The 288,358-nt window shown below is 40.3% G+C and overlaps 4 protein-coding genes and 1 long non-coding RNA gene across 11 annotated transcripts; 3 read left to right on the top strand and 2 right to left on the bottom strand.

Annotated features, from left to right (window-relative positions):
* Positions 1–17,409: 17,409 nt before the first annotated feature.
* Positions 17,410–24,108, bottom strand: LOC131410521 (uncharacterized). 3 transcript variants are annotated; one of them, XR_009221274.1, is made up of 4 exons: positions 23,868–24,108; positions 19,861–19,962; positions 18,364–18,416; positions 17,410–17,593 (listed from the first exon to the last, which is right to left on the bottom strand). It is a non-coding gene; the product is annotated as an uncharacterized LOC131410521 (long non-coding RNA). The 3 variants fall into 3 exon arrangements; XR_009221273.1 differs by having other exon boundaries at positions 23,863–24,108; XR_009221272.1 differs by having other exon boundaries at positions 23,601–24,108.
* Positions 24,109–24,284: 176 nt separating this feature from the next.
* On the top strand, positions 24,285–91,495 carry HAT1 (histone acetyltransferase 1). Of its 3 annotated transcripts, none has more exons than XM_058549248.1 (11): positions 24,285–24,341; positions 26,887–26,991; positions 47,951–48,026; positions 51,690–51,810; positions 61,005–61,184; positions 61,458–61,579; positions 62,080–62,184; positions 62,511–62,617; positions 81,119–81,270; positions 84,266–84,382; positions 91,047–91,495. In XM_058549248.1, the coding sequence occupies exons 1-11, from the start codon at positions 24,335–24,337 to the stop codon at positions 91,212–91,214; spliced, it is 1,260 nt and encodes a 419-aa protein (XP_058405231.1). In that variant the 5' UTR covers positions 24,285–24,334; the 3' UTR covers positions 91,215–91,495. The 3 variants fall into 3 exon arrangements, with proteins under 3 accessions (XP_058405231.1, XP_058405233.1, XP_058405232.1); XM_058549249.1 differs by lacking the exon at positions 24,285–24,341 and adding an exon at positions 24,531–24,622; XM_058549250.1 differs by lacking the exon at positions 62,080–62,184.
* A 13,862-nt stretch (positions 91,496–105,357) lies between these two features.
* On the top strand, positions 105,358–180,127 carry METAP1D (methionyl aminopeptidase type 1D, mitochondrial). Of its 3 annotated transcripts, none has more exons than XM_058549252.1 (10): positions 105,358–105,404; positions 162,378–162,535; positions 164,536–164,685; positions 166,102–166,250; positions 166,840–166,882; positions 170,197–170,360; positions 177,131–177,228; positions 178,550–178,597; positions 179,474–179,552; positions 179,683–180,127. In XM_058549252.1, the coding sequence occupies exons 1-10, from the start codon at positions 105,365–105,367 to the stop codon at positions 179,759–179,761; spliced, it is 1,008 nt and encodes a 335-aa protein (XP_058405235.1). In that variant the 5' UTR covers positions 105,358–105,364; the 3' UTR covers positions 179,762–180,127. The 3 variants fall into 3 exon arrangements, with proteins under 3 accessions (XP_058405235.1, XP_058405234.1, XP_058405236.1); XM_058549251.1 differs by lacking the exon at positions 105,358–105,404 and adding an exon at positions 160,733–160,968; XM_058549253.1 differs by lacking the exon at positions 105,358–105,404 and adding an exon at positions 160,980–161,032.
* A 4,459-nt stretch (positions 180,128–184,586) lies between these two features.
* Positions 184,587–189,010, top strand: DLX1 (distal-less homeobox 1). Its single transcript, XM_058548631.1, has 3 exons — positions 184,587–185,330; positions 185,982–186,181; positions 187,312–189,010. The coding sequence occupies exons 1-3, from the start codon at positions 185,018–185,020 to the stop codon at positions 187,564–187,566; spliced, it is 768 nt and encodes a 255-aa protein (XP_058404614.1). The 5' UTR covers positions 184,587–185,017; the 3' UTR covers positions 187,567–189,010.
* A 9,700-nt stretch (positions 189,011–198,710) lies between these two features.
* Positions 198,711–202,105, bottom strand: DLX2 (distal-less homeobox 2). Its single transcript, XM_058548632.1, has 3 exons — positions 201,398–202,105; positions 200,761–200,945; positions 198,711–200,242 (listed from the first exon to the last, which is right to left on the bottom strand). Exons 1-3 carry the CDS (start codon positions 201,789–201,791, stop codon positions 199,835–199,837), a joined length of 987 nt encoding a protein of 328 aa, XP_058404615.1. The 5' UTR covers positions 201,792–202,105; the 3' UTR covers positions 198,711–199,834.
* Between the last annotated feature and the right edge of the window lie 86,253 nt (positions 202,106–288,358).

Below are 288,358 nucleotides of genomic sequence, written 5' to 3' on the forward strand. Positions count from 1 at the left end.
ACTTCAGCCAAAGTCTTTTTCCCCTGATACTTAAAGGAACGTTTGGGGCCTAGATTGAGCAAGATTTCGAAGGATCAAAGAACACGTCCCATTAATAATAAGAATAACTGAATTAATGACAACTAATGACAAATGCTGACAATAAAAACGATTGGGAACCACTCACTCTGGGGAAAACCTAAGTAAACATAATTTGAGAAATATGCCGCTAAATTGGTATGGGATGAATACGCTTAATATATATGTGCTTCATCTACTATTATAAAGCTTTATTGGTAGACTGACTCCACATTCCTAATAACCCAAATCCTTTGTGCGATGATGTAGGCACAAATGCATATGGAAAAAATCCATTTGTCTTCGACAGGGCCGACACTGAATCCTGGCCCAACTTGCCCCTACATAAACATTTCCAGCCCTACCTAAAAGGTAGTAGCCCTACCTTGAATCAAAATAATGTCTCTAAGACTGAGTCTTGCCATTATGACTATATTGAGCCACATATTGATTCACTCAACAAACATTTACTGGGCATTTATTATATGCCAGACACAGTCCTTCTTGAAAAGAATACAAAGGAGAATCACATATAGTTCCTACTCTCTAGGAGCTTACAGATGGTCAATGCTTCCCCACAACCCCAACACCAAGTATTTTTTGTTTGTGTCTTTAAACCATGCATGCTCTGGGTGGGGCTGGGTTGGGGGGGTGTTGTCTAACAACTCCAAGATTTATCTTAATCTCACTTAGTTCTGTAATCCTTCTCCCCGCTCTTTTACATTTCCAATGTTGAGTCTCACAGAAGGCTTCCCTTTTCTCCAGTCTCACCAATCATAATATTTGTAAGTATCCAAGTTAATAGAAATGAGGAAAGAGGAGTGGCAAATGGAAATTGTTGATAAGGAATGCTCCATTACTAGTACTCCTAAAATGAGCTTTTCTGTTGCAGTTGGTTTAACTGTCTACCAACATTACATCTCTTTCTTCAGTCTGTTCAAAGTTCTTTTAACAATGTAATTGGACATAAGGATTTACAAATTCGTATTTTGTTCTACTATCAACTTATGTCCCTGATACTCCACTCTCTCTTATTTTATGAAGTTTCTCTAAGTAGGAATCTCAAGATGTTTATTTTATGTTACTTTACAAGGGAAGGATGTCTGTTTAGTAGCCCGAAGTCCCTCAGTATGAATAAAAATATTTAAGGAAAAGGAAGGCATTTATTTAAAATGAAGGGATTATTTTCTATTGGAACATGTTGTTGCTGACCAAATCCATATTGTTGGAGTGAAAATTTAGAGTCAGACTGGCCACTGCTAGAGAGAAAGACAACAGTACATTTAAACAGAGCCTACCACATTCATAGGTATGAGCACTAGGCATAATGAAAATTTTCTTGAATAAAAAATAGCTGATCATGGGGCGGGCCCCGGGGTGTAGTGGTTGAGTTCGGTGTGCTCCACTTCGGTGGCCTGGATTCAGGGGTTCAGATCCCAGGCCCAGACCTACACCACTCATCAGCCATGCTGTGGTGGCAACCCACGTACAAAGTAGAGGAAGATTGGCACAGATCTTAGCTCAGGGCGAATCTTCCTCAGCAAACAAAACAAAACAAAAACAAAAAATAGCTGATCTTTGAGCAAGTTCAAGGACTTCACTGGTGCCATTCTAGTTGCAGTGGAGATGATATAATAATATAAAACTGAGGCTGCTATATGGAGAAGATAGAAGAGCTCAGCTACCCTAAATAAAGGTGAATTTTGCTAGATTTTCCATCTATCCAAATATAATAAACAATAAAATGGACAAAGGTATTAAAAGTATGTACTGGAGGAAATAAACTAAGTATTGAAAAGAATACAAAAGCATATGTGTTAGAGCTCCTGCCCTGAAAAACTGCAGTCTGTCTTTATGTTATAATGATTGGCCAATAGTATTACCAGAAGTTACAACAAATTAAAACTTACTTTTGCCTCAATGGTAGATGATCAGGGTTGAGGGAAAACTTATTAGTTAATGGGATAGCAAAAGACAAACCGGTCAAATAAGAGTCACAGTATATTTTGGAAAAGGTGGCAGAAATAATTCAAAACTTTTCACGATTTTTTTTTTAAGTTACTTTTTTTTTTTTTTTTGTGAGGAAGATCAGCCCTGAGCTAACATCCATGCTAATCTTCCTCTTTTTGCTGAGGAAGACTGGCTCTGAGCTAACATCTATTGCCAATCCTCCTCCTTTTTTTTTTTTTTCCCCAAAGCCCCAGTAGATAGTTGTATGTCATAGTTGCACATCCTTCTACTTGCTGTATGTGGGATGCGGCCTCAGCATGGCCAGAGAAGCGGTGCGTCGGTGCATGCCCGGGATCCGAACCCAGGCCACCAGTAGCGGAGTGCACGCACTTTACGGCTAAGCCACGGGGCCGGCCCCTTTTCACGATTTTTTTAAATTACATGCCAGTATAGTAATTTATAACTCTTTCTTTAAGTTGCAAATGATATTTATAAACAAGAAATAATTTTAAAACCATGGAACAACAACTATAAGTTGAAAACTTGATAATTAGGACATCTATAAAGAAGGACATTTTAGAAAGCAAAATTGAAAGTTAAAGGCTAAGAGATTAGTTGTAAATGTGTTGTCATTAATAGTCACTTTTTAGAGTTGCTTTCATAAAAGATTCAATATGTAGCTTGATTGAGCCTGGACTTTAAATCTGCTTGAGAAGTTGCTGCCCATCAAAATAATATATTACCCCCAGATGCAAAAGCAAAATATGGGCTTACTACACAAACCCACAGCAACATGTCTCCAACGCCCAGGCAGCTTACATTATATTAATTTGAAACCAGCCAGGCACTTTGTGGGTGAAAGTTAGAATTATACTAATGCCTAGTGCCCTCATAAACTAAAATGTAATCATTAAAACAAGAGTCAATTTCCAATGAGCAGGTTCTGCCACTCTTGGCCCTCCTTCCATCTTTAATAACATACCATTTCTGTTTATCTTCTAGCCTCCTTTAATTATTTTACTGACATGAATACATTTTTGTTCCTGTTTCCATATCCCACACAGCTACTATGGATGTCGTCTTGCAAGAACTAAATCAAGGTGGTGTAAAAACACTTAGTGGAGGGTTAGGATATTACTGACTAATTAAACCAGGAATGGAGCTCTTCCTAGGTTAAAGGTACACACGCCATCACTATGATGAGGAATAAGCTACATTTTAGCCCCCATCAAGACGAAGCTCACTTAAAGTAAAATAAATAGCATGATCTCACCTTGGCACTTGCACATACATACACACACACACACAAATGATATTTAAACATCTGGAACTTTTAAGTGTATATTGGTTTTGGCCTATACCTAGAATTACAAAATGGTTCTTTATATTTTACTGAAATAAAGTAAACTCCTTCCTAAAATAAATTTAACTCCTTCCTTGCTAAGAGTCTATATGGGGAAATGGCAGGGGGTAGGCTGGGGAGAAATATGAAGGATTAAGTGTCCAAGTTTGAGCAAATTACGTTCTAGTTGGTAGGATGACCTGGAAATCAATAAGTCAGAGATTATTATTTCAACCCAAGCCACTTATAGCTAGACACTAGGTAAATGACACATTTTAGGGCTTCTCTATACTGTACAAGTATTAATTTCCCCCCCCCCAAAACCCCAGTAGATAGTTGTATGTCATAGCTGCACATCCTTCTAGTTGCTGTACGTGGGACGCTGCCTCAGCATGGCCAGAGAAGCTGTGCGTCGGTGCACACCCGGGATCTGAACCCAGGCCGCCAGCAGCAGAGCGCACGCATTTAACCGCTAAGCCACGGGGCCGGCCCTGTACAAGTATTATACTCCCTGTATGAACATTTGCTCTAATTGAAATAAATTCTCATTTTGGTGGAGAGGGAAGAGTGGGGTATCAAAAGTCAGATGAAATAGTGGTACTCCTGCAATTACATCTTCCTAAACTGTTCTTCCTCACATTCTGACTCTAAATTCTATAAATTATGCAATGAGGATGACAGTGATCTTATTTTTGGACCACAGTATTTTTATTCCCTTGTGGAGGCAATAACAGCCAGTTTTCTTTTCAATGGATTTTGGAAGGAATTCATGGAATGAGCAGCTCTAGACATTTAAGGCTGTGAGTGCCTTATTGCTATACTAGTCAGGTACAAGCTGGTAGTTAGTGGGAAACCTTATGATCAGATGGAGGTTTGTACTAGACAAGCTTTAATGCTTCTTTCAACACTCTAATGTCATAATTTGGAATGAGCCAAATTTTAGTTAATAAACATTTATTGAGTGCCTTGTGTTGTACTAAACTCGCTGTTGCAGCTGTAGGAAATATAAGAAAAATAAATAGCATGATTCCCAAAGTATGGAGAATGTTTTACTGTGGCAACTGCTACTATTCATCTTTTTAAAGAATAAGGCTGAAAGAACGATACCAAAACCTTTTGCATGTGCCAAAGGCCAAGGCAGCTTTAAGTAATAATGGGGTAAGAACTCTGTGGTTTGTCACACATTCCCATTCCAAGCAAAAGTACGTATGTAACTGGGAGAACAAACATCCTGCCCAGTCCTCAGCTGCCAAGCCCTACCCTACCTCTAGGGATTTACTTGGATCTGGTTTGTGCCTCCTTTCTGCTTAGAGGTCAGTCAAGAAGGATACTTTGGATCTGATCCAAAGTAAAGAAAATTTTTTCACTTTAAAAATTGTGCTGGGAGAAAAGCAAAGGGCCCAGAATATCTGAAGCAAACTTGAAAAAGAACAAAGTTGGAGGACTTACACTGCCTGGCTTCAAGATTTACTGTAAAGCTAAAGAAATCAACACAGTGTGGTACTGGCTGGCGTAAGGATTGATAAATAGATCAATGAAACAGAATAGAGAGCCCAGAAATAGATACAAAATTACAAAGCCATTTGCTTTCTAACAAAGGTGCCAAAGCAATTCAATGGGACAAGAGTCTTTTTAACAAATGATGCTGGAATAACTAGATATTCATGTAGGAAAATAAATAAACTTCAACCTCTACCTCAAAACATACACTAAAATTAATTTGAAATGAATCATAGACCTAAATGCAAAAGCTAAAATCATAAAGCTTTTAGTAGAAAACATAAAAGAGTATCTTCGTGACTCAGAGGTAGGTAAAAGTTTTTTATTCAGTATATAAAAAGCAATAACCAGGGCCGGCCCCGTGGCTTAGCAGTTAAGTGCACGCGCTCTGCTGTTGGTGGCCCGGGTTCGGATCCCAGGCGTGCACTGACGCACTGCTTCTCTGGCCATGCTGAGGCCACGTCCCACATACAGCAACTAGAGGGATGTGCAGCTATGACATACAACTACCTACTGGGGCTTTGGGGGGGAAATAAATAAATAAATAAATAAATAAATAAAAATTAAAAAAAAAAAAGCAATAACCATAAATTTAAAAATTAGATTTCACTAAAATTGAAAATTTCTACTCATCAAAAGACAGCATTAAGAAAATGAATGGGCAAGCCACAATCTGGGAGAAAAATTAGCAAAACATATATGACAAAGAACTGATAATCCAGGATATAAAGAACTCCTAAAACTCGATAAATAAACAACCTAGTTTAAAAATGGGCAAAAGACTTGAATAAACACTTCACAAAAGAAGATATACAAATGGCCAATAAGCACATGAAAAACTGCACATCATTAGTCATCAGGGAAATGCAAATTAAATCACAGTAAAAAGATAGCACTACACACCCACTAGAATGGCTAAAATTAAAAAGACTGAAAACACCAGATGCTGGCAAGGATGCGTAGCAGCCAGAGCTCTCATGCACTGTAGTGGGAGTGTAAAGTGGTATAATCACTTTGGGAAAAGATCTAGCAAGTTCTTATAAAACTAAACATACACCTACACAATGACCCAGCAATTCTACCTTTTGGTATTTACCGAAAAGAAATTAAAATATATGTGGATAAAAAGACTTGTGCAAGAATGTTCATGGCCACTTTATTCATAAAAGCCAAAAACTGGAAATAACCCAGGTGTCCATCGATAGGAGAATGGATAAACAAACTATGGTATATTCACAGAATGGAATACTATTCAGCAATGAAAAAGAGCCAGCTATTGATACAACAACATGGATGAGTCTTAAAAGTATCATACTAAGTGAAAGAAGACTTACATAGAATCATATAGCACAAAAGAGCATATACTGTATGATTACATTTATATAAAGTTCTAGAACAAACAAAACTAATCTATGGTGGAAAAAATCAGAACCATGGTTGCTGGGGGAGAGGAATTGACTGGAAAGAGGCATGAGGGACCTATCTAGAGTGATGGTAATAATCTGTGTCTTGCTAGGGATTTAGGTTACAAGTGTATATATTTTCCAAAACTTAGAGAATGTACACTTAGAGTTTATACATTTCATTGTGTGTAAATTTTTCCTCAAAAGAAAAAAAATCTGTGAATAAATATTGAACTCTTGCTAATGACATGAAGTATTTAGGGAAAGAATACTAGTATCTTAAATTTACTTTGAAATGTGTAAAAGAAATAAGAAAGATTGATGGATGGATGGAGAGATGGATAGATAGATAGATAGATAGATAGATAGATAGATAGATAGATAGATAGATAGATAATGTGATACTTAACTGGGAGGTATATAGGAATTCAACATAAAAATTCTTTCAACTTTTCTATACATTTGAAATTCTTCATAATAAAACATTGGAGAAAATTGTGCTGGGTCTTTGTGTTACTAAAGATGGCCATCGAGATATGTAATTCTGTTGTTTGGCTAGGAATTGTAATGGGATTTGTTTCTTAAATACTGATAGGCCTCTGTGCACAGTTGGAGAGTAGGAAAAAGAAACTGAAACTGACTAACAAATAATATATCTCTATTATGGGCAGGGGAATCTGTGAAAACTATATTGCATTCAGGAAAAAAAATGTTTTCCTTAACATAGATTTAGACAGTAATTATATGTTCTTGGGAGTTGTGTGTGTTTGTGTGTATGTGTTTATTTGGTCTAATAGTTACCCACAGGAAAACCAGAGGAAAAATATGGAAGTATATTTGCATAACATACTGACAGAAACCTTGCAAGTTACCAGACTTGGAATCTGGAGCCTACCCTGGAACTCTCCTGCTGAAATGCACCTAGGGTGTAAATCGAGACTGAGAAACTCAACACTTTGGTGGGAAATATCCTGCAATGCGTCATTATGTCCTTGGATTGCCTTGGTGGGGGCAGGAGAACTGATCCTAGGATGAAGTCAACTGCAGTGAGTAGCGAGTTTCCAAAAAGGTGAGGGCAGGTTTGTAGTGGGAGACCTAAAGAAAGGACTCATTAAGGAAGAGGGCCACAAACCTCAAGACAAGGAAACTAGGAACCGGGGTATGCCCAGGAAGAAACTCCTTCTGAAGAATTACCATAAAGGAATACTGTCTCTTGATCTCCGTTGGGGGGATTGGTTCTAGGACCCCTATGGATACTGAAATCCATGGATGCTCAAGTCCCTTACGTAAAATGGCATCATATTTGCATATAACCTACGCACATCCTCTCATATACTTGAAGTCATCTCTAGATTACTTATAATACCTAACACATTGTAAACGCTACGTAAATAATTGTGTTGTTTAGGGAATAATGACAAGAAAAAAAGTCTGTACATGTTCAGTACAAACACAACCATTGTAAGCCTTTTCATCCATGGTGCAGACCAAAGATGCGGAACCTGTGAATAAGGAGAGCTGACTATAATGTAATATTGATCAGTATCAAATTGTACTGATCAGAAGAATAATCAGGAAGTTTAAGTTAGAAAGTCCTAGAGAAACAGTATGAAACAGCTGGACCTGGAGGAGAGTTAGACCTTGTAGAAAGAGACAAATTAAGGACAAAAACTGGGCAGAATTGTGGAATGATTGGCACTCTTGTTTTTTTTCTTTTTTTGTGAGGAAGATCAGCCCTGAGCTAACATCCATGCCAATCCTCCTCTTTTTGCTGAGGAAGACTGGCCCTGGGCTAACATCCGTGCCCATCTCCCTCTACTTTTTATATGGAATGCTGCCACAGCATGGCCTGACAAGCAGTGCATCAGTGCGTGCCTGGGATCCGAACCTGGGCCGCCAGCAGCGAAGCGTGCGCACTTAACCGCTACACCATGGGGCCGGCCCCTGATTGGCACTCTTTTAATTGGAAAAGGATGGAAGCTGAGAACACAGAAGGAACTTGACCAAGAATAGTTAAAGGTCTCAGTCAAAGTTGTACTCTGCATATTCCATTTCCAGGTGCCCTGACAATAGGATGCCACCTTAAAATAATGTCAATATGTTGAGGAAAAACTACATGAAAATGAAATAAAAAGGAACTAAGAGTTGAGTCATAAGAGTTCTTCACCATGGCATAAGGTCTTTTTACTGCAAAGATGCCACAAAGGATAAGAATAAACTTATGTATAAAAAGAGTTAACTACAGCCTGCAATTTTGAGGAAGCTTCTGGGTAATGCTGACCTGCTGCTTCTTCCCTGACTTTGGTCAAGTCAGCACGGGAAAAAATCATGGAGTAACGGATCTACAGGGTCTTCCCTGTATTATCGCTCACGGTCACTGCTTGGAAAGAAACCCCAGAGAAACAGTCATTGTTTGCTCACCCTGCTCTTCTATCACCCTGGATGAGTGAGCTTACCTGGATGGTTCAGGATGGGGATGGGGAATAACACAGGGAGTCAGAAATTACAGTTCCTTTAATCATCCCCAACCCTTCAATAAAGAATTACATGTGAACAAGTTTTGCACTGATGGTGTGGAAGAAAATTAAGGTGCAGTAATGGGAAGTGTAGTCTTCCTCATATCACTCCTTCACTGAGATCCATGTGGCAGTAGCAGCAACATCATTTCATCAAAGACAGTAGGCTCAGAGTTCTAGGTGGGGAACAGCAGCTAAGTAAGTGTAACCCAAGGAATAACCAAGTGGTAATTAGGTGCATGGATCACAGCGAAACTGCTCAATAGCAGATGAGATGATTCCTTCTTAGCTTAAACACACTAGAGAAACGTGAAGGGATGGTAGGGCATTTCATCATATAAAATTCTATATGACTATGAAGTTCTAATCCAACTTTTAGGCATAGTATGTGACTTATTGATATCTATAAGCAGGCAATATGAAGGGAATATAATTATCCCTCTCTATAAAGATCTTACAATGTATAGGGAAGACAAAAGATAGGTAAAACCACTAATAATGCATATGCTTAACTGTGTGGTAAATTCATGCAATACAGGTTTAGAAAAAAATCATGCTGGATGATATACAGAAGGTTTCATGGAAACCATAATTCACCATTTTTTCTAGAATTTACCATTTCTCTGTGTTCCTTCCAGAGTATGTCTTATTACCCTATCCTTCCTCCTTAATCTACGCCTTCAGTCCTATCACTTATCCCAATGCCTGACATTAGCTATGTAGGTACTAATTAAATGTTTATTGATTATTCCTAGCTGGTCACTCTACCACTAGCCATTAGTCCTTTTATATTTACTAAGTGAAGACCATTACCATTGCCTTAGTTGCTCAAGCCAGAAAGCTGGGTATCAGACTCTTTCTTACTCCTCACATCCAAATAGTCACCCAGTCCTGTGTTTTCAGTCCCCTTCAGTGCTTTTAAAATCTCTTCTCTTGATTATAATAGCCATCATTATGCCTCCTAATTGCTCTCCAAGCCTCCCGTTCTCCACTTTCTGCCTCCTGTCACTATCCTCAAATCCATTCTCCACCGTGCTGTCAAGTGCTCAATCTAAACCAGAAATTAAATTTTGGAAATTAAATTTTGTCACTTCCCCATCCTTCAGTGGCTCTCTATTGACTTAAATATAAAATTCAAACTCCTACATACCAACTCTTATGGAATGCAGCAAAAGCAGTAGGAAGAGGGAAATTTATAGCAATACTGGCCAACTTCAACAAACAAGAAAAATCTCAAATAAGTAATCTTAAACTACACCTAACAGAACTAGAAAAAGAAGAACAAACAAAGCCCAAAGTCAGCAGAAGGAGGGAAATAATAAAAATTAGAGCTGAAATAAATGAAACAGAGACTAAAAAAACAATAGAAAGAATCAATGAAACTAAGAGCTGGTTCTTTGAGAAGATAAACAAAATTGACAAACCCTTAACCAGATTCACTAAGAAAAAGACAGAAGTCTCAAATAAATAAAATTTAAAATGAAAGAGGAGAAATTACAATGGATACCACAGAAATACAAAGGAGTATAAGAGAATACTATGCAAAACTATATGCCAACAAATTTGATAACCTAGAAGAAATGGATAAATTCTTGGAATCATACAAGCTCCCAAAACTGAATAAAGAAGAAATAGAGAATCTGAATAGACCAATCACAAGGAAAGAGATTGAAACAGTAATCAAAAACCTCCCTCCTCCCAAAAAAAGTCCAGGACCAGATGGCTGCTCTGAAGAACTCTACCAAACATTCAAGGAAGATTTAATACGTATCCTTCTCAAGCTATTCTGAAAAATTGAGGAAGAGGGGACACTTTCTAACTCATTCTATGAGGCCAACATTACCCTGATACCAAAACCAGACAAGGACAAAACAAAAAAGGAACATTACAGGCCAATACTGCTGATGAACATAGCTGCAAAAATCCTCAACAAAATATTAGCAAATCAAATACAATACGTTAAAAGGATCACACACCATGATCAAGTAGAATTTATACCAGGGATGCAGGGATGGTTAAACATCCACAAATCAATCAATGTGATACACTACATTAAAAAAATAAGGAATAAAAGTCACATGATCATCTCAAAATGCAGGGAAAGCATTTGAAAAGATCCAACATCCATTTATGATAAAAACTCCCAATAAAATGAGTATAGAAGGAAAGTACCTCAACATAATAAAGGCCTTTTATGACAAACCCACAGCCAACATTATACTTAATGGTGAAAAAATGAAAGTCATCCCTCTGAGAACAGGAACAAGACAAGGGTGCCCAACATAGTACTGGAGTTTTTGGCCAGAGCAATTAGGCAAGAAAAAGAAATAAAAGGTATCCAAATTGGAAAGGAAGAAGTAAAACTCTCACTGTTCGTGGATGACATGATTCTATATATAGAAAACCCTAAATAATCCACCAAAAATGTATTAGAAATAATCAACAACTATAGCAAAGCTGCAGGGTACAAAATCAACTTATAAAAAGCAGTTGCATTTCTATACTCTAATAATGAACTAACAGAAAGAGAACTCAAGAATACAATCCCATTTACAATCACAACAAAAAGAATAAAATATCTAGGAATAAATTTAACCAAGACCTATACAATGAAAACCATAAGATATTATTGAAAGAAATCAATGATGACACAAAGAAATGGAAAGATATCCCATGCTCATGGATCAGAAGAATAAACATGGTTAAAATGTCCATACTACCTAAAGCAATCTACAGATTCAATGCAATCCCAATCAGAATTCCAATGACATTCTTCATGGAAATAGAACAGAGAATCCTAAAATTTATATGGAACAACAAAAGACCCCGAATGGCCAAAACAATCCTGAGAAAAAAGAAGGAAGCTGGAGGAATCACAATCCTGGACTTCAAAATATACTACAAAGCTATAATAATCAAAACAGCATGGTACTGGTACAAAAACAGACACACAGATCAATGGAACAGAATTGAAAGCCCAGAAATAAAACCACACATCTACGACAGCTAATCTTTGACAAAGGAGCTAAAAACGTACAATGGAGACAGGAAAGTCTCTCCAATAAATGGTGCTGGGAAAACTGGATAGCCACATGCAGAAGAATGAAAGTAGACCATTATCTCTCACCATACACAAAAATTAATTCAAAATGGATTAAAGACTTGAAGGTAAGATGTGAAACCATAAAACTCCTAGAAGAAATTATAGGCAGTACACTCTTGGACATTGGTCTTAGATGGATCTTTTCGAATACCATGGCTACTCGGGCAAGGGAAACAAAAGAAAAAATAAACAAATGGGACTTCATGAGACTAAAGAGCTTCTGCAAGGCAAAGGAAAGCAGGAACAAAATAAAAAGACAACCCACCAACTGGGAGAAAAATTTGCAAGTCATATATCCGACAAGGGGTTAATCTCCAAAATATATAGAGAATTCATACAACTCAACAACAAAAAAACAAACAACCCAATCAAACAAAGGGCAGAGGATATGAACATTTTTCCAAAGAAGATATACAGATGGGCAACAGGCACATGAAAAGATGTTCAACACCACTAATCATCAGGGAAATGCAAATCAAAACTACAATGAGATATCACCTTACACCTGTTAGAATGGCTATAATTACCAAGACAAAAAACAACAAATGTTGGAAATGATGTGGAGAAAAGAGAACCCTCCTACACTGCTGGTGGGAATGCAAACTGGTGTAGCCAGTATGGAAAAGAGTATGGAGATTTCTCAAAAAACTAAAATGGAAATACCATACGACCCATCTATCCCTCTACTGGGTATTTATCCAAAGAACTTGAAATCAACAATTCAAAGAGACTTATGTACCCCTATGTTCATTGCAGCATTATTCACAATAGCCAAGACATGGAAAGCAACCCAAGTCCCCATTGACTGATGAAAAGATAAAGTAGATGTGGGCTATATATACAATGGAATACTACTCAGCCATAAAAAAGACAAAATCATGCCATTTGCAACAACATGCATGGAACTTGAGGGTATTATGTTAAGCGAAATAAGTCAGACAGAGAAACACAAACACTATATGATTTCACTCATATGTGGAAGATAAACACATGGACAAAGAGAACAGATTAGTGGTTACCACAGGGGAAAGGTGTTGGGGGGTTGGCATGAGGGATAAAGGGGCACATATATATGGTGACTGGCAAATAATAATGTACAACTGAAATTTCACAATGTTATAAACTATTATGGCCTCAACAAAAGAAAAAAAAACTAGGCCACTGGCGGTGAGCAAGATGCAGTCTTTACCGAAACTGATATATAATAATGTACACCTGAAATTACACAATGTTATAAACCAATATGACCTCAATAAAATTAAAAAAAAAATTCAAACTCCTCAGTATGGTGAAATGTGGAGCCTCCTGATCTGACCCATCCCTCTTATTTATGTCTTATATCTTACTACTACTACTATACTTTTTCCTTTAGTCACAAAGATTTTTGAGCCTTTGTGCTATTTCCTTTGCTGGGAATATTTTACTCCACATTTACTCGAATTTCCCTATCCTTGAAGATATAGCTCAAGAATCTCCTCCAACAGAAAACAATCCTTAACCCCCTTTCCATATCTGAGGTAGGTCCCCGCCCTATGCATAGTATGTATCACACTGTGTTGTAATTATCTCTTTGCTTATTGTCTTTTCCACTGGTAGCTTTCAAACTTTATTGACCTATATAGTTAACTACATATTTTTTTTTATCATAACTCCAGTACACACTGAAATAAAAATTCCTTGAAGCAGCACTGGACTTTACTATATGCAACACACTCTGGTATTTATTATTCTATACTATTCTATTTCTTTTTTTCTAATTCTGGTTTTAACATACAGAATTGATTTCATGACCCGTGGTTTAAAAATAGTGTAATAGACTATGAACTCACATAGATTCTCAAGCATGATAGGTGCTCAATAAAAGTAATTAAGAACAAGATAAAACAAAAATCTCCGTATCCCTAGCAATTAGCACAAGGCTAGGCACATAGCAGTGGTCAATAAAAATGTTTGATAAAAGAATAAATACACACTTCTGGGGCAGACTATCTTCCTGAATCATCTTTTTCTCTCATCACTTCCTTTTTAAGAATAAGAGTTTCTTATAAGACATTAAATAAAGATGAAAATAGACATGTAAGCACAGATACAGAGACAGGCAAAACTGGAGAAGGGACTTTAAAAATTGTTGAATTTGAAGGGCATAATGAGATAGAGACACACGATTGCTGAAAGCCAACTGTTAGTTCTTCCAAAGAAGGCCTAATGTGGTGAAGTCACCAAAGTCTGGCATGAGTTCTATAGGTCAGAAATCATCTTGTAAATGTAAAAACCTTCTAAAAATCACTTAAGCTAACCAAATTCACAAGATACTGATGAATAGCTTCCTATGTGTCAGACAATATTCTAAGCACTTTATGTGAACATATCCTCAAAAAAACTCTGTGAAGTAGGGTTATCTCATGTTATTATCGCCATTTCAAAGATGAGGAAACTGAGACTGAGACATTGAGCAACTTTTCCAAAGTTATATAGCTAGCAGTAATTAAAAGGTTAGTAAAAGGATTACAATAAAAACGTTGTGAAAAATCTCTCAGAAAGTAGAGCAATACACAAAGAAAGGGAGGAAAAATATTTAAATATAGAGAACTAATCCAGGGGGCCCAATAATTGACTACTAGGAGTTCCGAAGAAAATAGAGATGTAAAAAGATAGGGAAAAACTATCAAAGTAATAAATAAGAGAATTTTCCGTATCTAAAAGATGAGTTTTGAGTTTCAAAGTGTCCTCTGTGTATCCAGAACAATAAATGGAAAAGGTTTAATAACAAGGCACATTATAAAATATCAGAACATTGGAGACAGAAGATCTCCTGTACCTAGAATGCACACATCCATGAACAGAGAGGAAGAGGTGAAAATGGCCCTCTCACTATCACACCAAATAACCCACTGAAGAAATTTTTGCCTCCCATCCCTACAACCTTGAGCTCATGGATTTTGAGGTCCTGTATCCAAGGGAGGAATGCTTTCATCAGGAAACACCATCAAGGTACAGATGAATTGGTAACTGAGACTACTCCCTGGCCATTTTGGGCTCGTCAAGCTGTAGAATTAAAGGCAGAAAAGGGTCACCAAAGCTATGTGGTGATAATCCCAATCAAGGAGAAACTAGGTTCCTGCTATACAATGGGACAAGGATGACTATGTCTCAAACCCATCTGAGGCAATTCAATAAAGACAGCCAACCCAATAAAGATAAATCCATAGTAGACTCAGATCATTTGGGAATTAAGGTTTAGACACTGCACTAGATAAAGACTTAGACCCCCAAGAAGGGGTTGAAAAACGAAGTTATGATTATCAACTTAGGCCTCACAGCCACCTACAGAAAGAGGGTTCAATAGCAGCTACACTTTATATTATTCTTGCTCCTCATCCCACCCCCACCTTCTGTGAAGAGTATTGGCATTGGCTAACATTTTAAATTTCATTCTGTGATGATATGATAGCTGATAGGACTATGTCTGTCCATTGTGTTGGAGACTTTGATTGCCACATAAGAGATGATACATGAATTTCTTATGGTCAAGTGACACCAGGAAGACGTTGGGGCTTGAAGTGCTTTTGCAGTGTTCCACCCAAAAGGGAGGCCTACTAACAAAGGAGACAACAGCAGCAAGGAGCCACAGTTTCCTTGTCAGGGCAGTGGTACAATATGGAGGCCCCTTTCAGCTCACTGAAGAAATTAAGAATGCATGCTATGTGAGAGGCAGTAAGAGCATCAGTGGGAGGCAATGTCAGCTGGAGAAGTAGAGAAGACCAAACAGAGAGAGTTAAGTGGCAAAATTCATTTCTCCTCTATTCCTACTTCTAGCCTCAACACCAAAAGAATTAGCCTTGAAAAGGAAAGAGGAAAAACTATTCTAAAACCAGACACTCTCCCCAAACCAAACTTTAGGGGCTTAGAAAAGGAGAATGAGTGAAAAATTGACTATTCTCTCATCCTCATTTCAGGTCCCTGTGGCTACAAGTCTGGCCAGCAAAGGAGGAGGTTTTAAAACACCAAAGTTTTAAACTAGGCCAAGCTAGACTTTCAATAAATTAAAAGACCATAAAACTAAGGAATCTGCCTGGGAGGAAAGGGTATTCAACATAGTACAGTGGGAGCAATGACTAAAGAAAAAACATTTTATGTATATACCCCTACTAAGTTCAGATTCCTTAGTAACCTGGTCACATAAAAGTAAGAGTAGTATGTTGTTTATTATATAATGTTAAGTGAATGAATCAGAACTTGAAATTGTATGCATGTGGCAAGTACAATTGTATGAGTAATCTGAATATACTAAACAAAGCCTGGAGCAGATAATTGAATTTTCTCTAAATCTCAAGTTTGCTTAGGGTCAGCAATGATCGTATATCTAACCAAACCTACTATTATACTTCTTTTTACCATTTATTTATTTTAAGAAGTAAAATAAGTTTATTCAGTAAGATTGCTTTTCACAAATCCATGTCAGATGATGGATACTCGGCCACCCTCTGTGGACTTGTAAATTATGGTTTGTTTTTTTGTTTTCTTGGTTGTTGTTTTTCAAAGATTAACACCATAGTATTTCAAAGAGGAAGACTAAACAGAGGGTGATCTATCAATTCCTCCCTTTTCCATGAAAAATTGAGTATTATGCTTGACTTTTTCCATTATCTGCAATCATTCCAGTTTGCAGGGAGTCCGTACAAATAATTGTTCATAGCACAGATATTTCAGAGAACACGTCTTTGAGCCCTCTAGTGAAGATTCCTTTAGGCTCACCTGTTGTGAAATCATCTACCCTAACCTATTCTAAGTCCAATTTCTATAGCATCATTGGTAATAATTGTATGAGGACTCTAATTTATGAAGCCTTCCTCCCACACTGCAATATTTTAGGACACTGGAGCAGGGTAAAAATCTCCTGGAATCATTTGTGGCATATTGATCTCATACCTAGGAGTGCCCTAATCCCTTCTTTTTTTTTTTTTTTTTTTTTGTGAGCAGGTCAGCCCTGTGCTAACATCTGCCAATCCTCCTCTTTTTTTGCTGAGGAAGACTGGCCCTGGGCTAACATCCATGCCCATCTTCCTCCACTTTATATGGGACGCCGCCACAGCATGGCTTGCCAAGCAGTGCGTCAGTGCGCACTCGGGATCCGAACCAGTGAACCCCGGGCCGCCGCAGCGGAGCGCGAGCACTTAACCGCTTGTGCCACCAGGCCAGCCCCTGCCCTAATCCCTTCTTAACCCAAGCCTGGTAAGAGATGAAAAGTTTATGGCTATCTTTTTTTTTTTTTAATCTTGACCCTATACGACCCCAGTGGAAAATATATGTGAACTGGATAGCATAAAAATAAAGTAAGGCTCACCAAAGAATGACCTTTCAGTTTATAGCTATTGTTCTAATTTGTCATAGTGATGATTTAGATAAGTATTTATCTACTTTAAATAAATGGATAAGGTGTTGTAATGTACTAAACATATAACCATGCAATTTTCATTTGTGCTTAGATATGGGCTCATATACAATTAAATCTAATAATAAATAAAATTGTCATTTGGCTTTTAAACATTAATTTATTTTATTTAACAGAAAGCAAAGCAACACCTAAGATAATTAAATCATATTGATACTATTTGAATGAATTGGACAGTTGTTGTCTCCCTGCTGCAGTCTTTCTGTGCATTTTACTCAAAAGAACAATGTGAGGTTCAAAATCTGAGAATAAAAGAACTTGAAAGTCCACCTGAAAAGGAAAAAAATAGCAAAAATCTTTACTCAATGAAAGAAACATACAATTTAGCTCAGCAGGACTTTTACATATCCAAGGACAAAATACAGATGCGCAGCCACAATTTTTTGAAAAAGAGAATTTCTTCCTGGTCTTCCTTGTGATTCTAGCTTAACAAAACTTACGTAAAACAAAGTGTTATAATTATTTGTTAATATTTTAAAATATTTTAGGGACCCCTTGAGATTATTCTTACAACTTTTTTTAAATGGAACTTTTCATTTCTCCAAGTAATTGTTCTTCAATGAGAATATTACATGTTTTTTTAAAGTTAACATTCAGATTTTTAGATAAGATTTTATAAAATGAGAGACTATAACTTGAATATAAAATGAGAATATAACTTCATTTTATAAAATGATAATATAACCCAGTATTGCAGATAATTCCATTTATATAGGAATTGTCCATAAGGGTCAGGTAGAAAGGGGAAGATAAACAAACCTGAGAGTGGACCTAAGAAGAGAGGATATAGGCAAGCTTAAATACTAATATATCCAATATAACAGTTAATCTGAATCAAAATCTTTAGTAAATGTTAGTTAAAAGGATTTGTTCTCACTTCAAGTAAGAACTCAGAGATGAAGATAACATAGTTTCAGCCCTAGAGGAGTTATCAATAAGAGGTAAATAAGCTTAAGAGTGGAGAAGGTGATGATTCATAATTATCCCCTAGGAGGACAGATCAGAAAGTGAGGCAATCCTTCTGTGATAAGCAGGCCTACCTTGGTGGGTGAACACAGCAGGCCCCTGATACAGCAGGCCTCAATGAAGCCACCTGGAGAGAAGTGAGAGAAGAGGATAAAAGCCTCACTTGGGGTGAAATGTGGGGCTGCTGTAGGGAACCGCATGGGCTCGTTCCTGTTTGTTGTGGGAAACCCAGGGAGAAAAGAGGAAGGATGTTACATCCACTGTACCACTTACCCAATACCTCTCTTCCACCCTGTACGTGTAGTATTCTAAATAGGACCTGGGTTTGGGGAGATGGCAGCTTATGTTTAGTGTCTAAATATTTGGGTGCTTAACTGATTGAAGGATAGAGAAGGAGGTATAGAGGAAGAGGGTAAGCTCCTGATGAGGAATAACTAGGCTTTCTTAAAGCTCTCTCAGAAAGCCACAATTTAGAATCTGAGTTAAAATTCTCTGGGGAAAGCCAGGGCTACTGATGATCTGGGCTTGTCTACAAGAATACCCCTGTGTCCCAGAGAATCTTGTCTTTGGAGCCATTGTACCAGGGATAAATTTTCTCTGGCAAAAGATCATCTCCTGCCCATTGTGTTGATTACTCACCGTAGGCCAAAGCTACTCCCTGGTAACATCCAAAGAACAATTTAATAAGAGGGAAAGGCCTGTGTTACACACGTGTTAGTGGTAATGGGTTAAACGTGGATGAGGTGGTTTTTATTCTCTGATTCTAATCACAGGCTCAAGGACGTTTTAAAGCAAAGAAACTTAGCAGTTTCCAATCCAAGAACCATGAAGTGCTTAAACAAACGTGGAAGCTTCGTTGTTTTGGGGGGGAAATTGTGTTCTTGATGGTATCACTGCAAAGTCTTTTAACAAACATTTAACGGATGTCAGCCGTGTGCCAGACACAGTAACTTTCTCTCCAAAGTAAAGTATTTCGTGAAGGAAATTAGCTTTTTCTACCGCAAGAAAGGAAAGAAAAAAGTGGAAAAACATAGGACCAAATTGAGAGACCTGGGCCACAATATCACCTCTATCAGTTACTTGCTGAGAAACCTCAAGTAACAGTGTGGAATTAAGTCAGGGATCTTCAGAGGTGCATAGATGATTGAGAAGATAGAAAACCTAATATTTTAAAATTAAAATTTCTGTCTAAAAATTTTAGCCAAATTTTTTGTGTAACATAAAAAGTTAACAATAGCAATATTTAATATAGGAATTAACAGAAGTAAAAATATATTAGATATATATTTATAAGAAAATAGGAACAAAAGCTTGTATGCATATATATACCAAATAAAAAGTATGACAATGACTAGATTATCTAATTTCTAAAATCACTTTGCTCGAAAATTCCTGATTCTATATTATTCAAATTACCTTAGTTTCTCTTAAACTACATTAAAAAATACCACCATATCTATAGTAACAGAAACCTCCTCATAAACAACAAAATGTTAAATTTACAAAGATATGAAAAAGTAAACCTTTTATTCTTTAGATGAATCCTAACCCTACCGATACACCCTTCTTACCTGATCAAGCAGGTTCTCTTTGTATTATATGGTACCAGTTGGCATGACCCTTTCTTCTTCTTAGCTCATTCAAGAGACTGGCAAAGGGATTCTCTGAGAGCCCTGTGTTGATGAGATTAATGACAAACTTAAAGTGTGGATTCCCTCTAGCAAAATTTTCAGAAAGAATTCTTTTAATTTTACTAATTTGCACAGTGACTGGTTGGTTTAGCTTGTTGACAACTGTACATATTCCCTCAAAATTCTGATTTGTAAAAAAATTTAGAAGAAACACTACCATAAAGCTAAATTTTATTTTATTTTATAATTCTTTTAAGGAACAAGTTTATAAACTAAACAACTAACAGTATTATATAGCTGATGTAAAAGCTCCTCCCTTTGTGTGTCCAGATCATAGGAAGTTAAGAGTCTTGCTGTGCGTAGTGATATGGGTAAATAGGTTACAAAGGAGTTGGCTAAAAACCAATCCATTAAAATGACAGCTTTCACAACAATGGGAATATACTTAACATTACTAAACTGTATGCTTAAATATAATTGAGATGGTCAATTTTATATGTTTTTTACCACAATCAAAAAAAACAGGACTGAAACAATATATCAGTTTAAAATGAGTATTTCTAGTTATAATTTTCACCACTTTTGTCTTATTTCTTTAATATCTAAGTAGCTTTGATAAAGTTTTCTTCACCCTCCCCCTACCCTAAAGCTCTTCCATATTAAGAAACAACACAAAACAAGAGCAGAAAAATTTAACATAGAAGAGTAATGGTCATTTTTTGTTGGCTAAAACGGAAAAAATAATTAATATTTGAAATAGAATTTTAACTATGGAATGTGAAATGTCATAGGCATTATTGTATTACTCACCCTAGGTAGACATACATAATTAATGCCATTCTTACAAATTATAGTTTCAAAAAGTAAAAGAGGCATCACAGAATGGTAATTTTGGGAACAAGTATAAGCAATTATAGTGCTCTTCCCTCATTTTGACAAATCTTTGCTTGTAAATAATGGCAGAATGTAAAACTAGAAATGCTAATTTTCAACTAACTGTTCCTTGTTTCAATTGCTGTTCCTCTTTGATTCTGTGTATCAATTTATAGAATGTAAAGAAGAGGGTAAGAGTTAGCAACCATGTCTAAAAACTTTCAAAAAGATTGATAAGTTTCTAATTATGAAAGAAACCAATACATTCTCAGGAGAAGCAAAATAGTATTTTTTAAAAATTCCTCATTAATCTCCATCTCCAAATTCCCCCTCCTAGCGGCAGCCACAGTTAAACTTGTTAGGTATGCTTTCGGATGTTTTCTATGTTTATATCAAAATACACTTTTTTATACAAATAAAATAACATTATAATGTTGTGTAATTTATTTTTTAACCTATTATATAGTAGATATTTTCTGAAGTCAGTATATTAGCCAGCCCCTTTTGATGAATCTTTAGGCTGTCTCCTATTTGCAAGTAAAATTAATGCTGCATTGAACATCTCTGTTCATATATCTTTGCATTCCTGTGCAAATAGTTTTCTAGGACAAATGCTTATAAGTGGAACTACTACCTCAAAAGATATACAAATTGAAAATTTTGTTAAAGTTTTTAAAATTGTGTCTTAACAAGTACTAGTTTGTACAGCTATTACAGCTATGGGTGGTGTATGAGAGTTAAAAAATGTAATGTGCTAACTGTTGGTAATGTGTGTCTTTAAGTTATTTCTCTAACAGTAATTTTCAATATGAGCTGGTCTATTTTTATTTTCTGTCTTTTATCTCATATAAAGGTCATCTAGCTCGGTAGGGGATTCTGGATAATTGTTCTGGGAACTGAAACTCATACCCCACCCAACCCTCACCATTAGCACTATGAGCTAAACAAATGAGTTAACTAGCTACTGTTATTTGTCTGCAGAGAGGTATATACTTTGAATAAAGACACATCAAGTACCTGCATTTTTCTTTTAGATCTCAGATTTCCTACATCCATTTTCTGATGACCATCTTTTTTTGCTGAGGAAGACTGGCCTTGGGCTAACATCCGTTGCCAGTCCTCCTCTTTTTGCTGAGGAAGATTGGCCCTGGGCTATCACCCGCACCCATCTTCCTCTAGTTTATATGTGGGAGGCATGCCACAGCATGGCTTGATAAGCAGTGTGTAGGCCCGCACCCGGGATCTGAACCTGCAAACCCCGGGCCTCCAAAACGGAGCACGCAAACTTAACCACTACACCACTGGGCCAGCCCCAATGACCATCTTTTTAAAACCATGTTTTTAAAAAAATCCATTCAGAAAGTTTTAACAAGATGGCAAAATTTACTAATCTATATGCACTTGAACATGTACCAAACATATGGTTGCTGGTTCATTCTTAATAGTGTAATATGGCCTTTTTCTCTGGAGAAAAATGCCTTTTCCAGACCTCCTATCCTAGAATAAATGTTATCATACTAATACCACCCCAGATTAACACAGAACTTCAGAGTTTACAAACCTCTTTCATGAATATTGTTCTATTTGATTTTCACAACAACCCAATGTGGTGACTGGGAAAGTATTATTATCTCCCCTTAACACATTAAACAAGGTTATACAATCATGAAGTACTAGAACTGAGACTAGTAGGGCTAGTCTCAGAATTTTCCATATCTCTATGCTGCCTCTTCCATATATATCAGCACAGCATAGTCCTTTCGTAGAAATTTTATTTCATGGTGGTAATGTTCACTTCCTAAAACTCTGTTAGAACAAGGTAAAATATAAACTAAAAAAGAGAGAAAAAGCCCTACCAGAAAAAGAAATACTTTTTCCTTTTTGGTAATTTGACTATCACCTTTCTAAAAGAAGTCATTCTTTTATCTTTTAGGTAAACTGTACCTAAACATGAATTCTGTGACATTTTAATATATGTGAACAGCTCTGAGATAAGGACAATTTAAAACTGTAACCTCAATTCTACAAGCTAAATACTAGTATGCTACATACTAAATGCTAGTCACATGATATACAGGTTTCATCATATTTCTTATTCATATTGATATTCATATTTATCATATATAGGTTTCATCATATTTCTTCCCTACAATTAACCATAAAGTCACAGGACTACACTGTTTCAGATTTGCCTGCAGTTAAGACAAATTCCTATTGATTTCTTATTATAAGGATCATAATTGCTGGTCAGCTATTGACCTACAGATAAAGTGCTTTCGAAAAGAGATGATGAGTCTTGCCATTCTGAAAAAATTATTTATAAAAAAAAAAGATTGGTTTTCTTTTTGAATCCATGTCATTAGTAGCATTGACTTCAGTTTTCTTAACATTATGATAGTAATGTCTAGTGTTTCATTAAGGCTTAAAGAAAAAGGATCTGAGCATTCTCGGTATCTTTTCTGATCTTTATCTTCGGGAGGGCCATCTCTACGCAACTGAACAAATACTGGGCTGAGCGTCTGGAAAGCTGGACTCTTGCACAGGCTGTATACTGAGTGTGAACTTGGGCAATTTCTCTTTTCTGGGCTTTAGTTTTCTCATCTCTAATATGAGGGGTGTTATCAGTTCTAGACTATCATCCCAAGGGTCCATTTTAGCTTTAGCATCATCATTGTAAAACCTATTAACCAACATTTGTTGAGACAAGGCATTCTAGCGTACAGACAACATTATGGGAATATTTGTGGATACCTAAATAGTGGCTTATCCTCTGGGACAAACAGTTTCAACAATTACTAAATACTAACCAGGACTATGGCTTAAATTAGGTAGCATCCTGTGATGTGGTTCAGCCACTAAGACTTGAGACATGTAGCACCAGATCAGGCCACTTGAGGTATTATTAGGTAAAAATTTCGGTGTACTAAATGGTTGCCTAATAACCTTGAGTGCAAGCAGAGGACCTAAATATCACACTATATACCACTAAAACACATGAGCGAAAAGAAAGACAATGTTAAACAAGTATATACGGCAAAAACAGACATAAAATAAGTGAAAATTTCTTACGCAACTGCAACTCAATCCCTACATTCTCCCTACGTAAAGCTAGGGCTCAGGTGTTTGGACATTCCACTGCCCAGGCCAAGGAGAAAATTTTCCTACCAGTCTCCAAAACATCGCTAGGGGGGAAAGAAAACAGCCGTAAGATCTCTATCTCACTCAAATCAACCCGAAAGAAACTGGTCGGGCCAGCGGGAGTCGCAACATTAAAAGCCTCTTTTTCGGCCTCTCCCCCAAGTTTAGGCCTGCAAAGGTGCTGACGGCACTTGCCGCGGCTACGGTCTGAGCGTTCCCAGCGGTGTGAGCCCCGCCTCTTGAGGTGCTTCCGCCACCCCGCGCCTCAAACCTCCTCCTCTCATTGGCCAGCGACTTGCCGGCAGTGGGCGGGGGAAATGCGTCAGACAGTGCGCTCACTTCCGGCCAGGGAGCGCGCGGGTTGATTCGTCCTTCCTCAGCCGCGGGTGCTGGCAGCTCGGAAATGGCGGGTAAGTTCCCGGGAAAAGTTTAGCAAGGGGAGGGGGCGGGCAGGTTTGTGAAAGAACGCTGTGACGGTGGTGACAGTGCCCCCTCGGAACTTTCGGGCTCTAACCTGGGTTCCAGAAGGCCTGTGTCAGTCTGGAAGTGCGGAACTCTCAGCCCTACTCCTTGTCGGCCGAGGTTCGTGCCCCCGCCCCCAACCGCTCGGGGTTCTGCGCCTGCCGCGAAGAACTCGGCCCCTGCGGAGGGCCGAAGAGGCCGGGGAAGCGTCGCGATGGGGGCTTGTAAGGTGCGGATGCCTTGAGGCCTGTTTCTCTTCTCTTTCGTTTTGTCCACTGCTGCCGCAGCTACGCTAGTCTGGTCCTTTTCCCGCCAGCCGATTTTAATGCTCGGATCCTCCTCCTCCTCCAGGTCTCCCTCCACCTTCCCCTGCGGTCAACTTCTGACCAGCGCATTGCTGCCTTGCCCTGCACTAGGGCTCTCACTTGAATCTGGACTGACTTCGTAATCGTCTCCTTAATCTCCCGCACTTTAGTATTCCTAGGATCTATTTAGATTTCCTTTGAGAAAGAAGTTGTTTTCGCGTTCTTCTTTCGTCTAAACTTCTCTTTTAGAGTGTGTCTACTATGATGTAATTCGCTTGTGTTCATTCTATTCTGCTCTCTTCTCTTATTGAGTCTCTTCAGTTTACAACATTTAATTAACTAATAATTGCTGTTATTTTGTACGTCTGTTAAGACCGTTTTGGTGTGAGTATATGCTTTTTTGCCAATAACATATCTTTTGAAGTGATGGACAGTTTCAATTTTTTATCTTTTCCCAGTGCCTTCGTAGTAGTCTCACTTTTATGGATATGCTGGATGGACAGGCTAGCATGAGCTCTACAGATGTTTATCTGTTCTACCAGATAGAGACTGTAGGATCTTGGGGTACACTGGTACTATAAAAGTGAGGGGAGCATATTATATATTGTATAGGATGTACATATTATAAGAATTACACCTAAATTCGAATTTCAGCTCCACCACTTAGTAGTTGGGTGCTGTTAAGCAACTCTTTCTAAGCCCGAGCTTTTACATATGGAATGTGGCTAATATAGTATCTACTTTTCTTATAGAATTGTGGAGATTAAGCTAATGTATGATTTCAAAAGTTAAATTTTGTTGCTGAGGTTATACATAAATTCTTTGAGGTGGGTTCTCTTATCTCAGTTTTTATAAATTAGGGTCAGAGAAGTCAAGTAATGTGCTCTAGTTCACAGATCTAGTAAGTAAATGGTGAAGCCTGGATTTGAATCCAGGAATTCTGATTCCAAACCATAAATGTATATTGCCTTAAGTGTTCCCCATTTTCTGTATATGTGTGTTTTAACCACTTATTGAAGTTTATGGCATGTCATTGTACCTCTTTTGTTTCTGCTTATGACTCTTTTTCCTGAATTTTTACTAATTTACGTTCATTTTGTCAGGAGATTTATTGTCATCTTTGCTTCAAAGTTTCTCTTGATAATGATTTCTTCCATTAATGATTATATATATTGATGGGTAGCCAGGTTGTAGTAAAACCATTTGGGTATTCCAGTAGCCCATAGTTTAAGACTTATGCACATATGGTCAAAAAATTTTTTTAATACAGTGAAATTTTCTTTCCTAATCTTGTCCACATTCCTTCTCTCTTATCCTAGAGGTAACCATGGTTACCAGTTTCTTGTGTATCCTTCCTGAGATGATCTATGCATCATCAGTTGATGGTTTTTTAATAGTTGATCTGCAAATACTTTGGGTAGAATTTTTCCAGTATTAGAAATGAAATGCTACTGTAATTATAAAAGGACATTCTCACTTTGTTTCTTAGTGGAGCACTGGCATCCTTTTTCTATTTCTTTTGAAAAAGCTACTTAGTTATAAATCCTAGCAGGTAATTTACATTAGAATTAAATATTCAGAAATGTCAGTAGTCTGTTGTGTTAATTTTCAGGTTTACTTGTTTATGTAAAGCATGCCTAGTTCATAAGCCTCTATCTTAAAAGTGATTTTTTTCTGTTTTATAATGAGGCAGTCATACTCAGTACATTTATTTAGGAGTGTATGGAGAATGACCTGTACTTTTATGATCTATTAGCATGTTTTATTTTATTTCATTTTTTTATGAGGAAGATCAGCCCTGAGCTAACATCCATGCTAATCCTCCTCTTTTTTTTTTTTGCTGAGGAAGACCGGCTCTGTGCTAACATCTATTGCCAATCCTCCTCCTTTTTTTTTTCCCCCCAAAGCCCCAGTAGATAGTTGTATGTCATAGTTGCATACCCTTCCAGTTGCTGTATGTGGGATGCCACCTCGGCATGGCCAGAGAAGTGGTACGTCGGTGCGCGCCTGAGATCCAAACCCAGGCCACCAGTAGTGGAGGGCGCACACTTAACCGCTAAGCCACGGGGCCGGCCCTATTAGCATGTTTTAAATCTTACCTTTATTCCACTTCTAATAAGAACCTTATTTGTAGGTTTGACTATTTAAATCACCTCCAACCAGACCTTTTAACAACCTTTTCTCTTAGGATTTGGTGCTATGGAGAAATTTTTGGTTGAATACAAGAGTGCAGTGGAGAAGAAACTGGCCGAGTACAAATGTAACACCAACACAGCAATTGAACTAAAATTAGGTATGTATGCCATTTCTAAGTGGGGTTATGTAGGTACTGTGTGTGTGTGTGTGTGTGTATAATCTTTCTTTTTAAATTAGAAGTAGAATTTTACGTAAAAGCTGTTGTTTATGTACATATGTAGTTTTCAACATATATTGAACACATTCAGATTTTATTCAGTCTTGATTTATGTCATAGAGTGGGTAGATGTTTGAGAGATGGCAGAGGTTACATATAGGAAGTACAGTGTGGCAAAAAATGGCAGGTATAAGTGGTCTTAGCCTCTTAAAAATATTTACCTTTATTTTTTTGCTTATAAAAATAATAGTAAGTGTTGGTGAGGTTGTGGAAGAACATTCATATATTGTTGATGGGAATATAAAATGATACAACTACTTTGGAAAACAGTTTGCCAGGTTCTTAAAGAGTTAAACATAAATTTATTTTATGACCCAGCAATTCTATGTATCTACCCAAGAGAACTGAAAATGTATGTCTATGCAGAACTTGTCCATAAATGTTCATAGCAGCATTATTCACAGTAGCCAAAAAATGGAAACAACCCAGATATCCATCACCTAGCAAGTGGATAAACAAAGTATGGTATATCTATATGATGGAGTACTATTTGACAATAAAAAGGAATGAACATCTGCTATCTGCTACAACATGGATGAATCTGAAAAACATTCTTAAGTTAAAGAAACCAGACCCAAAACCCCCACATGCTGTATGATTCCATTTATATGAAATGTTCAGAAAAGGCAAATTCAGGAGCCGGCCCGGTGGCACAAGTGGTTAAATGCGCACGCTCTGCTGCAGTGGCCAGGAGTTCGCTGGTTCGGATCCCGGGCTCACACTGACGCACCGCTTGGCAAGTCATGCTGTGGTGGCGTCCCATATAAAGTGGAGGAAGATGGGCACGGATGTTAGCCCAGGGCCAGTATTCCTCAGCAAAAAAAGAGGAGAATTGGCAGATGTTAGCACAGGGCTGATCTTCCTCCCCCCCCCAAAAAAAAGGCAAATTCATACAGACAGAAAGTAGATTAGTGGTTGCCTGGGGACAGAGAATGACTGCAAATAGGTATGAGATTTCTTTTGGGGGCGATGGCAGTGTTTTAAAATTAGATTGTGCCAATGGTTGCACAGTTCTAAATTTACTAAAAATCATTGAATTATACACTTAAAACAAGTGAGTTTTATGGTATGTAAATTAAGCCTCAATAAAGCTGTTTAAAAAATATATGCTCGTGAATCCTGGTTCTATCACTTTCCATGCCTCTGGTTCTTCATCTTTAAAATGGAGTTAATAGTACTTACTTGATAGTGATTGTAAAGATTAAATGTAAGGTTAAATACAAGTAAGGTGCTTAAACAACTTGACTTTTAGAAATTCTCAATAAATGTTAGCTGCTATTATTATTTAAAACAATACAAACATAACAGAAATACAAAGAAAGCGACAAAGAAGGTAATGGTCTCCTTACCCCTCACTACAAAGATAATACTGATTTAGATGTTTTTTTCCTTCTACATACATTAATTTATTTTTCTAAAACCAGGATCCTGTTGTAAGGCTTTTTTGTTATTTAGCTTAACAGTGCCTTGAATATCATTCCCTGTAACTACATATAGATCTACCTCATTCTTTTAAATTATGTAATACAGTATGACTGTATCATAACTTATTTAAGTATTCCCTATAAGGGGATTTTTGGGTTGCTTATCCTCTTTTGCTGTTAAAAATAATTCTCCAATAAATAGCCTGTGTATATCTTTATCCACTTGTGTGAGTGTTCGATAGAATGTGGGGCTAGAAATTGAAACGCTTGATCAGAGTTTCTCAACTTCAGCACTATTGGCATTTTGGGTTAGATAATTCTTTGTTATTCTGTGCGTTGTAGGATATTTAGCAGCATTCCTGGTCTCTACTCACTAGATGCCAGTAACATTCCCCTCCAATTGCGACAACCAAAAAAGTCTTTTGACATTGTCAAATACCCTCTGAGTAAAATTGCCCCTGTTTGAGAACCATTATGCTAGATCAAAGGGACGTGAACATATTCTACTTCAGTAGCTGTTGCCAGATTACCTTCCTAAAAAGTAACTATACTTGCACCAGAATTTTTTGAGATTGTCTTTTTACCTATACCCTGGTAAATGTTGCATATTATCATTAAAAAACAAAAACAAAGAAAAAAAACACCCTGCCTCTCTGATGGGTGAAAAATGGTTTCTTGTTTTAATTTGCGTTTTTTTGTGTGTGTGAGGAAGCTCAGCCCTGAGCTAACATCCATGCCAATTCTCCTCTTTTTGCTGAGGAAGACCGGCCCTGAGCTAACATCTATTGCCAATCCTCCTCCTTTTTTTTTTTTTCCTTTTTCTCCCCAAGGCCCCAGTAGATAATTGTTTGTCATAGTTGCACATCCTTCTAGTTGCTGTGTATGGGACGCTGCCTCAGCACGGCCGGACAAGCGGCGCGTGGTGCACGCCCGGGATCTGAACCTGGGCCACCAGTAGCGGAGCGCGAGCACTTCACTGCTAAGCCACGGGGCCGGCCCCTGCGTTTTATTAGTGAGATTCAGCAACTTTTCTTTTTTCCTTTTGATCATTTTTATGTCTTAATATGAATTGACTGTTCTCCTTGCAACAGACTTTTTTTTAAATTGTAAAAAACATGTAACATAAAGTTTACCATCTTTACCATTTTTAAGTGTACAGTTCAGTAGTGTTGAGTATATTCACATTGTTGCCAGAACTTTTTCATCTCTCAAAATTGAAACTCTGAACCCTTTAAACAACTCCCTATTTCCCCTCCACCCAGCCCCTGGCAACCACCATTTTACTTTCTGTTTCTAGAATTTGACTACTTTAGATACCTCATATAAGTGGAATCATACAATATTTGTCTTTTTGTGACTGGCTTATTTCACGTAGCATAATGTGCTTGAGATTCATCCATGTTGTAACACATGACAGGATTTCCTTCCTTTAAGGCTGAATAATGTTCCCTTGTGTATATATACCACATTTTGTTTATCCATTCATCCGTTGATGGACATTTGGGTTGCTTTCAGCTCTTGGCTATGTGAAGAATGCTACTGTGAATATGGGTGTGCAAACATCGCTTTGAGATCCTACTTTGAATTCTTTTGGATGTATGTGCAGAAGTGGGATTGCTGGATCATATGATCATTTTATTTTTAGTTTTTTAAAGAACCTCCATACTGTTTTTCATAGTGGCTGCTCCATTTTACATTCCTACCAACAGTGCACAAAGGTTCCAATTTCTCCACATCCGTGCCAACACTTGTTCTTTTCTGTTTTTTTTTTTTACTATGTTTTTGACCATTTTTTGATTTGATAATTAAAATTGATTTTTAATTCTAAGAGAGGTATATCCTTTCTATTCTAAGAGAATCAGCCCTTTTTTGGTCATATGTTGCAAATACTTTTTTCCTGGTTTTGACTTTGGTGAGTTTGTTTTGTAGAAGTTAAAACTTTTTATCTAGAAAAATTTATTTTTCTTTTATGAGTTTCCATCATGTCTTACAAAAATGCCCTCTCCACTCTAAGATTATAAAGAAATTTATCCATTATTTCTTTTAATAATTTTTTGGATATTTTCTTTTTTAAGTTGAAACCTTTGGATCTTTATCTTGATATAAGGTATGAGATAGAATCCAGGTTTATGCTTTTTCAGATGAGTTAGCCAATTATCCACCTGCCAATTTAAGTTGTTTTTTTGTTAATGATTTAAAATTTCTCTTTTAACATACTAAAATATCATATATTCTTGGGTTTATTTGGGGCTTTTTTTGGTCCCTGAGCCATTAGTGTGCTATGTACTGTTGTAATAAATGTTGTGATTAATATATGGTGTGAATAGGTCCCACTCATTACTCTTTGTTTTCTTAAGTTTTCTCTAATGTTTATTCTACTAGATGAACATTTTATCAAGTTCCAAAAAAATTTTTTGTTGATTTTTTTTTTTTAATTGAGATCCTATTAAATTGTAAGTTTAATTTTGGGAGAATTAATGTCCTTACATTGTTCAGTCTTCCTTTCTAATAACAAGAATAACTTTCTATTTATTTGGTCCTTTTTTGTGTCTATCTTTAGAGTTTTAATCTTTCTTTAAAGATGATAAACTTTCTTATTAAGTTTATTCCTAGTATTTCATCTATTTTATTGCTATTATAAATGGAATCTCCTCTTCCATTCTATTTTCTATCTTTATTAATAGTGTGTGGGAAAACTATGGAAAATAATTTTTTTTCTTTAAGGTCACATTCGTTTATAACTACATAAATTTCAGATGTACACCATTATATTTCAACTTCTATATAATAGGACTGCATAACGTTCACCACCAAAAGTCTAGTTGCCACCCATCACTGTACGCATGTACTTTTACTCCTTTCGCCCTCCCCCACACCCTTCCCCTCTTGTTACCACCATTCTGGTCTCTGTATCTATTTGTGTGTTTATCTTCCACATATGAGTGAAGTCACACAGTAATTGTCTTTCTCCATCTGACTTATTTTGCTTAGCACAGTACCCTCAAGGTCCATCCATGTTGTCACAAATGGCAAGATTTCATATTTTTTTAATGGCTGAGTAGTATTTCTTTGTGTGTGTATATATATGCGCCACATCTTCTTTATCTGTTCATCCGTTGATGGGTACTTAGGTTGCTTCCAAGTCTTGGCAATTGTGAATAATGCTGCAATGAACATAGGGATGCACCTATCTTTTTGAATTAGTGCTATTTGGATAAATAACCAGAAGTGAAATAGCTAGATCATATGGTATTTCTGTTTTTAATTTTTCGAGGAATCTCCGTACTGTTTTCCATAGAGGCTGCACCAATTTACATTCCCACCAGCAGTGTACGAGGGTTCCTTTTCCTCCACATCCTCTCCAACACTTGTTATATCTTATCTTTTTAATAATAGCCATCGTGACAGGCATGAGGTGATATCTCGTTCTAGTTTTGATTTGCATTTCCCTAATAATTAGTGATGTTGAACATCTTTTCATGTGCCTGTTGGCCATCTGTATATCTTATTTGGAAAAACGTCTGCTCATATCCTCTGCCCATGTTTTGATCAGGTTGTTTGTTTTTTTGTTGTTGAGTTGTATGAGTTCTTTATATATTTTGGGTGTTAACCCCTTATCAGATATATGATTTGCAAATATCTTCTCCCAACTGGTAAGTTGTCTTTTTGTTTTGTTGATGGTTTCCTTTGCTGTGCAGAAGCTTTTTAGTTTGTTGTAGTCCTATTTGTTTATCTTTTCTTTTGTGTCCTTTGCCTGAGGAGACATGGTATTCAAAAAGATACTGCTAAGACCGATGTCAAAGAACATACTGCCTATGTTTTCTTCTAGGAATTTTATGGTTTCAGGTCTTATATTCAAGTCTAGTCCATTTTGAGTTAATTTTTGTGTATGATGTAAGATAATGGTGTACTTTCCTTCTTTGGCATGTGGCTGTCCAGTTTTCCCAGCACCATTTACTGGAGTCTTTCCTTTTTCCATTGTGTATGTTCTTGACTCCTTTGTCAAAAATTACCTGTCCGTAGATGTGTAGGTTTATTTCTGGGTTCTCAATTCTGTTCCATTAATCCATGTGTCTGTTTTTGTGCCAGTACCATGCTGTTTTGATTACTGTAGCTTTGTAGCTTTGAAATCAGGGAGTGTGAAACTTCTAGCTTTGTTTTTTTTTATCTCGGGATTGCTTTGGCTGTTTGGGGTCTTTTGTTGTTCCATATAAATTTTAGGATTCTTTGTTCTATTTCTGTGAAAAATGTTGTTGGGATTCTGATTGGGATTGCATTGAATCTGTAGATGGCTTTAGGTAATATGGACATTTTAACTATGTTAATTCTCCCAATCCATGAGCATGGAATATCTTTCCATTTCTTTATGTCTTCTTCAATTTCTTTCAACAGTGTTTTATAGTTTTCATTGTACAGGTCTTTCACCTCCTTGGTTAAATTTTTTCCTAGATATTTTATTCTTTTTGCTCTGATTGTAATGTGATTGTATTCTTGATTTCTTTCTGCTAGTTCATTGTTGAAAATAATTTTTAATATATGTATTTTCCCACATCAAAATCCAGTTTACTTAACTCAGTTTCTACACATATGTAACAAAACTAAAATTGACTGGGTTGTTTGGTCATTCTAATCCCTATAGTCAGTAGCAATAACTTGATTCCCTCAAACCAATCTTGCTTCCTTCCTCCCTCCCTCCCTCCCTCTTTGCCTTCAGCCCTCCTATCTCATCTTCCTCCACCACCCACCTTCTCTGGACAAATGGTCCTTGAAACCTACCATGTGACAGGCATTGTGCTAGGCACATGGGACAGCTTTAACTCTTGACTGAATACCAGTAATTCCACTAAGGTTTATCCCAAGGTTCTTTCTCCAGATAGCAAGCTATTTTCACTTTGTGTGTGAGGGATTGACAGACATGATTTTTCCACCGAGTTTCAGTGCTCTGGTAGTAACTTACTGTGGAAAGAGTGAATCTTTTTTTCTGTATTTCATTTTAACCATCTTAAGTGTACAGTTAGGTGGCATTAATTATGTTCACAATGTTTTGCAACTGTTACTGCTGTCTGTTTCAGAACTTTTTCATCACTCCAAACAGAAACTCTGTACCTGTTAGGCAATAACTTCCCATTCACCTTTCCCTTCAACCCCTGGTAACCTCTAATCTACTTGTTGTCTCTATGAATTTACCTATTCTAGATGTTTTGTTTAAGTGGAATCATATAGTATTTTTATGTCTGGCTTATTTCACTTAGCTAATGTTTTCAACTTATTTCACTTAGCAAATGTTTCATGTTGTAGCATGTATCAGAATTTCATTCCTGTTATGGCTGAATAATATTCTATTGTGTATATATACCACATTTTGTTTATTCATTCATCTGTTGATGGACACTTGGGTTATTTCCACCTTTTGGCTATTGTGAATAATGCTGCTGGGAACATTGGCTTAGTTATTTGTTTGGGTCCCTGTTTTCAGTTCTTTTGAGTATATAGCTAGGAATAGAATTGCTGGGTCATATGGTAATTCTGTGTTTAACTTTTCGAGAAACTGCCAAATTGTTTTCCACAAGCGGCTGCACCATTTTACATTCCCACCAGCAATGTACGAGAGTTCCAATTTCACCGCATCCTTGTCAACGCTTGTCATTTTCTGTTTTTTTTTTATTATAGTCATCCTAGTTGGTGTGAAATGATATCTTATTGTGGTTTTGATTTGCATTTCCCCAATGACTAATGATGTTGAGCATCTTTTCTTGTGCTTATTGGCCATTTGTATATCTTTGTAAAAGTATCTATTCAAATCCTTTGCCTATTTTTTAATTTGGGTTGTTTGTCTTTTTTTAAAATATATTTTAAAAATCGATAATTTTACTGGATTCTCTTACTGTTTTGTAGAGCAGTTTCAGCTGATAATATTTTTCTCAGGCATGCAATCGTATCATCTAAATATTTTAGTAAATTCACTTTCTTTTTGATATGTGTGCCTTTTATTTTGTTCTCTTTTCAAATTGCATTGGATAGCATTTTCTGAACAGTGTTAAAAAATCACAGCAGTCATCCTCATTTCTTAATTTAATGAGAATGGTTCTAGTACTCCACTAAGCATGATCCTGGTTTATCACATTGAAGAATATTTTGTTTTGTTTTACAGAGAGTTTTTATTCAAACATGCATATTCGAGTTTGAGTGCCATTTTGGTTTCTATGGAAATAATTTTGATTATATTATGTTATATATGATATCTATAATACATAATATTTGATATAATAGATTTTATTATTAGATCTTTAGATATTGAATCATCTCTGCATTTCTAAAATGAACACAGGCATGCCCCGCATAAGGACGTTTCAGTCAATGACAGAACACATATACTATGGTGGTCCTATAAAATTAGTACCTAGGTGTGTAGTAGCCTATACCATCTAGGTTTGTGTAAGTTCATTCTATGATGTTCACCCAACGACGAAATGGCCTAATGACGCATTTCTCAGAACATATCCCTGTCATTAAGTGACACATGACTGTACCTCAATATATTTTAATGTGTCGATGAAGACTATTTTATATTGACTATTTAATGTATTGATGAAGGCTATTTAAATATTTTTACATTATCATTTATAGATGAGATTGGTCTGTGTTTTTCTACTTTTTGCTTTCTTTTTAGGAGAGGTAAAGGTCAGCTTTTGTATTCTTTGTTACTGCTTTTTATGGCCTTCCCACTTTACTACTCCCACCCTCACCAGTTTTGAAAGCATTAGGTTTACCTATTTCTTAAAGGCTTGAGAGAATTCAACTTAATGATTATGAAGAGGTCCTCTTATGCCATTTAAATGCTTTTTTTGCCTTAATACAATTTAGATTGCGTTTTTAGGTTTTGTGGTTTGCATGATACATTTTTCACCCTTCCATTTACTTTTAACCTGTTATTCTTTTTAGGTGTGTTTTTATAGAGAGCATATTTGGATTTGATTGTATAATTTTTTTTACCTAGTCAGTTTGTCTCCTTGACACTTATTGTTTGTTGCTTTTCTCATCTTAATTTTTCTGTTGCTTCCTTGCAATTTCTCCTATGTAGTGTGTGTTTTGTTTTCCCTTACCCCTCACTCTCCAGTATACTGTTCTAAATACTACTAAAAAGCCATATAACCTATTTTTAAAATATACTCTATTGTTAGTTCCACTGAGATAATCTTTATATTTTTAAGTTCATTCACCATTCAGCAAATACTTATTTAGCTGTACTATGTGGCAGGCACTCATCTGGGCACTGGGGATAGAGCAGTAGACAAACAGTCCCTCTCTTCATGGAACTTACATTTTGGTTATGAGAAACAGACATAAATACATCACAAATTGTGATATGTGTTATGGAGAAAGTATAGGGTGATCAGTTCCTACTGCTAAGGTGACATTTGAGTAGATACTAAAAGAAGTGAATCTGTGAGCCCTGTGGATATCTCAAGGAAGAGTATCCCAGGCAGCAGAATAGCAAGTGTACAATGTGCTGGACATGTTCAAGGAACATTAAGGAAGCCATTGTGGCTGAGAAGGGTAGGTTGGGAGGATGAAGTATCTGGAAGCCAAATGATGAAAGTGTTTGAAGAATGAGGAAGTAATTAACTATTGTCAAGTGTTGCTGGTAGATCTAGTAACATACAGACTGTTGGGATTTAGTGATCTGATGATTTTTATTTTAAATGAGAGTAGTGATGGAGTCATAGGATCTACCTCTTTATAGTAATTTAAGAGAAATTAAGAGGAGAGGAATTAGAGAAATGGAGTATAGACTGTTTTTGAAGAGTTTTGCTTTCGAGTTGAGAAATGGGATAGAGGAAGACACGGTGTGAAATTAGATAACTTTATTTTTACTTTTTAAAAAGTGATGTACAATTTACATGCAGTGAAATGCACACTTACTAAGTGTACGATTCAGTGAGGTTTGTGAATTTTCCCCCTCAAAATACTGCTTTTTTGGGTTTTAATATAAAACCTGATTTTTGGGGGGTTGAGACATGCAGCAGACTTGGTGGATTACATTCGTCTTTGATTTGTTTTGTTTTTGAAACAATTGCAAATTTACAAAAAAAATTGAAAATATAATTACAAAGACCTTTTTTCCCCTGAACTATTTGAGAATGAATTGCTTACTTTGATGAACCATCACCACAAATACTTGAGTGTATATTTCCAATGAACAAGAACATTATCCTACATAACTAGAATATAACCATCAAAATTAGGAAATTAATATTGATATGTTATCACCATCTAATTCTTCAGACTCCATTCATGTTTCCCCAGTTGTCCCCAAATGCCCTTTACAGCAAAGGGATCCAGTTCAGAATCAGGGCTGGCTTTTGGCTGCGTTGTCTCTTTTTTCCTTCACAGTAGAACAGTTGTCAGTCTTTTCTTGACTTTCATGACCTTGACACTTTTGAAGATCACAAGCCAGTTATTTTGTAGAATGTCCCTCAATATAGGTTTGTCTGATGTTTGCTCATGGTTTATTTTAGGTTATACGTGTTTGGTAGGAATATCACAGAAGTGATGCACAAATCTCACTGCACCCTATCAGTTTTTCATTAAATTTCCAATTCTTTTATTTATTTCCTATTTTATTTAATGGATCATAACCTGTTACTGTCATTTATTTTGGTGCTCAAATTGTCCCTATCTTGGCCAGTGGGAGCCCAGTTCAAGCTTCTGTGTCTTTTTTACATGTCCTTCTCATTATTTGATTACTTCATTCTTAGATTACTTTCTGGAACAAGATGTTTCAGGCTTATCTGTTATCTCTGCCACAGCTCTGGAATCGGCCATTTCTCCAAGGAGCCCTGGTTTCTTTTCGTGGAAAGTGGTATTTCAAAGCCAAGATCTGCTAGGTGAACAGATGAACTCATTCCTGTTAGAGTGTTACTCTAATATTAACGAAAGCAGGCCTTCTCAGTGGCCAGAATTTTGCTCCTTCCCGTTCAATCCCTGATCCCTACAGGGTGATTACTGTTCTGAGTTCTGTCACCAAAATTAGTTTTGCCTGTCTTAAAACTTTATATGAATGTAGTTATATACTCTGTGATTGGCTTAGTTACATTCAGCATATTTTTGAGGTATGTCTTATTGTTGCTTGAGACAGTAGTTCATTCCTTTTTTTTGCTGAATACTGTTCCATTTTGGATACATCACTATTCACCAGTTCATAGACATTTCGATTGTTTCAAGTTTTTGGCTGTTATAGATAACTCGAAGAATGTTCTTGTACAAGTCTTTTTGTGGACGTATGATTTTAGTTTGGATAAATTCCTAAAAGTGGATTTGCCAGGTCATAGTGTAGGTATATGTTTAGCTTTTGTGTGTGTGTGTGTGTGTGTGTGTGTGTGTGTGTAAGAAAGACCAGCCCTGAGCTAACATCCGATGCCAATCCTCGTCTTTTTTGCTGAGAAAGATTGGCCCTTGGCTAACATCTGTGCCCATCTTCCTCTACTTTATATGGGACATCGCCACAGCATGGCTTGACAAGCGGTGCGTTGGTGCGTGCCCGGGATCCGCACCTGCGGGCCCTGGGCTGCAAAAGTGGAGTGCATGCACTTAACTGCTGTGCCACCTAGCTGGCCCTACGTGTTTAGCTTTATAAGATACTGGCCAGACTGATTTCCATATTACTTTTATACCCTCACCAGCAATGTTTTGGAATTCTGGTTACTCCACATCATCATGAACATTTGGTGTTGTCAATTTTTAAAATTTTAGGCATTTTAATGGGTGCGTAGTCGTATCTCATTGTGGTTTTAAGTAGCCTTTCTCTGATGACTAATGAGATGAAGCATTTTTTTTTCATGTGCTTAGTGACCATTTGTATATCTCCTTTTGTGGATTGCCTGTTCAGATCTCTTGCCCATTTTTTAATTGGTTTGTGTCCATCTGTTATTGTGTTGTAGGTGTTCTTTATACATTCTGGATATGAGTCCTTTGTGCTGCATATATGTATTGGGCATATTTTCCTCTCAGTCTGTGGCTTGCCAGTTCATATTCTAAACAATGTCTTTTGATAAGCAGAAGTTTTTAGTTTTGATGAAGGCCAATTTATTAATTTTTTTCATTTATATTAGTGTTTCCTGGTTCCTGCCTAAAATCTTTGTCTAGCCCAAGGAAATCGTGAAGCTCTTCTCTTGTATTTTCTTTTGGAAGCTTTATAGTGTTAGCTTTTTACAATTAGATCTGTGGTTTATCTCAAATTTTTTTTTGTGTATGGTATAAGGAAGGGGGTCAAACTTTGTTCCATACGGATCTTCATTTGTTCCAATACCATTTGCGTGAATGCTTTGATGCCTTTGACAAAAATAAATTTACGTTATACGTGTAGATCTATATCTGGACTCTGTTCTCATCTGTTGATTTGTCTTTCCTTCTGTGGATATCATCCTGTCTTGATTAGTGTAGCTTTATAGTGGGTCTTGTAACCAGGTAGTGTGAGTCCTCTGTATTTGCTGTTTTTCGAGATACACTGTTCTTGACTTTTTCATTTCCATTTCCATTTTAGAATTAGTTTGTTAATTTCTATGAGAAAAAGTTCTGGGATTTTAATTGAGATTATACTGAATCTATAAATGAATGTGGGGAAAATTGCTGTCTTAATAATATTGAGCCTTTCAATCTGTGCACATGGCATATGTCTGTATTTATTTAGTTCTTCTAGAAGTATTTCAAGTTTTCAGTCTTGCATGTATTTTTAAAAATTTATCTCTGTGTATTTCTATATGTTTTGGTTTTTGATGCTGTTGAAAATGGTATGATTTTAAAATTTCTTTTTCCAGTTGTTTGTTTCGTGTGTGTGTGTGTGTAATTGCAGTTTGTACAATTGTACCCTGTAACCTTGCTAAAGTCAATTATTTTAGCAGTTTTTTTGAAAATGTAGATTCCTCAGGCTTTTCTACATACACAATCATTACCTATTAATGAAGGCAGTTTTAGTTCTTCTTTTCCAGTCTGTATGCCTTATGTTTCATTTTCTTGCCTTATTGAACTGGCTAGGACCTCTATTATAATGTTGAATGGAAGTGGTGGAGCAGACATCCTTGCCTTATTCCCAGTTTAAATATTGAGCCTTTCACCATTAAGTATGATGTTAAGTGTGGGTATTTCATATGTCCCCTTTATCAGGTTGAAGTGGTTTCTTTCCATTCCTAGTTTGGTAAGAATTTTTATCAGGAATGAGGGTTGCATTCTGACTGATTCTTTTTCTCAATCCATGGAGATGATCATATGATTTTTCTTTTTTAATTCTGTTAATGTGGTGAGTTACATTGATGGATTTTTAAGTATTAAATCAATATTACATGCCAAATATTATCCTTTTTCTACCTTCCTGGATTCTGCTTGGTAATATTTTGCTAAGACTTGTTGCATCTTTGTTCGTGAGATAGAGTGATTTCTTTTATATGTCTTAGTTAGATTTTAGTATCAGGTTTTGCTGGTCTCATAAAATGAATTGGGAACTGTATCTTCTCCATTTTCTGAAAGAGTTTGCGTTAAGATTGGTATTATTCTTTCTGTAAATGTTCAATAGAATTTACCAGTGAAGCTTTGTGTGCCTTGAGTTTTCTTTTTTTTTTTTTTAAAGATTTTATTTATTTTATTTTTTCCCCCCAAAGCCCCAGTAGATAGTTGTATGTCATAGCTGCACATCCTTCTAGTTGCTGTATGTGGGACTCGGCCTCAGGATGGACAGAGAAGTGGTGCCTCGATGCGCACCCGGGATCCGAACCCGGGCCGCCAGCATCGCAGCGCGCGCACTTAACCACCAAGCCACAGGGCCGGCCCTCCCTTGAGTTTTCTTTGTCACAAGGTTTTTAACTACAACTCTAATTAATAGATTTAGTACTACTCTGATTTTCTGTTTCTTCTTGTGTCAGTTTTGGTAATTTTTGTCTTTTAAGGAATTTGTCCATTTCATCTAACTTTCTTGGCAGATTGTTGTTCATAATATTCCCGCATTACCCTTTTAATAACTGTAGAATCCATAATCTCTTCTTGAGGATATTGGTAAATTATGAAACTGATAATTTGTGTTTTCTCTCTTTTTTTCTTGATTAGTCTGCCTATGAGTTTAAGCTCACTGGTCGTTTTAGTAATTGCTTTTCTCCATTTGTCTATTTTTTATTTCTCACTCTTAATCTTTATAATTTTCTTTATTATTCTTAGTTTAATTTGCTCTTTTTAAAAAATCTCCCTTCCTAAGGTAGATGCTTATATAATTAATTTTAAACTTTCCTTTTCTAACATTAGCATTAAAATTAAAAATTTATCTCTATGCTGGCCTGGTGGCATAGCGGTTAAGTTCGCATGCTCCGCTTCGGCGGCCCGGGGTTTGCAGGTTTGGATCCCGGGCATGGACCTGCGCACCACTTACAAGCCATGCTGTGGCAGGCGTCCCACATAAAGTAGAGGAAGATGGGCACGGATGTTAGCCCAGGGCCAATCTTCCTCAGCAAAAAGAGGAGGATTGGCAATGGATGTTAGCTCAGGGCTAATCTTCCTCACACACACAAAAAATAAAATACTGATGAACAAAGAAAAATAAAAAAAAATCTCAATCTTGATTTACTTGTATCCTGCCAGTTGTGTTTTGTTGTATTTTGATTGTTTAATTGAAAATATTTTGTAATTTCCCTTGTCATTTCTTCTTTGATATATGGTTTATATAGAAAAGCATTGCTTAATTTCCAGATATTTGGGGCTTTTTTAGCTATCTTATTCTTACTGATTTTTGATTTAATTTTACTGAGGTAAGATTATTTTAGTCCTTTTAAATTTGTTTTATAGCCCAGCATGTATTGTCTGTTTTGGTGAATGTCCCAGGTGCACTGGAAAATAATTTATATTCTGCAGTTTTGTATAGGGTTCTATAAATGTCAGTTGGCTTAATAGTGTTGTTCAAGTCTTCTGTATTTTTGCTGATTTCTGTCTACTTATCCTATCAGTTAGAACAATTGAGAGAGGACTGTTGAAATCTTTAACTATAATTGTGAATTAGTCTGTTTCTTCAGTTGTCAATTTTTGCTTCATGTATTTTGAAGCTTTGATATTAGGTGCATACGGTAGACTGGTGTCGTCTTGATGAATTGACCCTTTAATCATAAAATATTCCCTCTCTGTCTCTGGTAAGAGATCTCTATCTCTGTCCCCTCTAACTCTTCATCTTGCCTTCTATTGATGTCTACTTTGTCAGATATGAATAATGCAATGAGAGTTTTTAACGATGGGAGAAATAATAGCATGTTTATAAACTGATGCATATGATCTGTCAGAGAAGGAAAAAATGATACAGGAGAGGAAGGGGAATATTTGTGGAGTGATATCCTTGAGAATATGAGAGGGGAAAAAGATCTTATTTTTCAGTGGAGGGATTAGCCTTAGATAGGAGCATGGAGAATTTCCATACCATAACTAGAGGAAGACAGATTATTTGGGAAGCCTGCAATAAATTAGAAGACGTAGAGGTGGCAGTCTGTGCACGTTCTCTTCTGAATGCTTCTGTTTTCTAGGTGAAACAAGAAGCAAGGTAATCAGGGGAGAATGTGATTGTATAAGAAGATATTGGAGGAAATAGTCATCTTGTCAAGCAAGAGGGATGAGTGGACTTGAGAACTATGGTATGATTGTCAGTAGCACTAAGGGCCCACTTCAAGGTAGTACTCATTAATATAAAGTGAGGTCAACCACATCCAGATGCAAGGGTGTAGCAAAGAGTGGGCATATAGGCAGATTTAACTAATGTGGGGTTTTAGCAGGCTAGTATGACAAAGATTGGAGCAAAGGAGTTGAAGATGTTTACAAGGGAGTGATAATATTGATTGGCCATGGAATTCTGCACTGGAAAAGGAGGACAGTGAAGATACAAAGGAAGAGAGGGACAGTGAAATTGTGTTCTAATCAATACATTGTAAGTTCTCGTGGGAGTTGAAGAATTGTTAGAATTGAAATATCACGGAGTGAGCCAGGAAGAGGTAGTGGTAAGAATGTACAGTGTTTGAAATAGAGATTAAAGAGTTTAAAGAGACTGATAATGATAAATAAGGGCTAAGGTATGTCATGGGAATAAGTGGCTAAGGTACAGTGAATTCAAGATTCTTGGAGGAGAAATCAAGAAACTGAGAGGATGCTTGGTTGGAGATTAATTTTCATGAATTTTGAAGTTACCAAGATTTAAGTCAGATGTGATGTTGGAAAGAGTGACAGTGAACCAGGAGCTAAATTCTTCAAAGAATGAAGGAGATATATCATGCATGAGCTTCATGATATATGAAGCTCCTGGTTGTTCTTAGGGTGTGGACAGAAAGACATTAGTCTGAAACCAGCAATAAGGAGCAAGGGAGACACTTTGTCCCAGCAGTGTGAAGGCATGGAAGAGAAAGCAGCCACTACTTGAGAGGGCTGTAAGAGAATCAGTGTCCTCGAGGGAGAGCCATGTTTGTTCGTGAACTGTTAGAGCAAGAAGGTGTAGGAGAACATTCAAGGAAGAATTTGGGAATATGGAGAATTTTGATATAACTGACGTGTAAGTTTCACAGTGGTCACATCGAGATGGGGAGGGGTGGGAAATGGCACTAAATTAGTAGTTTTAGGCGCCTGTATGGGGATGAGAATCCAGGTGAGAAGGGATAACCTAGGAACTTAACTAAAGTTTACTGGAATAAGGAATATGATGAGGTTAATTATGATAGTCTGTAAGGTATATTGTAATGTTAAGCCCTATAATATTGAAGGCTGGTGGTGCTAATGGGAATGTTGCCAGGAGCATATTGGGCCCTGTCTTCATTCCTACATGTGAAAATAATGTAATTAAACTTATTTTTCAATTTATTATGGTCTGGAAAATAAGTATTGGCTAAAACACTAAGATTTCAGTTATTTAAAGAACACAGGATTATGAGAAATTTAGCTATAATCCAGAATACAGTTAGATACTATGGGGAATATGTGGCAGCATCTCTGAAGCTGTTTGAGAGCTGGAACCCATTTATATCTGCATTATGAGCACCTGTCAGTGGGTTGTATATGTGTTAAATGCTTAAGTATTCATTAAACAAACTTTAAAAATTGACTAAATTAATGTGCCTCAGTGATTTCTTGATTTTGTTTTTGGCTAATAAGACATATGTAGAATGTATCCTCTTTTATGCATCTTGTCCCTCCAAAAATTACAGAAATGATTCTGAGAACTAGGAAATATAGGAACTATAAATAGGAGTGGAAACAGTAGGACATATATTCAAAAAGATTCATTGCAGGTCCTCTGCTCTATGTTGGCAGTAAGGTGCCATTTAGTATTTCAGGCCCTGATCTTCCATTTTTCTCCAAAGGTGTGAGTGACATAGGTTTTCTTGGAAAGAAAATTTTTAGTGCTTATTTTAAATTATTTCAGTTTTTTATATTGTATATTTCTCTACTGGAATAATACATATTTTGCAGAAATTTTGGAAAGTGCAGAATATAAGAAATATAAAATTACTCATAATTCTGTCACCCAGAATAACTACTTCTGTATTATAATTTGAGATATTTCCTTCTACTTTTTTAAAATCATATATTCATTTGTATTATTTCTTTTATAAAATTGACGTCACAGTGTCATGTTCTGTTCACTTTAACTGCATTGTGAACAGTTTTCTGTCACCAAATATTTCTCAATAACATGATGTTTAATGATTATATAAACACACCATTTGATGTTTATATAATTTATTTACTCATTCTCTTATTGCTTGACATTTGGGTTGCTTATTTGCCTTCTTGCTTCACTGACATAACTGCATTGTAAAGACTTAATATTTAATGTTTGTGATATGCAAGAGAGAGTTTGCACTTTGTACATGTTCTTGTGTACAAGTCAGATTGATTCAGCCTTAAACCTACTACTTACCAACTTTGCAACCTTGAGCAAATTAGTCTTTTTTGCATTATCCATCTATAAAATGGAAGTAATAATGGTACCTACCTTCTACAGATCTTGTGGGGATTAATTACAATAATGTTTATAAAATCCTTGGCAAATTGGCACACAGTAAATGTTGAAGTGACAAGTAATAATGTTGTTAATAGCATATTTTTATTTTGTGTGTGACTGCTCCTTTTAAGAGTATATCCAGTGTTGGCATACAACATTGTTCACGCAAAAACTTGTACATGAATGTTCATAGCAGCATTATTCATAATAGCCGCAAAGTGGGAACATCCCAAATGTCCATTAACTGATGAATAAAATATGGTATATCCATACAGTAGAATATTATTTAGCCACAAAAAGGAATGAACTACTGGTACATGCTATAACATGGATGAACTTTGAGAACATATTAAGTGAAAGAAGCCAGAAACAAAAGGCCACATATTATATGATTCCATTTATGTGAAATGTCCAGAATAGACAAATTTAGAGATCTGGTTTCATTTCTTTCGTAGTAATTGCTACACTTGTATAAGTATTGAGGGTTTTCTTTTTTTTTAATGAGAATAGAAACATTTGTTCCTTATCTATTACAAAGACTGACCTCCATTCTTTGTGCCCCTAGCACCAATTGTTGGTTTCTTTTGTCTAGACCTAGGACTTTTAACCTTAAAAACCCTCTTTTGAGGAGATAACTTTTATTCTAATATCTATCAAGTGTAGTCCTTCGTATCTTCTTAGTGTGTAGCCCCAGGAGTTTTTGGGCAACTTTTTAGAAATCCGCCAAATGTGGTTGAAGGTTGTACAGTGAACATGTTTTCAGGTAATCTAATGACTGATATAAAAACTTCATTTATTGGTTATTAAAAGAACCCTTATAAAGTACATAGCATTGGTTTTAAAGAGTTTCTCTTGGACTCATATGTAAAATCTAATCAAATTAAAACAATAAATATTTATATATTTGCCTTAAGCTATGTGAGTTTTACTTCATTTTAACTAAGACTTATTACTTTGCTTTTTTTTTTGCTTTTTTTAGTTCCTTTTTTCTGTGGACTAAATTCCATGCTAAAACAGTAAAACCTCACTAATTTGCCTGACAGGGACATTGGAAGAAGGCCAATCCAAATTATAGAAATAGTTATCATAAGTAGGCTCATGGTACTTTTCTTATTCATTAGTTGTCTTCAATTGTCTTTTTCTCTATCCTTCTCTCTTTATCATCACTACCAAAGTGCTATATATTATATTAGAAGCAGTAGTTTGAAATTAATTTTTTTTTTTTTTTTGCTGTTGCCAATCTTCCTCTTTTTTGCTGAGGAAGATTCATCCTGAGCTAACATTTGTTGCCAATCTTCCTCTCTTTTGTTTGTGAGCTGCTGCCCCAGCATGGCCACCAGTAGACAAGTGGTGTATGTCTGCGCCTGGGAACTGAACCCAGGCTGCTGAAGCAGAGCACGCCAAACTTCACCACCAGGCCACTGGGGCTGGCCCTGAAACTTATTTTTAATAATTTCTAGAGACTTCCAAACATTTTTAAATATTAGAGATGCAGTAGTATGAATTTTTAGGTTAATGAATCTAGACATATTGGACTATTTTATTTTTTTATTATAAAATATCATAGACATACAAAAAATATAGAGCAAACTAATGGACATCTGTGATCCTGTCACTCAGTTTTTTTGAATCTTAACATTTTGCTGTATTTGCCCAGGGGTTTTTTCCTTTCAATTTTCATTATGAAAATTTGCAACCACATAGAAAAGTGGAGAGAACAGAACAATACTCACCTATATATCCAACACCTAGATTCAACAGTTAACAGTCTGCTTTAATATGTGTGTATTTTTGCTGAATTATTTGAAAGTAGGTGTCTGAACATCATGACAGTTCTCTCATAGCACATGTCCTAATATATGAATATTCACATATATAACCATAATACTATTAGCACATCTAAGAAAATTAAAGGTAATTCTTTGACATCATATAATTTTCTGGTTTCCCTGGTTGTCCTTGAAAGTCTTCAATAGCTTTTTAAAAAAAATTATTTAAACCAGAATCCAATCAAGGGTCATGTATTGTATTTTGTTGTAATCTTTCTTTAATCTCTTTTAATTCAGAACAGTCCCTCCCCCCACCCCATGGAACTTTTTCCCCCTATGCCATTGATTTATTTGGAAGAGTAAAGTCATTGTGCAGAATTATTAGACAAATCTACATTCTGGAGTTGTGTATTTCCTTTTGGTTGTATTTGACTTGTTGCCTTACCCTCTATATTTCTTGTAAATGGGAAGATATAAAGCTGGATTAGATCTAGGATAAGCATTTTTGGTGAGAAAACTTCATAGGTGATGTTCTATACATTATGTTGCTTTTTTGTAATGCTGATATTATAATGTTGGTCTGTCTCACAATGAGTGATGTCTAAGTTAGATCACTTGGAAACGTGGTGACTGCCAGATCTCTACGGTGAAAAGATATCTTTCCTTTTGTAAATCAGTAATCTGCTAGATGATACTTTGCACCCTGTGAATGACCTGCTTTATGAGGACAGTGTTAGAAATTTTTCATGTACAACTTATCTTTCCATTCTTCAATTACTTAAGGATTTTTTTTGGTAAAGTTTTTCTTCATAAGATAAATTATATTGGGAAAATGTCTAATATCACTTTACTCACAGTAAATGCAAATAAAAATAGCAACAGGATACCCATTTTCATCTTAGATTGGTAGAAATTAAAGTTGAGGGTACAGAGTATTCTCAAGGATGTGGGAAACAAAGGAATTTAAGTAGCTGGCTGGTATATAAACTGTTATAATATTTTTAGAGGGCACTTAAGCAGTATTTATAAAAACATTTCAGTACTTTGACTCAGCATTTCTACTGCCAGGAATTTATCCTACTTGTAAAAGTACAGCAAGGTGTATATAAAGATGTCATTGCAGTGTTACTTTGAGTAGCAGAAAAAACCTAGGAACAACATAAATATCATCTTGCATCATAAAGAATGATGTGATGATATGGGCTTCATCACACTCAGATTATTCTTGTTCTTAGAATGTTTTTTATAGCATTCTGTTTTTGTTTCCTTGATGCTGTAGCTTTTCTTAACTCAAAGTGTCGTTTTTGGTTTTGTTTTCTTTTACTCTTTGCATTGTGTATAAACATACAGAAAAATAAAAACTAAATCAGATGCCTTTGTCATACCTAGTTTTCTAATTCTTAGAATAAGTAGGCTTTTGACACTGAAGCACTCAAAGTGATATTCTGATTTTCATTGTTCACTTATCTCATGAGAATCTAGTATAAATCATATAATGGAAAAGTGCCATTTTAAGTAAGAAAAATGTTGCCTGTATCCTAGTTATAGTGAAATTCTTAAAATGGAAATACCTGTCACCTTTTATATCTTTAATTTAATATCTTTAATATCTCGATATTTTTTATTCTTTTAAACAGTTCGTTTTCCTGAAGATCTTGAGAATGACATTAGAACTTTCTTTCCTGAATATACCCATCAACTCTTTGGGGATGAGTAAGTAATTTACTAAGATGTTCGCCAAATTAGTATGGCAAAAATAAAATTGATTTTTTGTTTTAAGATTTAGAAATCAGACTTTATTTTCTTTACTATTAGTTTTTCATGTAATTTATTTTAAAATATTTATTAGAATAGCATATTTGACATTGAGACACTAATTTACTACATAATACTTGTCATTTAGTGCTATAGATACATTGTCTCATTTAATTCTCACAACAGCCTCAGCCATGGTATTATCATTTGTTATATTGTACATTGGTGGAATTGGATAATTGCCTAAGGACATATGAATGGCCAAAGTTCAGATTCAGGCAATCTGACTGCAGAGCCCATATTCATAACTACTACTTTTTTCTTCTTACCACTTCGCTGTGCTGCTTCTAGTACAGAATACACTCCCCTAAAGTTAGAAACCTCAAGTTGTTATTCTATGGCAAGTAAATAAGCAGGAGAAATTTATTTTTTAAAGCAGCTTTAAAGATATGTCCTGGGATATTCAGTGCAGTTCTTTAATTTGCTATACCTTCATTACATTTTTAGAATGGTCAGTTACCCTTTTTTTTTTTTTTACTTTTGATTTTGAGAAAATTTTCAAATTTGCAGAACTTGCAAGAGTAGTACTCTATATGTATATCCTTTATTGAGATTCATCAAGTAACATTTAGCTATATTTGCTTTAATCATTCTCTCTTCTTATATAAATATATTGATGTGTTGTTGTTGTTGAACCATTTGAAAGTATGTTGCAGATACGTCTTGATTCCTTACTTCTAAATTCTTTAGTATGTATTTCCTAAAAACATGGACAGTAACCATAGTAAAATGATCAAAACTCAGGAAATTTAACATTGATACAATACTATTTTCTAATATACAGTCCACATTTCAGATTTTGCCAGTCGATTGCCAATAATTCTTTTATAACAGTTTTTCCCCGTTCTGGATCCAATTTAGAATCACATACTGCATTTTGTTGTCATATCTCTTTAGTCACTTTTTATCTGAAACAGTTCCTCAGCCTTTCTTTGTTTTTCATGACATTGACATTTTTATAGAGTATAGGCTAGTTTTGTAAGCCTTCGTTTTGGATTAGTTTGATTGTTTCTTCATGGTTAAATTTAAATAATGCATGTTTTTGTTGTACCATGACAGAAGTTGTGTGTCCTTTTCAGTGTGTCGTGTCAGAAAGTCCATGATGTCAGTTTGTCCCACTGTTGGTTGTTAACTTGGGTCACTTAGGTTAGAGGTGTCTGCCAGGTTTCTCCACTATCAAGTTAACATTTTTCCCTTTGTTATTTATATGTAATCTGTGAGGAGATACTCTGAGACTGAAAATATCTTTTTTCCTATCAAACTTTCACCCATTAGTTTTAAATCCATTAATGATTTTCACCTGAATTTGTGTTTTACTATGATTGTGAAATGGTGATTTTTCTAACTCTATCATAGCTTCTACATTTCGTAGTTGGCATTCTACTATAAGGAAGAGCTTCTCCCCCTTATGTATTTCTTTGTTTATATCAGAATAGACTCAAGGACTCTTTTTTAATTCAGTGTGTTATAATCCAACTCTGTTATTAATTTTGTGCTCAAATTATCTCAGATTCAGCAAGGGGCTACCCTTTCAAACTGGCTTTTGAATGAGCCCTTTTGATACATCATCATTTTGGGGGCACTTTACTTTCTCATACAGTAAGCTGTTCCAGATTCATCTTGTACTTTCTCTGCTAGTTCTGGAGTCAGCCATTTTCCCAAGGAACCCTGGTTTGTTGTAGAAGGGAAGGGTGTTTAGATATAGTTGACAGTTAAAATATTTCCCTGCATGGCTATTTTCCCTATGCATTGTTTCAACATTGTTGACATATTTATTTAATGTGTTTTTAAATTGACAGATGTCTTTTCATGGAACAAATTTCCTGAGAATTTCTCATTATTAATGTATCAGATTAGGCATTTTATGTGCTTTTAAATATTAATAATTATATTTTATTATATATTGATTCATGCCAAAATTTGAGCCTTTCATATTTTAAACAGGTTTTATTTTATTATAAAAATAAAAATGTTTTCTCTTTGGATTTATATCTTTAAGGAGCTATTTATTTTATTCTCTTCCTCTTACTGCTATTTGAAATCTCTTCCTGTGGTAATATCTTAGTGGGTAGGATCTAGTTTTACAGATACTGCTTCTTAATGGCATTTTGCACATTCATTTGTCTGTTTTGCTTCATGAAAAGTGGTGTGTTTGCATACTCCTCTTCTAAAGTAGACAGGTGACAGTCACATGATGATAACACTGTATCTTATGACCCAAGCATGACATTGGTCTTAATCGTAGTATCATTGCCACTCCTTTCTACTGCATGTAACTTTCATAGTTCTGGAATGAACACTGCTAATATTTTATTTTGGTGCCCTAGACAGAAATCTGGAAATGACAATGCTTCTTTCAAGCACTCTTCTTTCAGAATTCACTTTAAAAAATAAAAACATAAAAAGCTCTATTGAGATATAATTTACCGTACAATTCATCTATTTAAAGTGTACAGGTGCCAGCCCGGTGGCACAAGCAGTTAAGTGCTCGTGCTCTGCTGCGGCGGCCCAGGGTTCGCAGGCCCAGATTCCATGCGCGCACTGACACACCGCTTGTCAAGCCATGCTGTGGCGGCATCCCATATAAAAAGTGGAGGAAGATGGGCACGGATGTTAGCTCAGGGCTGATCTTCCTCACACACACACAGAAATGTATTAAAAAGCAATTAGAAAAAGTGTACAATTTAGTGGTTTTTGTATATTCAGAGTTGCGCAGTCATCACCACAATCAATTTTAGAACATTTTTGTCACTTTAAAAAATAAAAACAAAATAAAAAGGGGGTTACGGGGGATAATCCCCATAACCCCTTAGCAATCATTCCCTTTTTCCCCTACCCTCCTTAGCCCTAAGCAATCACTCATCTACTTTCTGTCTCTATAGATTTATCTATTCTGGATATTTTAGAATTTACTTATTAGAAGACACCTTTTAAGCTGGAAAAGGGAATAGCAAGGTATAGATGGATAGCAGGGAGCAGGGTTGGAAAAATAGCAACAGCTCCATATCTGCTTTCTGAGTTCTGGGTGTGATAGATAGGTGCCATCACCACTTTCAGCAGCTCTGGATGTTGGTGATAGAAGAAAGTGGTAAATTGGAAGGATTGAGTCAAAGCTACATCTTAGCTACTTGCCTAGCCACGTACCCATTTAACACTACTTGTCTCTGATTTGAAAATGCCTTCTAGTACGAGTAATAGTAGCAGCAGCAGCAGCAACAGTAGCAGTAGTGGTAATGTCTAACATTTATTGAGTACTTGTACGATGTGCCAGTCAATGTAATAAGTGGTTTACATGTATTAACTTGTTCATTTAACCCAAACAGCATCACTGAGGTAGGTGCTATTATTCTCTCTTGTTTTATAAATGAGGAAAGCTGAGGCATATAGTTTCATTACAAATATTTGTTTCTTTTCTTTTTTATTTTTAAATAAGTATAGTGTAAAGTCTTGAAACTACCTGTGAAGTTAAACTTGTTTATATGTAGGGTTAATACTTTGTAATGACTCGGCAAAGATTCATTTTGGAGTCTTAGATTACTGCTAATTTTTTTTCCCTTTCAGCGAAACTGCTTTTGGTTACAAGGGTTTGAAGATCCTGTTATACTATATTGCCGGTAGCCTGTCAACAATGTTCCGTGTTGAATATGCATCTAAAGTTGATGAGAACTTTGACTGTGTAGAGGTAAGAACAGAAATAAGTTTATTTTTAACTCTGTTTTCCAATTGAGTATAAAACAGGTTTTAAAATCTGAAGGTTTGAGGGAAGAGAGAATCTGTTATGTAGTAGCTTTAAAACCACATATACAAGTTTAGTTATGGAGATGATTGCCTGCCTGTCATTTCAGGTAACTCTGTGATCATAATCCTTAGCCTGATCTGTTTCCTAAGTGGACCTTCTCTATAAGAACCTTCACTTTTTTTTTTTTCCTTTGGTGAGGAAGATTAGCCCTGAGCTAACATCTGTTGCCAGTCCTCCTCTTTTTGCTGAGGAAGATTGGCCCTGGGCTAACATCCGTGCCCATCTTCCTTTACTTTATATGTGGGACGCCTGCCACAGCATGGCTTGATAAGCAGTGAGTAGGTCTGCGCCAGGGATCTGAACCTGCGAACCCCAGGCTGCTGAAGCGGAACATGTGAAGTTAACCACTAGGCCACTGGGCCGGCCCCAGAACCTTCACTTTTATGATCAGAGTTGTATTTTATTTACCAAGTTTTGTTTTTTATTAGGGACATCAAACTTCTTCTCCCAGAAGTTAAATAAGATGGAGGGAAATAGCTAAATGTGCTACTTTTACTTCATGTAGAATTGGCCTGTTTAAATTTCTCTTGCAGCATTTCTAATCCCACAAATTTTGCTAGTATATTCCTTTATGAATGTGGATGATTAAGCTGATTACACTATAAAACTATTGGAAACAAATGAACAAAAAGAGGGTGAAGGCAAAGAGAGGCACTGAAGAGTATGCATCTGTGGTAGGCTAAATTATGGCCCCCCAAAAGTCAGTATGACTACGGAGGCAGAGTGATGTGGGCACAAGCCAAGGAATGCTGCTAGCAACCAGAAATTGGAAGAGGCAAGAGACAGATTCTCCTCTAGAGCCTCTGGAGGGAGTATGGCCCTGTTGACACCTTGATTTCAGCTCAGTGATGTTGATTTTAGACTTTGCCTCTAGACTATGAGGGAATAAGTATCTGTTGTTTTAAGCCTCCAAGTCTGTGGTAATTTGTTACAGCAGCCACAGGAAACTAATGCAGATTTTCATATCAGGAAGCGGGATGCTACTGCAACAAAGAACTAAAACTGTAGAATTATCTTTGGAAATGGGTAGAGGAGATGGGAAGAATTTTGAGGCACATGATGGAAAAAGCATAGATTGCTTTGAACAGACTGTTGGTAGAAATATGGACGTTAAAGGCACTGCTGTAAGGGCTCAGGACGAAGTTAGGAGCATGGGAGAGAAAGTCTTTATCGTCTTAGGGAACACATATATTGCCATAAACAGAATGTTGGTAGAAATAGGAATGTTAAAGGTGCCTCTGGAGAGGGCTCTGAAGGAAATGAGGAAGATATTGGAAACTGGAGGAAAGGAGATCTTTGTTATATAGTGCTAGAAGGCCTAGCTGAATTGTGTCCTGCACTTAGGTGGAAAGGAAAACTTTCCACCTAAGCAATGAACTTGGATCTTTAGCTGAGATTTCCAAGCCAAGTATTGAAGCTGTGGCCTGGTTTCTTGCTGCTTATAGTAAAATGTGAGAGGAAAGAGATAAATTGAGGGAAGAACTGTTAAGCAAAAAAGATCCAGGATCTGATAATTTGGGAGATACTCAGCCTATCCAGATTGCAGAAGACACTAAAATTACGAGATTCATTGTCAGAAAAGTATGCTCTGGAGAGAAACCCAAGAGTGTGGCTGGATAACCATTTGCTGTTGCTGAAGAGGTTAGGCATATGACTCATAGATCTCTTCAGTAATCTCAGCAAAAGCCAGGAATAGAGACTAAATAGAGTGCAGGGAAGACCCATGGAGGACCATTTTGTCTAATGGTGTGAATCCTCATGGCATACACAGGTGACCCACAAGGGTTTTGAGAATGTTATATCCGCAGAAGCACTGCCAGTTTGGATTGATAGGATGAGAGAAGCCTGATGATAGGATGAGAGAAGCCTGATGAACTTCCAAAATTCTGTAGGCAGGAAACAAGTGGTTAACACTACTCAGCTGCAAACATGTACTACCTTTCAAGAATAAGGAAGAATGACTCTGAGGGTAGAGTTTTGGGCCCAGAATGTAGAGCCACAGGCCACAGTATTTCCAGGCCTTGAAACCTAAGAATTTGACCTGCTAGATTTTGAAATTACTTGGTACCAGTAACTACTTTCTTCCTACCATTTTCTCGCTTTTGGAATGTGAAAGTCTATAACTTTTATCCCATGCCTGTCGTACCATTGTATTTTAGAAGCAATAACTTGTTTTCTAGTTTCACAAGAGGAGAGGAATTTTGCCCCATGATAAATACTTCGAGTTTCACTCATACCTGATTTAGACAACTTAGATGATGAGATTTTGGACTTGAGTTGCTGCTGGAGTGGTTGAAACTTTTGAGGATGTTGGAATGGGGTGAATCTATTTTGGATGTTTGGGATGGACATGAATCTTTGAGGGACCTTAAGAAAATTACATATCTTAGACTTGTTCTGTTTCTGTGCATTCCTTTTTAGAGGCATTGAAACTTTTCATCGAGAATTATTTCACAGAGTTGATTTTTCAAAAATTAAATACCATTTTTGTCACTGAATCACATTTATAAATTGAAAATTGGAAACTGTATTTTTGTAGTAAAATCTCTTGTCCTTTGGACTTATGGATCCAGTAAGTTTTATCAAATCAGTCGTATTATTGATAATACTGTGCTATACACAGCTAGCCAGAGAATTAAAATGTGGAAAATGAAGATCTTAGGTATTACTACAGATTGGATCATAACTTTCTTCTGTAGAAGAAGCAGTTCTTAAAGCATTAACAATGAAGCCAGCTTTTTTAAGGCTTTAAACTGACTTTAAACTTCTGACTTAAATCTTTTGCCAACTTTATGCCCCATCCTTTTTTTGTTAAAACCTCCTCTCATTACTTGGACTGGTTGATTTGGCCCTTTTTTTATTTAATTTTTTTGGTTTTGTTTTATTGTAAAGGACTCACCCAAAGTCACCCAACTAGTAAATAATCAAGATTGTACTAGAAGATAGTCACTTAGCAGTAGTATGCATAATATATGACAATATCCTATTAAAAGATGTCAGGACTGTTTATGACCTGTTCTAAATGGGCCCAGGCTCTTGTGCTTATTAGTTATTTCTTTTTTTTACAATGTATATTTTATTTATGTTTTCCTGCTCCCATACTTTTAGCTCTCAATTTACTGCTAGTGTGAGGGGCTTCCCTCTTGCAAAAAATCCCCTTATGGGTAAAAATACCATATTGGTAAGCTTAATGGCATCATAGTGTGAATTGTATATAGCATGAAAGAGTTCAGAAATAGGCTCTTATATGCTTTATTCGACTTCAGTGTCAGAAATATTTTGAGCACTTACTTTTTTTGTTGCCACTTCCTAGCCCTGTTCAAGATGGCTAAGCTTGTCAGATAAATAATATGTAACTGCACTTAATATTTGTTTTATTCAGTGGTTTGTGTCCCTTGGAAATTTTTGAAATTTTATAGACATAAAGTGATTCTGAGTAATACTGTAGTTGTGTAGTTGATGTTTGAAAAGATTTAGTCTTAGATAAACTAGCATTTAACAGACTTATTAAAATGGAGTTTTTACATAATCAAATATTTCTTATTAGATTGTTAAATTCTCAAGCCCTGGTAGATACTCTTATTAAAAATGCAGGTGGTATATTTCCTTGTGTTCTATAAAATTCACTGTTGTTTTAGAGTTTTGGTATTTTTGTTTTTTTTTTTAAGTTCCAGCTGATAGTGCTAAATTGATTTCTTCCAAAGGAATTATTGACTTAGTTATTGATAAATCTTTCAAATACTGTGTGCAGTGAAAATAGGTATGTATTTGCATTGACTTCTAATAGTTCCATTCTTAAAAACCAGGTTTTTCCATTTAGAAGTACTGTGTTAGGCATAAGGAATCAATCTTTTTTTTTTTTTTTTTTTAATTTTTTTCCCTCCCAAAGCCCCACTAGATAGTTGCATGTCATAGTTGCACATCCTTCTAGCTGTATGTGGGACACAGCCTCAGCATGGCCGGACAAGCGGTGCGTCGGTGCGCGTCCAGGATCCAAACCCGGGCCGCCAGTAGCGGAGCGCGCGCACTTAACCGCTAGGCCCCGGGGCCGGCCCAGGAATCAATCTTTTATAATATCTTTTGCTAAGATTATTTTTTGCTTCATGGTCGAAGATCATTTATTTAAATTACACGTTCAAGCAAAGACTTTTTTCCCCCTTATAAAAAAAGAGTGGGTAGTGGATGTTGGGGGAATGGGCCTGCTGCTTCTCTCTTGGTTTACAGTGAGAATGTTCATTCCACAGTGCCTTCTGTGTTCTTGATGCAGGGATATAGTGGCAAACAAAACAAAGCCACTGCTCTCATGGAGCTTACATTCTAGCCGAGAGGAACAGTCAGTAACCAAGTAGTAAATAAACAAATTAAATTCAGAAGGTGTTATGAAGAAACATTTTGTTGGTTTCTGAATGAAGAGGAGCCAGCCATGTAATAATCTGAGGGAAGAGCTTAGTAAGCAAAGGGACCAGCATATGCAAAGGTCCTGAGATGAAAACATTCTTGGCATTTTTGTAGTCCAGAAAAATCCCTGTCATTAAATCATTGTGGTGATGGAGAGAAGAGTAGGAGATGGTTGAAGAGGTTGGCAGAACTAGATCATGTAGGGTAAGAATTATGATGATATGGTTTATATTTTTAAAAGATGATTCTGGCTGCTATGCAGAGAACACACTATAGGGGGCAGGAGTGAAAGAAGGGAGACCAGACCATTGCATTGTGATAGGCAGTACTGCATTTAGTTGTCTGAGGATATATTTTGGAGGTAGAGCCAGTAGTATTTGCTGTTGAATTAAACGTGATGAATGAGGGAAAGGGAACGAGGAGGATCCCATTGCTTAACCAATAGTGGTACTATTAACTGAGATAGGGAAGATTGGAGAAGTAGATTTAAGTGGAAAAAATCAAGACTTTTTGTTTAGGTGCATTAGGTTTGAGACTATTCTATAATTTATCATATTTGAGTCTTTGCAGACTAAACTATGTAGCATTATTTTTGCATATGAAAACTATACCCTTTTAGATCGTCAGAAGCCACAGCAAATCTGCTTCGAAGTTAATTTGCTTATTAGAATTTTGCCATTACATTAATCTTTCATCATCCATTCCTTTTCTTTTCCAAGCTGAGTTCTCCATTTGCACCTAAAATTTTTTAGTCACAACTAAGATGCCTGTAAAACATCTCCACTAGCCATCATCTTTAAAGGCAAAATAGTCAGTCAGAATTTTACAATACAGTAAACTTGATTATTCAGACATTTATGGTTTGTTCATCTTCTGGTTCCCTGATCTTTGGTTTTATCAATACCTCCTGTCCTATCTTGAGGTAATTTCATTGCTTTTTAGTGAAAGGGGGTGTAACTAAGATTGTTCGGTTTTGCTAATTGCTAGCATTTCTGGGAAGAGTTTGATAGAGGAAGTTGAAACACATGGGTAAAGTTTGTATTATCTGAATTTCAATCATCTATTTTGTCCTTATCTCCCATTAATATGGATTAAATTTGAGAATAGATGAGAGCAGATTTAAAGATTTTTCTGGATAGAAAAATCTTGTGCACTTATAAAAATTTAATCTTGAGGAAATTAAAAAAATAATCTTTGGTATACTAATAATATTTCACTATACTCTTTTTTTGATAATTGTGACTGTTCTTAATGAGTAATGCTTTTTATGAACTATAAAAAGTTTTAAAATTATATATGGAGATTTTGGTCTTAGAATTTTGTGAGTTCAAGTAGTAAAACACTAATGCAGTATAAACAAACATATTATGACCTTTGTTTTTTCATTAGTGAAAGAGATTATGCTGTTAATTTCTGTAACAATACTCAAATTTCTACATTGTCAGAGAATGTAAGATTGAGCAAATTAAGTAGATATGAACATTTTTTTTGCTTGTTTTTGTAGCATATCTTACGTATACTTAGAATTAGAGTTAATGTTAAGTCTCTGCCACTTTAGCCAAGTAAAAGACAGCATGTACCACCTACTTAACATGGCTTTAAAATTGCTGTTTCAAAAATAACTCACCATAGACAAATTTAGACAAATGGTGCTGTTTAGGATAAGACATTAAAGAGATAATTTGGTTTTCAAATGTGTATAAATACAAATACAAATGTAAAGATATTTGTATTATAGCAGACTACCAGTTATTCTCAGACACGTTGCTTTATACACTGATGAGGAAAAGCAAAACTTGTTTCATGGGTACATCTTATGTGTAACACAGTGTAGAACATTGAAAGTTGAAATGACCATAGTGAGAGTATACAATCTAAAACATTTCATCATGACTTACCTAACTTAAGACCTAAATAGAATAGTTACTTTTATACTTTCCTTTTTTAAAAAGATACTGCTAAATGTTCAGAAAACACTTGTAAGGAATATCTTTATTAATTAAATATATTATGTTGTGTTTTGGATTCTGTACCTATTCAGCTTAATTTCTTATCCTTTCTTTATATTTTTATATAATTTTAATTGAAGTTTAGAATGATATTCTTAAAGATAGGGAATTATTCAGTGATGTTCAGAAATAGAATCTAAACTTTTAGCCACAAGCATTGGAACTAAAAGGTTTCAGTTAATCTTTAATTCTACATTCAATTAAAAATGATTAGATGGGGTTTTTCTCTAGTGGTGATTTTATTATCTGGCCAGTAATCCAATATGAAAAATGAATATTTAACTGAACTAAAATATATTTATTCTTTTAGAAAATAATACAGATTTCTAAGACATGTGGTTATAGGACTTTTTTCCTTAAAGAAGAATCCATTTAATAGAGAAATGCAGACATTTTTCCTTCAGTGAAGCAAAGGTCTGAATTCTAGGTTTGAAGAGCTGTTTGGTTTTATGCTATGTATTTTTTATGTAATATATCAGATACACATTTTCTGTAACCTATATTATATAACAGATTCCTTGTTTTTAAACTTAGCCTTTTATTCCCATGCGAAAGTTCTTAAAGTAATGTGTAAACTTGCCCAGAGCAAGATATTTATTTGAAGATATTTATTACAATAAAGAGGTATCCTTTGAAGGCTGAAAGTTAAGCATTAACTCTCTTTCAACTTTGTTAAGCTCAAACCTTTGAGTTGCTCTGTCTTCCACCAGAACTGCTACTTGAACCTTAGAGTTTCTAAGAAATCTTTAAAGTACATTTGCTGCAAGATATGTGAAGTTATTTGATCATGCTTTGCAATGCCTTGTTGAGAAGACAGGGCATAGGGAAAGTTTTTAAAAGTTAAAATTATATACACTATGAATGCCTTGAAGTGTTTTCTTTTAAATTGGTAGATTATAAACCTCTTTATTTAAAAGTAGTGTTTCCTGACTTTTTTTAATCTTGAACAAAAATTATACTACTTTACACATTACTAGTTTGGATTTTAATTGCCACACAACAGACCTATTAAAACTATCCCTTATTATTATGATTTCCTCTTGTAATTACTGAAATTGTACAGATTCTATATAAAATATGCTTAAGATGGTCTCTTCACATTAGATAGCAGTTTCAAGGAAAAATATTTATCAATTGGGACTTTAAAAATAAGGAAAAATAGTCCTATCAAATGCAGTTTATTTGATCTTAAGGGTGAATGGATTGCAAGGACTGGTGTACATATTAGAAATAAGCTGTTGGGCAAAATGTTGAAGAGCTTTATATTTTAAATAATAGCTCTTTTTTTTTTTATAGCTATAAACAAGTTATATATAAATGTTGGTGGTGCCCGAGCATTGAAAATAAAACTTGTTTGTGATAAACTCCATCCTTGGTTCTCTATCCTAAAATGTAACTGAATAATAATAAAGTGCTATTCATCTGCAGGTGCATTGCTTCTACTTAGTTAAAAGATGGTTGAAAGAACAGGAATTAGTAGCATGTTGTATTAGCCTTTTGTAGTGTATTTTGTCCTAAGCATCTTAATTTCCCTGTTTTGAATGCTAAGTAGCAAGGGTCTTGGTTTAGAACTAATACCCATCATGCATGTAAACGGTATGAAAGAGCTGCTTAGTAAGTTAACACAAAGTGTTCTTGTGTCAGTCCTCGTGGAAATAGATACAATACAAACATTACAGCTGAACTCACGGCAAACTCCATTAAGTAAAAACCTGGCCTCATTGTTCAGAAAGAAGTTTGAATAGAATGCAAGCTCATTTTGTTGAATGTAATGTCAGGCTTTTAGGGACTGTATTGAGGGATAAGGTTTTGTTAAGTTGAGACCAATTCATTAAGTTTTATTGCCTGGTGAGAAGCAGTAATACTTTATTGTAAGACTTCATCAAATATTCATGGTTAAAGAGAAGTAGTAAATGTATTCAATCAAGTGATCTTTTGGGGTTTTGAAAAGGATTATGAAGTCTGCTCAGCTGATAGTTTTAACATTCATCGAGGTTGTTTAACAAGGGTAATTTTAATCTCTGAGTTTAATTTTGTTGTCCAGGCTTGTCTCTTTTTACTGTCACAAATGCAAGTCTATAAAAATTGTGTCACATTATAGAGATGAGTGGATAATACATCCATTCATATAATTTACTATTTCCTAAGTGGGTATATTTTAAAAATTATCATCTTAATTTTGAGTTTGGTGTATGAGGGAGTTATGACCTGTCTGCTTGTTCATTGTGAGGTTCCTATTCGTTTGGTCAGACTCTAGCCTCACCTCACTAATGCTGGTGATCTTTTCATGTCTTGGATAATATGGTCTCCTTGACGCACATAAAATAATAAGCAGCCTTTTATTTTGGCCAGTTCACATTGTCCTGAAGGGATATAGTCAGCATTTTCTGCATGCTGTTAGAAATTTCAATAGAATGCCTTCATTCTTGCACTTGATTTCAGGCTACCTGTCTCCTCTTTTTTATGTCTATGCTCATCTCAGATTTGTGTGGCAGTATCTCATGCACGTGAAACTCATTCTTTCCCAGTTCACTGCGTGTTTACTTCTTTAGTTTAACTATAAACTAAAGTTTTGTGATTTTTGTTCATTTCAAAGAAATTAAACATATCCAACTAAAAGTCAAATTTGTTAATAATTTTTTCTTATGTCCTTTAACCTCCATTCCTTAGGCAGATGATGTTGAGGGCAAAATTAGACAAATCATTCCACCTGGATTTTGCACAAACACGAATGATTTTCTTTCTTTGCTGGAAAAAGAAGTTGATTTCAAGCCATTTGGAACCTTACTCCACACATACTCTGTTCTCAGTCCAACAGGAGGAGAAAACTTTACCTTTCAGATATACAAGGTAAAGATAAATCTAAATGTTTCTTGGGTAAAAGTACTCCATTTGTCCAAAACTTGTATGTCTTTTGTTCAGTTATTTTCAGGGATTTATTCTCATTTTAGGAAACAAGCTTTTGTCAGCATTAAAAACAAAGATCTATTTTGTATGTGTGTCTGTGTACATATCTTAATCTGAGACTTCTAAACATTTTCCCACAGGATGGTTTTGTGTTCTGCAGACTTTCACTTACCTCTGTGATGAGTTTCACCTGACTTTTCCTGGCTTTTTCCCTAGGCTGACATGACATGTACAGGCTTTCGAGAATATCATGAAAGGCTTCAGACCTTTTTGATGTGGTTTATTGAAACTGCTAGCTTTATTGACGTGGATGATGAAAGATGGCACTACTTTCTAGTGTAAGTACAGTTCTAAAGCAACAGTAGACCTTATTACCTTCACAAAGCCAGCATTTTAATTGTGGCGGCCCAATTATTGGGACAGTATAATGATATTTTTCCCAGGAAAGAAAAACTATTGTTTATGAGGCTTGAGTTTTCCCTCATTATGCTTTGGGAGACCTTGAGAATAGAGCTGAATTAAATGCTGTTGTCCGTTAGGGCCCTGAATGTAGGCTTAAACAGTAAAATGAGCTTTGCCTGTGTTTTCTTTTACTTGCCACCTATTCATCTTTATAATAGGCAAGTGCACTGAAGTGATGTAAAGAGGTCTGATTTATCCAAGTTGCTGCACACCAATTAAGTGAATTGTACATTCAGAACATAGCAGGTGTACCCATTGGGCCCTCACAGAGTAGCTTGCTGACACTGAAAATTCAGTCAGAGAATGGAAAAGAAAATGGACACTGCATGGGAGCGCGACTGTAATTGACCTGCTTGGCTTTCTGTTTTATCTGTAGATTTGAGAAGTATAATAAGGACGGAGCTACGCTCTTTGCGACCGTAGGCTACATGACAGTCTATAATTACTATGTGTACCCAGACAAAACCCGGCCACGTGTAAGGTAATTGGCGGTGTAACACGTGCCTTGTCTTTTATTTCAGAAGAAGGAACTGCTGAAGTTTCCAATACTTGTTATAATAGTGTTGATTTGTTTAAAAAAATCACCATTATTCATTGGCTATGTACTGATTTATTTCATTGTTCCCTTTGAAACACTGTGGAAGATTAAACCAATTTTGAGTATCTCAATAATTTTTGGATTTCTTGAGGGTTGATTGAAAAAAAAAACACACAGACTTTAAAATGTTCATAATACTATAGTGATTTGCAATTTTTAAACTGGTCATGTTGTGATATTTTAATTTTAAAATAATTTCTTTACTGTAGTCAGATGCTGATATTGACTCCATTTCAAGGTCAAGGCCATGGTGCCCAACTTCTTGAAACAGTTCATAGATACTACATTGCATCTCCCTCTGTTCTTGATATTACAGGTATGTAAAATTTGATTTGTTCCTGAAAGAGCCTTTCTAAAAAATCTTTTCTTTACTGATAGATTTTGTTTTTGTCAGAAATAACTATTCTATTTTAAACAGCAGCATTCTCCTGGGGTCTTTCTGGAACTGTCTAAAGATGGCTTAAGATTACATTTTAAATCATAAGTCTTTGTGGGATTGGATTGCATCTCTAAGTATGAAGTGCTTATTCATTGAACAAATTGAAGATGATGAACTGAATATATATTGGGAAGTCTTGGTCAGGCATAAATACATTGCAAGTATAGTATCACTTATTTGTTCAGTTTATTTGGCAAACAGTTGCATTTGTCAGAGGCCATCCTCTAATTTTCATGTAGGGGCAGAATATTCTAAACCTTACTGAGGAGAAAAAACCAAGGTAGTCAGTAGTTCCTGAACAGAATACACATTTCTTAAGGTGTGTTTTATATTCCTAAAATGCACACCTTCACAACAGTATTCTATAAGGTGAAATACAGGCCTGTTTGTTTTGGAAACGTCTTTCAGTATGAATTAGCCATAGAAGTAGTATTATGAATAGGATGCTTAGGAGAAGGAAGGAGACTACTCTTCAAATGGAGAAGTCATCATTAGATGGGGTTACAGATGTTAGTAGGTAAACATGTGAACTACCAAAGAACAAAGTGGCCCAAGGAACATTTATGTTGTCATTATTTTCTTCCTCCTAAGTAATGCTGTTTCAAATCTGTTACTCATAAAGTTGCTGATTAAACTGAAAGTCACGTTTTTGTTTTCCTTGAAAAATACTGTACTAGATATTCACATCCAAGTTAGGTATTAAATTTTATTAATTCTATAAGAGTTTGAATACATTTTTGTTTTTAAAACTGTAATACTTACACTAAAATGTTAACTTGTTAAAAAAAAATGCTGTCTTGGAATTTTATTTTATCGCTTTGTTTAAAGACACCAAAAAAAAAAAAAATACTGGCTGTGGGACTAACAAGAATATAAATAGGCTAGTAGGCAGATTATGTGTTAGTTTATTCCTTTTTCATGTAATGTAATGTTTTGCTTGTCCAGGGTAAATAAAATTAAAGTTACTGCAAAACAGATTTTGAATTGATTCTGTAGATTAATAAACTGGAGGGAAAGCATGTTTTTAAAAGGGAGTTCCTTGTTTATAGAATTGAATTATCTTTTCATCTCACTTCCTTGCTACTGTTAAATGATTTGGAAACTTGGGAGATAAAGAAGTAATTACTAAAGTTAGTTTTATATCAAAAGTTATAAATTGTTTAAGTGACATCTTCACTAGCTTAGTGATTTGTAAAATTAAAGAAACATAATGCAAATGATAACACTTCTTTTTAGTTAAGCTGAAAATTGTTTAGCTTCTGTTTACTTATAGAGCTTGGACTTGGTGCTACATGAAGGGACTTTTTTGGTGATTTTAATCTGGAGACTTAAAGTTCACATAAGTAGTCTTTGTCTTCTCTAGTGGGTAATGTGCCAGCAGGGGTTGTTTCTCTGAAGCCTCTTAACCACTTTCTTCTGTCTACTGCAACCAATAAAGTCCTTGATACTTAGCACCAATTAGCAGATAAAGAATTTTATTTCTTAAATCGCAGTGAAGAGTCATCAATAATGGTAGCCATTATTCATTGCAAACTGAAGTCTCTAAAGAGAAAAGGCTAAACATGCTAAAGGACTTCTGAATTTGAAAACTGAGTATCAGGCTTTATTTTCAGCATTAACATTTCTCAGCATTATAAATTACTAAAAATGCCTTACCAGCTGTTCTCATTAAGATATTTCTCCTAGATTTCCATACCCAGTCCTTTAAAAAAAGAAAAGTACAGAATTTTCTACTCTTGAGTCATTTTAGTTGCCTATTTATTTCTCCATTATTTTGTGTATTTTTTTTTAGCTTTGAGGCTCTTTAGCAGGCTATGGATCTCCCTCTGCAATCCAGGATATTCTTTATATTGAGATGGCCTTTTGCTTACTTAACATACAGCCAGATGTAGTAATAATTAAAACTTAGCATCAATGGCCTATGTTACAGGATAGATAGGTGTTTGTGGTGTAATTGCCACCCATATTCTTTTTTCAGCACTTAATTTTAAAGTAAAATACTGGAAGACAATTCTTTATACCATCTTCCTTTTGAGGATGTCAGTATCTTAAGATATATATAGCATTTATATACATCCCAGTTGTGTGACCTTATAAATGGAATCAACGATTTGTTTCTTCCAGAATTACGAAAAGAGTTGCGCTTGGCAATAGAAATTGATCTTGGGCTAGAATATATATCAGTATTACTAATCGTCAGTAGTATGAGAGCTAATCATATCTGTTGTTTAAATGTCCCTTAATAGTACTGGAATATGTTATATAGCCTTTTAGAATATTATCTGTAAATTTTTCATATTTAGGTGATTTGTACTATCATCTCATTTCTCTTCTTTAGAGTATGATTCTTCTATCTCTAATATAGCTCATTAACATGGAGAAGTTTTTAAAAAAATCGTAGAAGAGCACTTCTATTGTTAGATAATGTATTTAACTTTGAAAAAACTCAGTTTTTGATCCTATGTATTACTATAGATTTATATTCGAGCAGATTTTATCTTTTAAATGTATCGCTTATCTTTGTAGCATGGAAACAAAGGAATTGAAGGATGTCACACATTATTGGGTATCAGCATTTTAAGTTCATTTTTAGGCTGACACTTTTAGTCAAAGTGCTTACAGATTGAGGTGACTTGGCCCCTTACATTACGCTGCAAACAAAATATTGTTAGTCTATAACAGTTTATTTAAAGCTAAATGGAAATTTCTTGAATGTTTTTTCAATTTATGTGTAAATTTCAGATAGGAATGTGGCATAAGTTTTTAGGTTTTTCTCAACTGTAGTTCTTTTTCCTATGATATGTTTTTATCTAAACTTCTGAGGGTATATAAGTTACTTAAGCTTTCAGTCTTACTAAATTTTATTTTAAATTGATATTAGCAGCACGATTCTTTTTTCTAAACCAGTTTAGAAAGAGATGGAGTTGGAAAAACTGACATTCAGTAAGCTTATGCCTTATCTATTAGTACTCAAAAAAATTTTTTAAAGAGATGTTTCCTTAAGACTTTGTCACTTAGTAGAGGTTTAATTAAAGCAAGTTTATTGAGGTATGATTTCCATTACCATAAAATTCACCCATTTTAGGGGCCGGCCTAGTGGCGTGGCAGTTAAGTTCACGTGCTCCACTTTGGTGGCCCAGGGTTCGCCAGTTTGGATCCTGGGCACGGACCTACTCACCACGCATCAAGCCATGCTAAGGTGGCATCCCACATAGAAGAGCTAGAATGACGTACAACTAGGATATACAACTATGTCCTGGGGCTTTGGGGAGGGGAAAAAAAAAGGAAAAAAAAGAAAAGAGGAAGATTGGCAACAGATGTTAGCTTAGGGCCAATCTTCCTCAAAAAAAAAATTCACCCATTTTAAGTGTACAGGTCAATGATTTTTATTTTTAGTACATATGCCTAGCTTTGCAACCATCACCACGGTCCTGTTTTAGACTATTTCTACCACTGTAAAGAGATTTCTCATGTCCTTTTGCAGTCACACCCCATCCTCACTCTCTTGCATTGAGGTCTATGATCCATTTTGAATTAATTTTTGTGTATGTTGTGAGGTTGGTTTCTAAATTCATCTTTTTACATGTGGCTATCCGCTTGTCCCAGCACCATTTGTTAAAAAGACTGTCCTTTTCCCTATTGAATTGCCTTGATATCTTTGTTGAAAATCAGTGGACCATAAATGTAAAGATTTATTTCTGAACTCTTGAATGATCTGTATGTCTGTTCTTATGCCAGTACCGTACTGTCTTGGTTAGTTTACTGTAGATTTATATTAAGTTGTATTTTTTTTAAATGATAATGTCAAGTTTAACCTGCCAAATATATAAGTTGAATTTGTGGAGCATATTTTGCCTGGGTGCTGCCAAGTGCACAGAAGTTTCTTGAGATGATCAGTGAGTATGGTTAAAAATGGGTACTGGCCCTGGCCAGGTGGGTGGGAATGGAGCGGGGAAGGTCAGAGAGGGGAGGCCTCAGTCAGAGGGCACTGGCCCAGGACAAGCCATGACCCTCAGGGACCTGGAACACAGGCTCCCAGAGGACAGTCCTCTATGAGAGCACCCAGGCAACACAGACTGGAGCTGGTTGTCGCAAACTCATCAGCAGCTGACCCTGGCACAGCCGTCCCCTAAGGTGCAATCTACCTGGCAAATGGAAACTCTCTTACCCCACCTCTCAGAGACCTGCCCCTCAACAAGGTTCTGAATTCTAAACATTCAAATGGTTACATAGGAGATGCAGTCCGAATCTTTTTGTCTTCATGATAGCAGCTGTTCCCTCCCCTGCAGTCCCCCTCGTCCGCAACCAGTGATTTATGTGGCAAGATGAGGAAAAGGAGGCCCCCAACCCCTCCTAGCTGTGAGGGGCTGCTGCAGTGTCACCAGGGCATAGGGTGGGCAAGACACGGCAGAAGTCCTGGCAGGAGGGCCCAGTTGCCTAGTATTTCCTCCTACAGGCCATTCTTACTCATTCAGGGTGAGTGACTGCATTAGTTTTCCTGACAAAGTTGCATCATCTTTTGCTTTCCTCTCCTCTTCTTTCTTCCTGGCAGCCTCCTTCCCCTTTCTGCTCTTTCCAAATGATCACCATCAGGTGAGGTCAGCCTTGGCCTGCTCTGTGTTTCCAGCTAAATGTATTTTCATGAAATGCTCTTTTGCTTTCTCTTCTCAGTGTCTTCTTGTTTCTCCTTAAAAGCTCCTTAGGCCTGCCCAGATCTGGTTGTGAGACTTTTCTGATTGTCCTTGCCACCCAGTTGGGGTTCTTGATGTTGATGAGCCCTTCTACACCTTTGCAGGTGTCATCTTCATCCTCACACTCTTCTGAGGCTGGAGATCTCGTCTCCGTTTTGGAGTCACCTGCAGCCCCATTTCCACCCTCTTTCCTCGCTCCTCTTCTTCCCTGGCCTTCTGCTTTTCAGCTTGGAGCTGTGCATCAGTCTCCTTGGAGCTCATGGACTGCCTAGCCCAGCGTTTGTGGTCTTCCTTTCTCCCTCTGTAGGCATCACGGCTCCAGTGGCAGCAGCGTCTTGAGCTTTACACTGAGTTTTGAAATCAGGAAGTGCAAGTCCTCCAACCATGTTCTTTTTCAAAATTGTGTTGGGTTTATAGGATCCCTTGTATTTTCATAAAAATTTCTATTTCTGTTTTATACTTCATTGATTTCCACTTTTTTTTATTATTTTCTTGCTTCTTATTGCTTTGGGTTTAATTTGCTCTTTTTCTAATTAAGATTGAAACTTAGGTTATTGATTTGATGTCTTCTTTCTTTTCTAATATAGACATTTAAATATATAAATACTTATATATTTACATATAATATATGTATATATAAATATAAGCACTGCTTTAACTGATCACATAGATTTTCATAAATTGTACTTTCATTTCATTAAGTTCAAAATATCTTCTAATTTCTCTTGTGATTTCATTTTGATCCATGGGTTATTTAGAAGGGTGTTAATTCCCAAGTTTACTTCTGTTGTTGATACCTAATTTAATTCAATTGTTGACAGAGAACATATTTCGTATGACTTCAGTTCTTTTCATTTATTGAGTTTTGTTTTATGACCTACCTTAGAAGACCACAAACTTTTTCTTTAAAGGGCTAGGTAGTAAATATTTTATGCTTTGCAAGCCACATACATTCTCTGTTGCATATTCTTACTGTTTTGTTTTGACAACCATTTAGAAACAATTCTTATTTCACACACCATACAAAAACAGGCTTATGGGTGAGATTTGGCCCATGGGCCATAGTTTACTGATCCTTTGCCCAACATATAGTCTATCTTGGAGAATGTTTTGTGTGCACTTAAAAAGAATGTGTATTCTGCTGCTGTTGGGTGGAATGTTATGTAAATATCAAGTTGATTGATAGAGCTGTTCAAGTCTTTTATATATTTGCTGATGTTCGGTCTAGTTGTTCCATCTGTTATTGAGAGTGTAGTATTGAAATTTTCAACTATTTTTGTTGAATTGTCTATTTCTCCCTTTAATTCTGTCAGCTTTTATTTCATGTATTTTGGGGTTCTGTTGTTAGTTATGTATATGTTGGTAATTGTAATGTTTTCCTCATAAATTAACTTGTCATTATAAAGTGAGCCATTTTTTCTATTATAATTTTTTTTGTCTTAAACTCCATTTTTTCCCAATTTATTTTTTATTGTGGTAATGTCTTTAAAACTCTATTTTGCCTGATAGTAACATAGACAGTCCAGACCTCGTATTAGTTTGCATGGTATATCTTTTTTCATCCTTTGACTTTCAGCCTGTCTTTCTTTTCTTTTGTTGTTTTTTTTAATTGCGGTAACATTGGTTTATAACATTATATAAATTTCAGGTGTACATCATTATATTTCGATTTATGTATAGATTACATCGTGTTCACCACCCAAAGACTAATTACAATCCATCACCACACACATGTGCCTAATCGTTGCTTTCGCCCTCCTCCCTCCTCCCTTCCCCTCTGGTAACCACCAGTCCAGTCTCTGTCTCTATGTGATTGATTGTTGTTGTTTTTATCTTCTACTTATGAGTGAAATTATATGGGTATTTGACTTTCTCCCTCTGACTTATTTCACTTAGTGTAATGCCCTCAAGGTCCATCCTTTTTAGTTTGATGTAGTCCCATGTTGTTACAAATGGCTGGATTTCATCGTTTCTTATGACTGAATAGTATTCCATTGTGTGTATATAACAGATCTTCTTTATCCATTCATCCTTCATGGGCATTTAGGTTGCTTCTGAGTCTTGGCTATTGTGAATAATGCTGCAGTGAACACAGGGGTGCGTGTATCTTTACACATTGGTGTATTCATATTCTTTGAATAAATACCCAGCAGTGGAATAGCTGGATTTTTTGGTAGTTCTAGTCTTAATTTTTTTAATAAGTTTTATTTATTTATTTATTTATTTTTTGTGAGTAAGATTAACCCTGAGCTAACATTCGTTGCCAATCCTCCTCTTTTTGCTGAGGAAGACTGGCCCTGGGCTAACATCCATGCCCATCTTCCTCTACTTTATATGGGACACCGCCACAGCTGATGGCTTGACGAGCGGTGCATCGGTCTGTGCCTGTGATCTGAACCTGTGAACCCCAGGCCACTGAAGCAGAGCACGCACACTTAACTGCTACGCCACCGGGCTGGCCCATATTCTTAATTTTTTGAGGTATCTCCATACTGTTTTCCATAGTGGCTGCTCCAGTTTGCACTCTCACCAGCAGTGTATGGGAGTTCCCTTCTCTCCATATCCTCTCCAATACTTGTTTCCTGTCTTGTTAGTTACAGCCATTCTGACAGGCATAAGGTGATATCTCATTGTAGTTTTGATTTGCATTTCCCTAATAGTTAATGATGTTGAACATCTTTTCATGTGCCTGTTGGCCATCTGTATATCTTCTTTGGAGAAATGTCTGTTCAGGTCTTTTCCCCATTTTTTAATTGGGTTGTTAGTTTTTTTGTTGAGATGTGTGAGTTCTTTATATATTTTGGATGTTAACCCCTTATCAGATATATGGTTTGCAAATATCTTCTCCCAGTTATTAGGTTGTCTTTTCATTTTGTTGATGGTTTCCTTTGCTGTGCAGAAGCTTTTTAGTTTGATGTAGTCCCATTTGTTTATCTTTTGTGTCCTTTGCCTGAGGAGACATGGTATTCAAAGAGATACTGCAAAGACTGATGTCGAAGAGCATACTGCCTATGTTTTCTTCTAGGAATTTTACGGTTTCAGGTCTTACATTCAAGTCTAGTCCATTTTGAATTAATTTTTATGTATGGTGTAAGATAATGGTCTATTTTCATTTTTTTGCATGTGGCTGAATAGCTGTCCTAACACCATTTATTGAAGAGGTTTTTCTTTCTCTGTTTTATATTCTTGGCTCCCTAGTCAAAAATTAGATGTCCATAGATGTGTGGGTTCATTTCTGGGCTCTCAGTTCTGTTCCATTGATCTCTGTTTCTGTTTCTGTTCTACTACTATGCTGTTTTGGTTACTATAGCTTGGTAGTATATTTTGAAATCAAGAAGTGTGATACCTCCAGTTTTGTTCTTTTTTCTCAGGATTCCTTTGGCTATTTGGGGTCTTTTGTTGTTCCATATAAACTTTTGTATTCTTTGTTCTATTTCTGTGAAATATGTTACTGGAACTCTGATAGGGATTGCATTGACTCTGTAGATTGCTTTAGGAAATATGGACATTTTAACTATGTTAATTCTTCCAATCCAAGAGCATGGAATATCTTTCCATTCTTTTGTGGCTTCTTCAATTTTTTTCAACAATGTTTTATAGTTTTCAGTATACAGGTCTTTCACCTCTTTGGTTAAGTTTATTCCTAGGTATTTTATTCTTTTTGTTGCAATTGTAAATGGGATTGTATTCTTAATTTCTCTTTCTGCTACTTCATTGTTAGTGTATAGAAACACAACTGATTTTTGTATGTTGATTTTGTATCTTGCAACTTTACCATATTCATTTATTATTTCTAAAAGTTTTTTGGCAGATTCTTTAGTGTTTTCTGTATATAAAATCATGTCATCTGCAAATAGTGACAGTTTCGCTTCTCTCTTTCCAATTTGGATCTCTTTTATTTCTTTTTCTTGCCTGATTGCTCTGGCTAGGATGTCCAATACTGTGTTAAATAGGAGTGGTGATAGGAGTGGTGAAAGTAGGCATCCTTGTCTGGTTCCTGTTGTTAGGGGGATATCTTTCAGTTTTTCACCATTGAGGATGATATTAGCTGTGGGGTTTGTCATATATGGCCTTTATTATGTTGAGGTACTTTCCTTCTATATCCATTTTATTTAGATTTTTTTATCATAAATGGATGCTGTATCTTGTCAAATGCTTTCTCTGCATTTATTGAGATGATCATGTGATTTTTATTCTTCATTTTGTCAATGTGGTGTATTACGTTGATTGTTTTGCGGATGTTTTGAACCATCCCTGCATGCCTGGAATAAATCCCATTTGATCATGGTGTATGATCTTTTTAATGTATTCTTGTATTGGATTTGCTAGTATTTTGTTGAGGATTTTTGCATTGATGTTCATCAGTGATATTGGCCTGTAATTTTCTTTTTTTGTATTGTCTTTGTCTGGTTTTGGTATCAGGGTAATGTTGGCTTCATAGAATGAGTTAGGACGCTTCCCCTTCTCTTCAATTTTTGGAAGAGTATGAGAAGGATAGGTATTAAGTTTTCTTTGAATGTTTGGTAGAATTCACCAGGGAAGCCGTCTGGTCATGGGCTTTTATTTTTAGGAGGTTTTTGATTACTGTTTCAATCTCTTTATTTGTGATTGGTCTATTCAGATTCTCTGTTTCTTTTTGATTCAGTTTTGGAAGGTTGTATGAGTCTAAGAATTTATCCATTTCTTCTAGGTTATCCAGTTTCTTGGCATATAGCTTTTCATAGTAATCTTTTATAATCTTTTGTATTTCTGAGGTGTCTGTTGTAATTTCTCCTTTTTCATTTCTGATTTTATTTATTTGGGCCTTCTCTCTTTTTCTCTTGGTGAGTCTAGCCAAAGATTCTTGTTTATCTTTTCAAAGAACCAGCTCTTGGTTTCATTGATTTTTTTTTTTTTCCCCCTGTGGTTTTTCTAGTCTCTGTTTCATTTATTTCCACTCTGATTTTTATTATTTCCCTCCTTCTACTATTTGGGGCTTTATTTGTTCTTCTTTTTCCACTTCCTTTAGGTGCACTGTTAGATTGTTTATTTGAGATTTTTCTTGTTTGTTGAGGTAAGCACGCGTTGCTATAAACTTCCCTCTTAGAACCGCTTTTGCTGTATGCCCTAAATTCTGGCATGTCATATTTTCATTTTCATTTGTCTCCAGGTGTTTTTTGATTTCTTCTTTGCTTTATTCATTGACCTAATTGTTGTTCAGTAGCATTTTGTTTAATCTCCACATATTTGGGGCTTTTCTGATTTTCTTCCTGTAATGGATTTCTAGTTTCATATTGTTGTGATCAGAAAAGATGCTTGGTATTATTTCAGTCTTCTTAAATTTATTGATACTTGGTTTGTGGCCTAAAATGTGATCAGTCCTGGAGAATGTTCCATGTGCATTTGGAAAGAATGTGTATTCTTCGGTTTTTGGAAGGAATGTTCTGTATATATCCACTAAGTCTAGCTGGTCTAGTGTGTCATTTAAGGCCAGTGTTTCCTTATTGATCTTCCGTTTCAATGATCTATCTATTCGTGTAAGTGGAGTGTTAAAGTCCCTTACTATTATTGTGTTACTATTTCTCCTTTTATGTCTGTTAATAATTGCTTTATATATTTAGCTTCTCCTATGTTGGGTGCATAGATGTTTACAAGTGTTATATCTTCTTGTTGGATTGTTCCCTTCATCATTATGTAGTGCCCTTCTTTGTCTCTTGTTACAGTTTTTGTTTTAAAGTCTATTTTGTCTGATGTAAGTATTGCTACCCCAGCTTTCTTTTCATTACCATTTGCATGGAGTATCTTTTTCCATCCCTTCACTTTCAGTTTGTGAGTGTCTTTAGGTCTGAAGTGTGTCTCTTGTATGCAGCATATATATGGGTTTTGTTTTTTTATTCAGTCAGCCACCCTATGCCTTTAGCGTTTAGTCCATTGACATTTAAAGTAGCTATTGATAAGTATGTACTTAATGCCATTTTTTAACTTTTTTTCTGGGTGTTTTAGTAGTTCTCTGTTCCTTTCTTCTGCTCTTGCTCTCTTCCCTTGCGGTTTGATGGCTTTCTTTAGTATTATGTTTGGGTTCCTTTCTCTTAGTTTTTTGTGTGTGTATTATAGGTTTCTGGTTTGTGATTACCATGAGGTTCATGTATCATAACCTATGTATGTAGCAATCTATATTAAGTTGATGGTCTCTTTAGTTTGACCTCTTTGTAAAAGCTCTACTCTTTTACTCCCCTTCTCCCACATTTTATATTTTTGATATCATATCTAGCCTCTTTTTTGTGCATTTGTATCTGTTACCCTCTTATCATGGAAATAGGTAATGTTTTTTCCTATTTTTGGTCTTCTCTTTCCCCCTGAAATAAGTTCCTTTAGCATTTCTTGTAGGACTGGTTTCCTGGTGATAAGCTCCTTTAATTTTTGCTTGTCTGCGAAACTCTCTCTCTCTCCTTCCATTCTGAATGATAACCTTGCTGGGTAGAGTATTCTTGGCTGTAGGTTTTTTCCTTTTAGTACTTTTAAAGTATATCGTGCCACTCTCTTCTAGCCTGTAAGGTTTCTGCTAAGAAGTCAGCTGATAGCCTTATGAGATTTCCTTTGTATGTGACTTGTTGTCTTTCTCTTGCGGCTTTTAGGATTCTCTCTTTATCTTTAATTCTGGATGTTTTAATTATGATGTATCTTGGTGTGGGCCTCTTTGGGTTTATCTTTTTTGGTGCTCTCTGTGCTTCCTGTATCTGGATGTCTGTTTCCTTCCTTAGGTTAGGAAAGTTTTCAGCTATTATTGCTTCAAATAGCTTCTCTGCCCCTTTGTCTCTCTCTTTTCCTGGGACACCTATAACATGGATGTTAGTGTGCTTGATGTTGTCCCAGAGGTCCCTTAGACTTCCCTCACTCTTTTTAATTCTTTTTTCTTTTATCTGCTCAGCTTGGGTGATTTCCTCTAGTCTTTCATCCAGCTTGCTCATCTGTTCTTCTGTATCCTCTACTCTGCTTTTGAGTCCCTCTAGTGAATTTTTCATTTCCAGTATTGTATTCTTCATTTCTTTTTTTTTTTTGTGAGGAAGATCAACCCTGAGCCAACATCCATGCTAATCCTCCTCTTTTTTTGCCGAGGAAGACCAGTTCTGAGCCAACATCTACTGCCAGTCCTCCTCCTTTTTTCCCCCAATGCCCCAGTAGATGGCTGCATGCCATAGCTGCACATCCTTCTAGTTGCTGTATGTGGGACGTGGCCTCAGCATGGCCGGACAAGCATTGCGTTGCTGTGCGCCTGGGATCCAAACCCGGGCCGCCAGTAGCAGAGCGCGTGCACTTAACCACTAAGCCACAGGGCCGGCCCTGTATTCTTCATTTCTGATTGGTTCTTTTTTATATTTTCCATTTCTTTGTTGTTGTTCTCACTGAGTTCATCTATTCTTCTCTCAAGATCAGTGAGCATCCTTATGACTCTGAACTCTCTGTCAGGTAGACTGCTCATTTCTGTTTCATTTAGTTCTTTTTCTGGGGTTCTGTCCTGTTCCCTTACTTGGAACGTATTCCTTTGCCTCCTCATTTTGCCTCTTTCTCTGTGCTTCTATCTATGTAGTAGGTAGGTCAGCTATGTTTCCTGATCTTGGAGAGGTGACCTTATGTAAGAGATGCCTTATGAGGCCCAGCAGTGTGCTTCCCTCTCGTCACCAGTTCAAAACGTACCAGGAGTGACCCTGGTGTGGGCTATGTATATCCTTCTGTTGTGGCAGGGTTGCTCTTGCTGTAGATGCCCAGGGAAGCTGAACTGTCCCCCCCGCTAGCTCGTTGTAATGCTCAGCTGTGTGTGGCTGTTATGAACCCTTCAGTCTCTTTATCAGGTATGGGGAGCCCCAGCACAGTTGGCTGCAAGGTCTAATAGCACATTCCTGTTGCAGTTTTTCTGTTAAGTAGGCTCCCAGCATGGCTGGATGTTAGGCTCAGGGGCTTACAATTGCTGTAGGCCTCCAGCCTATAAGGCTCTTGTCAATTCTTTCAGGATTGCCTCTGGGTGGGGCTGGCCCTAGGCAAGGGAGCACCCAATTGTTTCAGGCTTTGGAAGGTGTGGCTGTTTGAGAAGCACAAGTCTTCTGCAGCTGACAAGCCCCACCGCCCACAGGGCCACACACACCGTTGACATAGTCCTGCCCCATGCATGCACCCTAATCCCCTGAAGTGGGCTGAGTTGCCCCCTGGCAGAGGCCCCACACACTCCACCCGCTTCTCGCGCATGCCTTGCCCCACCGAGGTGGACGCACTCTCCTGGCTGCAGAGAATCCAGGCACCTAGCCTATGCAGGCCCACAAGTTGCCCGAGGGCTTGTTGTTGGGTGGGGCTGGTCCCTAGGGTGGACCCCTTTCCCTGTCTGACAGTGGATTAAATCGGTGCTCTAGTGGGTGGGGCAGATCCTGGAGGGAGAGGCCGGGGCGGGGGAGAACTCCAGTGGCTTCTGCCAGCGACTATCAGCACACCTGCACTGTCAGCACACCTGCACTGGGTCACAACAATGGCTGCCACCAATGTCTCAGTCCCTGGAGAGTCTCACTTCTTATTGAGATGCACCTAGGGCCTATCAGGTGAGTCTCTTTTCACCAAAGGACTGTGCGCCTTTCTTTCTGGTGATTTTAGGTTGCTTTCTGAAATGGGTGAATTTGTGCATGGGCCCAATAAGAGCTGGCTTGTTTTTTTTTCTTATGTCTGATAGCTTTTCTGGGGCTATTCCCCATTGTTGTTAGTAGTCAGCAAAGCCAGATATTATGACACTCGTCTAGGTTGTGCTGGGTCCAAAAAATGCTTATAGTAGCAACAGTCCCCACTCAGGTCCTCCACTCCTCCAGGGAAGGCTGCGTACCTTTGGCTTGCTCCCGGGCGGCCATGAGCGCTGCCGCTTGCAAAGGTGGCTTTTTTTCTCTCCAGAAGGGAATTTGTCTCTTCAGCCTCAGTCAGGACTGTCACGTGTTGCAGGGGATCCTCTTATCCAGTTTTCAGTTCTCTCTCAGGAGTAGTTGTTCCAGGATTAGTTGTAAGTCTTCTGTGTCCGTGGGAGGAGGTGAGTTCAGAGTCCACCTCCCTGCCATCTTGACACCCTGTACACGCATCTTCTATGTTATCATTTATTTCCTCAGCCTGTCTTTGAATCTAAAATGTTTCTCTTGTAGAAAGCATATAGTTGGATCTTTTTTAATCTAGTCTGATAACCTCTGCCTTTTGTTTAATATATTCACATTTAATGTAATTATTGCTGCGGTTGGAATTATACCTGCCGTTTTGCTATTTGTTTTCTTTTCTTTTTTTTTTTTTTTTTTTTTGAGGAACATTAGCCCTGAGCTGACATCCGATGCCAATCCTCCTCTTTTTGCTGAGGAAGATTGGCCCTGGGCTAACATCTGTGCCCATCTTCCTCTACTTTATATGGGATGCTGCCACAACATGGCTTGACAAGCGGTGCATCGGTGCGCACCGAGGATCCAAACCTGCGAACCCTCAGGCTGCTGAAGCAGAGCGTGCACACTTAACCGCTATGCCACCAGGCTGGCCCCAACTATTTGTTTTCTATATGTTGCTTTTGTTGTTGTTCTTTTTGTGTGTGTGTGTGAGGAATATTAGCCCTGAGCTAACATCTGTTGCCAATCCTGCTCTTTTTGCTGAGGAAGACTGGCCCTGGGCTAACATCTGTGCCCATCTTCCTTCACTTTATATGGGACGCCGCCACAGCATGGCTTGAGAAGCGGTGCATCGGTGCACACCTAGGATCCAAACCTCGGGCCGCTGCAGCAGAGTGCGCACACTTAACCACTATGCCACTGGGCCTGCCCCTGTTGTTGTTCTTTTGTTTCTCCTTTACTGCCTTCTTTTGTGTTAAATAGATGTCTTTTAGTGAACTATTTTAATTCCTTCGGTTTTTTTTTTTTTTTTTTTTTTTTACTTTTTAAATAAATTATTTTCTTAGTGGTTGGGGGCTGTGGGAATTACAGTATGCATCTTAATTTATAACAGTCTACTTCAGATTAATATTCAATTCCAGTAAAATAAAGAAATTGCTTCATTATACTTATTCTCCCTCCTCTTTTGTGCTACTATTGTCATATATATTACATCTTTATATATTGTAAGCCAAACATTGGTTTTATAATTATTTTGTATTTCTTGTAAGGCAGGTCTGCTAGCAACACATTTCTTCAGTCTTTACTTTTCTGGGACTGTCTTTATTTCACCTTCATTTTGAAGAGTAATTTTGCTGGATACAGAATTCTTGATCGACAGTCATTTTTCTTTCAACACTTTGAATATATCACCCCACTGACTTCTGGCCTCCATGGTTTCTGACGAGTTGTTTCCTCTTGCTGCTTTCAGGATTTTCTGTTTGTCTCTGGCTTTGGACAATTTGTTTATGATGTGTTTAGGGGTGGATCTCTTCGTATTTTTCCTAATTGAAGTTTGTTAAGCTTCCTGGATGTGTAGATTAATGTTTTTCATCTAACTAAGGAAGTTTTTGGTCATTATTTCTTTATATATTCTTTCTGTCTCTTTTCTCTCCTCTCTTTCTGAGATTCCCATTACAGTTATATTGGTACACTTGAACAGTTTTAATTTAGGAGTGCATCAGAGTCCGATTTACATTTTATAAAGCTAGGGGGGTACAGGTAAGGAGAAATAAGTAAAGAAGTTATTGTAGTAGTTGAAAAAAATACTGGTGGCAGCACATAGGAGAAGGAATCAGAATGTCCTTCAGGTTTCTGGGTGGCTTGTATAACTGGATGGTGCAGCCAAATTAATATGGCAAAGACTAAAGAATGGGATAGGGTAACTTATTACATTACAATCTTATGTTTGCTTGATGATTTTCTCTGTAGGTTTGTATTTCAGTTATTTTGTTTACTGTATTTCATCATCTGTACATTCCTAATAGATCATAATTTCATACTAAACTGACGCAGTGATAGAATTTCACTTCTTACCACTTTAAAGCCATAGTCATATAATGTTTACTTATTACATGCATATGATGTTAATAGTGAAGTGCTACATAGAAGCTTAAAGAAAGTATTCAGTACACATGGATTGAATGAATGAATGATTGATTAAGGGCCGGCCCCGTGGCTTAGCGGTTAAGTGCACTTGCTCCGCTGCTGGCGGCCTGGGTTCGGATCCCAGGCGCACACCAACGCACTGCTTCTCCGACCATGCTGAGGCCGCGTTCCACATACAGCAACTAGAAGGATGTGCAGCTATGACATACAACTATCTACTGGGGCTTTGGGGGAAAAAATAAATAAATACAAATTATAAAAAAAAGAAAAATGATTGAATGATTCACAATCATAAAACATTACTCATAGCTCAGACTTTTTATAAACAGTTTTATTGAGATATAGTTTATATATCATATAAACTTATTTAAAGTGTACAATTAATGTTTTTTTATGATATTTACAGTGCAGCCATCACCATAATCTAATTTTGGAGTATTTCATTCTCCCAAAAAGAAACGCAGCACTCATTAGCAGTCACTCCTTTCCTCCCCCTCCTTGCCACCCCGCCACCTCCAACCCTAGGCAACCACTAATCTACTTTCTGTCTCTATAGACTTGCCTGTTCTGGACATTAATACAGTTAATTCCTCCTTGTAGCATATATTAAGTACTCCATTTTATTGTCAAATAATAGTCCATTGTATGGATAATACCACATTTTATTTATCCACTCATCAATTGATGAACATTTGGGTTGTTTGCACTTTTTGGCTCTTAGTAGAATGCTACTATGAATATTTGTTTGCAAGTTTTTGTGTGGACCTGTTTTCAGATCTTTTGGGTACATACCTAGGAGTGGACATAGTGGAAAATCTAGTAACTATGTTTCACCTTTTGAAAAACTACCACACTGTTTTCCAAAGTGGCTGTATCATTTTACATTTCCACCAGCAGTGTATGAGAATTTCAGTTTCTCCACAATCTTATCAATACTTGTTAATGTCTTTTTGATTCTAGTCATCCTAGGGGACTTGAAATGGTATGTCATTGTGGTTTTGATATGCATTTCCCTGTGGCTGGTGATGTTGAGCGTGTTTTCATGTGCTTATTGTCCATTTGTATATCTTCTTGAGAAATGTCTATTTAGATCCTTTGCCCATTTTTTAATTGGGTTGTCTTTTTCTTATTGAATTATAAAAGTTTTTTTATAAAAAGAAGTCTGGATACAAGTCCCTTATCATATAAATGACTTGCAAATAATTTTTCCCATTCTGTGGGTTTTTTCATTTTCTTAATAGTACAATTTGAAGCACAACAAAAAGTAAATTTTGATATAGCCCAGTTTATCTATTTTTGCTTTTGTTGCTTGTGCTTTTGGTTCCATTTTCTAAGAAATCATTGGTCATGAAGATTTACTCGTGTATTTCCTTCTAAGAGTTTTATAGTTTCACCTCTTACTCTTTAGGTCTATGATCCATTTTGAGTTAATTTTTGTATATGATGTGAGGAAACGGGATCCAACTTGATTCTTTGGCTTGTGGAGATCCACTTGGCCAAGTATCATTTCTTAAAAGACTATTCTTTCCTTCAATGAATTATCTTGGCACCCTTCTAAAAAATTAATTGACCATAAATGTATGGGTTTATTTTTAACTCTCAATTCAATTCCATTGATTTACATATCTCTCTTTATGCCAGTACCACACTGTCTTGATTACCGTAGCTTGTAGTAAGTTTTGAAATCAAGAAACGTGAGTCCTCTACCTTTTTTCTTTTTCAAGATTGTTTTGGCTCCTCTGGGTTCCTTGCATATCCACATGCATTTTAGGATGAGCTTGTTAATTTCTGCAACAAAAAAAGCCAGGGATTTTGATAGAGATTGCATTGAATAATTGGTAGAATATTGCTATTATAACAGTATTAAATCTTATGATCCATGAACTAGCTCAGACTTCAACATACTTTGTTACAAGCCCTCTACTGATCAGAAAACGAGGGCTCAGAGGAGTGAGGTAGCTTGCCCAAGGTCCTTCATCTGTGAATGACGGAATTGGGACTCAAACTCACGTTCTCTGTGTAGTATTCTTTCTACCCATCATGTTTTGATGTTTTCCTTGTCCACTGAAGTGTAATGTAGATTACATAGACAAACATAAAGGAAGATCTGTGCTATTCAGATGGAATGAAGATAGGCTCAAAATCATATTCTCATTTTATTCTCTAAACAGAAAAGATTTGCTTTTGTAAAAGGAAGAATTTTTTTTTAATTGGGTGAAAGAAGTATAGCAAACTATAAAAGTTATTAAATTAAAGTAAAGGAGTTATAAATTGAGCTATAGAACCTTTAGCTATCAGAAAATACTTGCTTTTGGAATTGATTATCCAAACTTGAATCTCTTGTTTATACAGCTACTTTAATTGAAAATAAAACTAAGATGCATATGATAACACACTAGTCAAAAAAGTTTACATTTAAAAGGAGTAGCCCTAATTTCACAAATAATATATATGTCTTTGCAAAAAGATTGCACCTGTAATTTTATTTGGCAAAAATACTAGTGATATTGTTTGATTTATAAGGAATAATCCTTTCACATTGTAACTTTTGTGTATATATAATTCTTTTAAGAATGTTTGCCTTTCCAGCCCAGCATGTATATTGAGATTGCAAATAATGAGGAAATTATTTTGGGTAAGAGAAATGTTATTCTGCTTTTTTTCTTTAGCGGAAGATCCATCCAAAAGCTATGTGAAATTAAGAGACTTTGTGCTTGTGAAGCTTTGTCAAGATTTGCCCTGTTTTTCCCGGGAAAAGTTAATGCAAGGATTCAATGAAGATATGGCAATAGCGGCACAACAAAAGTTCAAAATAAATAAGGTATTTTTATTCTGTAGGAGGAAAACATTTAAATTTTAAAGTATTTTTTTAAGTATATAACTTAAATATTGCAAGTACATTGAGAATACATGTGTAGGAAGTAGCAGTGGTTAAGAGTAGAGGCTCTGAAGCCAGGTTGCCTGGGTTCACATCTGGCTTCACCACTTGCTGTGTGACTTAACGGCAATTTAGTTTACCTCCTTGTGCCTCAATTTCCTCATTAGTAGAGTGGGAAGGGGCTGCCCTGGTGGCGTAGTGATTAAGTTCACGCGTTCCACTTCGGCAGCCCAGGCAGGGTTTGCCACTTCCGATCCTGGGCGTGGATCTACTCACTGCTCATCAAGCCATTCTGAGGCAGCATCCTATATAGAAAAGCTTCAACTCTACATCTGTGATACACAACTATATACTGGGTCTTTTGGGAGAGAAAGGAAAAGGGGAAGATTGGCAACAGATGTTAGCACAGGGCCAATCTTCAAAAAAAAACCCACAAAAAACAAAAAAAAAAGAGTGGGAAGATAATTGATTTCATGGCTATATTAAGTGTAACAAGCAGGAAAAGATGGATGGTAGTATCTTATTTTTGCTTTTTAAAAAAATGTTTATCTAAACTGGTAAAGTAGTTAATACCCCTGGAGACAATATTGGTGGGGAGAGGGGTTGGAGTAAAATACTTAACTTTCCCTTTATATATTTCTGTATATTTGTTTGAATTTTAAAGTAGTAAAGGGCTGGCCCATGGCTTAGCGGTTAAGTGCGCACGCTCTGCTGCTGGCGGCCCGGGGGTTCGCATCCCGGGCACGCACCGACGCACCGCTCCTCTGGCCATGCTGAGGCCGCGTCCCACATACAGCAACTAGAAGGATGTGCAGCTATGACGTACAACTATCAACTGGGGCTTTGGGGGAAAAAAATAAATAAAATCTTTAAAAAAAAATATAGGAGTTCAGAGGAGGGAGTTTATTATATTTATGTAAGCAGGGGAATCAGAGTATTTCATGAGAGGGATGCATTTGATCTAAGCCTTGAAGAATGGGTAGGATTTGGATTGTGAAAGTATGTGGGATGAAAGGTATTCCAATAATAAGGACTAGCATTTGATACTATTGACCTTCCCTCCCTTGGCTTCTAAAGGCACTACAGTTCCTGGTTTTCCATTCACCACTGTGATCAACTTTTTTGAGATATTTTCACTGGCTTCCACTCTTCAGTACACTCCCTAAATATACTTCCTCCCTGTAGTTCTTTATTCAATCCTCATTTCTTCTAATTCTGCTTGTTCTGCCTGGGAGATCTCGTCTAAATCTCCAATCCAGATTTTCCTCCTGAGCTCCAAAACTGTATACCCAAAGTTCCTGATCACTGACCTTTAACAAACAATTTAATTTGAACTGAAACTTTCCATCTTCTGCATTAAAACACTTGAATGGCTTCCTGGCTTTAAGATAAAATATATATTTTAGGAATAATTGGTATCTCCAGACTGTATTAAACCTTTATTAATGAGAATTTATTCAGTAGCTCAGCTTTGAAAAGAAAGAGAATATGAATACATTATTTCTTTAAATCATCCTTTTTTTTTTCTTAAAGGAATTAAAACTCCTTAGTATGGCACACAGAGCCCTTCATAATCTGGAGCCTGCCCTCCTTGCTAGCCTCAGCTTCCTGCCACTTTCCTACATGCTCTGGCTGTACTGAACCTCTTGCCATTTCCCAGCTGTGCTACATCTTTCTTCCTTTTGTGTCCCTTTACATATACTATTCCCTTTGCCCTTGGTACTACCTTCTCCTGTTCTCCATCTTTGCCTGGCCAGACAGTACTCATTTTTTCAGGCTCAGCTCAGATGTCCCTTCCAGAAAGTTCACATATCATCTTCCCAGCCTACCTATACTGACCTCTCCCCTGCCCCCAAGAAATATATAAGTGAAACAACACAAACAGAAAAACTGTGGGCTACTCCTTTGGCTTCAGTGACGCCAAACCTCCTGATTCTCCTAATATTTTTTTGGCTGTTTTTCTCTGTCCTCTGTCTGCCTTTTAACTGTCACTGTGCTGCAGGGTTCTGATCTCTCTCCTCTTTTCACTGTGTATGCTTTTCCTGGGTGATCCTAACCAATCTTATGGTTTTAACTGTTGCCTGTATACTGATATTGCTTAAATCCTCACCCTTAGACTAGCATTTTCTTCAGATTTATATGTTCTCCTGCCTCCTAAATCTCTCCCAGGCTGTGAAAACTCATTGTCATTCCACACCCTCCTCCACAGCCAGTCTTTCCTTTTCTATATTTCTAGAATCTTTGTTCCTTCAGTATTCTTACTTGTGCTGTCTCAGTTCATGCCCTCATCATTTTTTGCCCGATTTAATAGCTCAGCTTCCTAATTGATCTCCCTGCCCTTTTTTGGCTACCATTTCTGTGTAGCTAAGAGAATGCTTTACTTAAAACTCAAATTTGTGTGGTTTGCTCACTCCTCCATTTAAAATCTGTCACCTACTAGGTAAAAGCCCAGCTCTTTAACCCAGCGTGTAAGGCCCTGTGCTCTTGCTCCATCTTCACTCTGCTTCTACTCTTTACTTTTCATTTTGTGCTCCAGCAATGTCAAGCTGCTTCTGTTCTGCATGTGTGTGCATGCGTGCACGAGCACACACAGTGCCCTGCCCTCTTTCTACAATGGTGTGCTCCCTTCCCTTTAAGTTTCAGCTCAAGTTTTATTCCCCCAGGAATTCTGTTCTAACATTTCTCCCATTCCCAGGCTATGCTACCATAATACCTTATGCATATTTCTATCATTAAATTAGCCATACAGCAATCATTTCTGTTACCACTAAAGTGCTAGCTCCTTGAAGGCAGAGACTATCTTTTATTGCTTTTTGTCTGGTACCTAGCACAGTTTCTGGCCCATAGCAGATATGCATTATATCTTGTGTCCTTTTGGAAAGTGTCACTATTTTGTAATTTGACAATGTTTGTATTTTTCTTTTGTTTTGTTTGTTAGCAACATGCTAGACGGGTTTATGAAATTCTTCGACTATTGGTAACTGACATGAGTGATGCTGAACAATACAGAAGCTATAGACTGGATATTAAAAGAAGACTAATTAGCCCGTATAAGGTAGGATTTCAAGAGTCTTAAACATTATATTCTTATCACTGTTTAAAATGGAGAAGAAAGTCTAGCAAATGCCAGTGTGTGGGAGAGTCCAAATCATTTTGCTAAATTAACCCTTACAAAAGTAAAAATATTCTTTCAGTTAGTTATAAGAATTCTCACTGTCTTAATTTTCCAATATAAGCTATAAATCTGTTTTCATTCACTTAAAAACTAATTCCAGGGGCTGGCCTGGTGGTGTAGTGGTTAAGTTTGCACGCTCTGCTTCAGCAGCCTGGGGTTCGCAGGTTCAGATCCTGGGCATGCACCTGCGCACCACTTATCAAGGCATGCCTTGGCAGGTGTCCCACATATCAAGTGGAGGAAGATAGGCATGGATGTTAGCCCAGGGCCAATCTTCCTCAGCAAAAAGAGGAGGACTGGCAACAGATGTTAGCTCAGGGCTAATCTTCCTCACCAAAAAATAAAAATAAAAAAAAAATTCCAAGGATAGTTTACCCATCGTTATTTTTTTTCTTTCATTTGTATGCATCTTTTAAAAATCTAAATGCTGAGACTCTTCCCTAAGAAATTATCGTATTAGTTTTTTCTAAGTCTCTTATCTTCTCATTTGTCTTATATATCCTATCTTTGCCTTTGCTCCCTTCTTCCTAAATATGGCCTTGGTTGCCCATTGGTAACCTCTGTGCTTTACCATTGCTGACATTGCAATTTCGTAGTATTTATCTGTTATTTTTTTTTTAACATTCTTTCTTCATGCCCCTTTCCTCACCTTTTTTTCATCTCCCATATTTTCCTTTAACTCAGAAATTTCCCCTTCTAGATCAGGTTTAGATTCATCATCATTTGGCCTTAATAATTAAGGCAGATATTGTCCATGCCAACTTGTGTGAATGAGGATTTGTATTGATAGTTGCAGCTGGGCACTAAGCTGATTGGGAAGAATATTTGTTAATTTATTCAACAAATAATTATTGAGCACCTGGCATGTGGTTGCTAGATTTATGTACACTATACCTATAGGCTTATACAGCACAATAGCTGGGAACATAAGTGACAAATCTGAATCTATCTTAAAATTTAAGGAGAAAGTAAATAACTAATGAGTAATTAATATATCAAGTACACATAGTTTTTATTTTCCTACATTGATTCAGGTTTTATTTGTCATAGATTCTGCTTTATAGAGCCAGTCTTTTGAATGTTGATGGTATATTGGATCACACTACTCCTTGTTGAATCCCAATTCTTTTCCTTTATAGCATCTTATTTGCAGTGCAACTGTATTTCCTAATTTGTCATTGTAATTCTGTTCAAGAATATCACATTCTGAATATAAAAATAATTATTTGCCTATGACTATAAATCATTGCATCTTGAATTCATATATATATTGAATATATACTGTATATGTATTCATATATATGAATATATATAAATGATACTTCATAGTGTCATTTCATTAAGCAATTTAATGGATTGATTATCTTATGGAATACCATCTGCATATAACAGGTTGTGATAAATTAAAATGGTCTCTCTTCCCAAAAATTGTCTGAAGTAGCGTTTTATTCTTTGATATTTATCAACTCAGAAACATCAGAAAATTGGTAGAAATGGTACTTTCCAAAGATTTTGATCTTTAAGTAATATTAATCTGTTAACCTAGAAAATTTTTTTATGATAAAATTCTGGCATATAGAACAATGTAATTAGATGTTATCATGGCAACATTTGAGAGCATTAAAACTGTTTTAGTAAATTAAAATAATTAATTTGTTAAATTATGCATCTCAGATACTTATGTGACAGTTTATATAGACAGATGTAGCAAATGAGAGTTGATGAATTCTAAGTGTAAACAGTAGTCATAAAGTTATGGCAAATAATGGGAATTTCTATAGTTCATAAAAGCAAGTATTTTCCACTCTTAAAGAATGATAATGATTTTTTGTAGTATTATTAACTATCCTCACCTGTCCAGCAAGTTTCCTTATCTGAAAGACAACCGAAAACTGGTTATTAAACTCTTTAGGTTCTTAACAGCCAAAATGGGTTTTGCATTCTTGCACCAAAGCTCATACACAAATTACAAATTCTTCAGATACTTGCTCAAATTTGATTTATAGTAATGCATATTTTAATAAGCTTGGTTATCCAGTATTCTATCCCATTGAGAAAACCAAGAAAGCTCTAGGGTCCCCCTCCCCCACTTTGGGTTGATAGCCACAATGCTTGGGATAGGAACCCACCACAAACTTAGGGAAAGCCTAGAAATGAGTTAAATGTGCTATAGGCATGGGAGGAGTGAAAAGATTTCTTTGAATGTATGCAGATGGTTTTCTCCAATTTGTCATTCCAAGTTGACAGTCATGTACTTTGTTGTGTTATCACAGCATTTTCAAATGCAAAATTATATTTAAGAATAAAGGAAAATTGCTTAATATTGATTGTGGTTTAGAATTTTTTTAGGTCTTTAAAATGTATGCCTGGGGCCGGCCCCATGGCTTGGTGGTTAGGTGCGCGCGCTCCGATGCTGGCGGCCCAGGTTCGGATCCCGGGCGCGCACCGAGGCACCACTTCTCCGTCCATCCTGAGGCTTAGTCCCACATACAGCAACTAGAAGGATGTGCAGCTATGACATACGACTATCTACTGGGGCTTTGGGGGAAAAAATAAATAAATAAAATCTTTAAAAAAATAAATAAATAAATAAAATAAAATAAAAAAATAAAATGTATGCCTAATAGGGAAGGTTTGGAGTGTAAAATTTTCATCTTTACTGTAACATTTTATAAAAAGAAATTATAATTTTGATTGTCACTAAGTTATTACTGAGGTATGAAATAATTTATTGAGAGAACAAAGTCCACCAATTCTGTGCTACCTTTTGAGGGATCATGTGAGCTTAAACACACTCTCCCACTAAGAAATTATTTGAGTAGATATTAGAAGTACTTGTACCTTACTTTAAAAGTTCTTTAAACACTGATAATTTATTTGTATCAGTGCCAAGAAGGGATAAAAATAACTTGTATTAACTAGAATCATTTTTAAAAAGCACAAAAAGAAACTCCATCTCTAGTACAGAAGTAATTTTTAGGTGTTCAAGAAAAGATAACTTTGAACAATTTGGCTAAAAAAGGAAAAGTTGGTGCAGCTGCTTGGTTTTAGCATTAAAGTTTTTGTATTGTTTCAACGGCATATTTTAATTCATAATTGGCTTACAAATATAAAATTTAGAATCATTGTTATAATATCATTGGATTTGGAATCAGGAAACTCAGTTTTGAGGTCTAGTTCTACGTTTTACAAATTGTATGACTGTCGACAACTTATTAACATCTGGGTAGTAGGCTTTTCTTCTATAAAATGGAAAAGCCTCCATAGTGAGGAATTGAACAGAAATACAATACAGTGTGCCTATTTTTAAAGATGTCTTTTCAGAAGTCTTTGGAATTCATATGCCTCCACACTATTGTTATTTTAAAATTCTTACAAAAGAACATTATCTCTGTACTTCACAAAAGAGACTAGTTCAGCAGATGGAAATTAAGGAGCCCTTACTGGTGGTGGCATTTTTGAGATTATATTTGTAAGCCCTCTTGGAACCTGTGAAAACTAGGCAAGAAGAAAGGATTATTTTCTGGAAATGAATTCCTATTCAAGCCAAATGTTAACATAAATAAATTGACATTAATACCATCTTTAATTAAAAATTATCAATAGCCATAATCTATGAAGAAATTAAGTTTTTGTGTGGTTTTGGAAGGACAAAATTATTCTGAAGCCTAAAGAATGTCTATTTCAATCTTAAAGAGTTCTACCTTTCAGTATTTCATTTGTACTCCCAGTGTATGTCACTTTGCTGGATAGAGGTTTCCCCAAATCAATTTTTTTAAGTTCTTTTTTTTACACATTCTTTAAAAGATTAATTTGTAATATACATATACAAAGCAGAATATATACAGTTTAAGGCATATTAAAGGTTAATGAAACAAATACCTCAAATTAGGTATTTTTAAAATTGAACCATACCTTACATGCTCCTGAGGAACTTATATATATAGTTTTATATTTTTTCCATAAAGCTATTATATGTATTTTTAATCCCTAGGTACCTGTGCTCTTAAATTTAATTCATAGATTTACTGCCATGCCAATAAACATTATAATAGAGATTAATTCTGACATATCATCTGAAAAAAATTGACAATGAAGAAATTGAAGGTGGTAAGGAGTGGGGAGATAAATTGGGAGAAGTAAGTTCTCTTAGCTAAAAACAGCATAATAATTTAAAACAGTATGTTACTGGCACATGATTCACTCTATAGGTTATTTGGAACAGAACTGATGGTTTAGAAATATTTAAGAATTTAATCTGATGGTTCTATTATATATTAGAATTTAATGTGATTGGAGGCATCTTCTAGCAATGGGGTTAGATTACTTAATAAGTGTTATAACTGGTTAGCAATTTAGAAAAGTAGCTTATATTCCTATCACATACCACAATAATTTTTTGATGTATTACCCTTTAGTTCCTGAACTGTTTCCTTAAGTTAGAAGCTCTTATATACTGTAATCGTGCCTCTTGGCAGAAAAAAAACTTTTACAGCAAGAATAAAGCATTTATTATCCACATGATTGAAGAGTAAGGAATACACTGTCCTTCCAGACCTTAGAAGCAATAAATTTGGGCCGGCCCAGTGGCTTAGCGGTTAAGTGTGTGCGCTTCGCTGCCAGCGGCCCGGGTTCAGATCCCAGGCGCGCACTGACGCACCGGCTTGTCCGGCCATGCTGAGGCTGTGTCCCACATACAGCAACTAGAAGGATGTGCAGCTATGACATACAACTATCTACTGGGCTTTGGGGGAAAAAAATAAAATGAATAAAATTTAAAAAGAAAAAAAAAAGCAATAAATTTGAATTTTCATCAGTTCTCTAGAACTAATATTTAAAGTGTGGTCAGTAGATCAGCAACATTAACATCACCTGGGAGCTTGCTAGAACTGCAGAATCTCGCCCCATCCCAGACCTGCTAAATCAGAATCTGCATGTTAACCAAAGGTCCCCAGGTAATCTGTGTGCACATTCAAGTTTGAGAAGCACTGCTTTAGAGGAGCGTCTTATATTAATGAAGTTAATTTTATTTCTTTCTGATTATAGGAATAGCAGCCTCATTTACTTAGCTCCAGCAATTTAGACCCAGGATCAACCTAATTTTTTTGTAGTGTCAGATAGCTTATTTCAGTAAAGGCTTATTTCCAAATTTTATTATTGTTACTTTGTTTTTAAAACGTTGGTGTGATTATAAATTTAGCTTAATTTTGAGCTTTTTAAGTAGTAATCATGATACATTTGCCTAGTATTCCCAAATTATTAGGGTTTCCTTTAAGGGACATTTGTTAGTTTTTAGGATGGATTTAAGAGACTGTTTTTAGGTTTTGTTTTTTTTTTAATTGTCTTTTGAAAGGCAGTTAGATGTAGGGACTAAGAATACAAACTTGCAACCAGATCATTAGGATTTTAATCCTGGCTTCTCAGCTACCTCTATGACAAGTTATTTAACTCCTGTATCCCTTTTTTTCTTCATCTATCCATTGAAAAGTATAGTACCTATCTCATCAAGTTAAGATTACGAGTCAATATATGTGATATCTGATCTCTATGTAAAGTTAGCTCTTTATATGCTCTAATAAAGGAGGATTGCTATGATAGTCTAGAACAGTTTATCCAGAATGTATGATAATGTTCGTAGTTTCATATATTGCAGTGTTGCCACCCATCCAGGAATCTTGGAATCCTTCTTCATTCTTTCTTCTTCACATCATCACTGTTTTCTTCCCTAAATCTGCCCTGTTCCCTCCATCTCTGCTGCTACTGACTTGGTCTAGGCTTTCATCGTCTCTCGCTTGAATTCTTGCAGTAGCTGTTCATTTGGTCCTCCAGTCCAGTCCTCAGCATTATTAACACAGTATTGTTCTGACACAGTGTCCTGCTTAAAAGTTGTTACCAGTTCCCTATTGCAAACTTCTCAGCATGGTGTTTTCCTTCTCAGTAAAATGGGGAAGGTTTAATAAGATAACGTATGTCTGGATAGTAGAGACTCAGTAAATGCTAGTTAATGTTGTTTTTTAAAATGTGACAGTTTTGGTTTATCTTTCTGAAACTCTTCCAACAGTTTATGTTAAAATTAATATATGGTCCATAAATACATTGCCAAGTAAGGGAACTTAGAAATGAGCATAGTGGCAGGAAGAAGCCATCTTGGAATTGAAATTAATGTAATGACTGAATAGTGAAATGAAGAATATTAGCACTTAATCTCAGTTGTCTTTCTTCAGTTAGTGTATTTTATTTATTAAGGAAATATTTGAGTGTCTGCACTAGCCAGTTCTTTATTATATTTTGGAGAGGGGGCTGTTAGTCATATATCTATATTTACCATCAATTGACACAAATTCCAGGTCTTCTGGTTAATTCCTTTTAGAAGGTTTGTAATTCATGGTTAACATTCTGTTTAGGCTTCCTTAAGAAAAAAATGGGACAAATTTGGGCATATTCCCATTACTCTTATTTTTAACATTGGGGACTTAAAATTCTAAGAATATAAAGAAATATATCAGCTTTCTTAGTCTAACCAATTATTGTGTTTGTTGCATAGAAAAAGCAGAGAGATCTTGCTAAAATGAGAAAATGTCTCAGACCAGAAGAACTGACGAACCAGATGAACCAAATAGAAATAAGCATGCAACACGAACAGCTGGAAGAAAGCTTTCAGGAACTTGTGGAAGATTACCGACGTGTCATTGAACGCCTCGCTCAGGAGTAATGAGTATACTGCTCTGTACAGGAAGTTTGCAAATTTCTGTACATTGTGTTGTGAAAAATCAGATGATGACTTTAATTTTAAAATCTTGTAACATTTTACTTACATTAAAAGTTATCTATCTTATCTTTAGTTGAATATTTTCTTTTAGAGAGATTGTATATTTTAAAATACTGTTTAGAGTCTATGAGCATATATTACATTAAAAAAAAAGATATGGCTTCTGAAATACCACTACAGTTGCTTCCCTTCTTAAACCGTATAATAAATGCTTAGTTGTGATATGTTAATGTGTGATGATATGATTCTTAAATACTTTTGATAAACTTTTTCAGTCTTGTTAAAAAATTTTAGGTCTTAAGCTTTTATCATCATTCCTCCCACACTTTGCTTCTAAGATTTTACATCTGGCACCTTTAAAACACATTTCTTTAAGGTCTTCCTAATAATCTTGTTTTTTCCATGTGATTTTTCTAAATCGGAAGTGTTCGTAGTTTAGGGTTTTTTTGTTTTAAATAAACTCCTATTAATCGCTTGTTGGGGGTAGGGTGTATAAGAGAGAAGAGAAACTACATACAGCATAAAACCTAAATGTTTGGCATCAAATATTAATTAAAGATAATTTAGAAGTTAGCATTAACATTTTATAAATAATAATAATGTAAGATAATTAGATAGAAATCAATTTATAAAAATCCAATTTACATACCATTATTGAAATATATCTTGTGTAAAATGAGGTGTATATCTGTTGTAATTTGCTGTATTGTTACCAAGATGAAGTCCAACAAGAAAAAAACCAAAGTAATGATAAATTGCTTAGTATAGTCTTACTTTATTGAAGTAAAGTATAAATAAATTGCTTGATATAGAATCATTAAAAGTAAAAGCTTGATGTTTATAATGTGTGCCAGTGAGTGAGGTATTGTTAACATCAAAAGTGGGATGTAAAGTGAACTTTACTTTTAAAATCTGATTTGTTCAGTGCTTAAGGCAAAATCCCAACTTTGACAAGCACTATCTTGTCCTTAAATCAGCTTTCCATTAGTAAAACCTATCAAACATAGGAGGAGCAAAGTAACTGGTACCCTCTGGACACAAAATAGCTGTGGCTGGCAGCATACCAACGTCACTCAGCCATCTCCATAAAAAAGAGGGTGTTGCAAAAGTTTCAGTCTCATCTCAGAAGTTTATATATAGATAAAACTTGTTGATTTCTGAGAGAATATATATATGTACATAATTTGTTACAGATAGAATGAATTAGTTCAGTTAAAATTCTTTCTGAAACTATATGAAAGCAATTTGTTTTCCATCTAAATTAGCTAATTTTTAAATTTTTTATTGAAAATGCACAATTGATACCTAAAGATGAGCTCTGAGGGAAGAGAAATCAGTACAATCTAAACAAATTATCTTTCAACATTCTTTTTATGTAGAAACCAGAAAAAGCCAATGAGATACCCATTAATGTACTTTTTAAAAATTTAAGCAGTGTTTTATGTTCAGTTCATGGATAAAGATCTGGTTTAGCATTCATCTTTGGGACTTGAAAGGCTGTACCTTCATTAGGAGTTAAAAGGGTATAAGTCTAGTAGTTACCTATGCACCTTGTATGGGGTAATTAAATACCAGAATAGATGTATAGGACCGTGTATGAAACCAACACAGCCACCCTCTATGCCTAGTGGTTACTCTCCACCTTCAGTGTAGTCTTCAGCTCTTTCATCATCCATGCACACATCTATGATATTTACTTGTTGCCTTTACCTTTTTCACTGCTCTTCCCCCATCCACCACTCTTAATTTTTTCCCTGTCCTCTCCAAATTGCATTTTCTCTACATGTGATATGTTTCCTTTCTGAGCATCAGTTTTTTCATCCATAAAATGAGGTTGTACTAGAATGATCTCTAGGTTCCCTCCCTGTTTTAAGATCTGTGCTTCTTTTCACATCTTTTCTCCTCACTCTTAAGCTTTTATAGTCAGATGTGGTACACATCTAAAAAAGCATTTTTATAAATCATACAAAATTCAGTTTATATGTGAGTGAGTTTATGTGTGAGAGGAAAGAAGAAATGCTGTATGTCCCTGATGGTCTCCAAATTACAGGAGCCCCAGCTTGCTGTACCAGAGCCTTGTCTCTTCTGAAGATCTGTCTGATCTACTGCCATCCTTGTCTGCTAGAGGAAAGCTGACAGCAAAGCCCCCAGCACTGTATCAGAGAATGATTAGAATCACAGAACTTAGGGCCGGCCCCGTGGCTTAGCGGTTGAGTGCACGCGCTCTGCTGCTGGCGGCCCGAGTTCGGATCCCGGGTGCGCACCAACTCACCGCTTCTCCGGCCGTGCTGAGGCCGCGTCCCACATACAGCAACTAGAAGGATATGCAGCTATGACATACAACTATCTACTGGGGCTTTGGGGGAACAACAACAACAAAAAAATTAGAAAAAAAAAAAAGTATCTATATTATAAAAAAAAAAAAAAAGAATCACAGAACTTAGAGGTCAAATGATTTAATTCCTTAAATTCATTCTTAAATTCTTATTAGAATTTTAAAGCCAGTTTAACAATATTAAATACCGATTAAATAATAACGTACCCATAATTCTTCCTTCTAAATGAAATTATTTTACATTTGTATCTTATCCATATATACATTCAATATAGTATTTTCTTTTTAACAAACATTTCTAGTATTCAAAGTGATTCTCATAGATGTACAATATTTCATGTTGATTTGTCCATATTAAACCATTTACCTAGATTTTTTCTTTTATTATTATAGACAACATTCAAATGAATTAATGTCTTTGTGTATATATATTTTTGTGTCTATTAAATCATTTCCTTAAGTTAAATTTCTAGGAAATGCAGTTACTGAGTCAAAGAGTAGGAATATTTCTATGGCTCAGTTACATAAATATGCCATATTTTCCAGAATGGTTTGTAAATTTCTAACAGATATGAATGTGTATACTGGTTTTAACAGAATTTCAATGGCACGAGATGTTGATTTTGTTTCAATAGGTATAAAACCTCAAATTTATATTCCTTTTGCTTAATGGGAAGGCTGAATATTTTTCCATGTTTTTCTGAAATTTTTTCCCTGATATGGATTATCCATTTGATTTTTTTTTTAATTTGTTTTTTGGGATCTACACTCTCATTTTATAGATGGACAATAGATCCAGAGGTTCACTTGCTTAAGGTCACACTATGAATTAATGGCAAAGCGAGGACTATACTCAAGGCTGCTGCCTTCCACTCCTCCTTCTCATCTTCCATCAAGTAGGCCAACCAAATCTTAAGCATGCCAGACCACTAGGCTCTTCGTAAGAGGGGATTTTTTTCATCACCATCTGGAAAATACCTCACTTGGATGATATTTGCCCTAGTCACCAGACAAATACTCCAACTGCCCTCTTGTTTTTATAACCTCATAGGAGCAGGTATTAGGAAAAGGATGTTTGATTGTAATAAGTGAATTTATTGGTACCTCATTTGAAGTATGGCTTGAAGTTCTTCATTTCTGCTTTCAACATTTTCCACTTTTCAACATCTACAACTTTTCTGTGTTTCCATATTCCTTTACATCTTTATTGTAATACATATATCATTCTCCTTGTATTATGTGTTGCAGTGGAATTATAGAGTGCATTTAATTTACTCATTCACTTGGGCAGAGTTGTCTTTATTAATATAATTAGTATGCACATAGTATAAAAATGCAAAAGGACACACGGTCAAAATTCCTCACCCCAATCCTCCGAAACAACCATTGTTTCTGTCTTTTAGAAATATAGGCATAAATGAGCATATATGTATATATCTTGTATATATTATATATATATATGGCAACCTCCCACATATCTTATTCTCTAACTTGCTTTCTAAATTTAATATTTTGGATATCATTAGAGCTGTCTTGTTAATGGCTGCATAGTATCCCATTGTATGAATGTACCATAAATTATTCCAGCAGTACCCTATTATTTAGGTTGTTTCCAATATTTTCCATTACAAACAATGCTGCAATGCATATTCTTGTACATGTGCTGTGCATACATGTGCAAGTATATATAGATTAAAGCCCTAGTCTCACCCCGTTCTTATAGTGACTATACTACGTTTACGACAGTTAAAATTATTAACGTGAACTAAGGTTACAGAAGCTTGATACTGTACCAATCTGTAAAAAACTATGCAAACGGGAATATATTGGACTTCAACCATCCTCCTTCACAGCTAGAAATATGAATTATCTTAAAGGCACAATGATTTGAATGCTTAGGCATATGCACATGACTTTGTTCACTCCTTTAGTTTTCTTAGTTCTTCTAAGCCTTATCATCCAGAAGAGTGGCTCTACAGCAGGGTTTCTCAACCTCAGCACTGTTGACATTTTGGGCCAGATCATTCTTTGTTGTGCAGGGCTGACCTGTGTATTGTGGGCTGGTTAACAGCGTCCCCGGCTTCTACCCACTAGATGCCAGTAGCACTACCCCACTTCCAGTTGTAACAAACATGTCTCCAGAGATTGTTGCATGTTCTCTGGTAGGCAAAATGACTCTTGCTTGAGAACCACTGCTACATGGGATTGAATATTCATCCACTTGAAGCACTGACTCTTTTATTTTGTAACATGGACATAGTACAGAATTCAAAATGAGTAAAAGTATTTGATGAGAAGTAAGCTGCCCTCCCTTCAGCCCAGTCACCCAAATCACTTCTCCAGAGGCAATTACTTTTAGCAGTTTCTCTTTTGTCCCTCAGAGTTAATTATCAGTTTGCAAACATCCATAATTTTTTGTTTTAACACAAATGGTGATATATGCAGTACTCAGAATCTTTTCCAGTTAAATTTAACTCATCTTTTATTAATACATATTAGAACACTTCAATTCTAAACACTTTGATTCTAGACAGCTGTTTGATATTCTATAATTTGATTTCAGTGTGTTTAACCCAATCCTATACTAATGGACATTTAGGTTGTTTCCTATTTTCTGCTCTTAAAAGCAGTGCTGCAGTGAATATTCTTGTGTATACCCCATTTTGTACATCTAGGGGTATATATGCAAGATAGTGATGAAATTGTTGAGTGAAAGGGTATGGACATTTTACATTTTGGTAGGATTTGCACACATTTGAGACACTAGAGAAATTTGAATATGGACTCTATATTAGATGATACAGAATTTTGTTAATTTTCATAGTTGTAATAATGGTATTGTGATTGTGTAGGAGAATGTCTTTATTCCTAGGAGTCACATGCTGAAGTATTTAGGAGCAGAGTCATGACGTATGCAAAATTACATTCAAATGGTCCAGAAGAAAAGTATGTTTGTGTAAGTGGGTTATATATACATACATATATACATGCATACATAGACATATATATGTCTATAAACAGAAATAATGCAAATGTGACAAAATTTTTTAAATTATTGAATCTAAGTGGAAGGTATATACAGGTGTTCACTGTATGATTTTTTCAACCTTTATGTTTTTAAGTTTTCATATAGAAATTGGAAAAGAAAAGATATTGCATATACAAAACAAAATACTATGAAAAAGGAACAATCAGTGAATAAAAAAGAGCTCTTAGAAATTTAAAATGATTGTTCTAATTCAAGCAGCAGAAATCTGGGGTATAAAGTTGAAGAAATTTCCCAGGACATCAAAAAGAGAAAATAAGAGAGAAAAGATAAATCAATGTGGGAAATCTGATAGCCAGCTTATTTTCATTTTGGAGACGATAAGCAAACAGAAGGACATTAGCAGAGAAAGGATAATTCCTCAGAGGTGAAGAAATGAATCTTCAAATTGGAAGAGCTCCCTGAAGGTGGAGCAAGAGTCAATCATCATCACTAACATTTATTGAGCACTTACTATCTCCTAAGCACTTGCATCATTCACCTCAGTTCTCACAACAACCCTGTGAGGCACACGGTATTACCCTCAAGTAAGGCCTAGAGAGGTTACTTCCCCTGAGGTCACACATCTAGTAAGTGGCAGAGCTAGGGTTTTAGCCCAGGCAGTATAATTCACTTGAGTTCTTAACCACTATACCATTTAACTAAAAAGATCCACATGTAGGCTACATTATTAAATATCAAAACACTGAGCATAAACATAAAGATCCTAAATGCTTTCAGAGGGGAAAGCAGAGGTAACCTGGGAGAGAAGGGGGAATTTAAATAGTGTTAGACTTCTTATCAGCCATACTTCATGCTAAAAGACAATGGAACAATGTCTTTAAAGTTCTGATGGAAAATCATTTTGAATCTAGAAACCTATACCCAAAGTATCAATCAAGTGTGAGAGCAAAACAAAGGAGGTTTTGGAAATCTAAGAAACCAGAAAACTTACTTCACACATTTTCTGATGAAGTTAGATCTATTTTAGCAGCATAAAGGTGAAATCAAAGAGCGTGTAAGATGTGGAGTACAAGAAATCGTAAAACAAATCTGATTCCAATAAAAAGAAATCTGAGGATGGGAATGGAATAACATGTCTAAGGAATTAATTGGTCCAAATTAGAATAGGAAATTATGAAATCCAGAAAAAGAAGTATACAAGAAAGTCAGAGTCCAGATACAATAAACTATAGTTGGCATGGCTTTGAGCACTAACTAGAAACAAAAACAGTTCAAATTGGATGGGTTGGGTCAGATTGCGAAAGGGTAGGATGGGAGACTATCACTTTTCATTGCAAACCTTGTTATAATTGCATGTTTTTTTTAAAACTATATATGTATTACTTTGATATAAAATTTTGTTTACATAATATGACTATATTGTTCAGCCACTGAAGCTCCATATAAATGTCAACTAAAATACAACTGTAAACCAAGGAAATTTATTTATTTATTTATTATTTTTGCGTGTGTGTGAGGAAGATCTGCCCTGAGCTAACATCCGTGCTAATCCTCCTCTTTTTGCTGAGGAAGACCGGCTCTGAGCTAACATCTATTGCCAATCCTTCTCCTTTTTTCCTTCCCCAAAGCCCCAGTAGATAGTTGTATGTCATAGTTGCACATCCTTCTAGTTGCTGTATGTGGGACACAGGCTCAGCATGGCCGGAGAAGCGGTGCATCACTGCACGCCCGGGATCCGAACCCGGGCCGCCAGTAGCGGAGCGCACGCACTTAACCGCTAAACCACCGGGCCAGCCCCAAACCAAGGAAATTTAAAAATAAGTTTACCTGAAGCAGACAAGTGGCACCTTTAAACAGTAAGATTGTGCTCAGCCTGACTTCCACAAAGCAGAACTCGCCAAAAGAGAAGATAGTGAAGAGCTTTCTTAAAAAAAAAAACAAAACAGCAATACTCAATCCTTTTGTTTGGAAACTGCTTCTCAATGGTATCATAGTTTACCATGTACTTTATTTGGCTACCAAAGGCAAAGTCCCCATTTTGACACCCTGATTCTATAAATTGACAGACACTAAATGTAAAACCAAAGCTTTGAAATTTTTCATGTCATAATTTTGGGGGCTTTCCATTAACCCTGCAGAGAAATATAATGCAATCAAGTGTGATGCCATCTCTTATGAATATACGAAGAGCTACTGTGTATAAGATGCTACAAAAAGTGCCTTATAAATGTCTTGTAAACAAGTATTTTTTAAGACCTCCAGTGTTATAATGTACACAGGCTGGAAAAGGGTTGAATCCTCTCTCCTACGACCTTTCTGGGCCTCGCTATCTTTGTCTTCAAATTGGAAGGGGTCGAGTTAGAGCTGGATTAGGTGATCTTTGAAGCCCTTTCCAGTTCTTCAACTGTATTCTCTCTCTCCCAGCTTAATAAAAGACCAGTTGGAAAATGTTCTTTGGTTAGACTCTCAGTTCACCTGGACAATTCTTTAGATTTTTAATTAATAATTTTGGCAGGTGAATCAGTGTGGAAATCTTGGGCTGTACAGTTTGTTTGCCTCGCTCTCTGAATCCCCCCTTTGTGAAGGCCGGGGGCCACCACAGTGAGGCTTGTTTGCTCTCTGCTCCTAGAGCAGCTGCCTCTTTTCTTCCTTTATCCTTTATCAAGCAAAAGAAAATGCAGTGATGCTTGTGTGTGCTTCAGATGACGAGAATGCTCTCCAGACAGGTTATTCTCTGGGTTGGAGTGGATGGGGTGAGCACAGAGGAGCTCAGCTCAGTGGGAAGAGAGGTCGAGGCAGCATCTGCCCTCTTGTTTGTTTCAACAGTTTCAGTCTTGAATATAGAATTTGTTGAGTGAGAGGTGAGCAGAAGTTAAGAAATGCACTATTGCTTAGTTTGTCAGCCAGTTTGGGGAGTGGAGGCGGAGGGTGGGAGGGGAGAAAGGGACATGCAGCTAGTTTTCTTTTTCTATTACTAAATCCCTTGTTATTTCATAATCTCTACTTTGGAGATTCTTGCTGCAGTGTATTTTGCATAACTATTAACTGACCAAAGAGCATTGTTTCATTCTGATAGGCAGGAAATATCAAAATCACAAATATTTTCAACCTCTAATATTAATGGTCCAACTGCTTTCTATATGAACTGGTCTCATACAATCCTACAAGGCCATGTATTTTTACTCAAACACACTAAGAATTAAACAGCAAAGAACCATAAATCCAGCAAAAGAATAAATAAAGAGAGAAAACACAAGAAGGTAACCAGAAATGTATCACCATCTCAGGAGGGAAAGCAAGTAAAACCACAGTAAAATAAGGAATCGTACAGAAGGGTGGAGACAATGAAAGAAGAAAAACAAGTGCAGAGAGAAGGCAAAAGGAAAACAGAACGCAGAGTGAACTGTAATAAAGTCAAAGGTAATATTGTGCATTCCTGTCCTTCCGCATGTTGTTTGCCTAGTCTGCTGTCTTTCATTCTATATAGATGTGTGGCTGGTTGTGGTAAAAATAGGTACCTCCCCTTAGAAAGTCCAGCAAATGGTAAATGCATAGGAAAAAACCTGGATGAATATACATCAACTCATTAACAGTGATTACCTGGGGAGAGCTTTTCTGAGGGACGTCTACATTCTATATTACACATTTCAGTATTTTTAAAATGTTTTTAAAGAGCACATATTACATACATGTGTAAACAGAAAAGAAAAACCAGATTAAAAAAAAATTCCAACAAGAATATTGAGAGCATTTTCTTTTCTTTTACAAGTGTGGATTAGAGATGCTAAAGGAAGCATTATTGCTCTTACTCTCTCCTTCATCTTTATAGGAAGTGAAGATTAAACAGGTGCAATTTCCTGGGACCTTATATAATAAACTTTAGCATTTTTCTCAGTTCTTGGCAGCCAGGGATAGCCAGAATCTGTGACCCCTCACACCTGGCATTGCTCCTATGGGGCTTGTAGTCTCAAGGGTATTTATTTGGTCTTGATGAACAATCTTGTGAGCATGTTAGTCTCAGCTTTCAAATTAGTTCTTTTTCTTTTTTTCCTTTTTTTTTTTTTGCTGAGGACCTAACATCTGTGCCAATCTTGCTCTGCTTTATAGGAGGTGGGTCACCACCACAGCGTGGCTGACAAGTGGTGTAGGTCTGCACCAAGGATCCAAATCCATGATCTCCCAAACCAGGGCCGCCAAGGCGGAATGCGCTGAACTTAACCACTAAACCATGGGGCCAGCCCCTCAAATTAGTTTCTTAAGAACAAAAATAATATCATATCTCCTTGGAGCCTAGAGTAGACACTTAAGTATTTATTGATTGGCTAATTGATCACTAAATTCTCTTGGAAACTTTTTGCCTTTCTTCTTCACCCTGAGTGGAATTCTTCATTCTCCAGAAGTGTATAAGCAGGTGCTACTTTTCCAGGGATTACTAACTGAGAGTAGATGGCAGGCGCTAATGGCACTTATTTTTATTTAGATTTCATGGGGCAACAGCATGCTTCTACTTTAACCCAACTTCCCTCAGAGCCAGTTCCAAAACATGAGGTCAGGGAAGCCTTGTGCCTCAAGCCTACATTGTTCCAAAGTCAGCTCTGACCAAAGCAAGCACTATTTATCAGAAAACTTGGACGCATCAGTGAGTGAGGTCTGGGACCACCCTCATCCTCTTCCCTATAACCTTCCCATAGCATGCCTCCCTTGGCTCCTGCCACTCTTCCAGGTGGGCTACTGCTCCAACAATGGATATGCTGTTATGCTGAAGCATTACGTCTGCTTACAATCTCCCCTAATATCTTTCAAGCCAAGGGGCTGAACCAGATTAAAATAAATGCTGGCCAGACTGGGTCTGAGAGCAACAACTCCCCTGGGCCAACGTTTTGGTCTTACCCTACAGCTAAGTTAGCCCTGTCTGGTCCCATTCTACTCTGCTTACCCTGGTAGACTGCTCAGAAGGGTGCAGCACGCTATTTGCTGAGTCCTTTGGGATTAGGCCTATAAATGGCCGTAGATCCCTGAAATCTTCAGAATTTCAATGCAGGAGGGGCTCAGGTAGGGCAATCTCATCAGAAGGGGGTGGGACTTAAAGTTTCATTTGTACAGGAATTATGTCATTAGACAAATCAAAAATGGGAGCAGCAGGAGGTGACGTACATCTAAAGCCCCCCTCCCCTGCTCCCAGCTCCCTCTTGGCACTGCTGTGGATCAAGGAAACAGAGCACAAGCAGTAAAGAGAAATTCACTTGATTTCTCATAATTGTCTTGCATATGGCATTACTTTCCCTCAAAAAACATGGACCATTTACACATTGTCTCCAAGGGTACCCCTAGATTACCTAGTAACATACCCATTATTGTCTCAAATGATTGGTTTAGGAAGCGACATCCTGCCATCAAGTTGGCTAAGAGACTGCCCTAGAAACTTTCTGCCTGAACATATAACCATCTGAAGCTGGACCCTAACTTTACAGGGATCCAGTCAGCTAGGAGACAGGTCCTTGTTGTATGTGCAGATTATGTTTATGCAGGACTCCTAGTTCCTGGAAAGAATGTTCATTTGACTTAAAAAATGTAAATAAATAAAAGTATTTCCTCACACTAAAATTGGACAAATTAGAGGGCAGGATTGGAAATATTCTTCTCAAGCCACAGAATCAAATGCTAAGAAACAGTCCTGAAATCAAATCAAAAGGCTAATTTTTCTGATTCAGATGGCAAAACTGAGAAGCAAGGTCAGGAAGGGAGAATGAAGGCACCCCAAGCTAGATGACAGTCCCACAGAAGCTCTGCAGGGCCCAGGGCACCCCGTTTCCCTCAGCAGGCCATAGAACCTACCTTGTGCCCAGTAGGAAATACCACATTATTTCAGTTAGTTTTACAACGTGTTCATATATAACAATTTTCTTCTATAGATATGTAAGCACCTTACTCTTTATTTTAGTCTATGTTTTTAAATATCTTGCATTATAGTAATCCTAATAAGGATTTAAAAATCTAAACTTGTGAAACAAGTTACAGGATGATATATTACAAAGCAAAATTTATTTTTAAAGAGATTTTACTTCATGTTGTATAATCCCCTACAGCATTGAAAAAAATGTGAATTTGAATTACAAATTCAATAGATACATTACAGAAACTGATATAATTTAAATTTTTCATCACAAACTATATACAGCTTTTGAAAAAGTTATATGGTATAAGTCTATAATAAAATATCATTAAGTAGAAGAAGGAGGAAGGAAAAACTGACTTTTCAAAAATATGAATATCAGAATTTATAAAGAAGATTAAAAGATTTTAAAAGATGCTATAAGACATGATCTTTTAAAACCAAGGTAAAAAGACCTTTAAACAATAATTAATCGCAATTTATAAAAATATTTTAACAATAAAGAATGAATTTTTGGAGACAGAAACTGAAGGTATTAAAAAGTTATTCTTTATTTCTTGAAACTTGGTTTTGAAAAATTATTCAACTTTTTAGTCAAGAATCCCCAGTACAAAATCTGAGTAATGGTAAGAGTTCAAATCAGTGAAGTGCCACAACATACGTAATTAACCTTCATTTCACAGGTGGGAAGATTGGCAGAAATGGAGCAGAGAGATGAGTCAGTAGCAGTTACTCATCTAAATGAAAGCATTCTAATGCCCTCAATGCCCAGGATCACAGAACGTTAGAATTGCAAGAGATCTTAGATGTCAGTGGTCTAGCCCTTTATTCTGTTGGTCAGTATGCATATATCTCATAAACTGATGACTTCGGAGGACACATGCTGGCAGCTTTTAATCCCTCTAATGTCAGAAGGATGTGGTATGAAAGAAGCCAAATGAAGGATCAGTGAATGAGCTATCATCTGTGCAAGTTCACATCTGCTTCATTTCTAGCTCATCCTAAAGATCTGCGTTCTACTGAATGTATCGGGGATTTCCTCCCTGGATTCCACTATGGTGGTGCCACCTGACTCCTCACAGTGTTTCCTTATCCTTTTCCTTCTAATTGCAGGGGAATAAATTGTGCATTTGTTTTCCAAGGGTTGGCCAAGCTGAATCACATGAACATGCATTCTATTTCAGATGTGTTTGAAATTGGGCTTAATGCCTTCTGACATTTCGCTAGGGACTCTAGGTTTCTTTTTTCTGCATACTTCCTGAGACTCTGTGCCCTGCTACCTCTCAGACTCCTTTGCTGCACTCAGATTGTTGGCTTCAGCTACACAGAGGACAGATTTACCATGTTCAAAAACCCTCTCCCTGGAACTGGTCTGAGTTTGAAAAAGGTGGGGCTTGAAGTAAGCTGTAGGAGTACTTTTCATTCTCATCCTTGTATATCTTATTTATCTCGGTGGAAAACATTATTTCTATTTATCTTTCCAGGTGACCCAAAAGCATCCAAAACTGGATCTCCAAGAAGTATAGCATGTATCCTCTAATGACCTGCCCCAATTCATTATCTTTAAAAGTAAAAATATCAGGACCATGTAGTCATTAAAAAGAATGCACTCCAGCTAAGTGTTCTAAGATTTGATGTTTACCACGAGTGGAAAAAGCAAGTCGTAACAGTATGTGATTCCATTTAAAATATTTACACATATTTGCCTGTAAAAGGCATGGAATGATGCACACAGTGCTTGACTGGAGAGCGGGACTGTGGTGTGCAGAGAGGGTGAGGAAGGAGACGCACTTTGCCCTTTACTCATTTCTGAATTGTCTGGATTTTTCACTGTGTAGTTAAATTAAATTCTTAAAAATTAATTAGGAGACATCACACACATTCACTGAGAATCCTTATCAATCTTTACTGCATTTAAAGTCCAGGAAACTGTTACATTCTTGGTTTGACTGGCTCCATGGAGAGTTCAATTCCTTCACCAGACACTCTTGAATATCAGGTTCTTTGCAGAGCACCAGCTACCAAGATGAACAATACATGGTCGGTGACAGGATGGAAATCTGTGCCAGGACGCAGATAAGAGGAACAGTGAATTTGGTAAAATGGGCACCGTCATCACCAGGGATAAATCAGCTCCCTCGCTTGACTCATAATTGGCCCTCTGTAGGCTTCGTCTTTTGGCAGCGCAATTGGCAGACGTCATCCTCTCATGCTTAAAAATCGAATTTAGGATTAAGACTCCAGTTTAACACCGCTGAGCGGGAAGTGTCCTTGGGGAAAGAGAAGTCCCCTGAACATACCCACTGGGGTACCCAGAATAGATTTCGCAGCTGCACACAGATCTTTACTTGCCTGGAGTCTCTGCTGAGTAAGGTAGATTCTGGGACAGCAAAGCTGCAGCTGGTGACTTTGAACCAAATTTTACCTTTCAACTGAATCCAGGGAAATAATTTGCAAAAAAGTGTCAAACGTGTCAACAATCAGCTACGTTGAACGCTAGATTGTGCTTTATTTTTTCCTCCCAACTTCACGTTTCCATGCACCAAAATGTTGATGCTACAAATATCGGATGCCACGCTTACCTGACAGGCTTCTTCCATCCCACCCGGGCGCAGGGGCTCTGAGCGAGCGCGAACCGCGGCTGGAGCCCGTCTCTCGCGACCGGACGGGGCTCGGCCGGCCGCGGGTTCCCCTGCTGGCCCCGGTGCCGGAGCCGCTCCGCCGCCAGGACTCCCGCAGTCAACCCCCCGCGCGCACGCGCGCTCGCCTCGGGCGGCCTCGGCGCCGACGGTCTTCTGCAGGCCTGCGACTGGACGGCTCCGGCGGGCGGGGCGGGGCGGCGAGCGAGCGCTCGCGGCCACGTGACCAGCGCCAACATGGCGGCGCCCAGCGGCGTCCACCTGCTCGCCCTCAGAGGTAAGCACCTGGAGGACAGCCTCGCGGGGGTTCGCACCGTCGCTCGCTCGCTCGCTACGCGCCCGAGTTCAAAGGGATACACATCCGCGCTCAGCTATCTCGGCGCACACGAATGTACTTTCAGTTTTACGGACACACCTAGGCACACACGATGGCACATTGGCACGTCGCGGGAACAGACACATTTGTTCACTCGTCACTCGCCTGGACCACGTCACTGCGTGGCATCTATTCACAGTCACCCCTTAAGATCGATGGGACATTGTCTGAAGTTTTCTTTCCCACTTGGGTTGGATGATTAGTGTAGCAAACTTATTTATTCAGGCTGCGGAGAGATGAACCTACCGTAGCTCTGAAATGTGCCTGGACACCCAGGTGACACAGAGAAGGCAACTTGTATCTGTTGGCATGATACAACACGTTTTCTGGGGAACTTGCAAAATGTGATTGTTCTCTTCCAGTGACTTAAAGTTAAGAAAAGGAGAAATTATGTCTGGGGAGCTCTCAGTAGGTGTTATCCTTGCGTGAGTGGTGAGATTTTAGTAAATGTACAAATACTTTTGCAGTTGAATTAGGGAAATCTTTGTTGGATTTGCACTAGTTTCTGAATCTTTGTTGGAAAGAACTAGGAAGTTGTTTCAAGGATGGGAGATGTTTTAAGAGGGGAACTAATGTAGTTTGAGGGACTACTTTGGTGCCAGGCACGTAGGAACAATAGCCTTGTGAGGTAAATATTTTCATAGTGAATCGCTATCGTTTATTAAATGCCTTCTTTTTGTTGAGGTCATAATAGTTTATAACGTGAAATTTCAGTTGTACATTATTATTTGTCAGTTACCATATAAATGCACCCCTTCACCATTGTGCCCACCTCTCAACCCCCTTCCCCCTGATAACCACGGAATTGTTCTCTCTGTGGTGTGTTAATCTTCCACATATGAATGAAATCATATGGTGTTTGTCTTTCTCTGTCTGGCTTATTTCACTTAACATAATATCCTCAAAGTCCATCCATCTTGTTGCAAATGGGACAATTTTGTCTTTCTTATGAGTGAGTAGTATTCCATTATATATATACACCACATCATCTTTATCCAATCATCACTTGGTGGACACCTGGCTTGCTTCTACTTCTTGGCTATAGTGAATAATGCTGCAGTGAACATAGGGGTGCATAATTCTCTTTGAATTGTTGATTTCAAGTTCTTTGGATAAATACCCAGTAGTGGGATAGCTGGGTCACATGGTATTTCTATTTTTAATTTTTTGAGAACTCTCCATACTGTTTTCCATACTGGCTGCGCCAGTTTGCATTCCTACCAGCAGTATATGAGGGTTCCCTTTTCTCCACAACCTCTCCAAGTGTTAAATGCCTTTTAAGTACATGATACTGTGTTAAGTACCTTACCTTTTAAAACCCAGTGAGTTAGGCATTATTCCCTGTTTGCACACGAGAAAAGTGAGGCACAGATGGTTACATAGATGGTGATTTTTTTTTTAAGGCTCATTCCTCTGCACTGCATGGCATGGTCTCTCCATAGAAATCAGTGTGCAAAGTTCAGTTGAGACAGGACAACTATGATGAGTGTGTGTGAAAAGTAAAGAGGAAGATGGTTTTAGAGAGAAAGGAGATTGATAGGCAGATAGACCTCAGTATTTCAGTGTTAGTGGAGATGAGTAAGGAGCCACAGGATGATCTGAGGTGAGAGCTGTGTAAGGGGAAGGTGATGTAGGCAGTATTTGGGACTGGTTGGACGGAAGAGTGGAGGTCAACATGGGAGGGCACCTTGTGAAATGAGTGCCAGTTTACATCTTCTAAGATCTGGGCTGCAGTCCAAACTCTTTACTAATCAAGTTACTTTTGTGTTTCCTCTTCTGACCAAAAATAATGACGTTTAGATTTCTTTTTTTTGTGCACTGCAGGTAATGGTGAACAGGATCTAGGGAGATAGTCAAGGTAGAGGAGGAGTCAAAACCCACACACATATCATATATTATATATATATATATATATATACACGTATATATATGTATATAATCACTTTGCAGATTATAGAAATAACATATTAATCTTTTCTTTTTTTTTTTTATTACTTATGATTTTGACAAATGGTGGTTTAGCCAATCTTGGGAAAAGCTACTATAGGGAAGCCAGGCCAGGTTATTGGTTCCTATAACCCATCCCACTATACCCTACAGCACTGCAACTACTAAGAGGGGGATCTTCTAACTAGAAGAGGGAGGGAAAATGTATCATTAGGAAGAGATTTAATGATAGGGAAAGGGCCCCTTTGTGGACTATCTTTAGCTATCTATCTATCTCTCCTTGCTTAGTCTCTCACTCTCAGTCCCCAGTTTGCTAGAATCCTTGTTCCAGCTCCCGAACCAACTACATAAGATCCTTTCTTTGCCCAATGAGTATGGGAAGGAATGGGGAAGGTGAGGGAGGGAGCATATTTTCTCCTTTACACTCTTGTCCCCCTTATGAGCCAGTCTCTCTGGCTTGCCTGCTGTCTCTCTGATTTTCCCAAACTTTCACTAGGCTCTTCTATTAAGTTTGTAAATATTAGTGTTCTCTAGGATTCTGTCCTAAGCCCTCGTCCCTGCTTCGTCTCTTTGTTGTCATCAATCAAATTTACTTAACTTCAATGACTGTCAAATCTATATGATTTTTAAAAATCAACAGAGTATCCTCTGGAACTGAGCACTAGGCCTCCATGCTAGCTCTCTGTTGGGCATCTTCTTCTAGATGTCTCATAGGCCCCTTAAACTCAACAAGTCCAAAGTGGAAATGAATATTTTTCTCCACATCTTCTGATCCTCTACTTATACAGTCTATTTCCATTAATGTGATTGCCATCCAGTCACAATCTACGTGAAAGCATTTGAGTTCTTTTGGTCTCCACCATTGCCTTCAATTTCTTTGTCCAGTGAGTCAGTGAATCCCATTTTTTGGATCCCTCCAGTTTTCTGCATGGTCTGGGTACAAGTCTTCACTATTCCTTGGCTAGACGGGGTCCTTGTAACTGGTCTCCACCTCAGTCTATCCTCTTCCCCACAACCAGAATTATCTTTCTAAAATTCAGATCTGATTATTATATTTACTTGCTGAAAAAACCTCTAGGAATTCCTCGTTGCTGAGATAAAGTCTGAATCCCCTGGCATGGAAGAATAACTCCATCTCAGTCTGGCCTCAGTTTACGTTTTCAGCTTTATCTCCTGCCAGTTCCTTATCCTCATATCTCTGCTAAGGTTCACCATCATGTACCTCTGTAATTGCTGTGCCTGCAGTGTCCTTTTTCACCCAGAAAACCATTTGTCCTTCAAGGCCACTCTTAAAGACCATCTCTCCTTTGAAGCTGCGTTGCCTCTGCCCAGCCAAACTGACCCAGTCTGCTTACGTAGCACTTAGAGTGTCCCTTTATCACAACACTTCTCACCCGGTATCAAAGTATGTACACTTATCTAAAAAGTGGTTGTTTACACCTCCATCTCCCCTGCTAGAGTGGGAGCTTCTTACAGGCAAGGATCTTACCTTCTTCATCTCTGTCTCCCCAAAGCCTGGAGCACAATGTCTGCACGTAGTAAGTACTCAGTTTCATAACTGAATGAAAGACCTTTCAGAATTCAACCTCTTATAGAAATATTTGTGCACAAAAGTTGTATGGTAGGGCTAAAGAATAATTTATCTGAAAATGTCAGTTTTCTTCACATCACAGGCCAAAATAGTGACTTTATTCCCCCTTCCTTCCTCCCTCCCGTGCATGCTCTCGCTCTCTCTCTCTTTTTATTTTTTATATTCCGTCTCCCTCCAATAATAATTTAATGCAGTTTTTGCTTCTGCATACCTTTTTGGGCAGCTGTGAGAATTTCATTCCAGGTAATTTTAATTGTGAGTCAGACTTACTGGAGGTGATTAGAAAATAGAGATTGGAATGGGGGAAGGGAAGAAATCTAAGAGAATTGCTTGAGGTTTAAGCAGTGTAGTCATGGGAAAGATGAAGGAAGCTGATGGAAATCAACTCTTGGACCTAAGTACTGTCCTGCTCTCCTTCCACAATCCATGTGGAGGGAGCCGAAGCCGGTGAGAGGAGAGGCGGCAGACTGTTGGCAAGCCCAGCAGAAAGTCTAAGAAAGGCACTGTTGGCAAGTGTGTGAAATAGTCTGGCCCTTCCAGAGGTTTCTGTGGCAATGTGTATCAAGGTGTAAGGTATACGTACTTTTTACCTAACAATTCTGCTTTTAGGAATTTACCCTGAGAGAACAATAGGATGAGTGTGCAAAGATGTATGAATAATAATGTAACATTATAATAATAGTCATTGGGAAATATTGGACAGAATCTGAAATGTCCCTTGGTAAGAGAATGGCTAAAAAAATTATAGTTCATCCATGCAGTGGAGTGCTATGCAGCCATTAAAAAAGATGTTGTGGATGTACTGTAGACTTAAAAGTTCTTGACATATATTGAGGGAAAAAGGCAAGGTATAGAACAGTATATCCCACTTATGTAAAATTATATATCTTTGTTTCCCTATGTGTTTATATGCACAAAGAGATATCTAGAATGATGTGCACCCAAATGTTTATAGCTGTTATTTCTAGATGGTGAGATTGGACTGATTTTTACTTGCTTTATACTTGATATGTTTGAATTTTATACATTGAGAAGATAGCATTTTTATTATCCAAAGCAGTAACTTTTTTTTTTTTTTTTACTGTTAGAAAAAAAGAGAAATATAAAAGACATTGAATGTTTGAATGGGACCAGACCCAGGGGAAAGATGTCTTTTACTATATATACTCTCTGCAACAAAGCAAAATGTCTGTGTAATTTATAATATAGGAAAGGAACATCTTCAAGATTTCTACGATCATAGAATGGTAAATGGAAATTACTTATATACACTCATTACTATAATTTAAGATGCATAAAATGCTACTAATATTTTATTATTCTTGGTTTTTCTTATTTTTAAAGTTTTTTATTTAAAAAAATTTGTGTGTGTGTGTGAGGAAGATTGGCCCTGAGCTAACATCTGTGCCCATTTTCCTCTACTTTACATGTGGGACGCCTGCCACAGCATGGCCTGATGAGTGGTGTAGGTCTGCACCCCAGATCCAAACCTGTGAACGCTGGGCCGCCGAAGCAGAGTGCGCAAACTTAACCACTACTCCCCCAGGCGGGCCCCGGTTTTTTTTATTTTAACAAATGTAAAAAAATATGTGCTTCTGTTCATTTGTGACTCTAAGGCCATAGATTCTTCCACTGAGAATTCTCTTACCATAGTGGTTTTTCAAAACTTTAACCTCCAGGTAGGAGGGGGGCTATTGTACATCATGAATTAAGTACTTGAAACTTTTGTCAACTGACCTGACATCCTTACTGTCTTGTATCACTTCTGTAGGAAAATGTATCCTCAGTTTCACCAAACCGGCTTAGAATTAAACTTTTGGGATGCAGTCCATTGATGGTTTGGAAAATGCTAATGTTAATAAGGAGTTTCCTGTGACTTAAACTCTGTCCGTGTTGATAGCAAGAGAATGGAAATGGATTTTAGCTATATGATATTTTTTAACAAATACATTTCAACTCTGTTATAGTATGGCTTGTTACTGCATAATATACTTAACAATCAAATCATGGCCCTAAAGTCCCTAAAGTCAGGCATGTCCCTAGAGCCATATATACTCTTATGTTTTCCCTCTGCTTGAGACAGCTTTCTGTAACATAGATAGCTCAGTGTCTCCCATTGAAATTATGAAATTTCAATGCATAGTGCAGCATGTAGGCCCTCAGTGATGAATGCTATGCAGTCATTTAAAAGAATAAATAATGTTGACCTGTATTTGTTGACATGGAATGATGTCCACAATATATATTATTTGGAAAATGCAAATTATAGAGCAGTTTAATATAATCTCATTTTGTGAAATCAAATACTGATATCTCTGTGTGTGTGTCGAAGTGTATAACGTACGTACACAGAGAGAGAGAGAGAATGGCATTCACCTAAATATTCAGTTTTTATGAAATGCCCACTTTCCCCAAGCATTGGAAATCTTTGAAAATGCAGACTGAATGCTACATATCTTAGGGAATTTGGCAAAGTTGGGAGGAAGATAATAAGGATGCACAGCTTCATTTGAACAACATCTTGTTTGATAGTTAAAACGGCTTTTTTTTGTGGACATTGAATTTTCTTTTTTAACTTTCGAATATAGAGAATTTCAAACATACACAAAAGTAGAGAAAACAGTACAATAATCTGCCACATACCCCGATCACCTAGTTACAATAGTCATCAACTTATGGCCACTCTGGTTTCATCTTTACCCCCAGCCACTTCCCCTTCCCCAAGCTGGGTTATTTTGAAGCACATCCCAGATATCATATAAGTTCATCTGTAGATTTTTCGTTATGTATCTCTAAAATACAAGTAGCCTTTTTTTTTCTTCATATATTGTACTTATTTGTTCTAGAATTTTTATTTCGTTCTTTTTTTATAGTTTCCATTTCTCTGTTGAGATTTCTCACCTGTTCACTCATTGTGTCCATTTTTTCCTGTAAGTACTTGAACATATATATTTATAATGGCTATTTTAAAGGCCTTATCTGTTAATTCTGTCATCTGGGTGTTCTCAGAGTCTGTTTCTGTTTTTTTTTTTTTTTATAATTTTATTTATTTTTTTCCCCCAAAGCCCCAGTAGACAGTCGCATGTCATAGCTGCACATCCTTCTAACTGCTGCACGTGGGACGCGGCCTCAGCATGGCCGGAGAAGCGGCGCGTGGGTGCACGCCCGGGATCCGAACCCGGGCCGCCAGCAGGGGAGCGCGCGCCCTCAACTGCTAAGCCACGGGGCTGGCCCTGTTTCTGTTTTATTGACTACTTTTTTTTTCTTGATTGTGGGTCACATTTTTCTGTTTCTTCATATGTTATCTAATATGTAATTGTGTAAGTGACATAATGGATAATACCTTGTGGAGATTATGTTGTTTTTGTTTAAAATATGTTGAGTTTTGTTCTGGCAGGCAGTTAAGTTACTGGCAAATCTGTTTGATTCTCCCAGGCTTGGTTTTATTCTGTTAGGGTGATATGTTTGTTTTGCCCTTAGTCTGGAGTGTGGCTCTTACTATAGTACAGAGATCAGCAAACTTTTTCTGTAAAGGGCCAGATAGTAGATATCTTAGGCTTTTGTGGGCTCTACGGTCTCTATTGCAACTACTCAACTCTGCCAATATAGTGCAAAAGCAGCATAGACAGTATGTAAACAAATGAGCATAGCTATGTTCCAATAAAACTTTATTTACATAAACAATCAGTGAGCCAGATTTGGCCTATGGATGTTAATTTGCCCACCTTTGCTCTGCTAGTGCATGGTTCTTACTCTTAAGGCGTGGTCTTTCTGAGGTCTCAGTTGAATGCCTGGGGGCTCAATGAGATCTGTACTCTGTTGGGCTGGGACCCCAACTTCTTCCAGCCCTGCACCCTGTGGAATCTCTATTCAGCTCTCAGCCTATAGCAGCCATTGTTTGGTAGACCTTGATCCTCTTTTCTAGTACCCTGCCACAAAATTCCAGCTACTTCAGCAGCCAGACCTCTGCTCCCTGCCTCCTTAACTAAGGAGTGAGGCGCTGTGCTTGGCTCAGGCTCCACCTCCCAATACCACAGTTGGGACAGTTTCCCCAGGCAGAACACTGGGGCCAGTGTGCGCTCACCTTGTGTATTTGTTTACCCTCAAGATTCACTGTCCTGGGCCGGCCCTGTGGCTTAGCGGTTAAGTGCGCGCGCTCCGCTGCTGGCAGCCCGGGTTCGGATCCCGGGCATGCACCGATGCACTGCTTGTCCGGCCGTGCTGAGGCCGCCTCCCACATACAGCAACTAGAAGGATGTGCAACTATGACATACAACTATCTACTGGGGCTTTGGGGGAGAAAAAGAGAAAAAAAAAAGGAGGAGGATTGGCAATAGATGTTAGCTCAGGGCCGGTCTTCCTCAGCAAAAAAAAAAACAGGAGGATTGGCGTGGATGTTAGCTCAGGGCTGATCTTCCTCACACACACACACACACAAAATCTCAAAGTAAGATGTGATTTGAAAAAAATAGCATCTCCCTTAGAATACTATCAGAATTCTTTGATATGAGAGGTAGGATCTATATCCCCTCCCCTTGAATCCAGACTGGCTGTGACTGCTTCAACCAAAAGAGAATGAGGGAGGTGATGCTGTGTGCCTTTCCAGGCTGTCATAAAAGGGAATGCAGCTTCTGCCTCGTTCACTGGAACAGTCATGCTTGGAGACTGAGCTGCCTTGTAGAAAACCTGACTACCTGGGGCTGTGCTGTGAGGAAGCCAAGCCACTTGGAGAGGCTACTTGAAAGTGGTCTGGTCAGGAGACCTAGTCTTTGAGTAATCCCATCGCAGGCACCAGATATGTGAGTGAATGAGCTTTCAGATGGTTCTAGCCCTCAGCCATCGAGTCATCCCCAGCCTTCAAGTCTTCTTGATTAAGGAACTCGGACATCATGTAGCCTCAGACATTCATTTCCAAAATTCCTGACCCAAATAATTCATGAGCATAATAAAATTATTAGTTTTTTTACACTGTTAAGTTTTGGGTAACTTGTTACACAGCAGTAATAACTTGAATGGTATATGGTATCTAATTTTCAGTGGAAAACCTAAAGAACCACTTGTAGGGAGTACATGCAGGCAGTAACAAAATGTCTCCTGCAAAACTTAGAGTCACCACACACAACAAAGTGTGGCTTCTCACCAGATATTTATAATTTATTCATAGTCTAGGTGAAGTTTTTCAATTTGGAGTCATTTTTATCAGAAGTATTATTTTTATCATTAGTATCATGGTTGACATTCCACCTTTAGCAGGTTTCTAGAAGAACTGAGCTAGAAAGTTATCTCATGGACATAGTTGTCAATAGAGAAATATCCACTGAGAAAAGCAAAGTAGCAATATAAATATTGGGCAGAAGAGAATTTAGGGCAAAAAGCATCAAACAGAACAAAGAGGTTCATGGACGTTTTCTTTGTATATTCACTATCACTTTAATGATCTCACCAGTCCCATGGCTCTAAACACCATCTATTAACCTGTTGACTCCCATGTTTATGCCCTTGACTCCCATGTTTATGCCCCCAGCAAGACCTTTCTCCTAAATTCTAGACTCATACATCCAAATGCCTACTGAACATTTCCACTTGGATGTCTAATAGCCATCTCAAAATCAACATGTCCAAAACTCCAAAACTGGACTTCTACTCTCTTCCCTAAAATTTGCTCCACTCCAAAGACTTCCCTAACCTAGTTGATGGTAATTTTGTCCTGTCAGTTTCTCAGACCATAAACCTTCAAATCACCCCCAATTCCTTTCTCTTGCTCTGTATCCAATCTGTCGAGAAATCCTGTTGAATCTACCTTTAAGATATACCCAGAATACAAACATGTTTGTCACCCCCGATGTCACCACTATGAGTTGAGCCCCCATCATATCTTACCTGGATCACTGCAATAACCCACCACTGGTCTCTCTGCTTCTTCTGCCCTTGCCCTGCTATACTCGATTCTCAACATAGCAGCCAGACTGAGCTTTTAAAAATGTGAGTTAAATCATGTGATTCTTTTGCTCAAAACCTGTTTCACTCAGAGTAAAAGTCAAAGTCTTTATAGTGTCCTATAAGGCCCTACTCTTAGCACCTAACACTTTCTATCATGCTGTATGATTTACTTGTTTGTCATATTTATTGTCTGTTGCCCATCTCCGCCACTAGAATGTGAGTTCCACAAGAAGGGTTTTTGTTTGTTTTGATCCCTGACTTATCCCAACCACCTCAAACAATATCTGACATAATAAGCATTCAAGAAAGATTTTTTGCATGAATGAATGAAAAGTGGCTAGTTAATGGTGATACAATAATGTTATTAATAATGAATCTTTATGAATCAAATAACGTGTTAAAATACATAAAGCAAGAGCTATTAGAAATAAAAGGAAAAATGGATAAAACCACAATCATAGTGGGAAACTTTAGCATGCCTCTAATTTGGCAATTTATGGCACAGACATAATAAGGTTACTGAAGTTCAGAATGTTATAATTAGTGAGTTTGATCTAATATCAAATTTGATACCTTTTTTTTTTTGCAAATATACATGAATAGGATAAAACTTGATAAATTATGCCACTAAAAACCTCAATAAGTTCTAGAAAGAAAAATTGTATAAACTACATTCTCTGATCACAAAGCAATAATGCACAGATTAATGGGGAGAGAGAAGAGATTTGACCGAAGCATTGTGGAAACACAAAAGGAAACTAGAGAGTGGGGGACGTGCCATTAACACTGGGCTTAGAATACACAGTTCTTGTTCTCCATGAGTTCACAGTCCTTTAGGAGAATCGGACATGTAAATCAATTATTGCAACAGAGTAAGATAGAGGCACAGATTGAGGTAAGCAAATGGTGCAATGGGATCATCTAGTCGCAACTGAGGAGTCTTCATCTTCACAGAGGAGCAGAAGACTGGGCTGAGTTCTCCTGTGTAAGGAGGACCTGGTCAGATGAAGGAGTCTAGAGACAGACCGGGCCTCTTGTCGAAAGGCAGAGAGAGCCCCTGCAGCCTCCTGGGAGCGCTGCCGGTTTAATATGGCAGGCAAGTAGGGTGAGAGCTAGGGAGGAGAGGTTGGAGATAACTACTTTGGGCAGTAAAATATACAGGATTTGGGGACCACCTGAATGGGACAGCTGAGGCATGTGTATGAGAAGGGGTGAAGATTCCAGGCTCCTGCTCCCTTAGGGTTGGAGGAAATGGTAGGTGTGCATGCAGATAGTTTTTAGGTAGGAGAGAGGACAGAAAATTGAAGAAGCTCCTTGTCTCCCAATGACTTGAATTTCTTTCTGTACATTTTTGCAGAGATTAGAGATGAAACGAGGTAGGGGCTTGGGAGATAGGAGTAAAAACTCATCATGGATAATAGAAGGATTGCCCAGCAGTGTTGAGATCCAAGTGAAATTAGAGACAGTGTATTTGTAGTGGCCCTATTCATTGCCACTGTGTGATTTTCTTCAAATGGGCATCATCCTGTGTGTGTAAAAGAGTGAAGGTAGATAGTTGAATTGATTGGAATTTTCCAGATGGATGCACTGGAAGGACCAGGGAGTAAGAGAAGGTTCATGGACCAGGGGGGCTGGCAAGGGGGGATTGAACTAATAAATTCCAGAGTTTAGCCTATGCTGGAAATTTCCTAAGGACATGGACCTTGTCTATCTTATTTGTTTTGGGGCCCATTATTATTACAATGAATAATCGAGAGTGTGAAAGTGAAAAGAGAAGAGGCTGATAGTTTGGGGAAAAAAGGAGTTGTCCTAAGATGAGAATTCCCAACAAAGCCAAAGAACAGGTGTAGTGGGAATGAGGAGTGAGAGAACTGGAAGGTCTGGGGGGAGTAGTCTGGAGTTTCATGATGAGGTGCCTTCTGAACAGGGTCAAATAGTTTTCAGTTTAATTGGAGAAAGAAGCCTGATACATATAACAATGCAGAACAGTATAGGAGCGCTCTGGGAATAAGAGGAAGGAAAGATAATTTGGGGCTGGAGTGATCACTTCACAGAAGAAATGAGAGTTGAATTGAGCCTTGAAGGATGAATAAGGTGGACAAAAGAGAGGCTGAGGGCTGAGGTGCATTCCTAAGGGGATAAGCAGGGCAGTGGTGGGAAAACCATGTAGATACAGGAATAGAAACAAAGTGGCAGGGGCCTAAACTAGTGCAATGACTGTGGGATGGAAAGGGAGAGATGGATGCAAGAGAAATGATACAGAACAGAACTCATCAGGACCTGGTGGCTTGTTGGAAAGCAGACTCGAGGAAGGTGAGGAGCCATCAAAGCAGAAGAGGAGTTGTTGGAGACAGAGAGCCTAGTCAGGAAAAGAGGCTCAGGAGGAAGTTTGGGGATGACAATGAATTTGGCCACTAGGCGGTCATGGTGACTTGGACCAAATTTTACCAGTGGAAGGAATGGATGAAAAGCGATAGTTCTTAGTGGCTGTAGAGAAGTATGGAGGTTTTTTGTCCTTTTTTTTTTTAATAACTTTATCAAGATAAAATTCGTAGACCATGCAATTCACCTATTTAAAGTGTACAATTCACTGGTTTTTGGTATATTCACAGAATTATGCAACCATTACCACAATTGATTTTCATTTTCATCACCCCCAAAACTTCTTACCCATTAACAGTCACTCCCCAATATTCCCATCCCCACCACCCCTAGGTAACTGCTAATCAACTTTCTGTCTCTAGAGATTTGCCTATTCTGGACATTTCAAATAAATGGACTCATGTAATATGTGGTCTTTTGTGATGGGCTTCTGTCACTTAGCCTGATATTTTCAAGGTTCATCCATGTTGTAGCATGTGTCAGTACTTCATCCCTTTTTATTGCCAAAAAATATTCCACTGTATAGATAGGTCACATTTTCTTTATCCATTCACCAATTATTGGACATTTGGATTATCACCAGTTTTTGGCTCTTATGAATAATGCTGTTGTAGACATTTGTGTGTAAGTTTTGTGTTGACATATGTTTTGTTTTTGAAATAGAGGCCCTGGCTATGTTTAGAAGCAGAGGGAAGGAAGGAAACTGGTAAGAAATAAGGAAATCCACTGGGAATCCTGGAAATCAGGTGGCTTCCTGGAGAGAGAGCAGATCTGAACGAGGTGGAAAGGAAGAGGTGGAAAGGAACAGAAGGAGGAGAAGGGGGAAAGTTCCCCTTGAAAGTGGGGAGAGTGCCTCTATCTCTGAGACAGGAGTGAAGGAAGAGTGGGAATTTCTTTTTCTAGAAATGAAAATACTTTGAAAATATATTTTCTGATTATAAAAGTAATGTGAAGAAGGCTGTGTAACAGTGGCTAAGAATGTGGATTCTCAAGTCAGGCTGCTTAGGTTTGAATCCTGATGCTGCTGCTTACTAGTTGTGGAACCTTGGACATGTTAGTTAACCTACCTAAGCTTTAGTTTCTTCATTTGTAAAATGGAGATGAGACAAGTACCTACCTTACTGGGCTATTATGAGGATTAAAGAAATAATGTCTGTGCAGCTGTATTGGTTACCTATTGCTGTGTAACAAGTTACCCCAAACGACAAACACTTATTATATCATGGTTTCTGAGGGCCAAGAATCCGGGCATGGCTTAGCTGGGTGTGTCTGGCTCAGGATCTCTCATGAAGTTGCAGTTGAGCTGTTTGTTGGCTGGAGCTGCAGTCATCCCATAGCTTACCTGGGGCTGGAGTACCTGCTTCCAAGCTCACTCACATGGCCAGCCTGGGTTCCTTGTGGAGACTTCACTTTCTTGCCACCTGTGTCTCTCCATAAGACTGCTCACAATATGGCAGCCTGCTTCTTCCAAAACTGGTCATCCAAGAGAGGGAGAACCAGAGTGCCCAGGACAGAAGCCACAGTCTTTTATAACCTAGTTTCAGAAGTGACTTCCCCTCACTCCTGCCATATGCTATTGATCACACAGACCAGCACAGTGCGGCAGACCGGGGTGTGAATGCCGGGAGACGGGGTCCTTGGGGAACAACTTGGAGGCTGGCTACCATAACAGCTCTTAGCATGGTGCATGACACATAATAAGCCCGTAATAGCTATTCATAGTGATAGTATTAAGACATTAAGAAGTGTATAAGGAAGAAAGTAAAAGTCACCCACAATCTCACCATTTAGATAGAAAAAGTAGGCATTTCTAAAATGATTCTTTTTCCTAAGGAGGGCTACTAGTAATACGACCATGATTTTAAAAAATTTCTACCATATCCACAAGAGAAAGCTTATTAATTACTGAAATATTAACTTAGGAAAATTAGCTTTGAGATCCTTTTATCTCTCACATTTGGAGTCTATATATCACACTCATGTTTATCCTTCTATTCAGCATTGTAATAATTCTGAATTTAGGGCATCACATAGCCTGTCTCTGTCGTTGGTAAGATTATGATTTTCCTATAAGATCAAATAGAAATAGGTCAGGGATGAAAAGAACACCCTCACCATCCTCTTTGCCAACTGGCTAATGCTGCTGAAAACCAGCCCCTCTAGGAATTGATATTTCAAAAGACAGCTCCTCTCTGCCGTCTTCTGTCATTTCTCCCCTACTTTACGCTCCGTGAATAGCAGCTGTTCAGGGCATTGCTGAGCGCAGGGGCGCTGCAGTCAGAAAAGAGAATGAGCGACACAGCAGGAGAAGGCTGTGCTGGGCTGAGGGAGGTGCCGTTCTCTGATGATACAGTGACTTAGTGGGGGGCACCACAAACAGCTAGGTAGCAGTATGATGGCAGTTGGAAAGCATGTGAAAGATTATCAATTACCTAGATTAAAAAAAAGCCCTCGAAAGTCTCTTTCATCAGTCACTTTTCAGCAAAGCCTTCTAACTCAGGGCACAGGGAGATAGTGCACTTTAAAGAAAAATCACAGCTGCCGAGGAAAGTCTTGTAAAGTTTGCTTAGATGGATTAGTACTTTATTCTAGCTTCTTTTATAAGGGTCAGATTAATTTTCTAATATGGTTTTCTACTTTAATGTTACTGCTTTAATCATTAGACTACCACCAGTTCCTTCAGGCAATAGGAAGTGATTGAAGATTTAATGAGATGCATATTGCTTATGCTTAAATGCTGATGACTTCCTGCATGCATATTAATCATTCCTGACCTTGATCTTAAATTCCTTCCCAGTACAAATTCTCATCAAGCATACCTACTAGATCCCTCAGTGTTTACCAGATACCTGGTTTCTTTCCAAAAGTACGTTAACTCTAATGCTCAGTGTGTCAGATTTTTCAGTACCCTTGTCTCATTTGTCTTCTAGTTCTTACTATGACTGTAAATCTGGAAAATTTAGGGGGAGAAAAATCAGCACCTCTTAACAGGAGATTTAGCCTAGTTTAAAAGACTGTTCTGCTCAGCAGACCTTGAACATGCCTTAATTGGTTGTCTAGGTCAGTATGTCCAACTGGCAACTCTCAGACCCCATCCAGGCCACCAGGCGTTTCTGGGTGGCTTATGTGTGTGTGCTCCGGCTGTCGAGCAGCAGGACTCAGCCTGTGTCCCCTGCTTTGGTGGCCCCATCCTTTAGTTCAGGCCCACCCCCTCCTGCCGCAGAGGCCTGGGAAACCCTGGCTGGCCACCTGGTCTCCTCATGCCCAGCATCCATGCATCTGCACCCCCACCCTTGCCCCAATTATCCCCTCAGCCACTTTGGCAGATTTCCTGACCAACAGTCCTTCCCCAAACTAGGACGCAGGGCAGAAGTTGTTGGAGTGTGTGAGAGGAGAAGTGAGGGGACCAGAGTCTGAGGGAAGATGAAAGGGAGAGCAAAGGAGTGTGCGAGAGAGAGGGGAGAAAGGATCACATCAGTTGAAGAGAAAATGAATATTTAAGAACTTGAAGGTGAGGAGATATGTGTACATAGACAGAATGTGAGTGGGAAAAAGTAGGTAAAGAGGAGAAGGAGCTTGTGTATGGTGATGCTAGTCACTGAGATGAGGAACAAAAGAGATAAATTTGCTTGTGAAAGAGGCCACATGTGAGAGAATGAGAAGAGAAAATAGAGAGCAAAACAACAGCTCTGCCTGGCAGAACATGACCACTCATGCCGTTGGGAAACACATCTAACAGAGTATTTTTTTTTTCAGATTTGTGAATATATTTATAACAAAAAAAATGTATTGTTATAAGAAAGTTAAACCACAAATAGATATACCCTTGGAACAGTATATTACATCGAAGTTGTTTTCAGGTGTTCCAAATGTGTAGGGGAAGCACAGCCTGCTGCTCGCATGTTGATTGTTTTAAATGTGGCTCATCCCAAGCAAGACGATGAACGGTATTGATTTTAATGACTTAAGTGCTTACCATTTCTAAAAAAACAAATAAATGGGGTAATTTTTAGATACAAATAGAAATTTTTCATCTTTTTAAATAAGATAATCTTCTGTTGATATCATTTAACTGAATAGGTAGGGAGATATCCATTTTGTGAAATAGATTTTCATATTTAATTTAATGATCAAAATCTTTATCTTTTAAAAAGAACTTTTAAAAAATAGCCAGAAAATTTCATACCTTTTAACTCAATTATTTAATTCTACTTCTAGCAATCTATATTCAGAAAGTAACCAGAGATGCTGGCAAAGATTTGGTTTCAAGGATGTCTCTTACAGTGGTGTTTATATTAGCAAAGAACTAGAAACACCCTAAATGTCCAATAAAATAGAGGAATGATTAAGTAAATTATGATAAATCCATAAGATGAGAGGGACTGTTACATAGTCTTTAAACTACTTCCTCCAATTCATCTCCACACTGCAGTCAAGTGGCGTTTTAAAAAGCACATTGTGGGGGCCGGCCCCGTGGCTTATCGGTTAAGTGCGCACCCTCTGCTACTGGCGGCCCAGGTTCGGATCCTGGGCGCACACCAATGCACCGCTTCTCCGGCCATGCTGAGGCCGCCTCCCACATACAGCAACTAGAAGGATGTGCAACTATGACATGCAACTATCTACTGGGGCTCTGGGGAAAAAAAGGAGGAGGATTGGCATGGATGTTAGATCAGGGCTGATCTTCCTCACACACACACACAAAAGGCATATTGGATCATTTCACTCCCCCTTAAAACCTTTCCTAGGCTTCCCATTGCACTACCCTGAAAATCCTGAATTCCAGGGCCCACTGGCCTTGTCTTATCATCCCAACCCTCCAGTCCCTCCACTCCTGTCTACTGCCCTGCTCTTCAGGTGCTCTAATTCCTGAAGCCCTTTCCTCCTTGAGATCTTTGCATATGCTGTTCCCTATGCTTGAATTGCTCTTCCCCAGAGCTCTTCATCTGGCATATTTCTGCTTGTTCTTGAGGTCTTAAATTTATCAAAGGGATTTCCTGACCCTCTCTACCACCCCTGCACTCCACCCCCCAGTATATTCTCTCATCGTGGTCTATGCTTCTCCTTCATAAAACGCATATCACATTTTAAAAGCATATGTTCATTTTTGTGGTTATTCTTTTAGTGCCCAGGTCCCCTCTGGGCTTTGTCATTTTGCTCTCCTTTCTGGGAGGGTTCCTCAAATTTGCTCTGCCCCTTCAGTTGAAGTTTTCATTTCTCTTATGATATTTTTAATCTCCAAGAGTCTGTCTTGTTCCCTGAAAGTTTTTTTGTGTGTGTGTGAGGAACATCGGCCCTGAGCTAACATCTGCCAATCCTCCTCTTCTTGCTGAGGAAGACTGGCCCTAGGCTAACATCCATGCCCATCTTCCTCCACTCTGTATGGGACACCGCCACAGCATGGCTTACCAAGCAGTGCGTCGGTGCACGCCTGGGATCCAAACCAGCGAACCCCGGGCCGCCGCAGCACAGCGCGTGCACCTAACCACTTACACCACCGGGCCGGCCCCCCTGAAAGTTTTTATTAAATAGTATTCTGTTCTTGTTTCATGGTTGTAATATTTTTCTTGAGTATATTATTAATAATTTTCTAGAAATTTTCTTCTCTGTATATTCTCTGTTTCCTCTGAGTTTTTTTCTTTTTGTTGTTTGATATTTATCTTTTGTTTAAGAGGCTTTCTCTGATACTTGGAAATCCATGATTGTTTGCTTCTATATAAGAGTGGGGGATTTAAAAAGCTGAGTGGGCTGGTGAAAGACAAGGAAAGAATGAGCAACAGTTACAAGATCGTAGAAGACTAGAAAGACTTAACTAGTTACATTGTGGAATACTGGATTGGATCCTGGAGCAGAAAAAAGGACATTAATGGAAAAACTGGTGAAATTCAAATAAGATCCATATTTTGGTTAATAGTAATCTACTGATGTTAATTTCCTGGTTTTGATGATAAAACTGTGGTTATGAAAAATGTTAACATTAGAGTAAGTTGGATGAAGGATGTATAGGAACTCTGTGCTTTTGTTTCCCTTTATACTATTTTCTGTAAGTCTAAAATTATTTCAAAATAAAAAGGAAAAACAAGACAAACTGAGTGGAAGCTCTGAGCAGGTGGCGGGGGCGGGTTGCTCTGGGTCAGCTCTGAGCTGTCAGGTGATCTGATTGGGCCATTATCATGGGGAATCTCTTGTCAATATCTTAGGGTCATTTTTCCTAGGCTATTAGAATCCCAAGAGCAGGTTCTACTAGTCTCCTGCTTAGAAGTTGAAAGCCTGGCTGCCAACATTCTGGAAGCTAAGTGAGAGGGCTGGAAGGTGGGGAGTGGGTCTCAGCACCCAAGTATGTAATTGTTCACTTAATCCCCTGTATTCATTGTAGAACCCCACCCTTAACTGTTCCTGGTGTTCTATAGTCAGAGACCTTCTGTTTTACTCTCTCCTGAGGATAATTCTTTTGCCAGAATGGTAGAGGGTCAGTCATTGCAGTTTGTAGAGTACAGTCTTCCTTATTTTAGCTCCACTTCACTCTATGTCTAGAGATACCTGGTGAAACCAGTTGACTCCTGGGAATTCTCGCCACTCTCCACTGCCTGAACAGGATTCAGTTTTCTTGGTTCCACTAAGTCATTTTCCTCCCGTCATCTGTTTTTCAGCTTCCAATCTTCTCCACTCCCCACCCCTCATTGCTCCTCTCCTATTCTTTCTGATTTTATAGGTTCATGACTTAATCTACAAGAGAGGCAGAAAAAGTAGATGATATGTATTCAGTTTACCATCTTTATTGACTTCTGAAATGAATTTTGGTGCATGTTAGCCAGAAATACTGCCCTTATATGTGTTAGATTTTGTTTCATATTACTTCAGTTTTATAATTCCTTTTGTGGGGATAACTCTTATCTAATTGTCAATCCTTTTCTTTTACCCAGTGACAATTATCCAACTGGTTGAATGGTTCTCAGGGTCTTACCCCTTCTGATATGATCAAAGCTAAGGGGTCTCAAGTCTTTCTGGAAACCTTTTTATTTTTCTGTTAAATCCTGGGCAGGATAACACTGTTAATCTTTGAAGACTGATTTACCCACAAATCACATTTTGTCCACGTTCCTAATTCTGTCTTTTTTTAATTTATTTTCTTTTGCCCTGATACTTCATATCTGGTAATTTCGTTAGTCAGAAATCTATCAAGCACTTACTGTACATGGGTCTTCAGTGATGAAGAAGACACAGTCCGTGCCTTCAGGGAGCTTATAATCTAGTGAAGAGTATGGATGAATATGTGGGTATTGGCAGTGCATGTGTTAAGGGCCGTGATGGGGGTAAGCATAGTGTCTGTGAAGCACAGTGGCAGGGTACCTGCTCCAGTCTTAAGGGGTCAAAGCAGACTTCCCAGAGAAGGTCATATTTTAAGAGAAGACCTGAAGGATAAATGGTAGTGAAGTGAAGGAGTATTCAAGGTGGAGGAACAACATGTGCAAAGGCCTAAAAGAGAAAGAGCCTATTGTGTTTGAAGCAGATATACCATAGGAGTCATGGGACAAGGGCCAGGTTTTAAGCGATGAGGCATAAGAGGTAATCAGGATCCAGATAATAAGAATTTTGTAAAGTACAGTAATGTGGTAGATTACAAAAAGGCTGCAAATTCTTCCCCTTTCTGTATGTATGTTGCTTTGTAGTGTGACTTTGAAGCTTCTCCCGTCAAAGGGTCAACTCTTGTTTTTCTACCCTCTGAATCTGGGCTTGGCCATGTAACTTCTTTGGCCAATGGGATGACATAAGCAGAGGCTTGAAAACACTGGTGTGTTGGAGTTTACTTTCTCCTGCTCCTGGGAACCCTCTGACCACCACCATATAAATGACCCCAAGTTGGCTGTTGGAGGATGAGAGATACATGGCCAAGTCTTCACCATCTTCCCAGCTAACACTGAGCCAACCTTCAGACATGTGAATGAGGCCACCTCAGTCTCAGCTGAGCCTCCAGCTGAATACCACAGAATCTGCCCAGCCACAAGAACTGCCCAGCCAACCCACAAATCATGAGAAATAAAAAAATGTTTGTTATTTTAAGACACTAAATTTTGAGGTGACTTTGACAAAGCAAAAGCTAACCAATGCAAGTATGATGTTTAGACTTTATCATAGGGCAGTTTGAGAGTCAAGTGAGAAATATTATAAGCAAGGGAGTAACATATTCAAATTAGCTTGGTATAAAGATCTCACTGGCTTCAGGGAGGAGAATGCTTTGGAGGAGGATGACTCTAGAACAGAGAGAACAGTAGGGAAGCAATTGCAGCTGTTTTGGGTAAAAGATGATAGCAGCCTGGACCAGGGTTGTAGGGGTGGAGAGAAGTGAATGGTTTTAGTAGATATTCATGAGGTAGACTCACAAATTGTTTATTGCTTAGATTTGGGGATGGTGATGATGGAAAAGGATGAGTGGTGGGTGACCCCCTGATTCCCAGGTTCTGTTCTGGGTAGTTGAGTGGATTGTGGTGCCATTCATTGAGAACACTAGAGAGAGGACAAAGTTTGGAAGAGAATATTATCAGTTTAATTTGGGGCATGTTGAGTGTGAAGTGCCTGGAGACAGCCAAGTGGAGATTTCCAGTAAGCAGAGGAGATAAACAGATCAAGAGAGTTCTAGGGAGGGATCTGGGCTAGAGATACAGATTTGGAAGTCATGTACATATGGCAGCAATATAAGCTACCTAGGAGAAGGTGGTAGCTTGAGCAGAAGAGAAGCAAGAACAGAACTCTAAGAAAGACTAATTTGTAAGGGGTGATCAGGGAAGGGAAGCCTACAAAAGAGGATGAGGAGTAGCTAGAGAAGTAGGAAGCCTTTATAGTTAATTACTTTTTAGTTAATACTTTAGATAAAGTGTCATCAGATGGTGACGTGAGTTTCCAGATTCAATATAGTTGACTTCTCTCCTCAGCACGAACCCTGCCTGTCCAAATGCCTTCTTGACACCGTCCCCTTCTGTTACTTCACATTTAGTAAATCCAAAGCCAAATGAAGTATTCCCTGGACCATAACCAAATCATCCTCCTGTGTTCCCTCTTTCTGTTAATGGCACCACTGTCCTCAGAGTCATCTTTAACTCCTTTCCCCAATCACATATATTTAATCAACTGTCAAGATATGTGAATGATACTTCTGCAATCTCTTGTATCCATCCCCTTTCTAACATTCCCTAAATTACCACAGTGGTTTAATCCCTCATTACTTCTCATCTGTCCTCTGGTAATAGCCTCCTAACTGAACCATTTCCTGATTCTCCACTCCAATCCATTTTACGCTTTTATTTTCCCTAAGGATTCATTTCTGATATTGGCTTTCTCCTATTCAAAAACTTTAATAATTTCCTGAATTAAATCTAAACTCTTTACCCTAAGCACTTTAAACCTTTCAGAGTGTAGTCTTATTTCACTCTTCCAAATATGCATACTCAATACTTTCACAAAAACCAGACCACTCAACCCTTAATGTACTCTAGGCTTTCATAACTCTACACTTTTGTTCATACTTTACCGTCAGCCTAGTATGCTGTTCCCTTGCCGTTCATTTTTGTCAAAATCCTATCTGTATATCAAGGACTATGTCAAGCACCACCTTCTCTGTAGAGCCTCCCTTGGTCTTCTCTAATAGTTGTGGCCTTGTCTGTCTGCCTCCCTTCCTCCTTCTCTTCCCTTTTTCCACCAATATTGGAACCCTATCAGTTGGGGTTAAGTCGCAGGAAACTGAAGTCACTCTAGCTATTTCAAGCGGAACTGCCTTTAATATAGGAATTGGGTGTTCCTAATTGTTGGGAGGTTAAAGAAAGTGCCTGTAGGCTGAGCCTAGAGGAACAACTTCCAGGACAGCTCCTCTGAACTGGCCCACCAGAGAGCAAGTGGACCTGGCCTACCAGGAAAGCTATCTGCCACCATCTGCAACTGCTTCTCAATACTAACGAATGGGACAGTAGAATGCTGCACAGAAAAACCTAACATTTTCACAATTGTGATCACCAGCAGAAAAAAGAATAGCAGAAGCAACAGGAATGAGGCCTCCACCACACCTCCCCCTTCAAATCTCCCATGAAGGCAAGTAATTGGTAAAGTGGAATTCAGAAGTAGAACCTCTATGTAGAGGAGTCTGGGAAACATAGTCTTTAGTTATCTAGTCTCTGCAGTGTGGAAGACAACCTAGGAAAAGGTTGGAATGGATATTGAGTCCATCATTTCTTCCATAGTCACTTAGTGTGAACGATGAGCTGTTATATTTGTAATAGTTTTCACATTAACCTTATCATGCTAGGGCAAGTTGGGGCCAGCCCTGTGGCCTTGTAGTTAAGTTCGGCACGCTCCACTTTGGCGGCCTGGGTTCAGTTTCTGGGCACAGACCTACACCACAGCAATGCTGTGGTGGTGACCCACATACAAAATAGAGGAGGATTGGCACGGATGTTAGCGCAGGGAGAATCTTCCTTAAGCAAAAAGAGGAAGATTGGCAACAGATGTTAGCTTAGGGCGAATCTTCCTCAGGAAAAAAAAAAAAAGATTGCTAGGGCAGGAAATATGTCTGAGTAATTCCTATATCCCCCTCATGGTAAATATGTAAGGTGCTATAGAGAGTAAGAACTAAATAACTATTTGCTGAAAGAGTGAAATTTAGTCATCTTGCCAAGAGTAGCATCATTACTTGGATATAAGGGAAAACCTTTGAATATTAATTCAAGACAAGGCAAGGTAGTAATTAGAAGGGAGTTTAAAAAACTCCAGGGGAATATTCAGTTTATGTACAAAATAGAAATTTAATTGAAAATCTAGCTACAGGTTACTCCTTTTCCCCCATCCTGACGTCATGGAATAAGAGCAAGTGTCTTATGGGGGAGGTGCAATTGACATTGAACGTGATGTTTGGAATGAGAAGATTTAGGATAGTAGGTGGAATTGAGTCCTATAAACTTATATCTGCTTATTAAGAATGGAAGCAGTTGACGTACTGTGATGATTAAGACAAGAAAGCAGAGAAGTCAAAAAAACAACAAAGGATTTTAGGAAATATGTGCATCTGGGAAATAAGAAGGACTTTCATGCCACAGATAGCAAAGTGATCAACTTGACTTCATGGCTATTGACAGATTTATGAGAATTTAAGGACTCTAATAATGAATTGCAGTCAGGGTTTGAAGGATAACTTGAGATAAATTGTATTAGAAATCTTTATCTGAAATAAGAGGCCCACTTAAGAGACACTTACGTGTAATGCAGAGGTAACAACACAAGACTGTGTGAGGAGTGGTAACTTCAGCTCTGGATGTCACTCACTATGTGACCTCAGGCAGGTCTCTTAGTTGGCAACCTGTGGCTTCAGCTGCCACTCCTTTCTGATTTATCTATCTCTCCATCTATCTATCTGTCCATTCCCCAAAGCTAACTATCTTCTGGAGCTAGAGATTAGGCTATCCCAGTGGTTCTAAACTTCAGTGTGCATTAGAACCACCTGGAGGGCTTGGTGACTGATAGCTGAGCTCCACCCAACTCCCCAAATTTGTATTTCTAATAAGTTCCCAAGTGATGCTAATGTTGCTAATCTGAAGAATCACACTTTGAGAACCACTGCAATGTCAACATGTCCAAAATGGAGCTCATCATCTTTGCCCAAAAAGTCTGCTCCTCCTCCTCTTTTCCGTATTTGGGTTAACAACTCCAGCATTCACCAGGGTGCTAGGCCAGAAATCTGGGGGGAGGAAAGAAAGGGATAAGTAATTCCTAGACTTCTTTATCTTACTCAACCTACACACAGCCAGTGTTGATGCTGTAGAGACTGCCTCTTGGGTGACTTCCCAATCAGGCCCCCATTGCTTGTCCCCTTCTGTACTACAATAGCCTTTTCATTTATCTCCCTGCCTCTAATCTTCGCCCAACCCCAGCCCACCCCAGTCAGTCCATTCTCCAAATATTTCTAAAATTTGAATATGATCATGACTTTTCTTTGCTCAAGTCTTTAATGGCTTCCCCTAGTTTTTAAGATAATATTTAAAAGTCCTTATTTTAGAACAGCAAGCTCTTCATATTTTGAACCTCTGCCTACATCTCTAATCTTTTGATGGGCATTGTTCCCTCAAGCCATAGCACCTATAGATTTTACAAAGACTGCACTCTGTGTGGATTGCATATGCCACCACAGATCTTCATCGAATAATACATTTCTGCTCATACTTTAGAATTCACCTCAAGTACCCTCTGATTTATATGCACCACCTCTTGGTTCCAGCAGCATCTTGATCACACCTCTAGTGCTGTATTTATTGTAACCATGGGTTACTCAGTTAATCTTTTTTTCCCTTCTAGACAATAAATTACATGAACATAGGGATTCTGAGTCAGCAGGTGTGAAGTGGGGCCTGGAAATCTTCATGTTCAGCAAGCTCCTTGGGGGATTCTGAAGGCTCAGACCTCAGTTTTAAGTGGTTTCTAAGATCTACTTTAACTTTGAAATATCAAGGCTTTTCCTTCTTTCATTTTAATGGGTGTTGTGGAGGGGGAAAAAGCTTTTGGGTAGTTGATTTGAAGCAAAAAGCACATGTAATCTTTCATGCCCACAATAAGACAGCTTATTATACTGAAATATAGGGTAAGGTAGATAACCAGAATAAGATTAATACTCTTATTTCATTTTAAGAGTATTTCTTTAATCTGTTCAACTTTTTTATTCATTAATTCTGAGACTATTTATTGAGGTCTTGCTGTGTGCCAGATGCTGCTCTGGTTGTTTTGAGTACATCAATGAGGACCAAAATCCCTACCCTCGAGGAGCTTGCATTGATAGGCAATAAACAAATATAACAAGTAAGTCACAGAGTATTTTAGAAGGTGGTAAGTACTATGGAGAAAATGGAACAGGGAAGGGGGGCTTTCTTTTCCTTTGTCAGGACTTAGTAATAAATTACTCGAAATAATAGTTTCTTTAATTTGAGCTATTTAAAAAGCCATGCTTTAAAGGCCAGATTTTAAGCTGTACCCAATCAGAAGAGAGCTTGGGATTTGCAAAATTCATGTCTGGTTTTCTTTTATAAAATTGACAATAACTGGCTTTTCCATTATGTCAGTAGGAGAGAAATAATGTAGGGAATTGCCTCCAAGGAGTCCTAAGTAAATTAAGTGATATAATTTTTTTACTGCTATAAAGAAAACGGAAAAAAGAATTAAGCCACAAACCAGTTAAAAGAAGTTTGTGTTTTATGCTAATCTACAAAGCTGATTTAATTTTATTTAAAAAAAAAAAGACAAAATTTTATTCCAAAACCTCTTTTCTTATCTCCTCACTTCCCCATTTTACTTTTTTTGTTTGTTTGGATTTTCATATTTAGGTTTAAAGTACTGATCCTTTTAGAATTTATAGGGAGGCCTCATCGTGTGCATGAGGAAGCCCAAGACTTTAGCTTTACCTCTGAGGTGCTCACAAGTAAGAGAAACAGGCTGGTTCTGTGGGGAAAATCACTTCTCCATCTTTACTTTCAAATAACTTAATCAAAAGATCTAACGTTTCACTGTAAACAGTCTTAAAAGTCAAATTAATGTCACCTGCAGAGTAAGCTGAACGAGTGATGAGTATTGTTTTGCACAGCAGTTGAAATTGTTTTCAAAGTCCTACCACAATGAAAGGCTTTTCTTGCACTCCTTACAAACTAGAACTGTGGGGTAATTCTGATGACTGTCAGTTCCTGTGGGATGTTTACACAAAGGTACTTTTAAATGAAGAGTCATTTTTAGAGCAATTAGAGAAGAGGCTAGACAGAGTATAGCCGGCTCAGGGGCCTGGCAGGTCGGGGTTAAGGTTTATTGACAGGACAGGGTCAGGCGTCTGCTCCACCACCATTGCCCCTCGTACCTGCCCTCCGGATACACCCAAGACCTCAACCGGCCTGGGCTCCCTGCCGTAGGCCAACCCCTGGTGCAGAATGTGGAGAAGAGAAAGAAGAAAGGAGGAGGAGAAGTTCTACTGAACTGTTAGAGTTTGGTATTGAAATGCAAGTTTGAAAATATTTGTGTATATTTTCCTGGCCCAGATGTTGTGTCACATTAGGAAAGAAGAAGATATTTTAAAACATACAAAGAATTGTCTGTGCTTTCAACTTTGTAGTTTGCAGTTATTGCATCCTGAAGAAAGAAATTGCCTGGCCAAAATAGTCTTTTAATTTCATTTTTCAGTTTTGAGTTACAGGTTTCTGGCAAGCTCCCTGACCACTACTGTTACCTGGTGGCGCCTATATTTCATCAAATTTAGACATGCAGACTACTTGGATCCAGGCCCAGATGAACTGTTGTGACTGATAAACATGATCCCACCCTGCCCGCATGCGTGGCTCCTGCTTTTCCCTTTAAGGGAATCTAAGACTTTGAGTCCCTGGGTCCCCAAGGGAGTTAAAGAAAAATGTGTTCCGGTATTCCGATATTAGAGTTTGCTCTGTGGTTTTCTGTGCTGCATCTCTGCTGGCCCAGAGGCTGGTGAGGTGGTGCCCCCACTTCTCCAGTGTTGGTAATTAATGCAGGGAAAATTTTTTGTTTTTAATAAAAACAAGCAGAGACATCTATCAGTACCCACAGTCAAGGCAGAATTTGTTTGACATCTTGTGATTGCTGCTTACAAAAAAAATGACAGCAGTTATTAAACAAATAAGAAAAAAAGCTAATTTATTGGTAGTTTTCAGATATCCTAAGAATATCCTTGTAACATTACTGCCTTTGCTTACATCAGTAGAAAATAGCAGAATGAACAGAATCGTTCATTTTTGAAATCTGGGTTGTATTAGATTTAGAGTAGTAACAAAAATTTGAATATTAAGCAAATGTATTATTTTTAGCTGTGTAATATACTAAGAGCTTTTCATTCAAATATATTTCAAACATTTGTTTTTATGACTGCAGGGGGAGTATTAGCATTCAATGTAATTAAATTTAATTGCATTTCCTGTGTGAATTATTTTTAATCTCTTTTTAAAATGCATTTATGATTCTTTTCCTCTATACTAGCTTGTCCTGTAGGTTTGCCTTGATAAAAGGTTATGGGAAAATTGTCTTTTTGCTTGGAAACAGTCAGAAGTCACACATTTGATTTCAGCTTAATTTAGAAATTTTTGAAGTGAAATTTTGGGATATAGTCAAGTGAGAAAAGCATGAAATTGCTCAGGGTCTGAGGTTTTTGTTCTCACGTCATGTTCATATGATCTAAAAAAATAATTAACCTCTTTCTGGCCTAACTTATCCTACTTGGGAAGTGTTACAATAACTTCAGTTCCTAACTTCACCAGATGATGTGGAAGCATCAGATCACGTATTTCCATAGGTACTGGGTGAGGGTGGGGTTTGCTGGGAAGGGAGGTGAAGGAACTTCCTGGGTGTTGGTAATATTTGTATCTTGATAGATGTTTGGTTACACCGGTGTATGCTTTTGTCAGAACTCATCAAATGGTATGCTTAAGATTTGTGCATATCATAGTATGTAAATTTTACCTCAAAATGCGAAAAAAAGGAAATTTAAACATAAATTGAAGTTGGGTTAATGAGATGCATGTTGAAATATGGGAGAGGGGGTTACTGATCTTTGAAACTTACTCTGAAATGCATCAAAAGCCAAAAGATGGATAATGGAAGTTTAGAAATGTGATAAAGAGCAAATATAGTAAAATATTAATTGTAGAATCTAAGTAGTGTGTTTATTATAAAATTCTTTTAACAATTTGTATCTTTAAAAATTTCCATAATGTTGGGGAAAAAATGAAGGTATTGGTTTTTGCTCAGTAAAGGATCCGTATACCTCCGTTTTGAATTCTACCCCTCCCTTCTCTTTAATTCAGAATCAAACCACTTGGATTAATACCAGAAGAGGAAAGGGTGTGAATGTAGCCATTTAGATAAATAGAAAAATATGCCCACTTAATACTTTTCTCTAGTTACCTTTTGAAAGGCCATTATCAAGCGTGAAAGCCAAGGGTGTCTTTACAAACAAGAAGAGCTCTGAGAAACCCAAACCATGCAGCCCAACCAGTGACCTCTCTGGGCAGATAAAAATTGGCCTCCAGAACCCTAACCTTGGAAAAGGTCATGGGGTCCTGACACATAATCTTCACCAATGGCAAGCAGGTAATCTCCTGCTATATACCTTATACCAAAGCCCTGTCAAATGAAAATGGGCTTTCAATTTTCAGCCAAATCCCAGGGATTTGGCCATGAACACCTCTACTTTTAACAGAGTGCCAAGCTATCTCTCACATCCTGATAGAGCCCTCTTTTTAAAGATATCTTATATGGGACCCCTGTGATACTTATGTTGGGTGTGTGTCTGTGTTTCAATCTTGAAAGGTCAAAAGAGCAGGTTGGTTCTGGTGGAATTTGAACCAAACTTTTAAAACCTAATGATAATACATTTTTTAAATGAGGCCATGTTGCTCAGTTGTGCTTGAACAGTAAAGTCAAGATTTGAGAGGCTCAAAGATCTCAATCCCTTCAGGGTCTCAAAGTGAACTCTGGCCAGTTAATTTATCTCCATCCTTTGATTTTCTCACTTGGAAAGTAAGAAATAAAACCTGACACAAAATGCCCATTCAGTGGTTCTCCAACTTTAGTGTTTATAAGAATCACTTATGTAAGAAACTTTTGTGTGTGTAAAAATCACTTAGTTTGTTAAAATAGAGATTTCAGCTTCCACATCTGGCTTTTCTGAATCACTAGGTCCGGGGCAAAGCTCAGAAAACTGCATTTTAACAAGCAACCGGTGTGGTACTGATGCAGTTACTGTACCACGTGAGAATGGGTGTAGATGTGTTCTGATGGGTACTATGTTAACTGATAGAAACTTATTTTTTTTTTAGCTTTTTCTTAGGGAAAATTTTACACATACACTAAAGTAGAGAGAACAGTATAATGAACTTCCATGGACCCTTCATCCAATTTCAACAATCTTGGTTCACTTCTACACGCCTCAAATCCCTCTACCCTCCTCTACAGTTTATTTGTGGAAGCAAATCTTCGATATATCATTACATCCATAAATATTTTTTTTAAAGATTTTATTTATTTATTTATTTTCCCCCCAAAGCCCCAGTAGACAGTCGTATGCCATAGCTGTACATCCTTCCAATTGCTGTATGCGGGACACGGCCTCAGCATGGCCGGAGAAGCGGTGTGTCGGTGCGCGCCCGGGATCCGAACCCGGGCCGCCAGCAGTGGAGCGCGCGCTCAACCGCTAAGCCACGGGACCGGCCCACATCCATAAATATTTTAGTAGGCAACTCTAAAATATTAAAACATAAGTTCTCTAAAAAATATACCATTGTTAAACCTTATAAAATTTGAAAATAATTCCTTAGTATGAAATATGTCAGCAAGTAGATTTCCTTGATTGTCTCATTTTTTCTTTCACAGTTCATTTGTTGGAATCAGGAACCAAACACAGTCCATACATTGCCTTTGATTGATGTGTCTCTTTAATCTTTTAATCTATAGGTTCCCCTTCCCTCTTTTTTTTTTTCTTTGTGATTTATTTGTCGAAGTAACCAGGTCATTTGTTCTGCAAATTTTCTCAGTCTAGATTTCCTGATTGGATTCCTATGATGTCATTTACCATTTTTCTTTCCCCTGTATTTCCTGCAAACTCCATCACTTCCATTCTGAAGTTTGATCAGATTCAAGTTCAATTTTTTGGCAAGAGTACATCATAGGTAGTGTCATATACTTCCATCTGGAGGCACATATCTGGTTGTCTCTCTTTTTGTCATATTAGCAGCCATTGATGATCATTGCTGAGATCCGTTATTTCCTAGGGAGAGCCCCATATGTTAGCTTAGTAAGTAGCTCATGGAAGAACCTTTGCCCTCTCATCATGCATTTTCCCTTTTCTAAGTTAGTCTTTTAAAGCTTTCACAGCTTTCCCAGTGAACCCAGAGCTGCCTACTTAGACACTGTGTTTGCTACAGAAAGCAGAAAGGCTGTCTTGCTTTCACATCTTAGTCTCATCTTCACAATATAGTAATCTTTAAAATTTGTCCTAGTGCCTTCAACTTTCATTTCAGTTTCTGAGACATGCTAAGATGAATAGATGACCACACAATTGAACAGAAAGTTTGGGGCCCTATAATCAAACCACAGTTGCAGACCTGGTATAAGTACAAATGAGTCAGAGCCACCAATTCTGTACCACCATCCCATCCTGAGGGGAAGGCGATGAAGTTTTAATACTTATATTTATTTATTATGTCCTGAGAGCAAACATGAGTTTTCTGGATCAGGGCAGACAATTAATACTTATAGTGAGAACCACATTGGTTCCTTACACCCCAGTTTCCTCCTTCAGAGCAGGGTGAAGGGGTCTAGAAAAATGAGGTTGGATATGCCAAGATTGCTCCAGGAACTGGGAATGAATGGTTTCATTCCTTCATTCAGCAAACACGGACTGATTGTCAACTGTATGCCAGACACTGAGCCAGCTGAGATAGATGATAAACACTAGAGAACTCCCACCTAACACATAAAACCATATCCCTCTGGGTCTAGAGTTAGCTATCAGGTGTCCTCTTGTACTTATAGGTAATCAAATATATATATATATATATTTTTTTTTTACGTGTGTGTGTATATATTTATGTATATAATTTTATACATATATAGGCAGATATATGTGTGTGTGTGTTTGATTTTCCCCTCTGACTTACCTTATAATTTCAAAAAATCATTTTCTTCATTTTTAGTTTATTTACAAATGTCATTTTAACTGAAGTTTGCATGAAGTTTTCTCATCCTCAGCTTTTAAGGTAGCAAATGAATTAGCTGTATTTCATACCCGCTATGGGTGTTTGCTCACGTGGATAGTTCTTTTGACAAGAAAGTGAAATCCAAATTGTAAAAATTAGACTCTGAAAGAGGAAAATCCAAGTGCAAAGTACTAAAGATTTTAGCAGGCTGAAGAGACCTAAAGAAGGACAGGCACTGAGCCCAGCAACTGCTGTGGGAGATGCTGGAGTCGAGACCTCATGGAGTTGGTGTTCTGGTAGAGGAGACAATAAGACACAATTAGACAAACATGACAACTCCAAAATGGGAAAAGTGCTTTGAAGGAAATAAAGTTAAGAGGGAGTGAGGGTCCCAGAAGGCCTCTCTGATGAAGTGACATTTGAGCTGAGGCCTGAAGGATGTAAATGAGCCAGCAATGTCAAGAGTTGGTGAAAGAGCAAATGCAGAGAGACAGAAAGGACCTAGTCTGAGGAACAGAAAGGGGGCCCCTGTGGCTGGTGGGCAGTGAGTGACATGGAGAGTGGGGTGTGAGGAGGCCGGAGAAGTAGGCAGGGGCCAGACCACACAGAGCCTCGTAGACTCTGAGAAGTTGGAATTATGTTCTAAAAGCAATTGACAAACGTTGAACAATTTTAAGCAGGAAGACTTAGTAATTATCCTCACTTAGACTTTTTTCCTATGCCTGCGCAAACCTCTATATGTGTGTTTTTAATGCTATCATGCTCTCCTTGATCTGCAGCTTGCTTTTTCATTTACCAATAACAACATGAGCATCTCCAGAAGGAAGATTTGTAAAGAAAAATAAGTTTTATTTGCTGTGGACTACATGACAGATTTAGATATGTAAGAATTTGAAGTTATGTTGGAAAATCAGTTTCTTAGGGGTAAAAAAGGAAGGACAGGGCTTGTTTTTAATGTCCGTTATAGATATGAATTCACTTCAATAATTTAAGGACATTAACAACATATTCTAACTTGATTCTTGATTTTCTCATAAACTTATCCTGATTAGTATGTTATTTCAATCATGTGTTTATTGTTAAAGCAACTTTAGAGGCCATTTTTAGTCTTCTAGACACAGCACAGCCTGAACAAAGAAGGAAAATAGAAGAATAAGAATTCAACAGGAAGTGCATAGTCAAAGCATGACAAACCAGGAGGTGCCCTATAAACTCCACAGAGAATGTGTCACCTTCAAAAGTACAATTTACTATTGTCAGTAATTATAAATGTATGTATTTATTCATTCGTAAAATATATTTAATTTTTGTGAAAAATATACCTAAAAACCCTTGAACTGTAAAAACTCCAGCAGCATTTAGATCTTGCCCGCTTATAAAATCTAAAAAAAAGCTTGAATAGGAAAAACTGTCTATATTACAGTGAAGCAGAGATAGGGATTACGTTTTCTGGTTTTAGAGTCCCCCGTAGTGTGGGCATCTATGGCAAACATTTTCCAAAACAGCAGGTGAATGAGAAAGCTATAGCCCACAAAAACAACCGCCTCAAACTCCTGAAACCTGATCAGCTCACTTTTAAACCTACATTTTTAAAAAACATATTGCAGAGGTGGACATGAACTAAAGCAAGCAAGAAGTAAGGGGGCCCAAAAATGTGGGACACAACCTTGCTATCACATTACAGGAGGGAAACCCTGCACAAATCCTGTCTGCATTCTTAACCCATGAACCCTGCCCCTAGCCTTCAGCATTTGAAAGTATCTTTCTAAATTCAAATCCTTGATGGGTAATAAAGTCATGAGCAATAGTCATGCAGTCACTAATTACCTTTCTGCCTTTTATCTTAAATTGGAGACACTGGAGCAACATCAATTAGTGAGAAATATTCCATTTCTTAATAAAATCTTTCATTTAACTTTATTCTGTACTTAAAAAGAAAATATATTTAGCTTCTCCAAATTTTTAATTGTACGTGATCCATTTGTTCAAAGATGTCATAATTCCACAAACACACACACACACCCACATGTATGTATGTATGGATATATCCTGTGTTAAAAACATCTTCCTGTTGCATAATTTTAAGAAATTGTTTTGAGGAGTAAATACTGAATGTCAATTTAGAAATATTTTATCTTAAGTGCTCATCATTTTCAAAAATTCATGATTCAGAAATATTTCACTGGAAGGGAAGACTCAAGACATTTATAATTTTTTTCCCCCAGAGCTTCATATTTATAAATAGATTGTTAACAAATGGTGTAACTGAAATCATCGGAAAGGTGCACTGGCCCCAAAATATCTTCCCTACAGTCTGTTTGAAACCTAAAATTTCAACTATTAGAATCCTTCCTTTGGGTTAAGGGAATATCCCCATAAAGCCTTAGTTTAATAGGAGTTATCATTCCAGTGTTTGCTGAGACTGGATTAGAAGGAATGAGTTGGTATATGTTTAATAGTCTTGGTGAAGAGGAGGAGGGGAGGGTGGGGATTCTTGGTGGGAGAGAAGGGAGACACTCCCCTACCAAGGACTCCAAGAGAGGGCATTAGGCTGCGGGAAAGGCAGAGTCCCCCCTTCTTAATGGTGAAATGTCTGTTTAGGTGGGAGCCATATTAAAACCTGGTAGTACTATACTCATCTAAGTTGTAGGATGGATATAATAAGATGGACAATGTCATTCATGAACACTTCTGTCTCTTTTTGAGTATAATGCCAAAGTGTGTGCAGAATGACTTGGCACCTTCACTTCCTCCACAGTCTGGGGAAGCCCACAAAACAGTCTAGTTGAATTCTCAGATGAGTTTTTGGCAAGAACACAAGGTGGCTTTATATAGCTTGTCTCCGATGTTTTTCACTGAGTGTCTGAAAGAAAAGGGAGGATTTGTGGACCTGATTAAAACAAGGAAGTAACCCAGTGACTTAAAGAGGCACGTTGTGGAATTTGAATCCTAAAATAAAGCCCTCCCTCGTTGACTTTTCAGCCATGGGAATAACCAGTTGCTTCATTGTGTGTTTTGTCAAAGTGCCTCAGCCATGTGGCTGGCCTGATGGTTACCTGCTGCCTCTTTTTATAGCCTCTGTGTCCTTTGTTGTTGCCCGGCTGGTCAAACATGTGTAACGGTGCCCTAGGGCACCAAGCATGCCCTGGGGGAGCTAAGTGCTGCCAGATGTGGGGAGCAAGGGTTGATTCACATGGCCATAATTTCAATAGCTAATTTTACCTGTTTTTTTTTTTTTTTTTTTTTTTTGGTTTTGGGTTTCTTTCTTAAAGAAAAATCCATTAAATTCTAGTCTTGTCTTGTTACCTCTAATCTCCTAGCCCCACCCCACCCCCAAAAGGAAAGTGTGAGAAGAAAAGGATGGAGAAGATATGTGATTTATTAAGTCTGAGAGGTTAATGTTTTTACTTTATGATAAAAATTAATAAAATGTTTCTATTCTGGACTCCGACCAGTATTTTTACTTCAAAGTGAAATTAAGTTTCACTGACTCAGTCTTTCATATAGAAATCATTTAGATAGAAATAGATAATATTTTAGATCAGAGTCTTTTAGAAATTTTATCTAATCTCTGATTAAGAACACTGAATTTGTTGTTCAAAGCTGCAGGTTTTTAACTCACTATTCTGAAAACTAGTTAAGTAGAGGGAAAGACTCAAGCCTTTAGCTTGATTTCCTATGTGAACTGAACCTCAAGATGACCAGATAGTTTGGTAAGAGAAAGTTTCTCTTTATAGAAGTTTTCCTGCCAATGAATAAAGAAGATCTGATAAAATATCACCACTTGGCAAACCCCTAATGACATGATGGATCTAGGCACTGACCATCAATGGCTGCTAACATCACAAAAAGAGAGACAGCTGTCAGAGCACACCACCACCCATTAAATATTCTTGCCAAAAAAACTGAACTTGAATCAAAATCAATCCTTAAATTTAATATCAGTCTATATGAAATATAAGGGACAGAGAAACATGTACAGCTAGGGAATTCCAGAGTGTGGGAGATGTTAGGGACAAACAAATTTACTTCTTTAACAAATAAATTACAAAGAAAAAAAAAAAAGGAAGAGAGAGGAATTGATTAAAATAGGTGTAAGAGACATGTCAATCAAATGCAATGTGTAGACCCTTATTTGGATTCTATTTTAATGAGCCATTTGTTTAATTTAAAAAATTAAATTATATATATATATGTGTGTGTGTGTGTATATATATATATAAAACAAAAGGAGAGTATCTCAAAACTATCCAAATATTTGATGCTATTAAGAAATTACTGTTAATTTTTTTAGGTGTAATAAGGTTATTTTGTTAAATCATTAAAAAGAATTCTCATCTTTTGGATATACATACTGAAATATTTACAGAGGAAATGATATGTTGTCTAGGGTTGGCTTCAGAATAATTCAGTGGGAAGGGAGGATGGTTATAGATGAAACAAGATCAGCATGAGTGGATAATTGTTAAAGCCGGATGATGGGTACATGGGGGGGGAGTTGTTATATTAATCTGTCTACTTTTATGTATGTTTGAAATTTTCTCTAGATAAAAAGTTTGAAAAAATAGGCTTAGGTTTGAAACCCAGATCTGCTACTTGTAACTTTTGCAATCTTGGGCAAATCCCTTTACCTCTTTGAGTGTCAGGGGGTTTTGCCTGTAAAATAAGTACAAGAATATCTTCTCTGTTTACCTTACACAGGTTGTAGGACCAAATTAAATAATATGTATAAAATTACTTTGTAAATTGCTACAACCATGTCAGCTGTTTTATTATTGTTATTATAAAGCTCCTGAAAGGATACAGTTTTCCTGCTAAGAAAATTTAGTAGCCTTTTCTGCTTCAGCAAGCAGTACAGTTGTCCCATGTACATTATATCAGTTAAAAAGCTCTGGAATAAGAATATAGTTACATGACTATCAAGAGTATTTATTAACTAGTTTATTATAATAGAATAATTACAAGAATTCATTTAAAATTTTTTCAAATACAAATTTCTCATTAGCCTAGTCAATTAAATGTAGTATAGCTAACTATGCTATTAATGTTTTTCATTGCATAGTAAGAATTTTGAATTCTGTCTGATTTCTTATTTTCCTTGATTTAAAAAAAATTGGTTGAATTTAACATATTAATAAATATTTTAAAATACTTGCCTCATAATATACAGAAATCTGATTGTTAGAATGCTTTCTCTCTCTCTTTTTTTTTTGGTTTGTTTTGTTTGTTTTCTGGTTCTGGCTTTCTCCCTCCCTCCCTCCCTCCCTCCCTCTCCTCTTTTCCTTCCTTCCTCCCTTCTTGCCTTTCTTTCTTCTTTTCCTTTCGTCTTCCCTCCCTCTCTTCTGGTACTTGATTGTAAAATATGGAGAGAGAAACATGTGTAAAACAAATGTACAATTTAATGAGTGATTATAAAGCAAACACCTATGTAACTACTATGCCACGTAAAAAAAAATCAGAACATGGCCTGCACCTCAGAAGAATTCTGCGTGCCCTTCCCAGTCCAAATCTCTTCCATCTCCCAGGTAACTAAAATCTTGACTTTCATAGCATTCACTTCCTTGCTTTCCTTTACAGTTTTACCCCCATGTATGGATTCCTGAATAGTATGACTCAATTTTGCCTGTTTTTGAATTGTATATAAATAGAATCATACAGTAGGTACTCTTTGTTTGTCTGGCTTTTTTTATTTGATTTTGTATTTTAAAGATCCATCCATACTGTTGTCTGTAGCTGTTGGTTGCTGTATAGTCTTCCATTTTATGAATTTATCATAATTTATCCATTCTATTGTTGATGGACATTTGGGTTGCTTCATTTTGGTTGCTGTATAGTCTCTCATTTTATGAATTTATCATAATTTATCCATTCTATTGTTGATAGACATTTGGGTTGCTCTCATTTTTTTCTATTACAGACATTCTTGTGCATGTCCTTTGGTGCACCTCTGTATGCATTTCTATCGTGTATAAACCTGAAGTGAACTAGTGACTTTATATTGATAGTTTTCCAGAGTGGTTGTGCCAGTTGACTCTCTCTCCAGTAGTATATGAGAGAGAGTTCTTGTTGCCCCACATCGTCACCTGTAATTGTATTGACTTTTTAAATTCTTTTTTTTAAAATATTATTAGTAAAAGCAACATAGATAAAATAAATTCACTGTTGTCTATTACCCATATGTACCTGTAATTTAAAAGTCTGGGTTTTATTTGAGGAATGTGTGTGTAGGGGGCAGTATTTCAGAGGTACATAAACTCTTTCTGGGCATTAATGTCTACTTGCTAAATTACATCTTCCTACCTAACTACTACTTTGGAGAAAAAATAGTATAGATTTAAAAAAGGAGAGAGCATTTTTGTACCTTTTTCATTCATAGTGATATTAAACCTATATGGAATGATAGTCAGCTTATTGATTGCTGTGTGCCAGGCACCATGCTAATAAGTACTTAATGCATGTGAACCTATTTAATCCTTACAATAGTTTTTTTTTTCTTTTTGTGAGGAAGATCAGCCGTCAGCTAACATCCATGCCAATCCTCCTCTTTTTGCTGAGGAGGACTGGCCCTGGGCTAACATCTGTGCCCATCTTCCTCCACTTTATATGGGATGCTGCCACAGCATGGCCTGACAAGCGGGGCATCGGTGCGCGGCCGGGATCCAAACCCACGCCGCCAGCAGCGGAGCACGTGCCCTTAACCACTACACCACGGGGCCCCCTACAATAATTTTTATGTTACCATTTTTTTTAACAGATGAAGAAACTGAAGCAGAGAATGGTTAAGTAACTTGCTGAAGATTGACAGCTAGTAAATCTTAGAGCCAGAAGTGAAGCTAGACAATCCAGTTCCACTGGCTCCATCTAAGTTATGAACAATTATTAACTACACCTCCTGCCCATATTGGTGAACTCTGGAAGGAGGGACAGTAGTTCTCCAGAGCCACTATGTTACCTTGCAGGGTGGCTGTATTGGGGCTTGAGATGTTTATTCTGGTGCTAAGGATTAGGTAGCAGGGGTTGCTTGAATTTCAAGACAGACAGACTTCCTTTCACTTGCTCTAGAAGTTGAAAGAAGCTGATGCAACATGAGGATCCTGGCTCTGAGGCTGGTATAAGTTTAATGAGAAGGGATGAGATTTGGCCTTCTCCTCTCCTCTCTAGTATTTTCAGGGTCACTCAGCCTCCATCCCCTTTCCAGTTGGTTCTTGAGAAGAGGCTGAGAATGGAAGGTAGGAGGCTATAGAGTGGACTTTTCACTTTTCCTAACTGTCCAACAATGTGAAACACATTTTCCTCTAGAAACCACACTGTAAATGGCAGCAACATTCCCAGGCTAGCTCAGAAAACCCATAATGTAGCTAAAATATTAGGTACCTACAGCTGAATTGTTTCCTGGCTTTTTGTTTTCATTGCAAATGTATAGTATTTCAGTTATATTATGAGCAAATGAGCTAGCCTGAGAACTTAGCCACACTGTTAACATAGGAAAATGCTTTCCAAACAGCTAAGACCACATATTTATCTTGATGTAAACCTAATTTTATCTATAGTATAGGCATTGACTACCTGAATACTGTGTTCCAAGCAATCTGTACAATATGCATTTTTTTAAATAGTCAAGTGAAAAACATCTCTAATAAGATAGGGAATCGTTTTCCATAGACAGACTGTGACTGGGACCAAATTTTAATTAGATAAGATAGTTTAAAAATTGTAGCAATACAAAAATTCATCTGCTTTACATTCGTCATATATGGGCTTTTATTTACCAACCTCCCTAAAACCTTGAAACGTATTAATGTAGCTACCTGAACCACTTGTAGATCTTCAGACTTGTGTGGCAAAAGGAATGATAATTATAATTTGCTTCAGGCTACAGGCTAGAATAATTCAAAAGGAAATGTGCATTACTAATACAGCAGAGCTCATAAATTCTCAATGTCATTTTGCCACTTGTGGCTGAAAATTGCAGTCAGGCTGGTTGGCTAGAGGCAAAAAGACTTGAGTTACATAATATTTATGAGGTCTGAAGTTAGCAATCACCAAACCCAAATAGTGCCAGTCTTGCAGATTACTCAGTGAGGTCAGCATCATCTAGTCATGGCAATGGAGTTGAGAGCAGCGTGGATTTGGTAATGATGAAATAGGACCAGAACATTTGGTAATGATGAAACATTGTGGTAAGTATAAATTCTGTCCATGTCAGTCCACTGCTACCTCTTTACAGGATTTATAACCTTCCTATTGTATATATTATCCCCAAAATACTCACCTGAGGGCCCCCATACCATTGTGCAAAAACCTACTTGCTGCCTAAGATTTTGTAACGCAAAGGTGGAAACGGAACTTCCCTCGCTCTGCATTGTCTCTCCAGCACTTCCAGGGTTGAACTTTTGTGAAGACTGCTTGCCTCTCTGTACATCATCATGAGGGCCAAGCCCCAAATACTTTTCAGATCCCAGCCGGCACCTTACATCACTGCAGCCAGAAACAGTTCAGTGCCCAGACCTGTGCTCTTTTGTGCTCTCGTGTACTGTAGGAGTTTCATTTGTATGGTATATGAGCAGCTAAAACTCAGCCCCAGGATTACTCCTAAGAAGCACGTGTGGCTGTGAACTGCAAATTAGAAACTGTTATTAGAATAACTGTACAGTTTCCGCTACCAGAGCACTAGTCTGGAGGCTCTTCCTAGCTTACAGCCCAGGAGCAACTGCACATTGATGCTCATTTTAAATGTTTTGTTTTTTCCGCATATAAACAGCACCCCAGATTTAAAATAACTCTTCTGTTTCCTATCCTTCTTAGAATTCTTTAGGAAAACTAATATGTTTTTAGTGCAGGATCAAATACTTTTTAAACTTTTTATTATTGAAAATTTCAGGGCTGGTCCGTGGCTTAGCGGTTAAGTGTGTGCGCTCCGCTGCTGGCGGCCCGGGTTGGGATCCCGGGCGTGCACCGACGCACTGCTGCTCCAGCCATGCTGAGGCCGCGTCCCACATACAGCAACTAGAAGGATGTGCAGCTATGACATGCAGCTATCTCCTGGGGCTTTGGGGGGAAAAATAAATAAAATAAAAAATAAATAAAAAAGAAAATTTCAAATATAGGTAAAAGCACAGGAAAGAATATAATCCTCCATGCTATTACCTGTGGATCAGATACTTTTAATGGGAAAAATTAGTCATTTTTTTTCTGTCCACTGTATGGCATAGTGATTTGCAAACTTGTAGATGAAGTTGGGAGTAGTATTCTGAAACTCATGGAGGAAAATACGTTGGGAGAGCATTTGCTCTAAAAGAGCAATAGAGAGAGGCTCCATCCCCCATCCCCTGCGGCTCTCCCCCGCCATCCCCCTTCTACAATTTCAAGACATCTTGCTCTTCCCAGGGGGAAATCAAACTGAATACAACAGGATTCTAGGAACTAGAGCTATAAAGAGTCCTTGTTCAGAAGGCTGGCAGATTAGTTTTAAATTTATTTTTATGTAAAGTTCTTGGTGTCTTTCAATGTTATAAGACTAGGAGAAGTTTCATAACTGTGCTGTTTGCTCAGTGCATTCAGGCACTTGTGTGCCTATAGGCACAGTTACAGTTACATGAGGGCTGAGTCGTGACAGGAACCCTAGCACTGAAAAGATTACAGTTGCCCCAACCCAACCCGGACACATAATTTAGAACAAAAACAAGACTAAGCTGTAAAATTAGATAAATAAATGTAGAATAATAAGTTTTAAAAAGTTCTAATTTTACCCCCCATGATTAGGTCATTGCTTTTTTTGGAAAATATTTTAAATATCAAACCCTTCCAAAAAGTCTATCCTTCTTTTTTGGGAGCCTTGAACTTACTGGCACTTCTAGCACCTGTTAGCCTGCCCAGTCCAGTACTTCGTATCTGGGGAGAAACAAGGTAAGAGGGGATGAGTTGGTGATGATGGAAGGGAAAGTCTGGTTAATGGAAGGGAAAGTCTGGTTAACCCCAGTCAGTCCCAGCTCACTTCTTTCCAATGGAACAAGTGTGTGAATCTGTATTATGTTTGATTTTTTTGGTATATTAAAGAGCATAAAAAAATGACACTAGAGTATTATATTTCAATTTTTGAAACGTAAGTTTGGTTTTTTTTTGGTAAGGAAGATTGGCCCTGAGCTAACATTTGTTGCATGTCTTCCTCTTTTTGCTTCAGGAGGATTGTCACTGAGCTAACATAAATATTCCTCTATTCTGTATGTGGGACGCTGCCATGGCATGGGCTTGATGAGTGGTGTGTAGGGGATCCCCAGGCCCGGGATCCGAACCCAACAACCCCAGGCCACTGAGGCAGAACATGCAAACTTAACCACTATGCCACTGGGCCGGCCTCATAAAAACTTAAGTTTTTTAAAGAGAAATGGGTTTAATATTGTACAAAAATAAATTACTGTCCTATAGTTAGGCAGAAAATATAATGGAAAAAATTCCATTTATGATAGCAACCAAGAATATAAAATACCTAGGAATAAACAAATAATAAGAAATATACAAGACCTACCTGAAGAAAACATTAGATGTCTACTGAGGGATATTAAAGACGACTGCAGTGAATATGAAGACATCTCTTAAATAAGAAAACTAAATATTTTAAAGAGTCATATTCTCCCTATATTAATCCATAAATTCAATATAAACCTAATTATATGGCTGAAAACACTTTAAACAAGGTTGAAATGCAATGGCAAATTGAAAAAATATTTGAAACAATATAGTGCACAAATATTTAATGTTTCTAATTCTCAGAGCACTCGTAAAAATAAGTCAACTAAAAAACAACCCAAGAGGCCTAAATGGAGATTTCACAAAAGAATGTAAGTACGTAAATAAAGAGATCTTCAACCTCAGTAGCATCTGAAGCAAAATAAGTAAAAGCAAGATACCATTTTTCATTTATCAGGCTGACAAAGATTTCAACATTAATAATAGTGGTAAGGGTGTAGGGAAATAGGCGCCATTGGGAAAATAAATTGCTATTTTGTGGAGAAAGTTTTGCAAATATGTCAGAATTTTGTATATTTCTTAACCCAAGAATTCTGCTTCTAGGAATTGAAGGTAAAAAGAATAATTGGTCATGTGTACAACAATTATATTTGTAAAAAGTATATCATGCAAGGCAAAAACAGAAAAAGAACCCACCTACATGCTCATTATTGGTTAAATAAAGTGCTGCGTTACCCATCCATGTAAAAGATTACTGTGAACCCAGTAGAACAACCCCAAGGGCCTAAAAGAATCATGTAGATCTGTATTTTTTGTTAAAGACAGATGTCTTTCGGGCCGGCCCCATGGCTTAGTGGTTAAATGCGTGTGCTCTGCTACTGGCGGCCTGGGTTCGGATCCCAGGCGCGCGCCGACGCACCGCTTGTCTGGCCATGCTGAGGCCGCGTCCCACATACAGCAACTAGAAGGATGTGCAACTATGACATACAACTATCTACTGGGGCTTTGGAGGGAAAAAAGGAGGAGGATTGGCAATAGATGTTAGCTCAGAGCCGGTCTTCCTCAGCAAAAAGAGGATTAGCACAGATGTTAGCTCAGGGCTGATCTCCCTCACACACACACACAAAAAAAGACAGATGTCTTTCATATATTGTGGAGAGAAATTGTTTTCAAAATAGCAGTTTAATAAAACGACATGTACAGAGTTTTTATAAAATATGATAATGTACTATAAAAATATATAACAATATATTAGTGGATACATAGAGAAATGTTCTAAAATGTATTTGCTGAATGTTAACAGTGATTGTTTGAGGAAGCTTTTTACTGTTTATGCTTTTTCAGTATTGTTATAAAAATATTTGCTACCACACATGTACCATTTTCATAAATAGAAAAACAAAACAAAACAAAACTTGGGCTTTCTGTGGACTCCCGCTCATTCTGTGTGGTTTCAGGAGAAGGCAGAGCACATCCACTCGGGAGGATGACCTTTGAGAAGTCAGTTCAGAATGAAAAAGTTAATACTAGACACTGTCTTCTTCACAGCTGCCAAAGACCCAGTAAAAAGCTTCCGTTGGGAGGGAAGCAATTGTATATCACTTCCATGCTTTTTATTAGAAAGCGCTTAATTCATATGGAACGAAGTGGTAGGATGGTTATCCAGAATAGTATTCTAGCACATTGACTAGCCATGTAGACCAAGTCATCCCTTGATCAGACCCAATGTAATGGTCAATCATGACGATGAAAGGAAAAGGAAACTGTCATGCTGCTGTTGGTGTGTTCACATCTGTTGCTTTCCATGTTCCTTATCAGATTCTTCTTTTGACTCAGGGCTGGAGCAAGGTGATTTGCAGCTATTTCTAAAGGCCAGTTCTTCTTTTTCTTTTTCTCCTTCACTTCCTAGGAGCCATCAGCAGGTGAAGACAGGATTATTACCCATAGTGAGGGCTGTGTCCTCATCCGAGATGCTGTATATTTTTATAGATACCATAGGGTTGACCCTACCCTTGGGGCCCAGTCTCATTTGCAGCTGGGCTCCCCAAATTTTATTCTTTTTTCTCAAATGAAAAAGTTTTCATAGATTTCCATTGAATACTTTTTTAAAAATTACATTTTGGTATCTCAGAAATCTGTCCCTATGGGTGTTCACTTGGATTCTGAAAATAGAGCTGGGATCTTAAAGTAGTTTCTGAATAAATAATAAAACATATGTTCAAAGTCTGTAACTCTTCCTTCTCCTTAACCACATCCTAGATAACTCACCAATGGTGAGTGTCATTTGTGTGAATAGATTCTCTAGTTTTAGTTTTCAAGGGCTTTTTTTTATTCTAGCTGTCTGAATGATTAATGTGACTAGGAAAATACTGTTGACCCATTTAAATCATGTCAAACAACATCCATTGCTCATCTACATAATGAAATACACACTGAACATTACATCTTAAGTGTGGGAGTCAGTGAACTACAAAATAATGTTTTACTCATGTAGCTTATGACATAAAATATAAGACATTAAGACTAGCTATAGCATTAATATTAAACTATTCAAAAGGTAATTGTCAGTGAAAATCACCCATAAACTGAAACAGCTAATGGCATTTCTGCTTTAGTAGTTAATTAGAGGAAGTGGGGGTGGTTGCATGCAACAGTGTGAATTTAAGAAATGTCTTTATGTCAAAGCATGTTTTAATGTTATTTGCCTATTATGGGATTTATTGTATACAACTGAGTTTTTTCAATTATTAATCAGTGGTTGTGAAAATAACAGTTTGCTGAAAAATTAGAAAAAATTGCTTGACATTTTTATCTTGGTTTCGTCAAATTGGTCCCTGAATAATTTTAAAGACAGCTAATTTATGGTTGAAACTATTTTGATCAATGATCAGATAACAAAGATAAGCTTTGACTGCTTTTGAAACATTTACATTTTGTAAGGACATTGTTTGCACAGTGTTTAAATAAATACAAATTTTGAAGGCACTAAATTTAGGCTATCAGGTTTCTATGGTTACACCTTTCCAAGTTATTTTGTGTATTATGTAAATAGGTCTGTGAGTCACTGATAATTATTTGTTTTTTTGTTTGTTCTGTTGGTAATTCTGTGTTTAGCTGAATTTAATACAGTTCACACGGCTTGCTTTGGTTTATGTGTATTTTAGTGTTGGTGATTGACAGTGATTGAGCATGCTTACGGAGTGCTTGCCTTTTTTGTCATAAATGATGTATGTTGGTAGTGCTTGAAATGTAAATAAGTTCTTCCTGTATCACTGTTTAATAAACAGGAATTTTTATGCAAAGAAGACATCTTGGTACATTTAAACGATAAGATTTGGTGAGCTCTAGAATATTTCTCTTAAATAGTTGCACACTGAAACAAGTATGTTTAAATTCTTACAACCTTTACCAAGGACAACATATGTTTATGGAGAAGCACAACATTGACCAGACACTATTTAGTGACAGAATAAAAATCGCAGCATTCTGCTTTAACTCTTAAAATTGTTTGTGATAGTGAGCTTTACAGGGAATGTCTTCACTGCCAAGTGGAATCTTTCTAGAACATGATTTTTCCCATTCCACCCTTTGCACAAATATAAAAACTATCCTATATACTAATGTATTTGGAAGGATATGATTCTTGAGAAAAGCTGGAGTCTTTTTTGCCTTTGAGTGCAAGAAGAGATTTTCCTTAGACCTCACTATTAGCCATCAGCATTCTAGCAAGGGCCCACCAAGAACTCTCAGAAGAATGTCAAAATTAGGCTGTGCATAATTCATCCTACTGAGTTTAAGACTTCTCTCAGTACACTACAGTCATGAGATGCTATCTGGTTCGTAAAGGATTTATACATCTGCAGTCTCATTTGATGGTCAGGGTGGTCCTGTGATGAAGGCAGGAGAGACCCGGTGCTTTGGATAGCGTGGTTTTTAAGTAGCAGCTCTGGGACCCAAGCTAGGATCTCATGAATACCTTGTGAATTACTTACTTGGTGAATTATCCAAAGCACGTTTTGAAATTCAGGTTGATTTCTACCTACTGATTAGTACATTTTACTTTTTATTTATTTATTTATTTTTTAAATTATTTTTCTTTTTTGTGAGGAAGATCAGCCCTGAGCTAACGTCTGTCGCCAATCCTCCTCTTTTTGCTGAGGAAGACTGGCCCTGGGCTAACATCGGTGCCCATCTTCCTCCACTTTACATGGGACACCGCCACAGCATGGCATGATTAGCTGTGCGTCAGTGCACGCCGGGGATCTGAACCCCAGGCCACCGTAGCAGAGCTCTCGCACTTAGCCGCTCCGCCACCGCCGGCCCCTGATTAGTCCATTTTAGAGTGACCTTCTCCAACGGTTAGGAAACCAGTGATACAAATATCATTTATCGAGTGCTTACCTTGTGCCACTTTCCATACCCCATGTCATACAGTTACTGTATCATAGCAACCCTGTGAGGAGGCTATTATTCCTGTTAATAGATGAGGAAACTAAGGCTTAGAGAGTTTAACTAGCATGTCCAAGTAAACCAACTAGCGCTCAGAGAAGGAAAACTAAGTTAAATAAGAGCTTAAGTAAATATAATTAGGAGGCACATTTTTTGGAGGAAAATCCCATGGTGCATTCACAAGCAAAATATAAAGTGTTTTAAATTCCACATTATGTCCTTCTTTTTACCTCCAAATTGGCTGTTTTATTTAGGCATTTTGGGGTTGGTTTTCTTTTTGTAACACTCTGGTAGAAGTTCAATAAATGTTCAATACACTTCATATTGGACAATAAACATGTTTCAAATATTGTACATATCAAATATTTCAGCATTGTGGCTTTATTGAAGACTTTAATCTAAAAATGAGATGATGAATTTGTCATTCCACCAAGTGTGAATAATCTTGGTAAGCTGAGGTTTTCGTGTAATCTTTTGTGTTTTCAGATATGAGAGGCAGCCTGTTTCATACAAATAAAGAATACATGTTTTGTTAGTGGTGGCGGTGGTTTTAATTTTTAGTCTTTAGTACAAAAAATAATGGTTTTATAGTTGAGCATCCACATCTGAAAAAAAAAAAATACAAGGGTCAGTTTGTAAGCAGGCTTCTGTGGGACTCCTTTTTAAGCCTGTACTATTTTACTGCGTTGTGTTTTTTGCGTTAATGCCTAAAGCTATGGAGTGATTATTTATTCACATGGTTAACTAAGTCTACACAGTTGAATTGAATATAAAATTATTTGTGGCAACATAACTACATCAGTCCAAAAAATTGCCTTCAGATATTTTGGAACTTTTTCTTTTACTAAAGAGGCTACTGTATATTTTCTCTTTTATTTTTCTTGTGAAAATAACTCCTTGATGAGTGATCTTGACTTTCATTATCTTGCATCTGTGTAATCGCAACTGCAGAAGCTTGGAAATATATTGTTCTCCTAAGCTTTACTTTTCTCATTTTAGATAGTGATTATTGACCAACCGACCTACCTACCACTCCTACGCCTGGTTACAGGGCAGAGACAAACTCCTGATATTGTCAAAATACCACCGGAGGATTTATATTTGTATTCAAATGTTTTCTTTTTATTTCGTGGCTTTCTTTTGGAGTTGTACAGTGAAAGCGTTTTCAGGAAAATATTAAGATGTTGATTTTTTTTTGTATTGACACTGCACTTTTAGTCAAAGTTCTGATCTATTTTATACCCATTGTTTGCATAAATAACTTTAAATGGCTTCTAAAAAGAGAAAAAGAAAAAGAGAAAGAAATACATCCAACAGTATAACTAAAGCATGTTGTATATAGAATTCAGTTGACACTATTGTAAGATGAAGACTAAAGTTACACTCTTTTCAAATGCTTTAATACATTTGAAAAATATTCATATTACAGTTGTGCCTTTGATCATACACTATAAGTCCCAACAGCTTCTATTACTGGGCATTTTTATCCAAATAACTAATATTTTGAGCAGTATTTTACATGACAGTGGTATTTATGAATAGTCTTTTTAAAAAAATTAAAGAAGGACTTTCTTTATCAATTTTTTTTGACTCATGATATTTTTATATGGACTTTCTCTAAAATTGAATTCCATATGTGATTTCTGTGAAATTGCTCTTTTTGATTCTTATTTGTGCGCTTTAATGTAAATTTTTTCTATTTTCCTCTTCTTTAACCAAAGTCTGTGAGGTAACAGGAATGTTTCTTTTGAGAGACTTTGGAAAGTTGAAGTTTGCCAGATGTTCTGTGCTAACCTAGAAGTGTGCATTCTCTGGGTATCAGGACTGTGTGAATTCTTTCCTGTTACTTTGATGGAACGAACGTTTGCTTTTGGTTCATTGTGATGGTGTTCTTCTACTCTGATCAGAGCTTGTCTTTTATTCTGTATTTAAATGACATTACGGCATCCAGAAAATCTGGCAAAGAAAATGATATTTTGATGACATTTTTCACAGGGCTCAAATAGAATGAATTATTACATTTTAACCACAGTCCTAATAAACAGCTCCTTTATTTCCCCTGGAAGGACACAATATTTCTTTGTCCAGGAAGTTGCCTGAGTATATGTATTGTTGAAGTGCTAAAAAGCTGCTTTTCTCTAAACTTTAGCTGAGAGACAATGGGATTTTCTAAGCGTATACTATTGCAGTGTGACTCAATATTTTATGATTATAAAGATGAATTTAGATTTAAATTTTGAAGTCAACATTTTTTTATCTTAAGTGGAGAGATTTCATACAATAACCGTATTTCCTTTTACAAGTGAGTAGTTTCTATTTAACTTCTACTTATCCACCAAGTGATCTGATTTTAGTTTTAGATTTTGAGTTCTTCCTGTAATCTTTGACACCCCTCCCCCAGCTGTGGTTGGACCAGCCTAAAGGAATTTTTTTCTAGGCCCACAAACATAAGTCTACTTTATTAAGTAGATATGTTTATTGATCTGTGTTTCTAGAGTAGGTTGGGGTGTTTTTGTCTCCCAAGAAGAGGGGAATGCTTTTTGTTTAAATCACAGATCCCTGGGTGCTGATGGTGTACATTAATGAATAATCACATATTATCCAGTTAGCTTTTGTAAAGAAGCAAAATGAAGTATTTTCCTAAACCCATTTCTGAACTTGTCATTGACGTTATACTCTATCAGTTGCTATTGATAAATTTTTAAAAAGGAGGGGGATGTAACATGGAGACAACTTCCTGATGGAGCCCTGGGGGAAGGTCATGTTTTGCCATGACCTGGGCATCATTCTTGAATGTTGTTATTATTGGAAGAGGGTGCCTTCAGGCTGCTGCCCTTCCTCTCCTCAAAAGTGCTCTGACTATGGCTGACTTTCCAGCTCATCTTCTCTAGAACCGGGACTCCCGGGCTTTGGTTTATGGCTTGATGGTGACTTCTGACATCCACAGGCTGGTATCTGTGGTTTAGACTACTATCGCACCTTCATTTGACTACTTAGTTTTATTAGGAGTGGTGGCCCAAATCTATTTTGATGTGAGCATGATGAAGTCTCATAGAAATTGCAAATTTAGAACTTTAAGCAAGCAATTTTTATGTTTCAGCAAAAAAGTGACTTGGGATTTTTTTTGTCACTTAAAGTATTTTACACATTTCTTTTTTATTTCTGTGGAATCTTTGTTACTGTTTTAGCAGTCTTACCTTTATAAATAACTTCAAGGACAACACTCTTGGACATCAAGTAGAATCTTTATTTGAGACGAGTACTTACGCCAGTATATTTTAGACTCGACTATGTGCTTTATTTTGAGCGTTAAAGAAAGTGATCTGTTTTCCAACACCCGCATAACAACTGGGCTTGCATCCTCTTTAGAAATGTTGTTTAATAAACACTAGAGCCTTACCATCCAGAGGCTGTTGCCAAATGCTGTTAATTAGGCAAAAAAAAAAAAACCTTTTTTACAGGTTTGTGAGTCAGATCCACTCTTCTCCTTGTAATGGCATCTTAGCTTGAAATCCGGGAAGCAATGGTGTGTGGTGTCCATGTCCATGATTTCCTGAATTGGAGAGAAAGTGTGGAAAGCATCTGGGGAAAAGGAGGCTCTTTACCAGCCTGTTTCCTGTAAGCTCGATTGGAAGACCTTGTCTGTGCAAATAGATTTCAAAATAGAGCCTGCCCTTTGACTGTCTCCATAATTACATGGCTCGCTCTGTATTTTATTTGGCAGCCAGAGCAGTTAACCCCTGGAAGGAAGGGGCTGATGGCATGGCCAGCTTGGCTCCCCAGACATGTCCATGGGAATGAATAAACCACTGTTTGGAGAAGCCCATAGCTAAAAACACACCAGAATAGTCTTTAACTGAACTGAAACTTGTAAAAAACAAGTTTAACAATGTTTATTATGATTGGTTTAAAAACTTTCTTGGTCCTTCTTGTGTAGATTTTAGAGGTATTAATTAATTTAAAAAAATTGGGAGTTGGAGGAGTTCCTTGTTGCTTTGATGTAATCAACATCTGTCAACAGAATGAATTTGCTTTTGTTTAGTTTCAAGGGCCCTTGTCCTTCGGCTTTGCCCAATCAGTATCTGCTTCAGCCTGGGGCATTCCCCTAGCTATTTTTTTTTCCTTCAACGAATGCATAGGTTATTTCTTGTGAAATGTGAGCTTCTCTTCTGCTTTATAGTCTTCTTGAAATGGGAAGGAACCTTCAATCTTTCTCATTTACTTTTGAAACACGTACATCTTAGTACTAGATTATAAAAATCAATGAGAATTATATCGAGTGATGCAGACTATCTAATTTTCCTTTCACAATATTTGTGCAAGTTATCAAACCCATCAAGCAGACAGTCAATGTTTTAGGTCAAGAAATATGAGGCATGGATGCATCTGCAGTGTTCTCTTTTGGACTTGGAGCACACAGTGCTGTAAGAGCCTGCACTCCTACTCTGGGTAATTGGTTGGAGTTCATGAAGTGTGATCTTCCTGTGGTTCTAAATCAGCACCTTGAAAATGTATTTCTATGGTACAGTCCCTTCTGAGCCAACTGTGGGAAGCAATATTTCTAAAGAGTTAAAAATACCTCAGTTTGCTGTTGCAAAGTAAGATGCTTTTTTTAAAGTTAATGTATTATTTAAGCAAATCATTTGGTTTGAAATTAAAATTATCAATGAGTGTAAGAGCCATATTTGAAAATGAATTAGCAAAACGATGTTTTCTCTCTTAGTAATCATAAATCATTTAAATCTGGCAGGCATTCCTCCCTTCATCCAAAATAATTGCCTCCATTTGTAAAATCAATTAGATGTTGATATGCTATAAATAATAGTTTTGTTACTAGACTTTGGCATTTACTGATCATTATGAAAAAATATATTCAGTAAGATATTTTACAGGATGTGTTTTAAATTACATATTATCTCTGGTTGATATTGTTAGCTAACGTAAAGTAGTACAGGTTACTTTATTGTGTTGTTTTCTACCCAGATATTTGATACCTCTGAAATGTAACATATCTGGGAGTTGATGGCACGCCGCAGGCGGAAAGTGCTTGCCTGGAAACATACAATGAAAAATATAGGTGTTGGTAGCCCACACTTGAGTACAAATCTACTTTGTACAGTTTTACAATTGCTTAAAATAATAAGCATTTTAAATGTCTCTTTGAAAGTTCATTCAGGCCTCTCCCTTAAAAATACTTGTTGACCAAAAGAAAACTCACGTTTTCAAGGGTAAAATCGGCTTAATTAAGGGTCATTAGTAGAGGTGCGCGTAAAAACCCAGGGCTCAGTGAGTGAAATGGAAGCGTTTCATTATGTCGTATAGAATGCATGAGCAGATAACAATTAAAATGGACCCTGAGTAAGAGGCCAATAAATACAGGGCATGTTGCGTGCAGCAACGTGAGTTATTTAAAATGCGTACCTCCCGCTATCGTACTTGAATTCTATATTCCCACCTTTCAGACTTAATCTGTAAAGGGAAATAAAATGCAGCTTTTAGAAATTGATGTTATTTCCAAATATGAAAATATTTAAAACCTTAACCTAGATTTACATTGCAAATACAGTTTTAAAATATGAAAAACGTGCTGCAGGATCCAGAGGACATGTACCAATTTCAGAAGGCATTCAGGCCGCACAGTGTGCTCTTCCGTGGACTGAAAGAAGCAGTTGCCTATAATTTTCAACGTTCAGTTCAAACTAGGCGCTGATAGAATTTTTGTGACACTGAAAATAATTCTTATTATTACCTTTGATAAAAGTAAATATTCTAGGATTCAAAACAAATGATGTGTAGCTTTACTGCCTAAGGAAACCCTGTATAGAGTTTCTGTTACGTAATCAACAGTAACAACACTCACTCTGATCATGTCTCTTAAGATCAAATTAGTCCAAAGCAGCTCCTTGCTAATCTGGGGTTCTCCTACTTTGCTGAGGTTTCTGATGATTTTCTACTGGCGTCTCCTAAACTTCAGATTAGTCAACTTGTCCCTTGCAATAATTAGTACACACCTAAACCTTGTTTCCTGAAAATAGCTTTAACAAAAGAGGGTGTAGTGTGGATTCTGGGTAAATGATTGTGCCCAGAAGACAGAGAGGCCAGTCCTGTGGCTGATGGACACCTGGCTGGTATCTCTGCCTCTGATGATGAATGTTATGCATCAAGTTAGCTGTAACATTGATGGGAGCAAGAAGGAAGTTAGATGTAGTTATAATAAGGTATCAGCAGTGCTTTTATTTGTGTGTTTATTTTAATTGAGATATGATTGACATATAACATTGTATTAGTTTTAGGTGTACAAAGCAGTGCTTTTATAAAGAAGGGAAATTTATAGAAAACTCAAACTTTTTCTAGAATGATTTGTAGCGGATACTGTAGTTTGGTTATCCTGCGACTCTAAATATAATTGGGACTGGGGATTTTAATTTTGCTCACTCTGTATTTAGAAAATTTGTTAATCACTATTTATTAATTACAATATGATAAGCAAAGTTGAGGATCTTGCCCCCTCCCTCCCATTGCTGCATTAATTGGGGGACCATTGTCTTCTAAAGGCGTGTATTGACTTAAGCCCATTTCTTCATTTCACCTGTGAAAACACTAGATTTTTTTTTTTCTGGTTTCTAATGAATAGTTAGTAGAATAAACACGGTGTGGTACCTTATTATCCTGTTACTTTGTGACAACATTTATAGAGTGTCTTTTATCAGATTGAAAGAAAAGATTTTGCTTCAAATAAAAAACTATCTTACGAAGTGGAATTGCTGTGTACACAGCAAAACCATAATTGTCAACAGATTGTGAGATGTTCAGACTGTTCCCGATGTTGAAGTCATGTGTGGGTGTGCCTGCATCTTCTCAGCAGCGAGCCCATCATTTGGCAGGACAGGTACATTGGCAAATCTGTTCATCCTAGAAGTGAATATCTCAAAAGCCTCATCCAGATATCCTAGTAGAAGCCTGATAACTTCACGCCTGAAGTGTAAGTACATAGAAAAGATTCCTCCTATAATGACTGTGTACTTGAACTTGATAATACTGATAAAGATGATCTCGCTTTCCTGTAATCAGCCACATTGAAAAAAATCTTCGTGAGTCCTAAAATTGATCAGAGTCTACATTATCCCATTGCTTGGAATGTAGCATGACAATCAGATGCTGCTAAATGAAGGCACAAATGTCAGGGCTGAAAGAGACCTCAAAGATTATGAAGTCCAGCTCCCTCATTTTACTAAATAGGCCTTTGTATCAGTGGGTAGTGTCTGTGAAGTACTCAGCACAGAGCTTGGCACCAGGAAGCTCTCAGCCATGTTCACTGTTACTGTTACTGCTTGAGATCACATAGTTAGCTTGTGGCAGGACCAGGTGCAGAACCTTAGCTCCAAGGTGCCATCCCAGGCTGTGTCACTCTGGCCTGTTTTTCGTTACGTGTATCACCATCTCATATAATCTAATAATGTATTTGTTGGTTTGCTTCTTGTCTGCGTCCCACCACAGATTATAAGCTCCATGAGAGCAGGGACTTTGTCACCTGGTTCACTTTGTGTCCAGAGCGTGGCGTATAGGAGGAGCTCAGTAAGAATTGTCAAATGAAAGAATAATTAAATTCAGTGGCCCACAGGTAAACATGTCAAAGAGTTGAGAAGGGAAAGGAAAAGAAATTAACATTTATGGAGCACCTACTTTTTAAAGATGGTTTACATGTATACGTATCTTAGCTAATGCTCACAACAGCCTGGTGGTGAGGAAAGTACTACTATTCTATGTAATGGTGAGGAAAGTGGGGCTCAGAAGTTTTGGCAAATTGGATCTGTCTGACTTCAAAGCCCATTCTTTTCACTACTGTTATGCTGCCCAATTAGATCAGTTCTAAGAATTTTCAGGAAAAGTATCTTCGTTCTAAATGTTGGCTGGTTCCATGATATTTTTTTCATGATTGAAAAAGAAAACTTTCCTCAAAATCCAATCCCCGAAAAAACAGATTCTACAGCAAAGCATTTTAGCTAGTCGAGCCCCTGCACACTGTTGAAAGGCAGCTTGGAGTGACAGACACTGTCCTGGGTTTGGACTTGGAGGACCTGAGCTGGGGCCAGCCATTGATCACCAGAGGTGTGGGCCTTAGTTCCTCATCGGTATCGTGACGTCGACAGCTGCCTGCCTGCCTGACAGAGTTGGTAAGAGGTGATGTATGTAGACACTTAGTGCTATGCTTAATCAAAGAAAGTGGCCGTTAAATGTTAACCACTACTATTACTGTTTCTATTAGTGTTATCATAGTTAATAGTAATCATGATACATACTTTCCTCAGAATGGAAACACTTGTGAGTTTGTGTCTTCCCTGTGGTCCTACCCAGGGATACAGTTAGCCCCCGCCAACCGCCTGGAGTCATAGGTTGATTCCACCTGAGTCTTTACTGTGCTTTAGCTGGGACCCAGATTTTCCATTCCATATCCACAGACTGCCCAACCAACTTCTTCAGCCACCTCACTGAAGCATGTGTTTGGTCAGCAAAGGGAGCTTGGCTTGAGAGAGTGGATTGATTAGGTCAACCTGTCACCACTTTTTGAAAAATAACTTAATAATAGTAGTAACTCTTAATAGTTTTATGATGCCTTTTACATTTTCTAGGTGTTTCCACGTGTGTTAGCTCATTTTTTCTCATGCATGTGAGAGAAGTATACTTTGTGGAGGCAACTCGGCCTGCTTTCCCTCAGCCTTGGCACATACATGTCCCTGGGGAAGTTACTTTGCTATGTATGCCTCAGTATCTTCAACTGTGGAATGGAGTAATAACAGTCATAACTCATAGGATTCTTGTGAAGATTAATGAGCTAACATATGTAAAGTGCCTAGTACAGTAATTGACACAGAATAAGTGCTCAATATTAGAAGCTATAGTGGAGCCCATGTTTCTTTCTGATTTTACTTTTTGAGTGTTCTTGAAGGAACTATTGTTTATTGGGCGTCTACTAAATGCAGGGTGCTTTCACATTCTTTCACCTGCTTTTTCACATATTCCGACTAATTCTCACCTAAGACTCAAAAGAAGCAGCTTGCTCAGAGCCACATAGCTAACAAGTTTTAGAGCTGAAACAGAAGTCCAGGCTTCTGCTTTCCAGCCATGTGCTTTCCTTAGGATACTACCCTGTTCCTCATATACCAGTTGACAATCCTAGGGCTGGTGGTGATGTATTTAGGGAAATATTGTGCTTTGCAAGCTTTAGGGAATATGTACTGCCTCTACTGAACACCTTTGTTTTTTTTCGCTGAGGAAGATTTGCCCTGAGCTAACATCTGTGCCAGTCTTCCTCTATTTTTTAGTATGTGGGCCGCCAGCACAGCATGCCTGCTAACAGAGCAGTGTAGGTCAGTGCCCGGGAACCGACCCCGGGCCACTGAGGCAGAGCACACTGAACTTAATCACTAGTCCACTGGGGCTGGCCCCAACATTTTATTTTTAAAAGATGTGATATTACTGCCATGTTGTCTGGTATTTGGAATTGTTTAAAATAATACCAAAACACCTCTGTAAGTTTGATTCAACATATTATGTAAATTCAACTTTATGGAAGAACTTAATTGAGTGAAATTTATGACACTGAATCACTGACTATTGGGGTTTGTTTGCATCTGTGTCTTTTTTCAGTTCACTTGGAGGTCTTGATTTTGGAGGCCAGTACTCACCTGCAATTCATGTTTCCATTATGTTTCACAGCTGAAAGGTTACTCTAGGCCAGTAATTCTCAAACTTCAGTGTGCATCAGAACCACCCTGAGGACTTGTTCAAGCACAGATTGCTGGCCTCATCCCAGAGTTTGAGTCAGTAAATTGAAGAGGCGCCCAAGAATTTGCATCTTTTTCCCATGTGATGCTGATATGCTGGCCTGGATACCACATTTTGAGAACCAGTGCTCTAGACCAGGAGTCGACAAACTTCTTCTGTAAAGGGCCAAATAGTAAATATTTTAGGCTTTGTGGGCCATATGGTCTCTGTCACTACTAATCTGCCACCAGCCATAGGTAATTATAAGCGAATGAGTGTAGCTATGTTCCAATAAACCTTTATTTAGGGGCACTAAAACTTGAATTTCATATAATTTCACGTTACAAAATATTATTTTTCTTACAATTTTTTTCTAACCATATATAAATGCAAAAATAATTTTTAGGTTGTGGGATGTATGAAAACAGGCAGCAGGCCAGTTTTCGCCTTTGGGCTGTAGTTTGCCAACCTCTGATGTGCAAATATGACATGTTGAGGAATTTTTAAACTATTATTTTAATTATAAAAGTAATACAAGTGAACGGTTTAAAAAACCTAACAGTATAGAAGAAAATAAAATGAATCAGGAAGTCTTCCTCCCCGCCCCCAGTCCCAGTCACATGCCCCAGAAATAACCACTATTGATGAATATCAGTTTTCAGGAAATTTATAGGCATATAAAAGCTCATATAAATGGATAAGCTCTTACATTAATGGGCTTTTTATACATGTTCTTCAGCGTTTGCTTTTCTCCTAACAATATCAATCGTAGAGATGATTTAGTTTATTCTCTAACAGCTCCATAGTTTTCTGTTGTGTAGGTATACCATAATACTATATTTAACCAGTCCCCTGTTCATGGGCGTTTGGGTTATTTTCCATTTTTTCTACCACAAACAATGCTGCATGAGGATGCGTGTTCATACATCCATTGTTGCATAGTATCCGCAAGGTCAAGTCCTAGGAGATGAATTGCTGAGTCAAAGGATACGTGCATTTAAAATTTTGATAGATATTTCTGAATTCCTTGTGGATGCTTTAGCTCTTTGTCATTTTCTTTCCAGGATACACCCTACATTTTTGCTATAGTCTTTATCTGACTCGGGCGTTCATCACAATGAATTTCGGTATAATGCCTCGCTGCGCGTGAACTTAACACAGAGTGGTAATCCTATCGAGGGCAAAAAGTGCAGCTGGCAATTTGTCCATGATTCTTCAAAGGAAAACGGCTTTTTATATAAAGCCACCCAAACAGTGCCCTGAATCTAAGGTCATCCTGGACATTGCCGCGAAGGGTACCACAGCAGAAACTGTTCTTTTTGCAGACCTGGTGGTTCGCAGATGTTTCTATGTTTGCTTTGCATTAGAGTAGAGTTTTCCATTGTCAAACATTTATGTAAACATAGTATTAGCTAATAAATATGCTGTGCTCTTATTGTACTAGAACTCAGAATACCACTGCTTTCCTGTCTATTTGGGGCTTTTCCTTTTGGAGGCAATAAAGGATTAGAACAATGATTTAATAGACAATGCAACATCTTAAAATGTGGTACCATGTTAGGTTTTTTTTTTTACTTAAAATATGTCTATTTCTGCTCATAGGTTGTCATAGAATTTTGTCTTCACCACTCGATCATATCTGCTTACACAAGCAGTCAAGCAGTCAACAAAGAAGAAATTTCTTTTTCCAGAGACAAAGAGAGATTTCACACAGTATAGTTTTGCCGGCTGCAGTTTCTTCAGCGCATCCAGTCCCTAAGGTACTGTATTGCCTATTATCTGCTGCTTTTTCCAGCCAAGATAAAGGTTACCTGCAGAAGCAATCAAGTGTTTTTGCACCTTTGATTTCTGAGCCATATGAATCATAATTTTTAAACTTGTTTTGTGATTTAAAATTGTGATTGAGAAGTTTTAACATCCTACAGTTCTATAACATTAATTTTTTTAAATAAAGCTCTGAGCTTACAACTGCTTAGCTTATTTAGAATTAAAATTTCTATCATGAAATTTTCTATATTAAATTTCTAACATGAAGATAAAACTACATGTATATAGTTTCCTAACTTTTTTAGAGAAAAAAAAAATTGACTGTAAAATTGGGATCATTCAAGAGAGATTACTTGAAACTAATACACTAGATGTTTTTTCCTAAAGCCTGCTCTTATACTTTCCATGTTATTAATGCTGCTCTCTTTGAATCCTCCTTTAGAGTAAATTAAATAAAATGTCTTGTCTCAGAGCATTCTTGATTTTTTTTTCAGAGATTACTATTCTGTGGAAAGACAACCTATCCATTTTTCAAAATGCAATACAACCGAGGTGCGTGGGTCGTTTAGGAAGATCAAGAGTAGCTGAAAGAAATATAGATTTGTCACAAAAATCATCTGCTTTTCCCCTCTTATGCGTTTTTTTTTACAGTGTACCCACATTAAGTATATTGTACTCCCTAAAGGTGAGTGGCCCATTTTTGTGGCAAGGGCTGACGAGACAGGCCACCAGAGCCCAGAGTATGTTCCTGGTATTTCCTTAGTAGGAAAGAAAAAGAAATCTCCGGAGAGGTGAATGTATTGTTTTAGAATTTCAGTGACAGTCCAACAGTCCCTCTGCCAGTAGTTGTATCCCGGCCAGGTCACAAAGCAGAATGGCGACAAGAACAGAGTCTGTGGGGGAGACCGGGTGAGCGTTTGTGAGCGCTGGTGGTGAAGCCATTGGAGAGTAGGTGCTCATCCAGAGCTCAGCTGTGGCAGCCCAAGCAATGGCATGACCCGTATCAGAAAGGCCCATCTGAACCTGAGAATAAGTGAAGGTCCTTAAATCCTGCGTGATGCACTTCACAAAAAGCAGAGCCCTCACCTCAGCCCTTCCACAGTTGCTACGGTGTCAATTGAACAGTGTTATGTCCCTCAGCTTCCTGTCCCCAACTGCTGTGTAGCCTTACTGGGTACTGTTCAACAAGGCTTATTTAGCAGTTTCCTTAAATAGTTTGTAAGAGCTGTGTAAAACCTTGGGCCTGAAAGAAGGTCTGTGTGTGAGATAGTATTGATTTTCTGAATACTGCCCATGGATTTAAGTAAGTGGTGGAGAATGTTCTACAAGGGTGATCAGAGTTAAATGTTTTGAGTTTTAGGGGTTTTTTTGTTTTTGACAAATAATGGAAATGTTCTAGGTATTTTTATGTACTTAAAAGAAGAGGAAAAGAAAGCTGTTTTGTTTTGTCCTCTAGTCCCTTCTTAGTTTGGGTACAGTTGCCAAGTGTAAGAAAAGTGTACATGTAATAGGTTTCAGCGGACCTGACAGTCAGCCTTCTACGTGTATTCATTCAGAGAGGGTGTTGTGAGCTATCCTTTGCATAAATTTTATCTTTGTGTTAAGAAGATGACAGTGCTCTTAATTAGCCATTTGGCAATTTGGAAGCTTGATGCTCTTTTTCATCAATAGCAATATACTTCTAACAGGGTTGGGAGGAGGAAGAAAAGAAAACTACTGTTTGTTTTGACCAGAAGTCTACTTCAGTCCAGTTTGACTCAAAGCACAGTAAGGTTAACAGACCATCCAAAGGCAGCACTAACAGGCAATGTTAAGTTCAAAAGGGCAGGGGAAGGAACTGGGGGCAGCCTGGAGGGTCTGTTGTGCTCGCTTCGGAGGTCGGTGCTCCGGCAGGAAGGGCACAGCTTTATGAAGCAGGAGGCTGTGTCTGAAAAAATGATCCCATTGTCGCGCGCTGGGTTCTGATCTTCGTTTTCAATCCTTTTTCTTCCAGCACATAAAGAAGCCAGACTATGTGACGACAGGCATTGTACCCGACTGGGGAGACAGCATAGAAGTTAAGAATGAAGATCAGATTCAAGGGCTTCGTCAGGCTTGTCAGCTGGCCCGTCGTGTCCTCCTCCTGGCTGGGAAGAGCTTAAAGGTGGCGTCTCCCCAAACCTCGGAAGGACTTACATACTTACAAACTTACAGAAGGACCTGTGCCCTTTTTGCTTCTTTCCCTTCAACTCTTCTTTTGTACATGTCTAATGTGTTAAAAATCAAGTAAAGCCTTCAGAGGGGGGAAAGGGATTTTATTATTATATGTGTTTATTCAAGAGATAATTTAAAATCCAAATTCAATTTTTAGTAGAATTCTGAAGCTGCTTTGGGCTCAGTCAGCCTATCCAAGTTGATCAATGACACACAGCTTTGACTTTTGCCCCTGTCCTCCTGCCTGTAGTTTCTGCTTTTATTCTCCACGTTATTTCTGCGTGCCTGAAGAGTTGCTCTGCCTCATCCTTTGTCTCCTGTTTTCTTGCATTAGCTCTGCAAGGAAAGATCAGACCAGATACACAAAGGTATAGGTAATATAGCAATGGAATTATGTACAACTATCTTACTATAGGATTTAGTTCTTTCAGAATAATCTGAAACACCCTACTTTATAAGGATCATGAAAGAAAATATGGGCCTGTAGTTTCCAAAAGGTGGGCAGAATTTAGGAAGTCAGACTCAACAATGAAATCACTTAGGGTATCATTGTGTTATAGTAATAGTAATAAACTTGTTATAGCAACATAACTAAGCATAATGTGAATATAAAATAGCACAAAGAAAATTATTGAAGAAATAGTTAATTTTTAATAAAATATTTTGTTTTAGAATTTTTTTTAATGAGTTTATGGAGATAGTCTTCATGTGCTCACAAAACTCGATTTTAGTTTTCTTTTAGTTTGGGAGCAATTGGATACCTTCTAGTAAGGGAAAAATATTTTTAAAAACATTGATTTATTTAGGCATGAAAGAAATCAAGATTAGTGAAAATCAAATCTCTACAAAATGTATCAGACTGAGTTTTTAAAATGATGATCTGTAATCTCCATGCCATTGCTGCAAAACCCATGTAATGTTTCAGTGAGATAAAAAGGTGGAGGTTGACCTACTTTTCAAGCTACGCATCTAAACTGAAGATCCTTTTGAGAATTTATGTGCTTCGGTTAGCCCAGGGCACTAACCATTGAGGAAGAGGAAGAAATTGCCTAAAAACATACTTTTGAAATCTTCAGGCTAAAAAGGTGTCATATCATTTAATGACTCACAAGTGATTTAAAGGATCTTAGAGTTTAAAAATTTCATTTCCTAATAGTCCATAACACCATCATATACCCAAATCATTGTCAGAAGTCACAATTTAGGATTTTAATGTTAATCATAATTAATTAGAGTATTATACCACAAGTTTATCACAGTAACTTTATACAGTCTCACCTGAAATTGCTGTAGCTGTAGGCATAGTCAGTAAATACAGGAAATGTCTTCAACTATTGCTCCACAATTTCTTTATTTAATATTTTAGGTTGACATGACAACTGAAGAGATAGATGCTCTTGTTCATCAGGAAATCATCAGTCATGATGCCTATCCTTCACCTCTAGGCTATGGAGGTTTTCCAAAATCTGTTTGTACCTCTGTAAACAACGTGCTATGTCATGGTATTCCTGACAGGTATTCATTGCTTAATAACATATTGTTCCTTGGGAAACTAAAACATGAAACTGAGATCTGTAACATATGTTGAAAGACACTGTAGTTTAATTCAAACCCACCTGTAAAATTTTGAAGCTGATTACGGTACAACAAAAATTTTGAAGTATTTTGCTTTTAAATGGATGTAATACCACCATTTAATGTTTGTGAAAGCAGTACGTAATCCAAAAAAGTCGTTGTGCATTAAATATTTCTTTACCTATTTAGATTTTAACCATATAAATGATAAAAATCTAAATGTAGGCCAATATTGGTTATCAACTTTTGTTTTGGCTCTTTGCAAAAATTGAGGTAACTAATAAGTACATGTTTTTAAGAATAGCAGATTTTTAAACAATGCAATATGGTTCATATGATGTATTTCTTGTAAAATTTGATGTGACTAACATAACTTACATATTGGATATAGTTATTCCATTTATTCCTTCTCCACTCCCAATTACCATTGCGACTCATTGGGTTTGTGATAGTAGTCATTAGGTATTTATTTTTATATTCCTTTTATTGAGATCTGTCTATCACCACTTTTTTTCTGTTTATGTTTCAGTCGACCTCTTCAGGATGGAGATATTATCAACATTGATGTCACGGTGAGTAAATCATATAAAAAATACTCTTTGATCAACTTCAGAATGGCTGGTAGCAACAGGAAGAATTGTGGATTGAAAATGCAAACTGCACTGGTGGAAGTGCTGTTTACTTCTAGACCCAGACGCAAGCAGCTGGTTTCCTTTTTTGTCTTTAACTCTGTGTTTATTCCAAGTAAACCCAGGCCTGACTTGAATTTAGGGCTGGAATCAGATGCGCTGAGATCAATGTTGGCCTAAGTGAAATGTCAACCCAATCCTGCTATGTGTCATGTTTTTGAGAAGGTGTAATTGTTATTGATCCACTGTGTAGTTAATGCAGAGCTCCACAGCACTGGGCAGCTGCTGAAGCTAGATATGTATGAGATGAGCTAACTCGAAGAAAGCCAGCATTTTTCCTTCACTCTGCCAAGATTGATCTTCCTCTTCCTGCTGATTTTGAGTGGGGCCTGTCATTATCTTACTCTGTCATTAGGGGCTACATTGGCCTGTGTGTGTCAGTCTATTTGGACAGCAGCTCTTTTGCTAGCAGTGTTCCTGATATTTATTAAAATCCCTGAAGGTAACGTCGTGTTCCATTTCTGGTATAGACAGCCTTGAACTCGAAGTACACAAGCAGAGTGGTTTTCTCTCTGAACTTAAGTTTTCTCCAAATGGTTAACAGCCTTTCTTTTAAATAACAACCCAAAGTAATGTAACATAGGAAGTTCAAACTGTGCAAGCTCTAACCTTTTCTAATTTTCTTAGCCTTTCACTATTCTCAGACTGGATTATTTGTGCGTTGGCACTTATTTTACTGAAAAATTTTGCAGTGGTACCTTTGTATTACATAGATTGTAAATAAGTTCTCTACATCTGATGATTAATAAGTTCTAAATAAATAAATATAATTTAATCATCTGATGAGAACTAGTTGAGATAGACGGGCGATGTTCAAGGAGTACAGTGTCTATTAATGAGAAAATATTTTTATAGTTATTTTATATCCAGACCATGAAACTTAGGTAGGAATGGGAATGAGGTAGAAATTGTGTCCAGTAGTTGAGTTCAGTCGGATTTTTAGTTGTTTAAATTAATTCTCTCTCTTTTCCTCCTATCAGTTTGTGTGAGGATATAGCCAAAGATTCTTTTATTGCTGCTGCTCTTTCCTGTATCATTTTGTCCTACTTAGAATATTTAAACATTTGCTCCACATGTATTCTGTTGGTATCTTTCCAACTCAGAATCCTGTAGAAGGAGGTATTTTATGAAGTGTGCCTGAAATAAAATCTTTTTCACGATATACTTTTGTTTTGGATTGTACCTGATTTGTGGGTTTTACATTTAGTATCTCACCTAATCACCCCGTAACAAAATATTGCTGCTTTGAATGAAATCAGCATACTCTTCCCTACTGTTTCCACTGTGTCCAAAGAGAATATTCCAGGCCTTTTCTAAGTTTCCTGAATATTTTTAATGAACAATTCCATTTATAACATTCAAATGATTTTACAATTTCAAAACTCATAAAGCAAAGTGAAATATTTTCAAGTGTCTAGAAATGTTAAGGAATCAAGGAAACGTATAGGTCAATCTCTTAACAAATTATATTTCTTATGAAATATTGTAAGTGAAGGACTCCATTATTAGATCTTATGCTTTTATGAGAAAATACTGATTGCGTTATATAATTGTTTATATCTAGTATATATCACAAGAAAATAGACTTCTTTACCGCTTAAAAGTTGAATGTTAAAAAATAGACAATGCAATGCCCATAGTAGTTGCTCAATAAAACTTTGTTAAATAAATGAAGTACAAAACTAGTTTGTGAGTACAAACAGTAATTATAGATAACTGCCATAGACTTTCAAAAGTATTTTATTTCCATATATATATAGACTCTTTAAAGTAGTCATTTTGAAAGCTAGCAAAAAGTAATAAGAAAAGGCAAATAAAGATTTTTAAAAATACATTTTTACTTAAATAGCAGTATATAAATATTGAGTTACAAATTTTTTTGAATATTTACCCTTATTTTTGCTAATGTTATATACTTGTGTATAAAATCAAAACTTGTACTTGGATTGCAAATGGGCATAAATGTATAAAACACTACTATATTGCAAGCTAAATTGATATAGTAGAGAAAACACCCGATTAGAAGCCAGTAACCCATTGTATTAATCTGGATCTCTCTCTTATGTTCTGCCACTAACCTTAGACAGGTTACTCGTCTATGCCTCAGTTTCTTGACTTATAAAGTGAAGATATAATAAAGACCTTTCCTGCTTCCCTAACAGAGTGTAAGAGAGTATTTTTTAAAATGCAGAATAGCATACAGATTTAAGACATTAATTTGGTATTAAAACAGACAGAAAGCTCAGATAAATATCTTTTTTATACCAGTTTCTACATTCTGCTTCTTGAGAAAGAGAAATGTGAAAAATAATTACATAGGACAAATTTATGCAAAATAGCAAATTCCACACTACATCAAAGGTTCAATATTCAACTAGTCTCCTCTGCCTTCTATATTTATTATGGTGTTTGATAAATATTGATTTTTATGATGAATCTGGTGTTTTTCAAGATCCTACAGGGCCTTTTGAATCATTAAAGACTGATAAAGTTATATTTTCTGCAATTTTATTCTTAAGCCTGTTTTGTTATAGTATTCTAACTCTTTAAAAAAATCCATGTATAGTGTTTTGTGTTGACATTCTGCTATCCGGAACATTTGATTAAGATTTCACTTCTAGACAGGATTTTTCTATAACATATTTCATTCCTATGTTGAGCCACTTCAATTCTTGGAGCTAAATTCTCCTACTGTCTGATATAATACTGACATGGCTATCTTATTTCTTCTTGTCATTATCTATCACCTCCAAGTATAGAACTGGTAAATAAAAGATCAAGTATCTTCATGACATTGAAGAAACTTTTCACTATGTTAGATACTTCTGGGTTCTCTAAACCTATTGTCGTAATTGTGGGTCAAGGTCTTTGGTCACTAATTTTTGCATATATAGTGTGTCTTCTCGGAAATAAAGTGAGGAATCAAAATGTTACAATAGCGTTGCTGACTGTAATGCCGAAATAGCCATACTAGCCACTTATTTATTTTTAAATTTTATAATATCATTGCATAGCTTCATCTTTTGAATTTCTGTAAGGTTTCAGTATATCTATTTCTTTTTTTGTAGGTAAACTTGAGATTAATTCTGAAAGGGAGAAACACATGAATCTACTAAACACATAAATGAATACAATGTATACTTTGGAGAGTAGATTTTTAAACAAGGACGTATTTTAAAATTTCTGCCTGTGTTTAGGTCTATTACAATGGCTACCATGGAGACACCTCTGAAACATTTTTGGTGGGCAATGTGGATGACTGTGGTAAAAAGTTAGTGGAGGTTGCCAGGAGGTGTAGAGATGAAGCAATTGCAGCTTGCAGAGCCGGGGCTCCCTTCTCTGTAATTGGAAACACAATCAGGTGAGCCTTACACTGACAAGTGAAGGGAGGGTTGGCAAATGGTACAAAGGTTATTGGTGCCTTGGTATAAAGTTGATGACATGTTTTATGATTCAGAACCGTCATTTCAGTCTGATATCAGTATGCGACCTGCCAGGCTGCAATGTTGTTCCTTGGGTTTAAAAAAAAAAAAAAAAAAAAAGATTTAAAAAAGTGAATTATACCAGGGTCAGCAAAGAAACTTACAGGAGCAGCAAGCAATATTTATATGACTGCTTTAGTTTAAGCCTCATATGTTGGTCTGTAGTGTTCCTTTACTCAAAATCATACCAAACACAGAAGAAAGTACCTAAGAGGGGGATAAGCATCCCAACCCTTGGAAAATGAGACAGGAGAATAAATTTCATAAAGGAATGAAGGGAAACATATTCCAATGATGCAAAGATAAAAAGTGTTAACTCAAGCAAGCCTCACCTTTCAAATTAGTGGATTAGCAAACAGCCTGAAAGGGTGATCTGTCTTTTTTTCTGTCTGGTTCATTTTTTCTGTAAACCATTGTTTCTTTTCATGCAGTATTCTGTGCTTGCTTTTTGAGTGTATGTGTATTTCCTGAATTCAAGACTTTTCTTTGTAATCTGTTACCTACTTTTAAATCGTTTTTTCTCCATAACTGTTTTGAAGTAGACGCGCAGAATATGTGTTTTCATTTAAAAGTAACGCGTTTTGTTAAAGATGATCACATCAGTACCTTTTAAAGTACTGTTCTCATTAATACAAACCATTGAATACTTCCCGTTTGTCCAAAGGATGGAAGGCTTAGTTACCTTGAAAAGATGCTGCCTTTTTTTCCTCGTAAGCCTTCAAATACTTTAAGAAAAAAGGCAGTAAAATATCAGTTAAATGTATTTATGGCTTTAAAAATATTGTAACAGTGTCTGAATCAAACTTTAGTAAAATCTCTTTGGGTTATATCTGAGAAGCTTTTATTGAAGACTTTGAACAAAATTGTGTTTTTGACAGTTTTAAATTATAGGCTAACTAGCCTGGGAAAAAAAGATAGTGTCTCTCTGTTCTTTCATAGGAAATGTTGAATCAGACCCCTACTGGGAAAAGAAATTTAATGCATATCTCACTATCTTACTGTCCATGAATATAATAGAAATGAATTCAAAATGCAGTTATATTTTTGCAAATGGGATGAGTCGATAGATGTACCTCATATTTTTGAACACCTAGGGTTCAACAAATTTACTGGTGGTGCTCTTGCATTTTAACAAAATTTATTCTTCAGTAGAAGGGGGCAGAGAACACTAGATTCTTATTCAAGCATTCTGTCGAGCTCTGCATTCATGGCTGTGTCTAAAGGGCATGTCAGCCTTTGATTCTCTCTGAGAGGTAATTATCCTTTTCCTGTCACGGAACAACAAATGATAGCTAACTACAGAGGCACATTTGCAGTAGTCACATTCATCAACTGCAGAAAAAAAAATTCAATTTAATTGTGCAACACAGCTGCACATGGGCTTTTGAGCATTTCTGTTGTTCTCCCTGTCTCGCTATTCCTCCCTCCAGATCTATTTTTTAAACTTTTTTTCTGGTTATTTTTTCCCCTTTTTGTCTCTTCTTCCATTTTTACTCTCTGTACTTTCTTGTTAAAGTAATTTTCCTTTGTGGCTCTCATTCTTTTTTCCCCATTGAAGGCTATGAATGTAGAAAATTATCACAATTACTCATATAATTGAGCCTCTTTGTAGCAAGTGCAACTCCAGTAGCCTTTCTCCATCATGAAAATGGTTTCATTATAGGGTTTTTCATATTCTCTGACACCATCTACACAGAGGAACAGGCGTGCAGATGAGATGTACTAGGAACAGGCTAGATCAGTAAGGTCACAGTAGGAATAATTAGCTCTGCTATGGAAAGAGCATCTAGGCCTTTTACTGCTACATAAATGTACTGTCCGTGGCTTTTAGTCACAAAAAAACTTACTAACAAATGGAGCTCCCGCCTACTACTTTGAAAAAAAGATTTGTATCAACACTACAATTTTCCATCATTAAGACTAATAACACAGAGCCTAGTATACATCAAGGGGAATAAAAAGAAAAATCTCACATTCAAGTGGCGGCTGGGTGCTGACCTTTGTTCGCTTTTTTTGTGTACGACTTAACTCTTTACAAAAAAGAGCCACACGCCACACCAACACGCAGGTGAACTCCAGCCAGTACTAGCAAAGCATAGCATTCAGTCGGAAAATCTGATAAATCTCCATGCAGGATAATGCATTTCATTACATATTCACTACATTAATTCTAGCTACATAAAAAAAGAAGAAAAAGAAGAAGAGTAGAATTGAAAGTGACGTTGGATTGTAGCTATCTGGATGCAAAGGTCAGTTTTTGAGAGCGTGAATCTGCATTTACAAGCTCCTTTGAAAACCAGATCGGTCCCAACAACTGCACTCACAAAACTATGAGGAAAATAACAGACAATGAACTTTTTACTTTTACCCTAATACATTTCATTATTTGGATGGTGTATGTCTGCCACTAGGAAGGAAACTGGCCCCAATTGTAACAAACGTTTGTTCTGATGTGTTAAGGCAGTGTTTCTGGACATCTATTATTTCGCCTTTTCTTATTCAGGCAAAATCTCAAGGGAGTAAATAAACAATCTCCGTCTTTAAGCTAACAGTACTTGGAATCATTATAGACTGAAGACTTACAAACATCTTTCAACTCAGTCTCATTTATTTTAAGATATTCACCATCTTTTGCATAGCCTCCCTCTACTGATACACCATGGAAAGAACATTCAAGCATCTTTTATTAGTATTATGTTACCAAAAACCTAGTAATCTTTATAGGAAATTCTGAAATTCTCTGAAACCTAAAGGATAGGATGATATATCTGAAGAAGTATTGGCTAAAATAGTTTAATGAAAAGAGTTCTCTAGGTGCCCTTGGCTTCGTGAGGGATGGCTAGCGATCTTTCGGTTATAGAGTTATTATACTCACTGTACCTCCATTTGCTTTAAAATATTTCTAAATCTGTATTGTAATTATCTCTAGAGATATGATCTGTATATATGAGAATATTGTGAATGTGTAGATTCATGCATCACAAATATGTGACAGTTCAATCAAAAATAATTTAAACTTATACTTGTAAATGTCATGATGAAAGTATCAATAAATGATTTTTAATGTTTAATTCATAAGTATATGTTTTGATATTAATTAGAAGAATATAAAGCAGATTTTTTAAAATAATCTCTTTCTATTAGATTATGCACATTTAAACAATAAGTGGCTCAGGCAAAATAAGTCATTTTAATGTCATCTGTGATGGATTTTTCTTGACAGCTACTGTAAATTACAATTACACTGCTTCTCTCTGCACATGAAAGTAAGCATTGCAATAAATTATCTTTTATTTCAATCCATCATGTCTGCTTTTCAGAAACAGAAAACCTCAAATAAAAGTTTAGCACTATTGTAAGAAAAATACAGTAATTTGTGATCCAGTTTGAAACAAAAAAATGTACCACTCTTTTGCAAAACATTTGTTGGCTTTCAAAAATATTACTAATTGTACTTCAACATTCCTTATCATTAGAGGGAATCCCTGGACTTGTGCATTCCTTCATTCAAATACTACTGCTTAAAATAAAAATCTGAAAAGATTAAAGTAAAATTTCATAACTTAGAAAATCAGGTGCCATTTGAGATCCTTTCATTAGATATGTGATCATTTAGATATTAGCGCTGTTTATAGGATTCATGTAAAAATGGAAATAAAACTGTTTCCACGTGCATTTTTATTTCTTTAGAAGAATATATACTGAAATATAGTACTCCTTTGCCTTCTTGGGGAATGTATTCTTAGTCGTAAAATGTAGTTGAAATGTATTAAGAATTTTAATTTATCTAGACAATATTTCAGTTGAGGAAAACTGCCTCATGAAAAGGAATTAAACTGAAGAAAATGGTCATAAGATGAAATTCCTTGAGAGATTTCTCTTTCAACTATTACCTATAACTGAAACATGAACTGTAATAATACAGTATAATTTAAAAGTAAGCTCATAAACTACTTTTATACACCTTCTTCCTCCTCTCCTCTCCCTCCCCAAATAATCCATATGAAAGTCTTCAAATCATAAATGTGCCCAGGCTCATGGGTAAGTGTCCTAGTGTCTTAGAGGATTTTTAGTGAGAGAAAATCAGAACAGAAGAGCTAATACCAGGAGAGTTCTTTTCAGTCAATCTCAGCAAAAAGAAGGCAGATTTCATTGGTGAAATGTCCAGGGCAAGAAGACCCTTGTGCTCAGAAACAGGTCATGGCCCTGAGACGGCTGGTGTTGGGGAGCAACTGCAGCAATTCTTGGGCACCCCCACCTGCCTAGAATCAGGTAAATAATGTTGTGCTTCCCATGTATTCCAAAATAGTAGAAGGGGCGTGGCTTTATATAGTAATTAAGAACATTAATGAGATTTTATCCAATTTAGTCCCAGTAGGTATGTGTTAATAAGCTAACTACCAATCCAAAAGGAAAATACCCTGAAAAGCAGACGGAAGTGTATCCTTAGCTCTTGGGAATCAAGCATTGAGATGGGTGCTCAACCAACGAACTGAGGGAAATTTGTCCTGTTCTTTTCCTCATTCCACATGGCTGTGAAATCCTCTGATCTTTGCATCCATGACACACACATTCTATGATACTCCTGTAAGCAGAAGTTCCAGAAGAATCCAGGCAGTAAATTGTTGTAGGAGAATGCACTCAGATATCTTTAGCCACCTAGTAATTGCACAGCTTCTTTTGTGAAGAGGAATGAGAGGTATGATGGGGGGAGGGACCCCAAGGGTTTTCAGAGTGGGCTTTCTTCCTCTCCTCTCATCAGAAATTAAAATGAAGATTGCCATTGTCACACACATTTAAGATGTAGCTGTGATGCCTGCCAATCAGTTAGGGCCTTAAAAACATAAAAGTTTCTTCTTTTTAAGAAAAGAAAATAGGAGAACAGTTTATATTGAGTGCTCTAGAATCGTTGAGGTTTGTTGGGACGGGAGTAACGTAATTTACAGGTTTAGGTAAAACTCATTGTAAAAAAAAATCTAGGTCATTATATCTTATTTAATAATCTCTCTCCCACCTTCTATCCATGCTCTGTCTTCAGTCTCTAATCAGAAATTGTGTGGTTGGAACCTTGGAAGTTGTTATACCTCCTGCCCAAAGTGCAAAGACACACAGAAATAACCATAATGTACCATTTAAGAGATAAAAATGTTGACTTATCATTTCTGTCCTCAATACATGCATAGTTTACCTATTTCTGCACTGTCGGTTACATGGATTAAATCTGAATGAGAGGCTGCCTCTCTGCTGTATAAACTGTGTAAAATATATATATATAAAGTGACATTCTTCTGGTCTAAGTGAAGATTTTTTACAGGTCTGGAGATGAAGGTTAAAAATGTTTAGAGAAAAGTATATTGACATGAGTGCTTGTAAAGATGCTGGCTAAACACCCTTGAGTTCATGTTAAACTAAACCGAGGGTCTGTTGGAAACTCAAGTTTGGGAACTAAGAGCTTTGGTTTTGTTCAGAATTTAAATAGTGGTCCTGTAAATCCCAATCCGTTGTTATAGTTAGGGTTAAGGCAACATGCCCTTCACCCACATGAAAATATAAATTGTTGATGGTACATATGTTCTTGTCTGTCTGGTGCTCCCAGAAATAAACAGGTGCACCTGATGCCAAAAACAACTTCTTAACCTTGTAGATGAAGGTTTTAGGGTTGGATTCTATGTGCCAGATTTCATTTACGTATATGGGATAGATGGAACCCCCGAAATTTGCGTGTAGAAATAACTAATGAAGTATTAAGAATTAGGAGTCAGGGGCCGGCCCTGTGGCTTGGCGGTTAAGTGCACGTGCTCTGCTGCTGGCGGCCCGGGTTCGGATCCCGGGCGTGCACCGACACACCGCTTCTCCGGCCTCAAGGCCGCGTCTCACATGCAGCAACTAGAAGGATGTGCAGCTATGACATACAACTATCTACTGGGGCTTTGGAGGAAAAATAAATAAATAAAATTATAAAAAAAAAAAGAATTAGGAGTCACAATGCTAGCTTCTGTTAAGCATCACAGTGATTAAAAAGCATTCTTTATGAATCTTGTTAATGGTGTAGGTCTTGAGTGGAAATCCCAAACGATCACAAAGTTTTGGAGTGTTTCAAGAATATTGACAAAGCCGATTTGACCTTTTGCGTGAGTGTGTCTGTTTGTAAAATGTATAATGTTTTGAAATAGACCAGAATAAGGGAACTATGAAAGTCACATTTCTAGATTGTAATTTTTTTCTCTGTTTTGTTTCTAAACCAGTAGTAATTTGCGCAGTCTTTTTGTGAAACCCCATACAAACCAGGCAGGTTTTTGTGCCCTGCATTATATGCACATGTATCTTGGTTATATCGATCTATATATGTGTACATGCACACTCAGTTGTTGTGTAGAAGTGGCCTTCGTTGAATGCTGTACTGAGGTAAATGAAACAAACTACTGTGTTAGATAAATACCTTTTTTTTTTTTCATTTATCCAAAGGGAGATGTTACAAGTAATGGGAAAAATTTAAATTATTCCAGAATAATGAAACATATTGTTATTATCTGACTCTAAACATAACTGATTTTTTTTTCAGAATATTTTACAGTGACTTTGTTTTATCTATGTATGTATTCAAAACTTATCTAATTTAATTAAATATTTTGTTTGGTTACCTTTAAAGCCGCATAACTCATCAGAATGGTTTGCAAGTCTGTCCACATTTTGTGGGACATGGGATAGGATCTTACTTTCATGGACATCCAGAAATTTGGCATCATGGTAAGAAAATTCATTTGGGAGCTGTTTATTGAATGGAATCAGAATAAGGCAGTTTTGTTCCTGAAGCTCTTCCTCTAACTTTGATTCCACATTATCATCTTCTTGTGTGTATATGTGTGTGTATGTTGTGTGTGTGGGAGGTCTACTTAATGGTAACCAGCATATTACTGTGTAACTGGATTAGAGCCTAGCAGTTTCAGTCCCAAAATAAGGTTTATCTTGCTTTTTGTCTTCTCCTGAAGGGTGATGGCTGGAAGGCACAGGGGATATTTGTCTAGAAAAAGTTACTGAAAACAGAACACTGCATGAAGGTCCCAGCAGCGTGCACACATGACTGTTGTCTGTTTTCCTTTTTCTGCCCCCTTCTCTAACTGCTGACTGTTGTGGTTAAACTTCATTACATCCTACACCGCGTTGACAGCTGATGTATTTAGCAGCATGTACTCTTTAGTGATTTCTAGATTATACCCACCCGTGTGTGCCTTCCCCAGAACCTCCTGTTTTACACTGCCTGTGCGCTCCCCACAGTGAGAGGCAAGGGTAGGCCACAAGGGCTGGGGGAATTTGGGTAGGATGGGCGGCAGTTCCATGGAGTGCCCCCAAAGGAGGGTGCACACGTGGTCGGGGACTGAAGGAAAGTTGGTCTTGGGGCCTTGACCTGAGTGCTTGGGGTGGGAGCAGTCCCTGGAGGAACTACTGCCTGGAACCCATTCCCTGGAAGATCCCTGGAGACCCAGCAGGTCAGAACTCCCTTTGGGCCAAAGAGCCCCACCTGAAGCAGCTCAGAAGGGTCCAGGCGGGAGTGCAGAAAGGGCCTCTCAGGCATATGCCCCACCCAGCGCCAACACTTGGAGTTATTTGAAGTCATCCATCTTCTTGCCTCCTACTCCAACCTGCACCTCAGGTGACTGCCTTCCCTTTGCATCAGTTCCCCAAGATGTCTTTCTCTTTAGGATAGAGTAGGGGGCAAGGCCCAGGACTCAGTGAAGCCAGGAGACTTTGCAGCAAGTGGCCAGGGGACAGTGGGGGGGGGGGAGCAGACAGGTGTCTAAAACACCCAGGCTGCTCCCTCTAGGCCTTTGTGCAACCTCCTCGGGGGCCTTGACCCCAAGTGCAGAAAATGCAAAGGCTGAGGCCTAGGAGCCCTGTGTTTAACTCCTGGGTGGTAGCCACACCCAGGATTCTAGAAACCTCCACCCTTCCTTCTACCCTAAAAGGAATAAAATTACCAAGTTTTCAGAGCAGCCCAACCCCTCTAATTCTGTTTCTTTCCTTCTGTTTCCCATTCCCACTCCCTCTCCCCATGTGTTCTGTTTTGCAGCGAATGACAGCGATCTACTCATGGAGGAGGGGATGGCGTTCACCATAGGTCAGTGCCCAGCTCCTCTTCAGAAAGCGGTGGCTCCTGGGCAGAAGCAGCCATGCTGGCCTAGGCCAGGCAGGCCCGTGAAGGACTAATAAAGCCAATCAGCGTAATGAAATAATTCAGATGCATAGTAAATCTGATTAAATAATATCCTCGAGCCCCATCTTCCTAAATCAGATACTTACCGACACATTTAGGAGACGGCAGCCGTCCAACCTCTAATTCTGTTACCAGCATAATGTAGTGTTTGGTTTTTTTGGTTTTGTGGGGTTTTTTTTCCATTAACACCCAGTAACTAGAGGCAATTATGTCCCTTGCTCCCTGACAGCAAGTGGCATGTACTCTCTGGTGGCCCATTCCTGGCTGATCATGTGATTGGTATCACCACCAAATTCCAATCACCTAAGACCCGAAGGCGTCATATTTCTGGCTGTGGGACTTAATGGAGAAGCAATTAGAGTGAAATAAGAAAATTGTTATTTGCTGATTAATGAACATTTTGAGCATGTTTTAAAAATTCAAATATTTTTAAAAACTGGCTGGTATTTATGAGAGGGACTGGTGTTTGGGTGGTTATTATCCACGGGGTCCTAATTAAGTCTTGATTAAAATGCCCTTTTTTCTTTAAAAAATTACGAACTAGGCAACTTCATACATTTTTGAATGCCGTAGCACTTCCTCTCCCTACTGTTTAGTTTGTGGTATACTATGTAAGCAACATCAATTATCAGCCCTTTCGAGATGACAACATGAACCCTTGGGGGGAGCACTTTGGGGGAGGGAGGAGAGCCTTCTTATTCCCTTTTTTGATAATCAGCCGAAACAATGTTTGACAAGAATATGATGAGATCACCGCAGTAAATATTTTCCCTCTTACAGAGCCAATCATAACCGAGGGATCCCCTGAATTCAGAGTCCTGGAGGATGCATGGACTGTGGTCTCTCTGGACAATCAAAGGTGTTTGCTTTCTGCCCTGCTGCTTTTCAGTTGTGTGGGAAGGGAAGGTTGGTCCGACGGCGCTGGCGAGCTGCTGCTCCGGCCTCGCCGGCGCTCGCGCGCGTCCTGACGGCTGCCGCGTGTGTTTCAGGTCCGCCCAGTTCGAGCACACAGTTCTCATCACGTCGGGGGGCGCGCAGATCCTGACCAAACTGCCCCACGAGGCCTGAGGAGCGGCCCGAAGGTCGCAGAGGCTGGGCGCCTTTTTTCCTAAATTGCCGAAATCCAGCTGGAGAACTTTTAGAAGAAACAGGCGGACGGCAGGTCGCGCACTAACCTATCTAGCACCTGGTAGCGTCTTGGAAAAAGCCAGGGGGGATTGGGGGCAGTTGGGAACTCAGATCGGAAGCCCTGCCTTGGACCTGCGGCTTCGGAGAGACGGATCCCTCTGCCGGGCTCGGCTTCCCAGCGCGGGAAACGGTTCCGGAGGGAAGTGGGGACGCCCTCGTTTGGAAGACGAGGGATTCCTAGGGATGCATGGTTTTCTCTTTCCGTTGTCTTGACTCTGCCCAAGTAAAAAGCTTTCACCTCTTCAAGCCATTGTGTCTGCGCTCCTTGCGTCTCTGACAGTTACTAGGGGAGAGGGTTGGTGGTTGATTTTTGAGTCTCTGAACTTTTCAGACGCGCGCGCGCAAAGAAAAACCCAAGCCCAGCTGTTAGCTGGGAATTTTTTAAAAGTCTCTTTTTTCCCCCTGTGGATCCCACATTGGCTGGCTTCGAGGGCTCTCAAAGAGGCCAGCTGCCCCCCAGTCCTTACGGTTCTTTCCCCTTCATAGCTGCTTTGCGATGAAAGGATTAACTTGCGAATGGAGGGGTTGGTTACAAACATTTCCTTGCCTGTGGACCCTGGGCCTGGCCCTTCTGCAGGGCTTTATCAATCCAAAAACATGACTTTCCAGGTCCCCTGCTCCTCCTTCTCCGCCAGGAGTTACTTTTGAGAGAGCCTCACCCCCTCCCCCACGCTAGACCGTTTGTTGCACTAGGAATTGGAGCATCGGCCCCACCAGCCCAGCTGTGAACAGACTCCGGCCGGTCTAGCCCTTAAACTGACCTCTCCCCATGCTGGCCCTCTTCCGACCCGAGCTCACGCGCTAGAGACCCGGAGAATTCCAGTATGAGGAGAAATGGGAACTTTTGAGGGCAAGGGCCTAGTTAGCCGGGATTGGAGCTGGCGGGTTCAACTCCGGTTCTCTTCTGCCCGCCCGCAACTCAATCTGCTTCAGAAGCAAGAACTCCAAAGGCCCACATTCTGCGTCTCCCAAGGCCCATTTCTGCCCCGAGTACCCTCCCTTCCCTTGCATGATCCCCAGGACCTGTTCACACCTGCTCAGGGGTGGAGAGGGATTGGACCTCTAGCAGGCCACGTAGAAAGTGGTCCACCTCTGGTCACGGCTTTAGGAATAAGTCCAGTGAGCGCATTGGGGAAGTCAATGGTTGTGCTAACTCCTGTTTCTACTGAAGCGGGTTTTGCAAAGTTGCCATCCACTAAATATAGCTTGGGATCTAGAGCACCAAGGAAACATGGGCACCTGTAGCTGCCTTGACAGGTGGCCTCTATAACCAGGACTCAAGAGCCAGCTCCTCTTTGTGACACTCAGAGTGGATGGAAAAAAAATAGAAAGCTGAGGCCAATGAGCGCGCCTGGCAAAGTGGCTAGTTCAGCTTTTCCCCCCGGACTTGGGATTCTCTTGGGAATCCTCCAAACCCTCCAGCACTCTTTCTCTGCTTCCAGGTATGTAGAATCTGGACAGAGGTGACTCTGATTCTAGTGGGTCTGAAAGCTGGAAAAGACCAGGGAGAGCTTGAAGATTTACAAGGTCGGTAGAAAAACTTCTGGGGTGCTCGAGAGTTGGTCATTCAAAGGCCTAGATACTGAGGCTGCTGCCCTGGAACAATCCGGATTCTCTAGAGAGGAACAAGGCCCAGATGGCCTTAGGAGCGGTTTGCCAGAGAATGACTTTGCTTCTATCCTAGAGCAATCTGATTGCAGCGATTAGCCCCCTATCTTATCTACGGATCAGTTTACTCTGAGGTGCCCCAAGAAGAATTTTATTAGGACCACAGGATTTTATCAACCACTGGGATAACACACTACTTGTGCAGCAATTATTCCCAGGTGAAGGTGTTTATGGGACAGGTTTATAAATGGGATTATATTAAAGTAACCTAAAGTTTAAACATTATACATACATATATATGTATATATACCAGCACCAGCCAATTACTCAGCAGCTCCATAGGAAACAGACTTGAATTAGAACGAACTCCGTTTTATCATGCTTTGAACTTTGTTAGGAAGCAGATTGTAAAATACCTTGTCCACACCCCCTCCGCCCCCAGCTGGCCCGAAATCTCACCCTGGGCCGCCGGGATTCCAACCCACGCGTGGCTACGGCTAACACCACCAGGCGCCTGGTCCTGTGGTGTCTCCAACAGGTTCTACTCGGGATCTGGACTCTCAGGATGGATAGGAGAGTTTTGTTTCCTTTCAGAGCTGGGACAGGCAAAAATCTAAGTAAACCGGCATTTCGGAACAGGTGTCGCCTTAGCAGTAGGGGGTGGGAGGGATCCACTCTGGGCTCATAGAGTAGAGATAAGATCGCACATTGAGAAGCTAGTCAAGGCCGGGCGTCTCCGTGCCCCAGGGCCCGGGCTCAGCCGCCCATCCCCAAACCTGCTTCTCTGGAGCTAAGAAATAATTCCGGAGTGTAGACACTCCCTCGCCCACATCTAATTCATTTCTAAAATAAGCAAGGCTCTGAAACCGTTTCCCGAGGGGTCGCGTGCGGGTCTTTTGTTCCCCAGAGCTAACTCGGTCCCCTGCGCTGCGAAAGGCTTGGATCTCCCCTCCAGATGTGCACCGACAGAGAGTCCTAGAGACCGTCGCGACTTGTGGCCGCCTCTCTTCCCTTCCCCCACCCTTCAGTTTCCTGGAACAAACTGGCCCTGGGCGGCCCAGCCGTCGGGTTTCCTCTCAAGCACCGGGAGTCGCTAGCCCGGCTTCCCTCGGTCCCAACTCCGACCCCGCGCCAGCTGCGACGATCACTTACGTGGGCAGGGCCCGCGAGGCGCGCGCGGCAGACCAGCGGCCCGGGCGGCATCCCCGCTGCTGTGCAGGGAGCAGCGCACCGCACTCCACACCCCAAAACAGGCTCTAGGAAGGAGCAATAAAAACCACAAGTGCAATACGGAAATCAAGAGGAGTCGAGCGGCTCCGGGAGTTGTCTGGTGGCGGAGTCATTAGCTGGTTGTTGCTACAAAGCCTCACCGTGTGGTTCGGTGATTAAGGAAAAAAAAAAAAAATCTTTAAACGTTGGCAAACCCGTTATTGGTTTGGAAGACTGGTGGTTTTTTTTTTTTGCTTTTGTTTTTCTTTTTGCTCCAACCACGCTGCCTGAAATATTTCTACCCCCAACGTCGTGCCCTTAAACCAAAGGAGAGGAATTCCACGGGCAGCAGCAGCTGCTGCAGAAGTTAAAAAAGAGAGAAGCCCCTTCCAGTAATATCTGTAACGACAGCACGGATGTAATTTGTTTTCAACGTTCATTTTTATTGGTGTTCCCTCTGCCAAAATGTGCTTGATTACAGAGGTTTGTCCTGTGATCATTGCGCACTCCAGACAGGGGAAGGTGCATCGACGAAGGTTCAGCTCAGGCCAGATCAAATCCCGGGCTGTTTAAGGCTGAAAGGCTGCATGTTGCTATTAGTGTTAAATATATGGCTAATTATGCGTATGAAAATTAAACATCAGTGTTATGCTAATGGGGCGCCATCAGCTGCGGATCCGAGCACTTGAGACTACCATTTAATCAAATGAATCAGTAACTAATACATCTGCACGTGTGAACTTTCACAAGATCATTTCCCCGTTCCCGTCACACCGCTAAATTATGAAAGAAATAATTATCAACACTTTCTAATTACCTAACAAAGTAATTTGGGATTCACCGTGGGGCTGGCAGGATGGGGAACCAACAGCCCCTCGCAGCCAGCGTGGTGCGCCACGCCTCGCGGAGGTGGTTGTGTGGTGGTGGCGGCGGGGGCTTTTGTGCGCTTTTCTGTACCTAGAGCCCCAGAAGACAGAAGGCGCCGTGGCAGCTTTTGGCTCCACCAGTCCTGCCCCCAGGCCCAGTGGCACCTGCTTTGACCGTTGGAGATGAGGAGGATCTTGGGCGACAATGAGAGACATGTCTACACACAGATATGCGAGCCTATCATTGGCCTGGTTTTGCCGCGGGTTTCCGTGTCCCCCAGGACTCCTAAATCCCGGGTACTCTCGCCAGACCTCAGGAGGCGGGAAAATGACCACTTGGCGTCCGCGGCTCAGGCACTGAGCCCGGCGGCTCCTCGACTCCACGCTGCGCCGCGCCCTTGGGGCGAGCGAACCCGGGGCGCTCGGCGCAGAGGGAGTGGAGAGGGGAGGGGGAGGAGGAAAAAGGTTGGGAGGGAAAGAGGGGTGCGTTGGGGGGAGGGGGCGGTGCGGCCGCCTTTCCTGGGAGGAGAAGCGCGGGTTCCTGGCTCTCCGCACGCACTGGTTTAATCAGACCAGTGCAGCCTCGAGCTGGAGTGGCCAGCTGGGCCTGGAGCAATGCGAGCGGGCCCCAGGGAGCGGCGGCGGCGGCGCGGAGGCCGAGTGAGTGAGTTCGCCCGGAGGGCCCCAAACCCGACCCCAGGGATGTGGCGGAGCGGATCCAGGCCAGGGAGGCGCCTCCAAGAGAGCGCTGCGCTAGGCACCCGACGCTCGGGAGGACAGCGCTCTCGTGGCCGCCTCCGGCGCCCCCCCGTGCGCGACTCCTGGCCGCGGCCAGGCTTCAGAGCCGCCCTAGTTCGGCGCCGGACCGACTGGCGGCAGCTAGGAGAAGCGGTGCCCCGGTTCCCGGTGCCGGGGCAGCCAGAGGGTGGGGATAGTAGGGGGGAGGGCGGCGGTGCTGAGCCGCTGGTTGGTTTCTGGGAAGTCAGGCGCGCCGGGAAGGCGGGAGGCTGAAGAACCGCGGGCCGCGGAGGTCCCGGCGCGGGTGCCGCAGCTCATTGTGCCTCCCACACGGCGCGCTCTGTTGCAGAGGAGCCCCGGCCGGGAAGTGTGGACGCGTCTCTCCCGAGGCCCGGCAGCCTCGTCCGCTCCAGTCCAGCGGAGCCGGAGCGCCTCGGACCAATCCCCGGTGATTATGCAAGACAGCGGACCAATCAGCTCCGCCAGCTCATGAATATTTATGACCTTGGCTGAGTCAAAGCTTTGAAGCGAGTTTGGGGAGCTCCGCAGCATCATGCTTAGACTTTTCAAAGAGACAAACTCCATTTTCTTATGAATGGAAAGTGAAAACCCCTGTTCCTCTTAAATTGGGTTCCTTCCTGTCCTGAGAAACACAGAGACCCCCAAAAGGGAAGCAGAGGAGAGAGAGACCCACACCCAGACCCCGCGAGAAGAGATGACCATGACCACCATGCCAGAAAGTCTCAACAGCCCCGTGTCGGGCAAGGCGGTGTTTATGGAGTTTGGGCCGCCCAACCAGCAAATGTCTCCTTCTCCCATGTCCCACGGGCACTACTCCATGCACTGTTTACACTCGGCGGGACATTCGCAACCCGACAGCGCCTACAGCTCGGCCTCGTCTTTCTCCCGACCGCTGGGTTACCCCTACGTCAACTCGGTCAGCAGCCACGCTTCCAGCCCCTACATCAGTTCGGTGCAGTCCTACCCCGGCAGCGCCAGCCTCGCCCAGAGCCGCCTGGAGGACCCAGGTACGTGCGCCTGCCAGGGAGAGGGAGAGAAAGAGGTACAAGGGAGAGAGGGAGGGGGAGAGAGACAGAGAAAGGAGGGAGAGGAGGGGAGAGAGGTGGGGTAGGGGGTGGGGAGGGCTCCGGAGCAGTGGAGGTTTCGGGTATCAATCTATGGATCCTTGTCATAACGAAGAAATTTTAAAAAAAATCCACCCAACGCGCAACTATTCAGCAAAGGATAAATCCGAGGGCGTCCCCTGGCACTGGCTGGGCCTCTGGGCGGCTCTGTGCGCAGAGCACTCAATGCCCCGCTGGAAAACAGAAACCCACATGTTCACGTATTAGTCTCGGTAATTATTTATTGCGTAGAGCTATAAACAATGTATGCAATTAAGGGTAATTAAACCTCAACTACCGCCTGCAAAAATAGCAAACTTTCCCTGCAAAGGCAGGAGCTGCGCGCCTGGGAACTGCCCGAGTTCGCCTGCAGGGGCCCGGGTCGGGCCCTCGGACTTTGCAGGACCTTTTCCTAGCTTTTGGAATTTCTTGAACGTTCTCTCTCCCGGCCCTGCCTCCGCCATCCCTCGGTAGCCACTCGCCCGCAGCCCCCCTGTCACGAACGGCTGGCTGTCCCTCGCATTAACAGCGGCTCCGCTTCTGCTGTCCCTCCAGGGGCTGACTCCGAGAAAAGCACGGTGGTGGAAGGCGGTGAGGTACGCTTCAATGGGAAGGGGAAAAAGATCCGCAAACCCAGGACGATTTATTCCAGTTTGCAGCTGCAGGCTTTGAACCGGAGGTTCCAGCAAACTCAGTACCTAGCTCTGCCCGAGAGGGCGGAGCTCGCGGCCTCTTTGGGACTCACACAGACGCAGGTACCTCGCTGCTGCCCCTCCTTCAGGCAGGCCTCCCGCCGCCGGCCTGCGCTTGGAGCTTTATTTCTTGCTCTGGCCTCAGGGTCGGGGATTGTGTATGTCTGTGTGTCTGTGTGTCTGTCCACCACCCGGGCTCTCCCCGTGTCTCTCCTTCCTCCCGCATTCTCTCTGCCCTGGCTCTGTCGCTGCAATCTGTACTCCGCGCTGCCTCCCGGTCTTTCTCCCTGGACAATCTGATTAGGGCGCAGGAAGGATTTCCCTAGACGTTTTGTTTGGGGACTCTGAGGTCACACGTGCCCGAACAACTAGAACAATAGACACGGGGCTTAATCCCTTCTTTGCCTTTAAAGAGTATGACTAATAACTCAGGGCCTGGGCCCGAGCCTCTGTCTCCCTCCTCCACCTCCTCCTCCTCCTCCTCCTTAGCGGCTTGCGGGGGGGGGGGGGGGATCCTCTCCTCTGCCCTCTCACCTCCCAAGTCCCATACCCTCGAGGAGAAATGGGACCTTCTTTCCCTCATTTCTCTAAGACTCCGGGGAGCCCATGGGCGGCGTGCTATTCAGGACTGGCGCGTGTTTCCAACACCCCGGGCCGGGATTTGGAGCAGAGCTGGGAAGAGCAAACACATGCTAAGGAAAAGTTGATTTAAGTCCAAATGGAACATTTAACAAAACCCCGGGGCCTCCTCAGTCAGCCCCCCACTCACTCAAGAGCAGAAAGGATGGCACAAAGAGAAGGCGGGTCGCATTGCAAATAAATTTCCTCTACACCTTTCCTCCACTCCATTCTTTTATTGGTGTTCATATTGGAATCGAAGGCTCCATGTTGTGCAGGCGCTGTGTCTTCCCCAGACAATTGCCGGGGTCGGGCTGAGTCTTTGGCAGGCAAAGGCCTGGATCCCTGCTCACCCCTCACCATCACGCCCCCTGGCTCTCTAAGAGCTGCCCCTGCCGGCCACCCGCAGCCTCCGAGCCTTTGGTTCTTATTGAGGAGGATGCTCTGCTCCTCCGGCAGGGAGCTGGGGGGAATCCGTCCTCCTCTCTCCGCTGTCCCACGGCCCCCTTTTCTCCCTACCACCGAGGTAGGCACAACGTACCTAGCCCAAGTCACGTTGTTGTCCGCTCTTGCAGGTCAAGATCTGGTTCCAGAACAAGCGCTCCAAGTTCAAGAAGCTGATGAAGCAGGGCGGGGCGGCTCTGGAGGGCAGCGCGCTGGCCAACGGCCGGGCGCTGTCTGCCGGCTCCCCGCCGGTGCCGCCCGGCTGGAACCCCACCTCCTCATCCGGGAAGGGCTCGGGTGGCAGCGCGGGCTCCTACATCCCCAGCTACACGTCGTGGTACCCCTCGGCACACCAAGAAGCTATGCAGCAACCGCAACTCATGTGAGGTTGCCCGCCGGCCTCCGGCCGCCTCCTTCCCGTCTCCCCGGCCCGGGCCCCTCCCGCCTCCCGGTCCATCCACCCCGTCCGCGTGCTCTGGGCCCGGAGAAGGGCCCAGAGGGAAAGAAGGGACAGTAAAGGCAGGGCACCTGCCGCCTCCTCGGAGTCCCGCGCGGTCCGGACCGGCGACTTCGCTGGAGCTTACACCCTCTCCCGAACCCCGGCCCAGGCCGCGCGGTGACAGCAGAGAGCGGCCCCGGAGCGCAGGCACAGCTGCCCGAGACAGCCGGAGCGGCGAGACGAGCCCGCTGGACCCGACCCACCGACCCTCAGCTGTGTGGGACTGTCAGGAAAAAACAATGTAGAAAAAGCAAAAGCTCTGTTTCGTCCTGTCCGTCTCTTGTCTCCTTTCGCTCTGTATCTGTGCGATGACGAAGTCGAAGTCCTCGTCCGTCCGCTGTCCTCATTCTGCGGCCTCTAAAGAAAGTCACCAGGTCAGAGGAGGCGCGGTCCCCCGGGCCGCCCAGTTCTGGATACCGGGACGTTTTGTCCTCTCGGACCTTCTCCCGGGCTAACTATCTGTGTAGCTCCTTCGGGAACTGGGGGAAGTTGAGAGGGAGGGGGTTTTATTTATTGAGAAATGGACTTCGCCGGAGGCTGAATGTTGGCCAATTCGCGGTGCTGTGGGGCGCGAGGAGCGCACGGTCCAAACGTACCGATCACTTGAAACGCACCCGGAAAAACGAATAAGGAGGACCTGGTGATTTTAAACTTATACAGTAACTTTTGTACTTCGCTGGTATGGAGAGGTTGGAGCCGAATGATTTGCATTTTTTACATGTCCCGCATTATTTTAAAAAGAAAGAAATGAAACCAACACAATTTTCTCATCTCGGGAAGAATGCCTTGGTCGCTTTGCCTGGACAAGAGGAAAATCCTAACTCCCTCCTTGGGGAGAAAGAGAGAGAGGCCGGATAGGCAGCGGAGAGAACACAGGCAGGCGTGGGCGTTACTGCCCTAATGCCAGTGGGCTTCAAAGTAAGACAAAAGCAGCTTTACAACAATCCCCAGGGGCTCCCCCAGAGTAATGCCAGTTGCCACCCTGAACGCACAGTCTCCAGTGCAGGATCTAATCACTGTACATATTATTATTGTTATTAATTATTATTGTTATTATTATTGTTCCGTAAACATGTTGCACAAGCTTAGCTTTTTTTCTGTTCCGTTGTGTGTGGCTGTAAATGCTTTGTGAAATGAGAATCTTGACATTTTACTTGTGAAATTTGGAAAATGTGATCAATTGAAATCCAACCGTGTTTTGTGTTCTCTATGTCAAAGTTTAGTTTTATATTGAGAATGTTAACTTATTGCTTTGTATCTTGGAAAAAAAGAACTTTGTAAATAAGTTATAAAGTTTCTTTGAGACAGTAAAATTATGGTTTTGAGAAAGAGCTGCTGTCTGGTGTGCTGTGTGAGAGGGTGCTGGTGGCCTGGCTGGGCCCCCACCTCTGGGGACAGATAATGCAGGATCAGCAACTCCTGGCCCCAGACCAGGATAAGGGAGCCAGGCCTCCTGCCCCACAAGGGGTCTGATCCCTACCTGGGTTAGAAGGGTGGTGGCAAGGGTCCCTGGGAAAGGGGATCAGGAACAGGTGTGGCATGGCAGAGCCAGGGCTGGAGCACCAAAGGGGCTGTGAAGGCCAGCTGAGAGGAGATGAAAGTAGAGCTCAAAGGCAGCCGGCCTGTGAGATTTGAGCCCCCCCCCCTCCCCTGCCCTATCACCTCGCGGGAGGCCTGGAAGCCTGGAAGGAGAGACACCCGGCTTTGCCCCTCGCATCCGCCGGGATCCGGCCTCCCAGTTTTTGCTTGCCTGGAGGGCGCTGAATCCCGACGCGGAAAAGACGCAGCCAGACGCCGGAAAGGGGCCGGAAGGACACGTCTATCAGGCTACCCCCCAATCAATCAGTGAGCTCCGGGGGACAGTTCCAAGGCGCCACCCGGGCTTCTCCACAGCCACTCCCACCCACCAGGGCCCATCCGCAATGAGAGGCCCATTCTCGCCTAATGATCCCGGGCTGTTCTGTGCGCCTCGGAGAAATGGAGGTGCCAAAGGAGGGGTGGGTGGCTCCAATGACTAGTTGGAACCTGAGCGCTACCCCAGCCCGAAAGTCTCGAGGCCAGGCCTTTCAGGGGCACCTCCGGTGGAATTGCTATGCTGAGTTCGCTCCAGGAGAACGTGGGCTCTGAGCAGCTGGAACCAGCTTGCCTCCCTCCTCCGCCCGGTGGCCCTGAACCTCAGCCCAATCTTAGCCCCAGACCCCGCAGCAAAGCTGAGGAAGCTCGGGAAAGCTGCTGGCCTCGGCCGGCTGCTTCGAGCGATTCCCGCTTCCCTCGCACTTCCCACACTTCTCCCCGCGGGGGCTGGCCCTCGGCTGGCTTTGGGGGGCCTTTCGCAGCGCGCTGAGGGGAGCAGAGAGGGGAAGGCAGTGATCTGTGTTGTGACAAGCACCCATTTTTCAATTGGTGCTGGTGAAAGATCAGATGTGCCTGGCTCATCCGACGCCCTTTGGGAAGGGGAGGGGTAGTGGCGGAGGGGGGTGATGGAGGGAGCAGAGGAGGTAGTGAGGGATGGAGCCGGGGACCTCGAGGCCCCTTCTGGGCCTAGGATTGGGGCTTTCCTCTCCCGCAGGCCCCCAGAACCTGGAGCGGTAACTCCAAGTAATTGGGGGAGATCAGACCTCGGAGACCAGGATGCAGGCAGGTGGACCGGCCTCGATGCTGAGAGAGAGAACCGATTTCCCAGGCTGGACTCCGACGCAGGGGCAGGGACTTCCCTGGATTTGGTTTCCCCTGCGAGATGTGACTTTGCTAGCAGGGAGGTTTTGGCAGATTTCTCTCACGCATCGGACTCGGGTACCCCAGACGGCAGCCAGGGCCCAACGCCTGAAGCCATAGGCAAAATGTGTTTGGTCAAGCGGATTTTAATACTTTGAGATATTAGCTTATACTAATTTAATAATCTCTTGCTAACAGTTCAAATAGAGAAATTATTAGTTTTAGCTCAACGAAGGCGGTCTTTAGTTAGGCTCTATTATAATTATAAGCGGTTGTACTTTTAAAAAATGTTAATCTCAATATAGGCCTAATTAATGCTGCCTTGTTAATGACAAGCAGTTCATCAAATATCTGATTCAAAGATTTTCATAATGAGTATATTAATTAAACTATGAATAATCTAAAGGTGGTTATATTTAAACAATACCTCATTATAATGATTAAATACTGATTTCGAATATTATGTCTTAACAATTGTCACTTAGAAAACACAACCTTTCCTTATGTATGAGTCTGTAATGGCAAAATGCAATTTTGGGATTTTTTTCCCTTGTTCAAAAAATGTGAACCTCATTTTAAAACACTTCTGAAATAGGTTACACACAGCTTAATGATTATCAAAATGACTCTTTTCTGCAAAAAAAGACCCCAAAGTGCGCATACAGCTGCAAACCCAAGAGGGTCAGCATCATTTCACTGTATTCTCTTCTTGATTACAAGCCGGGCCCATCAAACACAACATAATTACAGTAATTTCAGGTTTATTTATTCTAATGCAGTTTCCCCATCTCTCTGGTAATTATGAGCAATTTTTTCGCCCAGGGAATCTTTTTGCATTAACAAAAGAGATAACGCACTGAAAGCCAAATTTGCTGTGCATTGAGAAAAGGAAAAAAAAAAATCAAATAGGTGCGAGCTGCCATCTCTGCAATTCTCTGGTACCGGAGCCGGCAAATTGCTTGCAGGTGTATGGAGCAAGCTTGTCAATGGCTGGGCCTCCAAATTAGCAAATGCACAGCATCGAAGTAATGAAGACAGACTTAGCAAAATTGCCAAACAACAGATACCTCTTTAATATCTTCTCTCATACACACTTGCTCTAAAAGGACTAGGGGTGGGGGTGGAGGGGTAGAAGCAACAATCCCCAGCCCCCTTCTCACTGGTCTTGGGTTTCATAAGCCTGGGACTGAGTGGTCCTGCAAGTAGTAGTCTAATTGTGGAAGAACGCAGCCCCTAAATCTAGGCAATACTTTCAAAATATAAAATTGGAAACATGTTTATGGTTCACGGCTTTCCTTCATGGATTATTATGTTTTATTTTTGTTTCCTTCTTTTTGAGATCTGCACCTGGGCTGGGTCAGATGGCCCTTCAACCCTTTCTATTCTGCACGAGTTTTAAGAGCCACAAAAAGTTTTAAAATTCCCCCACCTATATGCACAGAAGTGTGAATTTATTCTTAAAGTCATTTGATGTAGAAATTAACTAAACCTCTTCCCTTGAAGAAACTGTCAATTTGTCATCTAAGGAAAGGAGATCTGGGTGCTGGATAGAGCACCTCAGATACTTGATCCTGAGAAAAACTGGGAGAAAAGAAGCAACTCAGGTCCCCAGGTATTATTTTTATCCTGCTATCCATCTCTTTCATGCTGTATCTTTTAAAAACCAACTTCAGAATTCTCTAGTGTTGGTCATCCCACCGCCTGGGTTAAGCATCCTGAAATCAAAGGTTAAGCGAACTTTTCTGCTCCCCGTCCCACGCGGCCATGGGAACCTCCATCAAATGCAGTACAGAGGGTAAGGATGTCTCCCTCCCATGACTCAAAGAAATCCTCCTCCGGTCCCCAGTTCCACAACAAACCCTAACTCCAGTGTCGACTGGCGAACGGCTCTAAAGGGTGCCTTTCCCAGGCTCAAGAAACATGTCACCCCCACCCACTCCCTTCCTACCCCCACCCCCCGCCCTCATTCCCCAACCTTCAGGGATTAACGCTTCCTAAAACATCAAGTGTTTTTATAAAAAGGAAAAAAATAATCCTGACATCGCTGACAAGAAGTTTTGATGGAAGAATTAGCTGGTGCATACATAATCACTCCCCCACCCTCCTACTCCCGGAGCGGGAGCCGCCGCGGCGGGCGCAGCGCAGCCTTCCAACCCTCTGAAAAATGAAACCGGTTTCCACCCTTACCTTCTTCAGTGTCAATTTCAGATAATCTGGACACAATCTTTGCTACATCAAATCAAAAGTGTCGAAGGCGGCTTTTGGCTGGGAGCGTGACAGGAAAGAAAAGGCAAAAAAGGAAAAAAAAAAAAGGAAAAAAACCCCCGAAAAATAGGAAATACAAAACCGACCAAACCAGAGCAAAACAAAATCAGAAAACCAAAAAGAATCCCCCAGCCCCATCCTTCTATCCTGAGAGTAAAGAGTGGAAAGAGGTCCCTAGGACCAGGCGCTTCCGAGCGCCGCAGGCTTTTTGCAGCTCTGCGCTTGCAGAATAGGACTGAAATTTTCGGCTATATAGCCTCTGTCTTTATAGCTGATGAAAAAAATTGCAGATTATTAGCATAAATGTTTACTCTTCATTACGCTGATGACATTGTGCACTCGAGATCTTGGTAATCTTTGGGAAAATTATGAGTAATTTTTAAAAATTTTAAAGCAGCAGCAGTTACCATGCAATTCAGGCTAATTCTGCGTAGGCTCCGAACGGATATAATTATCGAGGAGTCAAGATGTTATGCTAAAAACTATGCATTGATATTCCCATTTATTATGTACATACAACTTTGACAATGTTGATGCTTGAAATAGCAGGAAATTGTCTTGCGCAAAAATTACAGTCCATATTAGGACATCTGAAATTGCGAAGAATTATATAGTAATTGCAGGCTTTCAGATGGGAGAGCCAGAATGCTCAAACTAGTGCAAATGTGGATAAAATTACAGATCAGAGCAAAAATTAGGGAAAAAGGGGGTCTGGGATTTTTCAGGTTGGCTATAGGATTCCGGAAGTGTCTAATGCCACATGATTGCTGCAGCTTTAGGGGAGACATTCATGCCTCAAATAGCGCCTTGGCCAGGGTGGCTTTAATTGAATTTCTTGGGCTTTTTCTTTTAATAGGGGCAAATGAGAAAATTGGCCACCCAAGGCAAATTTTCACTGTTCTCCCTGTGAACATGACGGGAAGACAATCCCTTTCGCCGCGTGCCTGCTCTCCCCAGGTTGGATGCCCCAGAGGACCCGGCCCCCACCCTAAATGCGGCAACTCAGCAAGAAAGGGACTGAGCCGAAGCCCCCCCCCACACCCCAACACCTCTTTCTTTCTTTTTCTTTCCAATTTTCCCCTTCCCTTTCCTTCGGCCCCTTTCCCGGATTCTTGCAAACCTCCTCCACAGTGCAGCTGGGTAGGGTCCTGGGATCTGCAGGCCCGGCCCAGGGGGCGAGGGCGGGAGAGGGGTGCGGGGCAGTTGGCTGACTGAGGAGTTGGTGCGAGGCGGTGATCACCCCAGGATAGGGTAGGAGGTGCCGCCCAGTGCCGGCGAATAAGAGCCTGCTATTTGGAGGCTTTGGGACGAGGAGGGAAGGAGCTGAAGGTCCTTGGGGCCCACTCCGCGACCGCCTAGGCTCTTCTTTGATCTCTACCGCCCTGAGATAGCGCTCCCCCAGAAACACTCCCCACTTGGGCAGCGCTTCTCTCGGGCGCAGAGATACCACCGTGCGACTTTAAGAAGCAAGGCCAGGACAGTGGAGGGATGGGGCGGGGCGGGGGCTGCCCCGGAGGAGGGAGCAACGCGGCGGCTCCCGGCGGGAGAAGCCACGGGAGCTCGGTCACCGCTCGGAGCAGTGGGGACTCGTTTTGGTTCCAGGGCCAGACGTCCTCATTGTTCTGGGAGCGGCGATTTCATCCCTAAGGATGTCCAAGACTCCTGGACCACAAAAAGGAGGGGAGGAGCGGGAGTGTGAAAAGCCCGCCATGTTTGCTCTGTGCGGGCCCCAGTCCGCCCTCTGGGATTACCCCGGCGCGCTCCAAATCCGGTCCTTCCTCCCCCTCGCCTCTTCTCCTTCCCCTAAGTTCTAAGCCTCTGCCCGGGCCCGCCTCATGGAGCTATTCTCCACCTTCCTTGGCTCCGCGCCCTCTCCCCCAGCCCCCCAGTTCCTAGCGCTGGCCGGAGCCGACCTGGGACGCAGCCGGTGGCACCAGGACTCTGGAGGATCCCCCAAACGGGCCTCCGGAGAATCCCCGGAGCAGCCCGCAAACTGCTAAGACGCTGGGGTGTTTGCGGTCAGGCCCCACACGGAGGACGAGCGAGGAGCTGGAGCCCGAGGCGGCCCCAGGGAGAAAGGTCTATCTAGAAACTGTGCCTACGTTCCCACGTGGAGGCGCCTAGGGGCTGCTCCTCCAAGACCTGCCTGCTCTTTCTTTTCTTGAAACATATTGTCTCCCCCGCCCCGCCCCTCCCGGCCTCAGGCCCCAGGGCGGAATGTAACATCTTGTAATGTGGCAATCACTGCCAAACCCGTCCCCACGAGGGGCACTCCCGCCAGGGGTGCCTCGGAGGGATGTGGGGCCTCCGCGTCCGCCCTGGTGGTGCGGTTGGGGAGCAGGGGCCGGGGCAGCAAGTAAGGCTTAGGGGGCAGATCCCAGGTGGGGAGGGAGGACCCTGCGTGGGGCAGGCTTCCCCGGGGCTGTTTTGAGTGTCACGACCCTGCGAAAGCCCGCCAGTCTCTGGAGAGCCTAGTCGGACAGGGCCAGGGGCGCGTGTAACTAGGACCGCAGGATCGCGCCCCACCCGCTGGCTTCTGGGGGCCCCAAAGTGGAATGCAAAGGGACCTGCATTTTAGGAGGAAGAGAGAATCTGTAGCTGCATTCTCAGAGAGGTCTCTGACCCTAAACAGGTTTAAGCCATTGGTGGTCGCTGTTCCCTGGCGGGAGAGGAGCCGGCTTGTGACTTTTGAGCGAGTGCTTGGGGTCAGGACCGGCACGGGGACACCGGGGTGGGGGTGGTGGTGAGGTGTGCGAGTGGAGAGGTGCGGCTGGGTATTACGGTCAGTGAGAACGGCTTTTTCTGAAAGGCAAGGAAGCCTTCTGCTCCTCGACACCGTTTTCCTTCTTGGGGGCTTCTAACAGTGGAGGGGACCATTCGACCCCTTCTGCACTCCTCTCTTCCCCTCTCCCCCTTTCTGCCAGAGAACTGTTTGTAAACAAAGCTCCAGTCTTCCCGCGCTCTCTCCGCCCCGGTCAAACCTGATACTTCCCCCAAACTCGCCCCATCAGTCTCGGAAATCCTTACACTGGACGGATATTCACAATTTTCACAGTCCTGAAAGAAGGCCGAGAGGAAGCCTCCTAAACGGTCCCACATTGCAGCCGCACTGATTAGGCCCGGGATCCGTCCCCTTTCTTCTCTGCCGTCCCCAGCCCGGGAGCCGCGGGGTGGGCGGCGGGTCCTGCGGCAGGGGGAGGGGGATGTGGCTAAGCCTAGCAGAGCCCCCGGGGCGGGGAGGGGTGGCGGGCGGCCGAGCGCGCGCCGAGGGGTGGGAGGTGAGGGGAGCGGGAACGGCAGGAGAAGGGGATGCGGGCGCGTCCCGGCTGCCTGCATCGAGAATTGGAACTCAGTGCCAGCGCTCTGCCGGAGTTCCGAGCACCCTTGCCAGGAGGTGGAGCGGAGAGGGCCGGGCATCCCTCACTCCTTGGCTTCCCTCCCCCTGTATCCCAGCGCTTGTCATGTCCTGTCTCCGGCCCGATATTTCACGGGAGCAAATGGAAGGGGATTACAACGAAGATTTATGTGTGTTCCGAGCACGGCTGGTTTCCCAGTGTAGGGAGCCGAGATCGCTGCTTCCCATTTCGATTTTTCATTCGCGCTTTGGGGAGCGCAGTCGGGCGCGGGGGGAGCGTGTCTGCGCGGCGGCGGGCTGATCACAGGGCTCCGAGTCTCCTGGCAGGCAGCGAGACTGTGAGAAAGGCTTGCCAGTGCGTCGCCCCGGGCGGGGCTGGAGCCGGCCCCCGCCTCCCCCAGCCCGGCTTTGTTTCTCCTCTAGCTCAGCCCTCCCTGTCCCCGCCCCCTCACTTCTGGGACCCGGGCGCATCCTCGCTCTCCCTACTCTTTGCCCTTCTCCTTGTCTGCGGAAACGCCCCTTTCCTCTGGCCCCTGCACCCTCCTGCCCTCTGCTTCCCGGGCTTCCAGGGGAATGGCGCGCCTTGGCCGTGCCCGACCTCGCCGCCGCCGGGTGCCAGGTTCGGTGACTCCGGCGAGTCTGTGGGGCCTTGGCCCACCCCGGTACTGGGGCCGCCCGCCCTCCCGGCTCCCAGGCTCGCTCTTGCCAAGGCCTGTTGCGTGATTCCAACTTGGACTGACATTCCCTGCCCCGGGCGCTCCGGCGTAGTCCTCTTAATCATCTTGTCTGCTGCAGATCCTCGACACCAGCCAATTTACTGCCCCGTCTCTCCTCGCTGGTTTCAGGAGGGGGAGGGGAGCGCGCGCAAGGGGAGGGGAGGGCACAGTCAACCGCAGGAGGAAGGCTGGCACCAGCTACTGGCACTCAAAGAAAACCATGGAATTTGGAGCTGGGGGGAGGGGAAACAGGAATGCGGGTCTGCTAGGCAGCGGCTGCTTGGGGAAGCCAGAATCGCAGGGTCAATGGGCTTCAGCCTAGGCCTCCCTAGCCTGGGAAAACAATGCAGGAAATGCAAACGGACACTGGATTGTGTGATATCCCTGCCTTCCCCAGAGCCCCAACTCCCTGACCATACTCTGTTGTAAACCAGACTCCATGCAGGCCCCAAAGCAATCTGGCCAGAAAAGTCAGGATTCCTCTCAGGATGATGCCACTGGCCTAGAAAGTCACCCTGTCCGGTGTCTGGTATGTGGCAGAGGTGAGTTGAAGACACACAGCAAGGAGGGCCTGAATAACCACCCTAGAGGTGAGGAGGCCTGGATCCAGCAAGAAGGGCTCTCTGGCTTGCCTCAACCTCTTCTCCAGCAGAGGCAGGTCCCTTCAGAGGGGATGGCTGAGGTTCAGGCTCCCAGGTAAGAAGCTGCCAGAGCTCTCCCAGCCTTAGAGTGCCGCTCTTCCGTGCAAGGTGAAGTTGGAAGGCCTCAGAGGGGTAACTGTGGGCCTCATCATCTCAGGCAAAGGTGAAGTCTCCCCGTTTGGGGGCATTGAGATAAAACAATATACTACTAACAGCAAAAATTTATTGAGTGCTTACCATTTGCCAGGTACTACTGTGTTACATCATTGCCTCATTAAATGCTCACAACTCTGAGATAGCTGTTATTATTTCTCCTATCTTATAGATCTGCAAATTGCAGCACAGAGAGGTTAAGTAGGTAGCCCAAAGGCACACAGTCAGTGATTGAAGACAGGAAGCTTCCAATCGTAGGCCCCAGCGCTTTCAAGGAAAGGGACTTTCAGTTCAAGCCTGCATTACCCACCTACCCCTGGCCTTTGCAGGAAATGCCAGAAAGTAAGGTCACTTCCAAAACTGGAAACTAGTTTGGTGGGACCCAAGGCAGAAAGCAGAGCTGAATGATGTGTGCACCTTTCCCCTTGGAGAGTGTGAGGTGGAAGGATGCCACTCCCGCAGCGATGTGCATTAGTCTCTGCGTGAGTGTGCATGAGTTTGTATATCAGTGTGTGCATGAATTTGTCAGTGTTATGTGTGTGATTCAGTATGAGTGTGTGACTGTGTGTGGATGAGTGCGTGTGTGATAGTATAGATGTGCCTGTGAGAGAGTCACAGTGAGTGATTGTATGTGTGCTGGCGCAGTCCTATGCGCCGGGGTCGCCCTGCATTCCAGAGCAGCCAACCGAGTCTCCCGAGAGGGCCTGTGTGACTCAGTGAGCTCTCGGCTCAGCCAGCCCCAGAAGGGCCGCTGGGCAAACAGAGGGGAGGGTCCAACGAAGGGGTCTGACCCGGGCTTCGGCAGCGTTCAGGCTCAGACGGTAGGTTCCCCGCGGCGGCTCGCTTGCATTGCATGGACCCCGAGCGCGGGGGCGGCGGAGACCGCCCAGGCGCGGGGCGGTGGCGCCGGCGCCGGAGGGGCCCGGCGGGCGGGTGGAGGCTGGAGCCGCCCGGCGCTGAGTGACTCACCACGCGGCAAGCTGGCGAACCCCGCGCCGGGACTCCGGTGGGGGCAGAGGGTGAAGACTCTGTGGGGGCCAGCGCCGAGCGCGCCTGTCCTCGCATCGCAGCACCTCGCCGCACGCGCAGCCTCCCAAAAATGTAAATATCACTCTTGGCTGACCAGGTTCCCCGCCCTGGACAGCGGCTCGAGCTTCCAGGTGACACCAAGGAGAAAGCGCACACATCCAATGAAAACAATAATTTATTTAAATAACTCTTCATATTGTAAAATCAACATTAAGAGCATGTTGTTTTCATAATAAATAACCCCAAAATACCTTTCAAGAACAAAGACTTTAGGATAAGATAGAACAAATCCAAATCAGTAGCTTAGTTTAACTGAGAAAATTTTTCAAAGGGAAAAATAAAAGGGAGGGGTTGCTGAGGTCGCTGCTAAACCGCAGTTTTCACAAGTGGGGATTTACAAAAAAGTCTGAAAAGATGAGTATTTTTATACAAATAAATCAGTGGGAAAATCTGCACAGACACCTTTATTTACAAACTCTATGTCGAAGTCCAGGCTAATAATCCTGAATAGGTTTTAAAAAAGATAATTTAAACACATTTTTTGCAGTGTCCACATATTAAAAAATCATTTTTTTCCAACATCAAAATGAGGTCATCCGCAAAGGCACCTAAACTTTTAAAAAAATAAAAATAAAAAAACTCCACTGGTGATGGATAAGGAAAGAGCTAAGGGAGCGTTTCTGGGGGAGAGCTAAGGCGGGGAGGGATGGGGGCTCCAAGGGCTGGAAACGGCAGGGCAGAAAGAAAGCGGCAGGCCTCCCGGGTCAAGGGGGCGTGTTGGGGAGGGCGGGCAGGCAGGACCCCCGGAGGTCAATAATCCCAGCGGACTGGAGCTGAGCCTGGGGGCTGGCGAGGAGAAAGGAGCCTCAGAGCGCCAGGGAAGCCTGGCGGGGGGGGGGGGGTGGGAGGCGTCCCTCTCTCGGACTGAGCTCGCGGCCCGCGGCGAGGAAGGCGCCGGACAGCCTCGCCGGGCGGGGAGGGGAGGGAGGCAAGTCTGGGGCGGGGCTCAGGTCGGAAAGGCGACCGTGGCGGGCGGCCTTCGCTAAGCCGCTGCCGGATTCCTCCGAGAGAAGCCTGGGGGTCGAGAAGACGCCTTCCAGTTCCCGGCCGCGTGGTGGCCGCGCGCGGGAGCAGGGCCTGGGGCAGGCCACCCCCCGCTGCAACCTCTGGGAGGGGTGGGTGGCGTCTCGGGGCCAGTTGGAGGGACCCTCTAGCTCTGGGGGCGAGCCCTGAGGATAACAGGTCTCGGCTCTCTCAGTCTCTGGCTCAGTCTCCCTGGGGTTAGAAAATCGTCCCCGCGCTCACTGGGGCGCCGCCGCCGCCGTGGTGGTGGTGGTGGTGGTGGTGGTGCGGCTGCGGGGTCTGCGTCGGGTGCAGCAGCGGCGCCGCGGCCTGCAGGTGTGAGCCGGAGCCCGAGGCCTGGTGGTACCACGGGTAATTGCCCAGAAAAGCTGAGGCCGCGCTGCTCGGGCTGGAGCCCGAGCTGCCAGCGCCGCTGCCGCCGCTGCCCGGGCCGCCGCCGCCCCCCATCCGCTGTGGCGCGCCGAAGTCCCACGAGGCCGGCGCCGAGACCGGCGGCGAAGCGCAAGGTGGCGAGGCGCTGGCACCAGGGTGCTGCTCCGAGGGGATCTCACCGCTTTTCCACATCTTCTTGAACTTGGATCGGCGGTTCTGGAACCATATTTTGACCTTTGCGGAAAAGGGACCCGAGCATTAGTGGAGGAACGTTGGCATGGGGCAGGAGAGGGGAGGAAGCGTAGAAAGACCGCTGGTGAGAGGTGGGCACCCAGCACCCTGGGCAGGTAAGCGGATCACGTGCCGAGGCCTCAGAGGCTCTGATGGTTCCTACTCCATTGGGAGGTAATCTCGAAAAGCCCGGGACGGTTGTTGTTTGTGCGCTGTGATGATGGTGTTACAGCGGGAGGGGGTCGGGAGGGCCAATTATTTTGCCCGCTTAATCAGTAGCGCGGAAAGACAACGTGGTACAGAAGTTCTGCCCACCCTGGTCCTTTCCTTTTCTCACACGCGGCGGCCCTGTGAGAGATTGCAGCTTTGGGCGAGGAAGTTTAGGCTGCCCAAGGCGCGGGCCCCGAAATCCTTAAAATTACTTGGAAAATACCTCTAAAAACATTGTCCTGAACCCGCCTGCTTCCCGGCCATCCCAGGCCAGCGACCCCCCTCGTTCCCCCCAGGCCGCGAGCCCTCACCTGAGTCTGGGTGAGGCCCAGAGACGCCGCCAGCTCGGCTCGCTCGGGCAGTGCCAGGTATTGAGTCTTTTGGAAACGCCGCTGAAGAGCCGCCAGCTGGAAACTGGAGTAGATGGTGCGGGGTTTCCGGACTTTCTTTGGCTTCCCGTTCACTATCCGGATTTCAGGCTCTAGGTCCTCTTTCTCTGCAAAGAAACGCAATCGTGAGAACCGCGCCACCAGGGGAGCCCAAGGAGGGCCCAGCTTTGGACTTGGCTTGAGCCGGGAGGCGGGTTCGGCTGAGGCGCAACTTTGCAACCCAGCGATCCGCGCCGCCACCGAACCCGGGAGCTGGACCCTCCAGGAAAGGGGAAGACAGGCGCATACTGGAGAGAAAGGAGAAGCAGGTGGCAAGGAAATGAGGCTACCGTGAGGCATGGACGGCGTGCCCACTCGTCCCCCGAGGCCACCCGGTCCCACCAGCTGAGCACCGAGGGACGTACCCGGTGACCCTCGGCAGATTGGAGGTTGAAGACGGTAAAGGGCGCGGGGCGGGGGGCGAGCAGACAGTGTGAAAGGCCAGGGATCCAAACACTTTTATCCCACCCATCCCATAACGAGACCGACTTGGCACCCTTGACGCCAGCGTTATGCATACCAGGTTCGTTGTTGGCCGGGGATGAACTGGTCCCGTAGGGCGCGTAGGAGCTGTAGGCGGCGGTGTAGCCCAGGTCGTAGCCGCTCTTGGCGGAGTAAGGGACGTTGCTGAGGCCACTGGCGTGGTACTGGTAGGAACCCATGTGCGCGTAGGGCGAGCCCCCGCCGCCGCCGCCGCCCGCCGGGTGCTGCTGGTTGGTGTAGTAGCTGCTGTCCGTAGCTGTGGACACCGGGAGGGTGGGCGACTCCTGGGGCTTGTGGAGGCTGCTGCCGTTGCTGCCGCCGGGGCCAGCGCCGCCGCCGCTCGGGGGCTGCTGGTGCTGGTGGTACGTGCTGGAGGCTGTGATCTGGGTCGAGTGCATATCAGCCACCAGACTGTCAAAGACTCCAGTCATCCTGGCCCGGGACGGGAAAGAGCAGGGGTGGCGGGCGCGAGGCGGGAAGCGAGGCGCCTCCTCTGTCTCTCCCTGTCCCCTCCAGCAACCAATGTAATTACGGGGCAGGGGGGGAGGAGGAGGGAAACAAGAAATGCGGCAACGGTCTACGCAACTCCTCCTCCGGGGGGGGCGATCACCGTGCACCGCTCGGGACAGCTGCCGCCGGCCGCATCCTCTCGGCCCGCTCGGCTCCTTGCCCAGCGCGGGCTCGGGCGGGGGGCGGGCAGTGGAGGGGGCAGGAGTGGCAGGGCCAGGTCGGGGCTCCGGGAGGCGGGAGCAGGCGAGCAGCAGCCTGGAGCGGCTTTACGATTGTCTGCGGGGCGGGCTCCTGCAGGGTGGGCATTTAACACTCGTCACGTGAGCGCAGGCGACGTCACCTAGCAACAGCCAATCAGAAGCGCCGGGCCGCGAGGCTCCGGGCGCCCGGGAACGCCGGGCGGGGCCGGGGGCGGGTGTCGCGCGGCGGGCGCTGCGGCCGCTGCGGTCGCGGGTGCAGACTGGCCGCTGCGGACTGTGAGCAACGAGGCGACGGGCTGCGGGTAGGGCGGCGGGCGGTGGGGACGATGCGGAGTCAGGGTGGCCGGCGGCAGGAGGACAGAAGGCGTGAGGCCGGAGACTGGCATTTCTTTCAGAGGAAGAAGAAATAAGGTCTCCCAATCCCACTCTGTATACAAGTGCCAATCAAGTCCAGTGATTCGTGCCTCCGTGTCCGAGGTCGGCTTACAAACATTAATCAAATTAAAGCGGTGCCGAGAGCCCGGCCAGCTCTGGCTCCGCTTTTCCTCGAAGCGTCTGGCGCTGACTCTTGTCAGCCATTCCGCACTTGACTTAAGTCAATTGATTTAAATTATCCATAAACCACGTATAATAATACCTGCTTCCTAACCAACCCATAGGGATATTAGGACAATTAATTAGATAATGTTTAAACGATTTTTCCTTGTTGCTTGAGAGAAGAGCTATATAAATTCAAAGGTATTGTTGCTAATGATGTATTGGAAACCGTTTTCCCTTGTACTTTCCTGACACGCCGAGACACCGAGTAATTACGTATTTTTGATGGCTAACTGACACCCAAAAAGCGATCCCGGGGATTTCCTTCTAGCTTGGAAAGCTAGACCAGACTGAGCGGATGGCCTTCAAAGTTCATTCTAACTCTAAATTCTATGTTTTTACGAAAAAGAAGTGGGATAATACTTAGGTGAGAGAGTTGTCTCGATACTACAAGTGTTGGTAAACTTACAGAAACAAATAGAGCAAGTTTTATCTCATGCACTTAACTCTTTTAGTTTTTTTCACTTTAGGACCCTGTTCCTCCCTATCATTGCAATTTCTTCTTCTTTTAAATCGGAAGTGGCGACTTCCTCTATATCTCTGTTTCCTGGTGGTTGGGACCCTTGGCCCGGAGTTGGGGACACTCGCTTTTCCTGGACTCCAAGTCCGCATTTCCTGCGGCAGTGCTGCCTTGTGGCGCCACCTGCTGGAGGTGTGAGTGGTTGCGGCGGGCCCAGTAGACGGTCTAATCATGCCGAGGCGCCAGCCTCTGAAACCCCCCAAAAGAACAAAATAGTAATTAGAAGCCACAAAATTGTGCTAGTGCGCGCCATCTGAAGCACCCCTTCCCAAAGACATAACATGTCGCTGGAAGAACTTGTTACAACAACTACCTAATGGAAAACAAGTTGATACTTTGAAAAATATGATCTTTGGTCTTCTTCCCCAGAAAAAGCAAGTGTGTAATTAAAACCCCAGCTTCCACATAGCTCACCCTCTGCGGAATAATGAGGAAGGTAATCCGCCTTCAAATCTGCCTGGATTTAGTTCCTAGTCTTTTTTTTTTTTTCGGTTAAGGAAGGCCCCTAGATGGAGAAGGGTGAGCTGCGGGGCTCACCACCACGGGACTGCATTGCCTCATCGCTGCACTCAGCCTGCTGCTTTGTGGGTCCCAGTCAGAAAATTAACCTCTTGATGTTTACCAAGATTGCCTTTTGGTGCCTTGACTCCAAATTCCAAATTTTTTGGTCACCACCATGGTAGCTATTTTGACCTAATATAGAAACTTTTTTCCCCTGAAAATGAAATATAAAAGATCCAGTCTTGCCTTCTCTCTGCTCCTTTGTTCCCACCCCAAGCATATCCTCCAGACTTTTTCATGGTGGGAAGTTTGTTGTATTTTATTATCTACGAGAGAACCTACATTAATAGTCTAAAGTCCAGGTCAGCTGAGATCTGGAAAATAGCATCTTCCTGGAGGGAAATATGACTCCAGCTCCCCTCTAACTGGAAAACAAGGGACTGTGTGTGTATGTGGTAGAAAAGACCAGAGGCAGTGAGCAATGGGGGAGAGAGAGAGAGAAAGAGAGAGACGATTTACAACTGTATTTGGAGAATCATGTGAAGACTTGAGATATTGGAGATATTAATTCTGATAATCCGGACACAAATCTGGGTTTGCCCAAATTATCTGCTCACCGCATCACAATATCCAAATGGTTTCCTCACTTAGTTCTAAAGTCGGGGAGACAGTACCGCAGAGAATAGACATTGTCGTCCACAGTTTAGAGCAGGGTGATGCCCCTCTCCACAGTGATCTGAGAGGGGTGAGGGGGGCTCAGGCCGAGTTAGCGGGAATAGAGGTGCCTCCGTGCGGCCAAACTTCCTCCTCCTCCGCAGGGCACCCTCCTGCCCCTTTTCTGCTTTCGGTTTTCTCTGTCTCGGCCCGGCATTCTTTTATTCCGCAGGGACCTATAACGAAGGATGGGGGAAGGAGGGGAGCTTAGTGTCTCTGCTCTGGCCTTGTATGTTCCAATCCCATCGCTGAGACATTCCCGCTTTGGATCCCGTGCCCACCAGGTGGCCGCGGCACTTTATCTGGTCACGGAATCTCACCGTCTCCTCCCATAGGAGCCTCGCCGCAACCCTTGCCACGCAGGGGCGGAATCATCGTTCCCATTGTACAGATGAACACTGAGGCTCGAGGGAAGAAACAACTCCTTTGAGTTAGGTACCCCTCCTTTCTCTATTGTCATAGCGCAAATCACAGGGTGTTCACTGTAAGCCATGACTGAGCAGCTCGGAGTCTCCAGCAGAAGGCTAGCGGCCCTGAAGAACAGGTCTGCTGCGCCTTGCTTTCAGCCCCCTGCCCCACCGCTGGTCTGGGTCAGGATATCAGGGCTTCGCCTGGCCCAGTGCATTGCCTCTGATCGACCATTGGGCGTCCTCCACTGCACAGAAAGCCGACCTGGCGGATTATGGTGGGGGAGAGGATGCCCCCTGCCGGCGGGGAGCTGGGGTGGGCGCCGGCGTGCCCTTCGTGCGCAAAGCGACCGGCCCATTCTCACTCGCCTACCCCACTCAGGGGTCACTCGCGCTGTTGCGGGACTGCCCCGTGTCCCCACGCTGCACTCTCTCGTCGAGGGTCCTGGGGACACGGGTTTCGGGCCATTGGTCCGAGAGGCTTTCTTTGGTGAGGCTCTAGGAACCTGCGCTTTCGAATCTCTTTGGGGTTCGTTCTAGAACTCAAAGACATTGGGAGAAGGTGAGAGTTTGGTTTGCGGGAGCCTCCCATCTCCACCTTTCTAGGACCTGACTGGCTGTGCTCTCATCCCTTCTTCATTGGCCATTGCATCTTCTTGGGGACAACTCTCACCCAATGCTTTCGCGTTGCTAGTGTCCTCAACTTGGTTTTCCCCGCTCGCCTCTAACGCGGCCTCGAGGGACTCGGGGTGCGGTCAGCTCCTCCCAGCCCCTTTGGCCCTTAGGCAGATAGGATCTCTGACTCCGAGGTCTGCGTACCTGGATGTCACGTTTTTTTTCTTGCATAGACTCAGCGAGAGGACATAATGAAAACACACCCATGGTGGGGGGGACCTCGAGAAAACTGTTGGGGACCGCAAGTCAGGCCCAGGGTTCTGAAACGGCAGGAACGGGCCTTGCAGAGAGTGGAGGGCCCTCAGGTCCTCTGCCCTTGCTGTCCTGGCAGCCCCCCAGCTGCATCCTTACCTGTCCCCTCCAGCTGCACCCTCTCCTCTCCTTTTGCCTTCAGCTCAGAGACTGGCTCGGATTTCCGCATCTTTAGTGGTCCTTCGCTCTACCTCTCCCTCCTTCACCTTCCCCCTGAGCTTGAGGGTCTCCGTCAGCCACTCTCCTCCCGCCTACCGTGCCAGGCACCGTGCCAGGTGCTGGAGGTTCCTGTCCTCCAGTAGCTTACCATCTAGTGCAAAAAGCAGATGTGCTGCGATAACTAATAGTAACGGCATTTATTTATTGAGCGCTTACTGTGTACCAGGAGTTCTGGCAAGCTCTTTACCTTCGTTATCCCACTGACCCTGGGAACTGTCTTATGTGGTGGGTACAAAATTATCCACACCGAGGAAATCAAGGCTTAGAGAGACCGAATCACTTGCTTCAAGGACACGCAGCAGAGTCAGGACTCGAACTCAGGTCTGGGCCACAGAAGCAAGGCCTCTGCCGGTCGTGGCTGGGTTTCTGGCCTGGGGATGGCGGGAGAAGGCCACACCTCCCCTGCCTCTCCCGGGCTGGGTGCTGCGAGCGCAGTGGGACAGATGGGAAGGGGCACTGACAGTTCTGAAGTCCAGCGCTCCCCTCTGGCCCCAGGCAGACAGGAAGGAGAGGTTCCTCCGGGAAACTAGCACGCGCGCGGGCACTGCGCGCGAGGAATCCCCGGACCCACCCGGGGGAGATCCCGGCACAGACTCCAGAGCACTCCGGAGGCGGGGAGGCGGGCGCCCCGGCCCCGCACGCGAACCCAAGCTCCAGGACAGTGCTTTGTCCCTGCTGAGTCTCCGCCAACGATCACCTTTGCTGTCTGCCGGAGTGTGAGTAAACCCAAAGGGCTTGAAGGAAAATAGGCGGATACTCGACGTTCACAGCCGTGACCCTTCCAAGGGAGGGTCGCGGCGCTGGATTGCCTGTTCAGCGTTCTTCTCGAATTTTCAGACCCCATTACGCCATCTGCTTTCTAGGTCTTCTTGATCCAAATCAGGCCCATTTCACTTTATTGCATATTCAATGGTTAAAGCAAAGGGAGCAAAAGCTAGGGTTCCCGACCCGCGGGGGCGCCCAGCATGGAGTGTGGAGTCCCCGAGACTCTGAGGCGCCGAGCTTGTGGCCTCACTGTCAAGTCCGAGCTCACAGGCCCTGATCCTCAGAGCGCGCGGGCGGGCAAGCATCAGTGGGCGAGAGAAACGCGTTGTCCTTCGATGGCTAAAAGCTGCCAGATCTCGGTGTCCAAGCTGTGAGGGCCACGAACGCTGATGGAGTAAGATACGTCCCCGCCCAGGACAAAAACTCAGACCGTTGGGATGTTCACTTTGCACTTTCAGCAGCACCCACATTGTGATGAGAGGTGTGCAAACAAATGACTCTTAAGGTTTGTTCTCGAACGTGAAAGAGAACAATCTCTGACGTTCCCCGCCCCTACGCTCCCGGCACCCGCCGCTCAGGCAGACACCGCAGGGAACACGTCGGCCCCGGCGAGCTCGAGCTGGTGCGCGGCGCTCCCGGGCTGGGTGCGGGAGCCACGCGGGGCAGCGTGGCCCTGGTCCTGGAACCGCCTGTCCTCCGCTTGTCCAGCATCGGTTGGCTCCCGGCTGCTGGGTTGAAACGGCACCACCACCCATAAGAGCGGCAGAGGTGAACCCAGACTCTAGACTCGACGTTCACCCCCTGAAGGGCTCAGGGCGATGGGTTGTCAGTTACAGCATGCTTCTGGAACTTTCAGAGCCAATTTCGCCTTCTGCCTTCCAGGTCTTAGACCCCAGTCAGGCCCATTTCACTTTATTATCTATTCACTGGTTAAAGCGGGGGAGCGCGCGCGCACACACACATACACTAGCACCAAATGGGGAGAACTTGGAAGGAACCGTTTGAAACTCTGTACCTTTTGGGTGCACGGATTCCTTTCTCTCCAGCCCCTTCCCTTCCCATCACACACTAAAGAGTTGTGCCACCTTGGATGGATGCAAAGCGGATGTGCTGACACGGGCTCTGGAGTCAGACTTTGCTGGGTTGAACCACTACTGTTACTGTGTGGCCTTGGGAAAAGGACTTAATCTTTCTGTGCTTCATTGTTGGCATCTGTAGAATGCGGGTAATTTCCTCCTGGGATTATTGCCTGGGAACTCACCATTACGTGTTTTCTGGTCTGCTGCCGGGTTTCTCTCGAGAACTCGGCATGCTCTGGCCAAGGCTCTGCAGGTTTTAAGAGGCCGAGGCGAGCGTGTTGCCCCACTTTCTTCTTCAGCGCGTTGGGAAGCCTGGAGAAGGCGGTGGAGCTGAGGGCAGATGCGGCCTCTTGGCTCCAGGAGACCAGAGCAGGCGGGGAATTTGGGCGTGGGCCTCCGAGGCGGCAGTGGATGGTCCAGGTGCGTCGGGAAGAGGGCAGGCACCGGGAACGCGGGGGGCGCAGGGCTGCCTGCCGCACGGAATCTAGGAAAGGCTCTACCGCTGCTCCTAACCCTTGAGGCATCGCACTGCCCTCATTCAGTCTGCTGGGCAGAGTCCCACTGTGCCAAGCCTTAGAGAATTTCCCCGTGTGACATACCCGGGCTGCTTCTGCTCACCTCTGCGAAAATGGAGAGGGGGTGGGGAGGAACCCTGCAAAGTTATTCACATGGAACCAACTGTCACTCTGGGTAGCCATGTTGGGCTTCTTGCATCATTTTTTTTGTGTGTGTGAGGAAGATTGGCCCTGGGCTAACATCTGTTGCCAATCCTCCTCTTTTTGCTGAGGAAGATTGGCTCTGGGCTAACATCCGTGACCATCTTCCTCGACTTTGTATGTGAGACGCTGCCACAGCATGGCTTGATAAGCGGTGTGTATGTCCCTGTCTGGGGTCTGAAGCCGCCAACCCTGGGCCGCCAAAGCAGAGCATGCGAACTTAACCAATACACCACTGGGCCGGTCCCTCCTTGCATCTTTTTTTTAATAAAGGGAAATATTGTTAAAAATTGCAAAGTAATATACAATGGTTGTTGGAGAATCAAACAGTATCAGAAATATATTGGAGTGGTTAAAAGTGTAGGCTCTGGGCTCAAATCCTCACTTGGCTAGCTGTGTGACCTTGGGAAAATTATTTAACTTCTTGGTGCCTTGATTTAATATTTAATCCTAGTAAAACTTCATCATTTGTACTAGTGATGGATAATTGTGGAATAGACCAAGTGCTGTCTCCCCAGATCTGATCTTCTGGGGAACACAGCCAGACTGCCATTCCCCAGCCTCCCCTGCAGTTAGGTGTAATGATTCAGTTCTGGGCAATGAATGGAACACGAGTGGAAGTCGTGTGTGCCACTCCTGGGATGGAACTTTTAAGACAGAGTTGAGACCCCTCCCTGGTCGTTTTCTTCTTCCTTGGCTGGAATCAGCTTCAGGATGCAGATGACATGGCCCTAGGGGAATTACCTTGGAGAATCTTCACACTTGCCTTGGAAGTTTACCTGGCCAAGAAATAAACTTCTCATATTTTAAGTTACTGACTTTTGGAATCTATTTTTTTTTTTTTAACACATTCTCTTTAGAGTTACCTAATAGAGTGCTTAACTTTTGGGCTCCAGCAAATTCTATCGTGGCCTTTCATCATCACATTGGGTGGCTGGGATCTATTTTATATATATATATGTCATATATATATTTTATAATATATATTTTATATGTCATATGTATATGTATATAGCTTAGCTACTATAACTAATATGACGTTGGAGTCAGGGTGTAATGACTTTGTTAGCAAATTACACACAAAAATCCTAAACATCTTTAATCTGTGAAAACTGGAGACTGAATTGAGAGCTGAGCATAAACCCAAACCATTTGATTCCTAGCTGCATTCAGTCCATGAATAGAAATAGGTTAGCACAGCTGGTTGTTATCGTTAGGAACATAAGTTTTAAAATGATCATTAGTGAGGTTCTGGCAGGTCTAAGCCCAAATCCTATGAGTTTCTTTTTAAAGGTGACAGGTTGCAGAGCTTTTGTCACCCTGCCTTGTGGGACCTCCCCTCCGTGTCAGTGTCACACTTGCCTTGGGCATACGCTTATTAGGAAGTGTCATGAGGTGATAAGCCCACTTCCTACTGCAGTCTTTTTTGGATCCACTGTACATAAGCTAATGGGATGAGCCAAGGTAAAGGCAGAACAAAGGCAAAAAGTACTGATAGTGAAAAAACTTAAATAGAAAAACAAAACAAAACAGGAAACTTCCCACTGAGAGGCCCCAAATGGCTTTCCGCTGAGGAAAGTATACAAATTTAACCGAAAGGACTTAGAGATATTATTTTGTGACCATTTCAAGACATTATTTTTGCTTATTTTCCAGCCCTTGGCTGTGTTCTCCTTGACTGTGTTACCATATAGCTAATTCTGGATTGATAATATGCTTTGGTTCCATTTAGAACTAAATACAATTTCTCTGTACCCTCCAGAGAAGGTGCACTGCTGAGGAGCCACACCCACTGTTGCCTTGTCTAAGACTTCCATGACACCCAGTGGTCATTTAGGGTCTTCATCTACATCAACCCAATTCATAGTAGAGCCAACACATTGTACATACTAGTATAAGGAAAGTGCGATTTGTTTTCTTAAACAAAACTTCATCATAACATAAATAACCAAACCCTCAGACTCTCCACCGAAAATCACCCTGTGAAGGAAGCGGCAGCTAGACTTCATAGCCCCAACTCTCGTACCCTAAGAGTTTCACCTTGGGCATTTCTCACTATGTAATTACCTGGCTCAGCTGAGCTCAGTAGAGGGTTCTGTCACAGTCTTTTTTCCATGACAATCTTGATACCCTGACCATCTGGCCTTCTTAGTTATCATAATCCAAAGAACAGCTGGGGGAATCCTGAGGTGTTTAGACAAGGTTTTACTAAAGTCTTGGGATAACAAAAGGGAAATAAACATCAAAAGTAACCTGGACCCATATGGCCAAATGCTGTAAATGCTCTGTTGGTATGGACCATGTGTATCTTGTATGCTGAATCCCCATCACATAGTAAGTGACTGAATGAAAAAAGTGACGTATAAGAGACTTGAAGGGTAAATTAGAGTTAGCTAGGTAAAGAGAGAAGAGCATTATATGAAGAAGGAATAGCATGTACAGAGTTCTGAGCCTGACAGGGACATTTGAAGATCTGGAAGAAGGCCAGCTGGTTTGGAGCACAGTGAGTGAGCAGAGTATGCAAGGTGGGTCTGGAAGGATAGGCAGGAGCTAGATCATGTAGGGCCTAATAGGTTTTGGGCCTAAGAACAATGAAAAAATCTAAAGGTTTAAAATATTAAAAAAAATTAAACTTCTTATTTTGAGATAATTGTAGATTCATGTGCAGTTGTAAGAAGTAATGAGAAATCTTTTGTACTCTTGACTCAGTTTCCCCCAATGGCAATGTCTTACAAAGTTATAGTATAAATCACAACCAGGAGATTGCCATTGATGCAGTCCAGATACAGAACATTTCTATCCCCACAAAGATTCCTCATGTTGCCCTTTTAAAGTCACAGCCACTTACTTCCTGCCCCCACCTCCTCCTGACCCTTGGCAACCACTAATCTGTTCTCCATTCTTAGAATATTGTCATTTCAATAATGTTATATAAATGAATCATATGATATGAAACCATTTGGGATTGGCTTTTCTCATTCAGCATCATTCTCAGGAGATTCATCCAGATTGTTGTTTGTATCTATAGTTTATCCTTGTTTTTTATTGCTGAGTAATATTGCATGGTATGTATGTGCCACAGTTTGTTTAATCATTCACTTGCTGAAGGACACCTGGGTAGTTTTCAGATTTTGGTTATTATGAATGAAGCTGCTATGAACAATTGTGAGTATGTTTTTGCGTTAACACAAGTCTTTGTTTCTTTGGGATATATGCTCAGGAGTGCATTGATAGGTCATATGATAATTACATGTTTAGTTTTTAAAGAAACTGTCTGTTATGGGATGAATTCTACTCCGTTCCCAAATTCATATGTTGAAGTCCTAACCCCCCAGAACCTCAAAATGTGAATGTATTTGGAGATAGGGTATTTAAAAAGGCAATTAAGTTAAAATGAAGTTATCATGGTGGGCCTTAATCCAATATGACTGTGTCCTTATAAAAAGAGGAGATTAGGGCAGTGACAGACACAGTGAGGGACCATGTGAAAATGCAGAGAGAAGATGGCCCTCTATAAGCCAAGGAAAGTGTCCTCAGAAGAAACCAACCCTGTGATGGAGACGTTAGCTAAAGCTACGGTGGTAATCATTTGCAATATAGAAGTGTATCAAATCAACACATTGTGCGTTTTAAATTTACACAATGTTGTATGTCAATTATGTCTCAACAAAACTTGGGGGAAAAACAAAAGGAAACCAACTCTACTAACACCTTGATCTCAGACTCCTAGCCTCTGAAATTGTAAGAAAATAAACTTCTGTTGTTTAAGCTGCTCAGTCTGTGGTACTTTGTTACGGCAGCCCCAGCAAACTAACATACTGCTACACTGTGCCAAAGTGGCTGTACCATTCCATATGCTCACCAGCAATGTATGAACCCAGTTTCTTTGCATCCTCGCCATCATTTGGTGTTGCCACTATTTTTTATTTTAGCCATTCTGATAGGTGTATGCTGATATCTCATTGTGGTTTTAATCTTCATTTTCCTAATAGCTAATGATGTTGGACATCTTTTCATGTGCTTATTTGCCATATGTATCTTTTTTGATGAAATGTCTCTTCGTATCTTTTGCCTGTATTCTAACTGGATTGTTTGAATTTTTACTGTTGAGTTTTGAGAGTTCTTTATATATTCCAGTCTTTGTTGAATATGTTGTTTGCAAATATTTTCTCCCACCTTATAGCTTGTCTTTTCATCCTCTTAACGTGGTCTTTCATAGAGTTTTTCTTGTCTTCTCTTTCTTTCTTTTTAAAAAGAACACTTTGTTGTCTGGAGAATGGACCGTAGAAGGGACAAAATAGATATAGGGAGACCAATTAAGTGGTTTTGCTGTAGTTTAGGTGCCATGTGATGGTGACTTAAACTAGGTAGAGGGAGGGAAAACGTTGAGAAGTGAGCGAATTCTAGAAATATTTAGGAAGTAGAATTAATGCAGTTTGGTGAGGGTGAGGAAGAGGGAGGCCCCAAGGCTGCCTCCTAGGTCTTTGACATAAAGAACTGGATGGATGGTGGTTCAATTTATCAAGACAGAGGATATGGGAGGAGGCCCAAATTGTGGATAATACTATGAGTCTAGTTTTAAACATACTGAGTTTGAGGTATCTCTATCAGTTAGCTGTTGCTGTGTCACAAACTACCCCTAAACTCAGTGACTTCAAACAACAAGGATTTATTATTGTTCTTAAGTCTAAGGGTCAGCTGATCAGGGCCAAGCTCAGCTGATCTTGAATAAGTTTGTTCATATGTCTGCGGTGGGCTGAGTGGTCAGTTGGAAGCTGGCTTGTCTGGAATGGCCTCCCTCACATGGCTGGCAGTTGGCTGGCTGGCAGCTGGGGTGATAAGGGTGACTGAGCCACGTGTCTCTCATCATCTAGCAGGCTGATCTGTGCTTGCTTGTTTATAGTGGAGGGGGTTCTGAGAAAGAGGAAAAATGCATCATGACTCTTGACCTTTAAGCTTGGAATTTGTACAGTCACTTCCTCTGTATTCTATTGGCCAAAGCAGGTCACAAGGCCACCCTACGTTCAAAAGGGGAAGTAGACTTAGGAGACCAACTCATCCTGGTTTGCCCAGGACTTTCCTGGTTCTAGCACCCTAAGTCCTGTGTCCGAGGAAACCCCTCACTGCTGGGCAAATCGAGATAGCTGGTCACCCTAAGTAGACTTCATCACTCGGTGGGACGAGCTACAATGTCACGTTGCAAAGGGCATGGTTATAGGGAGGGGTAAAGAATTGGGATATTTTTGCAATCAGTCTACCACAATACCTGTGACATTTCCAAGCAGAGGTGTCAGGTATCATTTGCCTCTTAGAAGAGATGTCTGGTCTGGAGATAAATTTGGCTTGTGTGTGGGGGTGTGTGTGTGTGTGTGCGCGCGAGAGAGAGCGCGAGAAAGATTATTTAATATTTGTCGAACAACTGAATGACAGATGCTAATGCAATAAATTACTTAGTTTTAATCCTCACAAATTACTAGGAAAATATATATTATGTTTATTTCCATTTTACACGTGGAAATAGGAGTTCAAAGTATGGTTTTTTGAGATAAAAGAAAGCAAGATAAGGGGAAACTGGTGGTCAGGGATAGAGATAGAAAAAAGTACCAAAAGCTGATACGTGGTCTCCAAACACAATAATTTGAAGCTGATTAGCATAGGGGGAATATCCTGATTAGGATATTCATTAGGGTATTGATTAGGTTCTGATGGATCCGGTAAATAGTTAATATTTAGAATAACGAGTCTTGAGTAACTCAGAAAAAGTCGAAATATGTTCAGCATGCATTTCTAATTTAATTCCATTGTGGTCATAGGACATACTCTGTAGGATTCTAATCTCTTGAAATTTATTGAGACTTATTTTATGGCCCATTTGTATGGTCTGTTTCAGTGAGCGTAATATGCGTATTTGAAAAGAATGTGTATTCTGTAGTTGTTGGGTGTAATGTTCTAAAATGTCAATTAAGTCAAGGTGGTTGATAGTATTGTTGAGAATTTCTGGGTTTTTTTAGCCCAATTTTTTCAAACTAAAAAACAAAAACAAAAACAGTTCACTCATTTCTCCCACTCCCCAACCCCTACCTCTGCCACCAACCAATCTGTTTTCTGTGTCTATGAGCTTGGTTTTTTTTTCCAGATTCCACATAGAAAGATCATACAATATTTGTCTTTCTCTGCTTATTTCACTTAGCATAATGACCTCAAGGTCCATTCATGTTGTTGCACATGGCAAAATTTCATTCTTTTTTTAATGGCTGAGTAATATTCCACGCTCTATATACCACAATTTCTTTATCCATTCATCCACCGATAGACACATAGGTTGTTTCCATATCTTAGCTGTTGTAAATAATGCTGCAATGAACAAGGAGGTGCATATATGTTTTTAAATTAGTGTTTTTGTTTCCTTAGATAAACACCCAGAAGTGGAATTGCTGGATCATATGGTAGTTCTATGTTTAATATTTTGAGAAAACTTTCTACTGTTTTCCATAGTGGCTGCACCAATTTACATTCCTGCCAACAGTGCACACGGGTTCTCTTTTCTCCACGTCCTCACCAACACTTATTATTTCTAGTTATTTGTTATTTCTAGTCTTTTTGATAATAGCCACTCTAACAGGTGTGGTTTTGATTTGCATTTCCCTGAGGATTAATGATGTTGAGCATCTTTTCATGTACTTGTTGGCCATCTGTATGTCGTCTTTAGACAAATGTTTACTTAAACATTTTGCTCGTTTTTAAATCAGATTTTATTTTTTCCTATTGAGTTGTATGAATTGTTCGTATATTTTGGATATTAGCCCTTTATCAGATATATGATTTGCAAATATTTTCTCCTATTCAGTCAGGTGTCTTTTCATTTCGTTGATGGTTTCCTTTGCTGTGCAGAAGCTTTTTTTGTTTGATGTAGTTCCATTTGTTTATTTTTTGCTTTTGTTGCCTTCGCTTTTGGTGTCAAATTAAAAAAATCGTCCAAAAACTTATGTCAAGGAGCTTTCTGCCTATATTTTCTTCTAGGAGTTTTATGGTTTCAGGTCTTACGTTCAAGTATATAATCCATTTTGAGTTAATTTTTGTGTATGGTGTAAGATAGTGGTCCAGTTTCATTCTTTTGCTTGTCACTGTTCAATTTTCTCAACACCAGTTATTCAAGAGACTGTCCTTTCCCCACTGTATATTCTTGGTTCCTTTGTTGTAGACTCATTGACAATATATGTGTGGGTTTAATTCTCAGCTTTCTATTCTGTTCCACTGGTCTATGTGTCTGTTTTTATGCCAATACCATACTGTTTTAGTTACTATAGCTTTGTAATATAGTTTGAAATGAGGGAGCATGATGCCTCCAGCTTTGTTCTTCTTTCTTGAGATTGCTTTGGCTATTTGGGGTCTTTCATGATTCCATACAAATTTTAGAATTTTTTGTTCTATTTATGTAAAAAATGCCATTGGAATTTTGATAGGGATTGCATTGAATCTGTTGATTGCTTTGGGTAGTATAGACATTTTAACAATATTATTTCTTTCGATCCATGAGCACAGAATATCTTTCCATTTAATCTTCTTCAATTTCTTTCATTAATGTCTTGTAGTTTTCAATATACCAGTCTTTCACCTTCTTGGTTAAATTTATTCCTAGGTATTTTATTCTTTTTGATGTAATTATAAATGGGATTTAAAAAAATTTCATTTTCTGATGATTCATTATTGGTTTATAGAAATGCAACAGATTTTTGTGTACTGATTTTGTATCCTGAAACTTTACTGAATTTCTTACTAGTTCTAACAGTTTTTTGGTGGAGTCTTCAGGGTTTTCTATATGTAATATGTCATCTGCGAATAGTGACAGTTTTACTTCTTCCTTTCCAAATTGGGTGCCTTTTATTTCTTTTTCTTGCCTAATTGCTCTGGCTAGGACTTCAACACTATGTTGAATAAAAGCGGTGAGAGTGGGCATCCTTGTCTTGTTCCTGATCTTAGAGCAAAAGCTTTCAGCTTTTCGCCATTGAATATGATATTAGCTGTGGGCTTATCATAATGGCCTTTATTATGTTGAGGTACATTCCCTCTGTACCCACTTTGTTCAGAGTTTTTGTCATAAATGGATGTTGAATTTTGTCAAATGCTTTTTCTGTATATTTTGAGATGATCACATGATTTTTATTCATTTTGTTCAGGTGGTGTATCACATTGACTGATTTGTGGATGTTGAACCACCCTTGCATCCCTGGAATAGATCCCACTTGATCATGGTGTATGTTGTATTGTTTAATGTATTGTTGAATTCTGTTAACATTTTGTTGAGGATGTTTGTATTTATGTTCGTCGGTGATGTTGGCCTGTAATTTTCTTTTCTTGTGGCATCCTTGTCTGGTTTTGGTATCAGGGTAATGTTGGCCTCTTAACAGGAGTTTGGAAGAGTTCCTTCCTCTTTTATTTTTTAGAAGAGTTTGAGAAGGATTGGTATTAATTGTTTTTTGAGTGTTTGGCAGAATTCACCAGTGGAGCTGTCTGGTTTTGGACTTTCATTTGTTGGGAGGTTTTTGGTTACTGATTCAATCTCCTTACTAGTAATTTGTGGTTCAGATTTTCTATTTCATCTTGATTCAATCTTGGTAGATTGTATATTTCTAGGAATTTATCCATTTCTTCTAAGTTGTCTAATTTGTTAGTGTATAATTGTTCATGGTAGTCTCTTATGATCCTTTGTATTTCTGTGGTATCACTTATAATATTTCCTCTTTCATTTCTGATTTTATTTATTTGAGTCCTCTCTTTTTTTCTTGGTAAGTCTAGCAAAAAGTTTGTCAATTTTGCTTATCTTTTCAAAGAACCAGCTTTTGGTTTCTCTGATCTTTTTAGTCTCTCCTTCATTTATTTCTGGTCTAATCTCTGTTATTTCCTTTCTTCTACTAACTTTGGGCTTTGTTTGTTCTTCTTTTTCTAGTTCCTTGAGATGTAAAGTTAGATTGATTGTTTAGGATTTTTCTTGTTTCTTGAGGTAGGCATTTATTGCTATGAACTTCTCTCTTAGAACTGCTTTTGCTGCATCCCATAAATTTTGGTATGTTACATTTCCATTTTCATTTGTCTCAAGGTTTTTAAAATTTTTCTTTTGATTTCTTCTTTGACCCAATTGTTGTTTAGTAGCATGTTGTTTAATTTCCACATATTTGTGAATTTTCCAGTTTTCTTCATGTAATTAATTTCTAGTTTCATATAATCATGGTTGAAAAAGATACTTGATATGATTTCATTTGTCTTAAATTTATTAAGACCTGTTTTGTAGCCTAACATATGATCTGTCTTGGAAAATGTTCCATGTGCACTTGAGAAGACTGTATATTCTGTTGCTTTTGGGTGGAATGATCTGTAAATATCTATTAAGTCTATCTGGTCTAATGTGTTGTTTAAGGCTGATGTTTCCTTATTGATTTTGTTTTTCTTTTTTTTTGGTGAGGAAGATTGGCCCTAACATCTGTGCCAATCTTCCTCTATTTTGTATGTGGGGATGCTGCCACAGCATGGTTTGATGAGCGGTGTGTAGATCCGTGTCCAGGATCCAAACCTGTGAACCCTGGGCTGCTGAAGCGGAATGTGCAAACTTAATCACTATGCCACCGGGCTGGCCCCTCCTTATTGATTTTCTGTCTGGATGATCTATCTATTGATGTAAGTGGGGTATTAAAGACCCCTACTATTATTCTATTGCTGTCTATTTCTCCCTTTAGGTCTGTTAATATTTGCTTTATATATTTAGGTGCTCCTATGTTAAGTGCATAAATATTTACAAATGTTACATCTTCCTGCTGGATTGACTCCTTTATCATTATGTTACACTCTTCTTTGTCTCTTATCACAGTCTTTGTTTTAACGTCTATTTTGTCTGATTGATATAGGTATAGCTACTCCAGCTTTCTTTTGGTTTCCATTTACATGGAATATCTTTTTACATCCCTTCACTTTCAGTCTGCATGTGTCCTCACATCTAAATTGAGTCTTTTGTAGGCAGCTTATAAATGGGTCTTGTTTTTTTGTCCATTTAGCCCTCTATGTCTTTTTTTTTTTTTTTTTTTTGGTGAGGAAGATCAGCCCTGAGCTAACATCCGTGCTAATCCTCCTCTTTTTGTGGAGGAAGACCGGCTCTGAGCTAACATCTATTGCCAATCATCCTCCTTTTTGTCCCCAAAGCCCCAGTAGATAGTTGTATGTCACAGTTGCACATCCTTCTAGTTGCTGTATGTGGGACGCGGCCTCAGCATGGCCAGAGAAGCGGTGCGTCGGGGTGCGCCCGGGATCCGAACTCGGGCCGCCAGTAGCAGAGCACGCGCACTTAACCGCTAAGCCACGGGGCCGGCCCCCATCTATGTCTTTTGATTGGAGAATTTAGTCCATTTACATTTAAAGTAATTATTGATAGATATGTACTTATTGCCATTTTGTTAAGTGTTTTCTGGATTTTTTTTTTTTAATTTTTTGTTTATTGCAGTAACATTGGTTTATAATGGATGTTTTTGTAGTTCCTCTCTGTTCCCTTTTTCTTCCCTTGCTCTCTTCCTTTGGATTTGATGACTTTCTTTAGTGGTATGTTTATGTTCCTTTCTCTTTATCTTACGTGTGTTTGCTATCGATTTTTGCTTTGCGGTTACCATGAGGCTTACTTATAACAACTTATATCTATAACACTCTATTTTAAGTTGATAACAATTTAAATTTGATCCTATCATAAAGCTCAACATTATTACTCCCCCCACCATGTCTGATGTTTTTGATATCACATTTCACATCTTTTTATCTTTTGCATCCCTTAATTAATTATTGTAATTATAATTATTTTTATTACTTTTGTCTTTTAACCTGCATACTAGCTTTATAAGTGATTAATCTACTGCCTTTACTGTATATTTACATTTCCAATGAGATTTATTCTTTCATATAGGTTCTTGTTACTAATTAGTGCCCTTTCTTTTCAGCTTAAAGAAATCCCTTTAATGTTTCTTGTAAGGCTGGTTTAGTGGTGATGATTTCCTTTAGTTTTTACTTTTCTGGAAAACTCTTTATCTCTCCTTCACTTCTGAGTGATAACTTTGCAGAGTAGGGTATTCTTGGTTGGAAGTTTTTGCTTTCAGCACTTTGAATATTTCATACCACTCCCTTCTGGCCTGCAAAGTTTCTGCTGAAAAATCTGCTGCTAGTCTTATGGGAGTTCCCTTGTACGTAACAAGTTGTTTTTCTCTTGCTGCTTTTAATATTCTCTTTTTGTCTTCAACTTTTGACATTTTAATTATAATACATCTTGGTGTGGATCTCTGTAGGTTCCTTTTATTTGAAACTCTCTGGGATTCCTGGATCTGGATGTCTATTTTCTTCCCCAGGTTAGGGAAATTTTCAACCATTATTTCTTCAAATAAGATTTCTGCCCCTTTCTCTCTCTTATCTCCTTCTGGGAACCCTATGATGCAAACGTTAGTCTGTTTGATGTTATCCTGTGAGTCCCTTTAGCCATCTTCACTTTTTTCATTCTTTTTTCTTTTTGCTGCTCTGATTGGTTGAATTCCACTGCCTAGTCTTTGAGTTGACTGATTCTTCTGCTTTATCCAGATTGCTGTTGAACGCTTCTAGGGTATTTTTCAGTTCAGTTATTGTATTCTTCAGTTCTGTGACTTCTATTTGGTACTTTCTTATATTGTCCATCTCTTTTTTGAAGTTCTTACTGTGTTCGTCCATTCTTCTCTTCAGTTCAGTGAGCATCTTTGTGACCATGACTTTGAACTCTTTATCAGGTAAATTACATGTCTCCATTTCATTAAGGTTTTTTTTTTGTGTGTGAAGTTTTATCTTGTTCTTTCATTGGAAATATATTCCTTTGTTGCTTCATTTTGCTTGACTCTCTGTGTTGGTTTCTATACAGTAGATGAAACGACTACCTCTCCCAGTCTTGAAGGAGTGGGTTTGTATAAGAGATGAACCTTGTTGTTCAATCCTGCCTCAGGTCCAGGTTGTCTCTCAAACCTCTGTGCTTGTTCAAGCAGCCTATTATATTTTTGATATCTCCTGGTAGTTAAGGATGTGCCAAGACTTGTCAGTGTCCCAAAGGGGAGGATCTCAGAGCTTAGATTCAGGTTGGCAGACTGGCACCCAGACTTTCAGGCATCAGCTTTTAAAAGTATGCAAATATATACAGTCTTCTGAGACCACAAGCATAAGCCTCACTGACCACTAGAGCCAGGTGATCTGGAGGTGTCACCTGAGGGGCAGTCGCAGAAACTGGGGCTCCAAACAAGTGTACATGCTGTTTTCTGGGTGATACTGGTAAGCAGGAGCAGGGCAGATGGAAAGCGCCCAGATGGCATCCACAGTCTATGTTCCTTGATAGCAGCTCTGTAGGCCACTAAATGTGTGCTAAACCTGAAGCCTGTCCCTCAGCTTGAAGGCGCAAGACAAGCAAAGAGGCCTCCTTCATAGAAAGACTGGGGAGTGTGCCCCAGTCCACTGTCTGTGCAGTGCCCTGTGGTGGTAGCCTGCCAAAAACCATCTCTCCGGTTGCCACAGTCCCATGGGACCCAGGAATGCAAGCCACCTTGACCACCAAGATGATCACCAAGGTGATCAAGGTGTATCCCCTGGGTGGCAGCCACAAAACCCATGGCTCCAGACACAAAAGCCATGGCACTAGGTGTGTGTAAATCTCCCCTCCAGGAGATACTGGGTTCTGGAGCACAACAGAGGATGAATGTGAAGATAGCACCTGCTCTCTGAGGTCTCTGGAAAGGATTACTGTTAGTCCCAAGATGTGCACCTAATCAGAAGCCCACTCCTCGAGCTGCAGTCATGATGATCAGCTAATAGGCCTCCTTCACAGAAAGATCAAGCTCCTGGGCCTGTTGCCTCTTGCTGTGCCCTGGGGGTGGTAGCTGTATAAGAACTCTTTCTTTCTTGGTTACAGTCCTGTGGGATCCATGAGCATAAGCCCCACTAGACCCCAGAGCCAAGCGATGTAGAGGTGTCTCCTGGCAGCAGTCAGAATTATTGGGGCATCAGATAGGGGAGTGAGCTCATTTCTGGGTGACACTTATTATTACAGACCTATGGGACCGGGAACACAATCTTCCCTGGCCTCCAGAGCCAGGCAATCAAGAGGAGTCCCCTAGGTGGCAGTGCAAAAATCAGGGCACCAGACATGTGCTCCCCTCCACGAGTCACCAGTGCTCTGGAGCACAGCAAAGGGAGAGTGCAAAGATGGCACCCAGTGGTCTCCAGCTCCAGAGAGTGTTCCACCAGGCTCCTAGATGTGTGTGTTAAAATAGACGCCTGCCCCTCAGGCTGAGGCTTTAATATAAGCAGGTGAGCCTCCTTCACTTTAAGCCTGGGCATAATTGGCTGCCTCTAAGCTAGGCCATAGGATGGGCGAGTGTAAGCAAGTGAGCCCTTAGAGAGCAACTTCTCAGATCACTGGAGTCTTGTGGGTCTTGGGACGTGAACCCCTTTGGTTTTCAAAGCCAGATGTTTTGAGAGCTTGTTTCTCAAGTGTATGTCCCAAAAGTTAGGATGCCTGATGTGGGGTCTGAACCCCTCATTCCTCAGGGAGAAGCTCTGAGTTCTGAATTCCCTCCCAGTTGTGGGACACTGTGTTGCATGTGGGGTTTATGGTGAATCCTACTCTGTGGATTCTAATCTCTTGAAATTTATTGAGACTTGCTTCATGGCCCATAAATGGTCTGTTTTCGTGAGTGTAATATGTGTGCTTGAAAAGAATATGTATCCTGTAGTTGTTGGGTATAATGTTCCAAAATGTCAATTAAGTCAAGGTGGCGGATAGTATTCTTGAGAATGTCTATGTTTTTACTGTTTTTTTGTCTCCTCTATCAGTTACTAAGAGAGGAGTATTAAAGTCTTCAATAATGATTGTGTTGTTAGTTTTTCCCTTTAATTCTGTGAATTTTTTAAATGTATCTTTAAGTTTTGTTATTAGACACATACACATTTATGACGCACGTCTTCCCGATTAATTAAATCTTTATCATTGTGAAATGTCCCACTGTATCTCTGGTAACACTCTGTCTTGAAGACTACTTTATATGATAATAATATAGCCAGTTGAGCTTTTTTATGCTTACTGTTTGCAGGGTATATTTTCTTTCACATCTTTTTCTTTTAACCTACCTTTTTTTTTTTTTGTGAGGAAGATTGGCCTTGAGCTAACATCTGTTGCCAATTTTCCTCTATTTTGTATGTCAGTCACTGTCACAGCAGTGGTGTAGATCTGCACCCAGGATCTGAACCCATGAACCTGGGCCACTGAAGCAGAGTACACCGAACTTAACCACTATGCCACTGAGCCATCGGCCATTATTTCTTTATGCTTTTTTTTTTTTTGGCTCCCTTCTCTCCTTTTGGTCATTCTCGGGTTCCAGTTACATGTATGTTAGATTGCTTGATATTGTCCCGTAGGCCTCTAAGACTCTTCTTTTCAATTTTTTTCTCCGTGTTTTTCAAACTGAATCATTTCTGGTTTACTGACTCTTTCTTCTGCCATCTCAATCTGCTCATTAACAGTAGTTTTTATTTCATATATCTATATGTTTTTCAGTTCTAGAATTCCCATTTGGTTCTTTTTTATAGCTTTTGTTTCTTTGCTTAGATTTTCTATTTGTTCATTCATTAGGAGCATATTTTCTTTTATATCTTTGAACATAGTTATAATAGTTCCTTTAAAATCCTTGTATACTAATTCTAATGTCTGGGTCTTGTTAGTGTTGGCTTTTATTGATTGCAACTCATTTATTGGTTGCAACTCATTATTGGACTGTGATACAAAATTATAAATTGGTGCCTAGCATCAAAAGATAAGAAAAAAAAAGAAAAAGAAAAAGAAGAATGAAAATAGCAATGTGCATAATGAGGATTTTATTTTGTGAAAAAAAATATGTGTATATAAATACATATGTGTTCTTAGTTGCTATGTAAAATGTATTTCTTATTGTGGTTATGGTAAAAAATATTTGTAAGCCACCAGCTAGAAGAGAGATATGGAATGGGATCTGTTTCACAAGAAAGACCTCAAGTTCTTAGAACCAGAGTTTTCCTGAGAGAAGCAAATATATGTACAAATCTGGTGAGCTCTTTTATTTCAAAGGAGTAAAAAGAGATAATAGAAGCACTTGATGGCTATTTGCCAAACCTTGGCTCTCTGCATCGGAATATCCAGGACTTTGGTTAAAACGTTAAAATGCTTCCTGGACCTGGCTCAGAGGTTTCCAGGGCTTAGCAGAAGAAATTTGTTTTTAGTGAGTTCCCTTGGGTGACCCTTAGGCAAAGGAAAGTTTGAGAACAGAGGCCTACACTAGAGATGAGAATCTGAGAAAGAAATAATAATAATGGCTACCATTTATTGAGCTTTGAGTTGGATGACTGAAGCCAGAGAGGTTAAATAATCCATCTGAGGTCATACATCTTAGAAGTGACGGGCCTGAGACTCCAACTAGGACTATCTGACCCTAAGCCCTAACACTTCTGAGCCACTGAGTGGGGCAGGGTCTAAGATACCAAGTCTGCAGAGAGGCAAGGAAGTTTATTGCACCAAGAAATGGCTTGTTGGGGCTCCATTCTGTTAGCTGTGTGACCTTAGGCAGATTTCACAAGTTCTCTGGGCTTTGATTTTCTTCTCTGTGAAATAAGGATCTATTGATACTGCCCTCTCAGGTTTTTTAGAGGTGTGGACTGCATTACATGGTGGGCGAGTGCACCAGAGGGCGAGTGCGCTCTGTGTTCTGTCCTTTTATCACAGTCTTTCCTTTTCCCAAATGGGGGCAGTAATGATGGGGGTGTTGGGGAGACCACAGCCCCTTTTGCAGTCAAACTTGGGGAGAGAGTACCTGAAGGGCTAGGAGGAGTGGAGGCCAGCTCTGACAATGCAGGCCAACCTCCTGGGGTTAGCAGACAAGGACAGGAGAATGCAGAGGGCCTGTTTGGGCCTCGGAAGGGCTTCTGGGATGAGCTGCAGGCGGCATTTGTAAGGTTTCCCTGTGCCAGATCTTCATGACGTCAGGGCAGTCTGCTTTCTACTTGGGTAAAGTGTATTTCCAAAGCCTGAGGACTCCATTTCCTCACTGCGATATTTTCAAGATTTGTATTTTGAAGTACATCGATCGTTTCAAGAGAAAAGTGCTGTAGAAGGAGGGCAAAGACTCATTTGATTACTTAATTTTCGTGTTTACATAGCATTTGTTTTAAAGTGGTAAGAATCTAAATTCCAAATGTGGTTACAAAATCAGCCTCCACTGAAACTGGTAAGTGCATTTTAATGAAGCTTAATTTTAAAGCATACATTTGCATATTGACATTTGTTTGAGCCAACTTGTGGAGTATGATCTCCAGAGCACTGGTTTTCTAGTGTTCTGAGAACGTGGCAATTCTTTCAAATTACTTTTCATGGCCTGGAAATGTTAGCTCAATTGGTATAGGCTTAGTAAAATGGAGAAGGTCCAAATTAAACTTTAGTTTTAATACACTACTTTTTCAAGTCATATTCTTGGGATTCTTTAGAACCCAAATGTCACCATTTTGGGATAGTGAGTTAAATATACTTATTCTACAGCTCATCCGATTTTAAATCAATAGTCATGAGAACCTAAAATAACATGAGAACTCGCCAAGTCAGAAATAGATGACTTCCATTTTCTATTCGTATCTTCATGCAAAAATTAAGCTGTATGAATACGCTTAGTACAAGTCGAACAATTTCAGAGGGATTTCTATAGTTATATAGAACAAAGTTGACTTTATTTAAACCTTTATTAATTGTGAAAGATAACACACAGAGAAAAGTGCATAAAACAAAGTGTAAAGTATGATGAATAATTATAAAATAAACATAATTATAAAAATCACAAAAATGCCACCCAGATCAAGAAATAGAACATTGCTGTTAGCTCCAGAACCCCTTCCTGTGTATCCCAGCCTCACCACCTTCTTCTTCCCCCCAGGTAACCATTATCCTGATTTTTATGATAATCATTTCCTTGCTTCTTAAAGTTTTGCCTGTTTTTGAGCTCTATACACAGATGGAATAGTGCTAACAAATACTGACTTGTCTACGTAGCCTGTCCACACCAGCTCAAACCAGGCTGGGTAGCACAGTCCCCATAGCCAATCAGCAACATAATGAGGCTTTGTTTTTGTAATATTAGTCCTAGAAAAGTCTTGGTCTTTTTGCCTTTAAATGATCCACCCCATCGCTTGTCCCCCCCAGTCTCATCTCCTAGAGCCTAGACTGTGCTGGATTAGGTTCCCCAGTTTGGCAGTAATTTTTTTACACTCGGCACTCATTCTTTGATCTTAAAATACGAAGAGACTAAATTATTATTATTTTCTTTAACCACAGAATGTGTTCTTTTGTATACGTCTTTTTTGCTCAACTTTATGTTTATAAGATTCACCTATTATGTAGGTATAGCTAGAATTTGCTCATGTTCACTGTTGTATAATATTCCAGTATGTAAATATATCAAAATTTATCCATTCTATTATTGAGGGACATTGGTTTGTCTTCATTGCTATTAAGAATATTCTTGTGCAAGTCTCCTGGTACACATAGAGATGCATTTCTGTTGGATATGTACCTAGGAATGGAATTGATGGATCATAGCATATGTGTACCTTATAGTCCAGCAAATAATTCCAAACTGTTTTCCAAAGTTGTTGTGGTGTGCATTTATGCAACAGATTTTTAAAAATGTGACCGGTATAGAGAAATAAAAGGTAAAATAAATCTTTCTTCAGTGTGCATCTGTTAATTTTTGTCATTAAAAACTGCCTACTCTAAGAGATCAATGTAGGTGGGCTCAGGCTCAAGTAAAGTGGTCCACAGTATTGTTCCTGTTTCAGGTGCTTCTGGTCACCCATAATAACATAGTGGCTCTCCAGGGGGAGACTAGTATACTTGTGGATAGGTAAGACACTGATAGATACCCTGGTGGGTGCCTTGGAGTGGGTAGGGCAAGATCTAAAGGTTCTTTTCACAGGCCCTGTGTTCCACCCAAATCTAAAGTCCCCTTTGAGGGCGGCTTTTGTGTAACTGCTTTCTACAGAGTTGTAATCACTCCTGGGGTATGATTTTTGCTCTCAGTGTGTTATTCTCTTCCCATCTGATGTTCTGCTTACAAGGGAGGGCCTCATTTAAATTCCCTGCCCCAAAATTATATGGCTTGTTGATTTGCAAATGGCTAAGTCAAGAATGAGTTAGGGAAGTGGTTTCCCACATTTTTAGCATGATGACCTATTAAAAATTTTTTTTTTATGATGGACTTTTCTAAACATACAGAAAAGTAGAAAGAATGGTATCCCATGGATCCATCTCCAAGCTTTGCTAATTATCAATTTATGGCCAATCTTGTTTATACCTCTCTCACTCACCTTCCCACTGGGTTGTTTTGAAGGAAATTTATCAGACGATTTCATCCATAAATACTTCAGCATGTATCCCTAAAAGGTAAGTATTGTTCTTTTAAACACAACCACAATATCATTATTACATTTAAATAAAGGTAACAGTTCTTTAATATCATCAAATATCTTCTCAGTATCCATGTTTCCCCAATTGTCTCATAAGTGCTTTGTTATGGTTGGTTTGTTAGAATCAGGGTCTTGGGCTGGCCTGGTGACGTAGGGGTTAAGTTCATGTGTTCCACTTCGGTGGCCCAGGGGGTCGCAGGTTCAGATCCCAGGCGTGGACCTACACATAACTCATCAAGCCATGCTGTGGCAGCGTCCCACATACAAAATAGAGGAATATTGGCACAGATGTTAGCTCGGGGACAATATCTTCCTTACCAAAAAAAGAAAAAAATAAAAAAGATTCGGGGTCTCATGAGGTAGACACATTGCATTTGGTTTCTTGACCTTATAAGTCTCTTATTATCTATTTTCCTTGCCCTTTTTCTTTTCTTGCCATTGATTTGTTAAATAAACTGTGTCATTTGTCCAGTAGAGTTTTCCTATCTCAGATATTTTATTTTATTCCTGTGGTGATGTGAATTTTATTTCTGTGGTGAAAAAGGCCATTTTAAGCCATATGATAATAGTTATACTTTTAGTATCCTTTGATTAGGAAAATACATAATGACAAAAGGCTACTATAAATTCAGTAACACTTTCAAATTAATTTGTTCTTTTGTGTGAGCAGAACAGCTGAAAACTTATAGATCAGTGGGTTCTCAAACTTTTTGGTCAGGACTCCTTTACACTCAAAATTATTGAGGAACCACAATAAAATAAAAGCCATTTGTTTGCTTATTGATATTTACAGTTTTAATAGAAATTAAAACTCAAAAATTAAAACATTTATTTGTTAAATTATTTAAAATAATAATAATGCCTATTAGATATGAACAAATAATATATTTGTCATAAAAAATAACAATATTTTCCAAAACAAAAAAAGTTAGTGGGAGGAATGATATTGTTTTACATCCTTGCAAGTCTCTTTAATGTCTTGCTTGACAGAAACCAGTTGAATTCTTATGGCTACTTTGGCATTCAATTTGTTACAATGTTACATACCATGTAGCCTCTGGAAATTTTGCTTTACATTTTTGAGAGATTGAGAGTGAAAAAGGAAAACAACGTCTTAGTTTTATGATGAAAATAGTTTTGAATTCATGGAACCTCTGAAAGGGTCTTGAGACCCCCATGGGTTCTTGGGCCACACTTTGAGAACTGCTATAGAATACTTATGTATGGAAGACATTATTAGTAGTAGTATTAGTGTATAGACAATGGTTAGTGAAGGAATGTATTTGAGGATCCCCTGCAAATGCTTCTCAGCTTCCCCTGTCACCCTGAGCTCCACGATTTCTTCTTCCTTGTCTCAAATTTGGGACTGGCAGTACAAAAATTTTTGTGGTAATGTGGTAATGGCATTTTGTTCTATGTTCTTTTAAAAAAGTGTTTAATTATTTACAATATCTCCACTCCCCAGCTGCTACCAAAATTCTGTAGCAAGCTTCATAATTTTTTCCTAAGAGTACAAATGAACGTAGTGGAGTGGAAACATAGAAACAGGGAAGAAGTTGGAAACACAGGTTCTAGTCCCCGATCTGCTTCCATCGAGTTGGGTGACCCTGGGCAAGCCATTTACCGTCTCTGACCTTCTGTTTGTTTAGCTATCAAATATAGGAGTTGGATTCGATTATTTTAAGGCCTTTTCCAGGTCCCAAATCTAAGAAATGCTCTTATGGCTCATAAATAATCACATCCTGATGTTTCCTTTAGCTCAGGGATGTAACATTGGCCTAACACACAGTAGGAACACACAGCAACCTGAGAATAGGGGGTTAGGACCCTTTTTGGTGAGTCGGAGGGAGATCAGGATTGAATACACCATGGCAGACCCAGAATTGAAGAGTAATGAAGTGTAGGAGCCCCCTGTCAAGGGGTTTTGCAAGATTTCCCACCCCAACAGGTATCCTCAGAACAAGAACAAAAGTCCAACATTTTTTTCCTCCTAAGGTCTTTATAACCTTCTAAACTCCATTCCCTAAGGAAGGAGTCAGCAAACTATAGCCAGGAACTAAGAATGGTTTTTACATTTTCAAATGGTTGAAAAAAAATCAAAAGATGAATACTATTTTGTGACACATGAAAATTATGTGACATTCAAATTTCAGTGCCCATCAGTAAAATTTTACTGGAACACAGACAGGCTCATTCATGTATGTAGTATCTATGGCTGCTTTTGTGCTATCATGGCAGAGTAGGGTTTGTGTGACAGACACAGTGTGGCTTGCAAATATTTACTACCTGGCCCTTTACAGAAGTTCGCAGAACCCCGCCCTAAAGCAAACCTATAATTTGCATTTTACCACTGCTCTTTCAAAGGCTGACCGCAGTCCACGAACAATTTTAAAACACCCATTCATGCACTTGCTCTGACTTACATTTGGTTCGATGTAATTTTAGGTTCTCTTAGGTCTCTAATGACTTCTGCTTCAAATCCTTCCTTTACATAAAAACTTGTCTCCACTCTGACACCTCTCATGAGGCATCTCAATCTCTGTTCTGTAAAAGTTTGAGGCTATAGCAGGTGCTCTTCTGTGATCCCTTCCTCTTCAGGTCTAACCAAAACCCCCATCCTGGCTGCCCCTACAGACATCCTCAAATTCAAAACCACGTACACCCTTTGGCTTTCTCTTTCCAAGGCCTTCCTACCTAGAGCAATTGTCAAGAGCAGAAGGAACGTGTGATTTTTTTTCTCGGCTAAGTGACTAGAGAAGCTTCAAATCTGCGGTTTTGTCCCTTCGTGGTTTTCAGTGGTCTCCATTTCCCACTTCTCAAGGATGTAGGCTGAAGTCTGAACGAGCTGGAGACGGAGTTAATTTAACAGTTAAAATGAAAAGCAAAACAAAACGGTAGCTCTTCCTCTCTACATGGAAATCCCTGGAGTTTTTAAAGATACAGGGCCACGTGTTCTAAAATTATTATACCCAGGATTTAATTTATGTCGGTATGATTGAGTGACAACACAGAGAGGTCAATGCCATTGAATGAAGATTTACACCCCATCACGCAGGGCCCCAGGGGAAACACCAGGATGGTCACAGGAGGCAGAAGACAGAAGAGACGGAAATTATTAGGCCAGAGTCTTTATTGGGGTTTCTGGGAAAGGCAATGTAGGGCAGAGTAAACAGTTTGGAATTGGCTAATTTGCATAATTCCTTTGGGCCTTGGGGCACAGGGGCTGATCCTAGTTGCCTAGTATTTGGTCCTGGCTTTGATTTAGGGCAGGGGAAATATTGGTTTGGTTGTGTGAGAGTTAGATTAGGAGCTACTTGGGAATACAGACTCAGGGATAGGTTGGTTTGCATATGAAACGCTTGCTCTTTGGCAAGTTGTAATTATCTTTAGGAATTAGCAAACTCTAAGAGGGGCAGTCTCTCCCTGGGTCTGTAAGGCTCCCAAACGCCAGAGTATCAAGAATACAGAAAATAAGAAAATATAGTTAACGTAATTGGCCCTGTGATGAATGGATGCCGAATATAGAATCTAAAAAAGCATAGAACACTGCAAAAGTAGCAAATTAATTGAATTTATGTATTTATTGGAAAGATGATTTTTTCTTTTTTTTATTGTGAAATTTTTGTTGTACATTATTGTTTATCAGTCACCATATAAGTGCATCCCTCCACCCCTTGTGCCCACCCCCCACACCCCTAGCCCCTGGTAACCACCAAACAGTTCTATCTCTCCGTGTGTTGGTTTATCTTCCACATATGAGTGAAATCATGCACTGTTTATCTTTCTCTTTCTGGCTTATTTCACTTAACATAATCCCCTCCAGGTCCATCCATGTTGTTGCGAATGGGACGATTTTGTCTTTTTTTATGGCTGAGTAGTATTCCATGGTATATATATACCACATCTTCTTTATCCAATCATCAGTCGAGGGACACTTGGGTTGCTTCCATGTCTTGGCTATAGTGAATAATGCTGCAATGAACATAGGGGTGCAAAAGCCTCTTTGGATTGTTGATTTCAGGTTCGTCTGGTAGATACCTAGTAGTGGGATAGCTGGATCATAAGGTATTTCTATTTTTAATTTTTTGAGGAATCTCCATACTGTTTTCCATAGAGACTGCACCAGTTTGCATTCCCACCAGCAGTGGATTAGAGTTCCCATTTCTCCACAGCCTCTCCAGCATTTGTTGCTTTTTGTGTTGGTGATTATAGCCATTCTAATAGGTGTAAGATGATATCTTAGTGTGGTTTTGATTTGCATTTCCCTGATGATTAGTGACGTTGAGCATCTTTTCATGTGCCTATTGGCCATCTGTATATCTTCTTTGGAGAAGTGTCTGTTCATTTCCTCTGCCCATTTTTTGATTTTTTTTTTTTTTTGTTATTCAGTTGTGTGAGTTCTTTATGTATTATGAAGATTAATCCCTTGTCAGATATATGGTTTGCAAATATTTTTTCCCAGCTCGTGGGTTCCCTATTCATTTTGATCCTGGTTTCATTTGCCTTGTAGAAGCTCTTTAATCTGAGGAAGTTCCACTTGTTTATTTTTTCTTTTGTTTCCCTTGTCTGAGTAGATATGGAATTCAAAAAGATTCCTTCATGGCTGATGACGAGTAGTGTACTACCTATATTTTCCTCCAGGAGTTTTATAGTTTCAGGTCTCACCTTTAGGTCTTTGATCCATTTTGAGTTAATTTTTGTGTATGGTGAAAGAAGATGGTCTACTTTCATTCTTTTGCAAGTGGCTGTCTGGTTTTCCCAGCACCATTTATTGAAGAGACTTTACTTTCTCCACTGTATGTCCTTAGCTCTTTTGTCAAAGATTAGCTGCCCATAGATACGAGGTTTTATTTCTAGACTTTCAATTCCTTTCCATTGATCTGTGTGTCTGTTTTTGTACCAGTATCATGCTATTTTAATTACTATCACTTTGTAATATGTTTTGAAGTCAGGGATTGTGATGCCTCCAGGCTTGTTCTTCTTTTTCAGGATTGCTTTAGCTATACAGGGTCTTTTGTTGCCCCATATGAACGTTAGTATCCTCTGTTCTATTTCTGTGAAGAATGTCCTTGGGATTCTGATTGGGATTGCATTGAATCTGTAGATTGCTTTAGGTAGTATGGACATTTTAACTATGTTTATTCTTCCAATCCAAGTGCATGGAATATTTTTCCATTTCTTTATGTCATCATTGATTTCACTCAATAATGTCTTACAGTTTTCATTGTACAGGTCTTTCACTTCCTTGGTTAAATTTACTCCTAGATATTTTATTCTTTTTGTTGCAATTGTAAATGGGATTGTCTTCTTGAGTTCTCTTTCTGTTAGTTCATTGTTGGTATATAGAAATGCAACTGATTTCTGTAAGTTGATTTTGTACCCTGCCACTTGGCTGTAGTTGTTGATTATTTCTAATAGTTTTCCAATGGATTCTTTAGCGTTTTCTATATATAAGATCATGTCATCTGCAAACAGCTAGAGTTTCATTTCTTCGTTGCCTATTGGGATTTCCTTTTATTCCTTTTTCTTGGCTAATTGCTCTGGCCAGAACCTCCAGTACTGTGTTGAATAAGAGTGGTGAGTGTGGGCACCCTTGTCTTGTCCCTGTTTTCAGAGGGATGGCTTTCAGTTTTTCCCCATTGAGTATGATGTTGGCTGTGGGTTTGTCATATATGGCCTTTATTATGTTAAGGTACTTTCCTTCTATACCCATTTTGTTGAGAGTTTTTATCATAAATGGATGTTGGATCTTGTCAAAAGCCTTCTCTGCATCTATTGAGATGATCATAGGGTTTTTATTCCTCTTTTTGTTAATGTGGTGTATCACATTGATTGATCTGTGGATGTTGAACCATCCCTGTGTCCCTGGTATAAATCCCACTTGATCATGGTGTATGATCTTTTTAATGTATTGCTGTATTTGGTTTGGCAATATTTTGTTGAGGATTTTTGCATCTATGTTCATCAGGGATATTGGTCTGTAGTTTTCCTTCTTAGTATTGTCTTTGCCTGGCTTTGGTATCAGGATGATGTTGGCCTTGTAGAATGTGTTGGGAAGTGTTCCATCTTCCTCTGTGTTTTGGAATAGTTTGAGAAGGACAGGTATTAAGTCTTCTTTGAATGTTTGGTAAAATTCTCCAGAGAAGCCATCTGGTCCTGGACTTTTATTTTTTGGGAGGTTTCTGATTACTGTTTCAATGTCTTTACTTGTGATTGGTCTATTCAGGTTCTCTATTTCTTCTTGATTCAGTTTTGGGAGGTTGTATGAGTCTAGGAATTTATCCATTTCTTCTAGATTGTCCAATTTGTTGGCATATAGTTTTTCTTAAAGTATTCTCTTATAATCTTTTGTATTTCTGTGGTATCTGTTGTAATTTCTCCTTTTTCATTTCTAATTTTATTTATTTGAGCCTTCTCTCTTTTTTTTCTTGGTGATTCTGGCTAAGGGTTTGTCTATTTTGTTTATCTTGTCAAAGAACCAGCTCCTTCTTTCATTGATCCTTTCTACTGTTTTTTTAATTTCAATGTCATTTATTTCTGCTCTGATTTTTGTTATTTCCCTCCTTCTGCTGACTTTAGGCTTTGTTTCTTCTTCTTTTTCTAATTAGGCATAGTTTGAGGTTGCTTATTTGGGCTTTTTCTTGTTTGTTAAGGTGGGCCTGTATTGCTAGAGTTTCCCTCTCAGGACCGCTTTTGCTGCATCCCATATGAGTTGGTACAGTGTAGTTTCATTTTCATTTGTCTCCAGATATGCTTTGATTTCTCCTTTAATTTCATCAATGATCCATTGGTTGTTTAGTAGCATGTTGTTGAGTCTCCACAGCTTTGTCAGTTTCCTGGTTTTTTCCTCGCAGTTGATTTATAACTTCATGTCATTATGGTCTGAAAAGATGCTTGTTATGATTTCAATCTTCTTAAATTTATATAAGCTTGCCTTGTTTCCCAACATATGGTCTATTCTTGAGAATGTTCCATGCGTGCTTGAGAACAATATGTAATCTGCTGTATTTGGATGGAGTGCTCTGTATGTGTCTATTAAGTCCATCTCATCTAGTTTTTCGTTTAGGTCCGTTATTTCCTTATTTATTTTCTGTCTGGATGATCTGTCCATTGATGAGAGTGGGGTGTTAAGATCCTCTATTATTATTATGTTGTTGTTAATATCTCCTTTTAGGTTTGTTAATAGTTGCTTTATGTACCTTGGTGCCCCTGTATGGTGTGTATATATATTTGAAAGTGATACGTCTTCTTGGTGGAGTGTCTCTTTTATCATTATATGTCTCTCATTACCTGTTTTATCTTGAAGTCAACTGTGTCTGATATAAGTATGGCAACACCTGCTTTCTTTTGTTTGCTATTAGCTTGGAGTATTATCTTCCATCCTTTCACTCGGAGCCTGTGTTTGTTTTTAGAGCTGAGATGTGTTTCCTGGAGGCAGCATATTGTTGGGTCTTGTTTTTTAATCCACCCCACCACTCTGTGTCTTTTGTTTGGAGAGTTCAGTCCATTTACATTTAGGTAATTATTGATATATGGGGGCTTGTTGTTGTTATTTTGTTGCTCTTTTTCCAGTTCTTTTGCATTTCTTTTGTTTCTTGTCCCATGTGTTTCAGACTACCAATTTAGTTTGGTAGTTCTGTATGGGGGTTCTCTTAGTTTTCTCTTTCTTTATCCTGTGTGATTCTGTTCTGATTATTTGGTTAGTGGTTACCATGAGGTTTGTATAAAAAAATCTTGTGGATGTGATAGTCCATTTTTTGATGGCCTCTTATTCCCTTAGGCTAAGTCAATTTGATCCCTTTCCTCTTCCCCTTCTCAGTTATTGTTGTCACATCTTAGTGCTTCTTGCATTGTGAGTTCAGTTTAACATGATGAGGTTATATTTATGCTTGGTGCTTAGCTTCCTTTGATCTTTGTTTTTATAATTAAGTGTTTGCTAATCTATTTTGATGGAGGACTGCAATTTTTCTGGTTTTGTTGACCTATTTTCCTCCTTGTTCAAAATTTTGAACTTTTTCTTTTTTTCCTCAGGGATGAGGGCCTTCTTGAGCACTTCTTGTAGTGGGGTTCTTGTGGCAATGAACTCCCTTAGCTTTTGTGTATCTGGGATAGTTATTATTTCTGCATCATATCTGAAGGATATTTTTGCTGGATAGAGTATTCTTGGCTGAAAGTTTTTGTCCTTCAGAATTTTGAATATATCGTTGCACTCTCTCCTAGCCTGTAAAGTTTCTGTCGAGAAATCGACTGAAAGCCTGATAGGAAATCCTTTATATGTTATTTTTTCTGTCTAGCTGCCCTTAAGATTTTTTCTTTGTCATTGACTTTTGCCAGCTTTACTACGATATGCCTTGGAGAGGGTCTTTTCATGTTGATATATTTAGGAGATCTATTTATATCATTCACTGGTATTTCCAGCTCCTTCCCCAGGTTTGGGAAGTTCTCAGATATTATTTCTTTGAACAAGATCTCTGCTCCTTTTTCCCTCTCTTCTCCCTCTGGAATACCTATAATCCTTAAGTTGGATTTCCTAATTGAGTTGGATATTTCTCGGAGAGTTTCTTCATTTCTTTTTAGTCTTAGTTCTATTTCCTCCTCCATCTGGAGCATTTCTGCATTGCTGTCCTCAATATTGCTAATTCTTTCCTCCATATTGTCAGCTCTGATGCTTAAGGCTTCCAGATTTGTCTTTATCTCCTCTATTGTGCTTTTCATCTCTAAGATTTCTGATTGTTTTTTTTTTAATAGTTTCAATCTCTTTTGTGAAGAAACTCCTGATTTCATTGAATTGTCTGTCTGTGTTTTCTTATACTTCTTTAAGCTTTTTTATGATGGCTATTTTGAATTCTCTGTCATTAAGGTTATACATTTCTGTGCTTTCTGGGTTGACTTCTGGGTGCTTGTCATTTTCCTTTTGGTCTGGAGATTTAATATATTTTTGCATGGTGCCTGTTAGCGTTGGCTTACTTTTCCTCATAGTGAAAATATATGGTCGCAGTTTCCTCTTGCTGCCGCTGGGTGGGTGTCAAGGGCTGTGTATTCTGGCCCACCTCAGTCCGCGGGTACTCTTGTCGGCCCCTGGTTGATCTGAGGCATGGCTGAGTGGAGGCTGCTGGGGGGGAAGTGTGGGAACAGCTGGAGCTGGAGTGTGGGAACAGCTGACACTGGGGCACAGCTAGGCGGAAGCAGCTGGGGCTCGGGTGCAGGTGGGTTGAAGCAGCTGCAGGTAAAGTGCCGCTGGGCCAAAGAAGCAGGAGCTGGAGTGCTGCTGGAGTGCGCTGAGCCAAAGAAGGAAGAGCTGGAGCGCTGCTGGGCCAACGAAGCTGGAACTGGAGTGCAGTGGGCTGAAGTTGCTGGCGCCAAGTCAGCTGGAGCCTAAGCACAGGCCAAGCCAAAGCAGCTGGAACCAGGGGGAGTGGGGGCAGTCAAGCCGAAGGTGCTAGGGGTGGGGCACAGTCCAGCCAAAGGAGCTGGGGCCATGGCACGTGGAGCCGGGACAGCTGGGGCTGTGGCATGGTGGGGCCTGAGCTGCTGCTGCCTCTGGTATGGGAGTGCAGGCTTGCCCCACTGCTGGTTGGGCTGTGCACTTGGGGGCCGCTGCCTGTGGGAGCGGGGCACAGTCACGCTTCCCCTGCTGGTGGGGGCAGGCACCTGGGGGCCGTGGCCTCCGGGGATGGGGCTGTGCTGAAGCGCTGCTGTGCTGAAGCGCCAGTCAGGCAGGCCGGGAGGGGGGGGGTGTTTACTTTTGCCTCCCAGATTGCAGAGGTTTCTTGCCTTGCTGTCACTTCTGGTCTCCTGAGGGGCTAGCTTGTTGAAACTACCCTGTCAACAGTTCCGCTCCCTCCGTAGGGGGATCCCCTCGGGCTGTGAGGGGTCTTGGAGAGCGCCGGTTTTCACGTGGGGAGCCGCCCCTCCCCCTCCTCTGAGAGCTGTGTGGTCTCAGTCTCTGGGTCGCAGTCCTTGGGGAAGGAAGGGAGCTCCTCTTACCTCCTTCCACTTACTCTGGGGATTCCAGCACCTCAGTCCTCGGGTGTACGGCTGCCTGGGTGCCTCAGACGTCCCCTGTGTTGTGTGAATAGCTTCTGTTGGAATATGAATGTCCTTTTTGTTGTGTCTTAGAGGGGGAGAGTTCAATGGGGGAAGCTCACTCCGCCATGATGCTGACGTCACTCCAGAATGATGATTTTTAACATTAAAAAATAGAAACTTTGAATTAGTTTAAAAATTAATAACAAAAGGCATAGATTTGTTGTTAGTGCCGTGGAGTCTGTTCCGACTCCTAGCAACCCTGAGTACAGCAAAGCAGAACCCTAACCTGTCTTTTCGTGCCACCCTCTCACCTTCCAGCACTATATCAGACAATGCTCCACTGCTATTCATAGGGTATTCATGGCCAATTTTTTCGGAAGTGGGTTGCCTGGTCCTTCTTCCTAGTCTGTCTTAGTCTGGAAGCTTCACTGAAACCTGTCCACCATGGGTGACCCTGCTTGTATTTGAAATACTGGTGGCATAGCTTTCAGCATTGCAGCAACACACAGCTGCCACAGGTATGACAGCCGACACTGTGGTTCCCTGACCAGAAACAAACCTGGGCCGGGTGGTGAGAGCACCTAATCTTAACCACTAGACCACCAAGGGTGGCTAAAAGTCGTAGATACTCATAATAAAATTTAAAACCTGTATAAAAGTTTATAATGTGAAAATTACAAATATTTCTCACTCCTATTCCTAATTCCATTTCTCAGTTAACTGCTATTGACATCTTTCTAGATGTTTTTCTTTGCATGTGTATCTCACAGTAAAAGCAGTGTTCTCACAAGGTCCACGAGGCTCTATTACCCTTTGACTGTAACTCCTGCTTTCTCCCATCCTCCTCCCCATGGGCTGGAACCCTCCAGCATACTCCTGCCTCAGAACCTCTGCTTCTGGTATTTCCCAGGATCTTCCTCTGGACAGCAGCCTGACTCCCCCCATCCCCCACTTCCCTCCATTTTTTACTCAAATACACCTCCAAGAGGTCGCCTGGACTGGACAGTGGTATTGAAAATTGCACCCACCCTACCCTTCTATTCCTCTTCCCTGATTTCTTTTTATGCTTAGCACTTTTTGCATGGTACATTTACTTTTTACTTATTTCTCTAGTTTATTATCTGTCTCCGCCACTGGAATGTAAGTTCCATACAGGCGGGGACTTTTGTGTAGTGTCTGATACACAGAAGATGCTCAATAAATATTTCTTGAATGAATGAATGGATGAATATCAAGCACAATGATACAGTACATATTTATTTGTATAACTTTTTTTAACAAGTGGGATCGTATTATCCATATAATCTCCAACTTGTTTTTCTTTACCCAGCAAGGAATCTCGGACATTTTTCCATGTTAGCACATCTGGTTGCAGTTCATTCTTCTAAGTAGCAGTATAGTATTCCAGAATACAGATATACCATTATCTATTTAACAAATCATTTACTGATGGTTATTAGGATGTTGAGAATTTCATAATTTCCTAAAATAACAAAAAGGGAATAGATGCACACCAGGTTCAGGGTATAGAACTCTTTCCAGAACTGACTAGGAAGTTTTTGGTCATTTTCTGACTTTCTTGTGCAGTAATTTATATTTTTCTTTAATCCTGGCTACTCGGTTGAGAATAAATTTGCTCAGATGAGGTATGGGCAGAGATGGACGTTGGGACCATCACATGTACTTACAGTAATTCTACGATAATAGTCAGTTGGTAGAGCTGAGGGTAGACCTCCACACAGGTGGGCTCCAGGCATGTGGTGGGGAGGATCCCTCCATTTCCTCTGACCCAAGGCACCCCATTTATCCACACCTGCATCTGGTCTTATATGTCCCCCATTGACTAGTCCATTCATCCACCATGTGCCCTCAAAATTAATACCTGACACTCCATGTGCTGGCCAATTTCTCTTCTCAGTAATCAGATCTTTCTTCTATTTTCCATTCATTTAAACCCCACTTCTCAGTCTTCTCCTCCTTTAGAGCCTAGTCATGTGATCTCTTTCCCCATTGAAATCTGCCCAATTTCTGACATCTTCCATACAAAACTTCAAGGCTCATCTCTCAATGATGCTTGATGATATGGCCTTCATCTTGCCTTTCATTTCCTCCCTGGCCCTAGACCTGTCCATCTGTTCCTTCCCAGTATCTCTATTGCTTTAATCTGTTCCTGCCTCTGATCTGTGCTTGCTACACCTGCAAGCCCAACCCACGTAATATGCTCTTCCTCCCTAAACTTCCGAAACCTCATCTGCTTCCCTGAGTGATTCCAGCCTTCCAGCCTTTCCAGGCTTCCCTGAGCGATTCTGCAGGCTACTCGAGCTGTGTTCTTTTGGGACTGGTTGTTTATTTTCCATGCTCTTTCTCTTTCAGCTCTTTCGAATGTTGCTAGTTTGGCTTAACCATGGTGCTATGGGAACATACTTGGCCTTCCATCGCAGAGGGGTCCAGTATCCCTAGGCAGGCACAAGAATAATAGGAACTACCAGGTGGGCTGCCAAGCCTGATGCCACTGAGTTGCTGGAGCCCCCAGCTCCTCCATGGTACCAGTGGAGGAGAGGTCACTACTTTCAGGAGGGAGGGGCAGTTGGGTTTGAGAAAATACTGTTGGATTATAGAAGATATTTATTTCTACTAAAAGTTAGAGTTTTAAGTGTTGTGGTTGTTTTTTTTCCATGAATGGTGGGCCTCTTGATAGCTCTGAACCCTCTTTCCAGAAAAACGCACATACACACGAAATTTTGAATGAGCTTCCAAGATGTGCATGGACCTCCTGTAACCCACCAAAGATTCCATGGTGCCAGGTTGGGGCCTAGAGCATGTTTCATTTTGTTCTTTGCTGTTGGTTTTTCCCCTACCCATTCACTACATATGGCTGGAAAGCATTGTCTTAATGAGATAATGATAAAGACACTAAATGACTCTGATGGCATCTTTTGCTTTTCTTCTCTTATTTTTTAAGCAAGTTTTGCTTCTCTTTGGAAGAGATTTGAAGAATTAGGTAGGGTTCTTCCCCCCACGTCATGCATAAATTTAGGACTACAAGGTTCTGTCTCATATCTGAGTTATTTGTATTGTAGAGCAGGTTGGTGGGAATTCTCTTCTGAGTCTACTGGGGATTCTTTGATACTGGTTCTTTGCCTCCAGTTGTATGGGAACACACAACTCAATTTACCTCTGGTGGACTGAATAGGAACCAAGGGAATAATAGAGAAGTGGAATAGCCTAGGTGTCAAGAGCAGGGGCCCCCATAGGCAGGCTGATCTGAGTTACTTAACTCAAGGATCTTAAACTGGTGACTCAAAGGCCAGAGGAACCAGTGGGTAAGTTTTCTTTTGCCTGCCCAGCAATTCCAAAAGTCAAGTTATCTTGATCTCAATAAAAAGTGTTGTCTTGAACTTGATTATACTGACCCTCTTAAAGTGGTTATGTCAATTGCTTGCCCTGAGGGAATTGAGTTTAGGATTTATTTTCCCCATCTGTAAAATGCGTGTAATACCTACTTCAAAGAACTAGATGAGCTTATCAGTATAAGAACTAAATGAGTTAGCTTGTTTGCTGTAAATTCTGAACAAATTATACATCTGATTATTAATAATAATAAACAGTAATGAATGCCTTAGGAAGTGCTTAGAGAGGTAGGTAGAAGCACGGGCATGGGGGGATAGGGACAGGATGGAGCGACAGATGCTGAGTCAATGTGAGAATAAAATTAGAACTGTTTGCTGGGAAAGTAGGAGAGCAGAATTTGGTTCAGAATGTTGTAGAACAGTGGTCTGGAGTTGCTGGCACACAGCTCAGAGCAGTCAGTGTCCGGGGTTCTGCTAGAGTGGGAATGTGTGGTTTCCACTGTGGCTTCTTGCAGGGGAAGCGAAGGCTTCTGCCAAGGCCTCTTTCCTGTGGACTCTCTTACCCTCAGGCCTTCTGAGCTGCCCACAGCTGCCTTCTTCCGCTGCCCACTCCTTGGACTTCACAGGCCTTTCCAGATACAGGAATGCTTTTGAAGGGGCAGCATCCTCTGCAGCCCTGGAAGGTGGGCCTGGGGTGCCATGGCCACGTCCTGGGTGTCTGGAGCTCATTTTAATCAGCAGCTGGGATGTTTTGATGCCTGGGCTCCCTAGGGCTTCCGTGAGCTGACCACCTTGGCCTGGCTCAGAATTGACCTCTCATCGACTCGAGCTCTGTTGTCTGTGGGAGGGGAAATGTGTGTCAGGAGAGCCTCTGGTGGTACAGAGTGGGCAGACTCTGCTTCTGACTTTGGGTGGCAGGCTGTGGGCTCAGCTGCATTATCAAGGAGCTCAGACTACCATCAGAGCTGGAGAGTCTGGGGGTGGGGCTGAGGCAGGATTGGGGACAAGGGACTAAAACTTTCAGTGTTGGTACAAGCTCAGAGGTTAGGAGTGCAGATCTTGGGTCTGATCTCAGCTCTGCTGTTTACAAGCGATGTGGCCTTGGGCAAGTCACCTAATGTCCTGGAGTCTCAGTTTTCTCATCTGTAGAAGGGGGATAATATTAGTACTTACCTCACAGGATTGCTGCAAAGATTAAATTGTGTGTGTATGTGTGTGTATTAGCTTATCAGTGTTAGCTAATTATTAGTATAAGGCCAGGGCTCGGATTATTGGGCTGGGCCTTAGGGGTACACACTGGTCAGGGCGGGGGACTAGAATGAAGCTAACCAGGGACTGAAAGTTAGAATTGGGGACAAATTTAGAATAGTTGGGGTTAGGGTTGGCTCTGGAATGTAGCTTGATCCAGCCCATTTGCTACAGACTTTCTTCCAGGGGTGAGAGGAGCACGGAGGGAGCCAAGGGCGGGGAGGGTAGGGTGGGGAGATGACAAAGGCAGCCTCTTTTCTGCCCCTAGTCCATGAGCGCTGATATGGACACACATCTGTACTCTTGCCTCCCCTCACTAGACAGGGTTCCTGTACCCACAGAGTGGGTTAGGAAGGGAGAAGGAAGGTTCTGTGTTATTCGAACATGAGTTGGGGGTGGTAGTGGCAGTAAGGCCAGTGCCAAAGGCTGATTGAAGGAGAAACATAACCGCTGTTGTCATCTACCTCCCGGGTCTTCTTCTCATAGTGGCTCTCTTGCTGCCATAGTTGGGAAACCCAAGAGAAGTCTTGGGTCTCCAGGATAGTGGAGATGACACCAATCTTTTCATATGGCTGCTCTGACAGCAAGAAACTTGGATGGTGGGCTGGGGAGGATGTGATTCTCCAGAAAAGACCTCCTTGCCCAGGTGCTATGTCAGGTCCTTACACTTAGGTCCTGGTGCCGTTGTACCTGATGCTGTATTCCCCTCTATTTGTGTCCACGGTCTTCATCACCTGCAGGCGGCTAGTGGGAGAGCTTGGTTCTGAAAAGGTGGAGAGGTTTGCAGGAGGTGGAGAAATTCCGAGACCAGAGAAGGGCAGCGTCTCTCCACGAGGTCCAAAATGGTTTTCAGTCGCAACCTGCTTTGAATCAAGTAGAGGGGATGGAAAAAGAATTTGCCCAAGATCGGATGGGTGGGTGGACCAAGGAAAAGAGCCAGAATTCACTAGAGGCTTTTTCTGGGGCAGGAGCAGGAGTAATTCTTTTTATATCATTTCAATACGGTGTTCACTTCTTATGCTGATTAGGACAAACACACAGTTACTATCCATTTATTCGTATAGCGCTGCCAGGACTCGGCATGGGAATGCACATGTTTATGCCGAGGGAGCTGGCTCTTGATGTCCTCAGAGCTGCAGGACTGCCCTGGCTACAAGGGCTGTGGGTGTACTGGAGCCCTGGAGGCATCGGTGTTGTTCCGCCATCCTCCACAGCCCCCGAATCCCGGGGGTGGCACGGCTTGAACAGGCTACATCGACTGTGGGTGTGTGTGTGTATGTTTAAAAGAGACAAAAATGTTTTCATATTGTGGTTTAGGGACAGAAAGAAAACTTCTTTGAGAGCTAACCACCTGGTGTCATTAAGGCTTACATTATTACATTAGGATTATTTTAAGCGGTCTGTAATAAGAGTAAAGTGAAAGGAAGTGAGCACAGGAGAGGTTGCTGGGCTCCAGTTGTGAAAATCAGAATGAGGAAACACCAGAGGCCTTCTCATCAGAACATGAATGGATTATGGAACACTCACCACTACCACTACCATCTGATGTCTTTCCCAGTTTGTAGCTAGTGCAATTAGAGATGAAACAGAAGTAAGATTTAGATCATTGGAAAGGAAAGGACAAAATTTTATTATTTGCAGATGATATGATTTTATACCTAGCCTACTAAGAGAATCAAGCAAAATGAAGCCCCAACTATTGGATTTAATAAGAAAGTTTAGTGTGTTGGCTGCAAGCAAGATAGATATACTTGAATCAAAAAGCTTTCCCACATGCCAGCATCGATGGACTTTAAAATATAGTGAGAGACAGAGAGAGAAAGAGAGAGAGATTGCATTTTTAAAAATAAAACTCTCAGGCCGGCCCGGTGGCTTAGCGGTTAAGTGCACGCGCTCTGCTGCTGGCGGCCCGGGGTTTGAACCCCGGGCGCGCACCGACGCACCGCTTCTCCGGCCATGCTGAGGCGGCGTCCCACATACAGCAACTAGAAGGATGTGCAGCTATGACATACAACTATCTACTGGGGCTTTGGGGGGAAAATAAATAAATAAATAAAATCTTTAAAAAAAAAATAAATGAAAGGAGCTCATATTACCAAGCAACTGTTGTTTAAAAAAAAAAATAAAACTCTCAAAATACCCAGGAATAACCTAAATGAGAAATGTGCTGTGGGATCTATATAAAGAAAATGTGCTGTGGGATCTATATAAAGAAAACTAAAAAATCTGCTGAGATTTATAAAGAAAGATGTAAATTAATGGAGAACCATGCCATGCTTTTTTTTTTCTGATTACAAATATATGTATATCTTCCTTTGTTAAGTACTTACTGCATTTGCACTATATGCTATGGGCTGGAGATTCAATGGTGAAAAACACAGATATGGCCCCTACTTTTATGGAATTTATATTTGAATGGAAGAGATGCATGATAAAAGAATAAACAAGACAAATTATTTATGTAAATACAGCTCATAGTAAGTATCTGAGAGAACTAGCCTTTCTCTTTGACTTTTGAGAGAGATCTCCCTGGTGGACCCCTATTTAGTTCTCTAAAATAACCAAACTTTTTTTTTTTTGGTGAGGAAGATTGGTCCTAAGCTAACATCTCTTGCCAGTCTTCTTCTTTTTGCTTGAGTAAGATTGTCCCTGAGCTAACCTCTGTGCCAATCTTCCTCCATTTTGTATATGGGACACCAGCACAGCATGGCTTGATGAGTGGTGTATAGGTCCACGACTGGGATCCAAACCCGTGAACCCCGGGCCACTGAAGTGGGGCACGTGAACTTAACCATTATGCCACCAGGCTGGCCCCCAAAGTACCCAAACATTTTTTTCTTCAAATACACTGACTATAGCAAATTTGTTGAATAAGTAATGAATGATCAATCTAATTTAACTAGGAAAATATGCAAACAGGGGCACCATAGATCACCTCAGGGCTCAGTTAAGGAGGCGAGAGCCCCATGAGGACTTGGTTCTTTCCTTTAAAAGGAAATCTTTTTTTTTTTGTTTAAATGCATTCTTGCCTATGTCACACGAAAGACAGGAGGGCTTGATTTGGCCTGTGTCCCCTAGAGGTAGGGCAGGCCCACTTTGGGTTTCATGCTAGCCAAATCTGAACTCTACTAGCTAATTACAAGAATGCAATGGGTCCTTCTTGACTCTGGAGACAGACTATTACAGTTTTGTGGACTGCCGTTTGGCTTGAATGGTTAACCAGGGAAGGATGTAGTTTAAATATCTTTGCATCATTATTTATTATAAATGTCAACAGGATAGAAAATGCATTGAAGCATAAGGGTGTTGAACTGAATGTGGAGATGAATCAGTCTCCAGTACGTTATTTTCTGACATGTTTTTTCTTCTCCATTTACTACTGATCTCTTATACTTTTCATCTTTTTTGTCCGCCCTGGTCACACCCTGGATGAAAGTTTACTGATTTCCTCTATAACTGCTGCCCAGATCTTCCACCATCTTCTTTCCTTTTGCCCTGTCAGAATTTTCCAAAGCGTCCTACAGCTAGCAGACAATGTTCAGCTTTGGAGAATAAAGACAGAGGATCACCATATTCCACACAGAGTGTCCTCCTTTGATGCTCTCTTTATGTAGCACGCTAAGTACACATGGAATTAATTTTCCTTCTGAGGCTTCACAAGTTGCCAACATATTTGTTTCCAGAAGGAACATAAGTACAGGCCAGCTGCAGTAGTGGCTTAGGTTTTAAAAAATGTTTCTGTTTTGCTGTGAGAAGAGCTGCAGGTGCTACTTCACCATGAGAACATCCAAGAATTTGAGGACTGTTCTCCAGGAGGAGGACTTACCCTTAGCTTTGGTTTCTGGGCCATGGTGACAGATATGTCCCAGGAAGCAGGGACTTACCTAAATGATAAACTGTTAAAACATGAAGGGAACTTTAAAAACATTCATTCCAATCACTCCCTTTAACTAATGAAGAAACTGAAGCTCTGAGAAGTGGAATGACTTTCCCAAGGAGATTCCCAAATTTTAGCCCAGTGGTGTTCCCAACACACCTTGGCATCTGTTATAAACTTAGATGCCACTATTGGAAGCCACTAGTGATCTGAGCAGAGGACTGTGAGCATGGCCTCCTCTTGCTATATGGCAATGAGAAAGTCATCTGGTATCTTTTTCTCTAGAGACTGGGAGAATGATTCATCTTTAAGTCGCAAAGAGACAGTGACAGATTCCTAAAGCTGCACACATCCATGAGATGCTGACGCAGAAAAATGCTCCCAGTGATACAGCTGCGAGAGCAAAACTCTGCACACGTTCCCGCAGTGGAAATAATGCTCTGCTTGGAACAGATGTGTTCAGCTTCAAGTGTTTTAGGAGGGTCAGAGTAGAGGGCATTTGAAACAAAAGATAATCTACAAAGACAGGGGGAATGCTTTACCATCCAGGATCATGAAGGGAAGAAAAAAACATTGAGACCTTATTCAAGTCTCCACCCTACATTTCAGTTGAAAAATTTCAAATCTACAGGGAAGTTGAAAGGATAATGCAATTCACATCCATATGTCTTTCGTCTAGATTTACCAGTTGTTAACATTTGAAAGTGGCAGATATTGGGACATTTTGCTTTAGCATGCATCTCTTGAGAATAACGACATTTCCCCTCCATAACCACAATACCATGATCACACCTAAGAAAATTAGCAATAGTTCTGATGTGTAATTTGTATTCAATTTCCCCCCAACTGTCTTTCTATAACTATATTCTTTCAATCTGGGATCCAATCAAGAATCATGCATTGTATTGAGTTGATATGTCTTTAGTTTCATTTAGTATAGAATAATTGTCCCCTTCCTTTTTTCTTCATGACACTAGATTTTTGAAGAGATCAGGGCAGTTGTCTCGTAGAATATATCATATTCTGCATCGATCTGATTGTTTTCTCTTGATTCCTTTTAGGGAAACATTTTTGCCAAGAATACTACATAAGTGAGATTGTGTGTTTCTTTTTGCATCACACCAGGAGGCACTTAAAGTGTTGCTTGAGTGTGGTCATTCAGTTAGTGATCCACCAGTCAGTGAGGTGTCCCCATATCCCTCCATTTCCCCCTTTATAATTAGTAAGTCTTCTGCGTGGTGATACTTTGAGTCCATGTGAATATACTGTTCCCCCTATAGTTTTACTTTCGATTGCCTGAATTGATAATTACATGACAGATTCCAAAATGGTCATTTTCTAATCCTATTATTCCTTCTATATTTATTCCTTCTATATTATTCTGTAAGGAAAATCTCTCTCTCTCTCTCTCGAGTGTCACCATGGCCCATGGATTATTTTTTTAAAAACAATTCATTGTGTTGTAATCCATTATCATCATTACTCCATTATTCTATTTGCTGCTGAAGTTGTTCCAAATTTGGGTAGCAGGAGCCTTTTCAAGCTGCCTCTTGTAACATTTTGATACGTCCTGGTTAGTCTTCGAGCACTTCCTTGCTTTCTGGTGCAACAAAATGTCCCAGGCTCATTTATATTTTCCTTACCCCAGACTTGGAATCAGGATTTTATCAAAAGATCCTTATGGGGAATGATATTTTTAAGCCATGGGCCAGGTGCTAGATATGCTCATTGCTACTGGGGCATATTTACATTAAAATAAAATCAACTTACAACAAATTTTAGTTACATTTTTTCTGAGAAATATGAACAGTCCACTTCTCTGATCTTAAAATTAGATAAATCAGGAGTGAATAACCAGGGTCAGTAATAAGAATTCCTGAAGAAGCCTCAAGCATTTTTTTTTTAATTGAGTGTCTCTGAGGGACATTGTATTAGTTTCCTGTGGACATGACATTGTATCAGTTTCCTGCGGACGCTGTAACAAAGTACCATAAATTGGGTGGCTTAAAATAACAGAAATTTATTGTCTTACAGTTCTGGAGGCTAGAAGTCTAAAATCAAGGTGTCGGCAGGGCCATGTTCCCTCTGAAACCTGTAGTGCAGAATCCTTCCTTGCCTCTTCCAGCCTATGGTGTTTACTGGCAATTCTGTTTTTTTTTTTTTTGTGAGGAAGATCAGCCCTGAGCTAACATCCATACTAATCCTCCTCTTTTTGCTGAGGAAGACCGGCTCTGAGCTAACATCTATTGCCAATCCTCCTCCTTTTTTTTCCCCAAAGCCCCAGTAGATAGTTGTATGTCATAGCTGCACATCCTTCTAGTTGCTGTATGTGGGACGTGGCCTCAGCATGGCTGGAGATGCGGTGTGTCGGTGCACACCCGGGATCCGAACCCCGGGCCGCCAGTAGCAGAGCGCGCGCACTTAACTGCTAAGCCATAGGGTGTTTACTGGCAATTCTTGATGCTCCTTGGCTTGTAAGTGCATCACTCTAATCTCTGCCTCAGTTGTCACACGAACGTCTTCTGTCTGCGTGTCTGCCTTTGTGACTCTTCTGAGGACATCAGTCGTATCAGATTAAGGACCCACTCTACTCCAGTATGACCTCAGCTTAAAACTTGATTACACTTGCAAATACTCTGTTTCCAAATAAGGTCACTTTCACAGGTACTGGGGGTTAGGACTTCAACATATCTTTTTGGGAGATACAATCCAACCCATAATAGACACCATAATCCAGGAGTTAAACATTTAACTCCTGGATTTTAGTTAGTTTAGTTAGAGTATGGAAACATCAATTTTATAAAAAATCACTGCTGTCAGTTCTGACAAATGTTCTCTTTAGGACTCCAAATTGAAAGAAAAAAATACAAAACATAGGAAATATTTACAGTATTTGTTGTAATCAGTTTTACCTATTGGTTAGGTAAGGGTAAAACAGACAGAAGAAGGAGGGATGGAAGACAACGAGAGACACACTGAGAGAAGAAGAGAGAGAGCACTTTGAACCTCAGGAGAGAAGAGATTGAGGGTCCATAAGAGAGGGAATAAATAGAGGGGATTTATAGGAAGAAAGCAAGGAGCAACGCTTAACTGCAGAAGAGAAAGGTCGTCATCTTTTGCTCATTCAGCTGAATTCAAAGTGTGACTTCACGGTCCACTCTGACTCTTGATCCAATACCACATTTTTGACTTGTGCTTCTTTATTAATGAGGCTGAATAGTATTCTGTTTTACTCTTTAGCACAGATGGGGTAGGGACTGTGTGAAGTGTGTACCTTTGGCGTGACTACCCCAGGGGTGAGGTGCATCTTACCCAAGAGCTGGGAGTTCACCAGTAACACCAAGACTGGAGTTTGGGGGCCCAGATTTGAGCCTGAGTGAGGCCACTGTCTAGGTCACCGAATCCAAAAGGTCAGCCTTAAACTGGACATGGATGTGACCTGAGGAGCCACTCTAAAGGCTGGTTACCAAATTTGGTGGCTGTGGTGGGAACCAGAGCTTGTAGCCAGGAACCGCTAAGTAGTCAATACGTGAGTGTGGCAAGAGGGTGGGTGCACAGGGGTGCAACCCCTGTGGCTGGGGAAGGTGTGTGTCCAGGGCAGACATGAGGAAGGTTAACTCTGTGTCTTGGGACCTCTCGTCTGCCGGGCTCTTTAGCATCGGCCTGATGGAGGCTGACGGAGTGCTGCCTCTAGGATGTGCTAGTGTGAAAGCCTCAGCATGTGCAGGACGCAGGCCTCCCCTAAGTCTCTTTCAGCAGAACCTAGGTCCTGAACCCAAGGGCCTGGCCCTGACCGTGGTGACCACTCACCTCCTGGATTACAGTGTCCAGACTTCTCCGAGAAGCTTGATAAACAATTACATGCAACCGGCAGTGTTAGGGGCACTGGGGATACACAGGGATCAAGACAGACAAGGGCTGTGCTCTCCTGGGGCTGACGTTCTGGTGCACTTTACTTCTGCCACATCAAGGTCAACTCACCACAGGGCTCATTCAGCCGTGTTGTTGCTTTTTTTCTGTTTTAAAGTAATGTGTACATGGGAAGCATTTTAACACAAGATGATTCTTTTTTCAAGGAAGATTGGCCCTGCACTAACATCTGTTGCCAATCTTCCTCTTTTTCTTTTTTCTCCCCAAAGTCCCAGTACATAGCTGTATATCATAGTTGTAGAGTTGCAGCTTTTCTATGTGGGACGCCGCCTCAGCATGGCTTGATGAGCGGTGGGTAGGTCCACGCCCAGGATCCGAACTGGTGAACCTTGGAACGTGTGTTGCTTTGTTTTTATTGTTAGGTTTAGTTTTTTTTTTTAAGTGCAAGTTTCTAATAGTTAAGGCTTAAAATAATAATTATAGACTGGTCCCAGACACAATCCTTTGCTTTTGTAACCTTTTACTTAGATAAAATGAGAATAGAGTTATGATAACGACTTACATATTTTTAACATTGTTCTATAACGAAATGTTTTCCTGGCATCACTTATTACACATTAATACCAGGTTTTCTCATATGCTATACAAGTTTTTAAAAAAATTGAAATGAAATTCACGTAACAAAATAACAATTTAGAAGTGAACAATGGCATTTAGTACATTTACAATGTTGTGCAACCACCAACTCTATCTAGTTCCAAAACACTATCATTGCCGGAAGAGGAGACTCTGTTCCGACTAAGCAGTTTCTCCCCACTTCCCCCTCCCCCAGCAACTGCCAGTCTGCATTCTGTCTGTATGGATGTACCTATTCTGGATATTTCATGTAAATGGAGTCATACAATGTGATTTTTTTAAATACCACCAGTGCCCTATTGATGAACACTGGAGTTCTTTCCAGTCCTTTGCTATTATAACTTGCTGTGGATGGAATTGTGTTCCCCCTCAAATTCATATGTTGAAGCCCTAACTCCCAATGTGAATGTAGTTGGAGATAGGGCTTTAAATGGGTAATTAAGGTTAAATGAGGTCATAAGGGTGGGGCCTTAATTTCATAAGACTGGTATCCTCATAAGAAGAAGAAAACACACCAGGGATGCACGTGCAGAGAGGTCACAGCAAGAAGGCGGCCATCTGCAAGCCAAGGAGTGAGGCCTCGGGAGAAACCAAACTCGCTGACACCTTGATCTTGGACTTCCAGCCTCCAGAACTGTGAGAAAATAAATTTCTGTTTTTGGAGCCACCCAGTCTGTGGTATTTTGTTATGGCAGCCTGAACACACTAATATATAAATTGAGACGGGTATTTGCGATAACTTCAGTTAGTGTAAGACAATGATCTAAAACAGCATATCTGTGATCTAAAATCAGCATATGTGTCCATTGGTTTTAGGGGCTGGAAAGGCCTCTTTCATTTTCTCTCTTTTTTAAATTGAGATATAATTGATGTATAACATTATATTAGTTTCAGGTGTACAACATAATGATTCAATATTTGTATACATTGCAAAATGATCACCACCATAAATCTAGTTAATATTCATTACCATACATAGTTACAAAATTTTTTTTTCTTGTGATGAGAACTTTTAAAATCTGCTCTCTCAACAGCTTTCAAATATGCAATACAATATTATTAACTATAGTCACCATGATGTATATTACATTCCCAGGACTTATTTATTTTATAGCTGGAAGTTTGTATCTTTTGACCTATTCTGGACCTGTTCTGGGTATATCATATAAATAGAATCATATAATATGTGACCTTCTGTGTCTGGCTTTTTTCACATAGCATAATGTTTTTGACGTTCATCCACTTGGTAGCACGTATCAGTACTTCATTTCTTTTTACGGCTCCACAATATTTACTTGTATATATACCACAACTTGTTTGTCCATTCATCCACTGATGGACATTTGAGTTGTTTCCACCTTTCAGTTATTGTGAATAGTGCTGCTATGAAGATGCGTGTACATGTGTACATGTATTTGAGTATCTGCTTTCAATTCTTTTGGGTATGTTGCTTTGTTTTAAATCATTAAGGGAACACAAGACTCTGCCTAACTCAGGTCCTCAATGCCACCAGCATTTGGGTCTGCCACCTATCAGCGCTAATTGAGTAAATTTCTAGCCCCGAATAGCCTTTTTCCTGGGCAAGCTTCTAGCCCCTAGTCCACTCTCATCTGGGAGATTGGATGGGCCAGGGGAGTCTGAACAGCTCTTTTACGTCTACATACATAGTTCCTGAAAAGATTAATTTGATTATTTGTTTAATCAATCAATAAATCTCTTTTGAGTATCTATTCTGTGAAAGGCGTTGTGCTAGAACGCTTGGAGGATAGGCAGAGATAGATGTAAGTCATGATCCTTGTTCACCAGCGCTGTGCTTGCTGGCCAGTGATAAAGATGATACCTGCATGTGAAGAACTAAAACAAGGCCCTTGACAAGCATCCAGGGCCAAGTACAGAGGGAGAGAGTCCTTCTGGCTGGGGTCACCAGGGAGGCCTTATTCAGGAGGTATCGCTTGAAATGAACCTAGTGATGAAAATAATAAGAATAATAATAAGTTTTCACATATTGAGGTATATGGGGAATCATTTTAGTTTATATCTGATTCAGCCTAAAACTTGTTTTTCCCAGAGCAGCCTGACTTATGGCCCACCAAACATGCACTGTACCTCTGCTCCAAACATTTTCCCAAAGCCAAGAATACACACTTTAAAGATAGGGATGTAATGTCTTCCTCTCTCTGACGCTGATACCAGTACGTCTTTGAAGATAAGCTTTTCTTCCCAGAGTACTAAGGTCAAGTTGACCTCCTGTGTATGTGCTAAACTGCAGCAAAACATCTCCTTGTGACTTTGGGGAAAAAAAATTATATTCCTATCATGCTTGATGCACTTTCTTTGTTCTGAAATGGTATATAACCATGCCGTAAACCATGCCTCTCCGGAGTGCTTTCTTCCCTGGGGAAGACAGCACTTCTGGACTAGTCCTCAGCTCAATAAATATCATGCTATCTTTCTTATCTATAGATTGGTTATTGATTATTTGCCTCGACACTAGGCTATTAATAGCTGAGGCACAGGGGGAAGCCATTTTTCATGGCAAAAGTGTGGCAGTAGGAAATTCAGTGTGTAGGAAAAGTGTGGCAGTAGGAAATTCAGTTTGGCTGAAGCAAGAATTAATGTAGGATAGGAATGGGCGAGGAGACTTTGGTTGCAAAAGTTTGGGATTTTGCACTTTATCCTGAACCAAAATAGAATCCGGTGGGAGGCAGTCTAATAATTGGGCATAAATATTTTATTTCATTTTATGGCTGTATGGCTGTGATGATCTTTAGCAGTGATGTATGGACACAGTTTAGAATAGTTACTCTTGCCAAATCCTTGAGAGCCTTCAACCATTTAGTCACTTATTTTTCACTTCTCTGATACTTATTGATATTCTTTCTGAGGACTTGCCCAGCAGGTAAATTATAAGTCTATGCCGGAGTGTGTTCTGTGGAACATCACTTATGCGAATAGGATTCCATGGTCAAATAAATTTGAGAATCGCTGCCTAGTGTATCTCACTCCAGGAGGTTCACAATGCACACTAGCAAGGTAAAAGCTTTGCAAAACCCTGCAGCAAAGAAACTGGTTTACTTTGTTTAGTCCAGCATTTCCTAAATTTACCCGCGGTAGTGGGCTGAACGGTGGGCCCCCCCAAAATATACATCCACATCAAATCCCTGGAAAGTGTAGATGTTACTTTATTTGGAAGAAGAGTCTTTGCAGATATAATTAAGTTAAGGATCTTGAGATGAGATCACTCTGAATTATCCAAGTGGCCCCTAAATCCAGTGACAAGTGTCCATATGAGAGAACGGTAGACGGAAATTTGAGACAGACAGAAGACAAGACAGACACAGAAGAGAAATGATGTGAAGACTGAGGCAGAGAGTGGAGTGATGTGGCCATGAGCCAGGAAGCCAAGGATTGCCAACAGCCACCAGGAAGGATGTTCCCCTGGACCCTCTAGTGGAGAAACAGGCCTGCTGACACCTTGATTTCAGACTTCTGGCCTCCAGAACTTGAGGGAATACATTTCTGTTGTTTTAAGCCACGCCGTTTGTGGCCATTTGTAATGGCAGCCCTGCGAAACTAATCCATTTGCCCATAAACCTCTTTTTTAAAAAAGCTTTTCATGGAACGACTACTGTGTGTGCCCAAATGTCAGGCAAGGTTTTCTTCTTCCAAATTATCCCCCATGGATATATAAGATGGAGATGGATCTGTAAATATATGACGGAGTTTCCTTCTTCAAAGGCTTCTAAGATCTCATATTTCAAGCCATTTTCTCGATTACTTAATTTTAAACAACTAAAGTACTGTACAGGAAAAGCTTGATCCTGAAACAACTTCAGTCAATGCTAGCTTCAGTTGCTGATACAGGTCATCTGATGGAATTGATTAAAAAAAAAAAGAGGGGGCAAATAAATCTAACACAAATTAGTAACCATTCTTGGGAGTATGAGGTGGATGCTATGGACTAGCTTGCTCGTTGTCTATTCTAACTTTCCTCTGATCTGTCTTCCTGTATTGAAGAAGGTGGAAAGCTAAAAATGATGTTTTCTAGACTCTCTTGCAGTGAGAATTTTGGATGTACTTTAGGTTCCAACAATCAGACCCACTTGCAGAGAACTCGACTTTGGAACGAGGCACACACTCTGGTTTGTGGACGGCGGCAGAGGGGACATGCAGCAGCAGCATCTCGACTCAGCGGGCAGCTTCCTGATTATAGCAGATGGCACAATGTTGCATGGTGCAGCGGCAGAGCCAGATTTGGCTTGTGGTTTCTTGTGCTCTGGTCAGTCCTCTGGTGTGGCTTTGGAATTATTCCTGGAATCTCATCCTAGAATATGTTTCTTGACAAACCCTCCCCCCACACTCCCCCACTTCAGTGATTTTGGAAGTTATACAATACCTTGTTAACAAATCTCCTCGTGCTTAAACTAGCCAGAACAGATTCTGTTCTTTGCAGCTAGACCCTTACTGATGCAGGGTATGACCTCCTTATGCAAGTATTGGGATGTACATAAATAAGAAATGATTAAAAAGCAATACAGTTAGTGAATATGTCAAAGAGATCACAAATCTAAACCTATTGCACAAATTAAAAAACTCTTGAATTCATATAATTATGGCTTGGTATTAAAAGTGTTCAGTGACAGCACTATACATAGATTTAAAAAATACTGTAAGTAAATAAAAGAAACTGTGTAAGATGCTTTAAGAAGTGCCTTTTGTGGTGGGAATGCAAACTGGTGCAACCACTATGGAAAACAGTATGGAGATTTCCCAAAAAATTAAAAATAGAAATACCATATGATCCAGCTATTCCACTTCTGGGTATTTATCCAAAGAACATGAAAATAATAATTCAAAGACATATACATGCCTATGTTCATTGTAGCATTATTGACAACTGCCAAGAGCTGGAAGCAACCCAAGGGTCCACCAACGGATGAATGGATAAAGAAGATGTTGTGTGTACACACACACACACACACACACACACACACACACAATGGAATACTACTCAGCCATGAAAAAAGACAAAATTGTGCCATTTGTGACAATATGGATGGACCTTGATGGTATTATGCTAAGCAAAATGTCAGACAAAGACAAATACTGTATGATTTCAGTCATACGTGGAAGATAAACACACGTAGATAAGGAGAACAGATTGGTGGTTACCAGAGGAGAAGTGGGTGGGGGGAAGGCGAAAGGAGTAAAGGGGTACATGTGTACAGATTAAAAACTAGACTATTGGTGGTGAACACAATGCAGTCTACACAGAAACTGAAATATAATGATGCCTACCTGAAATTTACACAATATTATAAACCGATATGACCTCAATAAAATTTAAATCAGAAAAAAAAAGAAGTGCCTCTTGGGATGACTGAGATATTGAAAGACTCAAGAGTTTAAATAAAATTGCTTCATAAAGTGCAAAAATGGAAAAAAAGCAGTATTATACAAGCAAGCTACTATTTCACATATGTGATTTAAACTTTTATGTGTAACTAAATGAATGAATTCAATCCTAGCCACAGACATTTGACTCTCTTATCTATTGCCAAAACGTTTATATTTTCAAGTCGGCCACCCTCCCCCAAAACCTCAGCCTTGTATTTTGAGGGGCTTTTCCTTTGCAAAATGCGAGATCAGCGTATATTTAGAGATACCTGATATTCACGTTATATGGTATTAATATGACCTGAAACTAATGTACAAGGGGCCACCATTGGGAAATGCTGGCCTCCTGGATCAAGGCTCAGCATAATACATAGCAATTTGGTGTCCAATAAACTGTTTAAATGACAAATAAAATTGTTGAGTCAGTGTTGGCGTTGTGACACGGCTTCTTTCTTTTGTTTTCTTTCCTATTCCTAACATCTGTACTGTACGGTTTCTGTCTATCCTCCTACTCCCAACACAGACGAGTAAGACACGGTTTCTGTCTCAGCAAGCTTGAAGGGTCCAGTCAGGCGACGGTGTGCAGATCCAATTCACAGGGGGAGAGACAGTCACACAGGCCATGACAGCACGCAAGGGGACACTTCCACTTACGCAGAAGCCAGTTTCAGGAGGGAGGTGGTGTTTCGGTTGAGCCTGCTTATAGTCAGTCCTCCTATCCATAGATTTTACTAGATCGTTAGAATCATCCTTCAGATAGAAATTGATAGTTCCTTCCTTGGACTTCATAAATTACCAGTTCTCTGGAATTCTGATAAAAAAACCTCCAAATCTCTCAAACCAGAACTTAGAAGCAAATCGATTTTCACTTACAGTGTGAGTGAAGTGCCGGAGGAAGAAAGACCTGTGAAGTTTAGCAACATTGTCTTGGTGAACAGACCCACTCCCTCCACTTACAAAGGGTGAAGGAGACTACCCTCGCGTCAAGCTTTCTAGAAGACTGTAACAGGGAGGGGGCGGGACTCTCTCCGGTCTGGGCCCCTCCGGTTGCCGGGGCGGCGATCGGGCGCAGTTTCCCCGCGGCCCGCTGGGTCGCACTGTGGCGCTACGAATGCGCGCCCGGGCCGGGCAGGGGCGCTCGGGAGCGGCGGCCGGGTCCAGCCCCGGGCGGAGGTGGCGGCGCCGGGTCGGGGCGCAGCTGCTGCCGGGTCGCGGGCCTACGGGGGCCGTGCCAGACCGACAGCTTTTCCAAACTCCAGCAGAGTTTGCACCCGACAGCGTGTCTCAGGGGTTGGACCTCGCCGGCTCGCGGGGCCGCCCTGCGCCACCCTCGGAGAAGGGCGCGAGTCCGGCCATCCCCGACCGCTCCTGGTCTCCGGGGAGTTTGACGCCTCGATTTGCTGTCGCCATGGCACAAACGAGTGGTGCCCGAGGAGAGAGCGCCAGGGGGCTCCAATCGCGTTCAGGGAAGCGGGTGGTACCCGGGCGCAGCCACACTCCTTCTGACTCGCGGTATGCTGGTGGAACCTCCAACGCCTTCCTTACAATTCCTGTAACTTTCTTTGTATCTGCACGACCTTTTGTTTTATTTAAAAAATTGTCTGCCTTGCTTCTTAGCATTTGACTTTTCATGGGTGCTCATTGCTTGAGTGGGATGTGGAATCTCCTTCCTCCTGACATCAGGGCTCAAAGTGCTGCGCACTCCCCCACCCTGCTTAAATATTCATTTAATGTTTTAAAAAATAATTAGCTAGTTTTTAAAATGGAAAAATTATAAATACATATGGTAGAAAATTCAAGCAGTACAGAAACCTCTCCCGCTTTTACATGGCCCTAAGCCTCCTTCTCAGAAGCATCCACTGCTAATATTTTCTTTTAATTTCTTCTAGAACACAAGTACATAGATATCTCCTGTTTTTTGTTTTTGTTTTTGTTTTTTTCCTGAGGAAGATTCTCCCTGAGCTAACATCTGTCGCCAGTCTTTCCCTCTTTTTTTTTTGTTTTTTTGCTTGAGGAAGATTGGCCCTGAGCTAACATCTGTGCCAGTCTTCCTCTATTTTCTATGTTGATGGCGGCCACAGCATGACTGCTGAGTGGTGTAGTTCCACACTGGGATCCCAATTGCTGACTGGGGCCATCAAACCGGAGTGCGTGGAACTTAACCACTACCTCGTGGGTGGCCCCTAGATATCTCCTTTAAGAGCCCTCCCTACACCAAAAAATTGGATTGTGTGTTGTGTCATCTGTCCCCGCCCCCACCCCCAATACCTCTTGCAGATGGCCTCACATCCACATTCTCTTTGAATGCCCGGTGTTCTACTATGCAGCATACCGTAATCATTCAATCAGTCCTCCATTGAAAGATATTGAAGTTGTTTCTAGTCTTTTGCTGTTAAAACAATTCTGCAGTGAACATCTGTGGTATGTGTCTTTGGAATACCTGTGCAACTGTGCCTATAGGATAAATTCCTAGAAATGACATTGTCTTGTTGAAGAATATATTTGCGTTTTTAATTTTATAGATCTTGCCAATTAAAGGTACTACCAAATGATACTCATCGATGACTGCTCCCCATCCCCCACCTTGTTAACACTAGGTTTATTGAGCTTTTTAAAAATTTACCAATGTGAAAGATTAAAAAGTAGCATGTCGTTTTAATTTGCATTTTTAAAATTTTCAGAGAGGTTTGTTCTTTTTCACATGAATAAAGTGATTTTCATTCTATGAGCAGATGGTTCATGTTCTTTGCCTACTTCTATCAGAATGTTGGACTTTTTCTTATGGATTTCAAATGCTTTTTATATATTAAAAAAATTAGATCTTTGGCTATCACATCTATTCTATCTTTTGATTTTGTTTACAGTATTTACTATTCATAAATTTTTAATATTTATAGAGTAATATTTATCAGTCTTTTATTTTATAGCTCCTGGTTTTCTGTTTTGTTTAGAGAGAACTTCCTGACCCAAATATTGTGTGCAAATGCTCCCAGGTTTTAGTCTTGAAATTTCTCTAAAGAGACCCAGGTAACAGGAATAGCTTACTGTGTGCTAGAACAGAAGGGAGAGAATATTATTTTTTCCATGAGGAAAATATATGATTTGAAGTCAAGCAAGTAGTTTGTCTTTTAAAAAATAATATTTCCCAGTATAGAAAATATGGTACTATAAGTATGTGATAAATATCATTACAATGGCAACCAAGTATTACAATATATAAATGTATCAAAGTAACATGCTGTTCACCTTCAATTTACACAGTTAACTGTCAAATTTATCCAAAAAAAAAAAGAACAAAATAACATTTCCCCCCTGTTTATGAAGATTATATATTTTCATTGTAGGAAATTTGGAAGTGTATAATGATATAAAAAAGAAAATAAAAGTCATCTATACTTCTGCAGTTTAGAGATAAACAATGATGTGTACATATTTATATTTGTTATATATACTTATACTGTTTATATTTTGTAACCTATTTTTAAAAATATAGCAAAATTCGATGGGAATTTGCTTAGGGTATCAAATATTATTCTAAACATGATTTTTAATTGTAGAATCATTTTTTATTGTATAAGTAACATAATGTGTTTAACCAATCTGGGTTGTAGAATGTTTAGGGAGTTCTAAATTTTTCACTGTTGTCAGTAAGTAGTGATAACATACATCTCTCTCTTTGTCTTGTCCTCTAATTTACCCACTTCTGTAGGCGTATAATGCACTGCAAAGAAAGGAGGAGAATATGGACTTAGCTTCAGGAGGGAGCCTGCCTGTCCTTAACTATCTTTTTGCACGTGATCAGTTAATCTCTGGTTATAATGTGCCAGGACTCCATCAATTCTGTGCCTCCTTTTAATATCTTTTTGGAAAGTATTCATACTATTTGCACATACAGGAAGAAGCAAGTCAACAATCCAGTTTCTTACAGTTTTCATATTGCAGTTCTTGCCTCAGAGACTAAAACTGGAAATTTCCCTTTTTAAAAAAATGTGTAGGGGCTGGCCGGGTGGCGTAGAGGTTGGGTTCCTGCGCTCTGCTTTGGTGGTCTAGGGTTGGCCAGTTTGGATCCTGGGCGCCGACCTGTGCACCGCTCATCAAGCCATGCTGAGGTGGCGTCCCGCATGCAGCATCTAGAGGGATGTACAACTATGACATACAACTATCTACAGGGGCTTTGGGGAGAAAAAAGGAAAAAAAAAAAAGAGAGGACTATTGGCAACAGATGTTAGCTCAGGGCCAATCTTCCTCAGAAAAAAAATTATATTAAAAAAAATATGTGAAATCTCTGAGGCTCAGAGTGAGAAACTATAAGTATCATTTGTGTATTTAGAAAGGACACCAGAGACCAGCTAGTCCAATCCCTTCATTTACAGATGAGGATGTTGAGGCTCAGAAATCTTATGTGAGTCCAGGACTCATGCCTCAGCTGCATGAGGTGGCACAGGATTCATATTGGATTTTTTGTTGCCTCTTATCTGAATTATACGTTGTTTCTTTAATGCCAATTTTTTAGGTTAATTGTCCTTTATTAGCTGTGATTACAGAATTTCTGAATAGGACGCTCTTCTGTAGAATCCTGGCTGTGCCAAATGCCTGGCTGCAGAGGAAATCTCAACTCCACATATGAGGTTCTTATCTTCTTCTAGCTCTGCCGTTTACAGTGAAAATGTTCCTTTATGAACTTCCTTTCTAATCTGTCATTTTCCCGCTACAAAGTGTTTAACCTGTTTTACGCTGGGTTTTTGCCTCAGTTGCTCATCAGGCTTTTATTTTGCAGAACTTATTGTGAACTCTCATGGTAAGGGCTTTTGTTTATACTATAAAATAATGCTTTGGACAAATATTACGAAAGTTTTGGAGTCTTTTACCTAATTGACTTGAAGATAAGTATAGTTAAAAACACTTACTTGGATTTTACACACTTTCTACAGATACCCAGTTGTTGAGACTCTTTTTGGAAAAGAAATCAGCAAGGTTAGTCTGATAAAGCCTTGCTGGCTGGGAATTTGAGGAATTTGAAGTTGATTTGTTTTGGTCCTTGCTGTCCTTTGGACTAAGACATCATCAAAACAGAATCCATCTCCCTTTTCCTCCCCTTAGTAGATTTTGCAGATAGCTCTCTCCTTTGCTTTTGACATAGAATAAAGCTTTTTTTTTTTTAAAGAAAAGGTCTGGGAAATTATTTTTGCTCTGGACTTGGCTTCTGATGAATTATACGACCTTGGGGGAAATTCCATATAGAAAGTTCCTCGTACCTCCTTTTCCTGAAGAATAAATAGGATATCCTACCTAACAATGGCATTCAGAATATTAGAATATAGACTTTAATTTTGTTTTTGTTTTTTATAAAGATTTTATTTATTTATTTTTTTCCCCCCAAAGCCCCAGTAGATAGTTGTATGTCATAGTTGCACATCCTTCTAGTTGCTGTATGTGGGACGCGGCCTCAGCATGGCCGGAGAAGTGGTGCGTCGGTGCACGCCTGGGATCCCAACCCGGGCCGCCAGCAGCGGAGGGGGCGCACTTAACCGCTAAGCCACGGGGCTGGCCCTAGACTTTAATTTTGGATCTTGAGTGTGGCTGAGAGTCATAATCATGGAGTGGATTGTTAGACCTCCAGTGAGAAAATGGAGATATTAGTTAGCTAGGACCCTTTAGGTTACAAGCAGGAAAACCAACAAAATCCATCTTAAGCTCAAGGGGGAATGTATTGACTCATACAAATGGGAAGTCCAGCTGGAGTTGATTATGGCTTCATACATGGCTGAATCCAGAAATTGAGGTGATGCCACTAGTTCTGTCGCTCACTCTCCATTTTTCAACTGTTTACCTTTGCCTGGCTTTATTCAAGCCTTCATGGTCTTTACAGCTCAAGATCCCAGGGTAAGAGAGACTATATTTCTCTTTTAGTGCCCACATGTCAAATCTTAGAGAAGATTCTGGTTGGTCCAGGTTAGGGACTTGCCTATTCCTGAACAAATAATTGTAGCCTAGAGAATGGAGTGCTCTGATGGGCCAGCCAGGGTTGTGAGCCCATCTCTTTGGCAGGGGGAGAACTGGGGCACCACGATAGACAACCCTACCAGGATCCCATGGAGTCAGGTGGGGGTAGTTCTACTGTTCCAGACAAAGAGCCAGGGGATGCCAAACAGGCAAAACCAATACTACAAGGGCCTTTGGATGAAGTGTGAGGGTAACAGCTATAGATTTATTCAATGTTTCGACATGTTCATGTCTCTCTCCATAAATATAACTTGTATATATGCTCACCTTTAATTTGATTTCACCATAAAGCTTAAGCCCCACTGAAAAGAAGCAGCCCCATGGTAAGCCTGGCAAAGGTGTGATATTAATACAAAGCTGTGTATTAGGCTAGAGAGATCAAAGTAAGAAGATAGTTTTTTTTTAGCTTCAGTTAGCATAGAGACATTATATTTATAATAGTTTTCCTCGGCCTCTTTTGTCCTATAATTTGGGAAAGGTTTCCACGCTATTTTTTAGATTATAAAAGTAGCACAAAAGAATATAAAATAAAAGTGAAACTCCCTCTAGCTCTCCTACTCCCAGAAATAGAATAGTCTCTTTTATATCATTCCAGAAACTTCCCAGGTATTTGCAAGTATATATGTATAGTTTATATAAACACATGGGATGATTCTCCATGTCTTCTCCACAACTTACTTTCTTCACCTGGTGCCATATCTTGGAGATCTTCCTTTGTCAGTTCAGAGAAAGCTTCATTCTCTTTAACAACTGCACAATTTCACATAGTATGGATGTGTTACCCATCCCCTCATCAGAGGATTTTAAGGTGCTTTACAAAGCATTATTTTTTGGTCTCTCCCGCCTGCAGGAAACCTGGTGTAGCTGGAAGACATGCAGTTCAGAGTTGGGCCAGGCCTTGTCCATTGATGGTAGATGAAGCAGAAACAGCGATGCCATCAGGGATTTCCCAGAGGGAGCAAGATTCCCCCAGGGCTGAGTTAAGAGGCAGAATCTGGTCCTATTACTGCCCCACCCACCGCCCTCCCTGTGGTTAACCAGGAAGGAGGCCCATTGTTGAGTGGTTTGGCAAGCATCTGAGAAAATTGCACGGATGGAATGACCTCACACAAGGGGACATACGAATTTCACAAGATTACTGGGTAGCTTCTGTTCTCCAGCCTCCTGAGTAGGCTTCTTGGTGTCCTTGGTCTGTTTGCAAACATCATGTATTCCCGGGTTATGTTTGATCACAGGTAATCAATTTACATCTGGTTTGGAAATGTTCACATCAGGTGTAATTCCCCCAACCATCCATGTGTTTCTTGCCACTGAATTACCAAGACCATCCTAAAAAGCAGGCTGGATTGGAGGGGACAGGTTGAGAGAGCAGCTTGAAGGTCAATGAGCCATCCTCAACTCAACTGTCTAAGAAAAGGCGCTTGTTCCTCCTCATCTCCAACCTCTGCCTCTTTCTCCTCCACACCCCTTCCTGCATCACTCCCTTCAGCTTCTGTGTGAAATGAAAAGCTTCCTTTTATTTAAACATGCCCCAGCTCCTGGAGTCTCCTAGCCGGATGAATGGCTACGGAGTTGCGATCACCTGGGAACTACAATTTAAGACCAAAAGGGGTCTCGTCCCTCTTGTTTTCCTCAGACTTCTCTCTGCCTGTCATTGCCCTCTCATATGGCTTTGCTTGTTGAAATTTTTATCCTTCTAGACCCACTAGAGTCTTATGCCACCATGAGGGGGTCTCTGGTCATCTGAGTGGGAAGGGGTCCCTCACCTCTGCTGCAGGCACCAAATGCCCATTGTCTCCCTCATTGGACCCCTGGACATTCTTGAAGGCCTTGTCTTGGGGGTGCTAGGATAGGCAAGCTTTGCCTCTTCCATACCTGACTGTCCCACCTCCTCCCTCAAGGCTCAGAAGGCACTGTCTTCTTAGCAACTAGTATGATGCCTGGCCCGCGGTAGGTACTCAATACATGCTGAAAATATGAATCTCTCTAGTTCAAGATCTGCTGCAAGGACTTGGACTTAGTTTCACAATTAAATCACGGGCATCTTTTTTGGGGTCACTGTATTTGTTCCCCTTGTTGGTGTTTGAGTTCTGGTGATGCTTTAACATTTTAAAAATATAAATTTATATTTTTAAATGGAAACTTTTCTCCCCTTTAGTTCCCTAGTAGACCTTAAAACTCTCAGATCCTAGGGGATATAACTGCACAGGGACAGGTTGTGCGTAAGTGTAAATTGTTTTGTAAATTCTAAAGTCAGAGGAAAAAGAAAAAAAATAAATGTAAAAAGACCCCAGGAAATAGCTTCTTGCCATGCAAGGGGCAGGACACAATCCCCATCTTGCCATGATATATTTTTGGACCCTGGAAACCCTCCTGAGCTTCTCTCCAACATAAGGAAGAACCTGCAATTACAAGTACAATGGCACTGTGTTACCTCCCTAGGGTGGCTGGAGCACAAAGAACTCAGAGAGGCTCACGTGGGCGTTGTTTCAGGGTACAGGAATGTGCTCTGAAAAGAAGGTCCTGTTTGTTTTATTTCTTGACACAGATGTAAATGGCAGCCCTTGGGGTCTTTGTTAAGCAGACCTTGACTCCTTAGGTTTTCTGTTCTGGGACATCACCTGCATCTCCTCCCTGGATGATGGCAATTCTGTCTAAAACATGCTGCAAAAGCTGTCTTTGGCTTTTTATTGCCTTCTGAAGACAGCCCAACCTCTTAATGTGGGTTTTCAAGGCCCCACAAAGCCAGCTCTGGCTCTGATATATGCTTAGGTCGGTAAGTCTAGAAGCTACCAGAGAATCCATGTCCTATCCCTAAGTAGAAAGGATCAGCATTTCTCCTATTTTCAAAGACCTCTAGCAAAATTTCTGTGACTTCTATTTGGTGACCCACTTTCGTTTATGATAGCTCTTTCCTTAGCAAAGTTCAAATTGACTTTTCCTTCTTCATTTCCCTCAGGAAGCCCATCAGGTGGTTTAGGGATTTTCCTTTTATTTTTCTTTTCAGACCTTATAGGTAATTAAATTTTTTTCCCCTCTGAATAAAATGTATGCTCATTAAAGAAAATTATAAAAATATAAAAAAGTTTAAAGAAAATAAAAGTAGTCCTAATTTTATCTACAAGATAATCTTGCAGCTCTGGGAAATTTTCTTCTATCAATTCTTTGAGGAGTTCCTCTCCTACATTCTCTCTCTTCTGGATGTACCCTCCACGTCTCTATCATACTTTTCATTTCTTTATCCTGTTATTCTTTCTGGGAGAATTTCTTTACCCGACCTGTTAGCTTTCTAAGTCTGTCTTCTGCTGTGTCCTTTCTGCCATTCACCCATCTACTGGGTTTTTACAGCCTTTTTCTTTTGAGAACTAGCTCTTCTCTTAGTTGTAATTGGTGTCTCTCTGTCACAGTAAGGATTTTCTTCAAATGTTTGGTGGTTTGTGATTGTGTGTTCATTTCTGAATTGAGAGGCCTAGATGGTGTGTCTGAGAATGTGCTCTCCTCTGGTGTAGGGCAGGAGCAGGACATGGGGCTGGGCAGGGTGAGTCAGTAGAGTCTTCTGGCCAAGATGCTTCCACTCCTCCTGGGTGAGGCCAAATATTAGAAGCATTGCTTTGATTCTCTGGCCCAAAATATGCCTTTTGGGCTTGCTGCTCATATAAGCTTGGTGTGTGTGTGTGTGTGTGTGTGTGTGTGTGTGTGTGTGTGTGTATGGGACCACCTGCCTGGCTCCTCCTATGGCGATGGCCCAACCAGTTCTGATGGTGGCCCAGAACCTCCTCATCTGCACAGGCTCCCAATGTCTTCTCCCTCTAATTTAGGGCCCATTGGAGACTGCCTCACCGCCATCTTCTCCTGTATATGTTTTAGGTTCATTAATCTGATTCCACCTGTCTTGTGTCTTTCAAGGATGGCTCATTATTTCTGGCCACAAAGGCTACCCTTCTTTGCTTACCTTCATTGCTTCTGATTTATTTATTTGAAATTATTTTCTGTCATTTCTAATGATTTGGAGTGGGGAGAGTAGGCTGGAGCTCATTAGCCTTCTTTAGCCAATCTTCTCAGGTAATTTTTTTCAAAGTCATTTGAGATTTTCTTGTTGACTAAGAATTCAGAAATGACAATCAGAGGAGGAAATAGCTTAATATTTGTCTCCCAATATCTTAGTAGATGTTGGGAATTTAAAACCTAAATACAGAGAAAGCATGGTTTTAGACCAGCCACTTGACTAAAACCCAAATTTTCTTTATCCATTGTTAGGAGAAACTTCCCACAGAAGCTGCTCTCTTGATTCCTGGCAAGCTTGTTGCTGGAGAACCTCAGTGGCCTAACCTGAGACAGTACCTCCTTGGCTGGGGGCACTGTTTTAAAGCTTTGCAACTTTAGGGAGCGGTCTGGGTGGGGTCATGTTTCAATTGCACCCCATAACATTTCCCACAGACTGGCTGTGTTGATGGCTGGTGCTGTCTGTGGTTCGCTGTTCTGGCCAATGAAGGCAGAAGAAGTGCTTACGTTGGAAAAGCATTGACTCACCTGGTAGCCTCTGGCTGTGGTTTACTCAGATGCGTTTATAGACCTCTAGGGCTGGCATCTCTGTGAATTCTTTCAAGTTCATTCCTGTTCCTTGGGCTCACCCCTTCACAAGTGCTTGCTTGCCCTGCGTGCTTCAAATGACAGAAGGACATCAACTCCACAAAATAACTTCTCAGTGACTTTTTCTAGGATTTTCTTGCACTAGTGTGTTATCATATCCATGTTTGTGCAACATAATAATAAAGATACTTTGTACTTCTCTAGAACCTTTCCCCTGAGGAACTTTCCGAATATCTCAAGACAATAGTTTTATAATCTTCATAATTTTTCAGTCTGAGGTAAATGTTCCTTTGTGAATTTTTTAAGGCAATGAATATGACTTTGAAGATAGCACAGCGGGCTTTTAATTTTACCACAAAACAGAAGAACTCTGTATCCTAGGCCTGTGTAGAACGTGGCATTTCATACTTATTAGGAGTTTAGGTAGATATACAGGTATCTTTTACTTAATGGTATTTCAGTAAAGTTGACTACAGGCTATTTGTCACAAAACTTATTCTATTTCCTCAAGACTTTTTGATATGAAATTAGAGATTTATTTCTCCATAGGGAAAAGTTCTAACAGAAATGTTCAAATTTTGTGAGGCAGGACTAAGGAGAGAGTTTAGCTCTCTGGTGTCTAGAATGGTAGTTCTCCACCATGTCTGCATGCTAGAATCACTTGGGAAGAGTTAAAAAAACACCAGTGCTTGAAATCTGTAGAGACTAGAAGCAGCCCAGTGGTGCCTGGGGCTGGTGTGAGAAGGGGGACTGACTACAGATTGGCACTGGGGAGCTCTTTGGGGTCAAGGGAAGGTTCTACACTAGATTGTAGTGGTGGTTGCACAGCCTTATATATTTGCTAAAAAATCATTGAACTCGCAATGGGTGAGTTTTATGATATGGAAATTATACCTCAATAAAGCTCATTAAAAAAGCCTGCCTGGGTACCATTTAAATCAGAATCTCTGGAGGTGGGACTCTGGTATTGACGTTTTTAAAAAGCTCCCCCAGTAATATTACTATGTGGCCAGGGCAAAGAACCACTGGCCTAAATCTTGTTTGTCTTGGTAGGACAATCCTGCCCCAGGGCCAAGAACCTTCCAAACAAATATTACTTAGTAATGAGATTTGGCTTCTTTGCCTATCCCTTAAAGTAATAACGGCTCACATGGTTTAGATATAGAGATGGATGATGCATCTGGATTACAGTACAGCAGTTTGAATTTAGGTGGCAGTGCTGTGTTGGAAATATAGGCTGCATGAGTTATTGCTATTTGGGGGAGAAACCCCAGCTTTTGCATGTCTGGTGATTCTCTACATGCCTAGTCAGGGCTGGGACGAGGGTAAAGTGAGTGAGTCACTCATTTGGGGTGCAAAATTTAAAGGGGTATCACAAAACTCAGTAATCAAGATAAATACTATTTTAATGCAATGAAAAAATAAAAATTAATGCCAAAAAAACTATGATGAACAAAATATCAACATTTTAAATAAAGACAAGATCCTCCTAGTCTCCCCAAGGAGGCTTGGCTGTCTGTCCCCTCTTCTCAAGAGTCAGGACCACATCGAGCTGGTTCCACAAGAAGGAGGGCCTGATGACTGTCTGGGCCTAGACGGGAGGACTCACACCCATTCTTGGCTGCTGCTTTTGTACCTGCCAGGTGCATAGATGTCTTGTCTTTCCTCTTGTTGGATGAGAAGGAAACCAGCTTTCTGGGGACCTGTGGATTCCTGAGTGTGCACTGAACCCTATCTGGAAGGGTGAGACATAACTCCTAACTCTCCCATTTTCCCTCCTGGGGCACAGGAGAGTGGGAGTGACCTCGAAGGTTGCCTGTGCTGTTATCCATATTCTGTAGGTGTATGATCCTCTGCTTGATCTCCAATCTGGGGCTAGAAAATGAGTCTCTAATCTGATAAATTCATGGTCTCATCCAGGGATGGATCCAGGTTTTGTGGAGTCTGAAGCTTATACCACTTTGAGGGGTCTTCCTTAAGAAACAGAATACAAATTTATAGACACAAAATTAAATCTAGGGCTTTGGAAGGGGCACCTTGCAAGTGAAGGGCATTTAAGCTTCATTAGCTTCATGGTAAAATTTCTCCAATATCACCTTAATATTTCATTTTCCTTATCCCTTTGCAGGATTTCCTTCTGCAATTTATTAGCTTATAATACCCATAGACTTTAGGAGTGTGTCTCAAGTCTTATGTCCAAATTTCATACTTTCAAAAGCCACAGAATTTTTTCCTTTGTGAGGTAGTGGAATGATTAAGGGAATTAGTTCTAGCATCGAATCGGCTGATTTTGTATCCTGGCTCTGTCAAAGGAGTTGTATGACTTGGGCAAGTTAATTTGTCTTTTTGCCTTCGTTTCCCCCTCTATTCTTACCTCATAGGGTTTTGCTGGGGCAGGACTGAAAGAGAGAGTGCATGGTGGGGCTTAGGACGATGCCTGAAACACAGACGGCACTCAATACATGTTGTGTAGTGTATCAGCCAGGATTCTTGGTTCTATGCAACAGAAACCTACTCTGGCTACCTTAAGTGGAAAAAGAATTTATTGAAAAGATGTTGGGTAGTTCACAGAATTGATGGGAAGTTTGGAAAAGCAGATGCTGAAAATAGGCAGGAATGAAAGGAGGCCAGGCAGCAGAAATAATCTGATCAGGACATTCTCTTCCTGCTGCCGGAACCAGATACCACTTCTGGATTCTGCCACTGCTGCAGCCCTGATCTAACCATCCCCTTCTCCTTATTTAAGATTCAAAATCGCTGGTGATCATATCTAATCAGCCGAGTGCAAGGTTAGGGAGAGAGGGCAGTCTATCCAGTCTAGCTTCTATAGTAGAAGCTGGGGCCTCGTACAATGGAGGATTCCACCCAAATAGGAAGAAGATTTGGATGTTTGGGAGAAAACTCCCAAACTAACACTATTGTTTCTGTTGTGATTACTTTGGCGTATTCTTTAATGTCTAATAGAACTGAGCTGCGGTATGATATCCTGCCAGTAGGTGACACCCTTTAACATTTGAGTACATACCTTAGCCTCTAACTTCAAACACTCAGAAGTAGTCTTCTATGTATAGACTACGGTGGTATTTTTGCACTGAAACCAAACTGTGATGGTCAATTCTCAGATCACAGAAAATGGTTTCAATTGTCTCAAATGAAACCTTGCCATCCGTAAGTTTATAATAATTCTTTGACGCTTGTTGCTATTTATCTGACAATAAATAAGAACATCTAATAAATTAAACTTAATGAGAAAATACAGAACCAGCTTATTAGGCTTAGTTTACTAATTTTTTTCATGGTGTGCTTTCAGGATTGTAATATTCTGTTGCTTCTATGTAAAATACCATTATTTTTTGCTACAAGTATTTTCCTAGAACATGATAGAATTAGATGCATCTATAAAACATGACATTCCCCCCAAGCCAGGCAGGGATTGGTGTTCCAAGAACACTGCTAGACCATAGGTTCCCCAGGGCCAGGTACTCCATCTTTTATTTATCAATGCCTACTCAGCACAGTACTTGACACAGGTAGTTCTTAAATAAATGCTGGAAGGAAGGGATGGGCATTACAGACTGTGGGGGTAGTACCACTTGGACCCATCTGAGAATCACTGCCCTAGTTTGAAAAGTCCTTGAAGTTTGACTTGAGTCCTAGTTTATGGGTGTAGTTTCTCTCCATTCATTTGATTTTTTTTTATATAGTCAATGAAAATACACTAATTACTTACCATATAGCAGCACTGTGCAAGGTGTAGCTGTGAGGATTTGCCAGCAGAGTTTCTTGCCCTCATGGATTTCATATTTGAGTTTAGGGCCAGACACACAAAGATAACTATAAAACAATGAGGTCATCCCAATGACAGAAATACACAGAGAGGGCAATTCAGAAGAAGGACACCTCCCCTGGCCAGGGAGGGTCAGGGATGGTTTCCTGGAGGATAGAAGTCTAAATTGAATCTTAAAGGTCTTCAAAGTGTCCAACTTGTATATAACATCAATCAACGTACATCAATTGATCTTATAGGCTTGAAAGTCTAGACATCACTATGAGGTGAAGAGCCCAACACAGCTCCTAGAACATGGTAGATGCTCGATAATAAATAGTTGTGGATTAGTTCATTGGTTTAGGAATACTTGTACTATCTAGGCTGGTATAGTTCATAGCATGCTGCTAAATATATGATTGATTTTCTAGTATCCATAAATTGAAACTCATAGTTTTAATTCCCACATCATCTGGTTAGTTACACACATAGGAAAAGCCTCTGTTTCAACGTCATAAATCGAACCTCAAAGCCCACCTGATTTCAAGAACGGCAGCAGGAGTGTGGCAGTGGCTCACTACAGATCCATCTTCATTACCAGAACAGCGAGGAAAGTTGTATCCTGTGGCAGATGAGCATTAAAGGACAGTGTACGTATCCCCATACGGGTCAGGGTCGCATCAATTTGGGTATCCATCTGGAAGATGTTCTTTATTCCGAAGACAGAAAATAGACCAATAGCTGTGCAAGGAAATTAGAAAATTTACTAGTAAGATTAAGATTAAATTTCTATTCCCTACAATAAATACTTCCATCCATCTCCCATAGGCCCCCAAAAGAAATCTTTTTGTTTTTTCATGTGAAGGTGACTTATTGGAACGTGTTTCCAAAAGAAATCTTGGTTCAAATCCATTAGCATGTGGAAGTTTATTTGTCTTGCTGCAATGCAGTTTGAGTTTCAGAAACTTATTCACAAAAGGAAATATTTATCTTAAATTTTTTTCTTTTGAAATAGAAACGTAGCTTTAAGTTTTATAACATTTCTATCTGGTTCTCTGCTTTGCTTGTCTACAGTACTGCAGAACCTTGATTCAGGTCACAGTTTGGTTTGGTTTAACTTATAAGTAATAGCTGGGAGATGGGCCTGGAGGTGGCCTGGGTCGTGTAAGGATAGAGGGAAAGGATGTAATGTAAGATGTGAGGAAAGGCGTACGTTCAGCCACGGTTGGTTTATGACTAAGATACTCATATTTTGTGGAGACAGTCATGGTCCTGTCCCTGTGTAATCAAGGGGTCAGCTTTCTTCTGCTTCTTGAGTGTTACATCTTACCTTTGATTTCTGAAACTTTTGAATAGAAAACTTTTCAGCATGTGCAATAGACAGTGAAGATCCACCTGCAAATATAGAGTTTGCTGCTGTAATTAAATTAAATTTACAACCTGATTAATTTGGTACATGTTCAAAAATAAAAAAAAAAATTGTGCTTTACTGGAGACAGTCAGCACTTCCCATGAATGAGGATACTTTTTTTGTGTGTGTGGGTGAGAAAGATCAGCCCTGAGCTAACATCCATTCTAATCCTCCTCTTTTTGCTGAGGAAGACAGGCTCTGAGCTAACATCTATTGCCAACTCTCCTCCTTTTTTTTTCCCCAAAGCCCCAGTAGATAGTTGTATGTCATAGTTGCACATCCTTCTAGTTGCTATATGTGGGACGCAGCCTCAGCATGACCGGAGAAGTGGTGCGTCGGTGCGCGCCTGGGATCCAAACCGGGGCCGCCAGTAGTGGAGCGCGAGCACTTAACCGCTAAGCCACGGGGCCGGCCCAATGAGGATACTTTTAACATTTTCAATGTTATTTTCTTACTCTGTCTAGGACTTGTAACATCCTGCTGTCCATCTTTCCTCTGACACTCTGTACCTTTTAATGAAAACCATCTCACACTCATTTTCCTACATCTAAATACAGAAGCCCCAGGTCTCATACTCTAAGCTGAAGCTCTCTGGTCTCTTGCCCAAATCTCACGCCTCAGAACTGATGCATCTTGGGACTCCTCTCTGCATTTCTAGTACAACTTCTCAGACTTGAGTGTTGAGCAGTTTCTCTGGTCCCCACACCCAACAAAATCCTGGTTTCTCCAGTGGGCCAAGAATCTTTCCATTCTTTTTTTTTTGTTTTGTGAGAAAGATTGGCCCTGAGCTAACATCTGTTGCCAATCTTGCTCTTTTTGCTGAGGAAGATTAGCCCTGGGCTAACATCTGTACCCATCTTCTTCTATTTTGTATGTGGGATGCCGCCACAGCATTGCTTGATGAGTGGTACGTGGATCCGCACTCAGGATCCGAACCCAGGAACCCCAGGCTGACAAGGGGGAACGTGCAAACTTAACCACTACACCAGCGGGCCAGCTCTTTTTTTTTTTTTATGTGGCTCCGGGATGGTTCCCTTTTTTTTTTTTTAATTTTATTTATTTTTACCCCCAAAGCCCCAGTAGATAGTTGTATGTCATAGCTGCACTTCCTTCTAGTTGCTGTATGTGGGACGCGGCCTCAGCATGGCCGGAGAAGCAGTGCGTCGGTGCACGCCAGGGATCTGAACCCGGGCCGCCAGCAGCGGAGCGCGCGCACTTAACCGCTAAGCCACGGGGCCGGCCCAATGGTTCCCATTTGTTTGACAAACAGGGATAAACAGCTCTTGCTTAAATAAGTTCAAAGATTAGTGAGGGAGAAAGGAACATTGTAATTCAGGGTTAGGGGTGGCTGATGGGGAAAATCCCAGTGTGTGATGTAGTGCAACGAGGGGTGGCACTACAGGGGAGTGTAGGGCGGTTTCCTATAGGAGGTGATGTCCCAGCTGAGTCTTGGAGAATAAATGAGAATAAGTCGGACAAAGAAGGATGGGAAAGGTATTCCAGATAAAGGCACTGGCATATGCAAAGTAAGGAGATGGAGAGCAAGGCAGGATTGAGGTGCCACAAGTGGTAGAGCGGGGATGGCTGGCACAGGGTTTAAGGAGAGAATGGTCAGAGACGAAGCTGAGGCCATGTTCTGGAGGGCCTTGCATGTCATTCTCAGGAGTCAGGACTTTGTACTACAGGAAGCCACTGAAGAATTTTAGACAAGGGAGTGACATGGTCAGATTTGGTTTTAGAAAGATCATTTTGGACAGGCCAGAGACTAATTAGGATGTGATTGATGTCTGAAGTAAGACAATGGCAGAGGAAACAGATGAGGAGGGATGCTGGAGATACTATGCAGATAGAATTAATAAGAAAGTGCATCCTGTCTGGTACAGGTGATGAGGGAGAGAGAAGAGGCAAGTATGACCCCAGGTTTCTGGCTTGGGTAATAGGGTAGACTTCCAAATCTAGGAGGAGAAGGAAAGGCTTTGGGAGAAAGATGCTGAGGTCCATTTGTGATACATGGACTTCAGATGCTTGTGGGTCATGCATCTGGAGATGTCCAGCAGGAAGGGGGATCTCTGAGTAGGGACCATGGGGGAGGTCTGGGTTGGAGGAGTAAATAGGCTCACTCAGGTAAGACTTAGGGATGAAAACGGAAGGTGTCCAAGCCTGTGGGACTCCCAACAACCTGAAGGGGTGACCTGGGGCCTCTCTCACAATTGTTGGCCTGCTCTGGCCTCCCTGTCTCTGGTTCATCCTGGCCTCTGACATTGCTCCTAGGGGTGAAGTTCCAGAATGTGGGAAAGGGAAATCCACTTGTGATCCCTTAGCCTGGCCGTTCCCTTTGTTTGGAATCCTCTTCACCAGATGCCCCTGTAGCTCACTCCCTCACTTCCTTCAAGCTTTTGCTCAAAAGTCACATTTTTAATGAGGCCCAGGAAAAATGGGGCTAGAAAGCCTGACAGTTGTCAGGAGCCACAAGCGACTTAGTTTTTACAGTAACTTGCAAATCACTTGGCTCTTCTAGCCCCAATTAATACATTTTTTCGGCATATGATATGTTTTTGCAAATTGAGTTCTCTGAGAGGGACTTGCTGGTGATGGAATTCTGTAAGTTCTCTCCATCTGTTTCGTTGTAACTCAAGGGACAAAAGTCTAGACAACCGTGTAATGGCCATGCACCCAGCTGGCAGCTGCTGAGGTCAGCCAAACACCCCTCTCCCTGAGCTTCCTGCCTCGGTTAACATGTGCTAGGGGGTGGGGGCTAGGAGGTTAAAGGATGAGGGCAGTGTGGCTGTGTAACCCTGCTCTGAAAGTAAGCTCTGATCCATTTTTACAGCAAAGTATTTCTACTCCAGAAAGTTCTGAAGCCCTCTGCCATCTCCCTTTCCACACCAGCAGGAAGGATTTAGGTTGTTAAAGATAGGTTAGAATCCTGATTTACAGACAGATGTGCTTCCTCATTCCCGTCCCTCTCCCTGTTCCCTGACTGAGAGCTTCATGGGGGTTTGTCTTTGTAGTTTGATGTACCAGGTGACGTCTCGTATGGGGATGGATTAACGTAAGAGGGAGAAGTTGTATCTTTCACAGTATTCATGCAGGAATGCCTCCTTAAGACATAACCACATGGAAATATTCAGGGATCCCCTTTCATACTTATTTCTTTATCTAATTCTCTTTCCAGGGCCAAAACCCGCCTGCCTCATTTACAGATATCAAGGGCATCTCTGTTTACAGTTATCTCCCATGCTACTTTACAAAGGCAAGGACGGGCTCATCTGCTGTCTATTTTCTCCACCAGATACATAGGAGAAGTATTACAGGTTATCACGCACTTTCCCTTCAGTGGAGCTCATGAAGGGGTTGGCAGACCAACCCTAAACCACCAAGAGGGATTTTGATTAGAAGGAGGGCTGCATTCTCAGTCAAGATTGTTAATCCTGAGGAGGCTGTGGACTCCTTTTTCTCTAGGCCTTGATAAATAAAATATCTTCTTATTAGTTAGGAATGTGTACTCCTGTCTGGAAGCTGGAAGAAGGTTTGGAAGACCTCCTGTGGAGGCTGCTCCCCTGTGTCTCTCTTTGTTTTTGTTTTTTAACTTAAGGGAGCCAAGGTTGAGCAAAGGCTGAGGTAGCAGAAGAGTCTATTTATAGAGCTTATATTGTGAAAAACAGAGTCAGGAAAAGAGCAGATTTCTCTTCTGGGATGGCAATTTTCAAGGCTATACATTGTGAAATAACCTAAAGAGGGAAGTGAGCTTGGGTCTGATTCATATCTGACCCCTCTTTCCCTGTTCATAGAAGATGGTGAGCCAGGGTCAGGGCTAAGGATGACTTTTGACTTGATGGCTCAATTGTCAAATATTTCATGCAGGTTGTAGGGTGTGCCTGGGGCAGCTCTCAAAGTTTCCTGACCCTCCCAATTCCATTCCTCACTCTTACTAAACAGTCTCAGAGAAAACACTGGAGTATGAAATTGATAAACAGAGGAAGGCACTCACTTCTGAGCAGTGGAACATTAACAGAGGGTGGAGCTATGAGTTAATGTCATCTCGAAAGGTTTTTTTAGTATTGCCAGAGTAAACTATTTTTCCTTATGAAACTTTGGAGATTATTCTAGCCCTTATCAATCTTTCTAAGAAATTTCTATTCGCCCTTGCTTAAAGCTTTTAATTTGTTTTTATATTATAAAAGCAAATGCTTGTCGTGAAAAATTAAAACAAGAAAATGGTGAGCAAAAGCCTGTCCTTCCTCGTCCATTCTTTCTCCGGGCGCCATGCTGCTGGATGGTATATTCCCCAGTGAGCTGCTCCACGGGAAAGGCCTGGGCAGTGTTGTGGGAAGAGTTTGAAAAAGTTTGAAATCATCTGAGTCTGAGGTAATCAGGTCAAGGGCTGGAGGGATTTGAGCTGGGCCTTAATGTGAGAAGATTTGGTTCGAAAGTGAATGGGGAGCTCCTTTGAAGAAAAAGGAATGTCGTAAGCAAAGGCACAGAGGTGGAAAAACACAAGTTTGATTTAGGCAATAATGAGTGCCGGAGAACAGTGGAAGATAGGCTGGAAAATAAATTGGGCCAGGCAGAGAGTCTCAAAGGCCACGAGTTTGGTCTGTAGCACACAGGCAGTGACAGCTAATTAGAGGTTTCTGAATAGGGGCCTGCCTCTATGGTGCTCAGTCATTCATGTTGTGGTACAGAGTCTCCAAGGTTCCCTCCCTCCCTGTACACATGCTGCTCTTTTCCTCAAGAGGTGGAGGCTATTCCCCTTCTCTTTACACCTGGGTTGGCCTTAGTGACTTGCTTGACTGAAGTTGTAGAAATGACATTCTGGGACTTCTAAGGCTAGATCATAAGGAGCCTTGCTGCTTTCTCCTGGGTCCCTTTGCATACTCAATCTTGGGATGCTCCCTCTTGGAACCCAGCCACCACATGAGAAGTCCAAGGCACATGCAGAGGCCACATGTTTGTGCTCTGGGGGACAGCCCCAGCTGAGCTCCTCCACAGTAGCAGAGCAGAAAGAGGGACAGAACCTGGATCCTTGATACCGTAGTTAAATCACTGAATCAAATCCAACTCTGACTTCCACTTATAGGAACCTATAAACCGGTTTTATTGTTTTTAGCCAGTTTGAGTTTATTTTTCAGTTTCTTACAACAAAATGCATTCTAAATGATATGAAAGAGTACTGGATAAGTACTAGCTCCAATTCTTCCCCTTAACTATGTGATCAGGGGCAGTGCCTCTTGACTGGCTTCCTTATTTCTACATCTCTAAGGGATGCTTTATGTGACTGATTTTCAGGTTGCCCTAAAATATCCCATTTCTTTTGCTCCAGATAAAAGTATTTGTCTCCCCTGGACCTTGTTCCATGCACAGTGAGAAATTTCTCTCCTCAAATTATCAACTACCTTTACATTTTAGAATCACTTCCTTTCTTTTTGCTCCATGCATTAAAGCCATCCCTCCCTTAGTGTCACATCCAATACTGTCATAACATTCTCCAATGTCTTTTTTCAAAATGCCACTGTCACTAGAAAACGTCCATATAGAGGAGAGATGTCCTGGTTGAAACATGCATGTATATAGTCATAGGAAATGTTTTACCCAGTTTAATTCCATAAATTAGCCCTTAGATAAACATCAGTGTTGACAGAGTTTGGATAGAATGAATAGTTTCCCTTGGACCTAATTACCTACGGTTTAGCTGACTTTTGAGGTTTTGAACTTGCAGCTGTGGAACAATTCCCCAGTCTGTGAAAACCAGCCCAGATGGTGCCCAATGAGACCTTAGTTTCTTTAAGGCTAAACTTCCTCCTTAACTTACTGGACTGTCCATCTCCAAGGATTTCGAAGGAGGTATCCAGGAATTTTCTCAATTCTGGAACATCACAACTAAAAATATATGTGGATCTGGGTCTTCTGAAATAAAACAAATCTCACATCCCAAAAAAGTTGGAATTACTCACCTAGACTAAATATTGTCTTAGGGCTCTGAGAAATTCAACAGTTGCTATTCTTTTTAGTCATACCTGGATGGCTAGAAACCTTTATTTTCACATTCTCACTGGTATGGTGAAGGCAGGGGTGGGGGTGTCAATGCTGTGGTTAGGAAGCTCTAGTTTAGAGACATGAAACTCACAAAAACAGAAACCAAGCTCAGACACATCTGTCCTGTCCATCCTGCTGCAGGGGGTTTTTTCTGTATTCTCCCCTCATGTTAAGGGAATCAGAATTACATCTTCCTTGGCATTTGACTCCTATAAATACATTCCAGCCCAATCTCAGAGCATTCAGGAGCAGGAACCCTGAGTTCTAGGGCATCTTTGACTTTATTAGCCCTTTGACCTTGAGAAAGTGACTTGAAGACATAGTTTTCACACATGTAAAATAACCGCTACCTTACCGGGCTGTGGGATGAGACCAACATGGCTGTGAAACAGCGCTTGAAAACTGTGAAGTTTTGGGTCTGTGCATCTCAACATCTTTGTGTTCTCCGGATTCTTTCACAGATGAGCATCTTTGGTAGAATGCTTGAAGCCATTAGAGGTGAATATCAGTGAACATAAAAGTCAGATTTGGAACGTTGCAAATAAATCCTTCTATAAATCATAGGCCCAGGTGGCATATCCTCTTCTATTAGGCCAAGTAACTTTTGAAGGGAAAAAGGATGGGAGAGTAAATAGTAATATTTGGAGGAGGGAGAAGGAGCATAAGGAGGAGAAGCCCCAATGGATGCTCTGCAGCTTGTCTGCACATCATGTTGGAGACTGGGCAATTACTTGTTTAATTTAATGGTTGTAGACAGACATAAGATAATTACAAGGAGAAACATTTGCTTTGGGACATGATTTGCCCAGATTGACTGTCTAGAATGATCTAATTATCAAGCTAACCAGCTAATCCTCATTTCACTTGAGGCTATAGAGAATTATATATGAGCTGGTTTTATATCACTGGGAGCAATGCTTAGAAATATATAGCATATTTCTGGTTTAGTGCTAGAGGAGATTTTTAAAAAGAGTTTTCCTGAGGGAGTTGTATTTAGAAAAAACCCTACATCAAGTTTCTAGGCCCTCATTGTATTTCCAACTAAGATGTATATTTTTGGTGTTGCCCATGCATTTAGTTATGGGTTATTTAACACTCCCACATATTTTAAACTCCCCCTTTCCCTCATTTCATTAGTGATGAAGATTACAGCCTACAATCATAGTCTTCATAGAAAGGAAAAAGGAAATTGGTTGGTTCTTCTCTTATTTATTCATTTTCTCTGACTTCCTAAATCTCCCAAATTATTTTCTGGGTTGTGTGCCGGCCAGGGTGGTTAGCATTCTATTGATGTGGAAGTCCATTTCCTGCACACTGGCCTTCTAACTGGAGTGCCGCATTGCTTTCTTTAAATTAAGCCTCTTACCGCAGTCCAGCTAAGAGTTGGAGTAAGAGTCCTCACGGGGCTGACTTACATTAAGCCCAGATTCACCGTGGCTACAGGTCCTCTGACGTTAAAATGGTGGCCCATTATTCTGCGGGTCAGAGGAAGCACAGTGGAAAGCAGCGACATAAAGTAACTCGGCGCTGTATTGTTCTCAGGGCAAAAGGGTTTCAAATCCAACAGCCCAACAAAAGACTGAGGAGAAAGTGCTTTTTGTCACCCCTGGAGAATTCTTTGCCAAAACTCCCCTCTACTTGGAAAGGATGAAGCCCTTTTACAAGGTTGAAAAAAAGAGCAAGAAAATATGGCTCCATTCCCATGTCGGGACCTGCTATTTCTTGGTGGTGATGGAAGGATGCTTGTGCACGTTCACCCGATTGTAAGAAAGAAGCATTTCCCCACAAAAGCCTGGCATACTTGAAAAAGGCGTATAGCCTTCTTTCCCCCCAGACTTAAAATGACAGTTTGGTAGAGGGGAATTTGTTCATTTTGACAGGACAATAGTAGCAGTGTTCTAATTTTTCAAGTCTTCTTGCTTGAAATGACGATCCTTTAATAATAAAAGCCTTCCCAGTACAGTGAGTACTGAATCAAACAGGCATTAGAAAGACTGTAGATTTCAGATTGTGGGGAGATCTGAGATTTAAATTCAAATCCAGGTCATTGGAAAAATGACAAATAATATGTAATACGTTTCACTTTAATCAGTCTTGTTTTGTTGTTTTTTTCTTTTTTTTTTTTTGCCTAGCACAGTGGTTCTCAGACCTTACCTACTTCGGAATCACCTGGAGGGCGTGTTAAAACACAGATTGCTGGGCCGCACCCTTCACAGTTTCTGTTTTAGTAGGGCTGGGGTGGGGCCTGAGAATTTGCATTTCTAACAAGTTCTTAGGTGAGGTTGATGCTGCAGGTTTGGGAGCCAAACTTTGAGAACCACAGGTAGAGCAGGGCTGGTTAAAACGTGTAAGACCCTGACCTAACTTGTATCAAATCTGGTACAAAGCAAAAAGTTGGGTTTTCGGCCAGCTGCTTTCTAATGGGATTTAACAAGAAGACTGATATGTGTTGGTCAAGCTGATGGACTCAGCTCACATCCGGGTTCCAAATGTTAAAGACACTGTCAGAGGACTGAGTCTTCTGTACATCGCTGGGAGGAGACATCAAAGAAAAATGTTCAAGGGTTTTGAGGATGGTAAAGACATAAATTGGCACAAAACTTTCATTATAGGCCTTGTGCAACGGAATAATTTTTCTTGCCCTAATTTTCCCTTCATAATTCTGAATTATTTGAATCTACAAATTATTTATTTATAAGGAGAGTTGGATTTGAGAATATTATACTCTGTGCTGCTCCTAGGATAAGACTTGGGGTCTTTTGTTCTTGAATGCTTCTCCCAGGAAGAGAAAACCACTCTGCACCAGGTCTCAAGAACTTTGTGACTTTACCTCTGGCTAAATGTAACACAGGCAGGCAGGGAGTATGTCACAATCCAGCCTTACACAAATGCAAATCATAGTAGTGTCAAATGACAAAACTAAAACAATTTAGTAATGAGTTTGATGTCCTTTATTCAAGGGAAACCATTCCAGGGACTGGGGGAGTACAGTGCCGCACGAGCAGTGGAGCTCTCTTCCTGAATAATTTGGAGCAAGAGTGAGTTTTATAAAGCCTTAGAGGCCCCACAGAAACAGGGCACGACTGACGAGGAGGTTCGGGATTTCCTTCTAAGGCTAGCGGGTCCTATTTTCTAGGGTCAGGTAAACTAGCTAAAGCCGAGTTGGAGGATTGAGACCGGTGTTAGATTTCCTTAACAGTGAGGCGTTTCCCGTAAGTGCATGCTGACTTAGGTTTAGATCTGTGATATGGGCCGCTGAGGTGGCCTCCATTTTGTGGGTCCCCATATATGAATTAACTTTATCAGTAGAATCATAGGATGATAGAGGTGGAGGGGAACTTAGAGGTCATCTCTTTCCATCTGCTCCTTCAGATAAGTAGACCCAGCCAGAGTGCTCGAGGGAGGTGACTCTGTGACAAACTGCACAGTCTAATATGGCCAACTGGCGATGGGTCTGGGCAAAGGGAGAACTTCAAGATAAAGGGACAACGTGTCCTATTGTCTTGCTTGTGTTGGCACCACACTTGGCACCATGTGTTTTCGACCTGGCATGTGGAGGCTGGGAATTCAGGCTCTGAGAAGAGGAGGACATCATTGGATCTGGCAGCTAAACCATGAAACCACCGTCCCTCGGATTTCACCGAGTCTGTAGTCTCATTGGGAGGCCAGCCAACTTGCTGTCTGCTGTTGAGTGTGGGCGAGGAAGTGGGAGGAAAGAACTGGCTGATGAGAGAGTAGGAGGACAAAGAGAAACCTTTAGGAGTGGAAAATTTGTTGAAGGGGGTGAGGAAAAAGCGAGTGAGAGGCAAAAGCCCCAATTTAAAATACAAAACGTAAAGGACCCTCCCATCTATAGCAGACCAGGGACTTTATATGTGTTGTCACTTAATCCTTGCAGTCTTATGCTGGCCCCGGGCCCGTTGGCCCTCAGATGTAGCCCCCTTTCTGTGCCACAGGAGAGCCAACTCATAGGGCATGTTTCCCAGACTGCATCTGGATGATGTGTCCAGTGGAAGGCATGGTAGGATTGAAAGGTGAGGGGGAGGGAGAAGCCAGAAAATCCCCCTCCCCTGCCCCTATCGTTGCCTCAGTGGCTGCTCTGGCAGCAGCTGCCAGACAAGCCCTCAGAGACCCAGCTTCCTCAGGTGACTCTGGACTTCCACCATTTCATCTCCTTTCTTGATCTTCCACCCCAGGGTCGGTAGTAGCTTCCTTTCTCTCAGCTCCCCCTTCATCTGGGGAAATAATTCCCTGCATTAGTCTCTTTCTTTCGTAAATCCTTAAAAGCAGTTTGTTTTATTGGTTAGATCCTGAGCGATACAGATTAGAATTCTTATTCCTAGTGAACAGACGAGTAAATTGAGGTTTGTATAGGTTAAGTCATTTGTTCAAGGTCATTGCAACTAGTAAATGATGAAATTGAAACAAAATGTAAGACTACAGAGTTCACACTCTTAACACGCTACTATGTGGCCTCTCAGAATGAGTTTGGAGAAATTAAGAAAAAGGAAGAAAAGAAATATTTTCAGGGATGAAACAGTGGTAATGGCATGAAATCCTTGCTTTGACCTCAAGAAATTAGGTAACCTCCGTGGTAGGGTAAGTGTGCATGCCCCGTATTCTACAGTCCTAAATCTTGGTGAATTAATTCAACTCAGGCACTGACGCTAGTCTTTTATTATTCCTTGTTTTCTTCGCTGATCACAAGGGGTTACTTATTTCCACTCATCTAGCTGCAGTTTGTGAAAATGTGGCCTGAGCCTTGCTTTGGAACTCGGGTTGCTATAGAAACCTTTGACTGGAGGTGGATGGATCAGGAAGGTTTATTAATGAGAATTTCCCTGTTCTACCTCTGGGCTAAGTCTGTGTGAAAACCCAAGAAAGGCTCATTAGTTTTTGTATTAGTCAGGGTTCTCTAGAGAAACAGAACCAATAGCATGTGTATAGATAGAGAAGAGATTTATTTTAAGGAATTGGCTCACATGGTTATGGAGGCTGACAAGTCTGCAAGCTGGAGACCCAGGAGAGCAATGGTGTAGTTCTGGGCCGAATGCTGGCCGGCTTAAGACCCAGAAAGAGTGGATGTTTCAGTTTGAGTCCAAAGGCAGGAAAATAATGATGTCCCAGCTCAAGGCAGTCAGGCAGGAGTTTCTCCCTACCAGGGGGAGGGTTTTTGTTCTATTTGGGCCTTCGATTGATTGTATGAGGCCCACCCATATTAGAGAGGGCAACCTACTTTAATCAGTCTACTGATGCAAATATTAATCTTATCCAAAAACGCCCTCACAGACACACCAGAAGAATGCTTGACCAAATGTCTGGGCACCCTGTGGCCCAGTCAAGTTGACACATACATTAACTATCACAGTTTTCATTATGGAAGGCTAACTTTTCAGCCTAATTGTTTGGTGATCGAAGCTGTTGGTTCTCTCTCCAATCAGCCCTACAGAATGTGCTCTTCAGGTATCAGAGGAGAGTATATCCTTGAAAGGCTGCTGGCTGGCTTCCTCCATAGCAATTTGTCTTGAATCGATGGCCATCAGAGAGTCAACTAATATTTGACAGATAAAAGGCAGTAGTCCTCAAAGAGTGGTCCCTAGAGCACCAGCATCAATATCACCTAAGGAATTGTTAGAAATGCAAATTCTTGTGCTCCATCCCAGACCTACTGAATTGGAAACTCTGAAGGTGAGGTCCAGCAATCTGTGTTTTAACAAGTCCTCCCAGGTGATTCTGATGCGTGCTCAAATTTAAAATCTAGTGGTCTAGTGTTTCTCAAACTGAGAGCCATGAAGCCTCTACGGGTTAGCAAATATATTCTTGGGGACATCAGAATTTGCTAAGAGAATAAAAAATGAAATGTTTTATTTTGACAAAAATCAAAAAAAGCTAAAATAAATATATTCTAGGCAACCTAAATGATCAGTTTATAAACAAATACTGCCATAATATTTCTTTGTCCATAATTTGTGCGTGCGTTTGTTTTTGTGTTGGTATAGAGTGGAACTACTTTGCCACAGGTTAATGAGATGCATTTTTGCTAAGTGAAGACTGAGTGAATTGTTGTAGGAGTTTGAGCCTAGAAAAGCGATGGAGAATTGAGATGTCGCAGGGTATGACATGGTATGACTTGAGGGACCTGTGCCCTAGCAGTCAATTCCTGTTCACTGTGGTTCAGTTTCAACAAACAGCATCGTCTCCCACATTGATTTAATGTCAGTAATTTGAATTTTATTGATTTTGTAGCTTTGTATGTGTTTAATTTGTAAGCTTGTTTTGGCTTTACAGCTGTTTGTATATATAAGCCCAAGGACCTTAAACTGAAATTTATACTTGCATATATCTAAGTAACATAATAATGAAAATAATTTATATTAATGTCAAGGTCTATACAAATTTATTCCTTTTATTTATTTATTTTTGTTTTTGTTCTGCTCAGGAAGATCAGACCTGAGCTAACATCCATGTTAATCCTCCTCTTTTTGCTGAGGAAGACTGGTGCTGAGCTAACATCCATGCCCATTTTCCTCCACTTTACATGGGATGCTGCCACAGCATAGCCTGACAAGCGGTGCCTTGGTGCATGCCCGGGATCCGAACCCGGGCCGCCAGTAGCGGAGTGCATGCACTTAACCGCTACGGCAAGCCAAGGGGCCGGTCCCTCAAATTTATTCCTTTTAAAAGGAATTTGTGTTTTTGTATTGGTAAGGGTAGACGAATTTATGCAGCAATATAAAAAAAACTCAGTCATTTAACTCAACAGAATTTGAGGGGGCTTTGCTAACTGAGGTCATTCGGGGACTCAGGCTGACTGAGGCTTCCTTTTGACCTCAGCATTCTTTTAAAAAAATTTCTATTGAAATATTCACACATCATCACAATATGCCATTTTAAAGAGTACAGTTCAGTGGTGTTTAGTATATTCACATAGTTGTGCAACCATCACCACTACCTAATTCCAGAACATTTTCATCACCCCAAAAAGAAACCGTATATCCATTAGCAGTCTCTTCTCATTTTCTCCATCCATCAGCTCCTGGCAACCGCTAATCTACTTTCTGTCTCTATGGATTTATCTATTTTGGACATTTCATATAAAAGGAATGATACAATATGTGGCCTCTTGTGTCTGGCTTCTTTCACTTTGCATAATATTTTCAAGGTTTATCCATGTTGTAGCATGTATCAGAACTTCATTCCTTTTTACTGTAGAATAATATTCCATCTCATGGATATATCACCTTTTGTTTATCCATTCATCGAATGACAGACATTTGGGTTGTTTCCACCTTTTGGCTATTGTGAATAGTGCTGCTATGAACATCTGTGTGCCAGTTTTGTGTGAGCATATGTTTTTAATTCTCTTGGGTATATACCTAGGAGTGAAATTACTGAGTCATAAGATAACTTTATGTTTAAATTTTTGAGGAAGTGCCAAACTGATGCCGCAGCGGCTGCACCATTTTACATTCCTACCAGCAGCGCACAAAGGTCCCAATTTCTCCACACCCTCTTCGATACTTGTTATTGTCTATCTTTTTGATTATAGCCATCCTAGTGGGTATGAAGTGGTTTTGATTTGCATTTCCCTGGTGACTAATGATATTGAGCATCTTTTCCTGTGCTTATTGGCCATTTGTATATACACGATTTGGAGAAATGCCTATTCAAATCCTCTATTTTTTAATTGAGTTGTCTTTTTATTGTTGAGCAGTAAGAGTTCTTTATATATTCTGGATACTAGAATATATAGTACATACATTACATATTACATAGCTATATAAATCTTATCAGATATATGATTTGCAAACATTTCCTCCCATTCTGTGGGCTGTCTTATCACTTTCTTGACATTATTCTTTGATGTACAAGTTTTTAATTTTACTAGGTCCAATTTATCTATTTTTTCTTTGGTTTCTTGTGCTTCAGGTGTCAGGTCTAAGAACCTGTTCTTGAGCACTTTTACTGACCACAGCAATGTAAGTGTTGTGGCAAATCGTGCCCTGGCGTTAATGCTTCCACCTGGAAGTTCTACATATTACTGATGCTCACATTTCATTGGCCACAGAATGTCACATGGTTTCACCTAATTTAAGGGGGCAGAGAAGTGCATTCTTACTACTTGTTTGAAAATGGAGCAAATAAGAAATATTTGGTAAATAGCACTAATGACTACCATGATTTAATTCACACTTGGAAACACCAAATTTGGGATCACCAAAAAAAAACCACAGGTGATGTCTGTTAGAACCAAAAGATCTGCCTTTACTGAAGTACAACCAGATCTTATGCCCTTGCCTTTTCTCAAGGGTCTGTCTGAGAAACAGTCACATGAAAAAGTTTTACATCTTCAGCAAGTTTGGGCCAAACTATATTGCTTATTATGTTACTTGGTGGCTTTTACATAAGGAAATGCATGGTAATTCTTTTTAGAATTTAGTAACAGGAAGACATTTATTTCTAGATAAACTTATGTGCTTCCCTTTTATTTTGGAATGGGAAATATGTTTCTATTTCTACTTTCGTTGCTAGGAAGCTCAGAGCTGAAATTAATGACCATCTCATATCCTCCCAGTATAGCTAACACTCTTTTTCAATATTGAGATTTTTTTTCTAAATGTTTATTTTAACTGTCTTGTGTCATGTTTTTTTCTGAACTACCTCATTTTTGCCAGGCAGTTAGGAGATAAATTATAAATAAGTTACAGATTTTATTGTCTTTTTCAAATGTAGTACATAGGGGAATGTAATGCTTAATTTTCAAATTTTACGGATCATTCTGCCATGTTCGTGCATCAAAACTATGATAATGAACTTAAGATGTTACATTGGTGCAACATGAGTAAGAGTGTGAGAAAATGAATGAAGGTACCTTTTACTCTTAGAGCAGACACTTTGGTAATTGCACGATATTCTCAATTTACACTTTTGAGGGACAGCAGTTTGGTAATTATATCACAGGCCTCAAAAATGTGCATACTGTTAGTCTTAAAATTGAACTTCTGGGTATTTATCCTAAGGAAATAATTTGGGAAGTGAGCAAAGATTAATAGTAATATAATAAGTAATGCTTTTTAATGCTTTATATGTATTATCTCATTGAAAAGGTAGACACCACTATTACTCCATTTAACAGATAAGGAACCTGATGCTCAGAGAGGTTAAGTGACTTTCCTGAGATCATTCACAGCTAACAAGGGTAGTGTCTGGGACTCAAACCAAAGCAGTCCGACTCCAGAGTCCAGAATTTTCATTATTATTCCCAGTGCAGATATGAGAGCAAAATCTGAAAACAATAAAAATATTCATCAATAGGAATTTGTTAGATGAATTAAGTCATACACTAGAATACCATCCCACCATTTAAAGTGTTGCAAAACTGATTCACTGACAAGGGAAGCCACTTACAATATATTATTGAGTGAAAAAAGCAGGAAATAAAATAACGTGCCAGATGTGATATAAACACATGTGTGTGTGTTTGTGTGTATGTATCTGTGTGTGTGTGGAGGAGTCACACACTGAAAAGGGCCTGGAGCAATGGTTCCCAACTTTCCCTGAGTCTTAGAATCCATGGGGGAACCTTTAAAAAATACCAATGCCAGACTAACGAAATCAGACCTCTCCCAACCAATGAAATCAGAATCTCAGGGGGTGTGTCCTAGGCTTCAGTATTTTTAAAAAGCTTCTCAGGTTATTCTAAAGTGCTGTCAAGGTGGAGGAACACGGCTAGAGCAGGAAGTCCACCTAGGTATTGAGAGTGGTTTTCTCTGAGTAGAATGCCAGTATGCTCTTTTTTTTCTTTTTGTCTACTTTTTTTTCCTATAAAGAGGATATTATTTTTGTAATTAGAAAAATTATTTTTAATCAAAATAAAACTTTGATTCAGAGCCCAGGAGATGAAATGCTTTGTTCCTTTTACTTTCTTTTGCTTGTTTACTTTCTAGCATGTAAATATGTTGATAGCAGAGACATACAATGTGTGTGTGTGTGTGCGCGCGCACATGCGCGTGCGTGCGTGCGTGTGTGTGTGTGTGTGTGTGTCTGTCTCTAGGTCTGTATGTTTGTGTGTGTTGTGTTCTTCCATAGCAACTGCAAGGGAAGTAAGAGGAAGAGTTAAGTAGACTCCCTCGGGGAGCCAAGCTGTGGCGTAGATTCCTGGGGGACCAAGCTGGTACGACAGTCCTGGTTTTCCAGACAGCTCCTAAAGCCTTGACCTGCTCAGTTTCCCCCAGGAGCCACTCCTGCAGGTTCCTCCATGTCTGCTAGGGTGACCTATCAACCCAGTTTGCCCAGGACTCTCCTGGTTTTAGCACCAAAAGTCTGGAGTCCCAGGAAACCCCTCAGTCTTGGGCAAATAGGATGGTTGGTCACCCTGTCCCTGCTCTGCGGGGCACTGTCATCCCTTGCCCCCAACTCAGTCTTTGAGCTGCAGCACTGCCGCCCTCCAAGTGAGCTTTGCTCTTCTTTTTTTTTTTTTTTTTTTTTTTTTGTGAGGAGATCAGCCCTGAGCTAACATCCGCCAATCCTCCTCTTTTTTTCGCTGAGGAAGACGGCCCTGGGCTAACGTCGGTGCCTATCTTCCTCCACTTTATATGGGACGCCGCCACAGCATGGCTTACCAAGCAGTGCGTCGGTGCGCGCCCGGGATCCGAACCAGCGAACCCCGGGCCGCCGCAGCGGAGCGCGCGCACTTAACCGCTTGCGCCACCGGGCCGGCCCCGAGCTTTGCTCTTCTTAACCACCTAAACCAACATGGGGAGGCAGAGATGAAGCAAACCACATCAGTAGCTGCTCCAGGGCTAAAGTACGAAGGAAAGCTATTCTTTTCTGGGCCACTCCTGCTGGCCTAGTGGTTAAGTTCTGCATGCTGTGTTTCAGCGGCCTGGGTTTGGTTCCTGGGCGTGGACTTAACACCACTCGTCTGTCAGTGGCCATGCTGTGGTGGCAGCTCACATACAAAAAGAGGAAGATTGGCAGCAGATGTTAGCTCAGGGAGAATCTTCCTCAGCAAAAAAAACCCTTAAAAAACAAAAGAACTATTCTTTTCTTTTTTCATCTGTCTTTTGTTTGGAAGGAAGAGGATATCTGTAAGCCCAACAGTATCGGGATTTACT

The sequence above is a fragment of the Diceros bicornis genome, chromosome 10, assembly GCF_020826845.1.
Source record: "Diceros bicornis minor isolate mBicDic1 chromosome 10, mDicBic1.mat.cur, whole genome shotgun sequence".
Lineage (NCBI taxonomy): Eukaryota > Metazoa > Chordata > Mammalia > Perissodactyla > Rhinocerotidae > Diceros > Diceros bicornis.

Bases quoted from the DNA above. Each gene is read 5' to 3' on its own strand.
- DLX1 (XM_058548631.1), top strand. From the start codon at position 185,018: ATGACCATGACCACCATGCCAGAAAGTCTCAACAGCCCCGTGTCGGGC. The intron at 185,331-185,981 runs GTACGTGCGCCT...CTGTCCCTCCAG, and splicing joins GAGCCGCCTGGAGGACCCAG to GGGCTGACTCCGAGAAAAGC. The intron at 186,182-187,311 runs GTACCTCGCTGC...CCGCTCTTGCAG, and splicing joins TGGGACTCACACAGACGCAG to GTCAAGATCTGGTTCCAGAA.
- DLX2 (XM_058548632.1), bottom strand. From the start codon at position 201,791: ATGACTGGAGTCTTTGACAGTCTGGTGGCTGATATGCACTCGACCCAG. The intron at 200,946-201,397 runs GTATGCATAACG...GTTTCTTTGCAG, and splicing joins CCCGGCCAACAACGAACCTG to AGAAAGAGGACCTAGAGCCT. The intron at 200,243-200,760 runs GTGAGGGCTCGC...TTTTCCGCAAAG, and splicing joins TGGGCCTCACCCAGACTCAG to GTCAAAATATGGTTCCAGAA.
- METAP1D (XM_058549251.1), top strand. From the start codon at position 160,881: ATGCTGATATGCTGGCCTGGATACCACATTTTGAGAACCAGTGCTCTA. The intron at 160,969-162,377 runs GTAAATATTTTA...TTCTGCTCATAG, and splicing joins CTTCTGTAAAGGGCCAAATA to GTTGTCATAGAATTTTGTCT. The intron at 166,883-170,196 runs GTGAGTAAATCA...GCCTGTGTTTAG, and splicing joins TTATCAACATTGATGTCACG to GTCTATTACAATGGCTACCA.
- HAT1 (XM_058549248.1), top strand. The intron at 61,580-62,079 runs GTAAGTACAGTT...TTTTATCTGTAG, and splicing joins AGATGGCACTACTTTCTAGT to ATTTGAGAAGTATAATAAGG. The intron at 81,271-84,265 runs GTATTTTTATTC...TTTGTTTGTTAG, and splicing joins AAAAGTTCAAAATAAATAAG to CAACATGCTAGACGGGTTTA.